This window comes from Salvelinus namaycush, chromosome 19 (genome assembly GCF_016432855.1).
Source record: "Salvelinus namaycush isolate Seneca chromosome 19, SaNama_1.0, whole genome shotgun sequence".
Taxonomy (NCBI): Eukaryota; Metazoa; Chordata; class Actinopteri; order Salmoniformes; family Salmonidae; genus Salvelinus; species Salvelinus namaycush.
This window is the reverse complement of record NC_052325.1, coordinates 49,234,774-49,514,694: the sequence shown is the minus strand read 5'-3', so window position 1 is coordinate 49,514,694 and position 279,921 is coordinate 49,234,774. Positions and strand designations below refer to the sequence as shown.

At 42.0% G+C, this 279,921-nt stretch overlaps 5 protein-coding genes across 9 annotated transcripts; 4 read left to right on the top strand and 1 right to left on the bottom strand.

Annotated features, from left to right (window-relative positions):
• The first annotated feature begins 4,608 nt into the window (after positions 1–4,608).
• LOC120064486 (leucine-rich repeat flightless-interacting protein 2-like) lies at positions 4,609–89,430 on the top strand. 2 transcript variants are annotated; one of them, XM_039015096.1, is made up of 12 exons: positions 4,609–5,261; positions 43,479–43,565; positions 54,993–55,043; positions 69,420–69,572; positions 70,582–70,752; positions 72,761–72,853; positions 73,684–73,831; positions 81,559–81,608; positions 87,452–87,569; positions 87,727–87,806; positions 87,923–88,027; positions 88,376–89,430. In XM_039015096.1, exons 1-12 carry the CDS (start codon positions 5,172–5,174, stop codon positions 88,481–88,483), a joined length of 1,254 nt encoding a protein of 417 aa, XP_038871024.1. In that variant the 5' UTR covers positions 4,609–5,171; the 3' UTR covers positions 88,484–89,430. The 2 variants fall into 2 exon arrangements, with proteins under 2 accessions (XP_038871024.1, XP_038871023.1); XM_039015095.1 differs by lacking the exons at positions 81,559–81,608; positions 87,452–87,569; positions 87,727–87,806; positions 87,923–88,027; positions 88,376–89,430 and adding an exon at positions 74,764–77,998.
• Positions 89,431–102,228: 12,798 nt separating this feature from the next.
• LOC120064485 (m-AAA protease-interacting protein 1, mitochondrial-like) lies at positions 102,229–108,940 on the top strand. Its single transcript, XM_039015093.1, has 5 exons — positions 102,229–102,715; positions 102,912–102,983; positions 103,122–103,248; positions 106,852–107,002; positions 107,418–108,940. Exons 1-5 carry the CDS (start codon positions 102,398–102,400, stop codon positions 107,494–107,496), a joined length of 747 nt encoding a protein of 248 aa, XP_038871021.1. The 5' UTR covers positions 102,229–102,397; the 3' UTR covers positions 107,497–108,940.
• Positions 108,941–151,655: 42,715 nt separating this feature from the next.
• Positions 151,656–152,970, top strand: LOC120063874 (P2Y purinoceptor 8-like). Its single transcript, XM_039014193.1, has 2 exons — positions 151,656–151,978; positions 152,127–152,970. The coding sequence occupies exons 1-2, from the start codon at positions 151,686–151,688 to the stop codon at positions 152,884–152,886; spliced, it is 1,053 nt and encodes a 350-aa protein (XP_038870121.1). The 5' UTR covers positions 151,656–151,685; the 3' UTR covers positions 152,887–152,970.
• Positions 152,971–155,805: 2,835 nt separating this feature from the next.
• Positions 155,806–200,078, top strand: si:ch211-269e2.1 (cohesin subunit SA-2). Of its 3 annotated transcripts, none has more exons than XM_039015090.1 (32): positions 155,806–155,869; positions 161,537–161,673; positions 164,003–164,090; positions 164,661–164,825; positions 165,078–165,174; positions 165,348–165,421; positions 169,146–169,217; positions 169,393–169,597; positions 170,308–170,459; positions 170,567–170,640; positions 171,084–171,207; positions 171,384–171,482; positions 177,589–177,668; positions 178,179–178,286; positions 178,400–178,520; positions 178,606–178,723; positions 180,153–180,256; positions 187,485–187,577; positions 187,974–188,060; positions 188,644–188,844; positions 188,973–189,049; positions 189,147–189,234; positions 189,434–189,514; positions 189,631–189,723; positions 190,611–190,785; positions 192,138–192,277; positions 193,561–193,662; positions 195,220–195,374; positions 195,605–195,733; positions 197,768–197,979; positions 198,193–198,271; positions 198,584–200,078. In XM_039015090.1, exons 2-32 carry the CDS (start codon positions 161,630–161,632, stop codon positions 198,714–198,716), a joined length of 3,570 nt encoding a protein of 1,189 aa, XP_038871018.1. In that variant the 5' UTR covers positions 155,806–155,869; positions 161,537–161,629; the 3' UTR covers positions 198,717–200,078. The 3 variants fall into 3 exon arrangements, with proteins under 3 accessions (XP_038871018.1, XP_038871020.1, XP_038871019.1); XM_039015091.1 differs by lacking the exon at positions 155,806–155,869 and adding an exon at positions 161,045–161,203; XM_039015092.1 differs by lacking the exon at positions 187,974–188,060.
• A 40-nt stretch (positions 200,079–200,118) lies between these two features.
• On the bottom strand, positions 200,119–259,944 carry ppp2r3b (protein phosphatase 2, regulatory subunit B'', beta). Of its 2 annotated transcripts, none has more exons than XM_039015088.1 (14): positions 259,858–259,944; positions 253,143–253,534; positions 219,525–219,710; positions 218,762–218,865; positions 213,112–213,214; positions 208,803–208,877; positions 208,483–208,569; positions 208,106–208,262; positions 207,370–207,418; positions 207,080–207,169; positions 206,785–206,960; positions 204,541–204,659; positions 204,328–204,434; positions 200,119–201,426 (listed from the first exon to the last, which is right to left on the bottom strand). In XM_039015088.1, exons 2-14 carry the CDS (start codon positions 253,509–253,511, stop codon positions 201,306–201,308), a joined length of 1,743 nt encoding a protein of 580 aa, XP_038871016.1. In that variant the 5' UTR covers positions 253,512–253,534; positions 259,858–259,944; the 3' UTR covers positions 200,119–201,305. The 2 variants fall into 2 exon arrangements, with proteins under 2 accessions (XP_038871016.1, XP_038871017.1); XM_039015089.1 differs by having other exon boundaries at positions 204,547–204,659.
• Positions 259,945–279,921: the final 19,977 nt, after the last annotated feature.

Genomic DNA, 279,921 nt, shown 5'->3' with positions numbered 1-279,921 from the left:
ACAGCTCAGCGTTCAACACCATAGTGCCCTCAAAGCTCATCAATAAGCAAAGGACCTGGGACTAAACACCTCCCTCTGCAACTGGATCCTGGACTTCCTGACGGGCCGCCCCAGGTGGTAAGGGTAGGTAACACATCCGCTACACTGATCCTCAACACGGGGGCCCTCAGGGATGCGTACTCAGTCCCCTCCTGTACTCCCTGTTCACTCATGACTGCATGGCCAGGCACGACTCCAACACTATCTTCACGTTTGCCAATGACACAACAGTGGTAGGCCTGATCACCGACAACGATGAGACAGCCTTTAGGGAGGAGGTCAGAGACCTGGCCATGTGATGCCAGGACAACAACCTCTCCCTCAACGTGATCAAGACAAAGGAGATGATTGTGGACTACAGGAAAAGGAGGACCGAGCACGCCCCCATTCTCATCAACGAGGCTGCAGTGGAGCAGGTTGAAAGCTTCAAGTTCCTTGATGTCCACATCACCAACAAACTAACATGGTTCAAGCACACCAAGACAATTGTGAAGAGGGTATGACAACCTATTCCCCCTCAGGAGACTGAAAATATTTGGCATGGGTCCTCAGATCCTCAAAAGGTTCTACAGCTGCATCATCGAGAGCATCCTGACGGGTTGCACCACTGCCTGGTATGGCAACTGCTCGGCCTCCGACCGCAAGGCACTACAGAGGGTAGTGAGTACGGCCCAGTACATCACTGGGGCCAAGCTTCCTGCCATCCAGGACCTCTATACCAGGCGGTGTCAGAGTAAGGCCCTAAAAATTGTCAGACTCCAGACACTCTAGTCATATACTGTTCTCTCTGCTACTGCTCGGCAAGCGGTTAACTTAACCGCGTCTACCCCCAAGCCATAAGACTCCTGAACAGCTAATCAAAGGGCTACCCAGACCCCTCTTTTACGCTGCTGCTACTCTCTGTTTATTATCTATGCATAGTCACTTTAACTCAACCTACATGTACATATTTCCTCAATGACCTCGACTAACCGGTGCCCCCGCACATTGACTCTGTACCGGTACCCCCTGTATATAGACTCGCTATTGCTATTGTACTCCTGCTGTTTAAATATGTTACTTTTATTTTTTTAAATTACTTATCTGTTTTTTACTTAACACTTTTTTTCTTAACTTCTTAAAGCATTGTTGGTTAAGGGCTTGTAAGTAAGCATTTCACTGGCTTATGTGACAAATAGTATTTGATATGATTTGATTGTCCTGGCATGGTTTTGAGGCCTGTTCAGAAATCTTGTGCTCATAAATGTGCAGTGTCAAAGGACACATTGATAATGAATAACGTTGATTTCATAGCTTTTATTGGTAAGGTTATCAATACGACTCGGGTTGTGGAAAGCAGAAATGCCAGGCTGAAGGTTATTGTGGAGACGGTAAAAGAGATATTGGGGGTATCAGATGTTACTGTTGAAATGGTTGTTGACATGCTGAACAATCCTAAGGATGGAGTGTTTCAGCCTGATATAAAGTTTAATGGGGTTGGGGAGGGTGTGGTAGAAGTTAGGGATTTATTTGGTTTGGAACTTTATTTTCATGGTGGTACTGAATTGGGCAGATCATGATTGATCATACATTCCAGCACAGTAGGTGACAGCATGCACTTTAAACGTTTGTTTGCGGACCGTCATGATATCATAGAAGAAGTGTCCAGTAGTGGCAGTCTGATATTTTGAGTATTTAGGCAGTGTGCCCATACCTCCAGGATCCATTCTCCTCCTCCCTGGGCACGCCCTCAAATGGTTGCACTTGTTGTAATTATTGCGAAACTATTATTGGATGGTGTGTTGTACGAGCTACAGTGCTGAAGATAATTTTGAATGTGTGTGTGGCGCACTCCATTATTTATTGATTGAATGGTGATAACATTGCTGGTTCTCGTTGCTGCAGTAAATAAAACAAGCTTTCTATTGCAATATCTTTCTTGTTATTTCCATGCTCCACCCTAGCCAACCGGCGCAATTATTCCTTTTACAGCATTTGTCATCTTACTTCCGACTTCAACGTGCTCAGCCGCCAATACACTCGTGACCAACATGGATCGGCTCTCCCATAAACCAGTCTATATTCAGGCTGCAAAGGCATCGGTTTCCTCCTTAACTCGATTTAAAGGAAAATTCCACCCTAAAACTATATTTTGGTATTTGTTTCATTAGTCCATTGTTAATAGTCCCAAAATATTTTGCATGTCAGCATCATATGATACAAAATGCATCATACCGCATGCATTTTGTGAGTTATCTTAACTTGATTGCTGACATGCAAAAGTTTTTATTGGTTTTATTAAGATAGTACAGCATATTTCCCACCTTTCTTTTTCCAACGATGAGACATTGAATTGTGTTAAGGAGGAAACCGACGCCTTTGCAAGCCAGAATGGAGGGTGTTTTAAGTACTAGCCGGTCCATGAGAGACATGAGGGTATTGCTGGCTGAGCAGTTAAAGTCGGCTCTAAGATGACAAACGACATAAAAAGAAAAATCTTGGGGCCTGTTAGGCAAGCTCCACCCCTGATGTTTCGAACCTGTGTTTTCTTAAAGGGAAATGTCACTGCTGCTCTTTCACTGTACATGAACGTGTGTCATAAAATTGAGAATTTCCTCACTACACGCAAATACAAGCGTGTCTGCATCTCACCAGGCCATCTACATTTCCTGGATGTAAGCAAAGTGTACAAGCAAGCACATGCTGCTCGGGTAACATTTAATCAGTTACCTTACTAAGGAGTAATATATATATATATAGACTTTAACCTTTGCCAAATGTTCTAAACAGTGCTTTGTTCAGTGCAAGGGTGAATTGACTTAATGCATACCAGCATTTCAGAGTCGCCGTTCCCTAACGGAAATATGCAAATAATGCTAGAACACAGCAATAGGATCTCGCTAGCTCGTGATTGGCTCTGCCCACCTCCTTGCTTATTCTGCCCACTGATTCATTTGCTCCTGTTGGAAACGACAGGCTGTGGTCTATCTTGGGTTAGTTATCTTTGGTTTAGTTGTATTCAGTTATTTATTCGAGGACTTCGTTAAACAAGGTAATGTAGGGGCTACACCTTCTCCCTATCACAATTGGAACATCAAAACCAGTACATAAAAATGACTATTTTTGGTTTTATTGCTAAACGTTTTTGAATGGTCAACCCTGTGGTCTCCCTAGTCCAGATATCTCTCAGGTTCCTTGCAAGACATGTGACTAACACCAGAGGGAGTCATTGCTTATAGACCAAGTAGATTGATAATTTTTTAGAGGTTTCCAAGTTTGAGGACACCCAGGGCAGTAACGTTAGCTAGGTTTCCATTCAATTGGCGACAGATTTTTAATGAGAATATTGAAAAATTCGCATTAAGAAAATGTGAATTTTCTCACCAGTGGTGTTTCAGCCTAACTCATTTATTGCGGATACAAATCAGTGCGTGATGACTGTGCACACAAAATGTAGTTTTTCGGATAAGTGTACCGAATAAAATGTAAAAAAAAAAAAAACGCATTTTCAACTCTACGGATAGCTCTATCAAACAGCTCGCAAATAGAGTAAGTACAGTGCAGGTAGGCTGTGCAGGTAGTTTAGTCTACATTATGAGATTATTTTGGATAAGAGCAAGAATATTTTTGTTCGTCAAACGGTAGTCTAGTATCGATCATTGTCACCTGAATAAGACCCTCGATATTTATTGGAAAGGAGCACCAAGCTCATCATTGTGCACTTTCACCGTCTGTGACGTTCATCATAATTGATTTAATCTCTAGCCTAATAAACGGCATGGTTTACCGAGTCGTGGTAGGATGACCGTACACCATATCATCACCGTGACTCCCAAGTTTACTTCGATATGTTATCAATATTTGCGTAAAAAGCGTTTCCACCGGAATTTCTTGAACAATTAATCTTACCAACACAAAAAGATCCCTCCATGTCGAACGAACAAATTATACATTTGTACCGAAACTTCCTCTTTCCGTCGCAGCTGTCATTTTTTTTATATATAGGTATGACAAAAAGGCATGATGGGTATTATTATTATGGTCATAAAACTGGGTGAAACGTGGTTAATGTTCCGGGTTCCAATAACTTTAACTACACTTCTCAATATGTTATTGTCTGGGTATTATCACGTCTATGATCAAGTCAATGAGTTTATCGGACTTCCTATAGTGAACACGGATCAACAATTAGGCAACAGTTTGGCTTATGGAGCAACAACCATGACTCAATAGAATTTAAATTACCACAATATTACCAACCATATTTGGTAGTTTATTGCTAGTCTACAATCTGAATATGCTACTACTTGGAAAGTACATGATATAATTCCAAGAAAATACAAATACCCCAATCACGTTGAGATACTTCATAGGAACTTAATTGAATGAACATGGAGGGAAAGGGTCATATTCTACAGAACATATATTATGGCCACTTTTTTAACATATGTGGATCAAATATGATATTGTTGTGAAATATGCATATCCATTTGTCATAGTCTACGCCTTTAAGAAGTAGCCTACAAGATAAGGTTTCTGTTTTTAGCTCTCACCACTCATCATTAAAAATAGCGAAGAGGGTGTGAGAGAGTGCGGTAGCAACATAGCCCTCAATGGCAATTTGGTCGCTGGAGAAGGCTGCATGAGCCCCGGAATATGTATTTCGCTCATGTCCTCATCCGGGACCGACTCAACTTTAGGATACTTTGACAGCATCGTGGCTCCTTCCAAGCGTGTTCACCAAGTTTTTATTTTTTTTAGATTGTATTTTTATGTAATCGTTTTTCTTACATAGGCTATACAATAATTTTGATTCCATATCTGAATAGATGTATTGCCAGTCAAAGTACCTTTATGAAGCACTCAACTATTTGTGAATTGCTCTGGGAAGAACAGGTGTTAAAAATCTGCGGATTCAATACAAACATTTGTTACAAAGTTGCAATTTAGCGTTTGGATAGAAACAACACAGGAAGAGATCTTGAAGACGGATGTAACTCCATGACCAATGTCGCGCGCGGTAACGAATTTATGATTTGACAAATGTTGCTCCCAACACTGTGACAGTAGTATTTTCCTCGACGTGCTTTGGATTTGTCTTCTACGTTCAACGAATTGGACCAGTAGCCTAATTATCGGGCAGAAACCAAGACATGGGGACTCAGGGCACCGGACGAAAAAGAAATCCCAATAAGGACAGGTCGACGGCCGAGGATGATGCCCTTAATCTCATATCAAGAGAGGTACGTATTTTAGATGAGAACAATACGAAAGGTACTTTGCACATCCATTCAACTTCCACTACTCAGTATTTCTATAATTTCACCCTCATTTTGTTCCCTTCCTTTCTCCCAGCGGCAGGAATATACATTTTTGACACAATGAGCGCACGAGGAAATAAAGTATAGACCACACTGGACCCCAAAAGTGAAAATGTCCTCCTCATATTAGTTTGCTTTTCTCTAGCAGTCTAGCCAAATTATTGTTTTGTAAATCTACATTTCATTGTTGCTTTGGTTGCAAATGTAAATGGTGCCTGTCCAGTGCCAGACACGTGCCCAACATAAAGAACAAATTGCGTGTCAATGACATTAATTGGCTAACTCACTGTATAGTTTTAATCCTACTTTATGTGCACAAAAGCACTGATGTATAAATTCCCCTTGATGAATGTAGACTAGGCTACATGTTCTTGGAGCAGGTGGCAATGATCACCCTTATCCTATTTGTGGCCATGTAGCACTAACTTCTTATTTCACTTTCATTTTGCATTACATGTGCTAACCTGCAAGAATCCATTCCCAGTATGGTTTAGTCTTGGCAGCAGTGATATGCTGTTGGTTCTCTGACAGGTGCTGAAGTCGTGCCTTACTCATGTTGTGACTGGCTTACTCACTCTTCCTGGTGGACCCGCACTTCCTGTCTCTTTGTGTTAAATTCAAAAGAAACTGGTGATCTTGATGCTTCACAGATTAAACCCTGATGAAGGCATATTGAGACCAAATCGTTTGTAATACATCCATTATATCTGTGGAGCATCAAGATCTCCAATGTGCTGGAATTTCTTTTCAATTTTCCCGTGTGGCTCAGTTGGTAGAGCATGGCGCTTGCAACGCCAGGGTTGTGGGTTCATTTCCCACTGGGGGACCAGGATGAATATGTATGAACTTTCCAATTTGTAAGTCGCTCTGGATAAGAGCGTCTGCTAAATGACTTAAATGTAAATGTAAATTTAGCAGTACAGTTTCTCCATGCACTGTAATACAATAGGTGTGTGATCTATAGGCCTAGGTTTTTTTTAATCAGTCCCTTTTGTCATACCTCAACTCTTTGTTTATTTTAAATGTACATTTTAATTCTTAAAGACATGCTCCGGGACTTTGGCGAATTGTGTTTAACTATGTCAGTATTTTTAAAACCTCCGGCTTTGGGCTGGATGTGTCAATATGTAGTTCATGCATGCATAATCTATGAGCAGAATGACTGTTTTACCTCAATTAGCCACGAAGTCCGGCAGGTAGCCTAGTGGTTAGAGCGTTGGGCCAGTAACCGAAAGGTTGCTAGATCGAATCCCCGAGCTGACAAGGTAAAAATCTGTCTTTCTGCCCCTGAACAAGGCAGTTAACCCACTGTTCCCCGGTATGCCGTCATTGTAAATAAGAATTTGCTCTTAATATTAAAAAAATCTCTAGTTTGAAACCGACAGTTTTTTTTGTTGAAAATTTGTGCCACCATTTTGCCTACTGCGATAATTTGGTGATGTACTGCAAGATTGGCCCACAATCTAGCATTACAGTTTCCAACCAATGAGCTACAGCCCCGCCCCATTTGAGTGACAGCAAGCAAGATGCATTTGAGTCTTCATTGATGAGAGACAGACTGTAGCTAATGTAGTCTACACATGGATTGTGTAAACAATTGCCATTATTTTCAACATGTCAGCTGAAGAGGTAAGGTATACAGGGTATGCATATTGCTTTTAGGAACATTGATTTATGAACAGATGTATACTATATATACAAAAGTATGTGGATACCCCCTCAAATTATTGGATTTGGCTGTTTCAGCCACACCCGTTATTGACGCGTACAGCCATGCACTCTCCATAGACAAATATTGGCAGTAGAATGGCCTTACTGAAGAGCTCAGTGACTTTCAATGTGGCACCGTCATAGTTTGTCAAATTTCTGCCCTGCTAGAGCTGCCCCGGTCAACTGTAAGTGCTGTTATTGTGAAGTGGAAACATCTAGGAGCAACAACGGCTCAGCCACGAAGTGGTAGGCCACACAAGCTCACAGAACCCCAGACTGCCAGATGCTGAAGTGGGTACAAATAGTCTGTCCTCGGTTGCAACACTCAATACCAAGCCTCTGGAAGCAACGTTGGCACAAGAACTGTTCGTCGGTATTTTCATGAAATGGATTTCCATGGCTGAGCAGCCGCACACAAGCCTAAGATCACCATGCGCAATACCAAGTGTCAGCTGGAGTGGTGTAAAGCTTGCTGCCGTTGGACTCTGGAGCGGTGGTAAATGGCCACCACATTATGAAACTAGGCCTATAAATCTTTTGTCAAAGTCCATATATGGCACAATGTGGGAAACATCCCATCAACAAAAGATTGCTAGTCCAAATCAAACCTTACCTGATGCCAAGGGCCTTTTGTATGCATGATCATCTGGCATGTCTGCACCCAGCTCCGCAATAGAATATTAGAGTGATTAAAAAAAATATATATATATATATATTAAAATGTTTTTAACGTGTTTTAGTTGGCGAGACCAACAACTATGATGTTCCCTGATATGTATTTACCATAAATAGATAGCTAGCGACTTTAGATTTCATTAACCGCCCAACCATTTGATAGATCAGTCTAGTTTTCTCTGACATGAGTATCAATAGCATCCTAGCTACATGTTTGGTACAATTATGGCTGGAAGACCTTCCTCTATGGCTGGCTTGTGTGAGTGAGAGGGCTAGCTACACTACATGACCAAAAGTATGTGGACACCTGCTCGTCAAACATCTCATTCTAAAATCATGGGTGTTAATATGGAGTTGGTCCACCCTATTGCTGCTATAACAGCCTCCACTCTTCTGGGAAGGCTTTCCACTAGATGTTGGAACATTGTTGCGAAGACTTGCTTCCATTCAGCCACAAGCATTAGTTAGGTAAGAGAAACCATACGCTTTATGAGTGCGTTTGCACCGTTTTTAGAAAAATGTTGAATTGTTTATCAATTATCCATTACTAAATAGCCATAAGGATATAGTTCCGCCTTATTTGATTTTATGTGTAATGGACACTGTCCATTTAGCAATATATTGCCAATGGGCCTTTATTCATAGTGTATCTTATCCCTTATACTTACATGTTAATTTCAGCATGTCCATTTTGTAATGTGAAGTCCTTATACATTGGCAATGGACACTGTCCTATTGCAGAATAGCATGATCACACTGGCAATATATCATATCTGTAATGGACACTTTCCAATAGCAATATATTGGCAATACAGTTGAAGTCGGAAGTTTACATACACTTAGGTTGGAGTCATTAAAACTCGTTTTTCAACCACAATTTTTTTGTAAATAAACTATAGTTTTGGCAAGTCGGTTAGGACATCTTCTTTGTGCATGACACAAGAAATTCTTACAACAATTGTTTACGGACAGATTATTTCACTTATAATTCACTGTATCACAGTTCCAGTGGGTCAGAAGTTTACATACACTAAGTTGACTGTGCCTTTTAAACAGCTTGGAAAATTCCAGAAAATGATGTCTTGGCTTTAGAAGCTTCTGAAAGGCTGATTTACATAATCTGAGTCAATTGCAGGTGTACCTGTGGATGTATTTTAAGGCCTACCTTCAAACTCAGTGCCTCTTTGCTTGACACCATGGGAAAATCAAAATAAATCAGCCAAGACCTCAGAAAAAAATTGGAGACCTCCACAATTTTGGTTCATCCTTGGGAGCAATTTTCAAACGCCTGAAGGTACCACGTTCATCTGCACAAACAATAGTACGCAAGTATAAACACCATGGGACCATGCAGCCGTCATACCGTTCAGGAAGGAGACGTGTTGTGTCTCCTAGAGATGAACATACTTTGGTGCGAAAAGTGCAAATCAATCCCAGAAAAACAGCAAAGGACCCTGTGAAGATGCTGGAGAAAACGGGTACAAAAGTATCTATATCCACAGTGAAACGAGTCCTATATTGACATAACCTGAAAGGCCGCTCAGCAAGGAAGAAGCCACTGCTCCAAAACCGCCATAAAAAAGCCAGACTACGGTTTGCAACTGCACATGGGGACAAAGATTGTACTTTTTGGAGAAATGTCCTCTGGTCTGATGAAACAAAAATAGAACTGTTTGGCCATAATGACCATCATTATGTTTGGAGGAAAAAGGGGGAGGCTTGCAAGCCAAAGAACACCATCTCAACGGTGAAGCACGGGGGTGGCAGCATCATGTTGTGAGGGTGCTTTGCTGCAGGAGGGACTGGTGCACTTCACAAAATAGATGGCATCATGAGAGGGAAAAGTATGTGGATATATTGAAGCAACATCTCAAGACATCAGTCAGGAAGGTAAAGCTTGGTCACAAATGGGTCTTCCAAATGGACAATGACCCCAAGCATACTTCCAAAGTTGTGGCAAAATGGCTTAAGGACAACAAAGTCAAGGTATTGGAGTGGCCATCACAAAGCCCTGACCTCATTCCTATAGAACATTTGTGGGCAGAACTGAAAAAGCAAGTGCGAGCAAGGAGGCTTACAAACCTGACTCAGTTACACCAGCTTTGTCAGGAGGAATGGGCCAAAATTCACCCAACTTATTGTGGAAGGCTACCCAAAACGTTTGACCCAAGTTAAACAATTTAAAGGCAATGCTACCAAATACTAATTGAGTGTATGTAAACTTCTGACCCACTGGGAATGTGATGAAAGAAATATAAGCTGAAATCAATCATTCTCTCTCCTATTCTGACATTTCACATTCTTAAAATAAACAAAGTGGTGATCCTAACTGACCTAAAACAGGGAATTAATACTTGGATTAAATGTCAGAATTGTGAAAACTGAGTTAAAATGTATTTGGCTAAGGTGTATGTAAACTTCCGACTTCAACTGTATAACACTGTCCAATTGCAGTAGGAAATGTTGGCAATGGAAAAATAATTATGGCGAATGGACACTGTCCATGTAAATGCCCATTGTAATAAATTGCTATCAGGAATTTTACATGTTGGGCATTTCAGCAATTTAACAATTGTCATGCTTGTTGAAATTGAGACTGCCTAGCAGTGATAGTGGTTCCTCTTCCTTGCTCGTTGGTGTTGATTTCAGCCTGTCCATTTGGTGATGGTAAATCGCTGCTTAAAGATATTGGAAATGGACGGTGTCCATTGACATATGATAAATTGCCAGTGCCAACATTTGCAGTATGAAATATCAAATATTTACCATCACGAATTGGACATGCAGTTAAAGGCCTTAAACTAATACAGTCCACAACTGGGACACTGTACAGTACATGTGCACTCTATCTATGCTGTCCTTAGACTGTTTATGATGATTCTGAGAAATGACACATGCTCTGTCCAATCAATTTATTGCCAGTGGACAAAATGTCCATTAACTGACCTCAACCCAGTTGAGATGGTTTGGGATGAGTTGGACTGCAGAGTGAAGGAAAAGCAGCCAACAAGTGCACAGCATATGTGGGAACTCCTTCAAGACTGTTGGAAAAGCATTCCAGGTGAAGCTGGTTGAGAGACTGCCAAGAGTGTGCAAAGGTGCCATCAAGGCAAGGGGTGGCTACTTTGAAGAATCTCAAATATATTTTGATTTAACTTTTTTTTGGTTACTACATGATTCCATGTGTTATTTCATAGTTTTGATGTCTTCACTATTCTACAATGTAGAAAATAGTAAAAAATAAAGAAAAACCCTGGAATCAGTAGGTGTCCAAACTTTTGACTTGTACTGGATAGTGTGTTAACTTTTTTTGGGATTTTCTCTATCTGCACCTGGTCCTGTGTGACAACAAATGTAGTCGTCAGAATGGATCACTATTTAATTAAATATCTCAATTTGTAGCAAACGTCAAAATAATTCACTGTGGGGGATTGATCTTGATCATAAACACCTTTTGGGCCCAATACACCCGTAAATTTTTTTGGGGTGTTTGGCCGTTCTGGCAATCGTAATTTACATAGGCATTCTAGGGCAGACCTGTGCTTTTGGCACCGTTAGGTTGCTACACAGTACTGCCATACCAAGCAAAAAGGCACTAACTAACTCATTTTTAGACAAAATGAGCAATGTAATTTTTGCTACATTAAATACATGCTTAATCAGGTGGACAAGTATCCTGCCGCTATTGTGTTTTGGAGAAAATGGGGGTCATGTTAGCAGTTAGTGCATGAAGTTACTGTGAAACCAAGGTAAAACTAAAGCAATTTTTCTCACTTCCACACTATGAGCAGTTTCTGCCTTTTTGCTAGTGACCAACAGAGCTTGACTTCACACTCCAGACTGGGCACTGGGGGCCTGGGTTGCATAGTGAAAGAAGGTTGGCCCAGGACTGCCCAGCGTTATCCAATGAGGTTGCAGGGCAGGCCCAACAACTTAGTGGAAAGCACATGTACACACAGCAGAGCGAGAGCAATGACGTGGTGCCCTTGTGACATAGTAGGCAATTTTTGGGGACCACTTTTGGCTCGTGAGCACTACTTTAACACTACTAGCTAAAAAGCATACAAAAGTTTACAGTACCAAAATTCAATGTCTTACACTGAAATAACATGTTGCATTGGCTACATGATTGCATGAAGTGTGACGCCTCAGGCCACTAATTTGTGGGGTGAAAGGGCACTGCTTTCACGTTTCAACTATAAACTCTGGGTCTTCGAGACCTTTGTTTGAAGTGTGACGCACGCAGGCTGAATGTAGGCCTTGAAATGCAGTTCCACATGGTGACTTCCTGGGTGTGCCAACACACACTTTTATTTTATAGTTCTAGTTGTTAAACAGTCCTATCATGCTGTAAAAGACAAGCATCTTGAGTCACTGTCTTACATGTGATACAGCTCAGGCAGTTTCAGTAGTACATGTCTAGAGGGTGTACTTTACTTTACCACTATGCTCCCAGGGTAGTAACAGCACTGTTGAATGGGCATCTCACCTCAGACAACTGACTCACTAGTGACTGTTGCTTCATGATTACCTTTGCCAAGTCGGTAGCAGTTGGCTATCTGAATGTTATCATTTTCTGGTATGAAGTTAGTAGATTGCTATTTACTTTACAGTCTGGGGGTATTTGTCTGGGGTTACACTTTCTTGAAGTTTAGTCATTGTTGCTTGCTGTAGACCATGTGCAATGGGGAGAACATGCTGTAGTTGGTGATGTCTGCTGGTAGTTTTTAGGGTTTGATACGTACAATTTAAGGGGCAGTTCCCCACTGCTGCCCTTGCACATTTCCTGAGTGTTTAAAAACACTTTGTCAGTGGACAGTTTCCTGTTGTCATAGAACGGTAGCTTCAGGACTGTAACTGCTATACACAGAGAAATACTGTGCCTTTAAGTGCAGGCTGGGTCGAGTCCCACAATGGCAGCCCTCTGACAGGATGGTATGTCAGTCCTGATGAGCAGACCGATTCTGCAACACAGGCTTTAAAAATAGAAAGGCCCTAAAGATCAGCTGTTACTGCACCCTGCCTTCAGATTGGGTCTGTCGCGGGGGGAGGGGGTCTAATGGCGCATGCCAATAGCTTACTGGTCCACTGGAAATGGCCACTTCATGGAGAAGGCATGGCAAATGACTCTATGGCAATGGAGCCTTTTTAAGTGTAGTCTTCGAGGCATCAGGAGCTTGAGCTGTTGGTGGTTCAACTGTATCTTGTTTCTATACGGGTTGTTGTGCAGAGCAGTATTTGCTTAGAAAAAGTTTAAATGTATGGTTATAATATGTGTATCCTTGACTTAGTATGGACAAGGGAGAGGAGACCACACAGTAGGAAGGAATGTTCTGGCTCAGGAGCTTTGCACACTTGTAATTCTGTACTTTTTGCCAATGTCAAACACTTCAATATAATAATTCAAACAAGGATTTCTGGCACGTCACCATAATGAATCTTGCCAAGGTAAAAGTTCATAGAAAATGTTGAAATGTGTTTAATTCAATGGTGCATTTGAAAGATTAAACCTGGCACTAACGCTGCCAGGCTGCATCACTCCAACTTTTCACGTTATTCTTATAAACTAACACCAAGAGGCAGTTGATCTGAATTAAACTTCTATTTGTATGCCATTAATGATAAAGATCTTATGGCTACATCAGAGTTACTAATATTAACCATTGAAAACGTATCCACACGAACAGTAGGGGATGGGGGAAACTGCTATACAGTTACATTTCAGGATACATATTTTGACGACATATCGTTTTGACAATATCGCAATATTATTTTTGCAGTAGTTGGCTGTACCTGCACCAAAGCTCTATTTTAATTTTTTTTTCCTTCATAACTTGTTCTCCTTCCTTATTTTTAATAAGCGAGACAATGTTTTCAGCACTTTTATTTCCATGACTGATCAAACCTCACTATTGCCCCTCAGCAGCAGACATATGGTGAGCAACATGTTTGGAACATCAAATCGCAAGAAAATCACAGTATCAAGTCACTAAATATAGAATCATGAGAATCACAATGCAGATCGTATCGGCACCTAAGTATCATGATACCAAATCGTGACGTCCCTGGCAATTTCCAACCCTAATGAAATTGGTAAAATTTAATGGATGACAAACAGCGAGCCCGCTATGTGTTCAATACAAGAAACTCAGGAGCATTCTTCAGACCAAAGGGTGGGATATGGAAATGAAAGCAGTATTAAAAATACAGGCAAAGTGTCCTCACAGTTGAGTCTTTGAATAGTACACAGTGTTGATGATTAAGGAGGCGTTGACTCCTTGGAATTAGAAGATGAATATGGATGTAAAGGAACTTACCTCATACATTCAATAAACAAAACGGTGACTTGGTACGTGCAGAGAGGGTACAGAGGTATTACATTAGTTAAGCACAGTGTTTTGTTTGTCAGATGATCCTAAAACATTTATCGATCACCTTGTCAAGGGAAGCTAGAGGGAAGTTGATAGAAGATGAGTGAATTGCACAGTAGCTCCACTGTCTTCTTTCACCTCAGTTCCATTTGCCCTCCCAGCTATGTTGATTCCCCTAGTGTGGTGTTGGGATGTCAAGTGCTGTGATAATGATGGCAGGCCTGGAACTCAGCCTGTGGGAAGTTTGCATGAATGTACTGGTAAGAGTCCACCACAGTGTGCTGGGATCACCTCATGTTTAATGTAGGCTATTCCGTGTTAATGTCTGCAGTAAACAAATTTATTGATGCATTGTCAGCCTGTTAAACCTACATAGCAACCTTGGTTAGACATCAAATGCTAGCCTAATTTGATTCGTTTCCAGTGTTACGACGCTGAATTGAATGTCCTAATTGAGGGATTATAGCAAAAGTTAAAATTAGTCACATTGTGACCTTGTTTTTAAGCTGTCTGTATATGTGTCCTACATTCTGAAGTTGGAGTTAAATAGTGAAAAGTGTGAACACGAAAGCATGTATTTTGAATACTTGTCCTCTTACTGTTTGAGGATATGACTGGATTATGTCTGTGGAAGGTGAACGCTTCACAGTAGTGGAGGTTGATTGACTGCAGCAGTCCCCACACTCTACTGGGATGTCTTTCTCAGTGATGGTGAGGGAAGATGACACCATTCAAACCCAGAGAAGGGTTCAAGTAAGTTCCCGTTCGTCCTGCTGCACCTGCCTGACACTTTCGAAAGCAGCATGTCTCGGATTGCTTTTTGCTGGATTAGGCTAGCATTCACGACAGTGGTGGACGGGCATCCTCAGGGTAGAGCAACCTCCTGTCCTGCCAAGTACCTCAACTACACAATGATTTAATCCACAGAGTTGAGCGCAGACTAAAATTTGTATTTTTTTTATTTTTATACATGAACCTCCAACTCTGAGTCCCTATGCAGTCGATACTTTAACAATTTAAATTCTTAAAACCATACCATGTATCAGTGGAGGCTCCTCAGAGGAGGAAGGGGAGGACCATCCTCAGTGAATTTCAGAAAAATAAATTGTGAAACATTAATAAAGGTGTCCTTTTCAGATAAAACTATACTAAATATATATTATATTATATATTAAAACACACTGTCTACAGTAGCCTCAACAGCACTCTCTGGGGTAGCACCATGGTGTAGCCAGAGGACAGCTAGTTTCCGTCATCCTCTGGGCACATTGACTTCAGGACAACCTAGGAGGCTGGATTTACGCAGTAATTATGACAACTTCTGGAGCAATTTTGCCAACCTATCAGAACTCGAGCAGTATGAACTGCCAACCCAGTCAAAGGATCTGAAAATGAATCTAGTACTGAAAGCATAAGCTTCAGCTAGCTAGCGCAGCAGTGCATAAAATGTGGTGAGTAGTTGACTCAGAGAGAGACAATGGTTAAACAAATGTCTTCCAAAATGAAGAAGTATGAGCAAGAGAGCTAGCTGTATTTCTTTTCACTTACCTAGCTAGTGAATGCAGCTAGCTAGTTTAGCTTGCTCAAACAGAGAGGGATGCTATGATAGCTAGCTGGCTATGGCTATCAACACTGGGACTTTTCCAAGTCAAGGTAAGCTTTTGGTTTTATTAATTTATTGCCACCGGGGCCCGCCGGTGTACCTGCTTACTGTACTGCACGGTTGTAGCGGGTTTATCAATGCATAAGTTCTAGTAGCTAGCTGTTGAAAATAACATTAGCTAATATGGTGACAATGAAGTAGGCTGTGTGTAGAGGTTAGCGGTTATGGTGTGAAGGTTTGGCTTGAAGTTTTTTTTCACCTGGTCACAGACAGCTGTTGTATTGTGGACTGAAGTCCACAAGCGAAGGGAAAAGGTGAGAGGAGGGCACGTAGATGCATGCGAGAAGGAATTATACAACCAGCAAATCATGCTGTGTGTATGTGGTTGCTATGAAAGTGAACTGTGCGGTCATCAGGGGTGTATTCATTCCGATTCTGTTGAAAAATGTTTCGCAAAAGGAAGGGTAAACATATCTGAATTTGTCCAATAGAAACTCTCGTTTGCAACTGTTGCACTAATGATTACACCCTAGATAAGCTAGATGCAGGCAAGAGTGTGCAAGGCGGTCATCGTCCAACCTCATTTTAAACGGCACCGACCGTCACTGCCGTGTACCTATGCTTGTCCTCTGTTGCATGCCTTTTCTTTGTTTGCTGAAATCCATACTGTTTCCTCATTGCTGTTGCTCTAAGATGGCAACTCGGTGCAAATGTGCATGTGCCAATTTGAATCTCAACATGGAAACAGTCGGTGGTTGCATTTGATTAACGTTTTATTAAAACGTATGGATATCAGCAAACAAAGGCACTCAACAACAGAGTACAAACATAGGTACATGGTAAGGGTTGAAGAGTTAAAGTTTTGAAGTATCAACTGCATATCAACTCTGAGTCAGAGGTTCATTTACAAAACTCTAGTCTGCTCAACATCTGTGGATGAAATCCTCTATCAGCGCTGATGGCTGTCGAGGATTCTGTTGACTTCGGTGTGTTTTGTCTCACTGCGGTCGGGAGACAAAGTAAGTGGCAGATTAAGTTGCCTTGTCAACGTTCGGTGACAGACCAAGGGGAGTGGAGAATCAAGTGTTTAGATTAGTCTGGTACCCTGAAGTTAGGAGGGGCACAACCCACGTCTTTAAAAAATGGCACTGTCATCAATGGGACAGGCCAGATAATTGGCACATTTGAAAGTCCTACGCACACGTGTGTACGCAATCACGCACAAACCTAAATGCACAGATAAATGCAGAGATTAATTTTAAAACTGCATATACACAGACATCTAGGCTACATTGTGTCGTAGACACAAATGCATGCATGCACCAGTTACCAGTAGGCCATGTTTCTAAACTACTTTTTTTTTTTTTTTAAGTATACCCTTTTTTTATGGAACAATGAGCTGTCATTTCACTCCTGTTTCAACTTCAGCATTTCCAAATCCATTAGCTCAGCTAAAAAGTATGCCAAAATAAAGAAGCAAACTGAGGTTTACACAAACATGGAGATGTAAACATTAATTCTCTAAATATTTCTTCATGTTTAGACATGGACGAGTGGGTTCAGTTAGCCTAGCCTGCTCTGACCCTCAAAGGGAAGTTTCCATAAAAGGATGTTGAGGCACTGTGCTTTTGCTTCCTCTTGATGACATCACACACAGGGCCCGTAGAGATAGTTATCACAAATGCCTTCCTGTTTATTCGCTTCGAAACCCAGGGAGCACTGTTGATTGGTTGGTAAGAAGGAAGAAATGGCATGTCAAGAATTAAGTGGGGGAGGGTGGGTAAGTTGAGCCAAAGGAGTAAATTGAGCCACCCTTGTTTCAAAGAAATCTTACACAAAATTAGCTTAGCAAATATTTAGGAGGATGAGGTAATTTCATGGAGTCTGTGGTTTCTTCTTCACATGGAAAAGTGGCAAGCAATTTGGGTACACATGACAGATCATTACGCAGGTTGGCAGATTGCCATGTCTCATTTTCGATTCATTGAAAATGATACTTTTTTCAAAGTATCTGTCTTTTTCAAACAAGCATTGCAGAGCTGGCTACAATTTAAATTCCATCCCCCTGAAAAGATAGAACAAATATTACAACAAATATTATGGCTGAACTCAAATGTGCTGGTTGATAAAATACTTGTATTTATGGGAAATATGTTTGAAAAGGTTTTTTTGTTCTTAAATGATATTGTAAATTGGAATGGTAGAGTTATGTCCTTCATGGAGTTATCATAATTGTACGGAAAGGTCTGCTCAATCCAAGAGTACAACCAATTGATTACAGAAATACTCAGGCAGGTGGCAGCGGGAGGAGGTAGGGAACTGGTCTGTCTGCCCAATATAAAAGATCAAAACTGGCGGAGGAATAAAAATGGCATAAATAAGACCGTATACCAGTTTAATTTGAGGACCAGGATGTTGACAACTGTGCCATAGTTGGGAAGAGATTTTTGATGTACCGATTCCATGGTACGAGTTGATATATAAAAACAATGCAAGATTCAAGACATTATGCTTTTCAGCTAAAATTATTATATAGCATTCTTGCCACCAACAAAATGTTAAATATTTGCTGCATAAAATCATCGAAGCTCTGCAGATTTTGTTGTGAGGATACAGAATCAATAGACCATTTATTTTGGTATTGCCCTCAGGTAGCCTGTTTCTGGTCTCAGGTTCAGGAATGGCTGAAAATGCAGTAAAAGTATTTATCTTCAACTCGCAATCTGTGGATTCTATTCGATTAGATTGAAATTGTACGTTAAACATCACAGCATAGTTGAAAGATATGTGTTGCGTAGAAACCTGAAGTGGGTGGCCAGCAGTGCTGGATGGGATGGGCTGAGTGTTGGTAGGTGGAATTGGAGACAAGTGGGTTGCTGTGTGGGTGATAGAATGATGGTCAAAGATAAAAGTCAAAATAAAACATAATTAAAAAGTACATTTGAATGACACTGAGGGGCAGTGTTTTTACAACTAATGCCGGTTTGCCTGAGGCTGATGCCGTGCAGGTGTTTGTACACATACATATACACACACACTCATTCAAATAAACACATACAAGAAAACACACATACATGGAATAGTGCCAGACATGCACACAAACATGTACAGTTGGCATTGCTGTTATGATTTTAGTTGTCCTTGATGTCCTTTGTTTTAAATGTATTTATTATAATTTTTTTGCATTGTTTTATTCTGTCTTTTCCTTTTTTCTCTTCGTTGTTTGTGCACTGGGGGGTTCTTGGGTGTGGGGAATGGAATTCATTGTATTTTTTATTTTTTTCTTGTGGGAGGGGTCTCGAATGGTTGAGGGACAGCTATTGGGGAACTGTGGGGGGGGATCTTGGAGGGTTCGTGTTCACGTTTTTTGGCCTGGTGGTAGATCGGTCAGCGTGCCCTTGAGCAGGGCATTGACCCTGGATGCTTATGTGTGTCGCTCAGAATGGGAATCTGTTGGATGACTGGTATGATGTAGTTGTTGAGTTGCTTCACTGCAAGTATATTGTATGTTTCGGGGAAGAAAAAAAAACTAGCAAAGATCCCGCTATGGAAATGGGATCATCAATATATAGAAAGGCTTGCCAAATGAAGAAAAACATTTATATTTTCAATATTCATGTTTATTTTAAGTTCATATAATAGCATGTTTATTGAAATCAAAATACTACTTGTATTATAGAGAATGCAGTAAAGCTTCATAGACGCCCCCCCAAAATTGTGTTGTAGCACATACAGATGAAACATTATGGAGTCTTAAAGGAGGCCTGGGTAAGATCAAAATGTCAATGTTCCAACTTCAATTATGCTTTCAGATACAAATGTCAAATATACACTACTGTTCAAAAGTTTGGGGTCACTTAGAAATGTCCTTGTTTTTGAAAGAAAATCACTTTTTTTTGGTCCACTAAAATAACATCAAATTGATCAGAAATACAGTGTAGACAATGCTAATGTTGTAAATGACTATTGTAGCTGGAAACGGGTGATTTTCTATGGAATATCTATGTAGGTGTACAGAGGCCCATTATCAGCTACCATCACTCCTGTGTTTCAAATGCACATCGTGTTAGCTTATCCAAGTTTATCATTTTAAAAGGCTAATTGATCATTAGAAAACCCTTTTACAATTGTTAGAACAGCTGAAAACACTTGTTCTGATTTAAAGAAGCAATAAAACTGGCCTTATTTAGACTAGTTGAGTATCTGGAGCATCAGCATTTGTGGGTTCGATTACAGGCTCAAAATGGACAGAAACAAAGACCTTTCTTCTGAAACTTTGTCAGTCTATTCTTCTGAGAAATGAAGGCTATTCCATGTGAGAAATTGCCAAGAAACTGAAGATCTCGCACAACGCTGTGCACTACTCCCTTCACAGAACAGCGCAAACTGGCTCTAACTAGACTAGAAGGAGGAATGGGAAGCCCCGGTGCACAACTGAGCAAGAGGACAAGTACATTAGTGTCTAGTTTGAGAAACCGATGCCTCAAGTCCTCAACTTGCAGCTTCATTACATAGTACGCACAAAACACCAGTCTCAACGTCAACAGTGAAAAGGCAACTCTGGGATGCTGGCCTTCTAGGCAGAGTTCCTCTGTCCAGTGTCTGTTCTTTTGCCCATCTTAATCGGTTCTTTTTTTTGGGGCCAGTCTGAGATATGGCTTTTTCTTTGCAAATCTTCCTAGAAGGCCAGCATCCCGGAGTCGCCTCTTCGTTGTTGATGTTGAGACTGGTATTTTGAACACAACACTGAATACCTCTGTGCACACTACACCAATGTGCAGTGATTACAGTGGGGAGAACAAAAATGCCCCCAAAATCCACTCTCAAATTGCTTCCTCTTACCAATCTCTTGTTTTTACACCATATCTTTTAGTACCACGTTTGAGTAACTTCCTGTGTGGATTGATACTAATACTTTGGCGACTTACCCCAACATGCAGATCAAATTTGATTTGTCAAATGCTTTGTAAACAACAGGTGTAGATGGATAGACAAACAGTTTAAATGTTTACTTACAATTCCTGTTCCAACAATTCAGAGTAAATATAAAGTACCAGTACCAAATCGATGTGCAAGGGTACGAGGTAATTGAGGTAGCCATGTACTGTACATATACAGTTGAAGTCAGAAGTTTACATACACTTAGGTTGGAGTCATTAAAACTCGTTTTTCAACCACTCCACCTATTTCTTGTTAACAAACTAGTTTTGGCAAGTCCGTTAGGACATCTACTTTGTGCATGACAAGTAATTTTTCCAACAATTGTTTACAGACAGATTATTTCACTTGTAATTCACTGTATCACAATTCCAGTTGCTCAGAAGTGTACATACACTAAGTTGACTGCCTTTTAAACAGCTTGGAAAATTCCAGAAGCTTTAGAAGCTTCTGATAGGCTAATTGACATTTGAGTCAATTGCAAACTCAGTGCCTCTTTGCTTGACATCATGGGAAAATCAAAAGAAATCAGCCAAGACCTCCAGAAAAAGAATTGTAGACCTCCACAAGTCTGGTTCATCCTTAGGAGCAATTTCCAAACACGTGCACTTACCACATTCATCTGTACAAACAATAGTGCGCAAGTATAAACACCATGGAACCACGCAGCCGTCGTACCGCTCAGGAAGGAGACGTGTTCTGTCTCCTAGAGATGAACGTACTTTGGTGCGAAAAGTGCAAATCAATCCCAGAACAGCGGTAAAGGACCTTGTGAAGATGCTGAATGAAACGGGTACAAAAGTATCTATAGCCACAGTAAAACGAGTCCTATATCGCTCAGCATAAAAAAACAAGTCCTATACCGCTCAGCAAGGAAGAAGACGCTGCTCAAAAACCGCCATAATCAAGCCAGACTACGGTTTGCAACTGCACATGGGGACAAAGATCGTACTTTTTGGAGAAATGTCCTCTGGAACTGTTTGGCCATAATGACCATTGTTATGTTAGGAGGATAAAGGGGGATGCTTGCATGCTGAAGAACACCATCCCAACCGTGAAGCACGGGGTTGGCAGCATCGTGTTGTGGGGGTGCTTTGCTGCAGGAGGGACTGGTGCACTTCACAAAATAGATGGCTTCATGAGGAAGGAAAAGTATGTGGAAATATTCAAGCAACATCTCAAGACATCAGTCAGGAAGTTAAAGCTTGGTCGCAAATGGGTCTTACAAATGGACAATGACCCCAAGCATACATCCAAAGTTGTGGCAAAATGGCTTAAGGACAACAAAGTCAAGGTATTGGAGTGGCCATCACAAAGCCCTGACCTCAATCCTATAGAAAATTTGTAGGCAGAACTGAAAAAGCGTGTGCGAGCAAGGAGGCCTACAAACCTGACTCCGTTACACCAGCTCTGTAAGGAGGAATGGGCCAAAATTCACCCAACTTATTGTGGGAAGCTTGTGGAAGGCTACCCAAAATGTTTGACCCAAGTTAAACAATTTAAAGGCAATGGTACCAAATACTAATTGAGTGTATGTAAACTTCTGACACACTGGGAATGTGATGAAATAAATCAGTGTCTCTACTATTATTCTGACATTTCACATTCTTAAAATAAAGTGGTGATCCTAACTGACCTAAGAAAGGGAATTTTTACTGGGATTAAATGTCAGGAATTGTGAAAAACTGAGTTTAAATGTATTTGGCTAAGGTGTATGTAAACTTCCAACTTCAACTGTAAGTAGGGGTAAAGATGCTAGGCAACAGGATAGATGATAGACAGTAGCAGCAGCGCGTGTGTGTGTTGGATCTAAGTGTGTGTGGGAAGAGTCCAGCGTGTGTGCATAGTCAGTGCAAGAGTTGGTGCAAAAAAGGGTGAATGCAGGTAATACGTGTATCCATTTCGTTGGCTATTTAGCAGTACCGTCACTTAGGTTCTGAAATCACAATCACCCACTAATTATTTATTTTTTTACAGATTAAGTGTTTTGTGTTAGTAACGTATCAATATCTACAGTTTAGAAATTTGCTATGAGAAAGTCAATGAACATATAGCACAATTTTGGATTTTACCCCATCTCAAAATTGAATGGTTTTGACCGTTTGGAAGTTTTTTGTGAAAACATTTTCTCCTCCCGCTTTGGCCATGAGTGAGACTGTCTAAAGTTATTCCTCGTTATACAGGCTAAAGTTGCTCATTTCATATCTAAAAATGTCCATATACACATTGTTTAAAGCAAAACTACCAAACCTATTGCTGACGGTGAACCTGAACAATCAAAATAAAATCTATTGTAAGCCCCTTTCAACAGGTATAGCCAGATGAGTTGTATCTCTTACTTTTATTCTGGTAAAACACAATTTAACAGTGTATAGATAACATTAACCTAGAAAATTATACTGAACAAAAATATAAATGCAACAATTTCAACGAGTTACAGCTCAGAAAAAAATCTGTCAATTGAAATGGTTGCACATGGTCTGCGGTTGTGAGGCCGGTTGGATGTACTGCGCAGTTCTCTAAAACGACGTTGGTGGTGGCTTATGGTAGATAAATGAACATTCAATTCTCTGGCAACAGCTCTGGTGGACATTGCTGCAGTCAGCATGCCAATTGAACGCTCCCTCAACTTGAGACATCTGTGGCATTGTTTTGTGACAAAACTGCACATTTTAGTGGCCCTTTATTGTCCCAGCACAAGGTGCACCTGTGTAATGATCATGCTGTTTAATCAGCTTCTTGATATGCCACACCTGTCAGGTATATGGATTATCTTGGCAAAGTAGAAATGCTCACCAACAGTAAACAAATTCAAACAAAAAATGTGAACTTTTTGTGCATATGGAACATTCCTGGGATCTTTTTTTTACATGTTGTGTTTATGTTTTTGTTCAGTCACTCGACTAATAAAGCCTAATATCGCGCAAGCCATTTTAGCATTTGAATGCTAAAGGTGCCTTGCAAATGTGCAAGATCAGAAACAGGCCGCCTTCTCCACGTTCAGGAACAGGCCGCCTACTCCACGTTGGTCAGTGCACAAAGCTGGGAAGAGGTGCGCAGTTTGACTAGGCTACTGATATTCCCTAGGGTTGTTCTACAAGTCGTTTTGCATGCTGATCAATGACTGTCAACGTAGTTACATGCTTAGTTTGACACTGAAGGAGAGGATGCATCAGTTTTTTTTTTTTTTACTTTGATTTTTGGAATGTAGTTAAAGTAATTTGAGCAAAAAAATGTGAATCGGCAATTCTTAACGTTTTGAATAGATTTTCGGACCGATGTAAGCTACATTTGGATCGGTTTGGGGTCCGTGGACCAATGCAGTCGTATTTTTATGCATTGGTCCCAATTGAAATGTTTATCTGTGAATCGTTACATCCCTAGTGTTGCAATGTAAACCGATACTGCCTTAAATCTAATGCCACTCTGTCTTTCCTCCCTACCCTGAAATGAAAAGCCAGACTGAGTTATTTTGTTTCTCCTCAGGGACAACAGGGTGGCCCATACTGTGTGAACCAATGAGAAACATCTGGACGACCTTCCCAGAACAATTTTTAGCTTGGTGATGCTCGCCTTGGTTGCAGCCCCTTCCACAGTATCCACAACTGCTTTTCTGCCAAATACTAACATGCCAGCTTCATGTTACCGACTGTATCATACCACGCATTGGAGAATTTTCTAAAGTAAGCTCCATTGTCTGCAGGTGACTGTGCTATCAAATTGGGAAAACAGGTGAGATATTTTTGTAAGCAGTCTTGTGACCATGCTTGGATGCCAGAGTACATTTCAGTGTTCCACTGAACCTCATCAAAAACTGCTTTTATTATTTTCACTGCTGTCTAGTTTTGTAAATGGCACTGGACTATTTCACAGATTTGAATTACACTGCCCCCTTGAAGGAGGCTTGAAGCATACTGTTTATTTTACCCTGGTGCACTCGTGCGTGCACACAGCTGCTCACCAGTTTTTCTGAAGAGCTGGGAAAGCGGCAGCTGGTCGTGTGTGTGTGTGTGTGTGTTTGTGGTAAGGCCTCGGGTGACATGTTCTGTCATTAAAGAACAGGGGGGCAGCTGTCAGTTTATTTTCCATTTCCTCTGATTCAAGGACCTGTAGAGAACTTTTGCACATTCTATCCTACCCTAGACCAGGCCAAACCATCATACCAGCCATGCCTAACTAATAGGCCGATCGGCATGCTGTTCATGTTCAACAACGCATGTTTCAGGTGGGTTGTAAGTTCCACAGAACTAGAATGGTATATCATGAGTTTTATTTCGTAAACTTCAAACTTCCTACAAAGCTATTTGTTTCATCCACAGAATGAATTATTTTCCCGTGATGAAGCCATGTGAGAGAATGTTTTTTTTTTTTTTAAACCTCTGTGCTCTGTGACTGACACTTTGTTTTGGATGTCCCTTGTTGTGCACCCTGGTTCTGTTTTTTTTCAGGCAGTCTGACTCTCTTATCTGGCCACGTCTCTACTCAGCCATATTTTGGTCATTTAAAAAGGTTGTTTAGCCAATATTGCTCCTTGTCTGTGTGTGACGCTGTCTCTTGGTTAGTGTCTGGCGTAGAACCTTGAGTCACTATGTCTGTGGGCATAGAATAGGCTGGGACTTGGCTCTGCTGGGATGCTATTGCTAGGTCATTGTTAGTGCCTGGCTCAGCGCCCACACCCTGTTGGAAAGCAACAGAGCTTGTGCAAGTTTGTAGCATTACCAGTACGTCTATACTTGGTAATCAATGTGGGTCTTAGAAATAGTGCCTAAAGCAGGTTATAATTATACTCTTGACTGTGCCAATCAAGATACTCTGCTGCTTGAATCCATTTTCTGGTTGGACCTCATTTTCCCAAGTTATTTTAACCTCCGCTTAATCAAATATCGATGTCGTTCTGTGTCCTCTCTTTGTCCAGTCTGTCGGCGCCCTCTGCCTTTTTATAATGCCCGGACATGTTGGTTGGCTGGCAGTCAGGGTGGAGGGACTTGGGAGTGAGCCTCCCTGGTGGCACAGGCCAGAATGGCATTCAACTGGGGTGGCACTGAGACCTGCGATAAGGGCTCTGCGCTCTCTCTGAGAACGGTCAGCGACGGGATCAGAATGACAGGATCCAGGCCAACACCCCTGCCCCTAGAACCAGAGGCAAGGCACTGAAGCTAACAGGGCCTCATTTGAAAGCCATGGTGCCTTCTGGTTTTGCTGATCTTCCTTGGCACTCTAGTATCGATTTTGGTGTGGGATCACCAACCACCAGGTTATGAATTGTTGATCGAAGTTGAGGATGAAATGCTACTCGTTTTGCTTCACGCACAAAACAAATATTAGACGGCAAAGCTCTTCATCCAGGAGGGGATTCTCTGCTGTTACCAAGAAAAGCTTGACGCTATCTAGCTAAATAACTAGTTACTAAGTTAGCGAACAAAATGCACAACTGCAGAGCATCTAGACAGTTAAGTTAATAGTTCTAAGATATCTAGCTGGCAAATATTTACTTTTGAATTCCATACTGTAAATAGATTTGCTGTCTCGCGTCGTTGTGTGCATGTAAAGAAACGGTGTGACTGGGACTACTGTTAAGCTTCATAATGAAAACCAATTTAATGGGGAAATGAAGAACGTAATCTGCTTTTTCTCCTAACGTATTGCACAAGTTGTACTGCAGGTATTTACTTAAGTAGCTACAAATATTCACATATTAAAAAACTTCAATGGTAAACTTTTTGGGGTCGTTACGTTATTGAAAATGATTCTGTCTGTATTTTAAAGTACCCTGGTATGCAGTACATACTGGGCTTGGGTGGTATACTGTATATACCATATACGGGGTATTTGGAAATACCGACGTTAAGATTTTCAATACCGTACCAAAAATTAAAGTGGCTAGCATGCAAGATCAAGTTTCTTGTTTACAGTAGAGAGCAATCCCCTCCTGGATCAGGATCCCTGCTCTCTAAATGTTTTAGTGTTTTTTACGTTTGGAAAGAAAGCGCCCCTTGTGTGCACTGCCGGTTATAGGAATGGTGTGAAAATCTGGATCCCGCCCTACTGGATACCGTACATCACTTTGCCCACCTACTTGACCATGTTTTTTTTCTTCCAGGTCCCATCTCAAGTTTATGCGCAGCCCATCTTAGATGTTCTCCATGCTTCCTTGAACCCGTCGACAATCCCTTTTTGCGTGCGCTTTGGATCTCACGCCAAAAGTAGACAGTTGAGCGACAGGCAAGGTTATGGTTCCTGCAGCACTTTGTAGAATGGCACAGAGGTGTGTCAACATCACCCATTTTTGATGCAGTGAACTAACTCTGCGTCTCCAGAGGACAGTCACTTTAATGAAAGCCAACTGAATTGGAGCGTTTTTGATGGAACTCGGGTCCATGTAGGTCATTAAAAATAGCTGCGCAGAAGGGGAGCAGCGGGAGGAGGAGAAAGACATTATTTCTCTCTCTGTCGCTCTTCCCTGGCCCAGTTAGATGTGGTGTTTTGTATTTAGTAGCAGCAGGTAAGAGACTTTATGTTATCACACCTGCTATTTGAAGCAGGTTTTGTTGGATAGGTGTGTGTCTGGTAGTGTTGTCACAATACCAGAATTTTTACTTCGATACAAAGTTTAGTACTAAAGTACTTGAAATCATCACGATACTCGATACAAAAACGATACCACGTTTAAAAAAAAAAAGTGTATTAGCCAAAGTCACAGAATGGCACTTGATCCAGACAGATCTTTTGACTTCAATATCATTACCTTTTTGAGATTTTTAAATGTATGCGTTAAAGAATCAAATATACAATCAATTTGACTTTGTTTTTATGTAGATTGATAAAAAGCAACGGTAATCCTTTATTTGAATGGTAAATCTCTAGTCTATTGATAAACTGGGTAAATCAAGATGTTGCCTAGGCCTATTCACAATACAGGTGAATGCATATTCAATGGGAGTTTGTGCATGCGTTATTGAGCTTGTTTTGGCTGATTTCATGGGGCTACAGATGAAAACCCTTCCTTTTGGGACTTATTTTATTGTGCTGGTCAATAACATTTGCATAGAAGAAGCACTCTTCTTTTATAAAAAGTGTGCGCCGTCTCTTTAAAACCCATGATGTCATTCACCCACGGTCCGTTGGCGGCTCAAGCACTAAGGTATAATAAGAACTGGAGACTGCGTCCAAGATGACAAACCGTCGTTTCAGGTAATCTACTCGCGTTCGCATACGCTGATTCATGGACCATATATATCCAGGTTGCATTCGGTTTATACGGACCAACATCGCATGTGCACTAGCAATCAGTGCCCGCAGAGAGCAGCGTTATCACATCGCGGCAGACATTGGATGAATATAAAATGTTAATATCTGAGAAGGGGGGTAGCTGCATCCTAATATGGTGACCGGAGGTGGGTCGAAAGAAAAGTAGTGGGCGTGTGTAAAGGAGTGGGTGTGTCAAGTGCTCTGCTATAGGTTACAGTTTTGATTGAGCACTTTTTTTAAACTCTGTTTCTTACCACTTAACTACCGTACATGTAGCTACCGTACTGTGAGAGTTTGGACTTAGTCATATTTCACTGTTTTACACAAATGTACCTTTTTCAGTTATAAAATTGACGATTGTTTATTAAAAGTTTGATGGTATACTGTTACTTTATACATTGTATGCGTGTGCTTACTGTGATTGTCACCCTGATATTGGCTACTAGGTAAGTACTTCCCACGCCGTTGCCTGACACAGTAGTGCTTGTCAAGCGGGAGCGGAGGGCACTATGTCCCGGTGTTGCCGTTCATGCCCTCCCCATTGAGTAGTAGACTGTGTGTAGGCTTTGTATCAAAGTGACATCTAGATGGTTATCAATATTAGTTATTTCTTGTGTATGCTGTGACTTGACTAACATTAATCTGAAGACAGTTAATCAGATGAATAACAATGTTTAATTGTTACCAATTTTTTTATTTTTTATTAATCATGTAACAATTAACTCATCAGGACCTGGGGCACCACGAGAGCGGTTCTTTAAAGAGTTACCATCTCTCGAATTCAACCCTAAAAGGTCTTTACCTATCACATCTATAAACAGTCAACTTAATCATATTAATCATAACCTTGTATCATATCACCATTCTGAACAGTCGTAACCTCCATGCATCTGCAAAACCAGAGCCGTATGATTCAGTACTACACAAATTGGTTTAACGTATTTACCCGCTATTTAATGGTAACACAGAATAAACATATACACTTAATACGTTAAAAACAGGTCCCTAACGGAATGACACAACATGGCTGCTTGTTACAAAAGAGATGGAGAGAGGGACAGAGACACTTAACATTGGTACTTTAAGAAACTACTCTGACTTGCAGTAATCTTATACCTTGCACACGAACCTCCGCCCTCTGAGTAAAATCATGACTGTATTTACGTTAAATGCCTGGGTTCGCCGTGTATCTCTCTCTCTGAGGACAGGGCCTCCATGGAAAGGGAATCGGGCCTTTTGGCGGCACGCTTGTATGGCTCTGATTGTCCAAAAGGGTTCCAACAAGTCTTCTCTGTAGTTGTCCGGTGACTTGTCATGTAATCCTGAACAGAACTACAGTTTATTTTCCTTCCATTAGCTCTTGTAGATGCTGCTTTGAAGATAGGCTAGCCATTTGTGTCGATGGTTCCCATTCGGGTGATGAGAGTAGCCTAATACGATGGGTTGAGCAGAGTAGTAGACTGGACCCACTTAAATTAGCTTTTGAAGACCCTTAGGTCAGCGAATCAGCCGTACCAGTGATTGTCCGGGAAGTGAGTTTATCGTCTCTACCTCGTGTTGAGATTTAAAAGTTCAAACCACTTTAGCTTTTCTAGTCTGGTATGTTAATTTATTACCTCATTTATGCAGTTTGTTCGAAAGGGGCAGTTCCTTCAGGCTGACACACACTCTGACCTCACTTGGGGGCGTGACTTGTCAATTTTACAAAGTTATGTAAAACAATTTCTCTTATAGTTCATCAAATCACATCACTTTGTTAACAAAAACAATAATTTGTCAAATTACATGGACAACGCATAGTATTGGAACTTCGTGCATGTAGTGGGTATATTGTCCAAGTTACAGTATTTCCTTTATAACATTGTTAATGACATCACAAAATTACATTAGTGTTCTGTAGATCGCCTCTGACCATTCCCCACGTTCTATGTTAGAAATATTGTTCCAGTATTTCTCATCGTGAAGCCCAATCAGCGACGCAAAACTTCTTGAGTGACATCTGCCCAATTAGCTGTTTCGCTTTCCATACACCCACTCCTTTTAACACACCCACTCGCCCATACTCCGGTCACCATATTAGGCTGCAGCTACCCATACTTGTAATATCTTCGGGTGTGAGCGATGGCAAAAAATCTGCCTCTGCAACAATTATTTGAATAATTAAATGCATGTTTTGTGTACGAAGGTGATGACTAAAGTGCCTTATTAGGAGTTTTCTAATCTGACTGCTCTGTGGCCGTCTATGGAAATTGTCTGGGCGAGAAGGGTCTACCAATATGCATCACTTACTAAAGGCTGTTTCCCACTGTCATTAAGGCTGCTAGCTAGCTAGGACACCGGCACACTGTACTCGGCAGGCAGGGGTGAAGGACATTGTTTACTGGTGTCCCCTACCTAGCTAGAAGCTGGGTAGAGGACACCAGTTGGGGTTCCCCTAGCGGAACCCCTCGCCAACAGCCAATGAAATAGCAGGGCGCCAAATACAAATCAACAGAAATCTCATAAATCAAATGTCTCAAACATACAAGTATTAGGCACCATTTTAAAGATAAAGTTCTCGTTAATCCAGCCAGTGTCTGATTTCAAAAATGCTTTACAGCGAAATCTCCACAAACGATTATTAGGTCACCACCAAGTCACAGAAAAACCCAGCCATTTTTCCCGCCCAAGAGAGGAGTCACAAAAAGCACAAATAGAGATAAAATGAATCACTAACCTTTGATGATCTTCATCAGATGACACTCATAAGACTTCATGTTACACAATACATGTATGTTTTGTTCGATAAAGTGCATATTTATATCCAAAAATCGCATTTTACATTGGTGTGTTATGTTCAGTAGTTCAAAAACATGGTATGATTTTGCAGAGAGCCACATGAATTCAGAGATACTCATTATAAATGTTGATGAAAATTAAAGTGTTATGCATGGAACTTTAGATACACTTCTCCTTAATGCAACCGCTGTGTCAGATTTTAAAAAAACTTTACGGAAAAAGCATAATCTGAGAACGGCGCTCAGAGTCCAAACCAGCCAGAGAAATATCCGCCATGTTGGGTAGTCAACATTATTCATAAATAGCATAATAAATATTCACTTACCTTTGATCGTCATCAGAATGCACTCCCAGGAATCGCAGTTCCACAATAAATGCTTGTTTTATTCGATAATGTCCATAATTTATGTCCAATAGCTTCTTTTGTTAGGGCGTTTGGTAAACAAATCCAAAATCGCGATCTGGTCCATTCGGACGAAACGTTCAAAAAGTTATATTACAGGTCGTAGAAACTTGTCAAACTAAGTATAGAATCAATCTTTAGGATGTTTTTATCATAAAAGTTCAATAATGTTCCAACCGGAGAATTCCATTGTCTGTAGAGAAGCAATGGAACGAGAGCTAACTCTCAAGTGAAAGCGCGTGACTGAGAACGAGGCTGTAGGCAGACCCCTTACTCAAACAGCTCCCATCCGGCCCCCCTTCACATGAGAAGCCTGAAACAACGTTCTAAAGACTGTTGACATCTAGTGGAAGCCTTAGGAAGTGCAACATAACCCATATCCCACTGTGTATTCGATAGGGGTGAGTTCAAAAACTACAAACCTCAGATTTCCCACTTCCTGTTTGGATTTTTTCTCAGGTTGTTGCCTGCCATATGAGTTCTGTTTATACTCAGACATCATTCAAACAGTTTTAGAAACTTCAGAGTGTTTTCTATCCAATACTAATAATAATATGCATATATTGGCATCTGGGACTGAGTAGGAGGCAGTTTACTCTGGGCACGCTATTCATCCAAAAGTGAAAATGCTGCCCCCTATCCCAAACAAGTTAAACTGCAGTACGAAGCCAAACTGTAGGAGCATTTGAAGTTGTGCTTCTAGACCAGAACCCTGGTCACTTGGGCTCGAGCAAAGGATTATCTTGACTGGGAGAGACATGAGGCGGGTGAGACTAAGTGAATGAATAAAGCGTTTGGTGACAATCAGCTTTAAAATCAGCAATAGTTTCCGTTGGATCAGAAACAATATGATAGGGTAGTAAATTGATTTTAGCTTCAGCTGTAAGCTAGCAAGGAACATTAGCCCACAAAGCTGGAACTGGTATCATCTTGCATTCTAAAGTGTTCTAGCCTGTAATGGCCATTTTGTTTTGCAAACATTAATTCAAGCTGTAATATGTAACTTTTTGGGCGACCCAACCAATTCACATAGAAATATGAGTTATAGATCTTGTTCCCATTGAAAGCAAGTCTAAGAAGCGTTAGATGTGTTCTGTGAGCGCTATGTCTATGCTTCCCGTTCCTAAGTTTTTCGTCTTTGCGTCTTTCGATTTTGTACACCAGCTTAAAATACAATATTTTTTTGTTTGTGGAAAATATATTTCACAGCGGTTAAGATGATACAATGATTCTCTACACTATACTTGCATGTTTTGTCTCAAACTGAAATTAGGCAAACTATTCTAAATTTAGCAACCAGGCAATGGCGGAGCTATTTCTGCATAGTGCATCTTTTAACAGTTTCAAACATTTCTACATGCCATGTTGCATGAAGTGTTTTTGTTTGTTTTTTATTATTAAAATGTTTTTCCTAATGTTTCCCATATGGGAAAAGGATAGGAGAAAGACCATGCATATGACCGGAGCGGGTATTTGATCCATACAAATCAATTGAAAATGGTTAACAAGGTTCACAAATAAGAAGTACAAAATGGCAAATTAGTACTATCTACCAGGAGTGCAGCTATGACCATATAAAAATATCCATAATTATATACAGTGCCTTCAGAAAGTATTCACACCCCTCTAACATTTGTGAAAAATAACATGATTTAAATTAGTATTCAACCACCTGAGTCGATACATGTTAGAATGACCTTTGGTGATCACACTAAGAGCTTTGCACACCTGGATTATACAGTATTTGCACATTATTATTTTATAAATTCTTTAAGCTCTGTCAAGATGGTTGTTGATCATTGCTAGACAGCCATTTTCAAGGCAATTTTAAGTCAAAACGGTAACTCGGCCACTCAAGAACATTCAATGTCATCTTGGTAAGCAACTACAGTGTATATGTGACTCACCACCTGGATTCGGTCTTACGTAGGGGGATTATTTAAAATGTGAAATGGTTTTTACATTGGATGAAAGTAGAGACTCTGAGCTGCAAAATGGTATATCATACACTGCATTTGAGGAACAATGGGGAAAGTAATTCTGCTTTGAAAGTTGATCAACTTGTAAACTCACTTTTGAGAAAATCGTCTTTGAATGTTTGGGTGTCTAGTGAAGAGTCCTTCTTTGTCTACACCCATTCATCATCGTACACCCTCTTAAGCTTTAGCCCCACCCATCTCGTTTCGCTCTCGGAGCGCGTACTTGACGCTCTGGCCAATGATTTGTTTACCTCTGGATAACATGAAAACAGCCTAACCAGCTCTGCTGGCAACAATTTCATTATGCTTTTTTGCTGACGTTTACTGACACCGGCCATATTCAACGAACGTTGTACACACGTAACGTTAGCTAGCTGGCTGGCTCATTAGCTAACAGTACACTTTAGTTTAAGACGTATAGCTAGCTAGGTAAACAATGAACCTAGCTAGGTAAACAATGTTTAAAATCACACACGTCACGTAACGTTAGCTAACGAGCCAGCCACCTAAATTTAGCTAGTTAAACAACAATGAACAAAGTGGCAACAGTGCCTAACATTTGACTCTAACTAGAAAAGCAAACAGCTCTGGGGAAACCATAATAACCTCTGCTAGGGAGACAGCCAGCTAACATTAGCTAGCCAGCTAACATTAGCTAGCCAGCTAACATTAGCTAGCCAGCTAACATTAGCTAGCCAGCTAACATTAGCTAGCCAGCTAACAGTACACTTTAGCTTGACATGAAACCACTTTCTGTCAAAAGTAGAAACGCGTAATATCTGAAAAAGTAGCTAGCTAACACTCGACAATCTTACCTGTATACATCATCATGCGTGATGGACGTGTCTCCCTGTCAGGAATGCCATACCACGGTTGCCCTTAGTTTGAAGATGTAATCTGGAGACAGGTGTTTCCTCCATCTCTTTAGCGATCGTAGTCTAATTCCACTGATTTCAAAACTTGATCCTCCAGAAAGTGGAGAGCAACACTTATGCAGCTCCACTACACAATATATATTTTTTTAAACAGAGTTCGACATGATTACCAACACAGACTGACCAGCTCAAATAGACAGAAGCCTTGAATATGGCAGACCAATCCTCTCTCCTCTCTCGGTATGTCCAGCCCTCTCATTATCTCAGCCAATCATGGCTAGTGGGAAGGTTGCTAACTTTATCTGTGGCTTAACCAACAAGGCTCGTCATTTAACAATTGTATTCATATTTACAGATGGCATACAAGTTTGTTACTAAGGCACACAAAAGTTAACATGTTCGAGAAGGCATTTCTGCCCAAGAATATGTTTACGTTCAAACGACTCCTGTGAAGTCGTGACTTGCGACATACACCTAGTTTCCTGAATCGGTTAACGTATTTGGCCTTGTTTTAGGCTATTGCCCTGCTGAAAGGTGTCTTTGGAAAGCAGACTGAACCAGGTTATCCTTGAATTTTTCCTGTGCTTAGCTTTATTCTGTTTCGTTTATCCTAATAGTCTCCCTAGTCCTTGTAGATCATCATACCCAAAACATAATACAGCCACCACCATGCTTGAAAATATGAAGTGGTACTCAGTGTTGTGTTGAATTTGCCCCAAAAACACTTTGTATTCAGGACATAAAGTTCATTTATAGTATTTTTTGGGCCAAATCTTTTGCAGTTTTACATTATCTTATTGCAAACAGGGTGCATCTTTTGGAATATTTTTTATTCTGTACAGGCTTGCTGCTTTTCACTCTGTAATTTAGGTTAGTATTGTGGAGTAAGTACAATGTTGATCCATCCTAAGTTTTCTCCTGTCACAGCCATTAAACTTTGTAACTGTTTTAAAATCCCTGTTGGCCTCGTGTTGAAACCCCTGAGTGGTTTCCTTCCTATCCGGCAACTGAGTTAGGAAGGATGCCTGTATCTTTGTAGTGACTGGGTGTATTGACACACCATCCAAAGTGTAATTAATAACTTCACCATGCTCACTGTGATAGTCATTGTCTGAACTCTGGCCCCTTGGGCTCAAGCAAAGATTTTCTTACCAATAGGTCCCCTTCTTTGCGAGGCATTGGAAAACCTCCCTGGTCTTTTGTGGTTGAATCTGTGTTTGCAATTCACTGCTCGACTGAGCGACCTTACAGATAATTGTGTGTTGGTACAGAGATTAAGTAGTCATCCAAAAATCATGTTAAACATTTACTCCATACAGAGTGAGTCCATGCAACTTATTATGTGACTTAATCAAATGTTTACTCCTGAACTAATTTAGTTTTGCCATAACAAAGGGGTTGAATACTTACTAAATACATTTCAGCTTTTCATTTTTAATTAGTACAAATTTAGAAAAATATAATTCCACTGACTTTGGAGTATTGTGTGTAGGCCATGACCAAATGTAATAAATGTTCAATTCAGGCTGTAACCAACTAAATTTGGAGGGGCGTGAATACTTTCTGAAAGCACTGTATGGGATATAATGAATCTATAATATGCACAATCCTCCACCCTAGTCTTAATCAAGTGGTGATGCAGCCCAGACTAAGTGAGTGCAGTGGTTCCTCAGCACAGGCTAGAGCTAGCAATGCGTTGAGCAGGGACGGTGCTCTCGCGCTACAAAGGGACATCAGCTGCGCTGATAAAGACTTGATCTCCATCAGTAGAAAACAGACAGAATTACCGAAAGTAACAAATTCTAGTACCGAGCAGTTTGTTCTAGTATCGAAAAAGTACAAGAGTTTCAGTATACTGTGCGACACTAGTGTCTGTGGGACTACATTGTCTTCGCGTAATTGTGAAACACTAATAGAAAGATGGGGTGGGAGAATACTTTTAGCATGTCGTTCTCTCTAAATGCTGTAGGAAAGGGTGTGTGACTGGTTGCGAGACCTGACCACTGCATGAGTCAGCGTTCTAACTTCCTTCTAATGGTTGAAGTACTTGAATAAACAATGGTTTTCTGCCAGTAGGACCAAGAAACACGTGTGTTTGGCCAAATTATAGTCAAGTGCATGTTTCAAGATTCTTTATTTTTATATTTTTTGGGGGGGTGGTCGAGATAAGGGGGATTATTTAAGATACTCTTTGAAGAGGTAGGGTTTCAGGTGCTTTCGGAAGATGGGACTCTACTCTTCTAGCTTCAGAGGGAAGCTGGTTCCACAATTGGGGTGCCAGTACAGAGAAGAGCTTGGACTGGTCTTACTTTTAATAGTTGAATGTGGACACAAATATAATACTTTTTTTGTATTAAAATATGCAAATGAGGGGATGTGTCTTTAAATATGGTCATATTTGCATAGCACATGAATTCATTTTTCCAGATACTGGATCAAGTCAGCCTAAATATTTCCGTTTCGCCTTAAGACACTCCAGGACCGGACTTATAGTACATATAGCCATTTGTGGATAAATGCACATCTTTTTTCATCGTATCTGTAAAAAACAAAAATGACTAGAAAGGAAATTTGACAAAATATCAACATTTCCCAAAATCAAACTTGTATTGGTCACATACACATGGTTAGCAGATGTTAATGTGTGTAGTGAAATGCTTGTGCTTCTAGTTCCGACATTCCAGTAATATCTAACAATTCCCCAACAACTACCTACTACACATCTAAAGGGATGGGATAAGAATATGTACATAAAAATATATAGATGAGCGATGGCCGAGCGGCAAGGTGCAATAGATTGTATAAGGTACTGTGTATATACATATGAGATGAGTAATGTAAGATATGTTAACATTATTAGTGGTGTTGTTTAAAGTGACTAGTGATCCATTTATTAAAGTGTCCAGTGATTTGAGTGTCAATGTAGGCAGCAGCCTCTCTGAGTTAGTGATTGCTGTTTAGCAGTCTGATGGCCTTGAGATAGAAGCTGTTTTTCAGTCTCTCGGTCCCTGCTTTGATGCACCTGTACTGACCTCGCCTTCTGGATGGTAGCGGGGTGAACAGGCAGTGGCTTCGGTGGTTGTTGTCCTTGATGATCTTTTTGGCCTTCCTGTGACATCGGTGCTGTAGGTGTCATGGAGGGCAGGTAGTTTGCCCCCGGTGATAAGTTGTGCGGACCGCACCACCCTCTGGAGAGCCTTGCGGTTGAGGGCGGTGCAGTTGCCGTACCAGGCGGTGATACAGCCCGACAGGATGCGCTCGATTGTGCATTTGTAAATGTTAGGGTTTTGGGTGACAAGCCAAATTTCTTCAGCCTCCTGAGATCTTCTTCTTCACCACACTGTCTGTGTGGGTGGCCCATTTCAGTTTGCCTGTGATGTGTATGCCGAGGAACTTGAAGCTTTCCACCTTCTCCACTACTGTCCCGTCGATGTGGATAGGGGGGTGCTCCCTCTGCTGTTTCCTGAAGTCCATGATCACTTCCTTTGTTTTGTTGACGTTGAGTGAGAGGTTGTTTTCCTGACACCACACTCCGAGTGCCCTCACCTCTTCCCTGTAGGCTGTTTCGTGGTGATCAAGACCACTACTGTTGTGTCGTCTGTAATCTTAATGATTTGAGTTGGAGGTGTGCATGGCCACGCAGTCATGGGTGAACAGGGAGTACAGGAGGGGGCTGAGCACACACCCTTGTGGGGCCCCAGAGTTGAGTCAGTGAAGTGGAGATGTTGTTTCCTACCTTCACCACTTGGGGGCAGCCCGTCAGAAATTCCAGGACCCAATTGCACAGGGTGGGGTTCAGATCGAGGGCCTCCAGCTTAATGATGAGCTTGGAGGGTACGATGGTGTTGAATGCTGAGTTGTAGTCAATGAACAGTACAGTATGGGTATTCCTCTTGTCCAGATGGGATAGGGCAGTGTGATGGCGATTGCATCATCTGTGGACCTGTTGGGGCGCTGTGCAAACTGAAGTGGGTCTAGGGTGGCAGATAAGGTGGAGGTGATATGATCCTTGACTAGTATCTCAAAGCACTTCATGATGACAGAAGTGAGTGCTACGGGGCGGTAGTCATTTAGCTTAGTTACCTTTAGCTTTCTTGGGAACAGGAAAAATGGTGGCCATCTTGAAGCATGTGGGGACAGCAGACTGGGATAGGGAAAGATTGAGTGTCTGTAAACACACCAGCCAGTTGGTCTGCGCATGCTCTGAGGACGCGGCTAGGGATTCCTGGGCTGGCAACCTTGCGAGGGTTAACACGTTTAAATGTCTTGTTAGTCCTTGTTAGCGGGCCATGACGGTGGCACTGTATTATCCTCAAAGCGGGCAAAGGTGTTTAGTTTATCTGGAAGCGAGACGTCAGTGTCCGTGACGTGGCTGGTTTTCTTTTTGTAGTCCGTGATTGCCAGTAGACCCTGTCACATATGTCTCATGTCTGAGCCATTGAATTGCGACTCCACTTTGTCCCTATACTGACATTTTGCTTGTTTGATTGCCTTGCAGAGGGAAAACTGCACTGTTTGTATTCGGCCATATTCCCAGTCCTCTTTCCATGTTTAAATGCGGTGGTTTACGTGAATGCCGCCCTCCATCCATGGTTTCTGGTTAGGGTAGGTTTTAACTTCTTGCGGATCATTGGGACGCTAGCATCCCATCTGGCCAACATCCGGTGAAATTGCAGAGCGTGAAATTCAAATTAAATTACTGTAAATATTTAACTTTCATGAAATCACAAGTGCAATACATCAAAATAAAGATTAACTTGTTGTTAATCCATCCGCCGTGTCAGATTTCAAAAAGGCTTTACGGCGAAAGCAAACCATGCGATTATCTGAGGACAGCACCCAGCACACACATGCATAACAAATCATTTTCAACCAGGGAGTTGCGACACGAAAGTCAGAAATAGCAATATATTATATGCCTTACCTTTGAAGATCTTCTTTTGTTGGCACTCCAAAAGGTCCCAGTTACATTACAAAAGGACCTTTTGTTCGATAATGTCCTTCTTTATATCCATAAAATCTCAGTTTTGCTGGCGCGCTTCAGTTAATAATCCACTCGGTTTCCCTCCTTCAAAATGCATACAAATTGAATCCCAAATGTTACCAATAAACTTATCCAAACAAGTCAATCAACGTTTATAATCAAACCTTAGGTACCCTAATATGCAAATAAACGATTTATTTTAAGATGGAGAATCGTTATTGTCTTTACCAGAGATAAACAAAAAGAACGCGCTCTCTCTGCCATGCGCTTGGAAACACTACAGCCAAAACGGGAGCCACTTAGAAAAACTACAACTTCTCCCTCATTTCTCCAAAAACCAGCCTGAAACTCTTTCTAAAGACTTGACATCTAGTGGAAGCCCTAGGAACTGCAATCTGGGACAATTTCGCCCTATTATAAAAGTGCCAGCCATTGAAATCAGAAAAAGAAATTGGGATGGTTTGTCCTCTGGGTTTTTTCAGTTCCGTTATAGTCACAGACATTATTTTAACAGTTGTAGAAATTTTAGAGTGTTTTCTATCCAAATCTACCAATTATATGCATATCCTAGCTTCTGGGCCTGAGTAGCAGGCAGTTTACTTTGGGCACGCTTTTCATCCGGACGTCAAAATACCGCCCCCTATCCCAAAAGTTAATAGTCACAGTGGGTACAACATCTCCAATGCATTTCCTTAAAATCTCAATCACAGAGTCAGCATATAGGTCGATGTTGTTCTGAGGCTGCCCAGTCCGCATGAGCAAAACAATCTTGAAGCGTGGATTCCGATTGGTCAGACCAGTGTTGAATAGTTGTCACAGGTACATCCTGTTTGAGCTTCTGCCTATAAGACGGTAGGAGCAAGATGGAGTCGTGGTCGGATTTGCCGTAGGCAGGGTGAGGGAGGGCCTTGTATTCATTGCGGAAGTTTGAGTAGCAGTGATTGAGTGTATTGCCTGCGCGAGTGTATGCTGATATAAATTAGGTAGCCTTGTTCTCAAATTTGCTTTGTTAAAATCCCCAGCTACAATAAATGCATCCTCAGGATATATGGTTTGCATAGAGTCCAGTGAAGTTCCTCGAGGGCAGTCGTGGTGTCTGCTTAAGGGGTTATATACATGGCTGTGACAATAACTGACACAAATTCTCTTGGGAGATAATATGGCCGGCTTTTGATTGTAAGGAATTCTTGTTCGGGTGAGCAGCAGGACTTGAGTTCCTGTATGTTGTTATGATTACACCATGAGTCGTTAATCATGACGCATTCACACCTGCCCTTCTTCCCAGAGAGGTGTTTATCTCTGTCTTCGCGACGCATGAAGAAGCCCTGTGGCTGAACCGACTCCAAGATGTCGATTGCAAGATGTATAATATTGGAGAATATGTCGGATAACCACACACCATTTGTTGAATGCAGATTCTTCTGAGGCTGAGAGAAATGAGTTTGTGTGGGAAGAGTCTGACTTTCGGGAAATGGCAGTTAAAGACAAGGACACTGAATTTAGACTACCAAACACTGGTAGTTTTACTTCTTGAGTAAAATGTCATTTAAAGTAACAGTACTTCTACTTGAGTAGGATATTTCACTACTCTTTCCGCTCTGAAATGTATATGTAAAGCTGTTTACTTGTTCTCACACTGCGTGGTATAGCATCTAATCAAGAATTGTTACACTAGTTTAGTCATCAACCGTTGAAAATAAACAAACTAGGGGTTCATAAGTATGGCTTTTGAAGTCAGGAAAAAAGATTACTAGTCAAATGAAGGGGGAAAAGCTGCTGTGGCAATTTGCATACTAACTGCCAGCTTTATAGTGGAGTTACTTGTTTGTTTTTTTCTTCACTTGTACAAAATATTACTTTCCGTTAGGTCGCCAGGCATTAAGCTGGCATGAGGGGGGGGGGGGGGGGGGGGGGGGTGTGCTACGCCACTGCTTAAAAGTTAAGTATAACTATAATACATCTAAGATGTGTCAAATTATATCCAGCTCAGGGCTGCAGCTTTGCATTTGGTTTGCTAACTTGCTAGCTAAGTGGGTAGATGTCAACATCAAGCATCTTCGTTACAGCAGAGACATTCAATCCCCTCCTGGGACTCCTGACTACACAACTTTTAAAATCCTTACATCGTAGGGCCTCCCGAGAGGCGCAGCGGTCTAAGGCACTGCAGTGCTTGAGGCGTCACTACAGATCCGGGTTCGATCCCGAGCAGGTGCAGCCGGCCGTGACCGGGAGACCCATTAGTCGTCCGGGTTGGGGGAGGGTTTGGCTGGCCGGGATGTCCATGTCCCATCGTGCTCTAGCGACTCCTGTGGCGGGCCAGGCTCATGCACGGTCGCCAGTTGTACGGTGTTTCCTCTGACACATTGGTGCTGCTGGCTTTTGGGTTAAGCGAGCAACGAGTCCGTACGGGAGTTGCAGTGATGGGACAAGACTGTAACTAACAATTGGATACCACGAAATTGGGGAGAAAAAGGGTAAAAAAAATATGAAAATACTAACATCGTGGAGCCTCTCACATTCAACAACAGTCTTTCCTGTAGTTTTTCTTTTGTGTTGCCAAAATAGTGACACAAACGGGGTCAAGATTCTTCACTTGGTGTTGAGTATTCTCCCTACCACACTGTCTCGTGAAAACAATGATGTGATTAGTTTGTAACGTAGCTACGAGCTCTGGCTCACAGCAGCCTCATAACCATTCAGACATTCACAATTGCCAGACACACTTGAAATATCGAGCCAACATTTTGAATTGAATAACATTGCTTGTGAACTTCAAAGCTGTAACGATTTGACACTTTACCTTTGATTAAAGGCAAGTACGAACGCATACTAGTAGTAGTCATCTCTCCTGCTCGAGGCTCCACACATTCTGGGTGACGCCAAACAACGTCATCATCTCACTGGCTTCTTATCTATTACTAATCACCGATCTCAAAACTTGTCGTTGCACATCTCACACTACAAAGCATTGCAGATTTTGTGCCGATAAAATCAAACCTGTTTGAGCAGTCCCAGACGTCCCGATATTTTCAAAGACTACACCAGTAGCCCTCCAGATTGTCAGATGCTTCCAAGCACAGAATAAGGCTTATGGGCTTGCCAGAATCCTATTTAAACCCCCCCCCCAGCTGACATTTACACTCCTCTAACCACTACTGCGTCATCCACCTTTCCTCAATTGGACTCTGTGTCCTCTGCCAGTGGTGTATGCTGGTACAGAAACAAAAGGCCCTATTGGAATCGAAAATGTATCCTCCTTCCTTACTCCGTTCCTTAAAGGGATCCCTGATCTCACACGGTTGAATAGTTGAAGGCAGGGCTTGCTTTCCTCTATCTAATCATGTGAGATCAGTGATTACTTCGAGGAAGGCAGGACTAATTTCAACAGGGCCTAGATCTGTAGTGTGGAGTTCACAGTCCAAGGCAGTGGAGTGTAAACTGGTCTAGAATGTGTCAACGACAGAGTTCTCTTTTACTCTGGCCTGTATGTCACACCCATAATGTGAATGAGGAGGACCTTTTTAAACACATTGAAATGTGTATATATAAAATGCAGGGCATAAGTAATATATTTCTGTTTCAGTGCATGTGGGAGTGTGTTTTTGTGTGTACCAGACCGTTGCTTTATGGGAGTTTTCCTGTTACTTGGGCAAATGGGCCGCAGTTGGGGAAACGCAGAAGGGCGAGGGAGGAGGGGTTACAGCATTCTGTGCATGTCTAGCTTGCACAGTGACCCCGCCTAGAGGCAACATGTTCCCGGCCACATTCTGACAGCCTCAGGGGCAGGAAGGAAGTGCTTACTCACTCTCTCTTACGCACACACACTCACTCTCTCGCTCTGTCTCTCTCTCACCCACCCTCTGAGACAGAGCCTTTTAAGGAAAAAGCCTTGCTCTCACTCAAGTGAAGCCGAGTCTACACACTGCTTGCGTAAACACACAGACACGCAAACATAAAGCATTGCCACACCCAAAGTAATGTGTTCACGTAAATATACAAACAAGAATACACAATATAAATCTGGAGTACTGCATATAGATTTTTTTTAATCAAGGGTTGCATGTAGGGCTGTGATGGTCATGGGATGACTGTAACTGGCCAGCCAAATGACCGAGGTCTCGGTAATAATCGTTCAAATCGATTTTCTCCTCATCTGCTCCTGACTGAATGTGCTACCATAGACATAGAATGAATAGAACGGGTGTCCCCATTCAAGTCAATGGTGGACAGGCAGCCATTGCGAGTCAACCATAGGAGCAGAGCAGGAAGTAAAAGCAGGATGTGTACCCATCAATCCGTGCTGTGATTTTGTTGATTCAACTCAACTGACATTACAAAACATACATTCCATTGCATGAGCCCCATCAGTTAACATCATTTGAATGAACATTCTATATTTCAGCAAGGAGGAACAAAGTTTCATCACGTTGTTAAGTCTGTTACCGCAGAAACTAAATCAACTGCACAAATGCCCTGCCATCGTCTCTATTTATATATGCTGGTGTTAATGCTAAACTAACAATCTCTCTCATTCTCCCTTGCTCTCTCTTCATCCTATCTTTCTCTCTAATTTAGGCAGAGGCCAGGTTGGCAGCGAAGAGGGCGGCCAGGGCAGAGGCCCGGGAAATACGTATGAAGGAGCTGGAGAGACAACAGAAAGAGGTACAACTAGAGGGCACTATATTCCCAATACACACATAATGCACACACTTACGTTATACAGCACATAGACCACATGCACACAGACATGCATGCAAAATTAGTATCCATACCTACAGAACTTCAATACAACTACACTTCCAAATGTCAGACATAACAGACCAGGTGCAATACTGTACCTTACACAGACTTGGTCCCAAAACTACACCAAGCTTTAGGCACCATGAGTCACGTCACATGACCAGGGAGACGGTTCGGGAAGCTGGAGGGTCACATGGGGCCAGGGTTGGTCATTAAAGACGAAGGCATTTCCTCTGGACACAGTGTTTCATTAAGCTGAGGGTCCTTTCATCCTGTGCCAGGGTGGGAACAGAGGTCACCAGTGTTAATGGTGTACTGTTATCACTATAGCCCAGCACGAGAGTGCACAGCTGGGGATTTCTACCAAACAAATTAGCATACACTCTGAACATCGTGAGTATAAACAACAAGCAAGAACATTGCCATTAGAGATCCGGGGAATTAAGGATTCCAGTTTTGCCTTTTTGGAACTGTCTTTTCTTAATAAGATGATTCTAATCTTAAAAAGTGATCTTGAAGTTATACAATCTTTACATCTAGTATATTCTGGAACACATGGTGCTTACTAGTTGCCAACCCTGATTTTGGTTTACCCTTTGTACGTGCAGTAGCAGAAGCGGTCAAATTGGTGGGAAATTGATCTGCTTATGCTCTTTGACCCAGTGAGAGAGAGCATGATAAAAATCCAGTTGACCTGGAGGTCTTAAGCACTTAACCCTCACCTGAGCTTGACCAGTACCTGCAATGGCTGAACTCACCAAATAGCATCGGTAATTGACGCTCTTGTTCAGTTGTCATATGACCAAGGACGCATCGGTGAATGTGTACTATTTCTTAATGTAACGGGAACTATAAAGCAAGTTGCTTTGGTCCAATAGATGTTTACATTGTGTTCAGCTGTTGTATTTGGATAGTTTTTTTTGTTATTGGCTGAGATTTGTATTAGTAGTGTCTCTAGGTTAGTTTCCAGCTGTGAGATTAAGTAATGGCTCTGATTGGACCATAGGAGATTGTAAATAAATAAGTCTCAGTAAGTACTCCATCATGCAGGGCTGGGGTAAATTCCATTTCAGTCAAAATTCAATACATGAATTGGACATTTCCTATTAGGAAATATTGGGTCATCTTCAGTTCATTAAAGTTATGTATATCAGAGTGATGTATTACCTGCGATGGACTAAAGCATAGCATTATGCTACATGCTCCCTGCTAGCTTTGCCTCCCTCTTGGTTCTGCAGACTCAAACACCTTTTTAGGTTCATTAAATCACCATTTGGCTTGACTCTGCCGATAGAGGCTCTAATCTCTAGATTTTTACGTGTGTGTGTGTGTGTGTGTGTGTGTGTGTGTGTGTGTGTGTGTGTGTGTGTGTGTGTGTGTGTGTGTGTGTGTGTGTGTGTGTGTGTGTGTGTGTGTGTGTGTGTGTGTGTGTTACATGATGAATGTGTCTTGCTGTGGTTTATCACCTCTGATCCCTACCTAAGGGAGCCTCACCTTTCCTTGGGTCACTATTCTTAGACCACAATAATCCTACCGAAAGCTTCACAGTCACTGCTCACTCTTACTCCGACATTGCTACCCTGCTCTAAGAAACCATATGTCATTGCCTTAATGTACAGAATGATTACTGTGATAGTGCTTGAGTTGTTTAGTGTACTATGATGTGAGTTTCTCAATATATTTAGCATTTGTCCCATTTTTAGATGTGAAATTTGCCAGCAATGAGAGACACATGCCATATGCTCACACATTTAAAACATGTGATTGAGCAAACAGTGCACCCACCCCTGTGTTATGGTAGACATGCATGAGCAGGCACACCCCCTCCTGTCATACTCACCGGATTAACAGTCAGTGTTCAGATTAGTCTGGTCAGGAGGTGTGTTTGGTATGTGTGCGAATGTGTATGTGTGTGTGTGGCTTAAACCCTCAACCCAAGTCCCAAAGTAGCTTAACGGGCTGTCCTCCTTAGTGAAGCCTCTTGTTGACTGTGGTTTGTTTTGTTGCTCCAACGATGTTATGTCTGGACAACACTACTATGCTTTCCACTACTGTCTGGATGATAACTTTAGGAGATATCCTCTTCAATTGTGGAAACACTCAAGCCAGAAGAGTGGATTGCTAGCTGTATGTCTACAGTAGTGCTAACCTAAATCATCAGAGTGTCTTCGTAGCGTCGCCTGAGCCTCTGAACTGGGAACTTTTAACCTCATTGATCCCGTCTGCATGGCAGGCCATCGTCATTGGCGACATCTGTATGGAACACCCTAAGTTTGCATCGTGACCGCAGCAGGACGGCCGGGCGGTGGTTGGCGGGGAGGGGGTTTCGGGCTGCCCTTAAAGGGCGTCCGGGGACCCCTCCAAATAGAAAGGTGAGCCGATATGTTTGAAGCTAGTTGGGACGGGAAGCGGGGAGGTACAGTACCTAAGCTGATTGTGTAACTGTAACTCATCTGATGAGTGGTCTTGCACTGAACGAGGCAAGGTAATTGTTTACGTGTTTATTTACACTTGAAAAATGAATAGTGACGCTTTTAGTTCTTGACCGTTTATCAAATACTTTGGTCGGACCTGGATATGAAGTTTTACCTTAATTTGCAATCTCTGCTTTGAAATCTTCTTAAATCCCAAACAATTTCTGTAATGAAATCGCCAGAAAAATCTGTTCTTGATTGTCATGTTGCTGTGAGACACTTTAAGCACGCTGGTTCTCAGCACAACTTTTCCAGAATGCTGACTCCAACGTGCCTCACAGAGGCTGAGCCGAAAAGCTTGTCACGTTTCCTTTGCTAGGTATCTTTTGCTCGGAGGTCAAAGAGAGCTCAGCTGTCAAAGCTTGGAAGAAGAGGTTCCAGTATCACCTTTGTTTCGTAATGCTTTTATCATAAAATGTGTCATACCTGTGGTAATGGGACATATGTGTATGGTACTGTAAGTACACACGTTCCTGCATGATATTTTGGAGATTTAAATGGCAAACGCATTTGTTCAGCTCTCAGGTCCTTGAAGGTGACCAACTTCGAAAGAGAAACGCTGACACAAAGGTTAACTCTAACAATAAGTGCTTTTCCGACAGGCCTCGGGCATTAACCATAACAACGGGTCAGTAAATCTGCCGTGAGGGGAGTTTGCCAAGATTGGGTCGAGATCTTTTGGCCAGACCAATGGAGCAAGCACGGACATAGACGTAGGCAGAAAAAAAGCGTTAATTGAGACCGATGGGGTCAAGAAGTGGCAGAGCGTCGTCTGAACAGCACTTCTAGTTAGTGAATGAAGAGTAACAGTGGATGAAAGGGTCGGCCCAACTGATGATGGATCTGTAGAACTGAGAATCGCACACCAGCCAAAGCTTGTACTGCAGGGCTGAAAGCGAGAGAGTGCTGTTAAATCTGGATTAGTGGCCCACTGACAGGCCAGTGAAACTGGAGGGGTAGGGTGTCTTTAAAACCAGGAAAAACATTGTCGGCTAGGGATTGGGGGACAGTATAGAAGAGGTGGCACATTTTTCACATATTTCGTAGAGCGATTTTGGTTCAGCGACCACAGCTTCTAGACTGAGCTCAAAGGTACAGCATGTAAAACATTGAAACATGTTGTTCAACAAAATCGGAAAGAGTTAGCTTGTTTGCTCAAGTGGACCTCCACCGAGACCAGATCATATACTTTAAGGAACCACTCATAGGGAGTTAATCAAACTTCTCTTGGTGAGTGCAATAACTAATGCTTTTCATGATTTAAATACATTTCTAAGCTTGTATGAAGTGAATGCATCTCATAGTGTCGTGGGAAGGTTTGGTCTCCATCTCTTGTCTTTGGGGTCTGTTTTGGACCATTTAACGCTGTAGTTTCCCCAATTCAGGTCTTAGAATAGTTTTTTTTAACTGTCTATACCTGCTAATGAAGACGGCTAGTGCCGTTCTGAGTGAAAACTGTTTTTGTCTATGTATAAACGATAAATATCCCAATGCTTAAGATGTTCAGAGGGGTATACTACATAGCGGGTTTGAGGACCTGACTTTGGTCAGCTCCGAGTTCAACTTGGGATAACCGTTGACATAAAGATGGCTCACCTTCTAGCCAGGCCAATTTCTATGGCAACGAATACTTCCGCTCTAACCTGTTAACTCCACTTTATCCTGAAAGAAGTCTCTGGGCGGTGGGTTGAGGAGCAATTAAATCAGATTCCCTCACTCTCGCAAAGACCGCGTTATCATCCCTTCATCTGGAGAATAGTTGATGTTCTTTTGTGTTAAATATAGTAATAATGAAAGACCTGTCACACTACAAATTTTGTAATGTCAAGATGCATTTAAAACTTCACGTGCAGTAAAACCTTCGTATGACTTTATACAATTATTTTATCAATAGTGGGGGAAAAAGGGGTAATTGATAAGCAGAAAGACGGTATTAATGATACACGTAATGAAATGAAGACGGCCCGTCTAATATATTTTTTCTCATAGCCTGAATTTGCAGGATAACTGTTCTTACACGCAGTTACTAGCTTAGATTGAGTTAGCGACAAGTGCGGGATCAATATCCACCTTTGTAACATGGATGAAGCCTGAGTTGGAGCTAGTGTTCAGTAATGTGCTAGGTCTTATTTATTTAAAGAGCATATTGAAGTTAGAAGCAATACGATTTGAAGCAATAGCCTACAACTATTTTAGCACCGTTTCGCACTGTTCTGAGACGAGCATGGGGACTGGTCTTGAGAAATCAATGAGATTTTTATTTTCACTGAATCTCCGTTTGGGTATTGGTTAGACTAGAATTAGAAAATTAGGGTGAAGAAATGTAATGCTCTTAGTGTAACCTTTAATTAACTAGGCAAGTCAGTTAAGAACAACATGTATTTACAAGGACAACCTACTCCTTCCTCTCCGTCGGGGAATTGAACCCCGGTCTCCCGCATGCCCTGGCCTGCCCGCACAATATGGGGATTCTTTAGCTAAATAGCCCAGTACTGTACTACCCACCGTAACGTTGTACAGTACCATATTTTCCGTTCCGTCCTAACAAACCCAGAGGGTTTTTCGTTTTTCTTGTAATAGAAACACCATAATATTAATCCAATTAATTAAGCAAGTACCAATCAGAAGTTTGGACACACCTACTCATTCCAGGATTTTTCTTTATTTTTACTATTTTCTACATTGTAGAATAATAGTGAAGACATCGCAACTATGAAATAACACATATGGAATCAGTTAAGAACAAATTCTTATTTACAAGGACAGCCTACTCCTTACTCCCCGTCGGGGAATTGAACCCCGGTCTCCCGCGTGCCCGCATTCTCTAGTACAGCCATTATTGAAGGTACTTGAGATCACCAAGAAAGTCTGGACATGGTCTGCTCATCCTTATGTAAGGAATTAGGCACTTCCCCATGTTTATTACAGTATGTATTGAAGGCTATGTTTACTTGTAAACAAATGCAGGTGGCTTATCTTCAAAATGCTTTATTATCCAAATGTAACAGCATATACTGATCAAATCAAGTTTATTTTATATAGCCCTTCGTACATCAGCTAATATCTCGAAGTGCTGGACAGAAACCCAGCCTAAAACCCCAAACAGCAAGCAATGCAGGTGTAGAAGCACGGTGGCTAGGAAAAACTCCCTAGAAAGGCCAAAACCTAGGAAGAAACCTAGAGAGGAACCAGGCTATGAGGGGTGGCCAGTCCTCTTCTGGCTGTGCCGGGTGGAGATTATAACAGAACATGGCCAAGATGTTAAAATGTTCATAAATGACCAGCATGATCAAATAATAATCAGGAGTAAATGTCAGTTGGCTTTTCATAGCCGATCATTAAGAGTATCTTAATGTACAGTACTATATTTCTTCATCAGCATCTTTATGCTTATGTTAATAAAATAATAATAAAAATAATCTTTCAAAATGCAGTTGTTGAATTAGTTATGGATCCACAAATTGCTATGGGAATAAATATCACTGAATTACAGAAATATTGGAACAAAGTTGTCTATTAAAGGCAAACAAAGTTTTGCTTACTGAAATATGCTTTCAAACACACATGGTCACATTGTACAGCGTCATTATGGCTATTAGCAGGGCTATAGTTTGGCCTTTATAACTATTATTTGGGCCTTTTTATTCAGATTACAATCGCTCACTGTCATCAAGTGATGTCCGCTAAATAATCAAGTTAGGTTTCTCCAGAAATAAATACATCTAAATAACAAACTGACTTTATTTACAAATTAGTGAGACTGTCTCAGTCCATATTCAAGAATTGCCTTTTTATCGCTCACTCTAGGTTAAATGAAAACAAAATCTCATTCATTTTTATCTAATTCATTTAGAATTAGATAAAAAGACCCTTAGATATTCTCACAGATCCTAATGGAAAATGCCCCTTAGATATTAATGTAGAATTCTCCAATCCACTAAATGTAATTATTGGCAGAGAGTCACTTAATTGAAAAAAAAAAAAAAAAAAGTTTTTAGATATACTGTTGGCCTACCATAGACGAAGTGAGTGTTGGTTACGCTACAATTAAGGTGTGGAAATGTTATGACCGTTAGATATTTATTTTAGAATCCTCTTATGCTGTAGCCTACTCCCGACCGTCACGTTGTACAGCGCAATATTTTACATTCCATCCTAACGGAGACCCTGAGGGTTTCATTTTTCTCGGAATAGAAACACCATAATATTAATTAAATGAATTCAGCCAAATTTCTTGAAATCAATCCCATGTACCAAGGTTTTGAATTCTCTAGTAAAGCCAATATGGGTGACTATCAAATGCTTCTCAAAGTTGCCCTCTGGTGGTCAAACTAGCACATTAACGTAAAAAAATGGCTGACAATCGAATAACGTGCCATAGAATGCTGCTGCAGCAGCCCTCAAGGTGTGCTGCAGTATGACGCAACTTTTAAAGGAGGAACCACTGTAGATCTAGCTAGTGTCGTAGTATACCCTTTCGTTCTTTAGGAAATCTGGCTATGAAAGTCTAGTTACTGGGGTTTTGTCTGCTACCTATTTGTACAGCAGCACGAAATGCATGTCTTTTTTTAGGATCTCTTCAGAGGTAGTTGAGATTTAAAGTAAGGCAATATTGGTGAATCATAGAATAATGTGTTGACACTGTCGCTGAGGAACATCCCCTCCTAGAAAGAAACAGGCCATGTTTTGGATCTTGTCAAAACATGACTTGGCTTGAGAAAAGTGTACAGTATTTTGGCTGATTGCCTCGTGTGCCAGGTGACACGGGTCATGCTACTGTTGAGATGCCAACACGCTGTCACTAACCTTAAGGAGCCACGGTCGGAAAGAATCCTGCTTACCCTGGTGACTCTAATCACATGGTCCCTCCCGAGACCATCATGTGAACTCTTGAGACGTTCCTGGGGTCGGTTACTGTTGGCCTGCCACGCTATGTCCATGCCACATTCCACAGCCAAGTCCCTGTCATAAGCAATAACCTGCCTCTGTGTGGACACCACCCTAATTATTGTACTGTTCTCTCGCTTTCGATGTAGGTTTACATACATATACGTATACAGCTTTACATTCTCTCTCTCGCCCTCTTTGCTGTGGTCTATCATGTTTTATCTCTCTCTGTTCCCCAATGTCACTCTTTTTTTCTTTTATTCTTTCCCTTTCTGTCCCTGATTCCTGGTTCCTCTCCTCCATTGCCCTGGCTGCTCCTCCTGTGGTGTTAATTTATAGATCTATCAGGTTCAGAAGGTAGGATTCTTGTCCCCCCCCCCACATTTTCTGTACTGTTTTTCTACTTTCATTATCATCTTGTCAGTAGTAAAAATAATAATTTTCATTTTTCTTTCTTCAATTTAGACATGCATCCCGGTATAAATGTGTTAGTTATTTGTTAGACATGTCTAATGTCTATATAAAATCACCATGGTTTAGACTACATAGTACATATAGCTAGATAATAATGATTGTTCGATGAGCTGTGCGTTTCCACCCTTCCTTCCTCTCCTCTCACGCTCTTTCCTCAGAAATATTACGGCTTGGACAACAAACCAGACAAAGTAGACAGCGAATGGGGACACATCGAGCAATGGATGGTACAGTCAATAACAAGAATGAATCTTTGACAAGCTAAGCGTTGTTAATGAATTAGCTGCACTAATGGTTGTGGAATAACAGCTTGTTTTTGAATCATGCATGAAAGTAATTCACTATCATTCTCTTTCAATATTCAAAGCTGTTAATAATGCCAGGTTATGTGAATGTTCTTAGCCATGGAGAATAGCTGAGATTAAAAAAAGGGCTTTCCTCTTAAACCTATATGGCATTTGCTTTTCATATTTTTTTGAGAGGCTTTTGTGTGCGATATACCTTTTTAGCTAACAAGTTCTAGAGCGGATTGTTGATTTATAAGGCCGCACATCTAATGATAATCCACAGAATTGATGTGCATGTTGAATGGGTTTGGATCTGCATGTCCTATCCCTTTCGTGTAGACTGCCTGGGTTTTGATGATCCCCTTGACTGCCAAGCGACGGTCTTATTCTTGCAGTGTTCCTGGGTGGTTCAGATCCACCAGACTGGACACTGTGTGACATAGGTCTCTCCTGTCATATTGTGTTTTTAAAAGACAAATGCTGAATTATGTGAAGGTATCGGAGAACAATGACAAGTAACCAACCACAGCATGTGATGAAAGTTGAAGGAGAGGAACTAATCCCTGTCCTGTCCTGTCTGTGTAACCATGTCTGCTCGAGTGGTTGGGTGACAAGATCAGTATCCATGGCCACAGTGATGTGATGAACTGGAGGCATGGCTGCTTAGGGAATGAATGCAGTGTACTTGACCATTGAGAATTTGTTCACTTTCAAAGGTTAGCAGGCAATTACCCTTCACTTTCAATTCTCCTCAGTTTAATAGCCACAGTTGAATTGGAAAAAGTGTGCATACATGCTAGAAGTCCTCCTTTGGAATAATGGGGTGTGAGTTTTTGCACGTAAGTGTGCCCTTGTGCGAGTTTGAATTTGTCTGTTTGGGTGCTTGCTGAAACCCCTCTCTGACGTGCCTATATGAACAACAATGTTGATATTGTCCTAAGTGTTTCATCCTTCCCCTGTCATTTGAACCTTTGACCTCTACCTGTGTCCTATTTTCCTTTTTCATTCCTCCAGGAGGACAGTGAGAGGTACTCACGCCCCACACAGAGACATACTTCGGTGTGTATTCCTCTCCCCCTATCATCCACCATCTCTCTTTGCACCTTCCTGTCTCCATCTGACAAAAGCAGCTTTCATTTCTTTGAACCGTGACTTAATACCTTGGGAACTCAGGTGCCGGAGTGTCACAATGTCAGCAGGCTTTTGTTCAAGTGACGATATTTGTCTCCTATCAGTCAATACACTCCAAGTTCCAATATCCAATCCATACTAGGATACTATTTAGTATGGGTTGATCGGCAATATTTTGCCTTGTATCATGTAGTATGCTTGTTGGGATAAACAGTGAGGTCTGAAATGATTGACACCCTTGATAAAGATGAGCAAAAATACATTTATACTGGGGAAATAATTTTATACTAATACAATTGCTCAGATAAATACATGTTTAACAAGTAGTACTGTTTTTCTCTAACAGATAAGGGTTAAAATGATTGACAACCCTGTTTTCAATACCTTACCTTGGGAGGATAATGGCACTGAGCCTTTTTCTAAAATGTTTTATGAGTTGGAGAACACATTGGGACCATTCCTACATACAGAATCCGTCCAGATCCTTGATATCCTTTGTCTGTGATTATGGACTGCCCTCTTCAATTCAAACAGGTTTTCAATGGGTTTCTGGTTTGGAGACTGAGATGGCCACTACAAATTGTTGATTTTATGGCCAATTACCAATTTATTTGTAGATGTGTTTGGGGTTATTGTCTTGCGGGAAGATCCACTTGCACCAAGTTTCAGCTTTCTGGCAGAGGCAATCGAGTTTGTGCCTAAAATGTCCTGGTACTGGGTGAAGTTCATGATGCCATTGACCTTAACAAGGGCCCCGGGACCAGTGGAAGCAAAATAGCCGCATAACATCAAATATCCACCACCATATTTTACGAGGTTATTCTCTGCTCGTGCATTCTCATTTCGACGCCAAAGCCACCGCTGGTGTGAGTGGCCAAAGAGCTCTATTTTCATGTCATCCAACAAATGTAAATCCTGGAGTGTGCTAAATAGCATTGGCACTTGGATTGGAACTGGTGCTTTGGTCAGATGACATGAAAATAGAAACCCATTGAAAACCTGTGCAGACAAAGGGTATCAAGGATCTAGAAGGATTCTGTATGGAGGAATGGTCTGACATCCCTCCCAATGTGTTCTCAAACTTTTTAGAAAGAGGCTCAGTGCCATTATCCTCAAGGTGACGTATTGAAAACAGAGGTGTCAATCATTTTAACCCCTACCTTTTTTAGAGAAAAAAAATATTGCTGGTTAGACATGAATTGGAACTTTGGGCTGAATGTGTCATTGTGAAGTTCATACATACAGTAATTCTGCTTATAGATTATGCATCTCAATTAGCCACAAAATCCCTAGTTTGAAAGCGACCGTTTTTCATGAAGCTGTGCAGTGTCATTTTTTCCCCGCGTGGGCCAGCCCCCTAGCAATTCAAGTTCTAGCCAATGAGGTTCAGCCCTTCGCCATTTGAGTGACATCTAGCACGAGGCACATCATATATACCCACAGCAGAGCGAAATAAAGAGCAATGACGTGGTGCACATATCTGCACATGTGATGTGGGTACGCAGTTTTCGGGGACCACTTTTGGCTCGTGAGTGCTACTTTCAGAGCTACTGGCTAAAAAGTATACGAAAGTACCGGGACATCTCTTTCCATGAGCAATTGTATTATTATAAAATAGTATAATTTCCCAATCTTTTTGAGCATACAATATAGCTCAGTATAGTAATTATTTATCATTTTTGCTAAGGGTGCCAATAATTTCACATACTAATGTCATTCAGTGTGGCCCACTCTGACTCCACTGCCCTGGGCCATTGAGCTGTGTTCTCAGGCACATAATCTGGTTTGTACAGCCAGTCTGGGGAGCACAGAGAAAGAGGTCACAGTCAAGTCATTTACAGACGGAGGGGAGAGATTCATTTCTGAGGTGTTTCAGTGAACCATGTTAAACACCAGGGTTGGGGTGAAATTACATTTCAATTCATGGAGTAAATTGAAATTCAATTTTCCTCGTTGTGTATCAAAAAATTCATTGGAATTTCTGTTTCTTTCTTAATTTGACTGTTAAACCACATTAAATATTTTTTTCCCCAAGTACAGATGTTGTACTGGACAATCGAAGAACATCTACTTAATTTGTTTTGTTTCCCACACAGATCTCAGACGATGATGAGCGGATGTCTGTGGGCAGCCGAGGCAGTGTGAGGGTCAGTATCACTCTAACGCCGCCATCTTTGTTTTCAATCCAATTGCAGAATTTATGACTATCGGTAAAGAGGCTTGAGGTAGAAGTTGCCCCTAAACACAGATCTTGGATCAGATTTTCCAGTTACAAATCCTAACTGTAACCATTATGGACAGTAAAACCAGTGGTTAGGGCATTTTCTACCAACTTGCATAAAGAGGTAAGCATGAGTGGTTCCATAGCTGCTCAGAAGGGGGTAACAAGTACAACCATCACTTGGTGTTTAAACCCTTGGTGACGATGCTCTTATGTCTTTGGGCAGTCGGATCTTGATGCAATAGGGGCCTACGGAAGAGGGGTAAGACTTAACCTGCTGTGAGATTAACCTGGCCTGATCATCTAACCCTACTGCATCCCATAATGGTCTTTATGTCAGTTTTTAGTAACAACATGTAGTTGTTAGTTTACCATTTAAACTCTATTCAGAGCAAGGCAACGATGGCGTGCCAAAACATGACAGTCCTCTTAGGAGAAAATCAAGCATAGCAGGATCAGGCACCAACCATGTCATTTTCTCCCTTAGCGACAGCAAAATAGTTTCACAGGAAAGCCTACAAATTGTTGGGTAGATTTTGGCTCATTATTTACATTGTTAACTCATCAGTTTGATTAACTGCAGATGTGATAGTTACTAATCATGGTTTAATGTGTGTTGGGAAGATTGCAATGCATTGTTAACCTACAGTGGTTCGTCCTTTTAAAGTTGCAGCGTACTGCGGTGCAGCTTGCATGATCTTTCAGAATTCTATGGCATGTTATTTAAGTGTAAACCACTGGTACTATTAATGCGAGTTAGGGTTAGTTTGACCACCAGAGGGCATCTTTGAGAAGTATTTGAAAGCCTTCAATAGCGGCTGTACTAGAGAATGCAGGCACACGGTAGACCGGGGTTCAATTCCCCGATGGGGAGGAAGGAGTAGGCTGTCCTTGAAAATAAGATTTTGTTCTTAATTGACTTGCCTAGTTAAATAAAGGTTACACTAAGAGCATAACATTTCTTCACCCTTGTAGTCTAACCAATACCCAAAGGAAGAATCAGTGAAAATATAAATCGAATTGAATTATCAAGACCAGTCCCCATGTTTGTCTCAGAACAGCGCGAAACAGTGCTGAAATAGTTGTAGGCTAATGCTTCTAACTTCAGTATGCTCTTTAAATAAATAAGACCTGCACCACTTTTAGCAGCACATTTCTCAACACTAGTGAGACTCATGTCGCCTACGGTAGGCAAACAGTATATCGAAAAATGTGACATGACACTCCCCCAATAATTACAAATAAAGGATATTTCTGTAATTCAGTGATATTTATTCCCATGGTAAAGTCATTATGGATCCATAACTAAATAAACATCGGCATTTTGAAAGAGTATTTGTATCATTATTTTATTAATGAAAGCTTGAAGATGCCATCATTAGTTACATTGTTTTAGTTTGAACGTGCAGACTGACACTAAGAACAGAACAGCGGGAACGTTTCCCTTGTCAGCGCCATTATTAGTGCAATGCCCCTTAAATATTTTGGAGACTATTTTCTTTTCAAATCATGTAAAATGAGCGAGGAAAAGGGACATTGGGTGACATTGTTACTAATTTGTAAATAAAGCCAGTTGGTTATTTATAATTTATTTCTGTTTGTAGAGGGGGAGAAACCAAAAACCTACAGTCATCTCATGGGTCTCCCAGTCGAGGCCGGCACGGGTATTGAACCAGCATCTGTAGCAACACAGCTTGCACTGCTATGCAGTGTCTTAGACCGTTGCGACACTCAGGCGCTGTACAACGTGACCGGCCGGGAGTGACCTACAGTACTACAGTAAGAGCAAAATAAATAATCATAATAAAATAATAATAATAAAAAACCTTAGTGTAACAGTTTTCGTAAGTAATACTTAAGTCGTGCACAATTATCAGTTTCTATTTAGGTTTATGTCGCCCATTCATTGTCAGTTAGAGACACCGTAGAACCCAAAAGCATAATCAGTGCTCTAACTCCCCCTTGCGCTGTTCTGGAGCAATGAAGTGGTGACACAGGGTACCGTACTAAATCACAAATTACCTCTAAATCCCGCAGCATAATCGCAAACCTTTTAGTGGAGCAACCACTTTATCCAGTCTTGGGTTTGTGTGTCTGTGTGTGTGTCACAGACATTAGCATGGACGACTTATTGTAGGGTGTTGTTCAGACATGGTGTGTACTCTGGAGAAAGTTGACATGACTGTGTGATGACACAAAGCCTGACTAATTGACGTTTGTGTTCTAAAGTCGAGTCGAATGTTATATTTAACAATAAGGCCTGAGGGATGTGGTATATTGGCCATATACCGCAAACCCCCAACGTACCTTAATTATAAACTGGTTACCAATGTAATTAGAGCAGTAAAAATAACTTTTGTCATACCCGTGATATACGGTCTGATATACCACGGCTGTCAGTCAATCAGCATTCAGGGCTCGAACTACCCAGTTTAATACTATTTACCATCGGAACCACTAATGATTGCCCCTCGGAGGCATGCTTCAATGCTTAATAAACTGAAACAAGCACTTGTCTTACATGTTTATTTAATCAAACCATAATTGGCTTGTTTGGTTACATTATAGCTTCATCTTGGGTGTTAGTACGGTTAATTTCTTCAGTGGACTACTAGGGTTGTCCCTGGCTAGTGCGATGGAGTAAATCGACTGTTATAGAGCTGGCTAGCCTGCCAGCTGTCTGTTCCAAAACAAACACAAGGTGCATCATAAATGGCACCCTATTCCTTTTATAGTGACTACTTTTGACCAGGGCCCATAGGGATCTGGTCAAAAGTAGTGCACTATATAGCGAATCGGGTGCCATTTGGGACTAAGACACAGACTCAGAACTATTTTAGGCACTGTTGTCTGAGTTCTCATAGAGAAATGTTTTCTGGTGAGTAATCATGGAAAATACTGTAGTGTTAAAGAATTGTAGTTAAATGAGAAATATGTCCTTAAAGGGAGACGCACGTTTTTAAAACAGAAAAAGGGATGGGTCTAGACTAGAGGTCGACCGATTAGGATTTTTCAACACCGATACCGATTATTGGAGGACCAAAAAAGCCGCTACCGATTTCATCGGCCAATTTTTTTTGTAATAATGACAATTACAACAATACCGAATGAACACTTATTTTAACTTAATATAATACATCAATAAAATCAATTTAGCCTCAAATAAATAATTAAACATGTTCAATTTGGTTTAAATAATGCAAAAACAAAGTGTTGGAGAAGAAAGTAAAAGTGCAATATGTGCCATGTAAGAAAGCTAACGTTTAAGTTCCTTGCTCAGAACATGAGAACATTTGAAAGCTGGTGGTTCCTTTTAACATGAGTCTTCAATATTCCCAGGTAAGAAGTTGTAGGTTGTAGTTATTATAGGAATTATAGGACTATTTCTCCCTATACCATTTGTATTTCATTAACCTTTGACTATTGGATGTTCTTATAGGCACTTTAGTATTGCCAGTGTAACAGTATAGCTTCCATCCCTCTCCTCGCTCCTACCTGGGCTTGAACCAGGAACACAACGACAACAGCCAACCTCGAAGCAGCGTTACCCATGCAGAGCAAGGGGAATAACTACTCCAAGTCTCAGAGCGAGTGACGTTTGAAACGCTATTAGCGCGCACCCCGCTAACTAGCTAGCCATTTCCCATCGGTTACACCGGCCTAATCTCGGGAGTTGATAGGCTTGAAGCACAGCGAAGAGCTTCTGTCAAAACGCAGGAAAGTGCTGTTTGAATGAATGCTTACGAGCCTGCTGCTGCCTACCACCGCTCAGTCAGACTGCTCTATCAAATCATTGACTTAGTTATTACATAATAACACACAGAAATACGAGCCTTGGGTCATTAATATGGTAGAATCCGGAAACTATCATCTCGAAAACAAGACGTTTATTCTTTGTGAAATACGGAACCGTTCCGTATTTTATCTAACGGGTGGCATCCATAAGTCTAAATATTCCTGTTACATTGCACAACCTTCAATGTTATGTCATAATTACGTAAAATTCTGGCAAATTAGGCGGCCCAAACTGTTGCATATACACTGACTCTGCGTGCAATGAACGCAAGAGAAGTGACACAATTTCACCTGGTTAATATTGCCTGCTAACCTGGATTTCTTTTAGCTAAATATGCAGGTTTAAAAATACATACTTCTGTGTATTGATTTTAAGAAAGGCATTGATGTTCATGGTTAGGTACACATTGGAGCAACGATACACACCGCATCGATTATATGCAACGCAGGACAAGCTAGATAAACTAGTAATATCATCAACCATGTGTAGTTAACTAGTGATTATGATTGATTGATTGTTTTTTATAAGATAAGTTTAATGCTAGCTAGCAACTTACCTTGGCTTCTACTGCATTCGCAATCAAGTGGTTAGAGCATTGGACTAGTTAACTGTAAGGTTGCAAGATTGAATCCCCCCGAGCTGACAAGGTAAAAATCTGTCGTTCTGCCCCTGAACGATGCAGTTAACCCACCGTTCCTAGGCCGTCATTGAAAATAATAATGTGTTCTTAACTGACTTGCCTAGTTAAATAAGGGTGTAAAAAATAAAATAAAAAATACAGATTTCCGATTGTTATGATTAATCGGCCATTCCGATTAATCGGTCGACCTCTAGTCTAGACCTAGTTGTGAGTTTGGGGTTTTCTTGGCTGCTGCAATGGTTTGCATGTTTTACCCAAACCAGAAAGTAACGTGTGGCTAATGTCTTTATCAGTTTGGTGGTGATGGGAATCCATCCACAGTTTTTTATGCGAGTAAAGTGAAACTGTATAAAAAAATAATTATGGCAACTGTGATGGAAACAGGAAGTTTTATAAATGCTGACAGATCATTTGTTTGCTCAACATGGTGCGATCTTTTTCTATCCTGAAAATGTATTATGCGAGAAATGGCAATGGAGTCACATAGTGTATAGTCCTCCCACTACAACTCGGGAAACTAATGCAGTTTATTAGGCTACAGATTCAATTAATGATGATGAACTTCACAGGATGGTGAAAGTGCACGGTGATGTTGATGCTCCTTTCCAGTAAATATCGAGGGTCTTATTCTGGTAACATGATGGATCGATGCTCGACTGCCGTTTGACAAATACAAATATTCTCGCTCTTATCCATACTAATCTCATGTAGACTTGCCTACCCGCACTGGATCTGCGAGCTGTTGGCTAGAGAGCACGTGCCAAGATCAGAGTAGGCACATTTTGCTATTTAACGCAACAGTTTTTGTGACAAGTTTGATTTGTGTTCACTACATGAAAACTGAAGCGAAAAAGTAAATCACGCACTGATTTTTATCTGCAACAAGTCAGTTTGGTGGGAACTAACCACTTGTGGGAAAATGTGCATATTTTCTTTTTGTGGATTTTAGAATATCCACATTCAAATCAGTTGCCATTTGGATGGAAACCTAGACACTGAGGAAAATGCAAGGTGTCTTCCTCCCATCCTGCCTTGCCTGTCGTTTTTTTTTGTGACATTAATTTGACACGTCAGTAATTTAGTGGGTGTGGCTCCACGTATACTGTTTCCATGATGGCTTTTCCCATGGGTGGGAGAGGCGTCCTGACACACACCTTTACCCGCCTCCTCAATCCCCCTCTCCCAGGGCTCCTCCTCCCTTTCACAGGAGAAGGACAAGAAATCCAAGAAAAAGAAGAAACACAAACACAAAGATCGTGACGTACGTAAAGACTGTGACCTTTAAGAATAGCCCAAACTGAAAAATGATTGCAGTTTTGGTGCTCATTTGCATGTCTTCTGTCCCTTACAGAGCAACGGCTATGACAATGAGTACAGTGCTATATCCAGTCGGGTTAGTAGTGCCTTTTAACCTGTAGTACCTGGCTAGTGTCCAGCAGGGTGAATGGATGAATGCCAATAGGTTCAAGTGGACATGTTTAAAATTGACTTCAGTTAAGTGATTGCAGACGAAATGTGTGTGTTTTAGTACGTATGCATTGAGGGAATTTCAGGATACTGGGGTTTTCATACCACACAATTCAGTACTGTTTGTTTCCGTATTCCTTATTCCATCAGTCCACTGTTTATATTGACACGGGTCATTCTTGACCACATTGAACTATTCCAAGATACTTGCAGTTTCTTGACTGTTTCGTTTTGTTCAAATTCGGCTTCAGCGAGGGTAGTTATGGTTATTATTTTGCAGGCAGAGGGGTGCTGTCTAGCATGGTGTGCTGTAGTTAAGTGCCTTGCAGTTAATTAGGCTTTATCTCCCTCTCCTCTTCGCCCACTCTCAGAGCTCCAGACTTGGTGATGAGAGCACTAGCAGGGTCTCTCGCTCGTCCAGACTAGATCTGCAGCCGGTGGGTTCCCTCTCTTCCTCTTTCCCTCTCCCTCTATCTTTCTTTTAGAGTTCTGCCAATAGCCCTACTGCCTTTATTCTACCAATAAGGAACCATTTTTTAATTCAATCAATTGATCTGTATAAGATAGAAAGCGGAACTTGCGGAGGTAACTCTAAGGGCTTGAATTGAGGCAAAAATGTGGTCTGTTTGGTAGCAGTCTGTTCTTTAATGTTGATGTCGACACCAGGGGTTATCTCTCTCTCTCTCCTCCTCACCCACTCTCAGAGCTCCAGACTCAGTGATGAGAGCATTAGCAAGGTCTCTCGCTCCTCCAGACTGGACCTGCAGCCGGTGGGTGTTGCGTGACTGACTGTGCATTAACACTTTGGTGTTAACTACTGAATGCTGGATCCCACTTGTGACCCCAAATGTGTTGAGCGATATGTACTGTACCAATCAAAAGTGTGGCCACACCTACTTATTCAAGGGTTTTTCTTTATTTTTGACTATTTTCTACATTATAGAATAACAGTGAAGACATCAAAAATATGAAATAACACATATGGAATCATATAGTAACCAAAAAAAGTGTTAAACAAATCAAAATACAAAAGTTGCCACCTTTTGCCTTGATGACAGCTTTGCACACTCTTGGGATTATTCTACAATGTAGAAAATAATCAAAATAAAGAAAAACCCTTGAATGAGTAGGTCCAAACTTTTGACTGGTACTGCACGTCTTACTTTATACTCACTCTTGTCTCTCTCTCCGCATGGCTTGTCCACTAACCATTGATATCTGCAAGTCTGACACCTCTCACCGAGTTTTTTTTTTTCTTCTTTCAGTTCATCTGTGTTTTTTTGTTGTTCTTTACTCGTTCTGCTGTAACACTCTTTAGAGTACCTTTAAACGGAGATATGTTCTCTTGTTCAGCATCTATGCCAAATGTATCTATGTCAGAAGTGTGTTTGAGTCGGCATGTTTTTTTACATTTTTTTTATCACCATTGATACTTTCGAAAGACACTGTAAATTTGTGTGAATGTGAAATGATGGCTGCAAAAATGAATGGTCACGGACAGAGACACCACTTGAATTCATGATATACACTGAGTGTACATAACATGGTGAACACCTGCTCTTTCCACAACAGACTGACCAGGTGAGTCCAGGTGACAGCTATGATCCCTTATTGATGTCACTAGTGAAATCCTCTTCAATCAGTGTTGGAGGGGAGGAGACGGGTTAAATAAGGATTTTTAAGCCTTGACAGTTGAGACAAGGATTTTGTAAGTGTGCCGTTCAGAGGGTGAATGAGCAAGACAAAAGATTTGTGTCTTTGAACGGGGTGCTAGGTTCTAAATACCAGGGTAAAAAAACGGACGGACATCTATAAAAGCTCAAACTAAGTTTAGTCACCCAAAGGGTCAGACAGCTGAAAAATATATGTTCCCACCAGCACAAATACACATACTCCAATTTAGGCGAACTCCTCCTTCCCTCTAAACATGACATATTTATTGCTAGGCAGGAAGTTAAGTGATGTGGGTAATAAATTGTTCCTTCTCCCTTAATCTGACCTGACCTCAGCCCCCATTCCTCACTAATCCACAGCTCTCCACCCTTATCAGTGACCACAACCATGTGATTGCCTTTCCTTTACTCAGTACATTCCAAGCCCCTGGCTCATATCCAACATTACTTGACCCCACCATATACATTCCTTCTACAGATAACCATTAACTTTTGGTATTGAAATCAGACTGTGGCCCTTCTCATTTTCATAGCATACCTGATAATAAAGTGGTACGGTAGTAGGTGCCAGGCGCACCGGTTTGTGTGTTAAGAACTGCAATGCTGCTGGGTTTTTTACACTCAACAGTTTCCCATGTGTATTAATTAAGAATGGTCCACCACCCAAAGGACATCCAGCCAACTTGACACACCTTTGGGAAGCATTGGAGTCAACATGGGCCAGCATCCCTGTTCGAAAGCTTTCAACACCTTATATAGTCCATGCCCTGGCGAATTGGGGCTGTTCTGAGGGCAAAAGAGGGTGTGACTGGGTGCAAGAGAGTTTTCCTGATGTTTTGTATACATTCTGTAGTGTTGTGTGGAATTCCGCTGAATGGTATTGTCATTGGCCATTTGCCTTTACATCTAAACACATTTCAACTAAGGTTTCTTAGTCATTTCTGTTTCCTCTCTCTTGCTGTGTTTCTCTTCAATCCCTCTCCCTCTTTCCCTCGTCTTAGGCATCCTATGCTTCCTCTGACCTTAACAGCAACAATGGTCTGTCCTCTTCTAGGCAACGGCTTTCTTCCTACGAGGTCTGTTCACGCATGCACGTGCACACACCCAAACACATATACCGCAAATCCTATATCAAGGCAATATTACCTCTCCTGAGCTGTGCACTCCCAGAACTGCTCCCAGATCAGTTTTTGCAGTCTTGCCATCATGTTGGCCGTGACAATTACCGTAGTAGTTGGCAAGGCGGCACATACAGATCTTGGACCAGGCTAGATCACATGGTCTTACCATTGTTGTTACCCAGGCACTGACTACAGTGTGAATACATGTTGTGACAAGTATTCTTACCCCCTCCCTACTATACCCACACTCCATTTAGTCATCCGGGCTACTCAGCCAGATCTCCTACCGGCGCCATCACAGGGTTTGTGATGCCATTCATTAGTGTGACCTTTGACCCAACCCATTATGATACTTCATATGCTACCTGTAACACACACGTTGCTCTGCCTGTTTGTCACCTGAAAGACACTGTTTTTTTTTATCACAAGATCATCTTTAAAGTAAGCACTCTAGTATTTTTTTGTTTCATAGTGTAACCAGTGGCTTTAGGAGCCATTCTGTAATTATCAAGAAGTTCTGATTGCTTATAGTAGCAACAATTTACTTTTGGGTGTTTGGATTTTACTGGATTTTACTGTGCACTGAAGAAGCTATGATTTATGTCACTGTGTCGTGTAGATTAGCAAGCATGCCTCCGAGAGCACTGCTGCGAATATTATGTTGTTGTGTTTGTGTGTGTGACGTCCGATCCCACCCCTGCAGGGCTCTTTATATGAGGACAGCCTGTACAGTGGGTCTCGACGGGTGACCGGCTCCAGCTCTCGTGTAAGACTCCCAATGCATTGTGGGATTGTGTTTGTGTGTGTGTGTGTGGCAGTAAACCCACGTGTCCTAAACACGTGACATTCCCTTACTTGTAACATCTTATGTCCCCTCTGCACCTAATAAATGACATGCGGTCACTAACCTTTCCGTTTGAGTACTCAACCGAAAGATTGATCGGAATATTATCGTCCGGGCCTATGGTTGAGGAAATTGCTTCACTAATTGCAATGCGAGTGTATTTAAATTAGGTTTATGCGTGTATGTAGGGCATGTCTGTGAGTAACTGGAATGTATATGACAGCTATGTTCTGTTCGTGGTTATTTTTTTTAGCTTTTTCATGATGTGTTCTGTTTTTCCCGTGGCGAGTTTTAGTTTCCAGAGTGTTTAGCTGTGTTTGTGCTGTTGATATGACATTCATTAACTTTGGTGCAACTGCTCAGTTGGTTGGAAGCATGGTGCTTGCAGGCTGTGGGTTCAGTTCCCTGTGAACGTTAATGTAGCGCACTGAATAGCTCTGTTGGCTTAGGATTTCTCTACCTGTCGCCCGGTGTGCGTATGTGAGTTGGTACTGCAGACGTGCACGTGTGTGTTCTTGTGTGCGTGGACGCTGACGATGGTGTGTGTGCCCTCCCCAGCATTCAGAGTACAATAGTTATCGCGGCAGCGGTTCCAGGGCGTCCTCCAGGGCCAGCTCAGCTCGTGCCAGCCCAGTGGTGAGCTCCCCTTCTCAGTCACACTGTCCAGCCATGGAGCATTTAAAGTGGCACGACCCTCTCGCAAGCATTTAATCACAAACCCGAGTATTCTTTTACACTGGATTGGTTATATCGTCTTAAGATTTAAAGGTAGACTCAGCGAAATGACTTTGCCGGCAGCAACGATGGAGGTCTTGAGATGAACGAGAGATGCAACATTTTGCTCTCACACAGTTACACACACAGTATCTGCTCATGTGCACGGTTTCGCTTCACGCTGTGCAGAGCGTGGTAGCCAGGGCACCAAAACAGCAGAGAAGTTGAGTTTTGCGCTTCAACGTTCTTAGTTGTTTCAAAAATTGACCCACTATGCTGTTCACTTTCTGTGTCTGTCATATATCGTTGAGTCTACCTTTTTAAAGGTAGTTTTTTTCAGGTGATTTTATGTATGGTGATATACAGTGCATAAGGAAAGTATTCAGACCCCTTGACATTTTCCACATTTTGTTACGTTAGACTTATTCTAAAATTGTATTTAAAAAAATGTTTTAATCTTCATCAATCAACACACAATCCCCCATAATGACAAAGCAAAAACAGTTGACATTTTAGCAAATGTATTAAAAATCTAAACTGACATTTTTACATTTACATAAGTATTCAGACCCTTTACTCAGTACTTTGTTGAAGCACCTTTGGTAGCAATTACGGCCTCGAGTCTTCTTTGGTATGACACTACAAACTTGGCACACCTGTATTTGGGGAGTTTCTCCCAATCTCCTCTGCAGATCCTCTCAAGCTCTGTCAGGTTGGATGGGGAGCGTCACTGCACAGCTATTTTCAGGTCTCTCCAGAGATGTTCGATCGGGTTCATGTCTGGGCTCTGGCTGGGCTACCCAAGGAAATTGAGACTTGTCCCGAAGCCAATCCTGCGTTGTCTTGGCTGTGTGCTTAGGGTCGTTATCCTGTTGGAAGGTAAACCTTTGCCCCAGTCAGAGAATCTCATGGTCTGAGAGTCCTTACACTGCCTTTTGGCAAACTCCAAGTGGGTTGTCATGTGCCTTTTACTGAGGAGTGGCTTCTGTCTGGCCACTTTACCATAAAGGCCTGATCTGTGGAGTGCTACAGAGATGATTGTCCTTCAGGAAGGTTCTCTCATCGCCACAGAGGAACTCTAACGCTCTGTCAGAGTGACCATAGGGTTCTTGGTCACCTCCCTGACCGAGTCCCTTCTTCCTCGATTGCTCAGTTTTGCTGGGCGGCCAGCTTTAGGAAGAGTGTTGGTGGTTCCAAACTTCTTCCATTTAAGAATAATGGAGGCCACTGTGTTCTTGGACTTTCAATACCGCAGAAATGTTTTGGTACCCTTCCCCAGATCTGTCACGGAGCTCTTAGGACAATTCCTTTTGACCTCATGACTTGGTTTTTGCTCTGACATGCACCGTCAACTGTGGGACCTTATATAGACCGGTGTTTGCCTTTCCAAATCTTGTCCATCAATTGAATTTACCACAGGTGGACGCCAATCAAGTTGTAGAAACATCTCAAGGATGATCAATGGAAACAGGATGCACCTGAGCTCAGTTTCGAGTCTCATTGCTTATTACTTATTTAAATGTATTTCTGTTTTATTTTTAATACATTTAAAAAAAATGTCTAAACCTGTTTTCACTTTGTCATTATGGGCTATTGTTTGCAGATTGAGGCCATTTTTTAATTTCATCCATTTAAAATAAGGCTGTAACGTAACAAAATGTGGATAAAGTAAAGGGGTCTGAATACTTTCCGAATGCACTGTAAGACTTATGAACATGTTAATGGTGTAGGCATTGTTTTCCATGTCATTTCAATTATACTATGACGTTGACAATTGGCTCCTGATTTGCTGATTCAGTCCACTTTTCATAAGCGGTTGATAAAGAATTGTAATGGAAACAGTAGCCGATTTTGAGGCAATCGGTCACAATATCCACCATCTCAAAGGTCTTTGGTTTACGGTTGTTAGTGATGATTGACACCGCATGATGCTGCGTCATGCCAAAATATATCTTGGATTTGCCCTGTGCCTTTTGGATTTAGTGTTTTGTTAGACAACCCGGGATAGAAATACAAATACATATACATAACTTTAGATAAGTACTAGGGCTGTGAAGGTCATGGAATTTAGGATGACGGTTACTGGCAAGCCAAATGACTGCAGTCACCTTAATAACCGTTCGAATAGTAAAACACGAAAATACGTTTGTTCCTCCGTTCCTGACGGCATGTGCTGCCATAGAAATAGAATTAATAGAGCAGGCGTCCTCGTTCAAGTCAATAATGGCATAACGTGTGGACTGGCGGCAATTGCAGGTGTACCCATAGGAGCAAAGCAGGGAGCAAAAGCAGGAGGAGTACCTATCAATGTGTTATTCAGCTCAACTGACATTACAGAGCCACATTCGTTAACATCATTTGAATTGACGTTCTACGTTACTGTGGAATGTTTGCTCCAAACACCTTGCTCATTTCAGAAAGGCGCAACCGAGTTTCATCACGTTGATGAGTCCATATTACCGCAGAAACGGACTCAACCATTCGAATAACCGGCCATCCCGTCTTCAGTCAGCTGTTCGTTCCACCCCAAAAAATTGTATATATTCAATTTAAACTGTTATGACGGTTATTTTATATTCCAAAACTATCGTTTACGTGGTTATACAGTAATTGTGTCAGCCCAAATAAATACATAACTGGCATCTTTCAGACTGAGATTGTGGTAACAGACACAAGATATCTGAGACCCAGTACAACTTCTTGCTGTACCTCATATATTTGTGTTGAGAGGTTGCCCAGAAAAGCCTCTGGTTTTAATTGTCAACTCTGGGCAGATATTTTATTAACCAGTGGCAAGAATATGAAGACTAGTTGACATCTGGTATGCTGGGTCATCCTACCTTAACAAATCATCAAACTTTAAGGTCTTTCTTTACAGGAATGAATTAACATGTGGGCTACTGTGTGTCCTGTTTAGTATGCTCATTACTCTATACAGCTGTAGGCCGTTCCTTTTTCCGGTTAACACAGATTCTCCATTTGGCCATGATTGTGTGCTTTTATTCATAGATGTGTTTTGGTTGGGAAAAGGCAGTGTCTGAGGGATTCAGACAGTGCCCAAACCTGACTATACTTTGTCCTATTGCGCCCCCTGGTGGGCAACTAGGATGATGACTGCAACTCTGTGGCCAGCTTCCTGCGCAGCGCGGCCACCAACAGTGGCCTGCCCAGAGACCTGGATCACATGACCATCCCCAATTTATCGGACGTGAATGGCTGCCCGCCCAGAGTCATGCCAGGGCATGGCAGCGTGGTATCAACTTACATATAAAGACTGGCTTCTTCTGTGTGGAGTGGGGGGGTAGACCTAAAGAGACTAATTACTGTCTGACTGACTTGCTGTGTGAAGTGGTAGCGTGGATTGTGCTGTCAACTCCTACTGTATGGTCATGGTAACACCTGGAAGATGGGTGAGAGGAGACCTTAGAAAGTGTTTTTAGAACTGAAGAGATGTCATCAACAGGGGTACTAGTGAATAAAAAAATATGAATTGCTAATCTATAGCATGCAGGTGGATGGTTTCTTGTAGATAGACCAAGAGTCTTTGTAGAATGGGACTAACAACAGCATGGTCTGTGTCGTGGACTAGAAGTACCATGAACTATTTTAGAATGTAGGAGCTCCTGTAACCAGTATTGATGCTGATTGATACTCATATTGTTCACTTCCCAAACATAGCATGCTGAATACTCTGTACAGTCTGATGGCTATATGTAACATGTTGCAGTTGTTGTATGTGATGGATCATAACAATGAACATTGCACGGCATTGGAAGTTGAGACAGCTGTACATTCTTTTTATTATTAACTTACCCAGTAACTGGTGTGTTTATAACAGCATTTAAACAGCTCATGGTTTATGATTGGATGGAAAGATTACTGACTCCCCCCCACAGCTTGTTAGGGATAATGTGATTGGACAAAGTGGAGTAAGGTAAAGATGTGATGAGGACATTGAGTGTGAATCTGTGGCCTTCCGGACCCTTCTCTAGGCCCTAAAGTCATGATGTTGCCCCTGTTCTAACAGCCTCTCCCCATTGTTCCCAGTTGGAGGACAGAGATTACCTGGAAAAGGGATCTCGAGCCGCTTCCACCCTATCGGCAGCCACCCTCGCCTCGCTGGGCGGGTCTTCCTCCCAGAGAGAAAGTGGTGAGACGTCCATCACTGGCGACACAGAAACCTCCATACGAGAGATCAAGGTAAAGGTTACAAAAACATGGGTGTCCTAGAACCATCTTCCATCAATTCCACTCTTTAAGAGCACATCGCTGTACAGCGCACACTGCTCTGCAAGTCATTCTCTACCTATCATTGTGCTTGTCACTTCACCTATTGAACCCTGTCGCAGCATGCTTCTGTCTCTCCTCAACCCTGCCACACTCTTCACCCCAGGAGATTCATGAGCTGAAGGATCAGATCCAAGATGTGGAGTCAAAGTACATGCAGAGTCTCAAAGAAGTCAAGGTACATTACTGGACTGATCCAACGCAACCCAGCCTGAGGCCCTGTTAATATTCATATGATTTTAGTCTTCCCTAGCTTTTGAGTTGACCAATGATAGGTTTAGAGTCTAAACTTTAGACTGCCCTACTATTAACAAATAGTCATTTTGAACTTCCTTAGAATTAACCAATGGTAGTTTTAGTCGTCAGTGTTAAAGTACCTGCGACTCCAATTAAGCAATGATTAGTCCTCCTGACTAATATTTAATGAATGTTTTAGAATTATTTCCTTACCTATCCTTTTGCTATCAACTACAGTTTTATGTTTAGACTCCTACCTTGATATTAAATGGTTGCCAGAATCTTGGACTCCTCTAATAACTTTATAGTTTTATTTGAAGACTAGATGGCTTGCTTGCCTTTTCCTATGCATTTTTCAGCCCACTTTCAAAGCAGTTAAGTTAAGCTGTCCTGATGTCAAATGCAATAACCCCACAGGCATGCAGTAGGCAACTGTTGCTTGTGTCCTAACATCATTAAATCATTTCCCTCTGAATACGAATTATGTCCATCGAATTCTATCCATGCCCTCCATTTTCGATCATGCTTCTGATCGTTCCTCCTAGTTGAGACCGTCAGAATGGAGTATAGAAAATGGAAGCGGCAGCGGTGTAACAATACCCCCTTTGGATATTGGTGTGTCTGTGTTAGGGTCTGTCTGTCTGTGTTCCCATGTGCGTACACCAACGGGCATCTCTTCCTATAGGATACCTTAGTGGAGGTGGAGGAGAAGTACCGCAAGGCCATGGTGTCCAACGCCCAGCTGGACAACGAGAAGAACAACCTGATGTACCAGGTGGATACGCTGAAGGACTCGCTCATGGAGCTGGAGGAGCTGCTGTCCGAGTCACGCCGCGAGTACGAAGGGAAGAGCAAGGTATGGGATACATCCGAGGGAGGGGGGGAGAGATGGAGAGGGAGAGAAGGGATAGGGCCAGATCAAGAGAAATATACAATTACAGTAAGATGAAGGGAAAAGTTAGGATCGAAAGAGAAAGGTGTATTGAGGAGGGCGATATTAGGTGGAAACTGGGATTGACATTAGCCAGATGGTACCTTTTGGAAACTATAGTTGCCTATAGTAATGCAATACTGGATGATTAGAAACATGAGCTGTATGTATATACAGTGCATTCGGAAAGTATTCAGACCTCTTCACTTTTTCCACATTTTGTTACGTTTCAGCCATATTCTAAAATTGATTAAATAGTTTTTTTCCCTCGACAATCTACACACAATACCCCATAATGACAAAGCAAAAATAGGGTTTATGATTTTTTTGCAAATATTTTAAAAACAATAAACTGATATCACATTTACATACGTTTTCAGACCCTTGTTTACTCAGTACTTTTGTTGAAGCTCCTATGGCAGTGATTACAGCCTCGAGTCTTCTTGGGTTTGACGCTACAAGCTTGGCACACCTGTATTTGGGAAGCTAATCCTATTCTCTGCAGATCCTCTCAGGTTGGATGTGGAGTGTCGCTTACCAGCTATTTTCAGGTCTCTCCAGAGATGTTTGATCGGGTTCAAGTCCGGGCTCTGGCTGGGCCACTCAAGGACATTCAGAGACTTGTCCTGAAGCCACTCCTGCGTTGTCTTGGCTGTGTGCTTAGGGTCGTTATCCTGTTGAACCTGAGTGCTCAAGGATCTCTCTGTACTTTGCTCTGTTGATCTTTCCCTCTATCCTGACTAGTCTCCCAGTCTCTGCCACTGAAAACATCCCCACAGCATGATGCTGCCACCATCATTCTTCACCGTAGGGATGGTGCCAGGTTTTCTCCAGACGTGGCGCTTGGCATTCAGGCCAAAGAATTCAATCTTGGACCAGATAATTTTGTTTCTCGTGGTCTGAGAGTCCTTTAAGTGCCTTTTGGCCATCTCCAAGTGGGCTGTCATGTGCTTTTTTTACTGAGGAGTGGTTTCCATCTGGCCGCTCTACCATAAAGGCCTGATCTGTGGAGTGCTGCAGAGATGGTTGTCCTTCTGGAAGGTTCTCCCATCTCCACAGAGAACTCTGGAGCTCTGTCAGAGTGACATCAGGTTCTTGGTCACCTCCCTGACCAAGGTCCTTCTCCCCCTTCCTAGAGCTGCCAGCTCTAGGAAGAGTCTTGCTGGTTCCAAACGTCTTCCGTTTAAAAATTATGGAGGCTGCTGTGTTCTTGGGGACCTTCAATGCTGCAGGAATTTTTTGGTAACCTTCCCCAGATCTGTGCCTCTACAAAATCCTGTCTCGGCGCTCTACGGACAATTCCTTCGACCTGGCTTGGTTTTTGCTCTGACATGCACCATCAACTGTGGGACCTTTTATATGGACAGGGCTGTGCCTTTACAACTAATGTCCAATTAATTAAATTTACCACAGGTGGAATCCAATCAAGTTGTAGAAACATCTCACGGATGATCAATGGAAACAGGATGCACCTGAGCTCAATTTCAGTCTCATAGCAAAGGGTCTGAATACTTATGTAAATAAAGTATCTGTTTTTTTATTTGTAATAGATTGCAAAAATGTCTAAAGTTTTCGCTTTGTCATTATGGAGTATTGTTTTTAGATTGATGAGAAAAAATATATTTAATACATTTTAGAATAAGGCTGTAACGTAACAAAGTGTAGAAAAAGTGAAGGGGTCTGAATACTTTCCAAATGCATTGTACGTAAATGATATGTACTATTTTATACATGTAAAACTGTATTTATATTAAAAATATATATATGTACAACACACTTTGATCAAGAATCAGTTTACAGACCGAAACTGACTTCATCCACAACTAATGTAGCTATGGCAACTTTCTGGATTATAAGGCAGCTGTTTTGGGCCACAATGATCACTGCATATATTGCGAATCCATTAAAACATCTCCTTTGCCATTTCTCCCAGGACTTTGAGCGTGAGAAACATGCCCACGGCGTGCTGCAGTTCCAGTTCAACGAGATGAAGGAAACGCTAAAACAGAGCGAGGAGTTACTAACAGTGAGTCCTCCAAGGCATCCTCAAAATTAAACCCCAAAGCTTGTCAGGACAGCCAAAAGGACTTTACCTGTCACCTTTCAGTTTTCTTATTTCTGAACTTCCCCGTCTCCTCACCTCCATGCTGATCGTCTATTGTTCTCACTGCTTTCACACACACTTCATGTTCTCCTATTTATTCCATCACATCTTCCTGCATTTCCGCTGTCCAGGAGATCCGTCAGATGCGTCTCAAGCAGGACTGCTTTGTTAGGGAAATCTCTGACCTGCAGGAAACCGTGGAGTGGAAGGATAAAAAGATTGGGGTATGCCCTGTGAACTCTAATCCATTAGTTGTGTTAGTACATGTTCAATTTGCTAGCATTTGGTGGATGCAAATGGAAAACCCCCACACATAATTGTGTTGTGTTCACCTGCGTTGTGGTGTTAAAATACACTTATTTACTTGGCTAGCATCAACTTCTCTGCCTAAGTGCATGCATGCTTGATACTGTATACTGTTCCTTCACTTTCGCTATGCTCACTTTCACTTCACCCATATCTTTCTTTGTTCTTTACCTGCGCTTCCACCTCCCCCACTGGGGGAACTGCTCAGGCCTTAGAGCGGCAAAAGGAGTATTCGGATGCCATCCGAAATGAGCGGGATGAGCTCAGGGATGAGGTGGTCCAGCTGAAAGACATTCTGAAGGTACTTAGTCATCTCAAGGGAGCCGGAGCTCGGAATATGCAACAGTGGCCCTTAACTACAATAGAGAAACCCTGTTTATGCAGCTATAATGTACTGTTGTGAGAGTCGTAAGCCTCTCATCAGTTTGTGTTCATGTCCTGCCCAGAAACATGGAATTGTCCTCAGACCTGACCTGACTGCCAATGGGGAAACGCTGGAGTTGGGCACTGAAGGGTCAGCCAGTGGAGATCCAGCTTCTCAATTGGCTCTGGACTCCCAGACGTCGCCCATGGAAGGGGGGAACAGCATGCTTGGTAAGCACCATTACTAGACAAAGATCGCTACATGTTGTAATCATCTCCTGCTTACCTCGTAGCTTTGCCAAATTATAGCTAACTTGTAAGCTTAAATCATGCCCACACCTGATCTAATGCAACCCTGTATACTTAACCTGAGTTTGGTTGACTGACATAGGTTTTGGACTTCTGCGACTAACTTCTAAGCTTTCACCACTGATTCTCCTCCCAACCCAAATGCAACCCTTGCACTTGATGCATGTTAACTAATCCATGTATCTGAACCATGATTTAAAGCAGATGGTGTAAACACCCTTGTTTTGGTGCCAAAATGTGTATCCTTACATAGTAGTTTAATATTGAGGTAAGTCCAGGGGTCATTAGGCTGATTGCTTTGGCGAAATTATGTTGACCTTGTGTTTGTGTATTTTAAACTCTTTGCTTCAACCTGATAAATGTCAATGGTATTTGAAGTGTTTGCTGTGGTGGTATAGTTGGTTGGTGTTTACACGGATCACAATCAATAAATCCATGAATTGGTCTATTCAATGTAGGTTATCGATTCTTTTTTTGTAAATGATTAGGAAAAAATGTTTTGTTTGTGTTAAGTCACAAACCTGTCAATTTCTGTCCCGTCCCAAAGCAATATAACACCACAGTAGACATTTCAGAGTTTAAGATTTGCAGCTTGCCAAGGTGCCTCTGACCTGCTCGTCTGCCTTGAAGATTAATCTGGGATCAATGGTTTGTTTGGTGCTCTCCTCCTCTTCTTCCTTTTCCACCTCTTCCATGCTGGTTCGATTTTTACCCAATTCTTTCAAATTCCGCTTTGCGCTAATTGGCCCAGGTTCAACTGGCAGATCTCGATCATCAGAAAAATGTCTATTTGAAACTCCAAGCCACAGTGTTTGGCCTATTTCACCCTCATGGTATCCCTCATGGTCTCCTAGGCAGAGCTCAGGAGACGGCGTTGGGAAGTAGAGGAGATAAGGTGGTGGATCCAGGAAGGTCCAGGCAGCAAGAGGATACACACGAGGAGGAGGCTCGAGAGAACCATCTGACCTCGCCGACCCCCTGTAGCCTTGTTAGTGTTTCTGAAACAGAAACGCCAAGGGAGGCTCAGCCGTTCTCGCCCACATTGCGGGAAGAGGTTGAAATTGAAGGCAGTGATGTCAACAAAGACTCTGACAATGGCACACCAGTAGTAGAGGTCAAAAGTGGACCGGTCTGTGATGCTGAGGTACTTGTGGTTGTAACGGGTCCTGAGGAAGAGGTTATAGTAGCGGGGGAGGGGTACGAAGCAGCAGGTGTAGAGGGGACAGGGCAAGGCAGAGTAGAGGTTGCAAGCGAAGGGGAACTAGGAATAGAAAATGACGAGGCAGATGAGGCAGAGACCAAAGTTGTCAAGAGCAGTGACGACACCAAAGAGACGTCCTCAAAAGAGCCTACCTCAGAATATGGTGCAGCAGCTGAACAAGAGAAAAACGAATCGAGTAAAGAGGACGTGAAATGTTTAGACTCATATCCTCTGCCTAGGGAAACCATTGAGGACACCATGAAAAATGGCACACAGATTAGCCAAGGGACAGACCTTGATACTAGTAAGAGCCCAATCAAATCAAACCCTGAGCCTCAGAAAACAAAAAAGTCTGAAGTGTTACCAGAGATAACTGACCTGCAGCCACAGGCCCAAGCAGGCAACAAGAAGAAGAAAGGCAAGAAGAAGAAGGGAGAGACACAAAGCGATGTAAAGCAGGAAGACCATAAGAAGAGCACAACAGAAACGTGTGTAGTCTCCATGACAAATGACACACAGATTAGCCTAGGGACAGACCTTGATACTCCTAAGAGCCCAGTCGAATCAAACCCTGAGCCTCAACAACCTGAGCCTCGGAAAACAAAAAAGGCATGTGTGTTACCAGAGACCACTGACATGCAGCCACAGTCCCAAGGAGGCAAGAAGAAAAAGAAAGGCAAGAAGAAGGGAGAGAAACAAGGTGATGAAACGCAGGGAGATAAGATGAGCAAAGCAGAAAAGGATGTGGTCTCCACCCCAACCGATAAGGAGCCAGTAGAGGCGGTAGGAGAGGGGGTTATCACAATAGAGACACAGCAGCATCTAGAGGAGGGGACCAGTAGTTCACCAGATCGAGAGCTCCAAACCATAGCTGAGGAGGGACTGAACCTGAAGGAAGAACAACTAGAAGAAGACCGAGTAGAGGTTAAAAGTGAGGGGCCTACCATTGAAGTATCTCTGACTGACCAAGCTAAGAGTGAGGAGGTTATCTCAAAGAAGAAAAAGAAGAAAATGAAAAAGGACAAACACAAACCTACAATGGAATCGGCGAAATCAGAAGGCGAGATATCAGTATTATCCCTTGAGTCCAACATTGGTATTGCTGATCCTGTTGCTCACTCCAAGTGTATAACCAGCGCTCATAACCCTATGGAGGAATTAGAATCGACAACAAATACTGGTACCCAAAAGGACGAGTCAGGGTACACAACCAACCCTGATAACTTTGGAGACTGTTTGAACTCTTCAGCTGACCCAAAATGTCCATTGGACTCGAAACAGTCCACAGCTGGGAATTCAAACAATGTCAAAGAGGAAGGTGCAATCACGGTCTCAGTTGAAGAGGCTCAAACAATCCAAGACACAAAGGAACAGGGGAATAACTTTCACAGTCCCATCGTTCTAAGACCAGAGCTCAAGAAGAGCGTGGAACCTGAAGACCTTTTCTCCCATGATGGTGTCACTACTCACCCAGACCAGGCTAATGAAAATGTGACACAAGACCTAAAAGAGGCAGGTCAGGATAAACAAAATGGGAGCCCAGAAGAGCGTACAAATGCACTTGAACATGAAGACACTTCAATGGCACTGCCAGCAAATGTAGAGAAATGCAACAATTCAGCAGATGAGAAATGTTGTAGCATATCGCTTGACCGCAACTGCCCTGCTGCTGAGACCATAAGACTGCCTGAACAATTGGTGGATATACTTGATTGTCCAGTCACTGACATGCACTTGTATGAAAACAACAAGCCAGAAACACTTGATCCAGAAGAGGCATCAAATGGAGGGATCTCTACAGAGACCGAGCTGAATGATACAGAAACACGACTACAGGACCCATTAAAAGAAACTCCGGTGACAATTGACTCTTTTAGGGAACAGAGCCAAAATGAAAGTGGACCATGCACTATGGTGGCGAAAGCAGAAGAGCAAGATGATCCCATTGAGGCCAAGCTGGAGGGTAACAAGGTACCTGGACCCAGTGAGCAGTGGAATGACGAGGAGAATGAAAATGAGGGTCAATCGTTTGACCTTTCTGACCTAGTTTCAGTGGATCCTGCAAATGTATTCCCAATAACATCCCAAGAGGAGGTCAGCCAGGAAATGAGAACGATGTCGGTAGGATACAAAATGGAGGTAGAGCCTGGTAAAGAGGAGGCTAACGAGGAAGAGGAGGATGACAAACTGCAGGACACAGAGGGAGTTAGCGCGATAGTGGCACAGCAATCAATTGAAGGGGGGTCAGATAATGCACCAGAGGAGCTCCGAAGCCCTGAAGAAAAAGCACAAACCATAGTTGAGGGCCAGAACGTGACTGAAGAACAACAACTAATCACATTAGAGGAAGGGGTTAGTGTAACATACAATCAGAAAGACATTGCAGAGGAGGGAGTGAGTGTGACTGTTGAACAGCAAGGTGTAGAAGAGAGCGAGAGGCAGCAGAATGCAACTGCGGTAGAGGCTTTGCCAGTAGAGGAGGGGGAAGAGGCAATCCAGTATGGGTCACAGCAGGGTAGAAGAGAAAGTAGTCGAAGTACAGAGGATTCAGCAGAGGGCGACAATGAGCAATCTAGGACAGGCTTGAAAAAAGGCAGTAAGAAAGTAAAAGGCAAGGGAAAAGAGGACTGCCGAATGTCCTAGTTTTTAGGTCTGCACTCAATATAAACAACAGCAAATATTTATGAACTACTACAGCCAAAGCAAGTACCATTCAAATTCCTTCCAAAGTTATAATTCGATGTACTGTATTTTGAGGTCCAAAAGTATTTGTGACACATTTTTTTTTGTTTTGGCTTTGTATTCCAGCACTTTGTATTTTGAAATGTATACAATGACTATGAGGTAAAGTGAAGACTGTCAGCTTTAATTTGAGCGTACTTTTTGTTCAGCACTTTTTGTACATGCTCTATTTTAGGGAACCAAAAGTATTTGGACAAATTCTTTTGTGTGTTAAAGTAATCAAAAGTGTAGTATTTGGACCTATATTTCTAGTACTCAATGACTACACGCAGCTTGTTGGATGCATTTGCAGTTTGTTTTGGTTGTTTCAGATTATGTTGTGCCCAATACATTATTTACCATTACATTTCTATTGTCACTTTTATTGTATATACGAATAGGATGTTTCTAAACACTTCTACATTAATGTGGATGCTACTATGATTACGAATAATGATGAGTGAGAAAGTTAGAGGCACATAGACCATAACCCCAAGACATGCTAAACAGGAGAGGTTGAGGGGGATTATGTGTAGGGCTCTGTCATTTTCTCACTCATCAGTATTCACGATTTCATTCATGATTATCCAAAATCATTGTAGCATCCACATTAATGTAGAAGTGTTTAGAAATATTCTATTCTTATTTACAACAAAAGTGACTCCAAAATGACACAATACATAATTTACCATACATTTCTATTGGGCATAAGCTTGATGTAGTCATTGCTTGGAATATGGGACCAAATACTAAACATTTGACTACTTTAATGCACATAAGTGAATTTGTCCAAATACTTTTGGGCCCCTAAAATGGGGGGACATTGTACAAAACGTGCAGTCATTTCTAAACGGGTACCCCAATTTGGATGAAAATACCCTCAAATTAAAGCTGACTATGATATACATTAGACATATGATGGCCATGTAACAACAAATATGCCACTGTCCAAATACTTTGACTTCACAGCATGTGGGTATTTTAGCTAATTTTTAGGGAAGTTTGCCATAAGGGGTGGGTAATCTTACCACGCAGGCTGTTTTTCCCCAAACAAGCAGTAACACACCTGATTCAACTAAGAAAACCATTCATTTAAAACTAGTAGTAGTTGATAAGTAGAATCAATCAAATGTGTTACTACTTGCCTGGCCCTGGTAGGGTACATTGCCAATACTCTCGTATAAATCTGCAGCACCTATATACCTATACTGTAATAATGTAATATTGATTGATTGAATGACGGTATGTTTTTCTTCATCTATTCAAGGTACAATGTTTATATTGCAATGCATGATATTCGTATCGTCATACAGTCCTTCTCTCATCCTGGGATTTATGGAATTACCGGCCTAGTACACAAGGGGGCGCCCCAAAAAAACATTGGCCGTCTTACCAGAATGCTAACAAAATTGGCACAAGTAATAGGGAATTTCCATGGAGGCTGCTAGCTAAATATGTTAACGAGCCCAAACGAAAATAAACAAATTGCAAAGACAGGCAATCCAGCTCATAAAGGTATACATATATAGGTAGGAGCTACCAAATGTCATGTTTGGACATTTACAAGCGAAATGTGAATGACGGACATTGTGCAAATTAAGTTTTGACGCATGCTTGTCTGAAGTAAAAACAGTACTGGCACTGGAGCAGCATGTGTACACACTTTGTCTGTGTGGAGTCGCTAGGGAAGGGGCCTGCCTGCTCAGACAGAACGTGAACGAAGAGGAGAAAAAAACGCAAGGAAATCAAGCAGTGGCAGCCTTACAGATAATTCATCCAAAGGGCTTTGAGCTCTCAAACACAGCAGAAAGCTAACACCATACGATGCCCCGTCACCTTATCAATTCAGCCACTTTAATTTACATTAATGCAGAATTCTGTGTTTTTAACGCAGGAGAAAAAATATAAAACATAACAAATATCTTGCTGAATTTTGTAAACGCAGATCTAAAATGCTTCTCAAAATTTCTGCTCGGCATCAGATTACTTTTGTGCTTCAGTTTCACTTCTCCACTCAAACGAGCATTCTATCAGCAGACAGTTCTCTGAATGATGTGTAGCTACTTTTCTGATACTTTTCTCAGTGTAGCCAGACTACTTTTCTCTTGTAAAATGCAAGATGAACTTTAACCAAAACATTAGGAAAAGTAGCTGGCTACATTCTTTCTATGATAAACATTCGAAATACAGTATCATGACCATGCATCGTTTTTGCAAGAAAGACCTTGCTTTTTCATTGTAAGCTCATTTACCTGTGTGGCTGCCAGCCAAATAGCGTTGCACTTCTGTTGATAAAAAGGAAGCTATTTTCTGTCGAATGTGCTGCACTAATGTATTTTCTGTGAAGGAAAACTATAGTTGCACTTCCCTGATCACTCTTGAAGCAAAAAACACTTGACTTTAAATATGAAACGCGACCCTTGTCAATACACAGCTGGACTGCTCCCGCTTTCTCCCATTGTGCTATTTACAATCAAACATGTTAAGAGTAGGGGTGTTAACCCCGGTGTTCTGGCTAAATTCCCAATCTGGCCCTTATACCATCATCGCCACCTAATCATCCCCGGCTTCCAATTGGCTCAATCATCCCCAGGACATTGCTGTAAATGAGAATGTGTTCTCAGTCAACTTACCTGGTACAATAAGGGTTAAATAAAGAAATAAAAATAAACTATCAACTGTTCTGGGGGAAATACGGTTCATAATATGAAAAGAGGAACGCGATCTGCTGCATCTGCTAACGTATTGCACAAGTTGACTGCAGGTGCTTTCCTTAAAAAGTAGCTACAAATATTACTCTTTTTTTGTAAACTTAAAAGACCTAGTTTTCCCTGGCTATTTCCAAAAACGGTATACCGCCCAAGCCTCGTCCAAAGTTTGCCCTGAACAACAAAAATATTTTCTTGCTTGGTGTATTTTGACGAAGAGAGAAACTAACCGATTGAGATTGTCTCATGCCATTGAAATAAAAATCCTCCATGTTACAAGTCCATTCCATGTAGGCAATGATATCAGGTGAAATCCAAGCCCTAGGATATCATGTGCATACTATAAAATTGCTTTGTGTTCAGTATATGCCATGTTTCCTGAATTCATATGATGATATGACTGCTAGACAAATTGTATACCGTGTAAGAATATGTCTCCCTTGTTAATCACTGGTCTAAATGTTTCTTCATGTGCACTTTTTGTAAGGAAATACCTTCTGACCCTTTTCATGATTGAATAAAATAAGTGATTACAAACTTTGAGAAATACACTTTAGTAATGTATAATAGTACTTATGTGTTGTCTGCCTGTCTATAGCAGTCTCATTGACGCACAAACATCATCTCTTCGGCTCAACTTCCCTCATCCATTAGCTGTTTAGCATAAAAATGCCCTAGAGGGCTGTGTGCCCTCCTCTCCAGTTTCTGCATGCTAACCATAACTCCACCCCTCACCTACGCTCTCCCAGTGGACACCTGCTCCATTGCATGCATCAAGTGACTCTAAACTCCTCCCACCCCGACTCAGCCCCTCCCCATCCATGTACTTGGCTCCTCCCACCCCCGGTATGTTGACATTGGTTTTTACTGTATGCTCAAGTTGTTCTTGCATGAACATAATGAAAGTGTGTATTGATTGGGTTATAGATGCTTACTCAAAGTTATACAGATGATGGTGAGAAGTTCTGTGACACTTTTAACACTAAGCAGATCCGCTCTAAAGACTTTTTTTCTTTCAGAGATCCGCCTGAGGAAGCTGGTTGACGAGCGGGAGAACTTGATAGGACAGGTGAGTAAGGACATCCATCCATCCGTAGTCTGTCACCCATTACGCTAGCTGAACTCTTCAACTGAATTGGCAATAGACCTACAGGCAAATAAAATGAAATTGTATTTGTCACATATGCTGAATACAACAAGCCCATGACCAACAATGCAGTTAAGAAAATAGAGTAAATATAATATTTACTAAATAAACAAGTTACTTTTTTTGTTTTTGTTTTGTTTAAAGTAACACAATAAAATAACTAATGAGGCTATATACAGGGGGTACCAGTACTGAGTCGGTGTGTGGGAGTACAGATTAGTCAAGGTAATTTGTACGTGTAGGTAGGGGTAAAGTGACTTTGCATAGATAATAAACGGTGAGTAGCTGCAGTGTAAAAACAGGGGGGGGGGGGTCAATGCAAATAGTCCAGGTGGCCATTTTGATTAATTTGTTCAGCAGTCTAATGGCTTGGGTGTAGAAGCTGTTAAAGAGCCTTTTGGACCAAGACTTGGCGCTCCGGTACCGCTTGTCGTGCGGTAGCAGAGAGAACAGTCTGACTTGGGTGACTGGAGTCTTTAACCATTTTTGTGGCCATCCTCTGACACCGCCTAGTATATAGGTTCTGGATGGCAGGAAGCTTGGCTCCAGGGATGTACTGGGCCGTACGCACTACCCTCTGTAGCGCCTTACGGTCGGATGCTGAGAAGTTGCCACACGAGGCGGTGTTGCAACCGGTCAGGATGCTCTCGATGGTGCAGCTATAGAACTTTGAGGATCTGGGAACCCATCTGGGAACCCATCACCTAGCCCCCGTGATATGCAACTTTTCAGGGAAGTTAGGAACAAATATACACAGGCAGTTAGGAAAGCTAAGGCTAGCTTTTTCAAGCAGAAATTTGCATCCTGTAGCTCAAAAAAGTTGTGGGACACTGTAAAGTCCATGGAGAATAAGAGCACCTCCTCCCAGCTGCCCACTGCACTGAGGTTAAGAAACACTGTCACCACTGATAAATCCACTATAATTGAGAATTTCAATAAGCATTTTTCTACGGCTGGCCATGCTTTCCACCTGGCTACCCCTACCCCGGTCAACAGCCCTGCACTCCCCACAGCAACTCGCCCAAGACTCCCCCATTTCTCCTTCACCCAAATCCAGATAGCTGATGTTCTTAAAGAGCTGCAAAATCTGGACCCCTACAAATCAGCCGGGCTAGACAATCTGGACCCACTCTTTCTAAAATGATCTGCGGAAATTGTTGCAACCCCTATTACTAGCCTGTTCAACCTTTCTTTCGTATCGTCTGAGGTTGCCAAAGATTGGAAAGCTGCCACAGTCATCCCCCTCTTCAAAGGGGGAGACACTCTAGACCCAAACTGCTACAGACCTATATCTATCCTACCCTGCCTTTCTAAGGTCTTCGAAAGCCAAGTTAACAAACAGATTACCGACCATTTCGAATCCCACCGTACCTTCTCCGCTATGCAGTCTGGTTTCAGTGCTGGTCATGGGTGCACCTCAGCCACACTCAAGGTCCTAAACGATATCATAACCGCCATCGATAAGAGACATTATTGTGCAGCCGTATTCATCGACCTGGCCAAGGCTTTCGACTCTGTCAATCACCACATTCTTATTGGCAGACTCAACAGCCTTGGTTTCTCAAATGATTGCCTCGCCTGGTTCACCAACTACTTCTTTGATAGAGTTCAGTGTGTCAAATCGGAGGGCCTGTTGTCCAGACCTCTGGCAGTCTCTATGGGGGTGCCACAGGGTTCAATTCTTGGGCAGACTCTCTTCTCTGTATACATCAATGATGTCGCTCTTGCTGCTGGTGATTCTCTGATCCACCTCTACGCAGACGACACCATTCTGTATACATCTGGCCCTTCTTTGGACACTGTTAACTAACCTCCAGACGAGCTTCAATGCCATACAAGTAAAACTAAATGCATGCTCTTCAACCGATCACTGCCCGCCCGTCCAGCATCACACTTCTGGACGGTTCTGACTTAGAATATGTGGACAATTACAAGTGCCTAGGTGTCTGGCTAGACTGTAAACTCTCCTTCCAGACTCATATTAAACATTACCAATCCAAAATTAAATCTAGAATCAGCTCCCTATTTTGCAACAAAGCATCCTTCACTCATGCTGCCAAACATACCCTCGTAAAACTGACCATCCTACCGATCCTCGACTTCGGCGATGTCATTTATAAAATAGCCTCCAACACTCTACTCAACAAATTGGATGCAGTCTATCACAGTGCCATCTGTTTTGTCACCAAAGCCCCATATATTACCCACCACTGCGACCTGTACACTCTCGTTGGTTGGCCATCGCTTCATACTCGTCGCCAAACCCACTGGCTCCAGGTCATCTACAAGTCTCTGCTAGGTAAAGCCCCGCCTTATTTCAGCTCACTGGTCACCATATCAGCACCCACCCGTAGCACGCGCTCCAGCAGGTATATCTCACTGGTCACCCCCAAAGCCAATTCCTCCTTTGGCTGCCTTTCCTTCCAGTTCTCTGCTGCAAATGACTGGAACGAACTGCAAAAATCACTGAAGCTGGAGACTCATATCTCCCTCACTAGCTTTCAGCACCAGCTGTCAGAGCAGCTCCCAGATCACTGCACCTGTACATAGCCCATCTGTAAACAGCTCATCCAACTACCTCATCCCCATACTGTATTTATCTTGCTCCTTTGCACCCCAGTATCTCTACTTGCACATTCATCTTCTGCACATCTACCATTCCAGTGTTTAATTGCTATATTGTTATTACTTCGCCACCATGGCCTATTTATTGCCTTACCTCCCTTACCTCATTTGCACTCACTGTATATAGAATTTTATTTTTTCTACTGTATTATTGACTGTGTGTTTGTTTATTCCATGTGTAACTCTGTTGTTGTATGTGTCGAACTGCTGTGCTTTATCTTGGCCAGGTCGCAGTTGTAAATGAGAACTTGTTCTCAACTAGCCTACCTGGTTAAATAAAGGTGAAATATAATAAAAATGATAAATCTTTTCAGTCTCCTGAGGGGAAAAGGTGTTGTGCCCTCTTCGCGACTTTCTTGGTGTGTTTAGACCATGATAGTTTGTTGGTGATGTAGACACCAAGGAACTTGAAACTCTCAACCCGCTCGATGTGACTGGGGGCGTGTTCAGCCCTCCTTTTCCTGTTGTCCACGATCATCTCCTTTGTCTTGCTCACATTGAAGGAGAGGTTTTTGTCCTGGCACCACACTGCCAGGTCTCTGACCACCTCCCTATAGGCTGTGTCATCGTTGTCGATGATCAGGCCTACAACTGCCGTGTTGTCAGCAAACTTGATGGTGTTGGAGTCGTGCTTGGCCACGCAGTCGTGGGGGAACAGGGAGTACAGGAGGGGACTAGGCACGCACACCTGAGGGGCCCCTGTTTTGAGGATCAGCGTGGCAGATGTGTTGTTGCCTACCCTTACCACCTGGGGGCGGCCCGTCAGGAAGCCCAGGATCCAGTTGCGGAGGGAGGTGTTTAGTCCCAGGGTCCTTAGCTTAGTGATGAGATTTAAGGGCACTATGTTGTTGAAAGCTGAGCTGTATTCAATGAACAGCATTCTGACATAGCTGTTCCTTCTGTCCATGTGGGAAACACTAAATTAAGGTTCTAGTGGCTCTTTTATGATATGGGGTGCATTTTCCTGGCATGGTTTACAGTTGAAGTTGGAAGTTTACATACACCTTAGCCAAATACATTTAAACTCAGTTTTTCACAATTCCTGACATTTAATCCTAGTAAAAATTCCCTGTCTTAGGTCAGTTAGGATCTCCACTTTATTTTAAGAATGTGAAATATCCGAATAATAGTAGAGGTAATGATTTATTTCAGCTTTTATTTCTTTCATCACATTCCCAGTGGGTCAGAAGTTTACATACACTCAATTAGTATTTGGTAGCATTGCCTTTAAATTGTTTAACTTGGGTCAAACATTTTGGGTAGCCTTCCACAAGCTTCCCACAATAAGTTGGGTGAATTTTTGCCCATTCCTCCTGACAGAGCTGGTGTAACCGAGTCAGGTTTGTAGGCCTCCTTGCTAGCAGACACTTTTTCAGTTCTGCCCACAAATGTTCTATGGGATTGAGGTCAGGGCTTTGTGACGGCCACTCCAATACCATGACTTTGTTGTCCTTAAGCCATTTTGCCACAACTTTGGAAGTATGCTTGGGGTCATTGTCCATTTGGAAGACCCATTTGTGACCAAGCTTTAACTTCCTGACTGATGTTTTGAGATGTTGCTTCAATATATCCACATAATTTTCCTGCCTCATGATGCCATCTATTTTGTGAAGTGCACCAGTCCCTCCTGCAGCAATGCACCCCCACATGATGCTGCCACTCCTGTGCTTCACAGTAGGTCCTTCGGCATGCAAGGCTCCCCCTTTTTGCTCATAACAATGGTCATTATGGCCAAACAGTTCTATTTTTGTTTCAACAGACCATAGGACATTTCTACAAAAAGTACGATCTTTGTCCCCATGTGCAGTTGCAAACCGTAGTTTGGCTTTTTTTATGGCAGTTTGAGCAGTGGCTTCTTCCTTGCTGATGTCGATATAGGACTCGTTTCACTGTGGACATAGATACTTTTGTACCCGTTTCCTCCAGCATCTTCACAAGGTTCTTTGCTGTTGTTCTGGGATTGATTTGCACTTTTCGCACCAAAGTATGTTCATCTCTCGGAGACAGAACGCGTCTCCTTCCTGAGCGGTATGACGGCTGCACGGTCCCATGGTGTTTATACTTGCGTACTATTGTTTGTACAGATGAACGTGGTACCTTCAGGCGTTTGGAAATTGCTCCCACGGATGAACCAGACTTGTGGAGTTCTACAATTATTTTTCTGAGGTCTTGGCTGATTTCTTTGGATTTTCCCATGATGTCAAGCAAAGAGGCACTGAGTTTGAAGGTAGGCCTTGAAATACATGCACAGGTACACCTCCAATTGACTCAAATGATGTCAATTAGCCTATCAGAAGCTTTTAAAGCCATGACATAATTTTCTGGAATTTTCCAAGCTGTTTTAAAGGCACAGTCAACTTATTGTATGTGAACTTCTGACCCACTGGAATTGTGATGCAGTGAAATAATCTGTCTGTAAACAATTGTTGGAAAAATGTTTTGTGTCATGCACAAAGCAGATGTCCTAACCGACTTGCCAAAACTATAGTTTGTTAACAAGACATTTGTGGAGTGGTTGAAAAACCATTTTTATTGACTTCAACCTAAGTGTATGTAAACTTCTGACTTCAACTGTAGGTCCACTCAACCCCTTAGATGGCAAGATAAGCGCCAACAAATTCACAGACATTCTGAGTGATCACCTTCAACCTATGGTGAATCATTTCTATGCTGATTGGTGTGGTCTCTTCCAGGATGACAATGCCCCCATCCACAGGGCACGAGCGGTCACTGAATGGTTTAATGAGCATGAAAACTGATGTAAACCATATGCCATGGCCGTCTGTCACCAGATCTCAACACAATTGAACACTTATGGGTGATTCTGGAGCGGAGCATGAGACCGTTTTCTACCACCACCAACAAAACACCAAATGTGTAGTTTCTCGTGGAAGATTAGTGTCGCAACCCTCCAATAGAGTTCCAGACACTTGTAGAATCTATGCCAAGGTGCAATAAAGCTGTTCTGGTGGCTCGTGGTGGCCCAATGCCCTAATAAGACAATTAATGTTGGTGTTTCCTTTATTTTGGCAGTTACCTGTATGTTTGTGTTGCTGTTTCCTGTAGTTTTTATACAGCTACAATTTGAATAGGTTTTAACTGTCTGTCTGTCTATGTCCTGAATGTGGTCCTCCCTATAGGTGAAGAAACTGAAGGCCCAAGTAGAGCAGAAGAAACAGAGGAACGAGATTGAGGACTCCAGCCCAGAGGGCGAGGTTCTGGAGAACGGCACAGACCCACACATACAAGACCTGCAGAGTAAGATTCACAGACACTGTAACGTGTTATGACTGAGATGAATAACTCAAGACAAAAATGTATGTTAGTCCTAACTATGTTATTTTAATAGGATTCATATTCAGTATCTACTGCATTGGCACATCAGACCTTGTTTTCTTTTTTCCCACATTTGCAGGAGATGCCAGCAGGCAACTTAGTGACCTAAAGTTCAAACTTGTCAAATCGGAGCAGGAAGTGACAGCTTTGGAACAGAATGTAAGTGTACTGTCATTAACCTGGTTGATTGGAAAGAGATAATTATCACAGATCCAAGTTTTGCTCATTTGACTCGTTATAGGCTGAGATTCTCATGTACTCTATCCAATCTGCAGGTTACTAGGCTAGAGGGTCAGGTGACCCGCTACAAGGGTGCGTCGGAGAACGCAGAGAAAGTGGAGGATGAGTTGAAGTCTGAGAAACGCAAGCTGCAGAGAGAAGTATGGTCCCCCAGCTGTCAGTTATGTGGCTTAAATCAAGCTCCTATGCAGAGACCAGATGTCAGGGGTCTGCAATGTTCAGAACATTGCTTCTGAAATGGATAGAATTACATGGTCATGTGGAATAGAAGGGACTAGTTTCTCCCTCCTTTACCCGAAGTGTGCACTAATGGACTTCCCTGCATGGATTTAAAAGGATTGGACTAATCCCTTCAAATCTTAGGGGGAGTGAACAGGTGCACACTTGGGTTATAATGTACACAATTTGTGTTTTTGATTTATTGTTGATTTTGAATGAGTCTCTGAATAAAATCCTAATGATTGTTTTTTTCTATTCCTGGATGGCAGTTGCGGTCAGCGCTGGACAAGGTAGATGAACTTGAGTCGAACAACAGCCACCTCTCTAAACGGTTGGACAAGATGAAGGCCAACCGCTCCACGGCAACGACTCCCTAATGATGACCTGGCAGCATAACTCCGTCCCGATCCTGTCCGTCCACCAATGGCTGCCCACGTTGGAGGGAGTGTCCCGCCTTGCATTGGGCTTGCCTCTCCATCTGCTTCGCAACCTTATGAAAAAAAAAATACTTTAATTAACTTGAGTTATCCTAATCGCTAGCACACAGAACACAAACACGCGCAATGTGCCATTTTCTTAATGTCTTTGTTTTTGTTTGTTTTTCCAATGATGCGAATTCTTCATAGGTGTATATATGACACAGTAAATAACACACAGAAAGCCCTTACCAAGCACTAATTGGCGGGGAAGAGTAAGTCTGTATGTCTTATTTTCTGGGGGAAGGCGCTGCTCAGCACCAGAGAATTGTGGGAAATACGGTGCGACTAGGGGCGACTTGGGACTGGATTGGGTTCTTTGGACCGCGACTGGCTACTTGGGCTACGTAACTTTGCTATCCCATCTACAGTGTACAGACTAACACTGAATGTCCCTCTGTCCGGGAACTATCCGCCGCCTCACTCAACCCCCTATGTTCACCTTTACTAAACAGAGACGACATGGCCCCAAGTCTCAGTGGACTGAACTGAACTGGGTTAACATGGTGTGCCGTGGATGTGAAAGCATTTTTTTTGTGTGTATTTACATTTTTTTCCCCTCTTATGCCCTGCATTTCTCTTATCTGTGTCCTAAAAGCCAAATTATGAGCACGTTTTACCATGGTTGGGTGTATATGTTTGTCTCTTTTTGTGTTTACCTTTTGTCTCTTAAAGGGCAACTCCACCACTTTTCAACCTTGTTTTCATCATCATCACATTACCAGTGTCAACGGCGCATTTGTACATTTTGAAGAAAAAACATATACAGTTGAAGTCGGGAAGTTTACATACACCTTAGCCAAATACGTTTAAACTCAGTTTTTCACAATTCCTGTCTTAGGTCTGTTAGGATCACCATTTTATTTTAAGAATGTGAAAAGTCCGAATAATAGTAGAGAGAATCAATTCTTTATTTCAGCTTTTATTTCTTTCATCACATTCCCAGTTGGTCAGAAGTTTACATACACTCAATTAGTATTTGGTAGCATTGCCTTTAAATTGTTTAACTTGGGTCAAACATTTTGGGTAGCCTTCCACAAGCTTCCCACAATAAGTTAGGTGAATTTTGGGCCATTCCTCCTGACAGAGCTGGTGTAACTGAGTCAGGTTCATAGGCCTCCTTGCTCGCACATGCTTTTTCAGTTCTGCCCACAAATTTTCTAAAGGATTGAGGTCAGGGCTTTGTGATGGCCACTCTAATACCTTGACTTTGTTGTCCTTACGCCATTTTGCTACAACATGGGAAGTATGCTTGGGGTCATTGTCCATTTGGCAGGCGTATTTGCAACCAAGCTTTAACTTCCTGACTGATGTCTTGAGATGTTGCTTCAATATATCCACATAATTTTCCTGCCTCATGATGCCATCTATTTTGTGAAGTGCACCAGGCCCTCCTGCAGCAAAGCACCCCCACATGATGCTGCCACTCCTGTGCTTCACAGTAGGTCCTTCGGCATGCAAGGCTCCCCCTTTTTGCTCATAACATAATGGTCATTATGGCCAAACAGTTATATTTTTGTTTCATCAGACCAGAGGACATTTCTCCAAAAAGTACGATCTTTGTCCCCATGTGCAGTTGCAAACTGTAGTTTGGCTTTTTTATGGCAGTTTTGGAGCAGTGGCTTCTTCCTTGCTGATGTCGATATAGGACTCGTTTAACTGTGGATATAGATACTTTTGTACCTGTTTCCTCCAGCATCTTCACAAGGTTCTTTGCTGTTGTTCTGGGATTGATTTGCACTTTTCGCACCAAAGTATGTTCATCTCTCGAAGACAGAACGCGTCTCCTTCCTGAGCGGTATGACGGCTGCGTGGTCCCATGGTGTTTATACTTGCGTACTATTGTTTGTACAGATATACGTGGTACCTTCAGGCGTTTGGAAATTGCTCCCAAGGATGAAGCAGACTTGTGGAGGTCTACAATTATTTTTCTGAGATCTTGGCTGATTTCTTTTGATTTTCCCATGATGTCAAGCAAAGAGGCACTGAGTTTGAAGGTAGGCCTTGAAATACATCCACAGGTACACCTCCAATTGACTCAAATTATGTCAATTAACCTATCAGAAGCTTATAAAGCCATGACATCCTTTTCTGGAATTTTCCAAGCTGTTTAAAGGCACAGTCAACTTGGTGTATGTAAACTTCTGACCCACTGGAAATAAGCTGTCTGTAAACAATTGTTGGAAAAATTACTTGTCATGCACAAAATATGTGTCCTAACCTACTTGCCAAAACTATAGTTTGTTAACAAGAAATTTGTGGAGTGGTTGAAAAATGATTTTTAATGACTCCAACCTAAGTGTATGTAACTTCTGACTTCAACTGTATATAGAGTTAAAATTTCTACCCGATGACAAGTTATTACATTTTAAAAACAGTGATTTTCAAACAGAGTCGTGGTGACGTGGGGAGCAAGAAAACACCCTACCTTCGGTTAGAAACTCGTTGGAGGTTTTGAAAATCAATGTTTTTTACTTTTAATACTACCCTGTAATATCACATGGAAACATTATTTTAGGACCACAGGTCATAGAAAAGTGCTGTTTTCCCATATGGAGATAATGAGGTTGAAAAGTGGTAGAGTTGCCCTTTTAAGTCCAAGGGCTTGTGTAGTCGATAGGACACAGGAGGTTGTGTATGCATCCCACCTTCCCAAGCTACACCTTCTCTCTTACCACAATTGCTATAATCATTGTCTCACAAACAGAATGTACAGTATTTAACTTCACCTATGATTTCACCCGCTTTCTACTTCAGATGTATGAATTTTTCAATTCGTTTTTTTTGGGGGGGGGACAAAATAATAGAGTTGAAAGACCGATTTGTCTTTTGAATGTACCCAGATCATGTTTATTAGGCGCCAAATGGAAGAAATGGTTCAAACAAGGAGGGACTACCTAGAATTGTCCAATAAGTTACGCTTATTATAGTTCTGTTGCCATTGGTTTGAAATGTTTTGCTACAGTGTGCAGGTGCCCTAATGAACACGACCCATGCGTTAGGTCCCAAACAGCCTGCCCAAATGAATGAACCAATCTACTACAGCCACAGCTATGAGTGAGCCTCGAAGCAGCCAATGACATGAAGACTCAGAGCAGCCTGCGTACCCCCCCCCCCCCCCCAAATCAGGTAGAGCCTCACTGACGTTTGTCTCAAGCAATCATGTAAAAAGGCCACCTCACATAATCTTGCTTGTTGAGACATGCTGATGATGATGATGATGATGATGGTGATGAAGAAGACGACACAAATAAGGGGGAATGTTGATAGGATGAGCCTAAAACACACACTCTGGGGAGATGCTGCTTCACTGTTTACAAAGCTTTAAAATGTTTATGAAGACCTTAAGGAATTGTAATCGCTGTGCAATAAAATGTCCAAACATGCTGTACCGGCAGTTGAGTGTTTAAATCAAATCATTGCAGGAAATTAGCTGTAAAACTGCAACATTTTCTCTACACCCTTGTTCTTGCCATAGGGGTCCTTCTTGTTGCAACCTTCTGCAGGCAGGTGGCACCAGAAGATGTTGACACCCATGCAAAACTGTAACGCCATGGTGTTGGGAAACCACAGGTCTAAGGGAGAAGCGGGGGCAATATTGAACTGATGTAACTCATGTACAGTAACTGCACACTTCTGTTTACAGTGTAAATTCTGGTAATTACAGTAAATTCCATACTATTTAGTATTGGGGACAAATTGAATTCAATTTGTTTGACTTGTGTGTAATCAGAATTAAGGGCTCTATTCAATCCGCATAGCAGAAGTTCAGCTTTACAGAGTGATTGCAATTTAAAGCAATGTTCCCGCTTTAGTGTAGCCCGCATTCACGGTAAACACTGCCTATGTCTGCTCAATCAGAAATGACCTTTACATTTCTAGTGCTGAGTCTGTAACTCTTCAGCTTTACAGATTTGAATAGAGCCCTTCATTTCATCACCCAGTCTGCCCATACCAGCGATGGTGAAAAAAGGTCTCTAGGTTCTAGTACACTAGTACCACCAAGCCTTCACAAACTCTGGGAACCACCCCAGGTCTGAACAGTCTATGGCCAGACCCTCAGATTTGTCACCTGACACTAAGTTAGATGTGAAAGTCAATAGACGGGTATGTACATGTAGAGAATTTGCTTTCGTTACTGTGGAAGTATTATGCCATTTTCCTGACACAAGGAGATACAATCTCCCGCCAGGGGTCTCACCCGTCAGGTAGAGGTGCAATGTATCCTGGGGGCTGTAGAGCACCACACGCTTCCTCCCCGTCACCTGGGCCAGCAGGTTGTCCATCCCCTGACCACGGGGATAGACGGGAGGACACCACAGACTAGAAAGATTGAGTAACTTTGAAGTATCCTATAAGGGATCATCCTATAAAAGTGGAACTGACAGCGTTTTAACTACTTTGCATATATGAAACAAACAGACGATCATAATATCAGTCAAAAATATTGAATTCCCAGTTTATGCTTCAAAACTAACTATTTGACTCAAAATTCCATGACGTAGAGTTAGGCATTGTCGGCAGAATAGATAGATGCAGTTCATATAATTCACCAATACATTTCTTATATTTTCTTATATATTACTATCAGATTGTAAATCACAGCTGGCCTGGTACATTGTTTGCTGCCACAACCATTCGGGATGCACTTTCAGTTTCAATGACTCAATATTTTGAACAAAAATGGACGACTCTAAGGCTGGGAATGTCAATACAATCAAACTAGCAAGGGAAAATGCTATATACAGCATCCTATGTACATAAGTGGACATTAAAGGGACATATTTTTTCAAATAAAACAATTGCCAGTTTGGGTCGCAGTTACATGTTTTTTGTATATATAAATAGGCTATGTCTGGCCTGCGAATTCACTGTGTTTTTTCAATATGGTCCATGCGCTGAATGAGTTTGACACCCCTGGTCTTGCGTATTTATGTAGCTAGCTATTTATTTAGCAAGCTAAAAACATGGAGCCTAACGTTAGCCAGCTAGCTGGTGGTAGGATGACATGTCATTGGAGGAGTGTGTGAATGAACAGCTTTTCCCTATCTTTTTTCATTTCATTTGGTTCGCTAGCAAGAAATGGGGATCGCTTGCTAGCTGGCTAGCTATGCTGAACTTGAATGACTTAAGTAAGCATATCTCTTATCTTGACAAAGGATAAAATGCTCACTAACAGGGATGTAAGCAAATTTCTGCACAAAATTTAAGAGAAATAAGCTTTTGTGCGTATGGAACATTTCTAGGATATTTTATTTCAGCTCATGATACATGCGAAAAACACTTTACATGTTGCGTTTATATTTTTGTTCAGTATAGGTTGTCCAATCGTCAATACAGCTGCTATCAAAAGCGGCAATAGTTCCAATATATCCCGAAATGTTTATTCAGGTAAAGGTTTTCACAATCACTTTCATGCAAAGTCATTCTGTGCTTTTTCACTTGACACACGCATCCCTCTCCCTAGAATAGACAGTGCATTCTGACGTTGCATGCATCGGGTGCACATCAGTAAGATGCAGGTTCAATCTTGTCGCCAATTTGTCGTGTTTGTAGCCTTATAAACACATCTACATGAAACAAATAAGACTCTGAATAGTTTATGTGGCCATGTAATCCTTGCTTCAATGACACACACAACAGATAAATAATTCTGAAAATCACTCCTCTGTAGCTATGGCTACTACGGCAAACTATGGAAAACCATGCTTGATCAGCTGAGCAAATTTGCTCCAGCCAGCAGTCTAGCACAAGCTTGTTTGAATGGCCATATGGTAGCTAGTTTTCCAGCTTGTTGATGAAGGTGTACGGCACTAAAGATATGAGACTGTTCCCAGAAATCTAAATGTATCAGAGTCTGTGCCTCGCTACTTTGTAACATTTGGCCAATGCAATAATGTCGAAGATGGCAGTCAGCTGTGCTGTAGAACTCAGCAGACTAATCAAGGCAGAACAGATCATGAAAACGAATTTGTTTATTAGCCATCCCTTCTGGTTAGTTCTAGTCAGGCAGCTTAGTCTCCCATTCAGAGAACCATCACTTTTGTTAGTGTCTTATTGGTCAAGGTCATGGCAAAAATGTATCACCACATCTCCTTCAGCTTATCAAATTTTATTTGTTACATACACATGGTTAGCAGATGTTAATGCGAGTCTAGTGAAATGCTTGTGCTTCTAGTTCCGACAGTTCAATAACATCTAACAAGTAATCTAACAATTCCCCAACAACTACCTAATACACACAAATCTAAAGGGGTGAATGAGAATATGTACATGTAAGTATATGGATGAGCGATGGCCGAGTGGCATAGGCAAGGTGCAATAGATTGTCTGAAATACAGTATATACATGTGATATGAGTAATGTAACATAAGTGAACATTATTAAAGTGGCATCATTTGGAGTGGCATTGTATAAAGTGACTTGTGATCCATTTATTAAAGTGGCCAGTGATTGGGTCTCAATGTAGGCAGCAGCCTCTCTGCGATAGTGTTTGCTGTTTAGCAGTCTGATGGCCTTGAGATAGAAGCTGTTTTTCAGTCTCTCAGTCCCAGCTTTGATGTACCTGTACTGACCTCGCCTTCTGGATGGTAGCGATGTGAACAGGCAGTGGCTCGGGTGGTTGATGTCCTTGATGATCTTTTTGGCCTTCCTGTGACATTGGGTGCTGTAGGTGTCATGAAGGGCAGGTAGTTTGCCCCCGGTGATGCATTGTGCAGACCGCACCACCCTCTGGAGAGCCTTGCGGTTGAAGGCGGTGCAGTTGCTGTACCAGGCTGTGATACAGCCTGACATGATGCTCTCGATTGTGCATCTGTAAAAGTTTGGCAGAGTTTTGGGTGACAAGACAAATTTCTTCAGCCTCCTGAGGTTGAAGAGGCGCCATTGCGCCTTCTTCACCACACTGTGTGGGTGGCCCATTTCAGTTTGTCTGTGTACGCCGAGGAACTTAACTTTCCACCTTCTCCACTGCTGTACTATCGATGTGGATAGGGGGGTGCTCCCTCTGCTGTTTCCTGAAGTCCACAATCATCTCCTTTGTTTTGTTGACGTTGAGTGAGAGGTTGTTTTCCTAACACCACATTCCCGAGTGCCCTCACCTCCTTCCTGTAGGCTGCCTCGTTGTTGTTGGTAATCAAGCCCACTACTGTTGTGCGGTCTGCAAACTTGATGATTGAGTTGGAGGTGTGCATGGCCACGCAATCGTGGGTGAACAGGGAGTAAAGGAGGGGGATGAGCACACACCCTTGTGGGGCCCCAGGGTCAGCGAAGTGGAGGTGTTGTTTCCTACCTTCACCGCCTGGGGGCAGCCCGTCAGAAATTCCAGGACCCAATTGCACAGGGCGGGGTTGAGACCCAGGGCCTCCACCTTAATTAAAGATGAGCTTGGAGGGTACTATGGTGTTGAATGCTGAGCTGCAGCCAATGAACAGCATGCTTACATAGGTATTCCTCTTGTCCAGATGGGATAGGGTAGTGTGCAGTGTGATGGTGATTGCGTTGTCTGTAGACCTATTGGGGCGGTATGCAAACTGAAGTGGGTCTAGGGTGGCCGGTAAGGTGGAGGTGATATGATCCTTGACTCGTCTCTCATAGCACTTCATGATGACAGAAGTGAGTGCTACAGGGCGGTAGTCATTTAGTTCAGTTAACTTTGCCTTCTTGGGTACAGTAAAAATGGTAGCCATCTTGAAGCATGTGGGGACAGCAGACTGGGATAGGGAATGATTGAATATGTCCTTAAACCCACCAGCCAGCTGGTCTGCGCATACTCTGAGGATGCGGCTAGGGGTGCCGTCTGGGCCAGCAGCCTTGCGAGGGGGGCGTAGTCCTTGTTAGTGGGCCGCAACTGTGGCACTGTATTATCCTCAAAGCGGGCAAAGAAGGTGTTTAGTTTGTCTGGAAGCGTGACGTCGGTGTCCATGACGTGGCTGGTTTTCTTTTTGTAGTCCGTGATTTCCTGTAGACCCTGCCACATACATCTCGTGTCTGAGCCGTTGAATTGCGACTCCACATTGTTCTTATTTTGGCATTTCGCTTGTTTGATTGCCTTGCGGAGGGAATAACTACACTGTTTATATTCGTTCATTATCCCAGACCTCTTTCTATGGTTAAATGTGGTGGATTGAGCTTTCAGTTTTGTGCGAATGCCACGTGCCATCCATCCACGGTTTCTGGTTAGGGTAAGTTTCAATAGTCACAGTGGGTACAACATCTCCAATGCACTTCTTTATAAACGCACTCACTGTGTTAGCGTATAGGTCGATGTTGTTCTCTGAGGCTGACAGGAACATATTCCAGTCCGCGTGATCAAAACAATCTTGAAGCGTGACTTCCGATTGGTCAGACCAGCATTGAATGGTCTCATCACTGGTACATCCTGTTTGAGTTTCTGTCTATAAGACGATAGGAGCAAGATGGAGTTGTGGTCGGATTTGCCGAAGGGAGGTCGAGGGAGGTCTTTGTATGCATCGCGGAAGTTAGAGTAGCAGTGGTCGAGGGTATTGCCCATGCACGTAGTGCAATCAATATGCTGGTAGAATTTAGGTAGCCTTGTTCTCAAATTTGCTTTGTTAAAATCCCCAGTTTGCATATAGTCCAGTGAAGTTCCTTGACGGCCGTCTTGGTGTCTGCTTGAGGGGGAATGTACAGAGCTGTGACTATAACTGACAAGAATTCTCTTGGTAGGTAAAACTGCGGCATTTGATTGTAAGGAATTCTAGATCGGGTGAGCAGAAGGACTTGAGTTCCCGTATGTTGTTATGATTACACCATGAGTCGTTAATCATGAAGCATTCATCCCCCGCCCTGAGTGAGAGAAAGTTATGTGAGTTAAGAGTTTACTAGATGAATGAAAAGTGACGATCCATTCAGACCAGACTTACTGATTGAACTTTCGTAACTACGTTCCTGCGAAAAACAGCTTGTTGATGAGAGGTCGAAGGAGAAGGGCAAGAATCGTGCAAGCTGACAGGCGGGCCACAAACAGGCAAATAACAGCACAGTACAACAGTGGTGTGCAGAACGGCATCTTGGAACGCACAACTCGTCGGTTCTTGTCACGGATGAACTATTGCAGCAGACGACAACACTGGTTTCCACTCCCATTAGCTAAAAACAAGAAGAAGCGGCTCCAGCGGGCACGCTGTCACCAACACTGGACAATTGAGGAGTGGAAAAACATTGCCTGGTCAGACACATCCCGGTACCTGTTGCGTCATGCTGATGACAGAATCAGGATTTGGAGTAAGCAGCACGAGTCCATGGCCCCATCCTGCCTGGAGTCAACGGTACAGGCTGGTGGCGATGGTGTAACGGTGTGGGGAATGTTTAGGTCCCTTGATACAACGTGTGCAAAGCTGTCATCAAGGCAAAGGGTGGCTATTTGAAGAATCTCAAATCTAAAATATATTTTGATTTGTTTAACACTTTTTTTGGTTACTACATGATTCCATATGTGTTATTTAATAGTTTTGATGTCTTCACTATTATGCTACAATGTAGAAAATAGTAAATAGTAAAAAATCCTGGAATGAATAGGTGTGTCCAAACTTTTGACTAGTACTATATACAGTATATATATACCCCCTTTTTCTCCCCAATTTCGATCTTGTCTCATCGCTGCAACTCCACCACCGTGCTCGGGAGGCGAAGGTTGCGTCATGCGTCCTCCGAAACACGACCCGCCAAACCATGCTTCTTAACACCCGCCTGCTTAACCCGGAAGCCGCACCAATGTGTTGGAGGAAACACCGTTCACCTGACAACCGAGGTCCCGCCACAAGGAGTCGCTAGAGCGCAATGAGACAAATAAAGCCTCCCTGCCAAACCCTCCTCTAACCCGGACACGCTGGGCTAATTGTGCGCCGCCCTATGGGCGGTTGTGATGCAGTGCCTTAGACCGCTGTGTCACTCAAGAGGATCCGTATGTTCCCTCTTATGAAATTATATTTGACAGTTTGTCATGAGTTTATTCAGGAACAAGAATGGTTTCCATGAATGTTTATCGATATCCTTTAATGTAAAAACGGGATATGTATACTGAACAAAAATATAGAAGTAACATGAAACAATTATGACGATTTTACTGAGTTCATATAAGGAAATCAGTACATTTTAAATAAATAAATTAGGCCCTAATCTATGGATTTCACATGACCGGGCAGGGGCGCAACCATGGGTCGGCCTGGGAGGGCATAGGCCCACCCACTTGGGAGCCTGGCCCATCCAGTGAGGAGCCAGGCCCAGCCAATCAGAATGAGGTTTTACCCACAAAATAGTTTTATTACAGACAGAAATACTCAGTTTTATCAGCTGTCCAGGTGGCTGGTCTCAGATGATCCCACATGTAAAGATGTCGGATGTGGAGGTCTCGGGCTGGCATGGTTACACGTGGTCTGCGGTTGTGAGGACGGTTGGACATACTGCCAAATTCACATTCAAATTAACATTCAATTCCCTGGCAACAGCTCTGGTGGACATTCCTGAAGTCAGCATTCCAATTGCACGCTCCCTCAACTTGAGACATCTGTGGCATTGTGTTGTGTGACAAAACTGCACACTTTAGAGTGGCCTTTTATTGTCCCCAGCACAAGTTGCAGCTGTGTAATGATAGTGCTGTTTAATCACGTTCTTGATATGCCACACCTGTCAGGTGGATGGATTATCTTGGCAAAGGAGAAATGTTCACTAACAGCAATGTAAACAAATTTGTGCACAACAATTTTGAGAAATAAGCTTTTCTGTACATATGGAACATTTCTGGGATCTTTTACTTCAGCTCATGAAACATGGAACCAACAGTTTACATGTTGGGTTTATATTTGTATTCAGTATAGTATATAGTATTGTGCACGTATACTACCAGTGACAAGCACATAGTAATACAAGGTTGTCATGCAGTCTGAAAGTAGTTCCGGTCTTGAAGCTACTGATGAGTTCAACCAGCGATATAATGACAAGATGGCCTTGTCTCCCATCCTAACAATGGGAGTCGTTGTGCCAAAGGCGGGAACGCAGGTAGTATGGTTATCGCTCCATCGCAGGGGTCTTCAACCTTTTCTTGCCCAGGGACCGGTGATCCAGGGACCCCAATCATGTTAGCAAAAAAAATTTGCATGTCTTATCAGGTGAATGATAATGGCAAGGAGAAGTAATCAACATTTTCTAATGAATAGTTTTTCATTATTTTGTCCTCTCGACATTATAATTGGAAGAGGGAGTGTAAACTATAATGTAGCCAATTACATAGAAAGGTAATCCCAAACACATGTTTGCTAATTGTGGCTGTTTAGCTCATTAAAGAAAGGTTAGCCATGTTTTGGGAAAAAATGTATGTCCAAGTCAAGAAAGCTTACCAGCAGCCAACGGCACTTGCCGCGCCTGGAAATCGTTCGGTGCTTTTCCAAAGCTTATGTCAAATACTGCAGTGATTGTAAATCAATCAATCAATCACATGTATTTATTTATAAAACTCATTTTTGATGTAATCAAATGTGTTTATAAAGCCCTTTTTACATCAATAGATGTCACAAAGTGCCTATACAGAAACCAAGCCTAAAACCCCAGAGAGCAAGCAATGCAGATGTAGAAGCAAGGTGGCTAGGAAAACTCCCTAGAAAGGCAGGAACCTAGGAAGAAACCTAGAGAGGAACCAGGCTAAGAGGTGGCCAGTCCTCTTCTGGCTATGCCGGGTGGAGAATATAAGAGTACATGGCTATTAAGGCCAGATCGTTCTTAAAGATGTTCAAACGTTCATAGGTGACCAGCAGGGTCAAATAATAATCAGTGGTTATTTTTTTATATTTAACCTTTATTTAATAACTATGCAAGTCAGTAGAACAAATTCTTATTTACAATGACGGCCTCCCCGGCCAAACCCTAACCCGGACGACGCTGGGCCAATTGTGCGCTGCCCTATGGGACTCCCAATCACGGCCAGTGGTAATATAGCCTGGAATCAAACCAGGGTCTGTAGTGACACCTCTAGCACTGAGATGCAGTGCCTTAGACCGCTGTGCCACTCGGGAGCACAAAGGCGGGAAGGCAAGCTAGGGTTATAGAGGGTGAAAAAGTTCAGCACCTCAGGAGTAAATGTCAGTTGTCTTTTCATAGCCGAGCGTTCCGACGTCGAGACAGCAGGTGCGGGGGAGAGAGAGAGGGTCGAAACAGCAGGTCCGGGACAAGGTAGCACGACCGCTGAACTGGTCAGGGCAGAAAAGTAGAAACTGGATCAGCAGCACAACCGTGTGGACTGGGGACGTGGACAGACAGGAGTCGTCAGGGCAGGTAGTCCCGAAGCATGGTCCTAAGGCTCAGGTCCTCCTGGAGGGGAGAGAGAGAGCGAGATGGGAGAATAAGAGGGAGCATACCTAAGATCACACAGGACACCAGATAAGACGGGAGAATTACACCAGCTATGACAGACAGCTCCAATGAGTCTAATTTGCTCAACAGGAGTTGAACCAGGGTCTGTAGTGACACCACTAGCACTGAGATGCAGTGCCTTAGACCGCTGTGCCACTCGGGAGCCCAAAGGTGGGAAGGCAGGCTAGGGTTATAGAGGGTTATAGAGGGTGAAAAAGGTCGTCACCTCAGGAGTAAATGTCAGTTGTCTTTTCATAGCCGAGCGTTCTGACGTCGAGACAGCAGGTGCGGGGGAGAAATGAAGTTGACATCATTAGAAAGAAGGTATTCTCTTTTGTACTGTAGGTATGTCAAAGTTTGTTTATTCTGTTTTTGCTAGCGATATTCATAAAAACATAAATAAATAAAAACATTGTGTAGACCCCCTGCAGTACCTCTGCGGACCCCACGCTGAATACCCCTGGTATATCAGTCTTCTTATCATGGACAGATTTTGATGGTAGTAAACCTTCTCACTTCGCCTCTTCCTCTCTGGTTCAACATGCGGTCCAATAATAAACGTATTGTTTTGTATTTAAAGTCAAGCTTCACTAGTCATCTATACTTACCTTAAGTCATAAGAATCTACAAGTACATTGTTAAGTAAAGTACGAATTAAATGGCATTAGCTCATACTTATGAATGTCATGTGTCAGAGCTTTTATAAAGTAGGAACCAAGTAATGCGTGAACCCATGTTCTCTGTCGGATGATACAGAGTGAATAGCAGAGATTCGGGTTACGGTCCAAAAACTTAAAAGACACACCCTCGTCCACTTACCCTCGCCTATGCCCTTGGGGAATCCAAATGATTATCCAAGCAAGGGAAGTTTGCAACCTAAGCCCCTCAGCTCTCGTTTTTAGTTGGCTTTAAGAGTGTACAATTACGTTCACTCCGGGCCTGAAACTCCCCATAAAACAACATCAATGAAGAAGTCAACATACAAGTGTAAGTAAAAACGAATGCAAATAAGTTAGACATTTTCCTACTACATAAAAAGTATTTTTTTTGTTTGTTTATTTTTTGTTATATTTTGGTAATTGTAGAACTAAAACAACACATAAAACAAGTTCCAGCTAGGCAAGCTAACGTTAGTTAGCTAATTAATTTGCTAGCTATCATACAGTAGGCGTATATTATTATTATATATTTCATATAGGTAGACATCCACTCATAATTGAATGTAGCGCAAGTCACCGGTGGCTGAAAACACAATCATCGCGGGATGAACGAGTGATGAATTTCCGGCCACTGGTGGTCCATTTAAAAATCATTGCTTCCTCCCTCGCCCTGCAAGTGTATATTGGTCAGACGTCATGGAACGTCATCAGAAGTGTCCACTTAATTTGAGGGCTGAGGGAATAGGGTGTGTCTTTTAAGTGTTTGGACCGTAACGTTGAACAAAAAAAGATGGCGCTGCCCATGTTAAGAGGTTGCAACTGTAGCAGACTGCCTTCAGTACTGAGTCGTTTCTTGAAACCCGAGCACGTTGTGCTTCCCCGGCCCATCAAGACCACCCGCCTGGCTCCTACTTTGTCCTTTGGTGTTGTGTCCACCGTCCGAACTTATTGCTCTGATCGAGGTGGAGGTAAACAAAACCAGAAGGTGGTTGTGCTTGGCATCCCCAACCCTTTAATATGGTTCCGAACCCGATTATACTACTTTTTGATTCGGGTTTATTTAGACAAGGAATTCAAGATCGAAGAATTCACAGAGGGGTCGAAACAGGTAGGTAGGTTACAATCCGTGGAATGAGTGGTCTCTAGCAAGTGGAAGCTAGCTACTTTAAGAAATAAAGTATTTCTGACATAGACACATCCAGCTAGACAAGGTGGGCGTTACTGCAATCCAAGTTTTGTGCACAGTTCAGTTCTGGTTAAATAAGTGACAGTGTCGTCGTCGTCCCCGCCATGTGTTGTTGCAGGCATTCTCCCATGTTTCAAGACTGTTGTCAGGGAGTCAATTTGAGGCACTTGAAGGTCTGGTTGCTAAAGACGTGAGTATGATATACTCAGACATTTTTGCTAAAATAATGTCTGTGTAGCATTGATAGGATACCTGGTAGTTTCAACAGCATTCTCTGCAGACATTTGGCCCTTAATCATATTTCCTCTCTCCATTTTCTCCCACACAGCTAATTGCAAAACTGGAAGAGAAATGTGCTCTGCTCCCACCAAGTCACCTGCAAGCGCTTTCTGCAGATCCGGAAGACTTGGTGTACACAACACCAGGGGATGTTGGCATTTATGATGATGATGATGGTAAGAGCCAGATTATGTTGTTAGTGGAGTTTTTTTTGTTCTTAAATGTGACTGGCCTGCTCAATTTTTTTTAAATATATTTTTCTTATGTAGAAAAAATCGATTAAAAAAAATGTGTTTTTTTTTTTAACATTGAATTAAAGTAGAGAATCAGAGCTAGAACATTGTATATCATACACTACAGTTTAGGCAAAAGGGAAAGTTGATCAACTTGTAACCCCACTTTTGAGAAAATGTTCCTTGAATCGCTTTGGTACACCTACTGGAGAGCTCTGCTTTGTCTACATCCATTTAGCATCGTTCACACCCTCTTAAGCCTTAGCCCCACCCATCTATTTGATGATTCACATGTGAGGCCATGTCCTAAACTGGTGGTTCCCAAACGTTTTATTGTCCTGTACTAGAGGTCGACCGATTAATCGGCATGGCCGATTTAATTAGGGACGATTTCAAGTTCTCATAACAATTGGTAATCTGCATTTTTGGATGCCGATTACATTACAATCCACAAGGAAACTGCGTGGCAGGTTGACCACCACAATCAATCAATCTTAACATAATCACTTGTTAACTACACATGCTTGATGATATTACTAGTTTAACTAGCTTGTCCTGCATTGCATATAATCAATGCGGTGCCTGTTAATTTATCATCAAATCACAGCCTACTTCTCCAAACAGGTGATGATTTTAACAAAAGCGCATTCGCGAAAAAAGCACTATCGTTGCACCAATGTACCTAACCATAAACATCAATGTCTTTCTTAAAATCAAAGCAGAAGTATATATTTTTAAACCTGCATATTTAGTTAAAATAAATTCATGTTAGCAGGCAATATTAACTAGGGAAATTGTGTCACTTCCCTTGCGTTCCAGTGCAAACAGAGTCAGGGTATATGCAGCAGTTTGGGCCACCTGGCTCGTTGCAAACTGTGTGAAGACCATTTCTTCCTAACAAACACCGTAATTAATTTGCCCGAATTTTACATAATTATGACATAACATTGAAGTTTGTGCAATATTTAGACATAGGGTTGTCACCCGTTCGATAAAATACGGAACGGTTCCGCATTTCACTGAAAGAATAAACGTCTTGTTTTCGAAATTATAGTTTCTGGATTTGACCATATTAATGACCTAAGGCTTGTATTTCTGTGTGTTTTATTATAAATAAGTCTATGATTTGATAGAGCAGTCTGACTGAGCGGTGGTAGGCAGCAGCAGGCTCATAAGCATTCATTCAAACAGCACTTTCCTGCGTTTGCCAGCAGCTCTTCACAATGCTGGAAGCACAGCGCTATTTAGGACTTCAAGCCTATCAACTCCCGAGATTAGGCTGGCAATACTAAAGTGCCTATAAGAACATCCAATAGTCAAAGGTATATGAAATACAAATGGTATAGAGAGAAATAGTCCTATAATTCCTATAATAACTACAACCTAAAACTTCTTAACTGTGAATATTGAAGACTTATGTTAAAAGGAACCACCAGCTTTCATATGTTCTGAACAAGGAACTTAAATGTTAGCTTTTTTCCATGGCGCAAATTGCATTCACTTTCTTCTCCAACACTGTGTTTTTGCATTATTTAAACCAAATTGAACATGTTTCATTATTTATTTGAGACTAAATAGATTTTATTTATGTATTATATTAAGTTAAAATAAAAGTGTTAATTCAGTATTGTTGTAATTGTCATTATTAAAAATATATATAAAAATCAGTCGATTTAATCGGTATCTGCTTTTTTTTTTCACATGCACATTTGTGGCCTGCTGGAGGTCATTTTGCAGGGCTCTGGCAGTGTTCCTCCTGCTCAAAGGCGGAGGTAGCGGTCCTGCTGCTGGGCTGTTGCCCTCCTACGGCCTCCTCCACGTCTCCTGATGTACTGGCCTGTCTCCTGGTAGCGCCTCCATGCTCTGGACACTACGCTGACAGACACAGCAAACCTTCTTGCCACAGCTCGCATTGATGTGCCATCCTGGATGAGCTGCACTACCTGAGCCACTTGTGTGGGTTGTAGACTCCGTCTCATGCTACCACTAGAGTGAGAGCACCGCCAGCATTCAAAAGTGACCAAAACATCAGCCAGGAAGCATAGGAACTGAGAAGTGGTCTGTGGTCACCGCCTGCAGAATCACTCCTTTATTGGGGGTGTCTTGCTAATTGCCTATAATTTCCACCTTTTGTCTATTCCATTTGCACAACAGCATGTGAAATTTATTGTCAATCAGTGTTGCTTCCTAAGTGGACAGTTTGATTTCACAGAAGTGTGATTGACTTGGAGTTACATTGTGTTGTTTAAGTGTTCCCTTTATTTTTTTGAGCAGTGTATAATATTTGAAAATGTAGATAGCTTGACTCTCCTACCCGTATAGATGGTTGAACGCTTCTCCATGTGTGTGAGGGATGCAATGGTTGACATTGGTTTGAAGTCTTTTTCAGTTGCAAAACAAACTAGGCTCGTAATTGAACAATTGTATTTGTATTTTAAAGATGGCAAACAAGTTTGTTATTAAGGCACATGGAAGTTCCCATTTCTGCCAAAAAATGTGTTTAGATTTTTTTTTTTTTTTTACATTTTTACTTTCAAATGCCTAACCCGTGGAGTAGTGGCGCGCGATATACGACTAGTTTCCTGAAACGTGTCACATATTGTGTTTTTATATCTTTTACATTTGTCTTAAATAATATCATAGTCACTACAGCATAGAGTGATACTGTTGGAATGTAACTAATAAGCTAATGAAGAGGAATTGCTCTTTCTCACACACGCACATGCGGATCAAGGTCAGATGGCGAAGACGCGCACACACACACAGGCTGGCGCACACACACTACAGGCTCTCCCTAGGCTGAACATGCAATGATGATACTAATAATGACTTAATTTAATAACAGTTGACTGTGACCCAACTAATAACCAGGCTGATGAGGCCTTAAGAACACATCCTTGTTTAAACTTTAATAACCAGCATAATACAGAAAATACTAACACTTACTAACACAAGCAACATGTATGCTGAGACAGAAGAGCAAATTGGCTGAAATGGGCAGAAAGCAATATAAACATGACAGATGACTTATGCAATTTGCTAACACTGGTGGTTCTCAGAGAATGCATATCTTCATAAACAGTACCAGTCAAAAGTGTGGCCACACCTACTCATTCAAGGGTTTTTCTTTATTTTTTTTACTATTTTCTACTTTGTAGGATAATTGTAAAGGCATCAAAACTAACTGGCATGGAATCATGTAGTAACCAAAAAAGTGTTATAAACAAATATAAATATATTTTATATTCTTCAAAAGTAGCCACCCTTTGCCTTGATGACAGCTTTGCAAACTCTTGGCATTCTCTCAACCAGCTTCACCTGGAATGCTTTTCCAACAGTCTTGAAGGAGTTCCCATATATGCTGAGCACTTGTTGGCTTGTTGCTTTTCCTTCACTCTGCGGTCCAACTCATCCCTAACCATCTCAATTGGGTTGAGCTCAGGTGATTGTGGAGGCCAGATCATCTGATGCAGCTCTCCATCACTCTCCTTCTTAGTCAAATAGTTGTTTTGTCATTGTTCTAAAAACATTTCTCTCCTCTTTCAGGGCGGAAGTTTGTCAGTATTCTGATGAGATACTGGTATCTGACAAGTGCCCGGTTGCCTGAGGAATCATTGGAGGGAACACGTATCTTTCAGGTGGCCATAGGTGGTGAGGGTGAGCCGGAGACAAAGAGACTGCTCACAGCCAACTATGAGTGAGTTTTCTTTGTAGTTTGTTTTTTGCTAAAGTACAATGTCACAGTTGATTTAATGGTCTACAGTTGGAGGTAGCTGTGATAAAGCATTCATACTTAATCTGACAAAGAGAGAACACTGAGGCTGTGTTTACACAGGCAACCCATTCTGATATTTTTGACACTAATTGGTGTTTCGACCAAACAGATCAGATCTTTTGCCAATAATTGTGCAAAAGATCAGAATTGGGCTGTCTTAGGCTGCATTTACAAAGTCTGCAAACATTTTCTCAGGGATGAGCCCACTGAGATCCTAGATCTGTTCCCAAGGAACAACTACCTGCATTAACCACCTTTGCATGACTCTCAAATGTCTCAAGTGTTTAATGTATAGACTTCCTATTTAACAACTCTTATCTATCATGGCTGTTGGCAGATTCCAAAGGGAGTTTACTAAGGGGGTGTTGCCAGACTGGACCATCACCAGGATAGAGCACTCAAAGCTGCTGGATTGAATGGAGATTGTAGGGGAGATGGAGAGTGGTAGAGAAGCAGGAAACGGAAGACCATCCTTCCTGCTCAACCTACGAGAATATCCACCCCACCTGCTAAAATCTTGATGCCCCTCAGGAGCAAAACGACTCTCAAAGCCAAGACCAGGAGAGACATGGGGAATATTTGAGGCCAACTTTCTATCTGCCAGAAGTCACATACTATCCGCTGTAGAAAAAGTACAAAAGTCAAACATGTCTGTTCGTAGATTACTACTGTTCAGACATCCATGCAAGACCAGTTTTTCCCACTTGTCTCAGGCAGCACCGCAATCTGTGGTCCAAACTAGGCTTTTTTTTTGTCAGCTCTGCTTTTAGAGCCTGAGATTCTTCCTTCTGTTCAATGGGGAGGGTAGACAGAAATTGTGAGCAAAAAAAGCAGTATAAGGTCTGTATTGAGATTCTGTAGTTAGTCTTAGATGTGCTTCTGTCCAAGCTTTTGGTAGAGCGTGCACACAGACTAAAGAAAATGTCACACTTTGATACAGATATGAACAAATGTTTAAAACATTCCCTGAGCAAACTTACTCTAACCTATTTGTACTCTAACAATCAAGTTATTTAGTGGAAAAAATAACTGTGCTGTATCTGTTTCTTGATGTGCTTTATCTCCAGAATAGTCCATCAGCTGAAAAAGTAGTGATTGCTAATTACTGTTGGCGACAAGTATTGGTGTTCTTTCTTAGTGGGTACTCTCCAAATCAAATTTTATCCTGTGCACACATGATTAGTAGTGCTGCGATAGTGAGACAACAAACACAAATTAAAAGAAAATGGATCACTCTGCCCATTGTGCAATTGTCTTTGGCAGCTTTCAGCAGCAGAACTCTCTGACTGTCACACGTTGTTCTCCTAAACATTTGAGTGAAGTTGAAATGTATAGATTAAATTGTGCCCCCCCCCCCCCAAAAAAAGAGAAAATACAGGTTTTATATATTCCCTATCTCTCAAAAGTTTTAGATCCCACACCACATTTCCCCAACAGCTACCCCTCAACCATCTGAGGAAAAATAAAATGAAGCCAAAGGAAAACAAGAATGCAAAAAACTAAAGACATCAAGGACAATAACAATCATAACAGCAAGGCCAACTGAATATGTTTGAGTGCATGTATGGCGCTATCTACGTGTGTGTATGTGTGTGCATTTGAATGAGAGTGTGTGTATATGCATGTGCACACACCTGTGCGGCATCACTCTCAGGCAAACGGGCATTAGCTGTAACAACACTCAGTTTCATTCATACGTACTTTTTGTTTTATTTTAACTTAATTTTTTTACTTTTCTTTGACCATCGTTCTATGCTCCGCCTAGCAACTCCACTCCCACTTGTCTCCAATTCCACATCCTAACCCTCAGCCCTTATTTGAGCTGTTCTTGCTATAATATAGACGTGGTCTTTTACCAAATTGGGCTATCTTCTGTATACCACCCCTACCTTGTCACAACACAACTGATTGGCTCAAATGCATTAAGAATTCCACAAATTAACTTTTAAGAAGTGACTACCTCAGGAAGCTGGTTGAGAGAATCTCAAGAGTGCAAACCTGTCAGCCACCCTTTGCCTTGATATTTGAAGAATCTCAAATAGGTTTTTACTTGTTTAAAACTTTTTGGGTTACTACATGATTCCATGTGTTATTTCATAGATTTGATGTCTTCACTATTATTCTACAATGTAGAAAATTACTAATAAAGAAAAACCCTTGAATGAGTTGGTTCTAAAACGTTTGACCGGTAGTATGTGTATATGTGTGTGTATATATATCAAGAACATATGGTTTACATATGCTTCAAACTTTGGATAAATGGATGCAAATAGTGCCTTAACATGCAAACATACTAGTAATGTTGGAGTTAGTGATGTCATGTATAGAGAGGGTACTCACTTTTGAGACTGAGTCAAGTGCCTGCATGGACTGAACAGTACACTCTACTTCTGTCACAAAAGCATCCACTAATCTAAAACCAGAGTGTTCCAGTAAGCTGCTTGTAGAGCAGTTGACCGATAGCAGAGCTTCACTCACTGCCTTCCTTTGTCTGGAAAGATGTGTTTCTTAAGAACTTGAAGACTGACTTATGTTGGTGGTGCTGTCAAGCTGACAAAATTGACGTGAGTTCACTGAGACTTTGGCTGTGTCTATTATTGCCTACTACTTACAAAAAAAGCAATACTATGTACTAACCATAATACATACCATTTCTAGATTAAACTACAGTTGAGTTGTTTGGAAGGAACACACAACACTATGTATGGAGAAAAAAATGTAAACCTCATCCCAACTGTAAAGTATGGTGGAGGGAGAATCAGGGTTTGGGACTACTTTGCTGCCTCAGGGCCTGGGCAGCTTGCATCATTGATGGAAAAATGAATTCCCAAGTTTATCAAGACATTTTGCAGGAGAATGTTATGCTATCTGTCCGCTAATTGAAGCTCTACAGAAGTTGGGTGACGCAACAGGACAACGACCCAAAACACAGAAGTAAATCAACAACAGACTGGCTTCAACAGAAGAAAATACGCCTTCTGGAGTGGCCCAGTCAGAGTCCTGACCTCAACCCGATTGAGTTGCTGTGGCATGACCTTGAGAGCAGTTCACACCAGACATCCCAAGAATATTGCTGAACTGAAACAGTTTTGTAAAGAGGAATGGTCCAAAATTCCTCCTGACCGTTGTGCAGGTCTGATCCGCAACTACAGAAAACATTTGGTTGAGGTTATTGCTGCCAAAGGAGGGTCAACCAGTTATTAAATCCATGGGTTCACATACTTTTCCCACATACTTTTTTTACACAGTGTGTTCAATAAAGACATGAAAACATATATTTGTTTGTGTGTTATTAGTTTAAGCAGAATGTGTTTGTCTATTGTTGTGACCTACATGAAGACCAATTTATGCAGAAATCCAGGTATTTCCATAGGGTTCACATACTTTTTCTTGCCACTGTATGTGGTGACCCAAAAAGTCAGGCTTTACTTCATATTATAGACCCCCATGGAGTGCCCATTTGGGGCGGAAGTTTAGCTAATGCTACCTTACCTTCACAACCAAGGGGACATAGAGCAACAGCTTAGGTAAGTGTGCTTTTTGTCTTGTAATTTCACATTTGGAAGGTGCATTGAAACAATTAGCTAGCATGATTATATATTTTCTAGGACAGCCAACTAGCTAGCTAGCAAGCTATAATGAATGATCCACTGAAATTTGCTACTCTCGAGGGGATCACTATGGTAGTTATCTATGGCTATTCTCAAGAACAAGCAAGCCACTATCTGAGAAGCATGTCCGACTGATCGAGCATTCTGCTCAATACATTATCAATGAGCGATTTAATCAAAAGTGCATTACAGTGGCTTGGAAATACAATGACATTGGAAAAGGAGGCAAATAATTAGTAGGAAAACCTTTTGATGCAGTATAACGTTTGCTAGCTAACTAAGATTGAGAGGAGACCACTGGATTTTAGCTAGCTAAGAGTTAACATTATCATTGCTAGCTAGCTATTTTTGACTAACTTTTCTATCTTATGACAACATTGCCAGCCATGTGACGACATGACAATGATGGCAAAGTTGTTTCCTACTAAACATTTGCCTACTTTAGCAATGTCATATTTCCAGGCTACTATGTTTATTTAGACTAAACTGTCGTTAGCCTCTATCACGACTGTTGGGCACCACTATGATTCCGTCGGCAGATGGCGGCTTGAGAGCGCATGACACGAGCCAGTTGCAAAGTATGACAGAGTTGCAAGCTATGAAAAGTAACATTTGTTTAGCATTTGTCTGTCTTGCCCAACCCTCAGACATTGTGTGTCTGTCTTGGAGTTCCAGATGTGGCAGGAGGAATGGTGGTGGCCACTGGAGGGCATGACCCCCTGGAGCACATGTAGGAGCTCATTTTCATGAAGTTCATCTGTAACAGCTGAAACAAGTATCCTATATTTGATACTAATACAGTGCAAGCTAGCTAGTACACGTACAGTGCATTCAGAAAGTATTCAGACCCCTTGACTTTTTCTATATTGTTCTGTTACAGCCTTATTCTAAAATTGAATAAATAGTTTTTTCCCCTCATCAATCTACACACAATACCCTATAATAACAAAGGAAAAAACTTTTTTTTAAAGTGGTGCAAAGGTATCAATAAAAAAATACAAATATCACAAGTGTTCAGGCCATACTTTGTTGAAGCACCTTGAGTCTTCTTGGGTATGTCGCTACAAGCATGGCACACCTGTATTTGAGGAGTTTCTCCCATTCTTCTCTGCAGATCCTCTCAAGCAATGTCAGGTTGGATGGGGAGCGTTGCTGCACAGCTATTTTCAGGTCTCTCCAGAGATGTTCGATCAGGTTCGGGCTCCGTTCATCTTTCCCTCAATCCTGACTAGTCTCCCAGTCCCTGCCACTGAAAAACATCCCCACAGCATAATGCTGCCACCGCCAAGCTTCACCGTAGGATGGTGCCAGGTTTCCTCCAGACATGACGCTTGGCATTCAGGCCAAAGAGTTCAATCTTGGTTTCCTCAGGCCATCTTGTTTCTCATGGTCTGAGTCGTTTAGGTGCCTTTTGGCAAACTCCAAGCGGGCTGTCATGTGCCTTTTACTGAGGAGTGGCTTCCGTCTGGACTCTCTATCATACAGGCCTGATTGGTGGAGTGCTGCAGAGATGGTTGTCCTTCTGGAAGGTTCTCCCATCTCTCTGGCGCTCTGTCAGAGTGACCATCGGGTTCTTGGTCACCTCCCTGACCAAGGCCCTTCTCCCCCAATTGCTCAGTTTGGCCGGGCAGCAAGCTCTAGGGAGAATTGTGATGGTTCCAAACTTCTTACATTTAAATATGATGGAGGCCACTGTGTTCTTGGGACTTCCAATGCTGCAGAAATGTTTTGGTACCTTTCCCCAGATCTGTGCCTCGACACAATCCTGTCTTGAAGCTCTACGGACAATTCCTTTGATGTGGCTTGGTTTTTTCTCTGACATGCACTGTCAACTGTGGAACCTTATATACACTGTTCTGTGCCTTTCCAAATAATGTCTAATTAATTGAATTCACCACAGGTGCACTCCAAGTTGTAGGAACATGAAGGAAGATCAATGGAAACAGGATGCACCTGAGCTCAATTTTGAGTCTCATCGCAAACGGTCTGAATACTTACAGTTGAAGTCAGAAGTTTACATACACTTAGGTTAGAGTCTCGTTTTTCAACCACTCCACAAATTTCTTGTTAACAAACTATAGTTTTGGCAAGTCGGTTAGGACATCTACTTTGTGCATGACACAAGCAATTTTTCAAACAATTGTTTACAGACAGATTATTTCACTGTATCACAATTCCAGTGGGTCAGAAGTTTACATACACTAAGTTGACTGTGCCTTTAAACAGCTCGGAAAATTCCAGAAAATGTCATGGCTTTAGAAGCTTCTGATGGGCTAATTGACATCATTTGAGTCAATTGGAGGTGTACCTGTGGATGTATTTCAAGGCCTACCTTCAAACTCAGTGCCTCCTTGCTTGGCATCATGGGAAAATCAAAAGAAATCAGCCAAGACTTCAGAAGAAAAAGTGTAGACCTCCACAAGTCTGGTTCATCATTGGGAGCAATTTCCAAACGCTTCAAGGTACCACGTCCATCTGTACAAACAATAGTACGCATGAATAAACACCATGGGACCACGCAGCCATCATACCACTCAGGAAGGAGACGATGAATATACTTTGCTGCGAAAAGTGCAAATCAATCACAGAACAACAGCAAAGGACCTTGTGAAGATGCTGGAGGAAACAGGAACTAAAGTATCTATATCCACAGTGAAACGAGTCCTATATCGACATAACCTGAAAGGCCGCTCAGCAAGGAAGAAGCCACTGCTCCAAAACCACCATAAAAAAGCCAGACTACGGTTTGCAACTGCACATGGGGTCAAAGATCGTACTTTTTGGAGAAATGTCTTCTTGTCTGATGAAACAAAAATAGAACTGTTTGGCTATAAGGACCATCGTCATGTTTGGAGGAAAAAGGGGGAGGCTTGCATGCCGAAGAACATCATCCCAACCGCGAAGCATGGGGGTGGCAGCATCATGTTGTGGGGGTGCTTTGCTGCAGGAGGGACTGGTGCACTTCACAAAATAGATGGCATCATGAGGCAGGAAAATTATGCGGATATATTGAAGCAACATCTCAAGACATCAGTCAGGAAGTTAAAGCTTGGTCGCAAATGGATCTTACAAATGGACAATGACCCCAAGCATACTTGCAAAATGGCTTAAGGACAACAAAGTCAAGGTATTGGAGTGGCCATCACAAAGCCCTGACCTCAATCCTATAGAACATTTGTGGGCAGAACTGAAAAAGCGTGTGCGAGCAAGGAGGCCTACAAACCTGACTCAGTTACACCAGCTCTGTCAGGAGGAATGGGCCAAAATTCACCCAATTTATTGTGGGAAGCTTGTGGAAGGCTACCCGAAACGTTTGACCCAAGTTAAACAATTTAAAGGCAATGCTACCAAATACTAATTAAGTGTATGTAAACTTCTGACCCACTGGGAATGTGATGAAAGAAATAAAAGCTGAAATAAATCCTTCTCACTACTATTATTCTAACATTTCACATTCTTAAAATAAAGTTGTGATCCTAACTGACGTAAGACAGGGAATTTTTACTAGGATTAAATGTCAGGAATTGTGAAAAACTGAGTTGAAATGTATTTGGCTGAGGTGTATGTAAACTTCCGACTTCAACTGCATGTAAGTAAGGAATCTGTTTTTTATTTCTAATAAATGTGCAAAAATGTCTAAACAACTGTTTTCTCTTTGTCATTGTGGGGTATTGTGTGTCTGTGTGTGTAGATTGAGGGAAAAAATATATTCCATCCATTTAGAATAATGCTTTAACATAGCAAAATGTGGATACTTTCCGAATGCACTGGATTTATAGTACTAATCTTTTTTCATTAATATACGGGGTCCACTTTGACCTGGGAGAAGACTAAGAGTTTCTGGAATGAATACTAGTATTATATGGTCAGAGTGCACCTGATCCTATATCAGAACTCCTACTCTGATGGAGACTTTTTTTGTTCCCGCATCCTTTTATAACTTCAGATTTACCCCCTGGTCTAAGATTAGTATATGTGGATGAGTGGGCACACAGTACAGATCTGGGACTACCTTAGCAAATGCAGCTCTTCTCAACTTTTGGCTAGCAGGTATTTTCTGGATCAAATAGGGGCTTAGGTGATTGAAGTGGCAATGGGGGAGGTCGACCAGGCTGGATTTTTTAATATTTTAGAGGCCCCCATCTTGGCAGTGTAGACATTAGGGAGGGATATCCTTGTCTCATCGGCGGCTGGCTAGAAAAAGGGGGTTAAAATAAAATAAAAATATAGTAAAAGTACACGTATAAACCAATTACATTCCTTATATTAAGCAAACCAGAAGACACAATTGTATTTATTTATTTACGGATAGCCAGGGGTACGCTCCAACACAAACATTTGTGTTTAGTGAGTCTGCCAGATATGAGGCAGTAGGGATGGCCAGGGATGTTCTCGTGATAAGTGTGTGAATTGAACCAATTTCCTGTCAAAATGTAACGAGTACTTTTGGGTGCCAGGGAAAATGTATGAAGTACATTATTATTTTCTTTAGGAATGTAGTGAAGTAAAAGTTGGCAAAAATATAAATAGTAAAGTACAGATACCTACTTAAATAGTACTTTACACCACTGTTTATATATGGTTTTAGTCGTTTTAAGTTTACACTGAAAGCATTTTTCCACCTTGTAAATAACCTTGTAAATAACACAACGTTGATATCATTAGTTCATTGATTTGTCAAGCCCAATCTGAACATTTAAATCATCACAAGTTAAGTTAATGATATACCCTTACTGCATCCTCGGGGACCTGTGATGAAGACATTGTCCTAAAGGTTACAGTCATTCTTGTCCTAAAAAAGCACTGGTGTTCAAGAAACAGAGGAATATGGTTTCCAATATAAGACTGACAGAAACTTCACTGAAGAGCAAGTACATTACTGTATTGTAATTATATTTACAGAATACATTACTGGCCATTTGAATATGTAACACCTGCTGCCTATAGGGTTACCTAAAACTACCAGATTACGGAGGTTCCTGTTTACTGAGGCGGAACACCTCAACCATAGGAAGACCGTCCTTGACCCATTGAGTTGGATCATGAGTTCTGAGCATTACAACAGACCATACTTATATCATTTTATTACAAGTTTATCTTTACGTTACAAGACTAAAATCACTGGTACTTTGTTTGTTAGCCAGTACCAACAGTTATCAATCAATAATACATACCTGGATGGTGGTCTCTCTAGAGACAGTGGGTTACCTCCTACAATGTACCAATGTTCCAGCTTATGCGTCTGTACATAAAGAACGTCCGTTTGGCATAGAGGAAAGGGGGGAGTTGGGACATCCAGCGTTCCTACGTCACTGCCTTATCCGCTTGTTGCCCTACCACAGTGTTTCCCAATTCCCGGGCTTGAGTACCCCCAACAGAACACATTTTTACTGTAGCCCCAGAAAAGCACACCTGATTCAACTGGTTAACTAATCATGAAGCCCTTGATGAGTTGAATGAGGTGTGTTTGTCCGGGGCTACAACGAAAATGTGTACAGTTGGTGGTACTTGAGGACCGGAGTTAGGAAACACTGCCCCAGCACATTGAGGGAGTTCTATTAACCTGAGCTGCGGTGCACCGATCTATGGCCTGTGACGTGAACATCAAAAGTGGTAATAACGGTAATATGCGCCGCTCCGTCATGTTGTCAACAAGGCAGCATGGTGCAACTTACAGAAGCATACAATTATACACGACATGACCAAAAGTATGTGGACAACCCTTCAAATTAGTGGATTCGGCTATTTCAGCCAGACCCGATGCTGATAGGTGTATAAAATCAAAACACACCGCCATGCAATCTCCATAGACAAACATTGGCAGTAAAATGACCCGTACTGAAGAGCTCAGTGACTGTCAAAATGGCCCCGTCATAGGATGCCACCTTTCCAACAAGTCAGTTCGTCAAATGTCTCCCCTGCTAGAGCTGCCCAGGTCAACTGTAAGTGCTGTTATTGTTTAGGAGCAACAACGGCTCAGCCGTGAAGTGGTAGGCCACACAAGGTCAGAGATTGGGACAGCCGAGTACTGAAGCGTGTAAAAATTGTCTGTCCTTGGTTGCAACACTCACTACCGAGTTCCAAATTGCCTCTGGAAGCAACGGCAGCACAAGAACTGTGAGTCGGGAGCTTCATGAAATGGGTTTCCATGGCCGAGCAGCCGCACACAAGCCTAAGATCACCACCATGAGCAAAGCCAAGCATTGGCTGGAGTGGTGTAAAGCTCGCCACAATTGGAATCTGGAGCAGTGGAAACGCGTTCTCTGGAGGGATGAATCACACTTCATCATCTGGCAGTCCGACGGACTAATCTGGGTTTGGCGGATGCCAGGAAAACGCTACATGCCCCAATATGTAGTGCCAACTGTAAAGTTTGGTGGTGAGGAATAATATCTGGGCTGTTTTTCATGGTTCGGGCTAGGCCCCTTAGTTCCAGTGAAGGGAAATCTTAACGCGACAACATACAATGACATTCTAGAAGATTTTGTGCTTCCAATTTTGTGGCAACAGTTTGAGGGAGGCCCTTTTCTGTTTCAGCATGACAATGACCCTGTGCACAAAACGTGGTCCATACAAAAATGGTTTGTTGAGATCGGTGGGGAAGATCTTGACTGGCCTGCACAGAGCCCTGACCTCAACCCCATCGAACACCTTTGGGATGAATTGGAACCCCGACTGCAAGCCAGGCCTAATCGCCCAACATCATTGCCCGACCTCACTAATGCACTTGTGGCTGAATGGAAGCAAGTCCCCAACAGCAATGTTCCAACATCTAGTGGAAAGCCTTCCCAGAAGAGTGGAGGTTGTTACAGCAGCAAATGGGGACCAACTCCATATTAATGCCCATGATTTTGGAATGAGATGTTCGACAAGCAGGTGTCCACATAGTTTTGTCCATGTTGTGTACTTTTACATAAAATATATGTTCACATTTTCAAACTAGTTTTCATTGGGAAGGCAGATAAAGCATTTTTATCAAAAGCATTTTTATCAAACGCAATCACTTTTGCATGTGAACATGGAATCCTACTCATTACTCCATGTGTTTTAATCTAGCCTAGGCTACATCACTTTTGTTTTGAGCTAACTTTGCCATGTGCTTTGAATGGGGCACCTGGCTCATGCCCAGGAGGTGGTTCCAAAACGAATGCAATCACTTTTCAACCAGTACAAACTCCTCCCACCGGGGTAACCAAGGCCAGATAATAGACACCTTTCAATTCCTGCCTATATTTTAAGTCCCACCTACCCAAACTTGAGATTTGTTGGAAGAGGACCCTCGTCACAAATGTTTTGTCTCCCCTTTTCAAATTTACCAATAGAGTACATCATTAATCCCACTGCTGTTGCCTAGATCTGGGTTTCCGAGACTTCCCGGATAGTGGCATGCGCTCTACTCAATCAATTCTGTAAATAGCTCGGACTACAAAGCAATAAGTTACTTTTCATCTCATAATTACAACAAATTCCTCAACGAAGCCACCATCACACTGAGCATGGGGGAGCACATGGAGTGGCGCTTGGGGCAAGAACTACAAAAACAACGATAGCTGATAATCCTGAATGCAGGGCAAACTATGTTAGGACGGACGCAAGACTACAAGCTAGCTCCAACCAGAACTCCACAGCTCAGACATTTGCAGTTTGGACCGACAGCTTGTTTCTTGGACCCAAGTGCCACAGACACACTCCTGCTTCCTTCGCTGCCCTAACAGAGGTGCTCATGTAACAGTATAACTTTAGACCGTCCCCTCGCCCCGACACGGGCGCGAACCACGGACCCTCTGCACACATCAACAACAGTCACCCACGAAGCATCGTTACCCATCGCTCCACAAAAGCCGCGGCCCTTGCAGAGCAAGGGGAACCACTACTTCAAGGTCTCAAAGCGAGTGACGTCACCGATTGAAACGCTATTAGCGCGCACCACCGCTAACTAGCTAGCCATTTCACATCGGTTACACTCGACACCAAACACAGTTGGTCTACAGGTTATAAAGAGGGAGAGGGCAGGATGTGGTTAAAATGTTCACACAATTAAACACAGTTTGTTGGAGTGGATGCTCTGCAGTTGGAGTTGAGTCCTGTAGGATGGTTGTGGTAGGAAGGAAGGCTGTTGTTTCTGGAAGGGAGATACAAGCACGTCAATTAGGATACACATAATATTAAAAGTGCACACTGTAAAACTGAATAAGTTAGCAGAACTCATTTGTGGCAACTGATTGCTTCAGGTTTTTTTGTTGTGATGAAACTTTAAAGTATTGATTGATACGGTACTTAACAATTTATGTTAATTAATATACCATTTTGATTACAGGTAACTTAAAGTAATTTGAATTATTAACTTTATTACTATGATCTACAGTAACTTAAAATATATATCGATATAACTGATTGTTTACGTAAATGTAACACACCACTTTCAAGTAGTTTTACTACACACTTCATGTTGCATGAACTTAATATTTTTGTCTTATGCTTACTTCCTAGCCATTAACCTGTAATCAATTATTGTAAGTTGAGACAACTAATACACAAATGAAAAACTATAACTTACTAAAATCAAAAGGTAGTTGTACATCTAAACAAAAACTTTGTGGCAACTGATTGCGTAGGTTTTCTTTAGTAGCGCCAATTCAAACAAAATAATTGCAATGTTAATATATAAAAAAAACATGTACAAATTAATGCTTTTAAACCAGGAATAATATGGATTTATATAACAATAACACATTTCCTGAAGAAAAGACTCCTGATCAGAGTACATTTAATTATTATTATTATTACAGTAAAAGGTTCACAAGTTAGAAAACATAGTGCAAGGTTCACAATTATTAAAGAGAACAGATTGGGGTCAATGTGGCAATTTTTTAAAATGTTTAAATTGATTATTTAACTTTTATTTAACTAGGCAAGTCAGTTAAGAACAAATTGTTATTTACAATGATGGCCTACTGTCTCAGTGGAGGTCAGGTTTGGGTCAGTCATTTTCAATTCAGTCAATTTGTTAAGTAAACTGAAATTCAAATATTTTCCTCATTGCCTCTGGGGAAAATATTTGAATTTGTTTTCTTCCAGAATTGACCCGACCCTGACCTCCACTGAGACATTGTCCCATATGTAAGCCCCAAAATCAACTTGTCAGTGCTAGGCCTATTCAAGTGCTGTGTGTTACAAACAGTGAACAACATGCTTGAAAAAAAGTAATCTCAATGCATTTGAGAAAGAAAATAATAAGTTAAGGACAATGGCAGATCTAGGAAACACCATGACCTACAATTATTAGCCTACATACTGCAAAGGTTCACTTTTAAAGAGAACACTTTACAGTAGCACTTTCACCATGGTTGGGGTAAATTTATTTTCAATTCAGGAAGTAAACGAAAATGTCAATATCAATTCCAGTTCCTCATTGCTGGAATTTCGGTTTACTTCCTGAATTGAAATGGAATTGACCCCAACCCTGGTGAAGGTTCTACTATAATGATGGTTAGGGAGTAAGACATGTTTTTTGGGGCTCCTTTCCGAAACAAAAAAAAAACAAAAAAATCAATGTCAACCCCAAAAAATGTTGTGACCAGTTTGGGATTATAAAACAGTTTATTATTTAAAGTAAACTGAAATTCCAATATCAATTGAGACCGCTCAACAGGCACAATACCTTCCAAAAGATCATCAAAAATCCGTGAAGGGGTGGATATACTGCATTGACGCAACAGTATCACAACATTTTGTACATTAAAGTCATAGCTGGCTTTTGTTCTCAGGCCAAACTCTTTGCGGACGTGTAGTGACTTGGCTCAGTATTTGGTTCTGAGATTTTGCTTAGAATATCAGTGTTATTAAACAGTTCTTGAATCTAAAGTATTGGAACATACTGTAACGGCAGCCTTCCCTCTCTTCACGAGAAGAGAGGGTGTAACAGGGATCGGACCAACACGCAGCGTAGCCAGTGCTCAACATGTTTAATAAAACGATAAACAGTGAACACTTACAACGAATACAAAATAACAAATGTGGCAAACCGATACAGCCCTATCTGGTGCAGAGAAAACACAAAGACAGGAAACAACCACCCACAAACCCCAACACAAAACAAGCCACCTATATATGATTCCCAATCAGAGACAACACAAAACACCTGCCTCTGATTGAGAACCATATTAGGCCAAACATAGAAACAGACAAACTAGACACACAACATAGAATGCTCCACCACATAAACGAGAACACGAAATACCATGAGACAACGTACACGAACCGTGACACACAAGCATGTACAACCTGTACACAAAACAATCCCGCACACCCAGCAGGCCGGGCTGCTGGGTAATAAAGCCCCATTAATCACCGTAACCACTAAACAAAAAAGGAGGGGGAGGAAAAGTCAGTAGCAGCTAGTAGGCCGGTGACGACGACCGCCGAGCGCCACCCGAACAGGAAGGGGAGCCACCTTCGGTAGGAGTCGTTACACATACGCCGTTGTGTGTCCAGGTTGCTCTAAGTCTAATACATACTGTACTGGCATTACCATGGGATAGTTTCTCAAAAGATGTCAGCTTTAGCTGATAAAACAGCTTATAAAAAATGAAATGCATATTAACCATAAAAGCAAATGCTATGAAAACAAAAACATAAAATAAATACGTGTACAGTTGAAGACTCAGGAGTGTAGGTTTTCATACAAAAAGTAAAGTCACAAAAATATAATTCTATGCAAATTCTACCTGCATGGTTCAGGGAAAAGCCCATGTAAAGCAGTTGTGTGTAACGTCCTGACCAGAGGTCTTATGTGTTTTGCTTGTTTAGTGTTGGTCAGGATGTGAGCTGGGTGGGAATTCTATGTTGTGTGTCTAGTTCGTCTGTTTCTGTGTTCAGCCTAATATGGTTCTCAATCAGAGACAGCTGTCAATCGTTGTCCCTGATTGAGAATCATATATAGGTGGCTTGTTTTGTGTTGGGGATTGTGGGTGGTTGTTTCCTGTCTTTGTGTTTTGTCTGCACCAGCTAGGACTGTTTCGGTTTGCCACTTTTTGTTATTTTGTATCATTGTAAGTGTTCACTGTTTCGTTTAATTAAACATGTTGAGCACTGGCTACGCTGCGTGTTGGTCCGATCCCTGCTACACTCTCTCTTCTAGTGAAGAGAGGGAAGGCTGCCGTTACAGAACCACCCACCAATCTCGGACCAAGCAGCGTAGCAACGGGCAGCAGTGGCAGCAGCAGCAGCAGCGGGACCAGGAGAAATGGACATGGGAGGACGAGCTGGACGGAAAAGGACCCTGGGCAGAGCCAGAGGAGTATCGCCGCCCCAAAGCAGAGCTGGAGGCAGCAAAAGCAGAGAGGCGGCGTTTCGAGGAGCTAGCTCGGCAGCAGGAGCCGGATCTGGGTTACACCACTTGGGAAGAAATAGACAGGTGGTCGGTTGACCCAGGGAGAGTGCCGGAGCCCGCCTGGGATTCGATGGAGCAATGTGCAGAGGGATACCGGCGAATGAGGTTAGCACGACGACGCGGTAAGAAGCCCGTGAAGAAACCCCAAAAATTTCTTGGGGGGGGTGGCTAAAGGATAGTGTGGCGAAGTCAGGTAGGAGACCTGCGCCCACTTCCCATGCTTACCGTGGAGAGCGGGAGTACGGGCAGACACCGTGTTATGCGGAAGAGCGCACGGTGTCTCCTGTACGTGTGCATAGCCCGGTGCGGGTTATTCCACCTCCCCGCACTGGCCGGGCTAGATTGAGCATTGAGCCAAGTGCCATGAAGCCGGCTCTACATATCTGGCCTCCAGTACGTCTCCTCGGGCCGGTGTACATGGCACCAACCTTACGCATGGTGTCCCCGGTTCGCCAACACAGCCCAGTGCGGGTTATTCCACCTCCCCGCACTGGACGGGCTACGGGGAGCATTCAACCAGGTAAGGTTGGGCAGGCTCGGTGCTCAAGGGAGCCAGTACGCCTGCACGGTCCGGTATATCCGGCGCCACCTTCCCGCCCCAGCCCATTTCCTCCAGTTCCAGCACCCCGCACTCGCCTTATGGTGCGTGGCCCCAGCCCAGTACCACCAGTGCCTACACCACGCACCAGGCTTCCAGTGCGTCTCCAGAGCCCTGTTCCTCCTCCACGCACTCTCCCTGTGGTGCGTGTCTCCAGCCCACTACCTCCAGTTCCGGCATCACGCACCAAGCCTCCTGTGCGTCTCCAGAGCCCTGTACGCACTGTTCCTTCTCCCCGCACTCGCCCTGAGGTGCGTGCCCTCAGCCCGGTACCTCCAGTTCCGGTACCACGCACCAGGCCTATAGTGCGCCTCGAGAGTCCAGTGTGCCCTGTTCCTGTTCCCCGCACTAGCCTAGAGGTGCGTGTCTCCAGTCCGGTACCACCAGCTCCGGCACCACGCACCAGGCCTACTGTGCGCCTCAGCAGGTCAGAGTCGGCCGTCTGCCCAACGCCGCCTGCACTGCTCGTCTGTCCAGCGCCGTCGGAGCCATCCGTCTGCCCAGCGCCGTCTGAGCCATCCGTCTGCCCAGCGCCGTCTGAGCCATCCGTCTGCCCAGCGCCGTCTGAGCCATCCGTCTGCCCAGCGCCATCTGAGCCATCCGTCTGCCACGAGCCTTCAGAGCCGCCCGTCTGTCCCGAGCCATTAGAGCCGTCCGCCAGTCAGGAGCCGCTAGAGCCGTCCGTCAGTCAGGAGCTGCCAGAACCGCCAGCCAGTCAGCAGCTGCCAGAGCCGCCAGCCAGTCAGGAGCTGCCAGAGCCGCCAGCCAGTCAGGAGCTGCCAGAGCCGCCAGCCAGTCAGGAGCTGCCAGAGCCGCCAGCCAGTCAGGAGCTGCCAGAGCCGCCAGCCAGTCAGGAGCTGCCAGAGCCGCCAGCCAGTCAGGAGCTGCCAGAGCCGCCAGCCAGTCAGGAGCTGCCACCCAGTCCGGAGCTGCCACCCAGTCCGGAGCTGCCACCCAGTCCGGAGCTGCCACCCAGTCCGGAGCTGCCACTCAGTCCGGAGCTGCCATTCGTCCTGAGCTACCTCTCTGTCCTGAGCTACCTCTCTGTCCTGAGCTACCTCCTAAATCATGTGGGGGCCTTGGGGAGGATTCTTAGGCCAAGGTCGTGGGCGAGGGTCGCCACTCAAAGGACGCTAAGGAGGGGGACAAAGACAGTGGTGGAGTGGTGTCCTCGTCCACCGCCGGAGCCGCCACCGCGGACAGATGCCCACCCAGACCCTCCCCTTGAGTTTTAGGGGTGCGTACGGAGTCCGCACCTCAGGGGGGGGGGGTACTGTAACGTCCTGACCAGAGTTCTTATGTGTTTTGCTTGTTTAGTGTTGGTCAGGACGTGAGCTGGGTGGGAATTCTATGTTGTGTGTCTAGTTCGTCTGTTTCTGTGTTCAGCCTAATATGGTTCTCAATCAGAGACAGCTGTCAATCGTTGTCCCTGATTGAGAATCATATATAGGTGGCTTGTTTTGTGTTGGGGATTGTGGGTGGTTGTTTCCTGTCTTTGTGTTTTGTCTGCACCAGCTAGGACTGTTTCGTTTAATTAAACATGTTGAGCACTGGCTACGCTGCGTGTTGGTCCGATCCCTGCTACACTCTCTCTTCTAGTGAAGAGAGGGAAGGCTGCCGTTACATTGTGGTAGGTGGCGTGTAAGGTTTTCTGCTCCGACTTCAAACCAAATACTCGGACAATCTTTTGTACTGTATTCTAGCAGCTCAGCATAACGCTTCTTACAGAATCCAACACAATGTCATCTAAAAAAATAAGACTCCAACCGTAAGCCACATCTCATTATGTTGAAACAAAAAGTGTAATCAGCTTGTGGTAGGTATTTGGTCAATGTCTACGCATGTATCATCAAATCATTCTTCAGAGCCTGTAGCCTTTGCTTCAGTTTCCCATCTAAACCTAGCATGGTTTTTTGAATGAACCCGAACGTGTTGGACAGTTCTTCCGGATAACAGAGATGTAGAGCATAGATCAGAGCAAACATTACCAGGGAAGAATCCAGCAGACTGGGGAGGTCAATCACCACAACTTCACTCTTCAGGATGACAGAGATCTTGACCGGGTTGTAGTGGACTGGATTTTCTGTGTTGTCACCAACAATTGTCAGCAGGGCTACCGGTGAGTCATCAAGCTCTGGCTCTTCTGAATCCTCCACCTGAAATACACAATGCACTTCAGATGAGAATACTAGACAGACATGTTATATAGTAATATATCTTCGCTGACCTATGGTTGGCTAGATAGACCATACTCACCCATCTAATCGTTTCAGATCACCTCAGGATCCAGGATGGGTTGATTGGGAATGGGCACAATAATAAAAAATAACCAGAATGGCAGGAAACCTACCTTCCATATTTTGAAAAATCCGGAGACTTCCTTGCACAGCAACACAGGAAGAGCACGGAGAACAGTTGTACGCCTTGTGTGGGCATCATGTGTTCCTAAAGGATACATAAACGTACATTTTATGACATAGGCTTACTAATTTAACCTGGTACCAGAGAAAGATTTGAGTATTTAGCATTACATCACTTGTGACGTGCTGTGCTTGGTTTAATTAGGAGCCTGGTACAATGGAACCAATGGAATAGTTCCAAAAGGGCAAACTCTCAGGTGCCTTTTAAATACTTATTAAGTCTAGTCCTGGACTAAAAAGGAAAGCCCAATGGAAAATCTCCATAGAAAATAGTCCAGGATTAGGCTTAATCTGTGTCTGGGAAATCTCCTCTCAAAGTTTAATAAGTAGCTGATATTTGCATTAGACCAAAATCTGATTCCAGTGCCCTAATAATCGGAGTCCTCTGTCTTACCTGTAGATCATGACACCTCAGAATGTCAACCAAAGCGTCAGAAGTCCTTCCAGTCTTCGATACCCTCTGTCTACAAGGTCATCAACCGAGGGGTGTGACGGTCTATCTCAGCATAGAAGATGTTTGGCAGGTTCTGGTTTGTAATTTGCTGGAACTCTGCATACACCTACATTTGGAAAAGGACAGTATTTGGAAGTTATCACAAGTTTGAAACACAGTATCACCATTTAATTCAGTATACCTAGTATTTTAAAGCAGGTCCAATTTGTGTAAAAACAGAATTGCAGTTTTACCTGCAACTCCATGTGCAGAGCAGGCCATAGATCAAGGAACTCCTTTACAGGTGGAGTGTTGGTGACTATACCCTGGTGCCGCAGGGCGAATGTGGTCTGCATCTTCCTATCGATCAGGGGTAAGTTCCTTTTCGTCTTCTGAACTTCTTGGGCCATTTCCTGCCTCAGCGTTTCAAGACTCCCAGAGTCCTCTCCAAGTTATGTGCAGAAAGTTAACTGCAGCCCGCGTAGGTCTCTTTATGTTTGAGTGCGGTGGTTTATTCTCAGGATTGCTTCTTCTCCTGCTCTCCTCAACTTGGTTCTGTAGTTACCCATCTTGAATTTGATGCTATTCTTCAATTAATTCCACCCAGTGTCAGATCCTGCCTCTTTCAGACAGGGGTGTTTCGTAACAAGGACAGCTGCCTTTCCTATCTCTCTGTCATTTGGGTAAGCCTTGAAACTGTACACTGTATAAGCAATTCTCTCTAAGATGTCATGTTTTTGATCTTTAGACTACTGAAGATATTTTCTGTTCCTTTCAAAGGCAGCATTTCCTTCTCTAAGCTCTACCTCTAATGCAAAAGTATGCTCGGGGAAAACGTCTGGCGGACACCTACTGAGGCGCTCTGGGGAAGACACATCGGAAAGCATTTCTGTGTCAGGTGTAGAACTTGTATCTCCTCCTTCCATTAAAAGGTGTAGTGTTGCCTTTTGTGGCAACTCCTCAATTTCCTTCAAGCAGGTAAGTTGTCCATCAACGTCAGGGTTTTCATACTACAAGCAGAAGTTGTCATCAAACTCAAACTTGGCCTTGAAAATGTTTATCAAGTCATCAACAGATGCTGGATGAGTGCTGAAGTTTATCTTCCTTGTATGGTCAGCATCAACAACACAAAGTATCATGTCTTGAGGAGCTGCAGCTCCCATTGCGGAGGAAGAATACACATTAAGAGGTTGCACTTGGAATATCAAAACAATACAAATGGTAACACTAGGTACATAATGGCTTCATTAAACAAATAATGACTCACTATAACATTTTAAACTCTCACTCGAACGAACCTCTTGGGGGTCAACAGAAGCTGGCCATCAATGTTGTATGCAGAAAAGGTGACAGTGTCGTTGAGCTCAGATTGTTCAATTGAACAGACAGGCTAACTTGTGTAGATGATAGCTTGTAGGAACGAAGATGTTCTACATACCATGACTCATGTGACTGCAGAGAAAATAAACATTGTTATTCACAAGATATATCTGAGCAGCTGAGGCAGCCCCCCACTGACTCCAACTGACAAACATGTTGTTGTCCATCTCAGGTAATTTCAACCTAAGCTTACTTTTAACTATTGGCCTTGTGTCTAGAGCACCAACATCCTTTAGTCAAGCCTGTAGAGAGAAAGTATTTTGGCCTACTACTGTTCATTCAGAGAGTTACAGAAAATTATATTCATAACTTTAGATTTATGTTTCACACCCAAGCCAAATATCAATGTCAGAAATAAGCATATGTTATTTGAATAGTACATAACTATTTCAGAATTTGTTTTAACTTTCAAAAATCTAAGTACTGCATTGTAATTAGTGACTTATCACCTGGATTCGGTCTTATAAAAAAAAAAACATTATATAAAAGTAGAGACTCAGAGCTACAAAATTGTACATCATACACTGCATTTGAGGAACAATGGGGAAAGTAATTCTGCTTTGAAATTTGATCAACTTGTAAACTCACTTCTGAGAAAATGGCCTTTGAATGTTTTGGTATCTAATGAAGAGCTCTTCTTTGTTGACATTTACATTACATTTAAGTAATTTAGCAGATGCTCTTATCCAGAGCGACTTACAAATTGACACATATTCAGCATCGTTCACACCCTCACCCTAAGCTTTAGCCCCACCCATCTCGTTTTGCTCTCGAAGCGCACACTTGACGCTCTGGCCCATGATTTGTTTACCTCTGGATAACATGAAAACAACCTAACCAGCTCTGCTGGCAACAATTTCATTACGCTTTTTTGCAGATGTTTAATGACACCGGCCATATTCAACGAGTGTTGTACACACGTCACGTAACGTTAGCTAACGACCCAGCCAGCCAACGTTAGCTAGTTAAACAATAAACAGTGCCAACAATGCCACAGTGCTTGGAGCTAACAAACCATGTTCAATGTTAGCTAGCTAACATTAGGCTCTAACTAGAACAGCACACCACTCTGGGAAATGGATAATAACGTCAGCTAGGGAGCCAGCCAGCTAACATTAGCTAGCTAGCTAACAGTACACTAGCTTAAGACATATAGCTTGCTATCTAGGTAAACAAAGTGTAAGTTCACACACGTCACATAACGTTAGCTGACGAGCCAGCCAGCTAACGTTAGCTAGTTAAACAACAATTAAAAGGGGCCAACAATGCCACAGTGCTGGGAGCTAACCAACCATGTTCAATGTTAGCCAGCTAACATTAGGCTCTAACTAGAATAGCAAACTGCTCTGGGAAACGAATAATAACATCCGTTAGGGAGCCAGCCAAGTAACGTTAGCTAGCTAACAGTAGAATTTAGCTTGAAATTTAACAATTTTATGTCAAAATTAGAAACCATGTAATATCTGAAAATGTAGCTAGCTATCTTACCTGTATACATCATAGTGCATGGACGCGTCTCTCTGTCAGGAATGCCATGCCACGGTTGCCCTTAGTATGAAGATGTAATCCGGAGACACGTGTTTCCTCCATCTCTTTAGTTATCATACTCTAATTCCACTGATTTCAAAACTTGATCCTCCAGAAAGTGGAGAGCAACACTTATGCAGCTCCACTACGCAATACATTTAAAAAAAGGTGTGGTTCGACAAGATTACCAACAAAGAATGATGAGCTGCTATGGCAGACCAATCCGAACTCCTCACTCTGCATGTCCAGCCCACTCATTATCTCAGCCAATCATAGCTAGTGGGAAGGTTGCCAACTTTTTCTGTGGCTTAACCAACAAGGCTCGTAATTTAACAATTTTATTCATATTTACAGATGGTATACAAGTTTGTTATTAAGGCACATGAAAGTTCACATGTTCAAGAAGACATTTCTGCCAACAAAAAAAAATGTTTTACTTTCAAAAGGCTCTCCTGTGAAGTCGTGACTTGCGACATACGCCTAGTTTCTGAATCAAGCTTAGGCAGCGCCATTTTGTGCACCTGTCACGTTGCACTCATCAATTGCAGACATGCGCCAAATGAGGTAGCTAGCTAACTACTTCAGGTAGCAAGCTAGACAAGTAGCCTAGTTAAGAGCCAAGATAGTTGGGAATAACCAGGAAACATGGCGTAGCTAATAAGCACATTTGACAAAATATGCCTCAGAAAAAAATTATCACATATGACACCAAAATCCTTGTTTAAGCAACTAACGTTAGCTAGTTTTTTTTATAGCGCGTTGGTGAGTTAACTAGCAAACGTTAGCTAACATGTTTGCCCATTTCACAATTTGGATAGGGATTGAGATCTTGACAATGGATATATTCTCCAAAGAAACGCTACCACACAAATAATGTTCAAACATTAAAATATAGCTACCGTTATCTATCGAAGCTAACTTACCGCGTGAACCCTCAGATGACAGTGTGCACTTGTAACGTTATTCTTTTGTAGCTGATGAAGTCCACTCCAGCAGAGACAAATCTGACTCCAGTCACCTTCATACGTCATGCGTGCTCCCAGAGCTTGGCTTGCCTGCATTTAATTTCCAGCTTTCATTAGTTAATTTAAACTGATTATGTATCATCAACGATTCCTAACGTTACTTCCCCACCACCGACATTTTCAAATCATACTATCTAATGTTAGCTAGATAGCTCTAGCCAGCTAACCTAGCTGGCGCCTAACTAACTAGCTAACGATAGCCCTGCCTGGTACTTGCTAGTGAACTAGATTGCGAGCTTGACAGATATCCATTTGAAGTCCGACAAATCATACACGCACAATACAGTTAATAATAATTTATACATTTATACCATTAAGAAAGTATCCACTGTCTCTGGGACTGTCCGCCATTTTGGAAAGATTTTGAAATGCCACAGCCGTGCCTTTGAATGTCGACGTATATGAAATCGGACGTAATCAAGGTCAAACTTGACAGATATGTGTGTGTAACGGATGTGAAATGGCTAGCTAGTTAGCGGGTACGCGCTACTAGCGTTTCAATCAGTTACGTCACTTGCTCTGAAACCTAGAAGTAGTGTTGCCCCTTGCTCTGCAAGGGCTGCGGCTTTTGTGGAGCGATGGGTAACGACGCTTTGTGGGCGACCGTTGTTGATGTGTGCAGAGGGTCCCTGGTTCGCGCCCGTGTCGGGGCGAGGGGACGGTTTAAAGTTATACTGTTACATTGGTGCCATGACCCGGATCACTGGTTGCTGCGGAAAAGGAGGAGGTTGAAAGGGGGGTGAGTGTAACGGATGTGAAATGGCTAGCTAGTTAGCGGGTACGCGCTACTAGCGTTTCAATCAGTTACGTCACTTGCTCTGAAACCTAGAAGTAGTGTTGCCCCTTGCTCTGCAAGGGCCGCGGCTTTTGTGGAGCGATGGGTAACGACACTTCGTGGGCGACCGTTGTTGATGTGTGCAGAGGGTCCCTGGTTCGCGCCCGTGTCGGGGCGAGGGGACGGTTTAAAGTTATACTGTTACATGTGTCTGACAATCTATCATCAGAAGTCCTGTTTACATAAACTCTCCAATACATTTAATCTGAGTTAAAAAATATAAGTCTCACGAAACCTAAAACAGTTATGTTGCTACAACGTTTTCACATATATTATGTTTACAGAACTTAATCCGATTTTTGAATACTACTGTTCAGGTTTACAATGCATGCATGATAAAGTTGTGGCAAATGAAATATGTAGGGAGAGTGCCAGAACTGAGCAGAACTGTATAATAACGTACCCAAAGTGGGGATGAGGAGGATCTTAGTACTTGAATATACTGCTGATTCTGGATGACAGGAAAACATGGCTTGCCTTAAACAGTATTGTCCATAGATGTCAGTTTAATGTACTACGATTTTTGTCCACCCAGGCCCACCCATCCCCTGCATCCCAGTGGGAAATGAATTTAAAGTATTGAACAAACAGGACACACTTACATACAGTGCATTCCGAATGTATTCAGACCACTTGACATTTTCCAATTGATCAGCCTTATTCTAAAATGGATTAAATAACAAAATGTCCTCATTAATCTATACACAATACCCCATAATGACAAAGCGAAAACAGGTTTTCTTATCTACATAAGTATTCAGACCCTTTGTTATGAAACTTGAAATTGAGCTCAGGTGTTTTTAAACTGCTGCTACTCGCTGTTTATTATCTATGCATAGTCACTTTACATAGTCACTTTACAAATACACCATGACAGCGCAACACACAAGGGGTGGAACAGTGGCAAAGGTACCCACAGGACAAACAGAATAATATTAGTCTGAGGAGAGATTAAATAGCATTAATACAACAAAAATAATTCAAAACACACTCCTTTAGTTTACCTACATGTACAAATGACCTTGATTAACCTGTACCCCAGCACATTGACTCAGTACCTACATATATATGGCCTATTGTTATTTTCTTGTGTTACTTTAAAAAAAAATAGTATTTGCTTTATTCATTTTTTTTTTTACTTTAGTTTATTTAGTAAATATTTTCTTAGCTTTATTTTCTTAAAACTGCATTGCTGGTTAAGGACTTGTAAGTAAGCATTTCACTGTAAGTTGTATTCGGTGCATGTGACAAATAACATTTGATTTGATCCTGTTTCCATTGATGGAAAATGGAAGAAGTTTGGAACCACCAAGACTCTTCCTAGAGCTGGCCGCCCGACCAAACTGAGCAATCGGGGGAGAAGAGCATTGATCAGAGAGGTGATCAATAAACCGATGGTCTCTCTGACAGAGCTCTAGAGTTCCTCTGTGGAGATGGGAGAACCTTCCAGAAGGACAACTATCTCTGCCGCACTCCAGCAATGAGGCCTTTATTGTAGAGTGGCCAGACTGAAGCCACTCCTCTGTAAAAGGCACATGACAGCCGGCTTAGAGTTGGCCAAAAGGCACCTAAAGGACTTTCAGACCATGAGAAACAAGATTCTCTGGTCTGATTAAACCAATAACTCTTTGGCCTGAATGCCAAGCGCCACATCTGGAGGAAACCTGGCACCATCCCTACGGTGAAGCATGCTGGTGGCAGCATCATACTGTGGGGATGTTTTTCAGTGGCAGGTACTGGGAGACTTGTCAGGATTAAGGGAATGATGAACGGAGCAAAGTACAGAGAGATCCTTAATGAAAACCTGCTCCAGAGCGCTCAGGACCTCAGCCTGGGGCAAAGGTTCACCTTCCAACAGGACAACGACCCTAAGCACACAGCCAAGACAACGCAGGAGTGGCATCGGGACAAGTCTCTGAATGTCCTTGAATGGTACAGCCGTAGACAGGACTTGAACCCGATCGAACATCTCTAGAGAGACCTGAAAAAAAGCTGTGCAGTAATCCTCTCTATCCAACCTGACAGAGCTTGAGAGGATCTGCAGAGAAGAAAATACAGGTTTTCCAAGCTAGCTGTTAGTGTCATAACCAAGGAGACCCGAGGCTGTAATCACTGCCAAAAGTGCTTAGACAAAGTACTGAGTAAAGGGTCTGAATACTTATGTAAATGTGATATTTTTATAATTTGCTAAAATTTCTAAAAACATATTTTTGCTTTGTCATTATGGGGTACTGTGTGTAGATTGATGAGGGAAAAAAGATTTAATCTATTTTAGAATAAGACTGTAACATAACAAAATGTGGAATGAGTAAAGGGGTCTGAATACTTTCCGAATGCACTGTATTTCATTATATCATTTCACTTACCCTTTTCTTCTCTGTAAATCCCGTCACGAGTCTATTATTACTGTAGGCCTACTTAGGGTTGCTGGCAATCGCAGATGATAATCAACGTAAAAAGCAGGGTGTCAAATCAAAAATGTATTTTTTAACCAAGGGGTATGGGAATAAGTTCACTGTGTAGATAATCTCAGAAAACCAAAGTTCCAAACCGTATCTGATCAAAAGTTATAGAGTTGTTTCCTCCTGTAGAATTGGCAACATTATGGGAACAAAATCAATGGAGGCACGAGATAAAAAGTGGTCGCTAAGGGCAGAAAATGTTTCTTGAAAATTGTGGCCTAAAGTTTAGGCCACACAAATTGTGGCCTAAACTTTGTGACATGCATGGGGTTAATTGCACGTCATCAAACTAGCTTTTACATGTAGACTATCTTGTTGTTACATTGTGTGTAAATTCAATAGTTGTAAAGCAATATTTATAATCGATTAGGACCTATAGGCTATCTTATCTTAACTTATCTTAACTATAACACTAGCAGCTATAATTCACCTCAAGCATCTTCCTCATATGCCACACGATTTCATTTTATTTGTAGTTTACCTGAAATGCACTGTCAACAGTGCTTGGTGCTTTGTTGTAGGATGTATTACATTATAAAATCTGATTTTGGATATAGGCCTAATGTTGATGATTTGTTAGAGAAATACCCTTGAGCGATTCAGAAACTGTAGAGTTGTATTTTTCTGGGACATTTATTTTATACCATAAGGAAGTGAAATTTCTTCCTTAAATTATGTTTTCTTGCACTATTAGCCGGTGCCTGGGTGGACACCGTATAAATATAAATAAATTGCGGGATCATTGTGGAATGGATACACAAATGTGGTTGATTTAACTGTTAAGACAGTGACGTGCACATTCCAATGATCCAATGTGACAGTCTAGATGGGATGAATGGGACAGTAGGAAAAATGTCTCGTAGCAGGTTTAGGAAACACACTTTTTCTGTAGGTTATTCTTAGAATGACATCTTTGGAGCATTGTTCATTACAACTGCCACTGTCTGCTTTCCCACTTTGTGACAGTGTCATTGTATAAATGTCCCTACTGTATAAAATATATGGTAGTATTGAGTTAAAACCCTTTAAGGTCTTGGGGGCCCGGCTGGGTTTCTACTAAGCTAACATATGGGATCAAAATAATGTGGACCTCTGTAAGTATAAAACAATTATGAGAATGAATAATTTGACGAAACAATGCATTTGGTTTATGGCTATTTGCCCATATAAACGCCTTGAATGACATATTCATACATGGCAAAACAGATATTCAAACATAAATCAAAAGGAAGTATGTTTTAAAATGTCTCTCCTATATCTTAGAGATAAGAATGTTCAGGAAACGATATACAGTACTGGTCAGAGTTTGGACACACCTACTCATTCCAGGGTTTTTCTTAATTTTTGACTATTTTCTACATTGTAAAATAATAGTGAAGACATTATGTGTTATTATGTGTTCCAATTATGGAATAACACATATGGAATCATGTAGTAACCAAAAAAGTGTAAAACAAATCAAAATATATTTTATATTTGAGATTCTTCAAAGTAGCCACCCTTTGCCTCGATGACAGCTTCATGAGGTAGTCACCTGGAATTGCATTTCAATTTACAGGTGTGCCTTGTTAAAAGTGAATTCGGGGAATTTCTTTCTTTCTTAATGCATTTGAGCCAATCAGTTGTGTTTTGACAAGGTAGGGCTGGTATACAGAAGACAGCCATGTTTGGTAAAATACTAAGTCCTTATTATGGCAAGAATATCTCAAATAAGCAAAGAGAAACGACAGTCTATCATTACCTTAAGACATGAAGGTCAGTCAGTCCTGAAAATGTTACTGCAGTCGCAAAAACCATCAAGTGCTACGGCGAAACTGTCTCTCATGAGGACCGCCACAGGAAAGGAAGACCCAGAGTTACCTCTGCTGCAGAGGACAAGTTCATTAGATTTACCAGCCTCAGAAATTGCAGCCCAAATAAATGTTTCACAGAGTTCAAGTAACAGACACATCTCAACATCAACTGTTCAGAGGAGACTGTGTGAATCAGGCCTTCGTGGTTGAATTGCTGCAAAGAAACCACTCCTAAAGGATACCAATAAGTGTCTAAAGGACACTTATAACTGTAAAATACATATTTGTATGAATAGTGTTGAAGAAAATGTGCACATTTTCTAAAGGTCTCTCGATCAAAACATCTGCCTTCACCGCTGTGAACGTCACACAGAGCTCCAGTTTGGCTTAATGAACTTGTTCGGGAAACTCGCCTTTCATCTCATATTAATCTTGTCCATCTATGACAATCAGAAAGTGTTTTTTTTTGTCTAAAATCTATAAATAATTTTAAATTAATGTCTATAAATCAATCTCTGAATGTGCTATAGTGAGTGTGGTTATATGCACACAATAATACGATTTATTGTGCATAGTCAGGTTAATATAATAGTTTGATTAAAACATTTACATGCTTTGCAAGAAGAACGATTTCCCTAATTATCCTGTTTACATGGACACATCTGAAATCAGGCTACCTGATGGCAGAAAATCGGCAATCAAAATAAACATTCTACCACGGAAAATATATTATTTTTGGGAAGCAGATTTGAGTCTGAGTTCGGATATATAAAGTTTGTATGTGAAAACGACTTCTAAGAGGCATACATTTAGTTGTTCTGAACACACTTCACTCGAGCTAAAGACGGAGGCTTGCTCAGCTGGTACTAGCACATGGGCAGATCAAATACAACGCTGGAATGCCGATTTAAGGTGTTTACATGAAAAATTGCTCAGAAAACCAGGTATTTTAATTTGCTTATGCTTAACTTCAATTTTGACCTTATATCGATTTAAGATAAACAGAGTAAGGTTTTTATATGACTATTGCATCAATTGCCTACTGACAATCAGTTTATAAAATTATTAGTATGCAGGTAAGCGTACTCAGTGATGGAACCACTCTATCCTGCTGAGCTGATGTAAGGATTGCAGGCATGTGCTTTGTCAGCGGCTGTGATGTAGGGTTCAGCCATAAGTTGATGGACAGTCGGAAGAGCGAATGATATGATAGGAAGGACATCCCTGCTTCAAGTGGTTTCAGATTTCACATCCTAAGAAAGCCGCAAATGAAAATGAAAGTTTGGTACGGATCGGAAGGGCGGAAACTGCCCTTTCGATGTGGGTGACTAAGTCCTGGTTTTGTTGCCCGTTCTGGGGTCACCGTTGCAGGCTCACTTTTAAGGCTCTTACCCCAAAGTGAATAAAAAAAAAAGATGGATTACATCATCGCCACATCGGAGAGCAGGAAAAAAAACTATCTGTGTCATGTCAACATGTTTAAACCATACTTTACCCTCTACGATCAGGTGGCGAAGTTGGTGGAAACTGGTAGTGATGTTCTGCCTGTGACCACTGCTGTCACCGTTGACCAGTGCAGTTATAGCTTGTATGGCTTCCTGGGCGAACCCCCCCTCCAATAAGACTCAAAAATATCAAAAAGAACTAACAAAGACAAATAGAAACAAATTGTAGTATATAAATACAAATAAAAAAGTGAATCGAATTATTACACTATTACCCTATTGCTAACAAAAAACACAAATAAAACTAACTTGCACATCCTATATCACACAAATACACAAATAGAATAACACACTTTTAAAGAAGAGAACCTGATTATTACACTATTGCACTTCAAACAAGAAACACACAAACTAAATTGCACAACTAATAGTATTACTAATTGCATTAGTACTGTACAAAGTTAGAGGTGAGCTATTTGATAGATTCCCCTGCCCCCCTTACCTCGGGCTTCCAGTGGGGAGAGCTGAGGTCAACCTACCCCTGCCCCCTCCCCATCTCGCCTGATACACCCTGTGCCGTTTGGACGGTTGAGTAACTCGGAGATTCAAGAAAACGTCTTTTTTCTTTTTGGAACACTTGTCTCCGAAGGAAAAAGGCGACATTGTTGCACTGCATTTCGAATGTCAGGGTTTATTCTCCAATGTGCTAACCCAGACAAATGTACTAGAGCATGACATTGACGTTGGGAACTCTGCCCCAATCAAACAAATTCCACTGAGAAAAATCCCGAGCGGAACTCCTACGGATTTTGCAGGAGTTTCCCCTTGAAATCAGATATGTCCGTGTTAAGGATAACTTGGTTGCTGATTGTCTTTCAAGGGTGGGGAGGCAATACGTTTCGACTGTAAGTTTTGTTTTAGTTGCGATCAGTCCAAAGTTTCTGAAAAACTTGTGAGTTTTAGGTAACTATAGAAAAAGAGAAAAAAATTAAAATATTTACAAAAAAAGTATATGTAATAGATATTTACGAATAAAAGGTGTGTTGTCATAAACTTAATTGTTGACAGCCAGTAACCATGTTTACATTGGAGAAGGCCATGCATTTAAGTTGGTTATGTTGTGCAATGGAAGTTGTTTTCTGTTTGTGGTTAGCAAACTTGTCCAACAAAAAAAAAAAGATATATTTGTTGTCCTTAGGGGGAAGGTGTTACAGGTTATGTTTTTTCCCAAAAACTTTTTCATCCATTTTGAGGTTGGACTTTAGCATTTATAGCTCGTTAGCACATAGAGCACATTGATTGGTGTCACCTTGTTAGTCAGTATGTGTTACACCTGTGCTGGCTTGTCCATCTCGTTAGTGAGAAGGTGGTTCACCTGTGCTGGCCCTGGTGATATTTAAGAGTGCTCAGTGCTCCAATTGTCTTGAAAGATGTGGGGGGTCAACACCTATCGTTGGTGCAACCTAGTTTAATTTCTAGATCCTCTTAAGGATCCAACTCTTTTTTCAATTTTCGCCTAAAATGACATGCCCAAATTTAAACTCTTACAGCTACCTCCCCCCATCTTTCAATTTCCACCTGAAGACATACCCAAATCTAACTGCCTCTAGCTCAGGCCCAAAAGCAAGAATATGCATATTCTTGGTACCATTTGAAAGAAAACACTCTGAAGTTTGTGTAAATGTGAATTGAATGTAGGAGAATATAACACAATAGATCTGGTTTAGATAATACAATGAAAAACCATACGTTTTTTCTTTTTAATTGTTGTATCATCATCTTTAAAATGAACAAGATAAAACAAACATTCAGATATGAATATGGGGACAATTTCAGTGAAAAACATAAGAGGGCAACAGTACTTGTGCAAAGTTTCAGAATGATAACTTCCAAAATGAGTGATCATGAAGTCACCCAGGTGTCCCACACAAGTAGCCCAAATGTACGTACCCAAGTGGCCAAATTGGTGAAGGTATACATTTTGAAACAAATAACTATATACAAAATACCAAAATGGTATTCTAACACACCCCCCCAAAAAATGGAGGGAAAAAAATGGGGGGAAAAAATGGGAAAAAAATATTGAAAAAAAAATATGAAGAAAAAAAATATATACATTTACAAAATAACATGGGTAACTATTTACACACTTTCAATATTTGGAAGACCCTCAGTCCTCATTTAAATCAAATCTATTTATATAGCCCTTCGTACATCAGCTAATATCTCAAAGTGCTGTACAGAAACCCAGCCTAAAACCCCAAACAGCAAGCAATGCAGTTGCAGGTGTAGAAGCACGGTGGCTAGGAAAAACTCCCTAGAAAGGCCAAAACCTAGGAAGAAACCTAGAGAGGAACCAGGCTATGAGGGGTGGCCAGTCCTCTTCTGGCTGTGCCGGGTGGAGATTATAACAGAACAGATTTTCAAACGTTCATAGATGACCAGCAGGGTCAGACACTAATAATCACAGTGGTTGTAAAGGGTGCAACAGGACAGCACCTCAAGAGTAAATATGAACAGTTTACCTCTAGATGGCCCGGGAGGTGTGGAGCCAGAGACAGCAGGGGTCCAGCTGGATGAACCAGCTTCAGAGGGGGACGGACACGTTGGCACTGGGGGCTCCCATTCGGAGTCAGTGTCACTGTGAAAGAAAATGTTCAGTTAGAATAGTTTCACATATGAGCCCTGTATCAACAGGTATAATAAACAGATATATAGAGTACAAGGAACATAAAGTGCTGTTCCATTTCACTTTGGCCATTGTTGTGGGCCTGCCTCAAATAGGCTATTGCATGTGGGGGTGGGGTGGAGCCCCACCCCCACATGTGTACTTTACACATTTCATTACATTTTTATATATTGCAAATAAAATGTAAAAACAATCACAAATAATATTTTATACTATTAATTTCAAACAACGGCATTAGCATGAGAATAATTTATCAGTCCAAAACAATGTTCTCTCCGTTCAAAAAATATGCTTCCATTTGAGTCATGGTCGCTAACTGAGTCGTCTTCCAAAAGCATATGTTTCACTTTCACGATCAATTTCCTCTATAATTTTGTCTACATTCGTATATCTAGTCTTAGATTTAGCTTTCCCTGACTCATTCGCCATGATGTTCGATATATAAACAGCTGAAGATGCGTGTTACCGAAATAGTGCAGTGCGTAAAAAACTTAGCTCCTTCCAGTATGAATCTTCAGTGGCGAAAGACCGTCTTTACGCCAGAGTTTACTACATGGGTTGGTCTTCCAACACAGAACCATTGCATATTCCGTTTACCTCTTTACCATTGGCTATCTACCCAGCTAGATTTCAAGACGATCAGTGGTCATTGGGTTAAAATACAGTCAATCAACGAAACAGCGGTCATATAATTGGTGCACAATGAGGTCGTTACTTCCAATCGGTTTCTTTGGGTCAATACGTCCCGCGAAATGACCCATCAAGTTTGGTTGTGTTACAAACAAACAGTTGATTGCAATGAAACCAAACATGACTGGATAAAGTCAGGTTTAGTCTGTGTATTTACGTCAAATGTTTAGTCGAAAATTTAATGACACGAAATTCAACGAAATAAGCGTTCACAAAATGTTTCATGTTAGGCTATAAAAATGGATTTAACCGAACAAATACCATTCATTGTGTAACAATGAGCCTTGGGATTGCAAACAGAGCAAGATCTTCAAAGGTAAACGATTTATTTCATTGCAATCTGTGATTTTGTTATGCCTGTGCTGGTTGAAATAGTATTTTGGTATGGGGCTCTGTGCTCAGATAATCGCATCGTATTCTTTCGCAGTAAATCCTTTTTTAAATCTGACAACGCAGTTGGATTAGCAAGATTCTAGGCTTTTGAAGCATGTGAGACATTTTCAGGAATGTTTAATATGACTTTGTGTGGCGATCACCGTATGTTGCCGAATTTAAACCCGGTACCGGTATCCGTAGCGCAGAGAAGTGTTAAGGTCCTTCAGTTGAGCAGTGAATTTCAAACACAGATTCAACCAGAAAGACCATGGAGGTTTTCAAATTCCTCACAAAGGAGGACCCCTTTTAGTAGATCTGTAAAAAAAGCAGACATTGAATACCCCTTTGAGCATGGTGAAGTTATTAAATACAGGTGTCCTTCCTAACTCAGTTGCCGGAGAGGAAGGAAACCGATCAGAGATTTCACAATGAGCCCAATGGTGACTTTAAAACAGATACAGAGTTTAATGGCTGTGATAGGAGAAGACTGAAGATGGATCAAAAAACATTGTAGTTACTCCACAACAATGTTCCCTCTAAGCTGTGCACAGAAGAAATGTTAGCCAGCGCAGAGAAGCAAGAGATTGAACTTCACTCAACTTTCTAGAGTTTTCCCATTTAGTTAACACTATCAACGTTTCGCTCCACTGTGGGAACTGTGATCGAATCAACGCAATATTAGCCACTTTCAATGTAACATACTGAAAGAAAATGATCTATGCAAGACTATCTATACAAAACAAACTGTGCAAGAGATTTTGCTGTAGCATTGGAGTCAGTGTTTGTGTTTGTATTTATTATGGATCCCCATTAGCTGCTGCCAAGGCAGTTCTGGACTTGGTGACTGTGAAGAGACCTCTGGTGGCATGTCTTGTGGGGTTTGCATGGGTGTCAATACCTCTCACAAATACAAGTAGTGATGAAGTCAATCTCTCCTCCACTTTGAGCCAGGAGAGATTGACATGCATATTATTAATGTTAGCGCTCTGTGTACATCCAAGGGCCAACCATGCTGCCCTGTTTTGAGCCAAATGCAATTTTCCAAGGACCTGCCTTGTTGACAGTGCTGATAAGAATGCAAAGGTGCGCTTTATTATAGACAGACTTCTCCCCATCCTAGCTACTATTGTATCAATATGTTTTGATCATGATAGTTTACAATCCTGTGTTACTCCAAGCAGTTTAGTCTCCTCAACTTGCTCAATTTCCACATTATTCATTGCGAGGTTTAGAGTTTAGTAAATGATTTGTGCCAAGTACAATGCTTTTAGTTTTTGTAATATTTAGGACTAACTTTTTCCTTACCACCCATTCTGAAACTAACTGCAGCTCTTTGTTAAGTGTTTCTGTCATTTCAGTCGCTGTGGTAGCTGACGTGTATAGTGTTGAGGCATCTGCATACAAAGACACACGGGCTTTACTCAAATCCAGTGGCATGTCCTTCGTAAATATTGAAAAAGGTAAGGGGCCTAGACAGTTGTCCTGGGGAATTCCTGATTCTACCTGGATTATGTTGGAGAGGCTTCCATTAATGAACACACTCTGTGTTCTGTTAGACAGGTAACTCTTTATCCACAATATAGCAGTGGGTGTAAAGCAACAGATTATGATCGATAATGTCAAAAGCCACACTGAAGTCTAACAAAACAGCCCCCATAATCTTTTTATTATCAATTTCTCTCAGCCAATCATCAGTCATTTGTGTAAGTGCTGTGTTTGTTTAAAAACTTATTGAGGATAGGGTCTATTTTTCTCAATTTCCACCTGATGTGCCCAAAGTAAAGTGCCTGTTGCTCAGGCCCTGAAGCCAGGATATGCATATAATTGGTACCATTGGAAAGAAGACACTTTGAAGTTTGTAGAAATGTTAAAATAATGTAGGAGATTATAACACAATAGATATGGTAGGAGAAAATCCAAAGAAAAACCAACCGGAATTATTTTATTTTTGAGAGCCCATGCTCTTACAAGGGAAATAATTGGGGCATTCTGAAATCTAGCTCTCAGGATGCAATTCCGATGGAATTGTAGGGGATACCTAGTCAATTGTCCAACTGAATGTATTCAACTGAAATGTATCTTCCGCATTTAACCCAACCCCTCTGAATCAGAGAGGTGCGGGGGGGGGGGTGCCTTAATCGATATCCACGTCTTCGGCGCCCGGGGAACAGTGGGTTAACTGCCTTGCTCAGGGGCAGAACGACAGATTTTTACCTTGTCAGCTTGGGGATCCAGCAACCTTCTGGTTACTGGCCCAACACTCTAAGCACTAGGCTACCAGAGCCACAGAACTCACCTGAGAAGAGGGCTGCTGAGACACCGGCTGCGTGCAGGCCACAACATCCAACGGGACAGAACTCTGATTCAGAGAGCATGGCCCTGTGGAGGGGGGCCATGGTGGTCCAGGCTGTGCCCAGGCAGTTGATTGACTAGGGCAGAGAGAGGTAGCTGGAGGGGCATCCACAGCCATGGATGGAACTCCCAAGCCCCCGGCAGAAGACAACTGGTACAGGGGATCAAAGTGATTTGAAAGTCTAAAGTCCGGACACGGGGGAAGAAGGCAGGCACACCGAGAATGATTCTTCTCCTTCTTTCTGGCTATGACACACATCCATTTACGTTCACCTGGAGTCGAACAATGAGCAGCTATACTCTGGTTCAAGCTAGTAGAGGGGCGCAGTGGCGGAAATTGATCATAGTCCAGGAAGGTCCCATTATGATCCTCTTGGATGTTTTGATAGGAAGCATTTAAGATGCCAATAGTCTCCTAGAATCTTCATTCAGTTAAAGGGTTAGGTTTAGGGTTAGGCTTGGTCAAATATTTTATTTCTTCATGAAGACTAATAATCTTTTCTTTAGCTGCATCAAGTTCAATAAATGTTTCACAAATGAAGGCATCCATCGGACCTGACCCCGTGACAACATCGGACATACATTTAATGGCACGCGAGTCCCCAGCAGATTAAAATTAGTTTTCACTGCTGCACGCCAACAGTCCAAGGGAACAAACATTTCCATCCATGGCCGTGGACCCCCCCCCCCCCCCCCCCCCCCCACAACTGTGTTGTTGTCTGTCTCTTATTGAATGTGAAGAGCAAGGGAGAAGTGCAGGGGGGCGGGTGATGTCTTGAAAGTTTGTCAGTGGCAGGTTGCAGTTTGCAGGGTGTACCTTGCTACGCACTGGCCCGGCTGCGTATTAGTGTTCGGTGTAGCCTCTCAGAGCTGTGTCAGCATGTCCCCAGTGTCTTGTACCTATGTTTGTCCTCTGTAGTTGCGTGCCTTTCTTTGTTTGCTTTCAGTTGTCGCAGCAGAAGGATAAGGACAGAGAATGATGATGTGTGGCTGTCACAATGAATCCTGTCACCTATTCTGTTCTCTGTGACCACGAACTTCAAAACCACCCCTTGGTTGGAATATGGGTTTTTTCATTCACAAAAACAGCGACACAGTGGGAGGTTGGCTTCAGCTGCCTCCCTTTGGCCAGCAGTGGCACGTGTGTCATGAACAACATTATTGTGATCAATAATAATGGAATCGGTGATATCACACACATCCAACATATGGAAACCCCATTGAATCAGTTCCATTGCAGCCATTGCAATGAGCCAGTCCTCCTATAACCCCTCCCATCAGCCTCCTCTGATTGGAGTAGGATTCCATTGCATTGGCAGGCACGACTCAGGCCCGTACTCTACACAGACCAGTGTGCCATAACCAATCAAAGCTGCAGTAGGCCTAAATGCAAATAGCCATTGCCATACACGGATCTGTGCCATTCACTTTGAACTGGACTGTGTTTACAGCATGAGTGGTCACGAGTAGATGCGCTTGTTTTGAGATCAAAGCGAGAGCTGCATGTAGCCACCTGTGCATATTTGTTAAAGATAATTATATGTGTGAGGGACAGAGATGAGGTATAATAATCCCCAGTTTACAATTGGCTCATTCATCCCCCTCCTCTCCCCTGTAACTATTCCCCAGGTCGTTGCTGCAAATGAGAACGTGTTCTCAGTCAACTTACCTGGTAAAATAACGGTAAAATAAAAATAAATAAATAGGTAGTCATTCATAAATCATGTTAAACACTATTATTGCACAGACTTATTATGTACCTTCTTAAACACATTTTAACTCCTGAATTTATTTAGGCTTGCCATAACAAAGGGGTTGAATACTTATTGACTGAAGACATTACAGCTTTTCCTTTTATAATAATTTGTAAAATTTTCAAAAGTCATAATTTGAAAATATTGGGTATTGTGTGTAGGCCAGTGACAAAAAATCTAAATTTAATACATTTTAAATTCAGGCTGTAACACAAGAAAATGTGGAAAAAGTCAACGGTGTGAACACTTTCTGAAGGCACTGTAAAAGCTACTCTATTTGTGGAATGATACTCCTCACAGTTAGTGTGAGTCAGATCTGTATCGAACAGTGTATGTGTGTGTGTGCGTGTGTGTGTGTGGAGAGTGGGTGAGCAAGAACTAGCTAACTGCCTCCCCAGCTAGCAAATTGTATTCCTTGCATGTTGTGGGAACATACGTTTTTCGCTTCGCATTGGTTCTGGGAACGTTTTACTATTGTTCCCTGAAAGTTTTCCTGGGAGGTTTTATTAACATTCTGAGAAAGGAAATTATAGCTTATTTGAAGGTAATTCAATAACATTCTGAGAACATGTTTCAATAAGACTGCTTGTTAACTTTTTTAAACTCCAAGCTAGAGGTCTTCACGGATCCACCAGTCCCCGAATACCCGAGACCCGATCCGGGACCAGAGCGGGTCCGGATACAGAATTCCAAATAATGTCTGGGTCGGTTCTGATATGATTGTCACGGGACAGACAGACAGACAGACAGACAGACAGAGAGAGACGCTGTTGTTGGCCAATCCTAAGTCATCAAAGTGGCAATAGGCTGCAGTAGTAGAACCTCCATGTGGGGCAAAAGTTACGGGATATCTAATCAATGGAAGAGGGAATTAAAATGATGGAATAAAACAATTAAGGAGAAGGATAGGCTACAACTACCAAGAGCCAACAGGTAGTCTGCTACTTTATATTCTAAATTGAGTTGTTTGTAACTGTGTAGGATGAGAAAGCGCATGCAGTCTCAACTAGCCTAACTAGCTGCTAACTAGTAAGCTTCTTCTAAAGAACGACAGATTTATTGCTTCTTTAATCAGAACAATAGTTTTCAGCTGTGCTAACATAATTGCAAAAGGGTTTTCTAATGATCAATTAGCCTTTTAAAATGATAAACTTGGATTAGCGAACACAGCGTTCCATTGGAACACAGGAGTGATGGTTGCTGATAATGGGCCTCTGTACACCTATGTAGATATTCCATTAAAAAACAGGCGTTTTCATGTACAATAGTCATTTATAAGATTAACAATGTCTATACTGTATTTCTGATAAATTTTATGTTATTTTAATGGACCAAAAATGTCCTTTTCTTTCAAAAACAAGAACATTTCTAAGTGACCCCAAACTTTTGAACGGTAGTGTATGTATGTAATGTATGTATGGAGCATAATATATTTACAGTTCTATTCACATGTTTTCAAGTACTCGTCACAAACAATGCATTCCGATTATTGCATAGATTGTAATGGACACCTTTGATGAGCGTAAAATACCTTTTGAAGGTTGTACTGATTATAATTACCTAATGCTAAGCTATTTGCTAGCTATGTGTGGCACCATGTTTGCTGAAATCATGCAATGCATTGTGAGTGTCACGTAAATGCCTGTCAGACCAAAGATTTTATAATGAGGTGAAGGAATGATTCACTCATCTTTCGGGTAAAAAGTGAATGACCTTAGACGACACACCCCCTTCAACATGCATACTGTAAACAGACCAAACTCATCTTGTCTCCTTTTATTATTTCTGGTTGACACGAAAAACAACCATGGCGGCGCGCACAAACTATCCATCATTGGATTACTTTCGATTTCTATAAAGTGTTTTACTCAATTATTTCGATCAATGTTGAGCTCACCCGTGATGTGATGAATGACTAGTGTAGCTTACATTTTACGGTTTGGATGATTGTGTTATGCTGTTTCTACTTCTGTGAATGTCTGAACATTGCATCCAAAAATAAACTTGTCACATTCAGGACATAACTTTGTAAGGACTGTGTTTCTGCTAAATGTTTCTGTGAAAAAACAGTGTGGCTACCTCAAATGCTGACTGTTGCATCAATCGAAACTGGACGTTCTAAATAAGCGTTCTAATCAAACCGGTTTAAGCGTACGCTGCAGAGACCACTGTAGAATGATCACACCCGTTTGTTCGTACATGTGAAAGGTTAAATAACATTCTTAGAATGTTCTCTTAACGTTACTAAAGATTTCTTGTGGTTTTTATGGAAAGTTTTCTTAACGTTCTCGGAACAATTTGAGAACATGACAAGAAATAGAACCATGAGGAAACCTGTAGAAAATGTTATGCTGGAGTACCTACATTCTCATAGAAGAACGTTGTTTCTTATCGTTCTCTGAAAAATTTGAGAACATAACTTTAAATAGCACCATGAGGAAACCTGTAGGAAAGGTTATGCTGGAGTATGGAAATTCCCATAGAAGAACACTGTTTCTTAACGTTCTCTGAACTATTTGTGAACATTCCCAATGTCAAACCATTTGGAGGACATTCCTAGAACATTACCAAAATGTAAATGAAAAGTGACCAACTTTTAGGAAACATTCTGTTAAAGTATTGAAATACCAAGAAAATAACCTTTTTTTTTTTGTGAAGTTCCTTAAATGTGCTCAGAATGTTCCAAAGCCAAGCGACCATCATGCACCATTCCCAGAAAGTTGTGGGAAGGTTGAATGCAAGATAACAATAGGACAACAACGCTCTCACCAAGTTTGAAGAAACATATGGTTCTCAGAACATTATGTGCTAGCTGGGTTACAACTGTGAAATGTGATGTCATGAGACTGAAGTGAGAACAGGCAACAGTGTGCTTTCCTTATTGTTGTTCACCAGATTCACGAGACATCTGTTTATGGGCAGGCATGGGATGTCTTCCTGTTGATAGCGACAGTTCTGCTTTTACCGTACCCTATAATCATGGGATTATTGTAACAACACAGAAGAGTGACCTTTCATGACAACTTTATATATTTCTTATAATATGTTAAGCATATCTCTGCATTTCTACATTATTCTCTTTTCATTGATACAATTTTTATCCACCCCTCTAGTTGAATGTTTAAGCCTGTGTGTTGGCCCATGTGTGTGAAGTTCTACTATAGTCATCAATGACCTGCCTCACTGTAATTGTGAAACTACATGTAGGTCTACTTATATAGAGTATCATTAACTTAACTCTGCAAAATACCGGCCACCCTTATAGTGAGAGCGACCTTTCTTTGTAGATGTATTGCTTGTTATATAATGTATCGTGACATCCTGTTTCAAAATAATTCGTCTAGCATTATGTCTGGATGTTGAAAATGTGAGGATGAGTGGTATTGCTCACTGGGGTGTTGGCTGGTTATATCACTCACAGGCGGGAGGTGTGAAAGGATGTGGTGAGAAAGATGAAAGCTACATGGTTGGAAGCATGTGGATGTGTGCACATGCCTGTATCGACGTGCACACGTGTATGTGCGTATCCCCCCATTTCAGTGTTATCCAACACGATGAGGTGTGTAGATTCCTATTTCTTTGTATTTTTTACTACCCAAGGGCTCAGCTGTAGTTCTTTATCTATCTACCTCTGTGGTAAGAATATAGACCTTTAGCTAGTCATGCCATCTCTGGGTGATCGCCACACACTTCAATATACCTCCATTTTCTATTAATTTATGATATTTACAGTGCATTCGGAAAGTATTCAGACCCCTTTACTTTTTCCACCTTTTGTTACGTTACAGGCTTATTTTAAAACGGATTAAGTATAATTTTTCATCAGTCTACACACAATACCCCATAATGACAAAGTGAAAACAGGTTTTAAGAAATGTCTTATTTACGTAAGTATTCAGGCCCTTTGCTATGACACTCAAATTTGAGCTCAGATGCATCCTGTTTCCATTGATCATCCTTGAGATGTTTCTACAACTTGATTGGAGTCCACCTGTGGTAAATTCAATTGATTGGACATGATTTGCAAAAGGCACACACCTGTCTATATACGGTCCCACAGTTGATAGTGCATGTCAGAGAAAAAACCAAGCCATGTGTTGGGGCACAGATCTGGGGAAGGGTAGCAAAACAATTCTGCAGCATTGAAGATCCCCAAAAATACAGTGGCCTCCATCATTCTTAAATGGAAGAAGTTTGGAAGCACCAATACTCTTCCTAGAGCTGGCCGCCCGGCCAAACCGAGCAACTGGGGGAGAAGGGCCTTGGTCAGGGAGGTGACCAAGAACCTGATGGTCACTCTGACAGAGCTCCAGAGTTCCTCTGTGGAGATGGGAGAACCTTCCAGAAGGACAACCATCTATTTAGCACTCCACCAATCAGGCCTATATTGTAGAGTGGCCAGATGGAAGCCACTCCTCAGTAAAAGGCAGATGACAGCCGGCTTAGAGTTTGCCAAAAGGCACCTAAAGACTCAGACCATGAGAAACAAGATTCTCTGGTGTGATGAAACCAAAATTGAACTCTTTGGCCTGAATGCCAAGCGTAACGTCTGGAGGAAACCTGGCACCATCCTTATTGTGAACCATGGTGATGGCAGAATCATGCTATGGGAATTTTTTTCAGTGACAGGGACTGGGAGACTAGTCAGGATCGAGGGAAAAGATAAACGGAGCAAAGTACAGAGAGATCCTTGATGAAAACCGGCTACAGAGCTCTCAGGACCTCAGACTGGGGCGAAGGTTCACCTTCCAACAGGACAATGACCCTAAGCACACAGCCAAGACAACGCAGGAGTGGCTTAGGACAAGTCTCTGAATGTCCTTGAGTGGTCCAGCCAGAGCCCGGATTTGAACCCAATCTAACATCTCTGGAGAGACCTGAAAATAGCTGTGCAGCGACGCTGCCCATCCAACCTGACAGAGCTTGAGAGGATCTGCAGAGAAGAATGGGAGAAACTCCCCAAATACAGGTGTGCGAGGCTTGTAACGTCATACCCAAGAAGACTTGAGGCTGTAATCGCTGCCAAAGGTGCTTCAACAAAGTACTGAGTAAAGGGTCTGAATACTTATGTAAATATAATATTTCTGTTTTTTTTTGTAATAAATGTGGGATTTTTTTTTTTAATGTGTTTTTGTTTTGTCATTATGTGGTATTGTGTGTAGATTGATGTGGAAAAAATGAACAATTCAATACATTTTAGAATAAGGTTGTAAGATAAACAAAATGTGGAAAAAGTAAAGGGGTCTGAATACTTTCTGAATGCACTGTAACTACAATTTGGGACAGTCTTTTACTGTATTTACATATATAATAAGAAATATTTGTGCTGCCAAATGACAAACAATGTTTGTCACCAGCATTTTCTTCCCTGGTCGTTGTTGTAAATGAGAACGTGTCCACAATCAACTTACCTAATAAATGAAAAGTAAATACCAAACACAAACAGTGTTACATATTACTAATAATATGTGCAATCTGTTTATTAGTGTTGCCTGCATATGATGGCAAAAGAGTTGGATATGAAGCATGACGCACTTCCTTTTTTTACAGGAACGTGCACTCACAACCAGTTTCCTGACCCGTTAAAGTACCAATGCATCCAGCCCCAACCGCCCCTCTCTGACTCGTGTCTGTGTATTGTCAGAGGTAAGTACAGCTCGGTCTCTTTGCTTTACATTTCATACAGAGATACTTCAATTTGGACTGTTAATGTTAAAATGTCATTCTAAAATGTATAATTGTTCTTTGTTGCAATATGGGATAACATTGTCTCAGACAATAGGGATAATATTCTATTATATTCTATTATACATTTTAAGTATAGAATCAAGGCACTCATTCAGATGGGCACCTGTGCTATTTACTTTTGGCAAAGCTTGTGCTTTGGTTATGTAGTTTGTATTGGGTTAGAGTACCACTTCACTTGCACGTGGAGGGGAATTCATTGTGCAAGAGCCAATGCACTGTTGGGAATATCGTACACTTTTGGAATTTCACATTTCGTACTGCACTGGAAATTTGTTCAAGAGTATATAGAAAGCGCCAGCAGAGGAAACACATGAGAAGTTTTGGCTCGTCTAATGTGACACAAGAAGCCTGCGAAACAGTCACATTTGGTGTGTGGTTATTTATCCCATCACAATGTGTGGGTGAAAGGTATGGTAGTGTTGTAGAGGTTCACTCCAGAGTCAAAAAGCATATCAATTGTCACCACAACAATTGCCAAATATCACACTATATAGATTTAATAGACAATATTTTTTATTACAACATCTATAACACATGATCTAGTTCATATTTGCACAGGACTAGTATTACTAGATACTTATAATGATTACCCCAGCATGTCTGTTTATAACTGCCCCCATGTAATACTTTTTTCATTCAGAATTTACCGTTATGATACAGAAGCCTGGAGGCTGTTCTAGGCGTGATGATATTTCAACTTGACGAGGGGATAGCCTATTATTGGCTTTCAGTTCAGAAAAAAGTCTATATAACAATGCACTTCAATGAAGAAGCATAAACTGTACGCAGTCATTTAACCTCAAACTGGCGCCCACTGGTGGCATTTTCTAAAGGTACATTTCAGTTTCAAAACTATAACATGCTTAGTACTGTTAGAAAGGTAAGAACTGGGGGATTCTGACAAGGGAAACAATGTGACTACTACAGAGCCTGAGCTACAACCCTTGAAATGTACAGTTGTAGTTTTTTTGTCGGGGGAATTTTTTTGTTGGGGAATAAGAGATTTCAAATTCTAGGTTTGAAATAAAATATGTCACCAATTACTGTTCCAAAAGGATAAGACAAAGATTCTGATCTTTGACCTAATGATGGCGCTCTAAACATGCACACATTCTCATAGGAACACAGCCATTTTAAAAGCACAGGGCTTGTGCAATGTGTTTTCTTCTTACAGGAATGATATACATAGGAAGGAAGCTGCAATCTCTATCTATCTATTGATGTACAGTAAATATGACCCCTGTCTGATTCCCAGTTAGTTCACTAGATAGCAGTAGGTGATCACATGACGTCTCTTGGCCACTTGAAACCATTTGGATCTGGTCTGGTTAGTGAGTCACTGTGCCAAAATGGCTAAATGGATTTTCAAACCTGACATCTTAAAACGACCTTAGCAACCAGGGCTTTCAATGGAGTAGAACTAATTAAAATATGACACAGGCAGGTGAGGAAACTTCAAACGTATTTTCCCATTCACTTTTCCTATTGTAAACGTTGAGCTAGATCAACTGCACATGTGGAGGAGTCACACAGGGTAATGTGGACGGAGAAGGAAATGCATTGCTTTACAATGACCACCAGGGTGTGCCATTTCCATGCATACTAAATGTTTTCACTTCTGGTGACTACATTTCCTACTCTATGAATGTGACCATAGCGCATTACTTATAGTCTTTATGGGGGGGGGGGGGGGGGGGGTGTATTCTTATTGCAATGCTAGCAGTATGATTTGAGTTGTGACAAGCTACATCACTTTACACTTTAGCTTGATGTATTTAGCCAGTTACTGTATCATTCCCCTTTCATCTGTGGTATCATACCTAGCCTGGCTCGCTAGCATTATAAAATAATGTTGTATAACAAAAAGTATCTACCAAACTCGCCGGACCTGGTATCTTGTCCAAAACAAACACTCAGAATTTAACTGGTTTTAATTCATTGGCACGATAGTCTGCCAAATCTTGTTTTAAACGGTTTCAGATCCCAGGTGACACTACAGACAGGACCATGCTACCTTTTTACATGAATCTAAATGTCTGCCTGATCATAGGTTGTCTGTGTGAAGTCATTGTTACCATGGCATGGAGTTCCAACAGCACCAAGCTGGACAACACCACCTTGTCCCTGTTCCAGAACGTGACAGCCAGTACAGCAATCTCCATCATCTATATTGTGGTCACCATCATCAACCTGGTAGGAAACAGCCTCTCCATGTGGCTCCTCCTCTTCCATACCTCTCCCAAAACTCCCTCCATCATCTTCATGATAAACCTGACCCTGACTGACCTGACCTTGGGCCTCGTCCTGCCCTTCCAGATCATGTATCAGTTGCAGGGGTATAATTGGAGCCTGGGCCCGGGCATGTGCAGGTATTCTTGTTTATTCTTTTGACTATAATTTATTTATCCTGATCAGTCCCATTGAGGTAGATGCGCCTTTTACAAGCCCTGGACAAGAGCCAACAACTTTCTTTCATCACAGATTAATAATGATTCATTATATTCTGATTTTCCACAGGCTCTTGACCCTGGTGTTCTTTGCCAACATGTACTGCTCAATTCTAACTATGACCGCCATCAGCGGAGACCGCTACCTGGGCATCTGCCGGCCCATGCTCTTCTGTGAGACCAGGGAAAGGAAGTCATTCGCTGTGCTTGTCTGCTTAGCCATGTGGATAGTCGTCCTATTAGTCCTGTACCCACTCACTATAACCGACCTGACGTTCCACGTTCCAGAACTCAGGATTACCACCTGCTTCGACGTTCTAAAAAGGGACATGCTTCCATCCATGGTGGCCTGGGCTGCCTTCCTCCTTGCACTGTTTGTCATCCTCTTCCTCATCCCGTTCTGCATCACTGTTTTCTGCTACATCAGCATCATCCGCAAGCTGGCCCGAGACTCCAAGACCAAACAGAAGGATAAGGCTATAGGTCTCGCCGTCACTGTCCTAACGGTCTTTACGCTCTGCTTCACTCCCAACAACATCCTCCTACTGGCTCACACCATCCGGAGGCTCTTCTATGGGGAGTCCTTGTACATGGCCTACAAGCTGACTCTCTCCCTCAGTTGCTTCAACAGCTGCCTGGACCCCTTCATCTACTACTTTGCCTGTAGGGAGTTCCGGAAGAAGTTGAGGCAGATGCTAAGGCTGAGAACACTGAGCAGTCTGGACACGGGGAAGACAGACCTGCACAGAGAGAGCCTGTACTCCGCCCAGTATGTATCTGATGGACAGGGTGGAGAGAACAGCAGAGTGTCTGTTAAACAACACTGTTAAAAAACAGAGAGAGGGCCTTCCGAGTGGCGCAGCAGTCCAAGGCACTGCATCGCAGTGTTAGAGGCGTCATTACAGACCGGGGTTCGATCGCAGGCTGTGTCACAGCCTACAGTGACCGGGGGACCCATGAGGCGGCGCACAATTGGCCAAGCGTCGTCCAGGTTAGGGGAGGGTTTGGCCGGCCGGGATGTCTTTGTCCCATTACACTCTAGCAACTCCTTGTGGCGGGCCAGGGGCATGCACGTTCCTCCGACAAATTGGTCCAGATGGCTTCTGGGTTAAGCGAGCAGTGTGGCTTTGCAGGGTTGTGTTTCGGAGTACGAATGGGTCTCGACCTTCGCTTTTCCCTTCGCCTTTCCCGAGTCCGCATGGGAGTTGCAGCGATGGGACAAGACTGTAACTACAAATTGGGGAGAAAAGGGGGTAAAAATTACAACAACAGAAACTGAGAGAGATGTCATTTTGTAATATCCCCTGTTTAGATAATTTCACAGGAATGTTTTTGTGTATATAGACCCAGTAACAAACCAGGCTAGATGGGGCTTCAAAAAGTTAGTAAAATAGGGTTATTTATTTTTGTGAAGGACTGTTGCAACTTGCATAAAGATATGAATGGGATGTGTGTGGCTAAGTGAAAGCTAGGCCCCTTTTACCACAAATGTGATCTCTGCCTGCCGCCAATTTGGGCGGATTCATTGTTTCATTGTGTGAATTGTTAAACCTACCCACTGGGGTAATTTGAACGAAATTACATTTAACCAGTGTGGAATAGAATTTGAATTGATTCTCTGCCCAGTGGGTACCTTTGTTCAATGTTTATCCATTCCCCACTAATTATATCACCAGTAATTAATTTAATGTTAATCTCCGTCATCTAGAATGTTAGGGTTTGTTTAAATCACGAAATTCTATTAATTCATGAAATCAATATTCATTTACCATTTTCATTCTCAGAGAGTTTGATGTAATTGTCCCCAATGTGGAACATTGGAACACTTCATAAGTAAATATATTTTATAAATTTTAATAATTGCACTTGTCTTTTCCTACTAGCACTGACTTAGCTGATAAACATCTCATTGAGGAATTTCCTTTTTACTATGACTGTGATATATGGTCGTCCCATCTAGCTATCTTAAGATAAATGCAGTGTAAGTCGCTCTGGATATGAGCGTCTGCTAAATTACTAAAATGTAAACGTAAACATTTCTAACCTAGCTACCTTAAGATGAATGCACTAACTGTAAGTCGCTCTGGATAAAAGTGTGTGCTAAATGAGTAAAATGTAAAAATGTAAACATCTGAGCGTGCGTAGAAAGAGGTCTTTATGGCCTGTGCGCTACGATTGGGTTCAGTAGTATGAAAAGTGTTCAATTTAGGAACTGTGATAAAATGTTAAGATTAAGTCTTATTTAGATGCATTTACCAATGTAATGATGGATATGGGAATTGCCTTTGCAAGTGCATATGCATCGGTTTGAGGTCCTATGATTCAGATTCATTTTGGTTTCTTGGCATGGACACTGGTAGACTTTGCCGGCCGAGAGTACTTAGCACCTCTAAACAGAGTTCCAGCAGTAAGTTTGCAAACCTAGCGCAAACCGATTCTACATGTAGAAATGGCCGAACATGTCGGCAGTCAGACACCCACAGGTGGGTGGTCCCGAAAACACACCATGCAGTCAGCGAGCGAAGAAACAGCAGATGAGCGAAGAAACAGCAGATGAGCGGTCTTGAAAACCTGTGTCTGTTCAGATGCTACAGGTTGAGCCTGATTTAGAGGTTATCTATTTTGGCTGTTGCCAGTGTATATATTGAAAATCTAAACAACAATATCTAGAAAACAATTGATCCAGATGATTAGACAAATTATAGGCCCATCTCAAACCTCCCTTTTCTTTCAAAGATTCCAGAGAAAACTGTTGCTCAGCAGCTTTCCTTCTTCCAACAGCACCACCATGAGGCCAAACACAAGAATACTCCACAGCCCTCAAACTCAACTCCGGAGCTTGAAGCCCGTTCCACTGCATTTTTTCATTGTTCCCCTCTAATCAGGGACTGATATATATCTGGGACACCAGGTGGGTGAAATTAATTATCAGGAAGAACAGAAAACCAGCAGGCTCCGGACCTCATAGTGTAAGAGTTGAATACCCCTGCTCTACAGGTTAGCTAGACTCACATCCCTGAGAATGTGTGCCAAATTCCATAACTCAGAGTCAAACAGATCAATAGATATTAATAGGTGCCTGTTATAGCGCCACCATGTGGTTTATCAGAATATTTTGGCATATATTGAGTCTTGACAGAGTTCTGAATATTTATGTCAAGATTTGTTACAATATGAATAACCATGTCTGATTTATATGCATTTATGTGCCAGGTTGATTCGCTTGATATTTTCTATTACATGCCGCCTTCACTGTTGGATCACCATGAAAGACCTGTAAATAAAGTCTACACCTTGAGCACTTGACTTATGCTGATTTCCTTCCATTACGACTGCTACAGTTCCATATTTTAGAAACAGAAAAAAAACTAATTAAAAGTTACTACCAAAGAAACATGGAAAAAATTATGAAGAGGGTTTCCATCGGACGTGTTAGACATCAAATGAAGCATGATACTATGTTCAACTTAAAATTGATCTGTAGCCATTTTGAAAATGGTATTATTCTATGGTTGCCTTTGACACCCATATGAAAATGTCAAATATGTTTTGTAATTGATAATTAAGCTTTAGACATCCAAATGTTTACCACCTGTCATTATACAATAAACATTTCCACCTGACACTATACATCAATTAAATTACAAAGGAATAGTGCAAAAGTTGGACTTTTTCTCTTTTTTTTTAGGATAGGTCAGGTTTGTCCCTCCTCCTGCTTTTGCTCTGTTGATATAATTCCACTGGGTGGCGCTGTCACATCAGGGACCTAGCACTGCTTATTGACAGCTGCTTTTTGAAATTCTCACGCTTCTGGTAAGAAAATTACATTTTATCTGGACAGGTTTTCAGACTTTTATTACGGAACGTGTTATACTCATGTTTTCTTGCAATAGTCAGTATTTCAGTCAGCTGTTCAGCCCTATGTGAGATCGATGTTGTTGTTTGAGCTTCTTCTTATCAAAACATCGAGATAGAAACGAGATGAGAAACGTTAGGTAGGCCTACTACACTATTCAAATATTATGCCACACCGTCAAAATACATTTACTGTAGAAGTAGCCAGCCCATGACATTCGTATCGGAATGAACTAGTGAAACATGGGGGATGGGAACGGAGAGGCTGGAGGAAGCAGTCACAGCAGAGAGGAAGAGGAGAAGAGAGAGGGATAAATGGTCACAATCTGTCTTCTCCAGCAGGTGGCGTTTTGTATTTTTTTCACTCAACAAGCGAGGATTTCTTTTTATCGAGGTCAATGAGTGTGTCGAATTTGGTTAACAAAATATGTAATGGCTTATTTGCTACGTGTGGCTTATTTAATCGAATAGAAGCGTTTTAATAACGAGGTTGTTACGAATGTACTGATATAAGTAGGACACGTTACATCCCGGCAACTTTGAGAAAAAACACTTTATAGTCTGGTCATCACTCTTACCACAGCCACAAAGTCATTACTCTAGCCTATTTCTATCTTCTTAAATTGTGATTTTTAAACTTAAACTTAACCACACTGCTAACCGTATGCCTAACTTTAACGGTAAATTAAGACCAAAAAGGCATTTTTTTAAATGATTTTTTACGAGAATAGTCAACTATTGACTTTGTGGCTTTGGTAACTAATGGAAACCGTTGTGCCTTCTCATTGGCTAGAAGGATCCCACCTGATCTTGCCTCTTCCCGGCTGCCTCCATTTTTGAAGATGTTTATTTTCATTGTTAGAATGGCCAATGGAGTATCTGGTCAATATAATGGAAAATCTGTGGTCACTGCCCCTTTACCACGGTTTTCACTAGTTACCACAGCCACAACGTCATAAACCCCGCCTATTACTGCAATTTATCTTCTTACTTTCTGCTTTAACCTAACCACACTGCTAACTTCATGCCTAATCCTAACCTTAAATTAAGACCAAGAAGCACATTTTTGTCTCATGAATTTTTACGATATAGCCCACGTTGACTTTGTGGCTGTGGTAAGAAGTGATAACACCTATTGTACACGAAATCCTGAGTGCTTCTCGAAGCGTTCATTCAAACTGCGTGCTTTATGATCACTGGCAGATAGATAGCCAATGACTAGTTGGGGTGGGCATGTTGCTCATATTTTGATCAGGAAGTCTATATCCTGTGGCGGTAATGCAATAGTAATTCTCAGATCAATTTGTATTCATGCTTCGCTATCACGTCGGGCCGAACAACGCCCTATGACTGTATTCATGATACAGCACTGCGTCTTATTGCTTAAATACTTGCCTGGAAGTAGATGTATTTATATTAATGTTGCATGACTTAATGCACAATGGGCCTAGTATAATCAACATTATGTAATGATGACCATTTCAGATGATATGATGGTTATTCTGTTCCATGGCCCGGTTTCCGGATAGCTATGGAATGTATATTACATGCTGACTAGACCGGAAACGTCGCGTGCGCGAGCGTCGCAAAATACATTTTGAAATCCATGTTATTCAATTATTGCGCACGCCAACGAGCGTCTGCGATGCCAAGGGCTAACATAGAAGTCCTTTCTATTTCTGAAGCAGATTGCACTGAAAGTCCTGCATCGCCCCTCTCCTCATTGGTTTATAGAAGCAGGTACCCACGTGCCATGTCCTCATTGGTTTATAGAAGCAGGTACCCACGTCCCATCTCCTCATTGGTTATACCCACATGGGTGATTGAAAGACTAACTGTTTTGCCGGTCGTTGTGGTAATACTATGAAAGTTTAGATGCGATCACCATATAAATTCAAAGATGAAAAAGCCTGGAAGGAGGAGAGATGACTAGAAACGATTCGGTTGGCTGTTTTATGTGTGGATTAATTGTCGGAGTAGAGGACCTTGTGCATTTCAGATAAAATAACAACTCAATGTTTATATCCCAGGACCAATTAGCTAGCAACAGCAAGCTAGCTAAATAGGACAAATTAGCTAGCTAGTGCAAGCTAACTAGCTAAATTGCCATACATGTTTAGTGCTTTTCGACCTGTCCCCAAATTAATGTCATTGGTTCAGAGTTAGTTTTGATATTTTAATTTTAAATGTGATCGCGTTTGGTGTAGGGGGACAAAATAAATGTATGCACGATGGTGCACGCGCGCATCCTGTTTGGTAGGCTTACGAGTGTTTTAACGATGCATCTTTCCTACAACGACCGAAGATGTAACTTGAGTTTTCCAAAACGCCACTCAAGAGAACGTACACTTAAAAGTGCATTGTTTAGCCATATGTCGATACTCTGTGTAGCACCCACTTGAGTGATGCTACACTGCCGCTGAACACTCACGATACAGGCGATTGTATTCGAATTTACATTCATTCTCCCTTCCTTACATTTACACCTTTGGTTTAAATTCATATAATTCGCAACTCCAACAGCTTATTTGTTTCTTCTTCTGACAACAGGCGTTGTATTTCACCCAGGTACACACACGCCTGTGACCCCTGGGAGATGACAGCGTGGGTACTAATTATCCTATTTAAATATGTGACAGCCAGCAAGGTGCAGAATACACACCAAGGGATTGTTCAGTAGAGCACTATGATAAGGATGTTGCAGATACAGTTGAAGCTGATTTTAAATCAGTTAAGTGCAAACTCATTTTAAGGGCATGTCTAGTTCACAATCAGTCAAATAACAAACACCATCATTGTTCATTGTTGTCTTGTTTAATGCACACATTCAAGACAGCCCCAAGCCATTTTTCAGGAGTCAGCTGTATCTGGTAGAAAAACACAGATTTGTGACTTCACTCTCTATTTTACATTATCTCAAGTTTTTCTGTACTTTACCATGTCTATCTCATATCAAATCAAATTTTATTTGTCACATACACATGGTTAGCAGATGTTAATGCGAGTGTAGTGAAATAATTGTGCTTCTGGTTCCGACAGTGCAGTAATATCTAACAATTAATCTATCAGTTCCCCAACAACTACCTAATACACACATATCTAAAACGGATGAATGAGAATATGTACATATAAATATATGGATGAGCGATGGCCGAGCAGCATAGGCAAGGTGCAATAGATGGTATAAAATACAGTTGAAGTTGGAAGTTTACATACACCGGGTCAAATACATTTAAACTCAGTTTTTCACAATTCCTGACATTTAATCCTAGTAAAGATTCCCTGTTTTAGGTCAGTTAGGATCACCACTTTATTTTAAGAATGTGACATGTCAGAATAATAGTAGAGATAATGATTTATTTCAGGATTTATTTCTTTCATCACATTCCCAGGGGGTCAGAAGTTTACATACACTCAATTTGTATTTGGTAGCATTGCCTTCTCTAAATTCTCTATAGGATTGAGGTCAGGGCTTTATGATGGCCACTCCAATACCTTGACTTTGTTGTCCTTAAGCCATTTTACCACAACATTGGAAGTAGGCTTGGGGTCATTGTCCATTTGGAAGATCCGTTTGCGACCAAGCTTTAACTTCCTGACTGATGTCTTGAGATGTTGCTTCAATATATCCACATACTTTTCCTTCCACATGAAGCCATCTATTTTGTGAAGTGCACCAGTCCCTCCTGCAGCAAAGCACCCCCACAACATGATGCTGCCACCTGCGTGCTTCACGGTTGGGATGGTGTTCTTCGGCTTGCAAGCCTCCTCCTTTTTCCTCCAAACATAACGATGGTCCTTATGGCCAAACAGTTCTATTTTTGTTTCATTGGACCAAAGGACATTTCTCCAAAAAGTATGATATTTGTCCCCATGTGCAGTTACAAACCGCAGTCTGGCTTTTTTTATGGTAGATTTGGAGCAGTGGATTCTTCCTTGCTAAGCGACCTTTCAGGTTATGTTGATATAGGACTCATTTTACCTTGGATATAGATACTTTTGTACATGTTTCCTCCAGCATCTTCACAAGGTCCTTTGCTGTTGTTCTGAGATTGATTTGCACTTTTCGCAACAAAGTAAGCTCATCTCTAGGAGACAGAACTCCTTCCTGAGCGGTATGACGGCTGCGTGGTCCCATGGTGTTTATACTTGCGTACTATTGTTTGTACAGATGAACGTGGTACCTTCAGGCGTTTTGGAAATTTCTCCCAAGGATGAACAATACATTGTGGAGGTTTACACTTTTTTCTTCTGAGGTCTTGGCTGATTTCTTTTGATTTTCCCATGATGTCAATCAGAGGCACTGAGTTTGAAGGTAGGCCTTGAAATACATCCACAGGTCCACCTCCAATTGACTCAAATGATGTCAATTAGCCCATCAGAAGCTTCTAAAGCCATGACATAATTTTCTGGAATTTTCCAAGCTGTTTAAAGGCACAGTCAACTTAGTGTATGTAAACGTCTGATCCACTGGAATTGTGATAGTGAAATAATCTGTCTAAACAATTGTTGGAAAAATTACTTGTGCCATGCACAAAGTAGAGGTCCTAACCGACTTGCCAAAACTATAGTTTGTTAACAAGAAATTTGTGGAGTGGTTGAAAAATGAGTTTTAATGACTCCAACCTAAGTGTATGTAAACTTCTGACTTCAACTGTACATATGAGATGAGTAATGTAAGTGGCATTGTTTAAAGTAACTAGTGATCCATTTGTTAAATTGGCCAGTGATTGGTTCTCCATGTAGGCAGCAGCCTCTCTGAGTTAGTGATTGCTGTTTAGCAGTCTGATGGCCTTGAGATAGAAGCTGTACTGACCTCACCTTCTGGATGGTAGCGGTGTGAACAGGCAGTGGCTCGGGTGGTTGTTGTGTTTGGTTATTTTTTTTGCCTTCCTGTGACATTGGGTGCTATAGGTGTCATGGAGGGCAGGTAGTTTGCCCCTGGTGATACGTTGTGCAGACTGCACCACCCTCTGGAGAGCCTTGCGGTTGAGGGTGGAGCAGTTGCCGTACCAGGCTGTGATACATCCCGACAGGATGCTCTCGATTGTGGATATGTAAAAGTTAGTCAGGGTTTTGGGTGACAAGCCAAATTTCTTCAGCCTCCTGAGGTTGAAGAGGCGCTACTGCGCCTTGTCCACCCATACAGACAGTGTGGTGAAACATTTCAGTTTGTCGTTGATGTGTATGCCGAGGAACTTTAAACATTCCACTTTCTCTGCTGCTGTCCCTTCGATGTGGATAGGGGGGCTAATCTAATCCTGCTACAACAGGGCTAATCTCATTTCCACCGTGAGTACACTTCCAATTGAATAAAGTCCACAGAAAACAAATTAATACTACACATTTCGACCGTCTTTTTCAGGCAGTGCTTGTACATCTCAATGGCCCTATAGGCCTCCCTCTATTTAACTACAGCTATTATATCTGGTTAATAATATGCTATTATTTGCATCCCTAAATAAGGCATTGGCCTTATTGCCTGACAACATGGACATGCTCTTGCCGGTAATTTATTTTATTTTATATACCGTATGCACTGCAAGTCTATGGTGTAATTGTACAGATCCTGTGCATCTGAGGATTTATTGTGATGCAGTATCTGCATGTCTCCCTTTTCAACAGCAACTCGGAAACGTCACTGGACACATCTATACTCATAGCTCTACACTGAAACACACACCACCTCCCCCAGCTCCTGTGGGATGATGTGAAGAGATGATAGCAGAACCTACAGTCACCTCCAGGTCCTCAGTACAGAAGTAAGAAACATTCTTCTTATAACACCATTTATGAAATAGTGGTAACTTTCCACTCTCTGAAACCTCTTAATCAAGCTGATTATGGAAAGATAGTAGCCAGTGTACCTGGCTGTTTCTGTTATCAACAATGCAACTGTTTTGTCTTAGCAAATAAGACAACAACAAATTGTCTAAAGCAGAAACAGACTTGCACTCAGGCTAATGCTGTTTTCGTAGCAGTAATATAATCTCTTATGCCGGGATTCAGTCAGTTATAGATATGCCTAGTAGCTTTCCAGATGTGCACTCAGTTGCGCAGCAGTAGATGGAATAGTTGGGTAGTTGACGATGGACGGCTCCAGAGAGGGGCTTGATGGTGCTGAAGCCCCTGTATATAAACCATAGATTACAACCAAGCAACCCCTAAACTACCCATGTAAAAAATGACCGGTGCCCCACTGGAGTTGGCACCTGATATAGAAATTGTTAGATTGCGTGCACTGGAAGACTTCTCTGAACGATCATGCGATGATGGGACGTGCCATACTCTTTTTGGCCAGACAGCATCAGATAAATGGGACAGAGGGGTGCTGTTTCACTCGCTTGGCTGCTTTATCTGAGATTGATGGGTCTTTCTGTCGCCCCCGCGTCTCAGTCAAATAAATTCTCAATATTTACATATTTTATTTGGATGGGCAAGGATGTAAGCTAGGGGTGGGCCAGTCCCCCTAAGGCGCCATAATGCAATTTTCCAGCAGTTTGAGTTGCTTGCAACTGAGTTTGCTTCTTGATTGCTTCATGAAGCACCCCCCCCCCCCCCCTCCCCTCGCAACTAATAAGCAACTCATCTGCAACTTTGGTTGTATCCAGTTGAAACTTTTCAACTTTGTGCAACTAGTTGCAAGCAACAGTCAATCAAAACAAACACTTTTGTCACATGATCCATTCAAAGGTTTGGAATTCTGACCCAGTTGTTTTATTTTGTTTTTATTTAACCTTTATTTAAGTAGGCAAGTCAGTTAAGAACAAATTCTTATTTACAATGACGGCCTACCCCGGCCAAACCCTAACCCGGATGACGCTGGGCCAATTGTGCGCCGCCCTATGGAACTCCCAATCACGGCTGGTTGTGATACAGCCTGGAACCGAACCAGGGTTTGTAGTGATGCCCTTAGCACTGAGATGCAGTGCCTTAGACTGCTGCGCCACTCGGGAGCTCGAGTTGTCATGTCAACACAGCTGTCAGTGCTACGAAGCACAACCCGCGATCAGGGTTGAGAGAACAGAGACTAGCACAACAGGAGATGTATACAAATTATTGTACATGGTGAACCCAAACCTCCCCCTGACCAGTTTCAACATGAACTGTGCTAGCTAGCTTAGCTAGCTTGGTTTGCTCATTGCTACAGTAGCTAGCTGCATTGGTGTTTGCAATGTCCTATTTGCTAGCTAGCTAAATTGTACAGGCTGCATTTCTTGTATATACATGCTGTTACAATAACCAAACAGTTGGATAAACAAATCATTTGTGTAACCACAATGTAATGCAGCAGATGGCATGGGGTGAGTTTAGAATCTTCAAACAAGCAGCTTTAATTTGATTGGCTATTGCATGCTATTTTAATCGTGTTTGAGTTGCTTCATGTAACAGCAAAGTTGCTTGAGATGATGTCACCTGCAACAGAAATTGTGTGAAAGTTGCTTCATGTAACCCTAGCCTAAAGGCAACAGCCTGCTTCGGTTCGGCTGACTAGGCGAACCGAACGTGTGCTCGTATACTCCCTTAAAATACCTTCGGTGAAAAAAAGCGGTAATAGTACCATTTGTCCATCTTGAGATGCCGTAGTCAGAATTAATGTAAAATAACTCAAGAAATGTGTAATTCCTTTTGATGTTTTTTGCAGAGGAGATTGTGCAATTTTACAGCTAACTAATATGTTTGGTGCAGTATTTAACAAGTGGAAAAATGTAAGATGAAAACGAGTCGTCTCTTGTTGAATGACAACAAACACTTAATTGAAGAATCCCTATTTGTACCAATCACCAACGGAGGGACGTAGACTTCGGTTACCGACTTCGGCTTGCCTCGAGAAAAAAATGTTGTGCGGACGAACAACCAGAAAAACCCTTACCAAACATTTTTTTTAAATAACGTCACGAAATATCATAATAATGCACAAACTGTTTTCGGATGGGAAGCATGCGGACGCCTTAAGGCCTGCCCATAATGCCGGTCCTCTATGCAGAAAATCCACTATCTACAATTGATAAAATACAGGCCTAGGTTAATCATTTTCTGAATAATGCCCTGTGTGGTAGTTGTCCATCAGTATCATCTGTGATTTCCCAGTGAGAACTTGGCTGTGGACGCAAACTTCTCTGGAGCTGTCAATCACACAGTGGGCGGAGCCCGGAATGAGAACAGACAGAAGAGTTTGGTGGGTGCTGATCATTTACATATTCCAATCTCACTTCTGGTCATGTAGAATTTCACTGCTGGTCTTTAACACGTAGAATTTCAATGCTGGTCATTTACATATAATAGGATCCACAGGAGACTGGTGAGCGGAGGACAGGCTCATAATAATAGCTGGAACGGTATCAAACACTTAAACCATGTGTTTTGATGTGTTTGATTCCATTTATTCATTTCTAGGGATTATTACGAGCCCGTCCTCCCCAATTAAGCTGCCACCGGCCGCCTGTGATAAGATCTACAATGGCACAGAGAAATATCACACAGGCTACTTTACAGCCTACAACCAGGATGGGCTGTGCTTTGATTGGGGAACACAGTGGATACTTTCTTATTCAGTTAACATGATAATCAGATACGGATATCAAAAATAGTTTAGTAAAGAATTTACTATGTAGACTTTGTATATACGACTTTGGGTACTCAGCCAAGAATGTTCCAGAAATGTAAATGGACTGTACAGTAATAGTCTATGTTCCTGTTAGGGTGACTGTGTGTGTGGTTGTCGGTCTCACTGTATTTAACCCTTCAGAGAGGGAAGAGGAGGGCACGGGGGGGCTCTGAGAATGCCAAGCGCCGACACACCAAGGTAACCAATGGCAGTCTGGGTCAGGCACAGAACAGACACCTCAAACATGGGGACATTGAGGCCGTCACATTGTTCGAGGTGGTCACCATGGGCAGGAGTGCCATGCAGGTACGAATAAACCCACTGGGCACACACTGGTTGAATCACCATTGTTTCCATGTCATTTTAATGAAATTACAGTGAACCAATGTGGAATAGATGTTGAATTTACGTCTGTGCCTAGTGGGAAGATCTATTTTTTTAATCATAATAATCCCTCCAACAATGCTGTATGATCTTTTGGACTTGGTCTTATATCTGACACCTTTGTTTCTCCGTGTAAAGTGGGAGAGTCTGTCTTTCTGTCTGTCTTCCCTGCAGGCTGTAGTTGATGATTGGATTGAGGCGTACATCACAGACAGAGACTCTGGCCTCCTGGACCTCATTAGCTTCTTCATCCAGTGTTCTGGTTGCAAAGGCAAGCCCACACACACACACACACACACACACAAAACACCCAACTCTCCCCAACACCCACCAAATGCATACATGATTAGAAGAAGTTAACTATAAGTGAATAAGTCATGTAATGTAGTATGAGGTATTTGAATACAGGTTGTTATATACTGTAGTGCTTGTCACCCTTTCCAGGTTTGGTGACAGCTGAGATGTTCCAAAGCAGGCAGGATGATGTCATGAGGAAGATGGTGGAGGAATTGGATGAGGTGTGGGTTTGTCAGTCATTGTGTCCTCCTCTGTCTACCATCTACATTTGAAGAGTTTTGTTGCAAAAATGCAATACCAACCCATTTTTCAACAACAACAAAAATCTGAAATGCTTATGGGTACCTTTTGTGTATAAAATATTACTGTTCTCAGAATTTATATAATACTTTATAATAATTGTTTAGCTGTTTATATATCCACTGTTTAGCAGGAATGGAATGTCCATATCATAAATATCTCATTACTGTATTGATTTCTTTTTTTAAATATAAAAAGATTGTATAAGGGACTGATTGAAATTTACAGTATGGTTACCTGGAGGAAAATGGTCATACTTTTTCAATTTCAGTCAAGGGAAGGGTTTAGATTTTTTTTGTTAAATCTACTCCAGGGGTGGGCCATGTTTCTCAGTGTTTTAGAATGAATTGCTTATTAGGCTACCTATCGGTGTGTGCCTGATGCCGCTCCTCATCTCTGATTTTCCACGGGGCGCGTAATATTACGTAATATTACTCCTATCGGCTATTTACTATGGTCTCAATCAAATTATCCATAGTCTATAGGCTACAAAGTGCATCCTCAGAGAAGCACAGAGCAAAGTTGTATTTCTAAGAGAGTTGCTGGGATAGTGTAAATAAAACTAGCCTGCCTTACACACTGCAATGGATATTCCAACCCTGAGCCCCGGCCTGCTCTGCTCTTGCTGGTCAAAAGCTTTTTTTGTGTGCTGCTTAACCAATGGCTGTGCTGTGTAGGGCTACGGTGGCAGTTCAGGAGGGGATCCAAGTTTTTTGGAACTTGAAGCAGCAGCCGCTGCACGATCAATCAGAAATGGACAGCTCACGGTGCTAAAGGAGGCACATTTGAGTAGGCATAATTCATTTTAAGCGTCTTCATTTTAATTAGACTTTAATATCAACAAGAGGACTTTGTTGGAGCCTACTTATTCCTATTTAAGAAATAAGAGGTAGGCCTACCTGTTTGACAGATAAAATTAGGCTATAGGCTGCTATATCCATAGATGTCAGTCAATTCCTCCACCCACCATGTGCTCTTTAAATAGCCTATATGTCAAGGGCTGTTAAGTTAAAACCAAGACTCTATTTGAGGGGGTACGAGTGGGTATGCCATAGGCCTACTTTTTATTAAAGGAAATGGCAAAAAGCACAGGCCTAACCCTTGTTAGCTTAAGATTTTGAAGAAAATAAAACTGATCCGATTATATAAAGTGATCTATAACAGCGCTTTGGTCCGTGATGCTTTAATTATTGTTTTGTTTCTTTGACACTCCGAGGCTGACTTTGATTGGGAAGTAATCTAATTCTGTCATTATCAATTGATAAAGCTATTCACTTTATGTAAAATAAAATATGTTTTAACCCAGACAGCTTTTAGGAAAACACTTGTGACCTTCTCTCGTTGGGTTAAACCATAGAAGAAGAGTAGCCAGCAGTTAAAACATACATTTGGGGGTGGAAAGGTAGGCCTAACTTTTGAAAGTACCGTGCTCAGATTTCATTATTTGCAAACAGGGACAGTTCTCGTTGCCTACAAGACACACTGATTTGGCATTGGAGAAATAGGATAGATGATAGATTCATGCAATGCTTTTACTTTAAAGGAGATCTTTCCGCCCCTACTCTTGCCCATGGTGGTCTGTGAACCCACAACCTTCTGACCTGCAGCCCTGTGCACTATCAAAATTCCTAAGTTGCCATGTAATGCTTACAGGACGAAGAACGTTTTTTAAAACGGTATATCTACAGTGCCTTGTAAAAGTATTCATCCCCCTTGGCATTTTTCCTATTTTGTTGCATTACAACCTGTAATATAAATTGATTTTTATTTGGATTTCATGTAATGGACATACACAAAATAGTCCAAATTGGTGACGTGAAATAAAAAAAATGACTTGGGGTGCATATGTATTCGCCCCTAAATAAGATCTGGTGCAACCAATTACCTTCAGAAGTCACATAATTAGTTAAATGAAGTCCATCTGTTTCACATGATCTGTCACATGATCTGATTATTTATATATATATATATATATACCTGTTCTGAAAGGTCCCAGAGTCTGCAACACCACCAAGCAAGTGGCACCATGAAGACCAATGACCTAAACAGGTCAGGGACAAAGTTGTGGAGAAGTACAGATCAGGATTGGGTTATAAAAAAATATCAGAAACTTTGAACATCACACGGAGAACCATTAAAGCCATTATAAAAAAAATTGAAAGAATATGGCACCACAACAAAGCTGCCAAGAGAGGGCTGCCCACCAAAACTCATGGACCAAGCAAGGAGGGCATTAATCAGAGGCAACAAAGAGACCAAAGATAACCTTGAAGGAGCTGCAAAGCTCCACAGCGGAGATTGGAGTATCTGTCCATAGGACCACTTTAAGCTGTACACTCCACAAAGATGGATTTACAGAAGAGTGGCCAGAAAAAAAGAAAATAATAAGAAAACACGTTTGGTGTTTGCCAAAAGGCATGTGGGAGACTCCCCAAACATATGGAAGAAGGTACTCTGGTCAGATGAGACTACAATTGAGCTTTTTGGCCATCAAGGAAAACCCAACCCCTCCCATCACCCCGAGAACACCATCCCCACAGTGAAGCATGGTGGTGGCAGCATCATGCTGTGGGGATGTTTGTCATCAGCAGGGACTGGGAAACTGGTAAGAATTGAAGGAATAATGGATGCCGCTAAATACAGGGAAATTCTTGAGGGGAAACCTGTTTCAGTCTTCCAGAGATTTGAGACTGGGACAGAGGTTCACCTTCCAGCAGGACAATGACCCTAAGCATACTGCTAAAGCAACACTCGAGTGATTTAAGGGGAAACATTTAAACATCTTGGAATGGCCTAGTCAAAGCCCAGACCTCAATCCAATTGAGAATATGTGGTATGACTTAACGATTGCTGTACACCAGCAGAACCCATCCAACTTGAAGGAGCTGGAGCGGTTTTGCCTTGAAGAATGGGCAAAAATCCAGTGGCTAGATGTGCCAAGCTTATAGATACATACCCCTAGAGACTTGCAGCTGTAATTGCTGCAAAAGGTGGCTCTACAAAGTATTGACCTGGGGGGGGGGGGGGGGGGGGGGGGTGAATAGTTATGCACGCTCAAGTTTTCAGTAATTTGTTTTGTCTTATTTCTTGTTTGTTTCACAATAAAACATATTTTGCATCTTCAAAGTGGTAGTATGTTGTAAATCAAATGATACTAACCGGCCAAAAATCTATTTTAATTCCAGGTTGTAAGGCATCAAAATAGGAAAAATGCCAAGGGGGATGAATACCTTCGCAAGCCACTGTAATGCTCTGGTCTGTCCAAGATGTGAGGGTTATTTTCTTAGTAGACATGTTCTCTGCTATCCACTTTCTTTAAATTATAATTTTGGGTATAGGTTTTGGGTATTTTGTCTTTTCTTTTTTTGAAGTGTTCAGGGAGGGTTAAGGTCAAATATATTTTGCTGATGGGAGGGCTATCCATTTTCATTTCAGAGAGGTCTGATTTTTCTCCATGTAATCCGTATAAATAACGTTCAATCCCTAATTTGTACAGTTATTTTTATAAAAAAATGTATTTGTCTTATTTGACTGTGTAAACCCTAGCGGTGCTTCAAGATTATGGCAGATATGTATACTGTTTTGCAACAACAAGATTATTTCTCTGAAATGAACTCTTGTTAAATAATTTTGTGTGTGTGTCAGGGTTCGGGGCTGCAGTATAAGAAATTCCTGGCCTTCCCCTGGATCCTCACAGTCACGTGGCCCATGGACATGGTCAGTTTCAGATACGTATTTACATTTAAAGAAATTAAAGCACTTTACGAATCTAGTTCCCCATTTTCATGTTTAGTCAAGTTCAAGTTTTCATAGCTACCAATATTCCCTTACTTAGTTTCTCTCTGTGTCTCTTTCCGTCTCTCTCTGTGTGTTTGTGCGTCTGTCTGTGTAGGACAGTGGGGAATATCCTCTCACCATGTCTGGTCCGTACTGGCGCCGGTTCCGTGGTGAGTTCTGTGAGTTTGTGTCGGTGTTGGTAACCCAGTGTCAATACAATGTGATCTTTGACAGCTACCTCATGGACACACTCATCTCTCTGCTCACCGAGCTGTCCGACTCCCGTGTACGAGCCTTCAGACACACCTGCACATTGGCAGGTAACAAAAACACACACACACTGGCAGGTCGCGCGCGCACACACACACACCCCTGCACTCTGGCAGATGTCACACACGCATGGCAAAGCACCCCTAAGATGCCCAAGGTGTGTGTGTGTAAAATATCAAATGGCTTTGTTGTTGACGTCTGAAGTGTGAAACTACTAATGACTCAATAATTCATGCCTTCTGGGAATGTTATAAAGTCCGAAAGTTATGGGCGGAGTTGGAAAGATGGGTGTCAGAAGTATTACAATGTAAATGTACTTTTTAATCCGTCTGTCTGCATATTTCAAGATGGTCATATGAGGGTGCAGTGAGATACCCGATGGGTTGGACAATACTTTTCTGATCAATCAGAAAAAATTGTATCTTCAAACTGGAAATGTTCCAATCCTCTGTTGTTCACACAATGGAAAGATCAAATGCTTTACAATCTAAAAATTGAAAGTGTGGGCGACAGAGACTCGTGCATTTTGAGGCCATGTGGCGAAAAGTGGTACGGGAGCTGGAGATGTGGGTCTTGGCAGGTGTGATGTAGTTGACGTTTGTATGATGTCGTCGTTTGTATGTGTACGTTTTGTATTGTTTAGAAAAGATTGTATTTAATCATATAAAAAAAGAGTGCAATAGAGCAAGGAGTTGCAGCTGTAGCAACTTCCACCACGATGTTGAATCTGTATGACCTCCTCCTGTTGTGACCCCCATAGCAATGAAGTTGCTAAGCTCTCTGATTGGAGTAGCCCTTAGTCTGAGTGTGAGTATAGAGAACAGCCAGAGACTGGGCGAGGTGGAGAGAACCAAGACATCAGGAAGACGCAACTCACCAAGACTGGAGAGAATAAACAGGAAGACCACAGAGGTGAGTGTGTGTCAGTGTGTGTGTGTGTGTGTGTGTGTGTGTGTGTGTGTGTGTGTGTGTGTGTGTGTGTGTTATGTCACACCGCATTTTACATGTAACTTCTTCAGCTGCAGGATAGAAGGGTGGAGATAGAAAACATGATGGATGCCATATTCAAAGGAGTCTTCCTGAAGAGATACCGGTAGGCATGCTATTTACTCTACTCACCCCATTTGTGTTTTCAATCCGACCTGGATTGAAATATTTATTATATTACTTTCAAATGCATTTTCGAAAAAAATATTTAGACAGTTGAAGTAGACTATTGAAATGTTTTTGGAAATACATTTGGAAAGTATTGGCATGTACTGTATTACATCTACAGTAAGTTTGGACACGCCTACTCATTATAAGGTTTTTTCTTTATTTTTACTATTTTCTACATTGTAGAACAATGGTGAAGACATCAACACTATAAAAGAACACATATGGAATCTTGTAGTAATCAAACAAGTGAGATTCTTTAAAGTAGCCACCCTTTGCCTTGATGACAGCATTGCACACTCTTGGCATTCTAGGTGTGTCAACTTTTGACCGGTACTGTACTTGTAATAAAATGAATTGTTTACATTTTGTCCTCTGTAGGGATGTGCTCCCAGAGATCCGGTCCATGTGTATGGAAGAGCTGGCTGTGTGGATGAAACTTTACAGTCCAGTGTTTCTGACTGACAGCTACCTCAAATACATGGGCTGGATGATGCACGACAAGGTAAGCAACAACAACCACCACAACAACAACATGTAGCCTGCACAAAGTCAAGTGACGATTTATCGTGCCGAGGATTCTGGGATCATGTCCTGGCTGAGGAGGACAGGGACAGAATTCACTCTGTTACACATAAACACAATTTTAAACTGTACACACACTCTTCCCCCTCCCCCTAGCTACCTGACGTGCGTCTGAAGTGTGTGTTGGGGCTACAGGGTCTGTACGGAGACCCGCTCCTCCTGCCCAAACTAGACCTCTTCAACAGCCGCTTCAAGGTACAGTGTGTGTGTATATGTGTGTACAGTACATGTGCCTGCCCTCGACCCAGTGTGAGTGTACTGTATGTGCGTGCTTGCCTGTGTGTGTTTGTGTGGGTAGATGCATACGTGTTAAATGGGCAATCCGCTGTTGCCACATACATTTTATGATTTAAATACATTTAATTAACACTACCGTTCAAAAGTTTGGGGTCACTTAGACATTTCCTTGTTTTTTAAAGAAAAGCAATATTTTTGTCCATTTAAAATAACATAAAAGTGATCAGAAATACAATGTTAACCTCTCTGGGGCAGGTGGGACGCAAACGTCCCACCGGCCAATAGCCAGGGAAAATACAGCGCGCCATATTCAAATAACATGATATAAAAATCTAACTTTCATTAAATCACACATGTAAGATACCAAATTAAAGCTACACTCGTTGTGAATCCAGCCAACATGTCAGATTTCAAAAAGGCTTTTCGGCGAAAGCATAAGATGCTATTATCTGATGACAGCACAACAGTAAACAAACAGAGTAGCATATTTCAACACTGCAAGCACGACACAAAACGCAGAAATAAAATATAAATCATGCCTTACCTTTGACGAAATTCTTTTGTTGGCACTCCAATATGTCCCATAAACATCACAAATGGTCCTTTTGTTCGATTAATTCTGTCGATATATATCCAAAATGTCAATTTATTTGGACCGTTTCATCCAGAAAAACACCGCTTCCAACTATCGCCACTTCTCTACAAAATATATCAAAAGTTACATGTAAACTTTACCAAAACATTTCAAACTAATTTTGTAATACAACGTTAGGTATTTTTAAACGTTAATAGTCGATCAATTTGGGCCTCCCGGGTGGCGCAGTGGTCTAGGGCACTGCATCGCAGCGCTAGCTGCGCCACCAGAGTCTCTGGGTTCGCGCCCAGGCTCTGTCGCAGCCAGCCGCGACCGGGAGGTCCGTGGGGCGACACAATTGGCCTAGCGTTGTCCGGGTTAGGGAGGGTTTGACCGGTAGGGATATCCTTGTCTCATCGCGCTCCAGCGACTCCTGTGGCGGGCCGGGCGCAGTGCGCGCTAACCAAGGGGGCCAGGTGCACGATGTTTCCTCCGACACATTGGTGCGGCTGGCTTCCGGGTTGGAGGCACGCTGTGTTAAGAAGCAGTGCGGCTTGGTTGGGTTGTGCTTCGGAGGACGCATGGCTTTCGACCTTCGTCTCTCCCGAGCCCGTACGGGAGTTGTAGCGATGAGACAAGATAGTAATTACTAGCGATTGGATACCACGAAAATTGGGGAGAAAAGGGGGTAAAAAAATAACAATTTTAAATAAATAAAAATAATCGATCAATTTGAAGACGGGATGATCTGTGTCCAATACAAAAGAAAACAAACTGACGCAACTTTTTTCGTAACGTGGCTCTCTCAAAAAATTTACTTCATGTGACCCTCATTTACGATAGCCCTACTTCTTCAGGACACAAAGGAATAACCTCAACCAATTTCCAAGGACTGGTGACATCCAGTGGAAGCGTTAGGAACTGCAAGCAAGCCCATTAGAAATCTGGTGTCTCTAAAAAAACAAATTGAAAAGACAGTGACATCAAAAAAATACAAATTCTGAATGGTTTGTCCTCAGGGTTTTGCCTGCTACATAAGTTCTGTTATTCTCACAGACATGATTCAAACAGTTTTAGAAACTTCAGAGTGTTTTCTATCCAAATCTACTAATAATATGCATATCTTATATTCTGGGGATGAGTAGCAGGCAGTTGAATTTTTGCATGCTATTTTTCCGAAAGTGAAAATGCTGGCCCCTGCCCACAAGAAGTTAATGTTGTAAATGACTATTGTAGCTGGAAACGGCAGCTTTTCTTTATGGAATATTGACATAGGCATACAGAGGCCCGTTATCAGCAACCATCACTCCTGTGTTCCAATGGCACGTTGTGTTAGCTAATCCAAGTTTATAATTTTAAAAGGCTAATTGATCATTACAAAACTCTTTTGCAATTATGTTAGCACAGCTGAAAACTGTTGTTCTGATTAAAGAAGCAATAAAACTGGCCTTCTTTAGACCAGTTGAGTTTCTGGACATCAGCATTTGTGGGTTGATTATATGCTCAAAATGGCTAGAAACAAATAACTTTTTTATTTTACCTTTACTTTACCAGGCAAGTCAGTTAAGAACAAATTATTATTTTCAATGACGGCCTAGGAACAGTGTTTTAGATTCTTCAAAGTAGCCACCCTTTGCCTTGATGACAGCTTTGCACACTCTTGGCATTCACTCAACCAGCCCTGGGAATGCTTTTCCAACAGTCTTGAAGGAGTTCCCACATATGCTGAGCACTTGTTGGCTGCTTTTCTTTCACTCTGCAGTCCAATTCATCCCAAACCATCTCAATTGGGTTGAGGTTGGGTGATTGTGGAGGTCTGATGCAGCACTCCATCACTCTCCTTCTTGGTCTAGTAGCCCTTACACAGCCTGGAGGTGTGTTGAGTCATTGGCCTGTTGAAAAACAAATGATACTAGGTGCAAACCAGATGGGATGGCATATCGCTGCAGAATGCTGTGGTAGCCTTGCTGGTTAAGTGTGCCTTGAATTCTAAATAAATCACCGACAGTGTCACCAACAAAACACCCCCACACCATCACACCTCCTCCTCCATACTTCACTGTGGTAAGTACACATGTGAAGATCATCCGTTGACCTACTCTGCGTATCACAAAGACACGCCGGTTGGAACCCAAAATCTCAAATTTGGACTCATCAGAACAAGGACAGATTTCCACCGGTCTAATGTCCTTTGCTCATGTTACTTGGCCCAAGCAAGTCTCTTCTTCTTATTGGTGTCCTTTAGCATTGGTTTCTTTTCAGCAATTCAACCATGAAGGCCTGATTCACGCAGTCTGTTCTGAACAGTTGATGTTGAGATGTGTCTGTTACTAGAACTGTGAAGTGTGTCTTAAAGTAATGATGGACGGTCATTTTGTCTTTGCTTATTTGAGCTGTTCTTGCCATAATATGGACTTGGTCTTTTACCAAATAGGGCTATTTTCTGTATACCACCCCTACCTTGTCACAACACAACTGATTGTCTCAAACGCATTAAGAAGAAAATACATTTCACAAATTAACTTCAAACAAGCCATACCTGTTATTTGAAATGCATTCCAGGTGACTAACTCATGAAATCTTGATCCTTACAAATCAGCTGGGATAAACAATCTGGGCTCTCTCTTTCGAAAATGATCCACTGAAATTGTTGCAACACCTATTACTAGCCTGTTCAACTTCTCTTATCTTCTGAGATCCCCAAAGATTGGAAAGCTGCCGCGGCCATCCCCCTCTTCAAAGGGGGAGACACTCTAGACCCAAACTGTTATAGACCTATATCCATTCTGCCCTGCCTTTCTAAAATGTTCGAAAGGCAAGTTAACAAACAGATCACCGACCATTTTGAATCCCACCGTACCTTCTCCACTATGCAATCTGGTTTCCGAGCTGGTCATGGGTGCACCTCAGCCACGCTCAAGGTCCAAAACGATATCATAACCGCCATAGATAAAAGACAGCACTGGGCAGCCGTCTTCATTGACCTGGCCAAGGCTTTCGACTCTGTCAATCACTGTATTCTTATCGGCAGACTCAATAGCCTTGGTTTCTCTAATGACTGCCTCGCCGTGTTCACCAACTACTTCTCAGATAGAGTTCAGTTTGTCAAATCGGAGGGCCTGTTGTCTGGACCTCTGGCAGTCTCTATGGGGGTGCCACAGGGTTCAATTCTCGGGCCGACTCTTTTCTCTGTATATATCAATGATGTCGCTCTTGCTGCTGGTGATTCTCTGATCCACCTCTACGCAGACGACACCATTCTGTATATATTTGACCCTTCTTTGGACTATGTGTTAACAAACCTCCAAACGAGCTTCAATGCCATACAACACTCCTTCCGTGGCCTCCAACTGCTTTTAAATCATAGTAAAACTAAATGCATGCTCTTCAACCGATTGCTGCCCGCCTGACTAGCATCACTACTCTGGACGGTTCTGACCTAGAATATGTGGACAACTACAAATACCTAGGTGTCTGGCTAGACTGTAAACTCTCCTTCCAGACTCATATTAAACATTTCCAATCCAAAATCAAATCTAGAATTGGCCTTCTATTTCGCAACAAAGCGTCCTTCACTCATGCCGCCAAACTTACCCTAGTAAAACTGACTATCCTACCGATCCTCGACTTTGGCGATGTCATCTACAAAATAGCTTCCAATACTCTACTCAGCAAACTGGATGCAGTCTATCACAGTGCCACCCGTTTTGTTACCAAAGCCCCTTATAACACCCACCACTGCAACCTGTGTGCTCTAGTCGGCTGGCCCTCGCTACATATTCGTCGCCAAACCCACTGGCTCCAAGTCATCTATAAGTCTATGCTAGGTAAAGCTCCGCCTTATCTCAGCTCACTGGTCACGATAACAACACCCACCCGTAGCACGAGCTCCAGCAGGTATATCTCACTGGTCATCCCGAAAGCCAACACCTCCTTTGGCCGCCTTTCCTTACAGTTCTCTGCTGCCAGTGACTGGAACGAATTGCAAAAATCGCTGAAGCTGGAGACTTATATTTCCCCCCTAACTTTAAACATCAGCTATCTGAGCAGCTAACCGATCACTGCAGCTGTAGATAGCCCATCTGTAAATAGCCCACCCAATTTACCTACCTCATCCCAATATTGTTTTTATTTACTTTTCTGCTATTTTGCGCATCAGCATTTCTACTTGCACATCATCTGCTCATCTATCACTCCAGTGTTAATTTGCTAAATTGTAATTACTTCGCTATTATGGCCTATTTATTCCCTTACCTCCTCACGCCTTTTGCACAAACTGTAATATAGACTTTTTTTACCTTTTTTTTCTTCTATTGTGTTATTGACTGTACGCTTATTTATTCCATGTGTAACTCTGTGTTGTTGTTTGTGTCGCACTGCTTTGCTTTATCTTGGCCACGTTGCAAATGTAAACGAGAACTTGTTCTCAACTAGCTTACCTGGTTAAATAAAGGTGAAATAAATATTTTTTTAAAGACCTATTTGGGGCCTCCCGGGTGGCGCAGTGGTCTAAGGCACTCCTTTGCAGTGCTAGCTGTGCCACCAGAGACTCTGGGTTTGAACCCAGGCTCTGTCACAGCCGGCCGCGACCGGGAGGCCCATGGGGCGGCGCACAATTGGCCTAGCGTCGTCCAGGTTAGTGAGGGTTTGGCCGGCAGGGATATCCTTGTCTCATCACGCACTAGCGACTCCTGTGGCGGGTCGGGCGCAGTGTACGCTGACCAGGTCACCAGGTGTACAGTGTTTCCTCCGACACATTGGTGCGGCTGGGTTGGATGCGCGCTGTGTTAAGCTGGTTGGGTTGTGTTTCGGAGGACGCATGGCTCTCGACCTTCGCCTCTCCCGAGTCCGTGTAGGAGTTGTAGCGATGAGACAAGACAGTAACTACTAACAATTGGATACCACGAAATTGGGGAGAAAAAGGGGGTAAAAAAAAAGGCCTATTTATTGCCTTACCTCCCTACTCTTCTACATTTGCACATACTGTACATAGATTTTTGTCTATTGTGTTATTGACTGTACGTTTGTTTGTGTAACTGTTGTTTTTGTCGCACTGCTTTGCTTTATCTTGGCCAGGTCGCAGTTGTAAATGAGAACTTGTTCTCAACTGGCCTACCTGGTTAAATAAAGGTTGAATAAAATGTAAAAAATAAAATGAAGCTGGTTGACAAGACCAAGAGTGTGCAAAGCTGTCATCAAGGATAAGGGTGGCGTCTTTGAAGAATCTAAAATCTAAAATATATTTTGATTTGTTTAACACTATTTTCTTTACTACATTATTTCATATGTGTTATATCATAGTGTTGATGTTTTCACTATTCTACAATGTAGAAAATAGTCAAAATAAAGAAAAACCCTGGAATTTTTAGGTGTGTCCAAACTTTTGACTGGTACTGTGTGTGTGTGTCAGATTTATTCTAAAACAGAGGCTCCGTTATCATTTCAAATGCAGATTGCCCCTTTTAACTCTTTACTATCTGCTCTCTACAGGACAGGATGATCTCTATGACTCTGGACAAGGACCACGAGGTGGCAGTACAGACCCTGAGACTACTCACACTCATCTCCCAGTGAGTCCTTGTTGAAGTCACGCACGCACGCACGCACGCACACACACGCACACACACTATCCAGAGACATATACAGTATTTATTGGGTTTTGCTGTTGTAGGTCAACAGATGATGTTTCTGTCTGAACATTCAGAGAGCGCCCAGAATCTCCTCTGTTGTTAGGTTATAACGGATGCTTTTGAGTTGCGCCGTTCATTTCTGAACGCTTTCAAATCCTCAAATTGTCTAGTGAAAGTGAATATGACATTTGTTGACACCACAACACAGACTTGGATACACATGATCACGAATGCCACTCGGTCAAAATGACGGTTCAATTCGCTGCTTGTTTGCAGCGGGTCATTTCACGGGGAATTGTCGGAGGCGCTCTCGTATTGTTACATCACCAAAAGTTTGAGGATGAAGGTGCTAATATGACATCCATTCTAAAATACTTAATCAACTTCCCCCTCTCTCTTTGGCCATCGGCCCCTCTTTTCTTTCTCTTTCCACCCCCTCCTACCTCTCAGGTCAGCTGAGGAGGTTATTAATCCTGAGGACTATAAACAGCTGTTCCAGTTGGTGTTCTCCTCACATCGCCCTCTGGCTACCGCCGCAGGAGAGCTGCTCTACACACGGTCAGTACAGTGGGTTGGCCATAGACCATATACATTAGCTGGGGTATCTATAATAGTGAGAGTAAGTGAATGGGGGCCAGAGTCACTGGTGACATTCTCATCTCTGCTGTCAGACTGCTCAGCTCCCCTACTCAGGCACCTGACCTCAGAGAGGGGGCGAGTGAGCAGGACACACACACACAGCTGACGACAGCTAGAGTGAGGGCTCTGCTGCACTTCTACCAGGACAGTGAGGTAAGAGAAAGTGCCTGTGTGTTGGTATGTATTCTGTTTGTACATCAGCACAGGTGGACAGTGAATGTGTGTATTCTCTTTCTAGCTCCATCAGCATGTAGTATACCTGGTGGACAGTCTGTGGGACTGTGCTGGTGCCATGCTGAAGGACTGGTCATCTCTTACCTCATTACTGCTACAGGACCCCTCCACTCAGGATGCAGGTCAGTGCGTGTCAGGGTTTCCGTTAGCCGGTAATAGCCGGCTTTTGGCCGCAAACATTATAATGAAAAGTCGATAAATAAAATTGTAGTTGGTCAAAATAAATCCCAGATTTGGCTACCTATCATACACCACCATTCTCTCACTCCTTTTGCGTTGCCTGACATGCTGCTGCTGAGGAAAGTGAGTGAGGAGCCTTGGCCTTGGCAACTGTTGATTGCGAAGATGGAGGCATCTTTCCTTGACGTAAACAAAAATGAGAGGAAAAAGAGTATGGCCAAAACAGTACAGTATGGTTTAGAAACTCAGTGGTATGCCTATAGTGAAACGTCTACAAGGGGAATGTCTGAGAAGAATGTTGGCGTTGCCAAATGCAGACTACTGTGTGCAACTCGCTATTCAGGTAGGCACTAGCCTTTTGTTGGTAATTGCTGCGATATAGCCTGTTCAAAACTTTCAACTAGTTCATAAGTGTTTTGTTTCATTCTGTTGAGCCATTTTCTTTGGCTAAATTAAGTTCCAACTGAAATGCTCATATTTTCCCTATAAACAATAGCTTGGCTTGACTTTTGATATTGAACGTTTTGGTGCGGCTATTCAGCTGTTGCTTCACTAACTTTTTCTCCATTTCGTCCGCACTATTCACCGCCATTTCCGACCTCTCGTCCCTTCGTCCAAAATCTTTGCCAGGCTTCGCTTGCCCCGCCATCCTCTTGTTTTGAATCTGAAGCACTTCCGGGGCACGATTTTTTGGGAATCCTTCATAATAAGATTCCTGTCCTGTAAACTGTAAATTAATAATTTCCTTTTTTTTTTCTTAAAAAAAAAAAATATACACACTTATTGGCATCTTATACTAGTTATTAAACAATCATTTCTAAAAGTGTTTCTAAAAGTAATTACGTTATACATTTATTTTAATTAGATTTTCAAGCCTACATGTTTAACAATGTGTGTGTACTCCAATGACTGTATGTTGTGCTTCTATCATCTATGTCAACACCCCTGTAGTTCTTTGCTAACACCCACACTCTGAGCCACATGACATCAGCATCTGATTTAGAACTGGGAAAAACAGGGATGGTGTCCAGAATGGCACCCTAATATGGAATATAGCTAATATGGAACATCAGCCAGGGAATAGTGCTGTTTTGGATAAATGGGGTCTATTGCTCTCTCCTTGGTTAATTCAGGTTTAGCCTTCAAAGGGAGTTTTACCGTGCAATCACGTTTAACCTAACGCACAACTGAGCGCTAAACTAGCAACGGTTTCATGTTTGTTCTAAACCCCAGCTAAACTAGCCTATGCTAAGTGACAGAGCAATAGCACCAGAGGGTGTATGCATTGTGCAAAAGCTGTCTGTCCTGTAACATGCATTTGTGTGTTTGTTTCTATGTGTGCATCATATCATATGATGTGTGTGTCCTCAGATCTGAGTGCTGGAGAGCAGTCTCTGGTTGTAGAGTTATTGGTGGCATCAGTGCGTCAGGCTGTAGAGGGACCCCTGCTGGCGGGAAGGAGCACATGCAAGAAGGTCAGTGTGTTGGAGAGGTTGAAGCGCAATTACCATTATCACCCATTCTCCCTGGCGTATGGACTCGTTTACTCCGCCACAAGGATTTAAGAACATTGGATTGGTAATAGAGTGTATACCATATTTATTACACCTCCAACCCAACGCTTTGAGTAAGTGCACTCTTCGGGGAGAAGATTAGGGAGTCAGACCGCAGCGTAGAACTGCCCTGTTTGAAAATGCTTCTTTCACATGATTGGATAGGTAAATGCTGGATGAAACCCCTGCTTTTAGTTGTATCTGTGATTGAACTCCAGTTGTTGATTGTGATTTATGTTTTTGGCCTTAAAATATAAACTCAGCAAAAAAAAAGAAATGTCTGATCACTGTTAACTGCATTTATTTTCAGCAAACTTAACATGTGTAAATATTTGTATGAACATAACAAGATTCAACAACTGAGACATAAACTGAACAAGTTCCACAGACATGTGACTAACAGAAATGGAATAATGTGTCCCTGAACAAAGGGGGGGGTCAAAATCAAAGTAACAGTCAGTATCTGGTGTGGCCACCAGCTGCATTAAGTACTGCAGTGCATCTCCTCCTCATGGACTGCACCAGATTTGCCAGTTCTTGCTGTGAGATGTTACCCCACTCTTCCACCAAGGCACCTGCAAGTTCCTGGACATTTCTGGGGGGGAATGGCCCTAGCCCTCACCCTCTGATCCAACAGGTCCTAGACGTGCTCAATGGGATTGAGATCCGGGCTCTTCGCTGGCCATGGCAGAACATTGACATTCCTGTCTTGCAGGAAAATATGCACAGAACGAGCTGTATGACTGGTGGCATTGTCATGCTGGAGGGCCATGTCAGGATGAGCCTGCAGGAAAGGGACCACATGAGGGGGGAGGATGTCTTCCCTGTAACGCACAGCGTTGAGATTGCCTGCAATGACAACGAGCTCAGTCCGATGATGCTGTGACACACCGCCCCAGACCATGACGGACCCTCCACCTCCAAATCGATCCCGCTCCAGAGTACAGGCCTTGGTGTAACGCTCATTCCTTCGACGATAAACGCAAATCCAACCATCACCTCTGGTGAGACAAATCCGCGACTCGTCAGTGAAAACATTTTTTGCCAGTCCTGTCTGGTCCAGCGACGGTGGGTTTGTGCCGATAGGCAACGTTGTTGCCGGTGATGCCTGGTGAGGACCTGCCTTACAACAGGCCTACAAGCCCTCAGTCCAGCCTCTCTCAGCTTATTGCGTACAGTCTGAGCACTGATGGAGGGATTGTGCGTTCCTGGTGTAACTCGGGCAGTTGTTGTTGCCATCCTGTACCTGCCCAGCAGGTGTGATGTCCGGATGTAACGATCCTGTGCAGGTGTTACACGTGGTCTGCCACTGCGAGGACGATCAGCTGTCCGTCCTGTCTCCCTGTCTTAGACGTCTCACAGTACAGACATTGCAATGTATTGCCCTGGCCACATCTGCAGTCCTCATGCCTCCTTGGAGCATGCCTAAGGCACGTTTAAGCAGATGAGCAGGGACCCTTAGCATCTTTATTTTGGTGTTTTTCAGAGTCGGTAGAAGGGCATCTTTAGTGTCCTAAGTTTTCATAACTGTGACCTTAATTGCCTACTGTCTGTAAACTGTTAGTGTCTTAACGACCGGTCCACAGGTGCATGTACATTAATTGTTTATGGTTCATTGAACAAGCATGGGAAACAGTGTTTAAACCCTTTACAATGAAGATTTGTGGAGTTATTTGGATTTTTACAAATTATATTTGAAAGACAGGGTCCTGGAAAAAGGGACGTTTCTTTTTTTGCTGAGTTGATATATATTTTGGCATTTTTCGTTGAACAGAAATACATTTATGTAACACAACTCCTGTTTTATTGCTTTCTTACAAATCCTTTCTGGAATGATATTCAAGAATGAGTATCACTTAAAATTCAAGGCTTACATGATTTTATATTGTACTGATTGCAATGGCAAATATATTTAAAATCTAGGAAAAAGGATTATATAATTAAAATCTGCCTAGGTTGTCTATTGGAGTAGGCCTATACAATCCTAAAATAATTGGTGTCATTATCCTTTTACATTTAACAAATGTATCTCAATATTAAAATGTAAAGGACATGTTATTGTTCGGATACACACCGGCAAATGGATTAGGTATTGTCAACAGGGTTGTTGGCTCTATTAGTGTGTGGCGGGCTGGTTAACACTGGGATAAACGGATTAAAGTTAACGGTAGAACCAACACAGTAACTGTCTTATGGAAGCACTTCTCTAAGCGAGAGGTATATTATATATTTCTATATAAGCTATTTACATTACCTTTTTATATTCTAATGATCCTAATGATTTAGGTCTAGGTGTAAAACAGCCAAAGTGATAGAGCAATGACCCTGGGGTAAAAACAAAAGGTGTGTGTGGTTGGAGAGAGGGTTGGTTTTACAGGTTTACTCGCTCTGGATTTTTAGTGGTACATGTATTCTTGGCTATCGTGCCATGGCTATGTCCGAGTCGAACTTAGTCATCACACTACCCATAAAGGAATACCTAAAACACATTTTTACTGGCAGTCATTAGCATCTGTGTTACTTTTTCCTTCCTTTTCTGTCAGAATAAAACAGGATATAATGAGGACTATATGAAATATGTCTTGCATGTAAAAGACATAAAGAACTGGTCTGGATAGATATATATACGGTTGAAGTTTACATACACCTAAGCCAAATACATTTAAACTCAGTTTTTCACAATTCCTGACATTTAATCCTAGTAAAAATTCCCTGTCTTAGGTCAGTTAGGATCCCCACTTTATTTTAAGAATGTGAAATGTCAGAATAATAGTAGAGAGAAGGATTTATAAATGTTTTTAAAAATCATCACAGTCCCAGTGGGTCAGAAGTTTACATACTAATTGAGTGTATTTGGTAGCATTGCCTTTAAATTGTTTAACTTGGGTCAAACATTTCGGGTAGCCTTCCACAAGCTTCCCACAATAGGTTGGGTGAATTCTTGCCCATTCCTCCTGACAGAGCTGGTGTAACTGAGTCAGGTTTGTAGGCCTCCTTGCTCACAAACGCTTTTTCAGTTCTGCCCAGGTTGAGGTTTGAGGTCAAGGTTTTGGGGTGGCCACTCAAATACCTTGACTTTGTTGTTCTTAAGCCATTTTACGACAACTTTGGAAGTATGCTTGGGGTCATTGTCCATTTGGAAGACCCATTTGCGACCAAGCTTTAACCTCCTGACTGGTGTCTTGAGATGTTGCTTCAATATATCCACATAATTTTCCTTTCTCACGATGCCATCTATTTTGTGAAGTGCACCAGTCCCTCCTACAGCAAAGTACCCCCACAACATGATGCTGCCACCCCCGTGCTTCACGGTTGGGATGGTGTTCTTTGGCTTCCAAACATAACAATGGTATTATGGACAAACAGTTCTATTTTTGTTTCATCAGACCAGAGGACATTTCTCCAAAAAGTATGGTCTTTGTCCCGATGTGCAGTTGCAAACCGTAGTCTGGTTTTTTAATGGCGGTTTTGGAGCAGTGGCTTCTTCCTTGCTGAGTGGCCTTTCAGGTTATGTCGATATAGGACTCGTTTGACTGTGGATATAAGTGAATGTAAACTTCTGACTTCAGGTTGATTTCTATTCATTTTTTCCCCAAAAAAGTCAAGCAATTGGACCCAATGAACTGACCAGGCTGGGCCGACATGCTTATAACCTTGCTAGGACTTTCTAAATATGAGCGTGTTTTTATATATTGGGCTGTTATTATTTGTATTAATATGATCTATTATTGTTTTGTTTTTTTCTGAATGTTTTCCATTTTTGGTTAGTTATCTTAAAAAGCACACTCATAGATATGCAATAGACCTACAGGGATTTGAATGTGTTAGTGAAGGGTGGCAATATTGAATTATGTTATCATGGGACTGCCCATCATTCCCTCTGGCCGCCGCCAAGGGTTTGCGTCCTGAGTTGTGGCTTGACATTAGCCATCTTGATTACTTCCTGGTCTCATTCTTGCTGGCATCAAAAAAAAAAAGTATTAATAGAAGACCGAATGTGATCGGACCACCATCTAATTGGCCTCCATATAACTCTTACAGAATTACCACGTGGACTGGAATATTGGAACTTGAATCAAAGCCTTTTGGATGATAATTTGTTCTTAACTAAGACAAAATAATTCAGAATTAACTTTTTTTCTGTACAACAGATCCTGTTATTGTATGGGACATTTTTAAATGTACTTTTAGAGGTCATTCAATACAATACTCATTCAAATAAAAGCAGTTTAGGTCAACAGAGATTAGACTAATAAAGGAAATAACAGTGCAGTTAGATGGTAATGGAAACTGTACTATAGAGGCACAAAATAGGTTAGCGGAATACCAAAAAGAATTGGAGGTACTTACTCAAGAACGATAAAGTGTAATGTATTACAAAAATGAAGTGAATTGGATGGAAAATGGTGAAAAATATTTTTTCTTGAATCTTCAATATATAAATGCTACCAAAACGAATTTACAGAAATGCGTTACAAATTATGGAGTCATCCATGATTCACCAAATTAGATTTTGAAAGAGGAAGCAACATATTTCAAGCTAAAGTTTTATTCAATTTCCACTGAATGATATTAACTGTAAGGATTTATTTCCTAATACTATAAAATGTTTTATTATTATTAACACATTTACAGAAAGTAGATTTGGATAGAAAACACTCTGACGTTTCTAAAACTGTTTGAATGATGTCTGTGAGTATAACAGAACTCATATGGCAGGCAAAAACCTGAGAAAGTCCAACCAGGAAGTGGGAAATCTGAGGTTTGTAGGTTTGCCTATCTAATATACAGTGTCTATGGGGTCATATTGCACTTCCTAAGGCTTCCACTAGATGTCAACAGTCTTTAGAACCTTGTTTCATGCTTCTACTGTGAGGATGAGGGAAGAAGAGCTGATTAAGTGGTCTGCCAGAAGGCCATGAGCTCACTCAGGCGCGCCCGTGTGAGAGTTAGCTGTGTTCCATTGCATTTCTACAGACAAAGGAATTCTCCGGTTGAAACATTATTGAAGATTTATGTTAAAAACATCCTAAAGATTGATTCTATACATCGTTTAACATGTTTCTACGAACTGTAATGTAATTTTTTGACTTTTCGTCTGGCCTGCGCGTCATGAATTTGGATTTTTGAACTAAACGCGCAAACAAAAAAGAGGTATTTGGACATAAATTATGGACTTTATCGAACAAAACAAACATTTATTGTGGAACTGGGATTCCTGGGAGTACATTCTGATGAAGACCATCAAAGGTAAGTGAATATTTATAATGCTATTTCTGACTTCTGTTGACTCCACAACATGGCGGGTACCTGTATGGCTTGTTTTTGTGTCTGAGCGCCGTACTCAGATTATTGCATGGTGTGCTTTTTCCGTAAAGTTTTTTTAAAAATCTGACATAGCGGTTGCATTAAGGAGAAGTTTATCTAAAGTTCCATGTAAAACACTTGTATCTTTTATCAATGTTTATTATGAGTATTTCTGTAAATTGATGTTGCTCTCTGCAAAATCACCGGATGTTTTGGAGGCAAAACATTACTGAACATAACGCGCCAGTGTAAACTAAGATTTTTGGATATAAATATGAACTTTATCGAACAAAACATACATGTATTGTGTAACATGAAGTCCTATGAGTGTCATCTGATGAAGATCATCAAAGGTTAGTGATTAAATTTATCTCTATTTCTGCTTTTTGTGACTCCTCTCTTTGGCTGGAAAAATGGCTGTGTTTTTCTGTGACTAGGTACTGACCTAACATAATCAGATGGTGTGCTTTCGTCGTAAAGCCTTTTTGAAATCGGACACTGTGGAGGGATTAACAACAAGTGTATCTTTAAAATGGTGTAAAATACTTGTATGTTTTAGGAATTTTAATTATGAGATTTCTGTTTGAATTTGGCGCCCTGCACTTTCACTGGCTGTTGTCAAGTCGATCCCGTTAACGGGATCTCAGCCGTAATACGTTTTTAACAAGGTACACCTATTAATTGAAATGCATTCCAGATGACTACCTCATGGTTGAGAGAATGCCAAGAGTGTGTAAAGCTGTCATCAAGGAAAAGGGTGGCTACTTTGAAGAATCTGAAGTCTAAAATATATTTGGATTTGTTTATCACTTTTTTTGGGGTTACTACATGATTCCATATGTGTTATTTATTAATTTTGATATCTTTACTATTATTCTACAATGTAAAAAATAAAGAAAAACCCTGGAATGAGTAGGTGTGTCCAAACTTTTGACTGGTATGTGGGACTGCAAAACAACAGTCAACATCGACAGTGAAGAGGCGACTCCGGGATGCTGGCCTTCTAAGCAGAGTTGCAAAGAAAAAGCCATATCTCAGACTGGCCAATAAAAATAAAAGATTAAGATGGGGGAAAAAGAACACAGACACTGGACAGAGGAACTATTTAATGAAGCTGCCAGTTGAGGACTTGTGAGGCGTCTGTTTCTCAAACTAGACACTTGAATGTACTTGTCCTCTTGCTCAGGTGTGCATCAGGGCCTCTCACTCCTCTTTCTATTCTGGTTAGAGCCAGTTTGCGCTGTTCTGTGAAGGGAGTAGTACACAGCATTGTACCAGATCTACAGTTTCTTGGCAATTCCCGCATGGAATAGCCTTCATTTCTCAGAACAAGAATAGACTGAAGAGATACTCAACTCGTCTAAAGAAGGCCAGTTTTATTGTTTTCAGCTGTGCTAACATAATTGCAAAAGGGTTTTCTAATGATCAATTAGCCTTTTTAAAATGATCAACTTGGATTAGCTAACACAGCATGCCATTGGAACACAGGAGTGATGGTTGCTGATAATGGGCCTCTGTACGCCTATGTAGATATTCCATTAAAAATCTGCTGTTTCCAGCTACACTAGTCATTTACAACATTAACAATGTCTACACTGTATTTCTTATCAATTTGATGTTATTTTAATGGACGAAAATGTTGCTTTTCTTTCAAAAACAAGGACATTTCTAAGTGACCCCAAACGTTTGAACAGTAGTGTATGCAGTATTAGTAATAATAATAGTGTGTGTATGGGTGGTGGATGGGTTAATAATAGTAATACATATATATATATATATATATATATTTTTATTTTTATTTATTTTTTTTCAAATCTTATAAATGTAACACTGTTTTTGACAGGTGGTAAGTGCCAGGGAAAAAAAGTCTCCGGTAGATGACTGTGGCAGACTCACTGAACACTTCCTCAAGGTACTGCCACAGTTGCTGATTAAGGTAAGAACGTATACATGCGCACACACACACACACATTAATTAGTTAAGTAAAACACACTCTTTCATGGGAACATATTACACCAGTGCAGGAGGGCTGGTGATGTCAGAAAGGATGACGATGATATTGATGATAATGCTGCTACTGATGATGGTTAAGAGAATGACAATAATGATTGTATTGATATTACACGTTTTATCCTCCTGCTAGTTAATATCTGTTAAGGCTACTGCCACTAGAGGGCATTACAATCCAGCAGGTGACCGGTTATATTCCGTCTTAACAATCTCACAACTAACATGGCTTTTGCTACAATGAACAAACTGGTGTGCAGACTAATCAAAACAATGATAATGATGACGGTTGTTATATGATGATTGTGCTAATTGTATTCCTAGTATTCAGGGAGCCCAGAAACTGTGGCATCTCTTTTGAAGATACCTCAGTACTTACACCCAGACTCGCCTCATGCAGAATTCCCACAGGTCAGCTTACTAGAAAATGTGCTTTATAGCCAATCAGCACTTTTACATTGTTCTTGTAGAAGTTGTCAACAAATGCAAAATTCCAGTGATGGTGATATGCGATCGTCTTACCTACTTTAGTTGAATGCACTTATTGTAAGTAGGTCTGGGGGAAAAAGTGTTTGGTAAATGACTAACAAGATAATGTTAAACAAATACCATAGAGATGAATGAGTGAGAAATACATGACAAGACTAGTAATAATGTATTATTGTATTAGTGTTCGGGACATGTGAGCTATGTACTTCTCAGCAATTACTTAGCAATCCTGTTGTTTCTCAGACTGCTCTTAGCACCTTCTGCTGGCGAGACTATTAAATCAGATTTGAAAAAATCTCCAGCATTCTTGTATGATTCACAGTACTTTCAATGGTCCAAAACATATTTAGTCCATAGACCTTGATCAGGGGTTAAAGTTCAACCTCCATGAAGGTCTATTGACCCAACCATTTGTTTGAGATCACCAATGTTGTTTTACATATACACCCAAAATGTCAGAACAACCCTGTTTTAAAGAGTATTTCTCCGTCCCCCTTCCTTCCAGGCGTTGTCGGGCCTGCTGGCTGAGATGGGAGCTGTTTTGGAGCTCCACACTCACCCTGCGGTGCTGGAGGCGGCTGCTCGCTCATACCTCATTCTGTGTGGAGAGGAAACAGCCTGGCACCCCCTGGCACGACCTGGCAGAGACGCAGTGGTCCAATGCTGGGCAGACAGACTGGCAGCACTGCTGGGTGACGCACTTCAGGTAGGCACAGAGATGCCATGTGTAACACATACATAAAAATATGCCGTTTCTTTAATACAGAGTGGCGATTTGAGTTATGTATCTGTTTGCCATGTTCCTCTCCCCCCTCTCTCTCTCTTTCTTCTCAGGATGGCAACTTCACTGCTGATGCGGAAAAGACAGGAGAGATTCTATCCACACTGAAGAAACTCACTGCTTTCCACAAGTAAGATAATGTGTGCGTTTGTGCCTGTGTATGCACGCAGGTGATCATGGCTGCGTTCCGTGTCTGCGCGTGTGACACCTGCTCTGCTCTCTTGTAGTGCCCAGGACCTGTCTCGTTGGGGACTGTATGAGCAGGTCTTTCCTCTTCTCTCAGTGGAGATCATTCATGGTGGATTACCTACACAGGTAGATAGTATACCCTGCCCTGAGCTATGATCACCCTCTGTCAAATAACGTCACACCAGTCGCGTCCTACTAACCCCTGAGCTCTTCCTATATGGGACATCACATAACCTTTTGACATTTACAGGTACAGTTGAAGTGTAAAACACCAGCCTAGTTGAGAACAACATGCCTCACCACCTCCCTCTCTCTCCGCCCTCAGCTGACAGTGGAAGCTCTGCAGTGTGTATCTTACTCTGTCCTCTGGAACCTCAACACCAGCGGAGAGACCCTGACCTCGCGGGTGACCACCTGATATTACCTCCTACAGTTAGCTAGTCCGGCTTTATTTACAGTTAGCTAGTTTCCTGTACGGTTGTACTGGATGCTATGACTGACCGTGTGTGTATGTGTGTGCAGGAAAAGGCTGTCGCCCAGAGGAGTCAGATGAGAGCATTGTGTGAGAAGTGTCTACGTTGTCTGTCCCACAACGATCAGAGTGTGAAGGAGCAGGTAGGACACACCGCAGCACTATGAGTCTGAACCTTTAAATACTTTAGCTGCACTGGCGCATTGGATTCAATGGAATAGTCCCAAGAGTGTAAATCCTGTCCATCTGGCACAGAAGGCAGGCTCAATGAAACGGGTCTGAACACAGGACTGCTAGCCTCCATGTTATTTTGTCTAAATGGACCCGCGCTGTATGTTGCGCATCAGTGTTGACTAGTGAACTATGAACTTTGTTATTCCACTGTCCTAGCGATTCTGTTATCGTTTACATCTTAGTGATTTTGTTACACCGCCACCCCCCATACCTCATTCTGATAATTAGTGAAACTAATAAACTATCAGCAAACTCTTCCCATGAGTAAAAATGTACTATAGTCAAAATGTGCTTTATTAGCCCTTTTTAAAGAACAAACATTATTTATATGATCATTTCCTCTGTTGTTTCTGCCTTTCGGTGGCTCCAGCATGTGTGACAATGTGCTGCTTACACCATTGGACATACCATTGATTCTACATCACTGGTCGTGTGATTGATTGTGTCCTCAACCGCTCAGGCCTTTGTATCTACAGTATCTCTCTGTGTATGATAACCTCACTGACACTGGGTGGTTCATCTGCTCTCTCTGTGAAGGGAACAACTAGCGTGAGCTAGTATTCATCATGACAACTACTAAAGTGTTAGCTAAAGCAGAAACACTTCTGACAACCATGCCACAAGTCAGCTAAAATATATATATATATTTAGTTCTCTGAATGTTGGCAACTTGTCTCTTTACTGTGAAACTAACTAATACGCTGTCTTGCTCCTGTCTCTCTGATGGTCTCGCGCTCCTTTTTTAATGATTTTTCTCCGTCCCTCTCCCACTTTCTCCCCCCCCCCCCCCCCCCAGGCATTCCTGTCTCTGTGTGATGTCCTGACGGCCCACAACTACCAGTTGCAAGTGTGGGATCCCTCGTCTTACGGCCCCCTGCTCTACACTCCCGACCCGAAACTTCAGAGGGCGCTGCTCGCCTTCATTCTGGAGCACGTCTTCACTGGAGCAGAGTACGACAGCCACAGCAGGGGTGAGACCATTGACAACTCTACTTCTGATTACTGTAGTTTCTTTATTAGAGATGGAGAGCGAGCTTAATGCACCCCCCTCTTACCATACCTCTACCTGACTTGCTCACCCCTTCTCCCCAAACTTGACCGGAGATCAATAGGAGTTTGTCAAAAGTTTGCAGGAATGTATTAAGTCAGGGTAGAGTGCAATGATCAAAGTTATATCCATAAGACTAGATGAGGCTCGAGAAAATAGCACCTCTGTCTCTTTGTTTCTTAGACACTTGTACCGTTCCCCAGCAGATGGCACTGTTTTTCTTTGTCAGACTGTAGGATTGGTACAGATGTACAGTATGTCACAGGTTTACAGTTCACTCCCTGTTTCTGTTACAAGTTAATCATGATAATACATTCAGATATTAAATTCACAGCCGCAGTCGTAGCTAATGGATCTACACGGAGGTGCTCCTAGGCTATAAATCACTTCATATTCTACTCCTCAAACCTGACCTAACAGTTGACTTCAAATCCCGTAGGAAAGCCACTAATACTAGTGCTACACAGACTCATTATACAGTGTGTTGTTAGTCCAAGAGATCATAAGTATTTGTTTGGTGATGTGTGTATGGATGCTTTGTATAGCGTTTGGATATATTTTTACAGGTTCCACAGTGGGATAAGTTCTATTTAAAAAAAAAATGGCTATATTTAAACAAAAAGGAAACTGGATCGATAGAAACCGCATGCACTGCTTTATTCTCCGAGAATGTATTTTGTGTGGGCCATTTACTGTGTGTTGAGTATTGATGGTCAAGAGGAGGCATTCATAATCAATGGTACTTGACAACAGCCTTTCTCATGTGAAACATATTGCGTCCTCACACGGATAGTCCAGATAAGTCAATATGCGCACAGGAAGGAATTTCTCATATGTTCAAACAAATGCAATATGGGACTATTGGTTTGGAACATGTAATAAAAATCTATTGTGTTATTTGATTTACTTCGTGGCCATTATAGTATAGACACTGTTTTCTATTAGATGTTGGATTGGAGATCAGTCTCGGGGCAAAGGCATTAAGTTATGAAATAAGGGCAATGTTTTTTCCGTGAGAAAATAGCATTAACTTTGGTTTACCTCTGAGAGTGTTTTATTGGCTCTGTGAAAGATTGAACCCACATGGTGTCATAACTATAGTTGCGTGTTGTCACTTATTTCCACCTGTTAAACCCATTGTCCTGAAAGTAACTGAACCACTCTTTCCCTCATCTGTCTCTCATTCCCTCCCTTTCTTTCTTTTCTCTTTTTTTGCTTTTCCTCTCGTTCATCCTTTTCTTCCCCTTACTCATTCTGCATGTCTCTCTCTCTCAGGTAGTGATGTAGAGTCTGGCGAGGGGAGGTTGGAGGAGCTCCACAGACGTAGGAGCTTATTGGCAGGCTACTGTAAACTCATAGTACACGGGGTGCTGGAGATGAGTATGGCTGCTGATCTCTTCAAGTATTACATGAAGGTAATGCTACTATCACAAAGGGATATATACAGTGTATTCGGAAAGTATTCAGATCCCTTGACCTATTCCACATTTTGTTGTTACAACCGGAATTCAAAACGGATTAAATATCATATTTCTTTCTCACCCATCTACACACAATACCCCATAATGATGACGTAGAAAATGTTTAGACATTTTTGCAAATGTATTGAAAATTAAATACTGAAATAGCTAATTTACATAAGTATTCACACCCCTGAGTCAATACATGATAAAATCACCTGGGAGCTTTGTATACCTGGGTTGTACAATATTTCCATCATTTTCCAAATTCTTGGTTGTTGATCATTGCTAGACAACAATTTAAGCGAATCAGAAACAATCACTCTTCTTAGTAATCAACTCCAGTCTAGCCTTGTGCTTTAGGTTATTGTCCTGTTGAAAGGTGGCTGGGTGTATTGATTGCTCAAAGGGATATTCCGTTTTTTGTTTTGTTTTGTTTTGACTCATCTACCAATAGGTGCCCTTTGCAAAACATTTGAAAACCTCCCTGGTCGAAATTGAGGGACGTTACAATTATCTGTATGTGTGGGGTACAGAGATGAGGTAGTCATTCAAAAAGTCACGTTAAACACTATTATTGCACACAGCGTGAGTCCATGCAACTTATTATGAGACTTGTTAAGCACGTTTTTACTCCTGTTTTGTTTTGTTTTTACTCCTGAACTTATTTAGGCTTGAATACTTATTGACTCAAGACATTTCAGGTTTTCATTATTTAATTAATTTCTAAAAATAAAACATGATTCCACTTTGACATTATGGGGTATTGTGTGTAGACCAGTGACACAAAATCTCAATGTGGAAAAAGTCAAGGGGCGTGAATACTTTCTGAAGACACTGCATGTTTTCTACTTGGGTAGAACAAAATGTCAAGGTAGAACATTTATACCGCACCGGAAACCTAGATTTAGGGTTATATTGGATAGGACCCCTCCTCATCCTCACGACTGTAGGAGCAGTACATCAGAACAGTGTATCAGAATTTTCACACAGGTATGAATATTCAGTTGTATGTTTTGTGTGGCACTCCAGCATTTTAGGGAATGTAAGGTCATCAACATTCTCCCCGAGCGGGACAAGCAGCATAAAGCACACACTTATGCACACACGCAGTGATACAGCTATCTGTAGTGATGAGGGCGAGGGGGCTGAGGCCAGACGCCACATGAAAGGCTCTGATATGACTGTCTCCTCACCACTGATATTCTGTCTCTCTCTCTCTCTCTCTCTCTCTGCAGTATTATAATAACTTTGGTGACATCATTAAGGAGACTCTGAGCAGAACGCGGCAGATGGATAAGATAGAGAGTGCTCGCACGCTGGTGCTCTGTCTGCAACAGGTTGGCCAGGGTTGTCCTCCCTCTACCTCTACCCCTTCACCTTTTTTTTTTACATCATGTTTCACCCTTCCCTTTACCCTCCATGGCACATTCCAACAATCCCCCCCCCCCAGGCAAAAGTTTGGACACACATTTTCTACATTGTAGAATAATAGTGATGATATCAAAACTATGAAATAACACATATGGAATCATGTAGTAACCAAAAAAAAGTGTTAAACAAATCAAAAGTTTTATATTTGAGATTCTTAAAAGTGGCCACCCTCCACCAGTCCTATTTATCATTTACAAAGATTATACCGCATATTCTTTCTTCCAAAAATATATATGCTAATTGATAAAAATATATATGAGTTTAACCATAATATTTGTTATTTTTCTGTATTTTCTGGTGGATTAAACTGAAATTGCAACCAACTTTCTATGGCTTGTTTTAAAAAATAGCTACATTTTTGACATTTACATTTTCAAATAACCCGAAAGTGAGATTGTAATCTGAAGAAAGGGGAAAAGACCATTCGTGAACACTAGGTCAGCCATTCTTACTAATCTGCCAGAGAACCAGTTTGGATTTAAGTATATCTTTTGTATGACTGAAGCCTTTAGTGAGAGGTCTAATGCTTTAATATTGAATCATTTCTGCCATCTGAATTCACATTCATTATATAAATAGGCTCGTTTAATGTTGTCTGGATTACCGTTCCAAATAAAATGTATATTTTTTTGTACAAATAAGCAAATAGGTCAACTGGGATATGACTAAAGAGTTAACCAGGGTGATCTTTACCTGGTAGCAAGGGATTATTTATTTTTGCTAACTTTGTATTAAAATGTATTGTAGTTTGGTCATTTTACAATATGAATACAGAGTATGTCCACTTCACCGTCAGACCATTTTAATGGTAAACTACTCAGTAATGTAAAAGTTTGATTTTTTAGTGATCCAATACGTATTATCACTTATCATAATTTGGTTGTAATCCAGAAAGGTTAGAATAGATTTTTGGCATCTTCCTCAAATTAAATCCATTGGGAGAAGGATGCATTTTAAATCTGTATCCAAAAGAATTTAAATTGGGAAATGTGTGACATTTTGGCAATATCCAGGCCTCCAGGTTTTAGATGTTCACGTTTATATTTTTGATTATCCATAAAATGTATTCTTCACATGGTGAAGTTTTTAAAATGACACCAATACAGACTAATTGTAAAGGCCTGGGTAAGGCTTAATGGTAGATCCCACAGAGGGAGGGGTGACTTGTAGGGGATGCACTCATTGCTCTTTTTTGGCCCCACTCAGCTCTGCAGTCTATGGGTATGTGTTGTCCTTTAGTTGGCTGGCTAATGGATGGCAAATATCATTCAGGTCTAAATGAGGAAGAGAACTGAGTTAGATTGAATTGAGCTGATCAGATTTTAGTTGGATTTGATTTAAACTGAGCTTATCTGAACTGAACAAAATTGAGTAAAGTACACTTTGAGTTAGATTCAGCTGACATGAATTGAACGAAACTGTGACCAAGTTGATCAGTGATGTCTCCGTCACTTTGTCCTCAGTTGTTCCTGCGTCTGAAGCAGGAGCAGGACAGTGGAGTCACCTGTAGCTCAGGTGTCCAAACATTCAGCAGCATCAAGGAGCTGGCCAGACGCTTCTCTCTCACCTTCGGCTGGGACCAGACAAAGTCCAGAGAGTCCCTCGCTCTGATCCATAGGTAGGTAAACACTACCCTCATAACCTTGTATACGTGCACACTCACGTCCCATTAATGTTATTCATCATGGTTTCCGAGGCCTCATCACACCACACCAGTACTATGAGCATTTGTTTGAAATAATACTCATGTTACTTGTACTCATAAGAATTATACTAATAATACAATTTGTAGCACATTTCCTGCGCTCATATGTCATTCATTCACTTTTCCTCTCTGTGTGTGTGAAGGGACGGTATAGAGTTTGTTTTTCAGGGCTTTGTCCAGAGAGCAGAGAAGCCCTCTCCTCCGTACCTCTCCTACCTCACCATCCTCAGCGAGTTCTCCAGCAAGCTCCTCAGACCAGACAAAAAGATTGTGTACGTGTGTGTTCTCTTCTCTGTATAACATGCAGTCAAAAAGTGATTTTATACAGTACCAGTCAAAAGTTTGGACACACCTACTCATTCCAGGGTTTTTCTATATTTTCACTATTTTCTACATTGTAGATTAATAGTAAAGACATCAAAACTATGAAATAACAAAAAGATTATGAGATTGTTTTGCAGTCCCACATACCAGTCAAAAGTTTGGACACACCTACTCATTCCAGGGTTTTTCTTTATTTTTTACATTGTAGAATAATAGTAAAGATATCAAAACTAATAAATAACACATATGGAATCATGTAGTAACCCCCAAAAAAGTGTTAAACAAATCAAAATATATTTGAGATTCTTCAAAGTAGCCACCCTTTGCCTTGATGACAGCTTTGTACACTTTTGACATTCTCTCAACCTTCATGAGGTAGTTACCTGGAATGCATTTCAATTAACAGGTGTGCCTTGTTAAAAGTTAATTAGTGGAATTTCTTAATGCATTTGAGCCAATCAGTTTTGTTGTGACAAGGTAGGGGTGGTATACAGAAGATATCCCTATTTGGTAAAAGACCAAGTCCATATTATGGCAAGAACAGCTCAAATAAGCCAAGAGAAACGACAGTCCACCCTTATTTCAAGACATGAAGGTCAGTCAATCTGAAAAATGTCAACAACTTTGAAAAGTTTCTTCAAGTGCAGTTGCAAAAAACCATCAAGCGCTATGATGAAACTGGTTCTCATGAGGACCGCCACATGAAAGGAAGACCCAGAGTTACCTCTGCTGCAGAGGATAAGTTCATTGGAGTTCCCAACCTCAGAAATTGTAACCCAAATAAATGCTTCAGTGTTCAAGTAACAGACACATCAACATCAACTGTTCAGAGGAGACTGCGTGAATCAGGTTTATGGTTGAATTGCTACAAAGTAAACCGCTGTTAAAGGAAACCAATAAGAGGACTTGCTTTGGCCAAGAAACACGAGCAATGGACATTAGACGGGTGGAAATCTGTCTGATGTGAACAGATGAGCTCCGCATGTGTGGTTCCCACCGTGAAGCATGGAGGAGTGATGGTGCTTTATTTTAGAATTTAAGGCACACTTAACCAGCATGGCTAACACAGCATTCTGCAGCGATAAGCCATCCCATCTGGTTTTCAACAGGACAATGACCCAACACACCTCCAGACTGTGTAAGGGCTATTTGACCAAGAAGGAGAGTGATGGCGTGCTGCATCAGATGACCTGGCCTCCACAATCTCCCGACCTCAAGCCAATTGAGATGGTTTGGGATGAGTTGGACCGCAGAGTGAATTGAAAGCAGCCAACAAGTGCTCAGCATATGTGGTAACTCCTTCAAGACCGTTGGAGAAGCATTCCTCATGAAGCTGGTTGAGAGAATGCAAAGTGTGCAAAGCTGTCAAAGGCAAATGGTGGCTACTTTGAAGAATCTAAAATATATTTTGATGAAACTTTTTTTTGGATTACTACATGATTCCATATGTGTTATTTCATAGTTTTGATGTCTTCGATTATTCTACAATGTAGAAAATAGTACAAATAAAGAAAACCCCTTGAATGAGCAGGTGTCCACATTTGACTGGCACTGTAAACATTTCCACACGGAGGCTGGAATAATACTGTGAAACTGAAAATAATAATGCCTTTTTTAGATCTGGTGATGTCACCAGGCAGTCCAAAACTCCATCCCACCAAAATAGGCGGAGATTTCAGGCAGTTAATAGACCAATATGAAAGAGTTCCAAACCGCTCTGCCAATGACAGCTAGTTTTCAGTTTTCCCCTCCCCACTCAGACCACTCCCAGACAGTCCTAGCAAAACTTTTGCTTGAGAAATTGTTCTTTGCTAAGAAGCTATGTGTTTCTTCTTGACCATTAATAATTCAAAACAATCACAGTAAGTACTTAATATAAAATCATTTCTGGTATCTATTGAGATAAAAATGGCTGCATTGGACATCTAAAGACTGTTTGTATGTCAGTGGACTAGCTTAAACCTGTCCCTCTCTCCCTCCAGTTACACCTACCTACAGAGGTACATAAGTGAACAGACCATCAGTAACAGAGAGGAGTGTTGGCTGCCACTCATCTACTACCGAGCCTCCTTATTGGCTACTGGGGCTGAGGGGGAAGATGCTGTGTCCTTCATCAGCTCTGATACGCTAAAACAACCGTCTCTAGCCAATCGCTCACGCTCTCCCTCTGTCAGACACAGCCCTACTGCTGACGGTAGGTACTTTGACATCATCTGACAGGGACCTTCTGATCATGATGCCCACCATGACATGACTTCCATGAGTGATTGCACTTTGTATTGCTTTGTATAGGATTTATTCTTGCATATTCCGTTTGAGTGCCAGAAAAGGCCGGCAAGATCGCTATGCACACAGAACATATTCGATTGAGCGGACTGATAAGATAAATGTATATTGTCTTTGATAGGAGACATGAGGTCGCCGTCTGCTCTTACCTCTACTGAGACCAAAGTAAGGAGGCCCCATAAGGCCAGCAGCAGTACAAGGTAGAAACCCTAACACTAATACCAACCCTGACTAACACTTATCCCAACTCTAACCCTGAATTAAGTGGATTGGAGATGGAACTGATCCCAACTCTGGCCAAGTTTGTACTCCTTTCAAATACTTATTTCTTTCTGTTTTACCTTGAAGATGGAAACACTGCCTATACTCATTCAATCACCTACAGATCAGTGACTGCTTCCCCAGGAAGGGATGCATAAATGTTTTTTTTTTTAATATTCAAGCAGGGCTCCCTGTTTCTTACCATAGAGTATAATCGTTCTATTAATTATATTTGTCTTTGACCCGGTCAGCCCAGAGGACAGGAAGCCAGAGGTTGAGCTTGGTCCCATCGTCAGGGAACCCCCGCCGACCATAGTGATATCAGAGGAGCCGTTCCACGCTAACGAGGAACTGGATGTGGACACCGTGGAGGTTGACCTGTGAACTGGAAGGTGGATCAAATAGAAAAAAAATATTTGTCACATGCTTTGTAAACTAACAGTGAAATGCTTACTTACGGGGCCCTTCCCAACAATGCGGAGAGAAAGAAAATAGTGACGTAATAATAAGTACACCAATGAGTAATGATAACTTGGGGTACCGAGTCGATGTGTAGGTGTACGAGGTAACTATGTACATATAACTAGGAATAAAGTGACTAGGCAACATAACAGCAGCAGCAGCGTATGTGATGAGTCGATATAAAAATGGATGGGAGGCAAAGGAGGACTGCATATGTCTAAGCAATATGACAAACATCACCTTGCCTATCAGAAAGGATGTGGTGGTAGTACCATATTGCTTATAACTCCAATGCCTATTGATATCTACACAGGTGGCTAGGGGTCGTGTCTGGACAGGGATGGAATAGAGGGCTGAACATCTGAAGGGAGTGAACACCCGTATACACATCTTAGTTATCAAAAGGGACAACAGTCTTGCTTCCTCTCCTTCATGGCACTGATTTGAAAGAGGAAGAAAATAGGATGGGTGAAAGTAATATGGCGTATGCTTTCCCCCATCCAGATGTAGGAAAAGGAGATGAGACATGCAAGCCGCTTTAGTCTATTGAGACATGGTTGGAGTATTTTTCTGTAACCTCATTTAAACCAACTGTCAAAGTAGAACTGGCTCTTTGACAAAGTATTTTTCTTTACAGCTTCCAGCCCTTGTAGACATAATTTGACAGTCTTCCTTAGAGAAGATGCTGTACCAATGGTAGGTTAAGACTAATTACACTGGGTATACCTCCATTGTCGTGGTGCATTATGGATATAAGCTCTTTATTTGTATTGAAACCAATGTATCCGCTGGTGCTGTTATAATTGGGCTTCGCTCTTGGGAAAGTCCCTCTAAGATACTAAATGATAAAAATTGTACTCAAGCTTGAAAGAATGACTCAATTGTTTATATCAACAGCTTTTAGGGAAAGCTAATGGGCTCGTTTTTACACTAAAAGCATATTCATGAAAATGTCAACGTTTTAATTTTGATGATAAAATAAGCATATTGTGTGTGTGTATGGGGTTGGGGTCATATAGACAATGATTATCAATGAGTCAGGTTGTTGTACCAGTATTGTAGAAGATTAAACTGCAGATGTGCCCTAGCTAGTAGGTGATTGTGTTATGGCTTAGATGATGTAGGTGAGATCTATCTTTATCGGATTGCTATTGAAACACACCACTGTTCATTTGTTGTTCTAATGGTAGATTTTTACACAACAGTGTGGTCATAGTAACTGATCAGACCTGTTTTAATTTACTTATGTCATTGGAAATAGTACCATGAATAAATATTACTCGCACAAAATGCTCTTGCTTCTTTCCATGAAGAAATGCCACAATCTTTTTCATTCTTTATTTGAACAAAACATACATCTTACTTCCTGTATTAAAGTACTTTGTCAGAGATATATATAAAAAAAAAAATATTTGTTCAAAACATCTGACCACCCACTTTGCAACACAGCAAGCACAAAATAAATATGTACAGTTTATTTCAAATGTATAACCCCATCTCACACCAAGAAAAAGCATATGAGAAAGAATATATTATACTGATGAACTCAATATTGTACAGTTAGACACTGTCTGTGCCTTGCCAGGCATTTGGACTGCGCTCCAGCACTACTACCCCGCCCCTCCCAGCAGGTAGACCTTACCTTTTTACTTTGCAATCGGACCAGAAACGACTCAATATGGTTCATATCTCTGGAATGTTGAATTGGCCAATTGCTAAGAATGAGTAACAAAACAATGTTTGTCATTGATGTGGGATATTAACTTAATAATTCAAGTGTGCCTCAGTGGCTCTTGTCTAATGGTTACCAAACTGTTTCATGATGTGATCGACCCACCTAAAAGCCTCTCGGATCTCCTAATGACCTACATTTTTTCCGCTGCAACCCACCCAAGGCCTCCTGAATTGCCTCGCGAGCCACCACATAACAAAACTGATGTTTGTAGTCACAACCAAGAAGTGTTGAGCCAGGACCCAGTAGGAACCAGCGTTTAAACCAATTCATGTATGTTTAACACCACTGCTAAGATGACGGCAGCACCTTTCTCTTATCACTCTGTTGCAACAATGCGTTTGTACCTTAACTGAGTAGAGAAAGGCAAAACATGAGTTTTTTTTTTTGAGGCCATGGACTGAAGTGTCCTCTAGTTAAAGGTAAGAGCTGGTAACGACACATGCATCGTTTGGCAGATCAAGATGCAACTTCCCACCACAGAGTGTCTTCTTCCTGTATTGCCTAGAGTCTGGTGGGCATTTCCTGTTCCTGTGGTTGCCAGCTTCCACTAAGTAACCGTGTGATGTTTGTTAGTCCTGTAGTTTGGTGGTAGCGCTTGTTTTCATCCCTAGTTTGACGAGTGTCTGTGGATCAGAGTTAGCCGTGTGATCGTATCTGTACCATTGTTTCGCGTGAACGTTTGTGGTTCTGGTTTGGCGTTCAACTGCTCACACTGCTATATGTCCTGTATCCCGTAGCCGCTTCTTCTCCCTGTTTTGTTACTCTCCCAGTGCTGGTTATTCAAAGTCGTCCTCATCCAAGTCCAGATTGCAGTGAGGGTTGGGGATCTCAAAGAAATGTCTCTCCTCTGTCCTCAGACCCAATTCACTGGAGATGTGACTCAGAGCATTGTCATACCTACAGAGAATATATGAGCGAGAGAGAAGTTCTTCCAACATTGTGAAATAAAAGCATTGCATTGGATTTTTTATTTCACCTTTATTTAACCAGGTAGGCCAGTTGAGAACAAGTTCTTATTTACAACTACGACCTGGCCAAGATAAAGCAAAGCAGTGCGACACAAACACTGAGTTACACATGGGATAAACAAACATACAGTGTGTGCAAATGTAAGATTAGGGAGGTAAGGCAATAAATAGGCCATAGTGGCAAAATAATTACAATTTAGCATTAACACTGGAGTGATAGATGTGCAGAAGATGATGTGCAAGTAGAGATACTGAGGTGCAAAGGAGCAAAAAAATGAATAACAATATGGGGATGAGGTAGTTAGATGGGCTGTGTACAGGTGCAATGGTCGGTAAGCTGCTCTGACAGCTGATGCTTAAAGTTAGTGAGGGAGATATAAGTATCCAGCTTCAGTGATTTTTGCAATTCGTTCATCATTGGCAGCAGAGAACTGGAGGAAAAGGCGGCTGGAGGAGTTGGCTTTGGAGATGACCAGTGAAATATACCTGCGGGTGCTACGGGTGGGTGTTGCTATGGTGACCAGTGAGCTGAGATAAGGCGGGGCGTTACCTAGCAAAGACTTCGATGACCTGGAGCCAGTGGGTTTGGCGACGAATATGAAGCGAGGGCCAGCCAACGAGAGCATACAGGTCGCAGTGGTGGGAAGTATATGGGGCTTTGGTGACAAAACGGATGGCACTGTGATAGACTGCATCCAATTTGCTGAGTAGAGTATTGGAAGCTATTTTGTAAATTACATCGCCGAAGTCGAGGATCGATAGGATAGTCAGTTTTACGAGGGTATGTTTAGCAGCATAAGTGAAGGAGGCTTTGTTGCGAAATAGGAAGTCGATTCTAGATTTAATTTTGGATTGGAGATGCTTAATGTGAGTCTGGAAGGAGAGTTTACAGTCTAACCAGACACCTAGGTATTTGTAGTTGTCCACATATTCTAAGTCAGAACCGTCCATAGTAGTGATGCTAGACGGGCGGGCGGGTGCGGGCAGCGATCGGTTGAAGAGCATGCATTTAGTTTTACTTGCAGTTGGAGGCCACAGAAGGAGTGATGTATGGCATTGAAGCTCGTCTGGAGATTTGTTAACACAGTGTCCAAAGAAGGGCCAGAAGTATACAGAATCGCGTCTGCGTATAGGTGGATCAGAGAATCACCAGCAGCAAGAGCGACATCATTGATATATACAGAGAAAAGAGTCGGCCCGAGAATTGAACCCTGTGGCACCCCCATAGAGACTGCCAGAGGTCCGGACAACAGGCCCTCCGATTTGACACACTGAATTCTATCTGAGAAGTAGTTGGTGAACCAGGCGAGGCAGTCATTTGAGAAACCAAGGCTGTTGAGTCTGCCGATAAGAATGCGGTGATTGACAGAGTCAAAAGCCTTGACCAGGTCGATGAAGACGGCTGCACAGTAGTGTCTTTTATCGATGGCGGTTATGATATTGTTTAGGACCTTGAGCGTGGCTGAGGTGCACCCATGACCAGCTCGGAATCCAGATTGCATAGCGGAGAAGGTACGGTGGGATTTCAAATGGTCGGTGATCTGTTAACGTGGCTTTCAAAGACTTTAGAAAGGCAGGATAGATATTGGTCTATAACAATTTGGGTCTAGAGTGTCTCCCCCTTTCAAGAGGGGGATGACCGCGGCAGCTTTCCAATCTTTAGGTATCTCGGACGATACGAAAGAGGTTGAACAGGCTAGTAATAGGGGTTGCAACAATTGAAGCGGATAATATTAGAAAGAGAGGGTCCAGAGTGTCTAGCCCAGCTGATTTGTAGGGGTCCAGATTTTGCCGCTCTTTCAGAACATCAGCTATCTGGATTTGGGTGAAGGAGAAGTGGGGGAGGCTTGGGCAAGTTGCTGTGAGGGGGTGCAGAGCTGTTGGCCGGGGTAGGGTGGGTCAGGTGGAAAGTATCTACATGAGACAGGACAAAAAGTGGTACAGTAGATATGCAGGGATCAACTCCATGGAGGAACTACCATCGTTCAAGAGAGAAACAGGTGAGGACACCAACAACAGGAGGAGCAACAGGTGGGAAAATACTGATGGTGAAGAGTTCCACAGAGTGCTGAGGAAGGGATTGGTTTTGAAACACAGCTGCCATATCAATTCCATATCAGCCTGTAGCCCCTACTTAACTCCCTACATCCAAGGTGTTGAAAGAACAGATAGTGTAGAAAGAGTGTAGTTATGGCAAAAAATACACCCAAGCTTATCAGAGGACAAGGTGGAGTGCTTACCATGTACCGACCCACTACTACCTATCCAATCCTTTTAGACATGTACCTAGAGGCTATTGGTGGAATTGGAACTGAGCGAGCATGGAGAGAGTGAAGGAGTGAGAGAGCCTACACCCTGGGGATAGACAGACACCCTGATCTCTTACCTGGCCAGGCAAAGCAGCCTCTCCCTCATCCTACCCAGCTTGTCTTTAGAAGTCTGTGGTGTTCCTAAAACCACCACACAATAGCCTGTTAACAGCCTTGTCCCTCACACTGGCCGCCTATAATCATTCTACACAAACACAGCAATCCTCCTGAAGTCAAGCCATAACAAAGAAAAACTTGGCATACATAACATCTGCAGTGATAATCTAACCCTGGCTCAGTCACTAACCCTGGCATTCCTACTGCAGAATAGGTCAAAGCACAAATTATCCTTCAGGACAGCAGTCAGTCCCCTAACCAACTGTGAACTCAACTATCGACTTTCTCCTCTACAGAAACAGATACCATTGAGAGATTTGTCATTAAATCAACAAGAGGCTCCTGCGATTCTGTCCAGTAAATTATAGAACACTGGTTGAGTGTAGTCAGTCTGTCCGTCTTACCCGTCGTTGTACTGATCTGTAGTAGTCTCCTCGGCAACCAGGATATCGTACTCCTCCGCTGCATATTTTTCCCAGTCCGAGATCTCTTGGCCCTCTGTCTCAGCCTCCTTACAAAAGACAACCAACAAAACGCCATTATCCACCGTCCCTCAGGCCCTGAGGTCATATGTCATCCCTGCGTAATAATAACATCCTGTCGTAGTCAATAGTTACCCTTACAACAGAGAAGGGGTCTTTCTGCTCGTGGTCCAGGTATTTCTCGATGTTGAAGAAGGTGTCATAGAAGATGTGAGACAACTTACACTGCTTCAGGTCCCGTAGGGTGATCTTTCCTGGGGAGAATAGAAATCTCATTTTTTATGCCCAATTCAGCTGCATTTCAAGATTTAGTGGTGCTCCCAAACTAGGTCAAATAAATGTCATATACCTGAGGTGCGCTTGATTTCGTTTACCTGGTACATTGGAACCAAATCTGTAGTCATTTTTGTCTCAAACTAAATCAAACACACCTCAAACATGTTCAGTTGTGGCATACAGTATGTGTTCTTCACCCAGATCAGGGAAGGTGGGAAGGTGTTAGCAAATGACCATAGCTTCGGTCTAAAAATGCTACACGCTGGAACTAACAGCTACTTGTGGCATCAAACTAGGCTAGCATTCATAGGCGTGTGCTGGAGTACCAACTCCGGACAACACACAGTGCATTCGGAAAGTATTCAGACCCCTTTCCTTTTCCCACATTGTTACATTACAGCCGTATTGTAAAATGGATTTAAAAAATCCTCAGTCTACACACAATATCCCATTATGACGAAGCGAAAACAGGCTTAGACACTTTTGCCAATTTATTACAAGTAAAAAACAGATACCTTATTTACTTAAATATTCAGACCCTTTGCTATGAGACTCAAAATTGAGCTCCGGTGCATCCTATTTCCATTGATCATCCATGAGATTTTTCTACAACTTGGAGTCCACCTGTGGTAAATTCAATTGATTGGACACGATTTGGAAAGGCACACACCTGTCTATATAAAGGTCCCAGTTGAAAGTGCATGTCAGAGCAAAAACCAAGCTATGGAGGTCGAAGGAATTGTCGTAAGAGCTCCGTGACAGATCTGGGGAAGGGAACCAAAAAAAGTCCTTCATAATTCTTAAATGGAAGACGTTTGGAAACACCAAGACTCTTCCTAGAGCTGGACGCCCGGCCAAACCGAGCAATTGGGGGAGAAGGGCCTTGGTCAGGGAGATGACCAAGAACCAGATGGTCTTTCTGACAGTGCTCCAGAGTTCCTCTGTGGAGATGGGAGAAACGTGCAGAAGGACAACCATCTCTGCAGCACTCCAACAATAACTTTATGGAAGCCACTCCTCAGTAAAAAGGCACATGGCAGCCCAGCACCTAAATACTCTAAGACCATGAGAAACAAGATTGAACTCTTTGGCCTGAATGCCAAGTGTCGCATCTGGAAGAAACCTGGCACCATGCCTATGGTGAAGCATGGTGGTTGGCAGCATCATGCTGCGGGGATGTTTTTCAGCGGCAGGGACTGGGAGACTAGTGAGGATCGAGGGAAAGATTAACGGAGCAAAGTACAGAGAGATCCTTGATGAAAACCTGCTACAGAGCGCTCAGGACCTCAGACAGGGGTGAAGGTTCACCTTCCAACAGGACAACCACCCTAAGCACACAGCCAAGACAACACAAGAGTGGCTTCGGGACAAGTCTCTGAAAGTCCTTGAGTGAACCAGCCAGAGCGCGGACTTGAACCCGATAGAACCCGATCTCTGGAGAGACCTGAAACTAGCTGTGCAGCAACTCTCCCCATCCAACCTGACCGAGCTTGAGAGGATCTGCAGAGAAGAATGGGAGAAACTCCCCAAATACAGGTGTGCCAAGCTCATAGCATCACACTTGAGGCTATAATCGCTGCCAAAGGTGATTCAGCAAAGTACTGAGTAAAGGATCTGAATACTTATGTAAATGTGATATTTAATTTAACTTTTTTATTTTCTAACATTTGTAAAAACCTGTTATTCTTTCGTCATTATGGGGTATTGTGTGTAGATTGAGGGAGGGGGGGGGGGGGGGGGGAACAATTCAATACATTTTAGAATGAGGCTGTAATGTTACAAAACGTGGAAAAAGTCAAGGTGTCTGAATACTTTCTTAATGCACTGTATACCCCTGGCAACGTGGCTGTGAATCCTGTCTCAGCCCATTTCATCTGTCTGTCCCTCTGCATGCATCTCTTTCTATAATTTCTGACTGTGCATGTCAAATAAATTGTAAATACGTAAAGAGGTCGGAACCCTTTGATTAGTCAGTCTTTCATTCCGCGCAGGAATGTATTACTGGTGTGTGTGCATGCTGGCTCTTTACTTCATTGCTAACACGTATCTATTGTCTGCATGTCACTATGAAACAATTTTAGAATTTGCGTTTAGGTGTCTGACCCTCGACCTCCGGCTTGACCAGGTCGAGCATCTGACAGAGACAGTCCTCGAAGGGCAGGGGCTCGATTGCCATGGTCTCCAACTTCACACACTGCTCCTCATAGAAATACTCCAGCTCGTACATAGACAACACACCGTCCCCATCCAGGTCCATACACCGGAACCAGTACTCTATACTGTGGAGGGAGAAAGAGACAGGCTAGATACACAGGATAGAGTGGTATCACTCCATATGGAGGGGAGGTGGGGGACTATTTTGTTTCCAATGTGAGACTGGTGTTACTGTATGTAGTACCTGGTGTCAGTCTTCTTGTCTTCTTCGGAGATGAGGAACCAGACAAAGTCAGCGTAGCTCAGCCTGCCGTCTTTACGCAGACGTCTATCCCTGGGAGGAGAGAGATGGGTAGGGCAACACTCAAACACACCACTCCAACTTCACCTTCAATTCAATGGTAGATTAAATGTTGCGTTTATCTAAGGAAAAACACACAGGGGACCCAAGCCAACCTCAACTCGGTGAAAGGAGTCGATACAGAACACAGTGTGGAACGTCATAACAGCCATTAATTCGTTCATGTCTCTTACCTGGTAACTGTCCCAGAAAATATTCTTTCAATCATCTTGTGGGAGATAGCTGGAAAACACAGGAGAAAAAAAAAACTTTACAAACTAAGCAAGATAACAGCGTGAAGCGAGTTACTGTGTATACAAGGTCTTTCATTATAGATGTGATCCAGTCACAGATCATAAATACAGCTCATTGGGAAGTAAAGTGAATGATGTAACTGTTAACCTCTCCTTTCTCTTTCCCGTACAATAAATACAGCGATTTCTGCTTGTAGGGGAGATCTATAGGACTAATAAATGGAGCCAGACATGGCGTCATCCAATTCAACCAAGACATTCATTTGGGGGGGGTGGGTGGGTGGACGAGTTAGGCCTATTGCCCCATTGATCTTCTTTCCCGTTTCCTTCATGACCAGGAACATATGGAGTGGTGTGTGGGAGCAAAAGCACTTGGACTCCACTTGAACATTAAGGTTGCCTTGGTAATCCTCTCTGTGTGTGTGTGTGTGTGTGTGTGTGTGTGTGTGTGTGTGTGTGTGTGTGTGTGTGTGTGTGTGTGTGTGTGTGTGTGTGTACACACACCTTGGTCGTTGTGTCGGATCAGAGGGGTATGTCACAAAGCTAGCGATTTTCCAACTCAACGGTTATCCTTATGTCAGAATTGAGTTTGTGAAATCTCTATATCCCGCTACGTGACATACCCCTTAGCTCTCTTTTGTCTATGTAGAGGTCTTGTGTGTGTGTTTCTGTGTACCTTGGTCGTTGTGTCGGGCCAGGTCTCTCTGGTCTATGTATAGGTCATGGTCTGTGTCCAGCTCCCAGAACTTGCAGTAGATGACGTAGAAATGTTCGTAGGAGAAGAACTCTGTCAGCTGGTTCACGTCCTCCTCCTGCTCTAGCAGGGCCACGTTCTGTTGGACCAATCAATTCATCAACCAACCAGCCAAATCAAATCACTGATGACTTAACACTTTTAACAGATATAGTGATGATGAAAAAAGCTCCCTTGATGGGAAAAAAAACATTGGAGGAACTAGACTCGACAAGAGGGTGGGCCCCATCTTCATCCGACTCACAGCATTACTGTAGATGTGACAACTGATCAGTTCCACCTCAAAGCTCCCTTCCTACCTGGAGAAAGCTGCTTTTCCTGAGCTCTGAACAGCTGATCCTGCCTGACCATGACCTGTTCACATTGTAGAATATCCTCTGGGCAACCTGCAGATAACACACAGCTTTAATAGCCTCCAGAACACTCAAAACGATCACTTCAACCTCATCCACATATACAGATTTTTTTCTGTGTATGACAAAAAAGCTTCAGAGTCAGTCACGATAGGACACATTTGACATTACATTCAACATCACGCGCTAACCTCTGTAGACATACCAAGTGGTATGGATTGAAAAATGCCAAAATGTATTTTGGTGTGGTATGTATAATGACTTACTGTGGTGATGTAGCGTGAGTGGAAGTCGGACGCCTCCTTCAGGAAGGCCAGGCCTGTGTGAGAGTTCACCACATCCTGAACAACACAGACAGGAGGTTTTAATAACATTACAACAAGGCTGGGGACAGGTCAGAGGACTAACTGGGCCTTGCCACAAGACAAGCACTAGAGAGACAATCAAACATACAACAGTATGTCAAATCACTCTCTGGGGACTCTGGGGAGTTAGTAGCAGAAAGACAGACCCCATTTTCTGCTCTGCCTGTTGGAGAGATGTTGAAAGGGCTTGACTAGCTCAAAACACCATATTCAAGATGTATTGGAACTTCAAAAAGGTGGCCTAATGTCAAGCGGCGTCCATCCATATAGCCACTCCATCTGTTGTGTAGATCCAGCTATGCATTAGGAGAAATCCGCAGACCGCAATGGCAGATGAATGGGAAGAATCTAAATTGGGAGGACAATTGAATTGCACTTTTGAAGTATGAAAGCATCTAACAGACTCTTATCCCTTTAAATGGCCCGGCGTGAGTAGGGGACATCGTGGAGACATTGAGACCATGGGAGAGGAGGCCTGCTCTGTTATATAGCTGGTCATATTCTCCATGCTGGACCACCACACACAGATCCTTTCATGTGGTGACTGGTGAGCTGAATCTCTAAATGAACTGTACTTTTATCCAAGCCATGAAAATCACTCATGCCCCCCCTGTCGTTTTTTTAACCCCTCTCTGTCAGATGGGTGAAAGGAACTAAACGTTGATGTAAATGCGAAGGCGGCAGTGAAATGAAAATAGCTTTATTTTGGAGGCGGACTGCGGTGCGCCCACTCCTCCCCCCTTAACCCTTCCTGTGAGAAATTAAATAATAGAAAAACCCATAAATCACAAGGGTGAGGAAACTGCCGGGGACAGTCACATCTACTCGGCGCCAATCCTTCCTTCATTCATCACAACAGTCAGAGCCCATTCACCCCGGAGTCGCAATACAAATTAAACAGTGAGTGCCAGAAGGCATCTCCTCCCGGTATGCTAACGGGTGTTTTGTCACAGCCCAGACGGTTCTGCCAGCATGAATATGAATCAGCCAAATTTGGGGCAGATACGGTACACCACCAGGTAGGTAGGCAGACAGCAGGGTTTACGTTAGCCGGTAATTGACGACTTTTGGCCGATCCTGTCATACACTCCGATTTTGCACTTTTGCACCATTCTCTCACTCTTTGCGTGCATGCATCTGCTGCTGAGGAGAGAGCGAGAGAGGAGGCTATTGTTGATTGCTACGATGGAGGACTTTTTCATTGAATTAAAACAAAAGTTTGAGTATGCTTATAGTGTAAAGTTTACAAGGGGAATGTCCTCTGCATGGACACGTTTTAATATTGTAGTGGACAAAGATGAGAAGAACGTTGGCGAGAACAAATGCAGGCTACTGCACAACTCGCTAATCAGGTAGGATGCTTTTGGAACTTTACATGTTTTATTATATTGTTATTATTGTATATCATTGTTATTACTTTTGTAAAGTTTTAAACCAGTTCGCAAATGTTTTGTTTCATTCTGTTGAGCCATTTTCATTTTCTGTTGAGCCACATGCCACCGGCAAATCGCTCTCTCTCTCTCTCTGGGGCTAGGCCTAAGCTTCTCTTACTTTTTGTGTGTATGTATGTACGTACATATATATACACGTACATATACATATATATACACATACATATACACACACACACCCAGTCAAAAGTTGACCAACTCATTCCAGGGTTTTTCTTTATCTTTACCATATTCTACATTGTAGAATAATAATGAAGACATCAAAACTATGAGATAACACATATGGAATCATGTAGTAACCAAAAAAAGTGTTTTAAATCAAAATATATTTGAGATGAGATTCTTCAAAGTAGCCACTCTTTGCCTTGCTGACAACTTTGCACCATCTTGGCATTCTCTCAACCAGCTTCATGAGGTGGTCACCTGGATTGCATTTCAATTAACAGGTGTGCCTTGTTAAAAGTAAAAATTTGAGAAATGTCTTACCTTCCTAATGCGTTTGAGACAATCAGCTGTGTTGTGACAAGATAGGGTTGGTATACAGAAAATATCCCTATTTGGTAAAAGACCAAGTCCATATTATGGCAAGAACAGCTCAAATGAGCAAAGAGAAACGACAGTTCATCATTGCGTGAATCAGGCCTTCATGGTCGATTTGTTGCAAAGAAACCACAACTAAAGGACACCAATAAGAAGAAGAGACTTGCTTGGGCCAAGAAACACGAGCATTGGACATTAGACCGCTAGAAATCTGTCCTTTGTTCTGATGAGCTCAAATTTGAGATTTTTGGTTTTTGGTCACTTGTCAGGTGCCAGAAAACCATTGCAGACAGGCTAACCCCGGAAACCCTGGCAGACAGACTACACAAATGGCCAGCACAGCAATGCTCAACTCAGGGATATGATTGCCACAATTTGTTTGTTATAAAGGGGATAAAATAAATACAAGGTACAGTTACTTCTCTGATAAATCTACACTGAACAAACATAAAATGCAACAATTTAAAAGATTTTACTAAGTTACAGTTCATATAAGGAAATCGGTCAATTAAAATAAATTCATTAGGCCCTAATCTATGGATTTCACATGACTGGGAATACAGATATGCATCTTTTGGTCATAGATAGTTAAAAAAAGTAGGGGCATGGATCAGAAAACCAGTCAGTATCTAGTGTGAACACCATTTGCCTCATGCAGCGTGACATCTCCTTTGAATAGAATTGATCAAGCTGTTGATTGTGGCCTGTGTAATATTGTCCCACTCCTCTTCAATGGCTGTCCGAAGTTAATACACGTCAATCCAGTGCATCCCAAACATGCTCAATGGGTGATTATGTCTGAGTATGCAGGCTATGGAAGAACTGGGACATTTTCATCTTCCAGGAATTGTGTACAGATTCTTGCAACATCGGGCTGTGCATTATCATGCTGAAACATGAGGTGATGGCGGTGGATGAATGGCACGGCAATGGGCCTCAGGATCTCGTCAAGGTATTTCTGTGCATTCAAATTGCCATCAATAAAATGCAATTGTGTTGGTTGTCCGTAGCTTATGCCTGCCCATACCCCCACCATGGGGCACTCTGTTCACAACATTGACACCAGCATGCCGTTCGCCCACACACTGCCATCTGCCCGGTACAGTTGAAACTGGGATTCATCCGTGAATAGCACACTTCTCCAGTGTGCCAGTGGCCATCGAAGCTGAGCATTTGCCCACTGAAGTCAGTTACGACATGGAACTGCAGTCAGGTCAAGACAACGATGAAGACGACGAGCACGAAGATTAGTTTCCCTTCAGCAGTTTGACAGTTTGTGCAGAAATTCTTTAGTTGTGCAAACCCACAGTTTCATTAGCTGCCCGGGTGGCTGGTCTCAGACGATACTGCAGGTGAAGAAGCTGGATGTGGAGGTCCTGGACTGGCCTGGTTATATATATCATCTGTGGTGTTCAGGCCGGTTGGACGTACTACCAAATTCTCTAAAACGATATTGAAGTCAGCTTATGGTAGAGAAATTAACATTCAATTCTCTAGCAACAGCTGTGGTGGACATTTCTGCAGTCAGTATGCCAATTGCGGCAGGTAACCTAGTGGTTAGAGCGTTGGGCCAGTAACCGAAAGGTTGCTAGATCGAATCCCCGAGCTGACAAGATAAAAATCTGTCGTTCTGCCCCTGAACAAGGCAGTTTGTTCTGAACAAGAATTTGTTCTTAACTGACTTGCCTAGTTAAAAAAAATGCATGCTTCCTCAAAACTTGAGACATCTGACATTGTGTTGTGCAACAAAACTGCACATTTTAGAGTGGTCTTTTATTGTCCCCAACACAAGGTACACCTGTGTAATGACCATGCCGTTTAAATCAGCTTCTTAATATGCCACACATGCCATGTGGATGGATTATCTTGGTAAAAGAGAAATGCTCACTAACTGGGATGTAAACACATTTGTGCACAAAATGTGAGCGAATTATGCTTTTTGTGTGTAGGGAACATTTCTGGGATCTCTTATTTCAGCTCATGGGACGTACACCTTACATGTTGGTTTATATTTTTGTTCAGTATAAAACACCACTGAATGGAATGAAGTCCTCATGTTAACTCTACCACTGGCCCAAAATACCCCTCTCCCCCTGCCCTGCCCCAAAGAACCCCCTCCTTGCTTCTCTTCCTAGTAATACGCCGCTGCCCAGCACGTCTCCCCAAACTAGAATCCCACTCTCTCTCCCCGGGTGGCTGTGTGTGTGGTGTTCCTGTACCTGAAGGAATGGAATAAAGTCCTCTTGTTCCAGGTAATTACAGCCAGGTTTGGCCAAGAGGTGTACAAACTTAGACACGTCGTCATGACAGGTCTGCAGCATTCTGGGAAGGAAAGAGGGAACATATGGTTTCAGGGTTTTTCAGGGTCTCGCTCTCTCCCTATTTTCTCTCTCCATCAGAGAACACTTCAGAGCGAGTCTGAAATCATTCACCTCTGAAGTGGCAGTGCAGGTTAATACATTCTGAAATTAGGATTCTGAATTGACGCTGGGTCATGCTCAGAGTGTTACAGCAGTGATGATGACATAATGGAACATTCTTTTTTGAACCCCCTCAGAGCCATGAGGTAATGTCAGAGGCCATTCCACTCCAATTCTCTAGAGACTCACACATTATTAAAACAGTACGCTTACAACACACAACCAAGAGAACAGTCCAGTAGAGTACAGTACATCTTACTTTATCAAAGAGAAACAGTGCCTTCGGAAAGTATTCAGACCCATTTACTTTTTCCACATTTGTGACACCACCTGGATTCGGTCTTATGCAGCAACATTTGAAATTCTGTTTTTTTACATTGGATAAAAGTAGAGACTCAGAGCTACAAAATGGTATATCATACACTCCATTTGAGGAAAAAATTAGAAAGTAATTCTGCTTTGAAAGTTGGCCAACTTGTAAACTCACTTTTGAGAAAACCGTCTTTCAATGTTTTGGTACTACTATTGGAGAGCCCTTCTTTGTCTACACCCATTCAGCATTGTTCACACCCTCTTAAGCCGTAGCTCCACCCATCTCTTTAAGGGTTGAGCCGAGCGTTCTGTACTAACTTGCCAGCTACATCCAGACATCTAAGAGAGAAAGAACAGCTCACTGAACATTACTTGCCCTAGCAGAGCTGCTTAGGCTGTTATGGTATCCAGAGCATTGGTGACTGCAACTGTGCTATCAGATTGTCCATTCGTAAATACAGAGCGTTTCGCTTACAGAGCGCACACACTGGACGCTCTGGCCAATAAGTAGGGTTGATCCGAAAGCTGTGACCTCACAACGACAGTCAAGCACTCAAGCTAACTGGCTAACATTGGCTAGCTACTTCCATACACAATGACAACACCCCACTCTGACCATTTTACTCACCCTACTAGAGCTGGTTAGGCTGTGTTCATGTTATCCAGAGCATTGGTGACTGTAACTGTGCTGCTGGCAACAATTGAATTATGCTTTGTTGATGTTTACTGACACCGGACATATGCAACGGGTGGTGAGCGTTCAACAATTCATCAGTTATTCTGCACTCTAAGACGAGAGTATTTTGTTAAGAAATGTAGCTAGATAGCTAGGTAAACAATGAATCCCAACGCATGACGTAACGTTAGTTAGCGAGCCAGCCAACAGTACACTAACTTGAAATGAAAATACTTTGTCAAAATTAGAAATGCGTAATATCTGAAAATGTAGCTAGCTGGACTATCTTACCCTTGGTCTAAAATCGGAGTAGACAGCCAGAGCAAATTTACCAGCTAGTACGTCTATCTACAGTTGCAGTGACATTCTATTGAAATTGATACGTGCATGGAGTCTTTTTTTAAGACATGTATCTAGCTAGCTAGCTAAACAATTGACCATCAAATCAAATTTTATTGGTCACATACAAATGGTTAGTAGATGTTAATGCGAGTGTAGTGAAATGCGTGTGACCGGGCAGTAATATCTAACAAGTAATCTAACAATTTCACAACAACTACCTTATACACACACAAGTGTAAAGGATGAATACGAATATGACCATATAAATTTATGGATGAGCGATGGCCGTGCGGCATAGGCAAGATGCAGTAGATGACATAGAGTACAGAATATACATATGAGATGAGTAATGTAGGGTATGTAAACATTATATAAAGTGGCATTGTTTAAAGTGATTAGTGATACATTTATTACATCCAATTATTAATTATTAAAGTGGCTAGAGAATTGAGTCAGCATGTTGGCAGCAGCCACTCAATGTTAGTGATGGCTGTTTAACAGTCTGATGGCCTTGAGATAGAAGCTGTTTTTCAGTCTCTCGGTCCCAGCTTTGATGCATCTGTACTGACCTCGCCTTCTGGATGATAGCGGGGTGAACAGGCAGTGGCTCGGGTGGTTGTTGTTCTTGATGATCTTTTTGGCCTTCCTGTGACATCGGGAGATGTCGGTGTCCTGGAGGGCAGGTAGTTTGCCCCCGGTGATGGGTTGTGCAGACCTCACTACCCTCTGGAGAACCTTACGGTTGGGGGCGGAGCAGATGCCATACCAGGCGGTGATACAGCCCAACATGATGCTCTCGATTGTGCATCTGTAAAAGTTTGTGAGTGTTTTCGGTGACAAGCCAAATTTCTTCAGCCTCCTGAGGTTGAAGAGGCGCTGTTGCGCTCTTGTCTATGTGGGTGGACCGTTTCAGTTTGTCCATGATGTGTACGCCGAGGAACTTAAAACGTTCCACAGAGGGGGTGCTCCCTCTGCTGTTTCCTGAAGTCCACAATTCTCCTTTGTTTTGTTTACGTTGAGTGTGAGGTTATTTTCCTGACACCACACTCCGAGGGCCCTCACCTCCTCCCTGTAGGCCGTCTCGTCGTTGTTGGTAATCAAGCCTACCACTGTAGTGTCGTCTGCAAACTTGATGGTTGAGTTGGAGGGCGTGCATGGCCACACAGTGATGGGTGAACAGGGAGTACAGGAGCGGGCTGAGAACGCACCCTTGTGGAGATGTTGGGGTGGAGATGTTTCCTACCCTCACCACCTGGGGCCAGCCCGTCAGAAAGTCCAGGGCCCAGTTGCACAGGGCAGGGTCAAGACCCAGGGATTCAAGCTTAATGACAAGTTTGGAGGGTACTATGATGTTAAATGCTGAACTGTAATCGATGAACAACATTCTTACATAGGTATTCCTCTTGTCCAGATGGGTTAGGGCAGTGTGCAGTGTGATTGCGTTGTCTGTGGACCTATTGGGGCGGTAAGCAAATTGAAGTGGGTCTAGGTTGTCAGGTAGGGTGGAGGTGATATGATCCTTGACTAGCCTCTCAAAGCACTTCATGATGACGGAAGTGAGTGCTACGGGGCGATAGTCGTTTAGCTCAGTTACCTTAGCTTTCTTGGGAACAGGAACAATGGTGGCCCTCTTGAAGCATGTGGGAACAGCAGTCGGATAGGGATTAATTGAATATGTCCGTAAACACACGTGTGTTTGAATATGTCCGTAAACACACACACACACACACACACACACACACACACACAATATGTCCGTAACACATGATGTTACTACCCTGCATGAATCTGCAGGTAGCTAACCAACCAGTTCTATGGCTATAACTAGTCAAGCAAATGTGTCTGATATACAAATAATAAGATCATACACAAAGTTAGCTAGCGACCCAGACAGCTAACGTTAGCTAACAGCACACTTGAAATGAAACATTTTCTGTCAAAATTAGAAACATGTAACATCTGAACATGTAACTAGCTAGACTATCTTACCCGTATACATCATGGTTGGATACGAATCCTGTCTGATGCAATGTATGGTTGCCCTTAGTTTGAAGATGTAATCCAGACTGGTGTTTTCTCCATCTCCTTAGCTATCATACTTGAATTCCACTGATTTCAAAACTCGGTCCCCCAGAAAGTGGAGAGCATACACAATGTTAGCTAGCGAGACAGCCAGCTAACGTAAGCTAGTTAACAGTACACTTTAACGTGACATTAGATTTATGCAGTTTTACTACTCGATATATAAAAAATAAAAGCGCCGTTCAACACAATTACCTAGACATACTGACCAGCTCCAATAGACAGACGAGTGCTATATGGCAGACCAATCCAAACTCATCTCTTGGCATGTCCAGCTTACTCCTTATCTCAGCCAATCATGGCTAGCGGGAAGGTTGCTCACTTTTTCTGTGACTAAACCAACTAGGCTCGTAATTTAACAATTTTATTCATATTTAGATGGCATACAAGTTTGATATTAAGGCACATGAAAGTTCACATGTTTGAGAAGGCAATTCTGCCAAAAAATGCATTTTGATAAATTTTACTACGTTCAAACGATTCACTTGCGACATAAGCCTAGTTTCCTGAATCGGGTCACATTTTGTTACGTTACAGCCTTATTCCAAAATGGAAAATAAATAAAAATCCTCAGCAATCTACACACAATACCCCATAATGACAAGGCGAAAATAGTTTTTACAACATGATTGGAGTCCACCTGTGGTAAATTCAATTGATGGACATGATTTGGAAAGGCAAACACCTGTCTATATAAAGGTCCCACAGTTGACAGTGCATGTCAGAGCAAAAACCAAGCCATGAGGTCGAAGGAATTGTCCATAGGCACAGATCTAGGGAAGGGTACCAAAACACTTCTGCAGCATTGAAGGCCCCAAAGAACACAGTGGTCTCCATTATTCTTAAATCGGGGGGAAAGGGCTTTGGTCAGGGAGGTGTCCAAGAACCTGATGGGCACTATGACAGAACTCTAGAATTCCTCTGTGGAGATGGGAGGATAACCATCTCTGCAGCACTCAACTAATCAGGCCTTTACAGTAGAGTTGCCAGACGGAAGCCACTCCTCAGTAAAAGGCACATGACAATCCGCTTGGAGTTTGCCAAAAGGCACTTAAATACTATCCGACCTGGAGAAACAAGATTCTCTGGTCTGAATAAAGCAAGATTGAACTCTTTGGCCTGAAAGCCAAGCGCTACGTCTGGAGGGATCCTGGCACCATCCCTACGGTGAAGCATGGTGGTGGCAGCATCATGCTGTGGGGATGTTTTTCAGCGGCAGGGACTGGGAGACTAGTCAGGATCAAGGCAAAGATAAATGGAGCAAAGTACAGAGAGATCCTTGATAAAATCCTGCTCCAGAGTGCTCAGGACCTCAGACTGGGGCGAAGGTTCACCTTCTAACAAGACAACGACCCTAAGCACACAGCCAAGCCAACGCAGGAGTGGCTTCAGACAAGTCTCTGAATGTCCTTGAGTGGCCCAGCCAGAGCCCATACTTGAACCCGATAGAACATCTCTGGAGAGAACTGAAAATACGTGTGCAGCGACGCTCCCCATCCAACCCGACAGAGCTTGAGAGGATCTGCAGAGAAGAACGAGAGAAACTCCCCAAATACAGGTGTGCGAAGCTTGTAACGTCATATCCAGGAAGACTCGAGGCTGTAATCGCTGCCAAAGGTGCTTCAACAAAGTACTGAGTAAAGGGTTTGAATATTTATGTAAATGTGATATCATTTTTTATTCTTTTGATAAATTAAACATTTCTAAAACCATTTTTTCTTTGTCATTATGGGGTATTGAATACATTTTAGAATAAGGCTGTAACCTAACAAAATGTTGAAAAAGTCAAGGGGTCTGAATACTTTCCGAATGCACTGTACATGTAAACATTTCAAGGGTTTGTTTTTCAACCATTTTAATTGCTATGAAAAAAATAGTACAAAACATTATTGGAAGACCAGTTACTGTGTACTCTTTGCTGAAGCTTTGGCCAACACATGTGGCTATTGGTAGTTGTTTACGAGAGACTATCGGACTACGGGTTGTGAGAGTAGCTCTGTGGGGTTGGCTGGCTGGGTACAAGAGCCATTGTCTTACTTTCTCCACATGGCCACAAACTTGTGAACGGACACGAAGCCCGTCCTATCGCCTCCAGCCGAATTGAACAATGGAGCTTTCCAGTAGAGCGGACACTCGCATGCCTGGAGGGGAATAAGGGGGAGGGAGGGAGAAATAAGTGATTTAGACAAGTGTCCTCTTCTGTGCAGTTGAATGTCAGTTCACTTAACTATCCGTGACAGCTCACACGTAATAGAACTGTGTCAAACAAAATATTGTCCAGCTACACGCTTAAGTGTTTAACATTATCCTCCATCAGGGTGAACTAAATGTTATTTTGTTTTACAGTGCTTTTTTGATTTTCTCTCTCCACCTTACAGCTGTCAGTCACTCTGCTCTAATTCCAACTAAAAACGTTTAATCCAGCCGTCAAAATGTGACACAGCGATTTCCTGGGCTGCCTGGGATGACTGGCTTTGACCTGAAGAGGATTCGATTTGGAATGAAAATGTCAATAAAGTGCCCATCTCCCACAGATAACAGTGGTGTTTCCCCTCAAAGACCTCCCTGAGGTAACCTGGCTGATGTTTCTTTCTCAACTCAGGTTCCTCCACAGGTCAGCGGTCACATACCTGGGGGGGGGGGGGGGGGGCTCAGAAATAATATTTTCATGGGTTAAGAGAGAGAGAGAAAAACCACGTCTGAGCTGCAAACCTTCACTAAAGCCAGGGGCTAATTGCACTAATGAAAACAAATTTGCTGGGTGGCTATGGAGCCTCGGCACTACAAATCACCTTCTCACCTTGGCAACCTTCCCCATGTCCTCAATGGTGGCCCTTTCATTGGGGAATTGGGAAAATATTTTCTCGATCTTAGCAATGAGGCCGTCGATGTTGAGGTTGGCTTTGGGCCGCCCCCGCGGAAAGTAGAACTTTGGAATGCTTTCACTCAGCGCCGTGGGAACAGGCGCCTCGCTCTTCACCTGGGCCTGAGGAGAAACAGACAGGACAGAAATAGCCTGTGTTAGCATCAGCGGCAAACAGTATCTAACATTTAGGACCCAACGACACTAGCGCTGGCTAAAGTAAGCAAAGGCTACCTAGTCCCAATAAAGTAATCCACCACCGGCCCTGCCTCCATCTGCCCCATTAGGGAAACGACTCCCCCCTCCCTTCCACCAATTAACTAATGGCTTTCAATAAAGATGTGTCAAGTGATGTTGGAATGTTCAAAACACACCATTTACACTAAAGAGACATTCTGGCAGGCGCCAACCACCAGGATAGACTTCTGCACACAAGTCTACATCGAAAATAAGCAACAGATGAATGGAATTATGTATCAAATTATCTGAATGAAAGCAGTGAATAATGTATGCTACGATCCAAGAATAATTGACAGCAATGATCCATGTTTGTTTCAAATGCAAAGCTGTAAAATACAGCCTAGTGCATGACCTGAGATCAACATACAGAATGGTAAGTGAAAATGCTCTAGAGATGGTTGATCCAATGAATTATCGCCTAACAAGAGAGGCACAGTGCCCTCAGAAAGTATTCACACCCATTGACTTTCTCCAAACGTTGTGTTACAGCCTGAATTTAGAATTTGTGTCACCGGCCTACACACAACACCCCATAACGTCAAAGGAATTATGTTTGAATTAATGAATTAAAAATGAAAAGCTGAAATGTCTTGAGTAAATAAGTATTGAACTCCTTTCTTATGGCAAGCCTAAATAAGTTCAGGAGTAAAAATGTGCTTAACAAGTCACATAATAAGTTGCATGGACTCACTGTGTGTTTAACATGATTAGTGTTTAAACATGATTTTTTAAATGACTACCCCCGTCTCTGTAACCCCACACATACAATTATCTCCAAGGTCCCGCAGTCAAGCAGTGAATTTCAAACACAGATTCAACCACAAAGACCAGGGAGGTTTTCTAGTGCCTCGCAAAGAAGGGCACCTATTTGTAGAAAGAAAATAAACATGCAAATATTGAATATCCCTTTAACCATGGTGAAGATATTAATTACACTTTGGATGAGAGATAGATCTATCTATCTATCACACACACAATACAAAGATACAGGCGTCCTTCCTAACCCAGCTGCCAGGGAGAAGGATACCGCTCACGGGATTGATGCCAATGGTGACATTAAAACAGAGTTGAATGGCTGTGATAGGAGAAAACTGAGGGTGGCTCAACATTGTAGTTACTCCACAATACTAACCTAAATAACAGAGTGAATAGAAGGAAGCCTGTACAGAAAAAAATAAATGACATATATACATGTTTATATAAATACACACACACACTCTCTATAGATAGATAGATCTACACACATACATATATGTTTTTGTATTTGTGTGTATATATATATACACACATACGTGTGTATATACGTGTGTGTGTGTGTATATATATATAACGTTAATTTGTCACATTTTTTGCAGTTTTACTTTAGTGCCCTATTGCAAACAGGATGCATGTTTTGGAATATATATACACATACCACCCTTCATATTTTCAAGCATGGTGATGGCTGCATCTGTCCAGTGATCCTGCCGACCAAGGCCGGGTCAGAGGAGCTATTTGGCGTAGCAGTTAGCATAGACGACCTGACTACAGAACAGGACCTCTCTGACAGTTTGCAGTTCTCCCAAGGTCAGCTCGATGAGGTGATACAAGAGAACGGCAAGATGACAGCAATCTGGAAGTCTTTGAGAGAGAGTATCAGTTCTGTGTGTGAATCCATGATAACAATGACGGATAAATCTGAATATCGAGGGACAATCGAGGCGAAACATGGTCATGGGCAGAATTGCAGAATCCCCACGAGACCTGGACGGAGTGAGGGAAATTATCTAAACTCAGCAACAAAAAAAAAAAAAAAAACTGTCAACTGCGTTTATTTTCAGCAAACTTAACATGTGTAAATATTTGTATGAACATAACAAGACTCAACAACTGAGAAACAAACTGAACAAGTTCCACAGACCTGTGACTAACAGAAATGGAAAAATGTGTCCCTGAACAAAGGGGGGGTCAAAATCAAAGTAACAGTCAGTATCTGGTGTGGCCACCAGCTGCATTAAATACTGCAGTGCATCTGCTCCTCATGGACTGCACCATATTTGCCAGTTCTTGCTGTGAGATGTTACCCCATTCTTCAACCAAGGCACCTGCAAGTTCCCGGACATTTCTGTGGGGGGGGGGGGGGGGGGTCCCAGACGTGATCCGGGCTCTTTGCTGGCCATGACAGAACATTGACATTCCTGTCTTGCAGGAAATCACGCACAGAACGAGCAGTATGGCTGGTGACATTGTCATGCTGGAGGGTCATGTCAGGATGAGCCTGCAGGAAGGGTACCACATGAGGAAGGAGGTCTTCCCTGTAACACACAGCGTCGAAATTGCCTGCAATGAAAGGCTCAGTCCGATGATGCTGTGACACACCGCCCCAGACCATGACGGACCCTCCATCTCCAAATCGATCCCGCTCCAGAGTACAGGCCTTGGCGTAACGCTCATTCCTTCGACGATAAACGCGAATCCGACCATCACCCCTGGTGAGACAAGACCGCGACTCGTCAGAGAAGAGCACTTTTGTCAGTCCTGTCTGGTCCAGCGACGGTAGGTTGCCGGTGATAGGAAACTTTGTTGCCGGTGATGTCTGGTGAGGCCTGCTTACAACAGGCCTAAAATCCCTCAGTCTAGCCTCTCTCAGCCTATTGCGGACAGTCTGAGCACTGATGGAGGGATTGTGCGTTCCTGGTGTAACTCGGGCAGTTGTTGTTGCCATCCTGTACCTGTCCAGCAGGTGTGATGTTCGGATGTAACGATCCTGTGCAGGTGTTACGTGGTCTGCCACTGCGAGGACGATCTGCTGTCCGTCCTGTCTCCCTGTAGCGCTGTCTTAGGCGTCTCACAGTATGGACATTGCAATTTATTGCCCTGGCCACATCTGCAGTCCTCATGCCTCCTTGCAGCATGCCCAAGGCACATTCACGCAGATGAGCAGGGACCCTGGGCATCTTTCTTTAGGTGTTTTTCAGAGTCAGTAGAAAGGCCTCATAGGTGTCCTAAGTTTTCATAACTTGGACCTTAATTGCCTCCCGTCTGTAAGCGTCTTAACGACCGTTCCACAGGTGCATGTTCATTAATTGTTTATGGTTCATTGAACAAGCATAGGAAACAGTGTTTAAACCCTTTACAATGAAGATCTGTGAAGTTACTTGGACTTTTACAAATTATCTTTGAAAGACAGGGTCCTGAAAAAGGGCTGTTTCTTTTTTTGCTGAGTTTATGAGAAATTGAAGATGGACCACAGGAAGATTGAGGTGGAGCGCGCCCACAGGACTGGAAAACCTACCACCGGCCCAGGTGACAGGCCCAGGGCCATAGTGGTCAAGTTCCTGAGGTTCAAGGACAAGGTAGCTGTTCTCGAAAGTGCCAAGAACTTGAGAGGAATGTATATTTTCCTCAATGAGGACACCCTGAAGCTGTGCGCCAGAAGAGGAAAGAACTTATCCCAGCGATGAAAGCTGACAGAGCACGTGGGGACATTGCTTACCTCCGCTATGACAGGCTCATTGTCCACCCTTCCCGCCTGGAAGGGATGAGAGAGCCAAGCATATGGGTTCGTAGCACACACACCAATTGATTAATGGAATGCTGAATGTACATTTTTTTTCTCTCGCTTTGTTTGCTCTTTTCCATCTCTGATACGCTACCCAGGAAAGGGATGAAAATAGCCCATTTTAATACATGTAGCCGTAGAAATAAGGTTAATGAAATCAATAACACGTTAACATCAGACAACATTCATATATTAGCCATTTCTGAGACTCACTTAGATAATTATTTTGATGATACATCAGTAGCAATACAAGGATATAACATCTATAGAAGAGGCAAACAATTATGGTTGGAGGTGTTGCCATATTATTTCAGAGCCATATTCCTGAAATGCTTAGAGAAGATCTTATGTCAAGCTGGTATATCTGAAGCCTTTTCCTTTGGGGTGTTGCTATAGGCCACCAAGTGCTAACAGTCAGTATATAAATAATGTGTGTGAAATGCTTGATAGTATAAGTGACGTAAAAATAGAGGTCTACTTTCTTGGGGACCTGAATATTGCCTGGTTTTTCATCAAGCTGTCCGCTCGAGGAAGCTTCTCACCGTAACCAGTGCCTGTAATCTGGTTCAGGTTATTAAATCAACCTACCAAGGTGTTTACAAGCACTATAGGAACAAGATCATTCACATGTATCGATCACATTTTTACTAATACTGTAGAATATGTTCTAAAGCTGTATCCGTACCCATTGGATGCAGTGATCACAATATAGTGGCTATAGCCAGGAAAGCCAAAGTTCCAAAAGCTGGGCCTAAAATACTGTATAAGAGCTCATACAAAAGATTTTGCTGTGACTCTTATGTTGATGATAAAATATTTGTTGGTCTGATGTGATTAATAAGGTGCATCCAGACGCTACACTTGATGAATTTATGAAATTGCTTCTTCCAATTATTGATGAACATGCACCTGTTAAGAAACTGACTGTTAGAACTTAAGGCTCCATGGATTGATGAGAAATGTTAAAACTGTATGGTTGAAAGGGGTAAAAGGAGTGGCTATTAAGTCTGGCTGCACATCTGACTGGCTGACTTACTGTAAATTGAGAAATGATGTGACTAAACTCAAAAAAAAGAAGAAACTATATTTCGAAGCCAATATCAATTATATAAAGAATGACGTGAAAAAACTTGAGTAATTTAAATGAAATTATGGACAGAAAGACAAATTCAACTCCATCTTTTATCGAATCAGATGGCTTATTCATCACAAAACCATTATTTTTTATGATTACTTCATTGGCAAAGTGGGCAAACGTAGGCAGGAAATGCCAGCAATGAACAGTGAGCCATCGTATCCATGCTTAAAAAAAGAAATAATGAAAGAAAAGCATTGCAAGTTTGAATTTTTTTAAAGTTAGTGTGGGGGAAGCGGAAAATGTTTTGTTATCGATCAATATTGACAAACCTCCTGACATTGACAACTTAGGATGGTAGCAGAATATTGCCACTCCTGTCATATCTTTAATCTGAGCTTGGAGGGACGCCAAAGTAATTCCACTACCCAAGAGTGGTAAAGTGGCCTTCACTGGTTCTAAAAGCAGACCTATAAGCCTGCTGCCAGCTCTTGGCAAACGTTTTGAAAATAATTGTGTTTGACCAAATACAATGCAATTTCTCTGTAAACAAATGAACAGACTTTCAGCATGCTTATAGAGCAGGGCACACAATATGTACTGCACTGACACAAATGACTGATGATTGGTTGAAAGAAATCGATAATAAGATTGTGGGAGCAGTACTGTTAGATTTCAGTGCAACCTTTGATATTATTGACCATAACCGGTTGTTGTGTTATGGCTTTTCAACCTCTTCCATATTGTGGATTCAGAGATATCTAATAGAACTCAACGTTTTTTTTTTAATGGTAGCTTCTCTAGACCCTCTACTCTTTTTAGTTTTACCAATGACCTGCCACTGGCATTAAACAAATAAAATTAAATGTTATTTGTCACATGCCCCGAATACAACAGGTGTAGAACGTTTAACCAACAATGCATTTAAGAAAAAAATACCTAAAAAAAAGAAATAAAAGTAAGAAATAATTAAAGAGCAGCAGTAAAATAACAATAGTGAGGCTATATACAGGGGGTACCGGTACAGAGTCAATGTGCGGGGGCACTGTCAACTGTGGGACCTTATATAGACGTGTGTGCCTTTCCAAATCATGTCCAATCAATTGAATTTACCACAGGTGGACTCCAATCAAGTTGTAGAAGAATTTCAAGGATGATGAATGGAAACAGGATGCACCTGAGCTCAATTTTGAGTCTCATAGCAAATGGTCTGTTTAAGGTATCTGTTTTTTTATGTTTAATACATTTGCTAAACTTTCTAAAAACGTGTGTTCGCTTTGTCATTATGGGGTACTGTCAAGGGGTCCAAATACTTTCCAAATGCACTGTATACTTAGTTTTACCTGCGTTCAATACTAATTTCAGGTCAATAAAGATGTTCTCCAATACAATAAAGGCAGACTGTAGTTCAGATAGAGTCTGGACAACCGTGGGGGCAATAGCACACACACAACAGTATCACTGGCATGCAAGTGCATGTTACATTTTGTTTTTACAGACAAGTCGATATTGCTAATAAACAGTCAAAAGTACAGGACCCAGAATCGACCCCTGTGGGACACCTTTCCAGGAAACCTGATTTAACACCATCAGTAGATATACATTGAGTTCTATCTGTCATGTACATTTTTTAACCAGTTACATGCAGCCTAGACCAATTGAGGAAAGCCTCTGAATTAACAGTGAGTGAGTGAGCAACAGTATCGAACAAGCCTTTGACAGGTCAATGAAGAGGGCAGCACCAAGTTGCCTTTATCCATACAGTTAACCACATAATGTATAACTAGGGATGCAGCAGTGAGCGCTATGACCTGGTCTAAAACCCAACTGATATACATTTAAAATTAATCAAGGATTAAAATATTTTAGCTAGAGAAGAAAGTTTAGAAATAGGGCGATAATGAGTTAGGTCACAAGGGTCACCACCTTTGTGAGGGGGGGGGGGGGGGGACATGGGCCACCTTCCAAAACTTAGGGATAGTCCCAGATATAATCGTCAGGTTAAAAATATGGGTTAATGATTCGGCAAATCAGGGGGTCAGAGAGCTGCAGCAAAAATGGATCAAGCATATCAGCCCCCCAGCGGATGTTTTTACAACAATATTAAGCAAGGCATCTAGCACATCATAGATAGTAAATTGTTTAAATGAAAACAAAGATTCAAGAAGCTGACGGGTTTAACCGTTGAGTCAGCTAGAGGCTGGCAGACGGAAGAGCAGTCGATTGACTGACCAGGGTCAATTAAACCACCGTTTCGCTCAAATAAAAAGCTTGTCAAGATAAAATTATTAAAAGCATCACTTATCCCATGCTTCTTAGTTATGATGCCAGAGTATGACAGAACTTGCTTAGGCAGGAAAGAAGAGGAATATACACTGGAGTTGCTTACCAAAATGACATTAAATGTTCCTGAGTGGCCTAGTTACAGTTTCAACTTAAATCTGCTTGAAAATCTATGGCAAGACTTGAAAATGGCTGTCTAGCAATGATCAACAACCAACTTGACAGAGGTTTTTTAAATAATAATGTGCAAATATTGTACAATCCAGGTGTGCAAAGCTCTTAGAGAGACTTACCCAGAAAGACTCACAGCTGTAATCGCTGCCAAAGGTGATTCTAACATGTATTGACTCAGGGGTGTGAATACTTAAGTAATCAACATAGTGTTCTTTAAAAAGAAATCTATTTTATAAAAATGGGGGGGGGGGGGGGGGGGGTCAACAGTTCAATCATCAAAATATTATTTGACGATATCATATCGTAATATTATATTTGCGCTAGTTGGCTGAATCTCCATCTTCTAAAACAGGGAGTCAATTTGTGTTCAACACATTTAATTCTATGACTAATTAAAACTTGCTGTTTTCCCATGGCTCTCTTGTCCCTCTGTAGCAGACATACAGTGAACAATATGTTTGGAACATTGAACCACAAAATCTCAGTATCGAATCGCATATACATATAGTTTCGGGCACCTAAGTATCGTGATAATATCGTAACGTGAGGCCCCTGGCAATTCCCTGCCCTACTAGAGAGGTAGATAGGTCATGGTAGACCGGAGTTGATGACCAGACAGGTAAGTAAGTACTGGTAGATATTAGTAGACCTAAGTTTGTAGCCCAACTAAAGCAGTAGGTAGGTATTGCTTGCCTTACATTTATATAGACTAGCCCAATTAATGAACAATACAAGAAGCAAAGCCCAAGACAGAAGTGAAGATGGCAAATTCCATATCAATGGGATTTGTAACATTTCAGTCATTCAAACAGAAAACTAGATTTTAAGGTTAAGAAGGTAATCAACAAGGAGTAAGTAGCCTGTTGCTTTGGCAAAAATAGAGATGATCTACATTATCTATTATCTAGCTAAAGGAAAAACGGACAAGACAGCCTGGCCTATTCTAAACATCCCTGACATAACAAATTGGCAAACGTTATCAGTTTGTAAACAACAAGTAGTTAACTAGGCCTAATAGCAGAGTAAAACAAGAGATCAGAGAGCTCGAATGTAGGTGTGTGTGTGTGTGTGTGTGTGTTTTGTTCTGCTCGTGTACGAGTGTAATCTGGCAACCAGAGATAACCAGCATGTCTCGGAAAGCAAAGTCAGGAGACAGCCACCCAGAGAGATAGGACAAGAGCCATCTTGGCTGGGCCTGAATGCCAGACCCCTGATTAGAGAAGAACAGCAGTTCATAGCAGGCATGTGTGTGAGTGTAATGTTTACTGTTGATTTCAAATTGCTTATTTCACATTAGTTTATCTATTTCACTTGCTTTTGAAATGTAAACACATTTCCCCTGCAAAATAAAGCCCTGTGAATTGAGTGAGTGAGAGTGTCATCAGCAAACTTTTAACGTTCAGCATTGTTCAAGGGATTGGTGCTTTGCTTATGTCATAGAGTATAACCTAGACCCACCATTGTTCTACTCTCTGAATCTGTGGAGATCAATCCTCCTAAAACCTGAATGTTATTCCAAAGTGCCTGCTGCAACCCCAGTAACATAAAACCCAAAGTATGTCAGAGCTTGGGCACAGCTGTGCGTGTGTGTGTGTGTGTTTGTCCCTACAGTGTTTCCACCGAAGACAGAATGACAGAGTTGTCTGCTCCTAGGCTCATAATGGCTGAGCTGCGTGTGTCATTTAAGCAATAATGCACGAGGAGGTGTGGTATATGGCCAATATACCACGGCTAAGAACTGTTATTCAGCACGACGCAACGCTGAGTGCCTGGATACATCCTTTAGCCGTGGTATATTGGCCATATACCACAAACCCCCGAGGTGCCTTATTGCTATTATAAACTGGTTACCAACGCAATTAGATAAGTAAAAATACATGTTGTCTCATACCCGTGGTATACGGTCTGATATACCACGGCTGTCGCCAATCAGCATTCAGGGCTCAAACCACACAGTTTATAATAATAACCTTGATGATAACTAGCCTGTATGATATTAACCCTAGTATACCTGTCATGCCCTTTATCGAGTGGCCACTTGCTGTTGTGTTCTGCTGTGTGCATACTCTGATAGGCAGTGAGAAAGTCGTAAAAACAAAACATCTTTACTCCTGCACAAAATATGTGCAACTATATTGGTCCCCAGTGATTCCATCAGCTGATTTAGCTTGTGGTAGCCTGCCTGCTGCTAGCTATCTTCACTGACAAACACAGGGGTAGAATTCTAGCTAGCTAAGGATGTTGGGCACTGCACTGATAAACACCGTGTAGCTTATTGACGATAGTTTGACAGCTTGCTGATGAAGTTGTAGGCATGTTCCCAGCAGTCAGTCCATACTTCAGCATATTTTCCAACGCACCAATCGTTACTTTGTAAAGTTAGGTCATCTATTAAAAAAAACACAGCGCAGAAGCAGACTCGATGCTGTGCTGACTCGGGGCAGAGCAGGCTATTCGCTGCAGGTTGCTTGCCATTCTCTGCCATTTTTCCAACTTAACGATGGTGTGCGGAGCGCTTTATATCCATGGCAAATAATTAGAAAGACGCATATCTTCTACTAACATTGCAGCATCATTTTTAGATAAGCAATTAGATAAGTAAAAATACATGTTGTCTCACACCCGGCTCATATGCTGTCAACCAATCAGCATTCAGGGCTCGAACCGACCCAGTTTATAAGAAGCTATATAACCTTGATGATAACTAGCCTGTTATGACATTAACCCTAGTATGCCGGTCATGTTCAATTTGATCCCATACACCCCATTACGATTTTCATAGACCCATCATGCATAGCACACATACTAATAGGATATCCTAATCAACAGGTAGAAATCCTCCCTACTTCTACAGTCGATGAGTCAGACAAGGGTCTGATAGATACTTTACAGGTACACTCAATATGGCTAAGATGCTCATTCGTCTTCTATGGGCTGAAGTGAGTCTGAAGGGGAGAACAAAACATGGCATGCTCTTCCCTACACAGTGCACTACTTTTGGTCATAGGGCTCTGGTCAAAAATAGTGCACTTAGTTTGCGAGCTTGTTGATGAAGTTGACTGACAGCTGGCAGTGTGCCTTGCTACCGTGTAACATTTGGCTAACGCAATAAAAGTTGCAGAGAAAAGTCGGCTATAGTGTAAAATCCGGTGCACTATTCACAGCAGAGCAGATACCATGAAAACTAATTTGTGCATTAGTTAGAACTTCACCACACTGACTAGTTAGCTAGAGGGAGTATTTAGCGTGGAGTGTGTGAACTGGCGCAAGCATCCCTGCCTTTCCTTTGATACGGATTGACTGGAGACTGGTTCAGCCAGCAACGCGTTAGCTCGCAAATTTTCATGCATGTAAACTTATTCTGCCACCACAAAACACCCTAGCTAGATATAGAATTAGATAGTGAAGACTTGCTCATGAAAAATAAAAAGACAATATTAGCTACAGGTTTACACAGTAGTTTTTGGTAAGATTAACGGACTCTCGAGGGTGAAAATGTGATTCAGTGGACGATGTTACCTTGGTAATATTTTCTAACTTAGGACAGCATATTGTAGCTGGACTTCGTTTTTAGCTATCCTGTGAGTGTTATCAGACCGATAAGTGCAGACGGCCATCGCTCTGTCTGCTAAAATGACATGAATGTCAAAATGTACATCATTCCCAGAGACCATTTACATGACATTTAACCTCTGGATCTGTCTGCTCGTCCTTTAAATTAGCTGTGTCCATGCCTGAACACAAAGTTTGGGGCTCCTAAAACAAAAAGTTGCCTGTTATGTTGTATTCTGTTTTCCCCAATCAGTGGCCTTTAACTCATCCTACACGTGGCTCTGTAACAACATGCCTTATTGTCAAAGTCTCAGTGAGGACTGCTGTTTAACTAAATCTAAACAGCAGTTATCCTAACTAATACAGATGACCAAGAGAGCAGTGATCTAGACGTTTAAATGTCTATCTACACGAGTCCTTGTATGGCGTGTGCAGTGTTGTCTGTTTGGAAATATTCTGTGGTATTCTGCTCAGAGCAGGCATGGATAAATGCTGTTGATCTTCTCTTGCTCCCCTCTGCGCGCGGGTGTCAGCTATGGCTATAAAAGGACAGATTACTCCTGCTGCCCCACTCAACTGTCCGACTGTCCCCCCCCCCTCACTCACCAACTCCACCTGATCTTGCTCCCACTCTCTCTCCACCAGCAGAGCTCCCCTAAGCACAACCGCTAATCCTTGCGATATTCCACACATTCACAACAACCAAATGGTCGGTCAAACTAAACACAGTGCACAAGGGCACCTCAACTTGGGGCTCACCCCTAACCTGAATTTAAGTTTATCGTGTCCTGGGACAACATTTACAACAACAGTATCCTTAAAAACAGCCTAAAACCAAACTGTGGCAAAGCTTTGGATCGGTCTTCTTGGGCCAGGTCTCCCGTTGAAAACATTTTGTTTCTCTGTGTGGGGTTTCTTGGTTTAAATGGATAGTTCGAGAGCGATTGCTAACTAGCGCAATGACGAAGAGATCAGCTAGCGTTAATTGCCAAAATCTCGAACTATCAGTTTAAGCAAGATAACACAGCCTGGCCTAGTTTAGCAAATTATGGCTCACCTGTGCCATAGTATAGACAGGTTGCCTAGGATCTAACAGGAAGCCGTTTACACACAGACCTACTGGAATGAATACAATTAGGGATGTGACAAATTGACAATTTTACTTAACGTTAAAACTGTCATTTATCTTTTTAGTGTGAGAAAAATGTATACAATTCCACAAAGCAGAATATGGTCCTATTGCATATGAACGTTAAGGGGCAATGAAATTCTACCTACCACAGTCATAGGCTGAATCTCAAACCAAACAGTTGGCCCCTAAGCCCTTTATCGAGTGGCCACTTGCTGTTGTGTTCTGCTGTGTGCATAGGCAGTGAGAAAGTCGTAAAAACAAAACATCTTTACTCCTGCACAAAATATATGTACAACTATATCGGTCCCCAGTGATTCCATCAGCTGATTTAGCTTGTAGTAGCCTGCCTGCTGCTAGCTAGCTTCACTGACAAACACAGGGGTAGAATTCTAGCTAGCTAAGGATGTTGGGCACTGCACTGATAAACACCGTGTAGCTTATTGACGATAGTTTGACAGCTTGCTGATGAATTTGTAGGCATGTTCACAGCAGTCAGTCCATACTTCAGCATGTTTCCAACGCACCAATCGTTACTTTGTAAAGTTAGGTCATCTATTAACAAAAAAAAAAAAAACAGCGCACCAGCAGACTCGATGCTGTGCTGACTCGGGGCAGAGCAGGCTATTCGCTGCAGGTTGCTTGCCATTCTCTGCCATTTTTCCAACTTAACGATGGTGTGCGGAGCGCTTTATATCCATGGCAAATAATTAGAAAGATGCATATCTTCTACTAACATTGCAGCATCATTTTTCCCTTTATTATCGGGACCTGTTAGTGGTAGTTTTGATAACTGATTTTAATTTTGTAGAATATATATTTCTTCTTAACGTTAATGTCCCAATTTCATTTAAATGTTTAAATGTTCACACCTCTAACTACAAGCACAGCTACTGCTGGCTACATCAACTACATTACCCACAATGCATCTACAAATCGGAGTTTGTGAGATATGATGGGACTACAGCCAGAAAAATGTGACATGGCCTCTGTTCCAATATCCATACTAGCGTACCACCCTATAATAAAGCTATGTATTGGTGCATGCTAAGTGGTATGCTTGACATCGGAATCCAACCATGACCTACAGAACAAAAGAAACATCAATTTCCAGCCCCTTAACCCAGTCTTCCCTTGCCACAATCCAAAATGTAAAATCTAACCCCAAGAGTAACAGACCGCAACGGACAACATGGATGGACAACATGCATGTCCTTGTTAGAAGCCACAAAACATGTAATGTTTGTCCTAGACTGCTATAGTATAGGACCTGTCCTTTTGGAAAGCTTTTACATTCTCAGTTTGCCTACTGCTGATGGACATAGTAGATCAATGGACAGACAGATGGACCTTATAGGCTACAGTAGGACCGCAGGTTTGTCCTTGCCGGAAGGCTTAGCCGACACAATCATTTATACAGACAAACACTAGAGCGGATGAAAACACAGTCTTCTATTGGGAGTGGACCACCTGCCTGTCCTTGCTCAGCGTGGAAGGCTCGGAGCCTCTTCTTGAAGCGTGATGGCAGAACGAAGTCACATCCACGGGCCAGCAGAGCCAGCTCCTTCCTCAGGTCAGGGTCCTGACGCAACGACAGCTCCTTCATCCTCATCCTCGCGCCAGACAGGACAGGATGCCTCCGCACAAACGCACACACAGATCCACACCCTCTGATCCAATGGGATTATCTTCCTATGGATTGTCCCAATAGTAGAAATCGCAAGAGTAGTAGTGGGAGTAGTAGTAGTAGTACTAGCAGTAGTTAGGCTAATTACTAGAACATAAATACTCAGTGTGTCCACTGTCCTTGTCCTGGGAGAGGCTCTTGAAGTAAGAGTAGCAGTAGGCAGTGGAAGTAGTGGTAGCACTCCTCTGTCCCTGTGATTGTCCTTTAACAGAGCGAGAACTTCTTAATGCTGGGCAGCAGCTGCTGCAGTGTCACGAGCCTCAAAACTTTGCCCGTCTGTCTGCTGTCCTACACACACACCAAACACCACAGTGACTGACTGCTAGGGTCAGGGAGCCCCAGCCTACCAGCAGCCACTAGGGAGATAAGGACTCTGTGTGTGTGTGTGTGTGTGTGTGTGTGAGAGAGTGTGTGTGAGAGAGTGTGTGTGAGAGAGAGTGAGGGGTGTGGATATGCCCTTTCCAGTTTGCATTCCTCAGCTCTCATAGAAGGTTATGTAAAGAGACAGACCTGCTGTTGTTGAGGGCCCGCTAACTTGAGAATGCAGCCGAATGCCAAGATGACCCCCTGCTCACCAGCTTCCTAACAGCACAGCAACCATATTACCTAACGGTTCCCGAGAGACACTAGTAGGTCTGTGCCACAGGAAAATACCTAGAGCTGTCTCTTTATGACCACAATCCAGCTGGTAGTTGGAAGTACCAAAACATTTCTTCAGGGCAAGAGCTTCGAAATGCAAGATTCACCATCAGTTCTTCCTCCTATTTCGGCGGGAATTCAGAGAGTCCGCTCAGCATGAGATACTAGGTTCTGTGGCAGCAGCCAGATTCATTCGTGGGCCTCCGTCATATTAAAAACGGTATATTTAACCAACTTCAAAATACATGTAGGCAGGGCACACCTTGTTTCTGAGGGATGAATATGTGTAGCCTTGAGCCGATGAGGACGATAGGAGAAGCCATCAAAACTTGTGACAACTCACAAAAAGTGGGGAAAGAAAAGCCTCAGTTTTCCTCTGTGCATCACGTCTTATGGTCTTCCTTTGTTTTGCCTTCCCTTCCCTTCACAGGCTTGGGCTGCCATCCATTCCACGTCTTATTATAGTTGACGGGCCCTAGCCGGCGGTATGGAAGGGGAAGTGTTGAATTTCAAAGAATGATGGCCGAACCAGTCTCTGCCTATTAAAAGCACCAGCGAGCACTGTTTGGGCAACCCGAGACACCAGATCTGGAGAAACAAGTATGTATCTTCAGTGCTTGCGCAAACATCCGCCTCCTGTCCTGGACTGACAGCAATTACATCAATTCCCCATAAACGTGCTGATCCAACGGCACTAGGCAGCCTAGGCGTGGAGGAGGGGTGCGTTCAAGAGGAGAGATGTTTTTATAAACGCCAGTTGTTGTTCTCTCAAACAAATCTAATTAGGCTGAAAATGACTTGAGCTCTGTGTGTGTGTGTGTGTGTGTGTGTGTGTGTGTGTGTTAGTGAATACAGTGTGTGGTTGTGGTGTGTAAAAATGCAGGGTGTGAATAGAAAAGCACAGCCGGGCTAAAATGATAAGTATTTTTAGATGACGGGGATCACAGAGTCCACATTCTTCCACTGGTTTCAGCACAATCCTAGTTCCTGTTGTCCCCCAATAGCAGGATACGGCACCAGTTTGATAAGCCATTTGTGAAGCCTTTTCACGCCATCTGCCTTTTGTCGTCCCTCTACGCTCGTCAGCTCGACACAAACACGAAAGGAAAACACGAGGACTCAAACAAACTGAGCACATGAAACTGTCAGTACATAAAATATATATATATATATATATATATTCTGTCAGTGTTTGCATTAGCGAGAGCCATAATCTGAAGTTGTTTCCTAAACAGAGGTATTTATTCTGTGATGACGATCTGTTCGTTCACACTTTAGGACACAGCCTCTCTTTGGAAAAATGGAACACAGAGGGGGAGAGAGAAGTCTCTCTGTAGTACCAGTGAGCTCTGGTACTGAGTACTACTGGACTGACTGGGATAATCAGATGGGCCTTCACTGGAGAGGACAGCTGTCAGTGCCAACAGTGCCACTCTCTCACACACACACACACACACACACACAGAGGCCAAAATTACTTAACAATGGCACCACTCACCAATTCAGCCTTGGGCTTTTGTCTGCGCTGCTGTTGAAAGGCTATAGCCTACCCTGGTTGCCAAAAGATGAAGACGCAAAAAAACACATTTCAATTAAATAAAAACTATTGCAGAGAGAGACAAAAGTAGGCATGGTACACTATAGAGAGACCGTGTCAAACACAAGTAAACACATTCTTACACAGTGAGTCCACCCACCAACGTGTCTAATCTGAAGGCTCTAAATATGAACAGGAAACAGTATACCATGCTGTCAGTGAGAGCTTGTTGCGTAATGTTAGAGATTATGGTGAGAGTGAGCGAGAACGTGCGAGACAGAGCGACAGCACGAGAGCGAGCATGAGAGAGAGAGAGAGCGAGCGAGAGTGAGCAATTGACCCCTCTGACCCAACAGCGGGAGAAAGTCAATACAAAACAATAGCAGAGTAGCCTATAAATGGAATCAAGCAAGATCCAGCTCTAACCTCGCCAATCTTATGGCTGTGACAGGGATTTGAGAATCAGTATGAACCAAATACAAAAATAGGGCCCATTTCACCGACATACATGGTGGGCTTAGGGAAGGGTCTGCTAGCGGAACATGATGTGAGCAGGATCAGCTGGTTTGCATAAAAGAGTGATAAGGCAGTAGCTAGAATGACACTGTCATCATGGAGGTTGAGGGAAAAATCCATATGGCCAACGTGGCGACTAACTGGAGCCAAGGGCAAGGTGGCCGACATCAACGACTGGAACTAGCCTAACTGCTAATGCGTTAATGATACACAGATCAGGTTTTTTCCTCACCAAATGACCTGATCAAGAAAAACTCTGGGTTTGACGTAGCCCATAAGCCTTTGAAAATATGGCGACGAAGAACATGGCTGACGTTTTACATTCTCCCAACCAACTGTGCAATTTTTACAACAATTTTTTTGCATAACTTATTTTGTAACTTATTGTGTACATAATGTTGCTGCTACCGTCTCTTATGACCGAAAAAAACTTCTGGACATCAGAAAAGCGATTACTCACCACAGACTGGAAGAAACTTTTTCCTTTAACAAGTCCAGCGAGAAGGATACCCTGCTTTCACTGGAACAGGCCCAGATCCACGCCTTTTGCGTGAAGTAAAGACGCCGGAAAAGTGGACGCAGATCGGGGATCCTTCTGAGAATCCATAGGCGAGCGAGTAAACGCCTAATTAGAGGTCGGCCGATTAATTAGGGCCGATTTCATGTTTTCATAACAAATCGGTAATTACGGCCGATGACATTGCACTCCACGAGGAGACTGCGTGGCAGGCTGACCACCTGTTACGCGAGTGCAGCAAGGAGCCAAGGTAAGTTGCTAGCTAGCAACTTACCTTATAAAAAAAACAATCAATCTTAACATAATCACTAGTTCACTACACATGGTTGATGATATTACTAGTTTAACTAGCTTATTCTGCGTTGCAAATAATCAATGCGGTGCCTGTTAATTTATCACCGAATCACAGCCTACTTCTCCAAACGGGTGATGATTTAACAACCGCATTCGTGAAAAAAGCACTGTCGGTGCACCAATGTACCTAACCATAAACATCAATGCCTTTCTTAAAATCAATACACAAGTATATATTTTTAAACCTGCATATTTAGTTAAAAGAAATTCATGTTAGCAGGCAATATTAACTAGGGAAATTGTGTCACTTCTCTTGCGTTCTGTGCAAACAGAGTCAGGGTATATGCAGCAGTTTGGGCCACCTGGCTCGTTGCGAACTGTGTGAAGACCATTTCTTCCTAACACAGACTGTAATTACTTTGCCAGAATTTTACATAATTATGACATAACATTGAAGGTTGTGCAATGTAACAGCAACATTTAGACTTAGGGTTGCCACCCATTCAATAAAATACAGAACGGTTCCGTATTTCACTGAAAGAATAAACTTTTTGCTTTCGAAATGATAGTTTCCGGATTTGACCATATTAATGACCTAAGGCTCGTATTTATGTGTGTTTATTATACACTGCTCAAAAAAATAAAGGGAACACTAAAATAACACGTCCTAGATCTGAATGAATGAAATATTCTTATTAAATACTTTTTTCTTTACATAGTTGAATGTGCTGACAACAAAATCACACAAAAAGGATCAATGGAAATCAAATTTATCAACCCATGGAGGTCTGGATTTGGAGTCACACTCAAAATTAATGTGGAAAACCACACTACAGGCTGTTCCAACTTTGATGTAATGTCCTTAAAACAAGTCAAAATGAGGCTCAGTAGTGTGTGTGGCCTCCACGTGCCTGTATGACCTCCCTACAACGCCTGGGCATGCTCCTGATGAGGTGGCGGATGGTCTCCTGAGGGATCTCCTCCCAGACCTGGACTAAAGCATCCGCCAACTCCTGGCCAGTCTGTGGTGCAACGTGGCGTTGGTGGATGGAGCGAGACATGATGTCCCAGATGTGCTCAATTGGATTCAGGTCTGGGGAACGGGCGGGCCAGTCCATAGCATCAATGCCTTCCTCTTGCAGGAACTGCTGACACACTCCAGCCACATGAGGTCTAGCATTGTCTTGCATTAGGAGGAACCCAGGGCCAACCGCACCAGCATATGGTCTCACAAGGGGTCTGAGGATCTCATCTCGGTACCTAATGGCAGTCAGGCTACCTCTGGCGAGCACATGGAGGGCTGTGCGGCCCCCCAAAGAAATGGCACCCCACACCATGACTGACCCACCGCCAAACCGGTCATGCTGGAGGATGTTGCAGGCAGCAGAACGTTCTCCACGGAGTCTCCAGACTCTGTCACATGTGCTCAGTGTGAACCTGCTTTCATCTGTGAAGAGCACAGGGCGCCAGTGGCGAATTTGCCAATCTTGGTGTTCTCTGGCAAATGCCAAACGTTCTGCACGGTGTTGGGCTGTAAGCACAACCCCCACCTGTGGACGTTGGGCCCTCATACCACCCTCATGGAGTCTGTTTCTGACCGATTGAGCAGACACATGCACATTTGTGGCCTCCTGGAGGTCATTTTGCAGGGCTCTGGCAGTGCTCCTCCTGCTCCTCCTTGCACAAAGGCGGAGGTAGCGGTCCTGCTGCTGGGTTGTTGCCCTCCTACGGCCTCTTCCACATCTCCTGATGTACTGGCCTGTATCCTGGTAGCGCCTCCATGCTCTGGACACTACGCTGACAGACACAGCAAACCTTCTTGCCACAGCTCGCATTGATGTGCCATCCTGGATGAGCTGCACTACCTGAGCCACTTGTGTGGGTTGTAGACTCCGTCTCATGCTACCACTAGAGTGAAAGCACCGCCAGCATTGAAAAGTGACCAAAACATCAGCCAGGAAGCATAGGAACTGAGAAGTGGTCTGTGGTCACCACCTGCAGAACCACTCCTTTATTGGGAGTCTTGCTAATTGCCTATAATTTCCACCTGTTGTCTAATCCATTTGCACAACAGCATGTGAAATTTATTGTCAATCAGTGTTGCTTCCTAAGTGGACAGTTTGATTTTTGATCCCCTCTCTCCACTGGGATTCTCTGCCTCTAACCCTATTACAGGGGCTGAGTCACTGGCTTACTGGTGCTCTTTCATGCCGTCCCTAGGTGGGGTGCGTCACTTGAGTGGGTTGAGTTACTGACGTGATCTTCCTGTCTGGGTTGGCGCCCCCCCCCCCCCTGGTTTGTGCTGTGGTGGAGATCTTTGTGGGCTATACTCGGCCTTGTCTCAGGATTGTAAGTTGGTGGTTGAAGATATCCCTCTAGTGGTGCGGGGGCTGTGCTTTGGCAAAGTGGGTGGGGTTATATCCTTCCTGTTTGGCCCTGTCCGGGGGTATCTTCGGATGGGGCCACAGTGTCTCCTGACCGCTCCTGTCTCAGCCTCCAGTATTTATGCTGCAGTAGTTTATGTGTCGGGGGGCTAGGGTCAGTTGGTTATACCTGGAGTACTTCTCCTGTCTTATCCAGTGTCCTGTGTGAATTTAAGTATGCTCTCTCTAATTCTCTCGTTCTCTCTTTCTTTCTCTCTCTCTGAGAACCTGAGCCCTAGGACCATACGTCAGGACTACCGGGCATGATGACTCCTTGCTGTCCCCAGTCCGCCTGGCCTTGCTGCTATTCCAGTTTCAACTGTTCTGCCTGCGGTTACGGAACCCCTACCTGTCCCAGACCTGCTGTTTTCAACTCTTAATGATCGGCTATGAAAAGCCAACTGACATTTATTCCTGATTATTATTTGACAATGCTTGTCATTTATGAACATTTTGAACATCTTGGCTCTCTCTAATTTTCTCCTTCTCTCTTTCTTTCTCTCGGAGGACCTGAGCCCTAGGACCATACGTCAGGACTACCGGGCATGATGACTCCTTGCTGTCCCCAGTCCGCCTGGCCTTGCTGCTATTCCAGTTTCAACTGTTCTGCCTGCAGTTATGGAACTGCCACCTGTCCCAGACCTGTTGTTTTTCAACTCTTAATGATCGGCTATGAAAAGCCAACTGAAAATTATTCATGATTATTATTTGACCATGCTTGTCACTTATGAACATTTTTGAACATCTTGGCATAGTTCTGTTATAATCTCCACCCGGCACAGCCAGAAGAGGACTGGCCACCCCTCATAGCCTGGTTCCTCTAGGTTTCTTCCTAGGTTTTGGCCTTTCTAGGGAGTTTTTCCTAGCCACCGTGCTTCTACACCTGCATTGCTTGCTGTTTGGGGTTTTAGGCTGGGTTTCTGTACAGCACTTCGAGATATTAGCTGATGTACGAAGGGCTATATAAAATAAACTTGATTGATTTCACAGAAGTGTGATTGACTTGGAGTTACATTGTGTTGTTTAAGTGTTCCCTTTATTTTTTTGAGCAGTGTATTATAATTAAGTCTATAATTTGATAGAGCAGTATAGAGATAAATATAGATAAATAGTTCTATAATTCCTATAATAACTACAACCTAAAACTTCTTAACTGGGAATATTATAGACTCATGTTAAAAGGAACCACCAGCTTTCATATGTTCTCATGTTCTGAGCAAGAACTTAAACTTTAGCTTTTTAACATGGCACATATTGAAATTCTACATTCTTCTCCAACACTGTGTTTTTGCATTATTTAAACCAAATTGAAAATGTTCTATTATTTATTTGAGACTAAATTGATATTTAAATATTATATTAAGTTTAAATAAAAGTGTTCATTCAGTATTGTTGTAATTGTCATTATTACAAATAAATATATAAAAACATTTATTAAATGTCCGATTAATCGGTATCGGCGTTGAAAAATCATAATCGGTGGACAACTACTCCCATTGCCTTCCATTCTTCTTGCCAACGTGCAATCGTTAGAAAATAAAATCGATAACCTAATATTAAGATTATCCTACCAATGGGACATTAAAAACTGTAATATCTTACGTTTCACCGAGATGTGGCTGAACGAAGAGATGAATAATATAGAGCTGGTGGGATTTTCCATGCACCGGCAGAACAGAGACGCTACCTCTGGTAAGACGAGGGGTGGGGATGTGTGTCTTTTTGTCAATAACAGCTGGTGCGCGATGTCTAATATTAAAGAAGTCTTGAGGTATTGCTCGCCTGAGGTAGAGCACCTTATGATAAGCTGTCGATCACACTATCTACCAAGAGAGGTCTCATCTGTATTATTCGTAGCCGTCTATTTACAACCACAAAGCGAAGCTGGCACTAAGACCACTCTCAACCAATTCTATAAGGCCATAAGCAAGGAAAAAAATGCTCACCCAGAAGCGGCGCTCCTTGTGGCCAGGAAATTTAATGCAAGTAAACTTAAATCAGTTTTACCACATTTTTAGCAGCATTTCACATGTGCAACCAGGGGGGAAAAATCCTAGACCACCTTTACTCCACACACAGAGATGCATACAAAGCTCTCCCCCGCCTTTCATTTGGCAAATCTGACCATAATTCTATTTTCCTGATTCCTGCTTACAAGCAAAAACTAAAGTAGGAAGTACCAGTGACTCACTCAATACGGAAGTGGTCAGATGACGCGGATGCTACACTACAGGACTGTTTTGCTAGCACAGACTGGAATATGTTCTGGGATTCATCCAATGGCATTGAGGAATACACCACCTCAGTCATCGGCTTCATCAATAAGTGCATCGATGACGTCGTCCCCACAGTGACTGTACGTACATATCCCAACCAGAAGCCATGGATTACAACCAACATCCGCATCGAGCTAAAGGCTAGAGCTACCGCTTTCAAGGAGTGGGAGACTAATCCGAACACTTATAAGAAATCCCGCTATTCCCTCAGACGAACCATCAAACAAGCAAAGCGTCAGTACAGGATTAAGATTGAATCCTACTACACCGGCTCTGACAGGGGTTGAAAACAATTACGGACTACAAAGGGAAACCCAGACGCGAGCTGCCCAGTGACGCGAGCCTACCAGACGAGCTAAATGGCTTTTATGCTCGCTTCGAGGAAAGCAACACTGAAGCATGCACGAGAGCACCAGCTGTTCTGGATGACTGAGTGATAACGCTCTCGGTAGCCGATGTGAACAAAACCTTTAAACAGGTCAACATTCACAAAGCCGCTGGGCCAGACGGATTACCAGGACGTGTACTCAAAGCATGCGCGGACCAACTGTCATGTGTCTTCATTAACATTTCAACCTCTCCCTGACCGAGTCTGTAATACCTACATGTTAAAAGTAGACCACCATAGTCCCTGTGCCCAAGGAAGCGAAGGTAACTTACCTAACTGATTACTGAAAAGGCGGGCCGAACAGGCCACCATTAACATCGACGGGGCTGTAGTGGAGCGGGTCGAGAGTTTCATGTTCCTTGGTGTGCACATCACCAAGGAACTATCATGGTCCAAACATACCAAGACATTAGTGAAGAGGGCACGACAAAACGTTTTCCCCTTCAGGAGACTGAAAAGATTTGTCATTAGCCCCCAGATCCTCAAAAGGTTCTACAGCTGCACCATCGAAAGCATCCTGACCGGTTGCATCACCGCCTGGGATGGCAACTGTTCGGCATCTGACAATAAGGCGCTACAGAGGGTAGTGCAAAAGGCCCAGTACATTACTGGGGCCAAGCTTCCTGCCATCCAGGACCCACAGTTGAAGTCGGAAGTTTACATAAACAAGTTTTAAATGACTCCAACCTCAGTGTTTCAACCACTCCACAAATTTCTTGTTAACAATCTATAGTTTTGGCAAGTCGGTTAGGACATCGACTTTGCGCATGACAAGCAATTGTTTAGACAGATTATTTCACTGTATCACAATTCCAGTGGGTCAGAAGTTTACATACACTAAGTTGACTGTGCCTTTAAACAGCTTGGAAAATTATGTCATGGCTTTAGAAGCTTCTGTTAGGCTAATTGATATAATTTGAGTCAATTGGAGGTGTACCTGTGGATGTATTTCAAGGCCTACCTTCAAACTTAGTGCCTCTTTGCTTGACATCATGGGAAAATCAAAAGAAATCAGCCAAGACTTCAGAAAAATAATTGTAGACCTCCCCAAGTCTGGTTCATCCTTGGGCGCAATTTCCAAACGCCTGAAGGTACCACGTTCATCTGTACAAACAATAGTACGCAAGTATAAACACCATGGGACCACGCAGCCGTCATACCGCTCAGGAAGGATACGTGGTCTGTCTCCTAGAGATGAAAGTACTTTAGTGCGAAAAGTGCAAATCCATCCCAGAACAGCACCAAAGGACCCTGTGAAGATGCTGGAGGAAACAGTTACAAAAGTATCTATATCCACAGTAAAACGAGTCCAATATCAGCATAACCTGAAAGGCCGCTCAGCAAGGAAGAAGCCACTGCTCCAAAACCACCATAAAAAAAAGCCAGACTACAGTGTGCAACTGCACATGGGGACAAAGATCGTACTTTTCGGAGAAATGTCCTCTGGTCTGATGAAACAAAAAAAGAACTGTTTGGCCATAATGACCATCGTTATGTTTGGAGGGAAAAGGAGGAGGCTTGCAAGCCAAAGAACACCATCCCAACCGTGAAGCACGCAGGTGGCAGCATCGTGTTGTGGGGGTGCTTTGCTGCAGAAAGGACTGGTGCGCTTCACAAAATAGATGTCATCATGAGAAAGGAAAATTATGTGTATATATATTGAAGCAACATCTCAAGACATCAGTCAGGAAGTTGAAGCTTGGTCGCAAATGGGTCTTCCAAATGGACAATGACCCCCAAGCATACTTCCAAAGTTGTGGCAAAATGGCTTAAGGACTAGAAAGTCAAGGTATTGTTAAGGACTAGAAAGTCAAGGTATTGGAGTGGCCATCACAAAGCCCTGACCTCAATCCTATAGAAAATTTGTGGGCAGAACTGAAAAAGTATGTGCGAGCAAGGAGGCCTACAACCTGACTCCGTTACACCAGCCCTGTCAGGAGCCAAGTCTAGCACCAAAAGGCTCCTCAACAGCTTCTACTCCCAAGCCATTAGACTGCTGAACAATTCATAAAAATCGCCACCAGACAATTTACATTGACCCCCCCCTCTTGTACACTGCTGCTACTCGCTGTTTGTTTGTTACCTATGCATAGTCACTTCACCCCCACCTACATGTACAGATTACCTCAACTAGCCTGTACCCCTGCACACTGACTCGGTAGCGGTTCCCCCTGTATATAGCCTTGTAATTGTTATTCTTATTGTGTTACTTTTTATTTTAGCCTACTCGTAAAAATGTTCTTCTTGAACTGCACTGTTGGTTAAGGGCTTGTAAGTAAGCACTTCACGGTAAAGTCTACACTTGTTGTATTTGGCGCATGTGGCAAATAACATTTATTTGATTTGATTTCATGTTCATGCTCAGATAAAACGAGGGCTTTGTCACCACTGTGTTAAGTAGGCTAAACAAGACCTTTTTTGGTTAGGTCCAGGTTAAAGTCTGTGAAATAAGAAAACAAAAGAACATTTACAATGACAAACTGTTTGATGAAGAATGCAAAAATCTAAGAAAGAAATTGAGAAAACTATCCAACCAAAAACATAGAGACCCAGAAAACCTAAGCCTACGAATGACTAAAACAATACAGAAATAGACTACGGAAAAAGAAGGAACAGCACATCAGAAATCAGCTCAATATAATTGAAGAATCCATAGACTAACCACTTCTGGGAAAATTGGAAAACACTAAACAAACACAGAGTTATCTATCCAAAACACAGATGTATGGGTAAACCACTTCCCCAATCTGTTTGGCCCTATAACAAAGAGCAAAAACATATACATGATCAAATACAAATCTTAGAATCAACTATTAAAAGACCACCAGAACCCACTGGATTCTCCAATTACATTGAATGAACTACAAGACAAAATGCAAACCCTCCAACCCAAAAAGGCCTGTGGTGTTGACGGTATCCTCAATGAAATTATTAAATAGAGACAACAAATTCCAATTGGCTATAGTTAAAATCTTTAACATCATCCTTAGCTCTGGCATCTTCCCCAATATATTTGGAACAAAGGACTGATCACCCAATTCCAAAAGGAAGTAAATTTGACCCCAATAACTACCGCGGGATATGCTTCACCAGCAACCTAGGAAAATCCTCTGCCTTATAATTAACAGCAGACTCGTACATTTCCTCAGTAAAAACAATGTACTGAGCAAATGTCAAATTGGCTTTTTACCAAATTACCGTACGACAGACCACGTATTCACCCTGCACCCCCTAATTGACAAACAAACCAAAACAAAGGCAAAGGCTTTGTTGATAAAAAAAAAAGATTAAAAAAAAGCCTTTAACTCAATTAGGCATAAGGGTCTGCTATACAAAATGATGGAAAGTTGTGTTGGGGAAAAAACATACGACATTATAAAATCCATGTACACAAACAACAAGTTAAAATGGGCAAAAAACGTTTCTTTCCACAGGGCCGTGGGGTGAGACAGGGATGTAGCTTAAGCCCCACCCTCTTCAACACAGACACACACATATATATATATATATATATATATATATAAACGAATTGGCAAGGGCACTAGAACAGTCTGTAGCACCCGGCCTCACCCTACTAGAATCTGAAGTCAAATGTCTTGTTTGCGGACGATCTGGTGCTTCTGTCACCAACCACGGAGGACCTACAGCAGCACCTAGATCTTCTGCACAGAGTCTGTCAGACCTGAGCCCTGACAGTAAATCTCAGTAAGACAAAAAGTGTTCCAAAAAAGGTCAGGTCGCCAGGACCACAAATACAAATTCCATCTAGACACCGTTGCCCTAGAGCACACCAAAAAACTATACATACCTCGGCATAAACATCAGCGCCACAGCTAACTTCCACAAAGCTGTGTGAAATATCTGAGAGACAAGGAGGGCCTTCTATACCGTCAAAAGGAACATACCAATTAGGATCTGGCTTAAAAATACTTGAATCAGTTACAGAACCCATTGTCCTTTATGGTTGTGGTGGTATGGGGTCCGCTCACCAACCAAGAATTCACAAAATGGGACAAACACCAAATTGAGACTCTGCATGTAGAATTCTGCAAAAATATCCTCCGTGTACAACGTAAAACACCAAATACGCATACAGAGCAGAATTAGGCCGATACCCGCTAATTATCAAAATCCAGAAAAGAGCCCTTAAATTCAACAACCGCATATAAAGAAACGATTCCCAAACCTTACAAAATAAAGCCATCACCTACATGGAGATGAACCTGCAGAAGAGTCCCCTAAGCAAGCTGGTCCTGGGGCTCTGTTCACAAACACAAACAGACCCCACAGAGCCCCAGGACAGCAACACAATTAGACCCAACCAAATAATGAGAAAAAAAAAGATAATTACTTCACACATTGGAAAGAATTAACAAAAAAAAAAGAGAGAGCAAACTCAAATGCTATTTGGCCCTAAACAGAGAGTACACAGTGGCAGAATACCTGACCACTGTGACTGACCCAAACTGAAGGAAAGCTTTGACTATGTACAGACTCAGTGAGCACAGCCCTGCTATTGAGAAAGGCTGCCGCAGGCAGACCTGGCTCTCAAGAGAAGACAGGCTATGTGCACACTGCCCACACAATGAGGTGGAAACTGAGCTGCACTTCCTAACCTCCTGCCAAATGTTTGACCATATTAAAGACACATATTTCCCTCAGATTACACAGATCCACAAAAACAAATCCAATTTTGATAAACTCCCATATCTACTGGGTGAAATACCTCAGCGTGCCATCACAGCAGCAAGATGTGACCTGTTGCTACAAGAAAAGGGCACCATTGTAAAAAACACGACAAATACCCATATTTGTTTATTTATTTTCCCTTTTGCACATCCTTACAACACATATATGTATCATTGTATACAACACATATCATTATATATAGACAATGACATTTGAAATGCCTTTATTCTTTTGGAACTTCTGTGACTAATGTTTACTGTAAATTTGTATTGTTTATTTCACTTTTTATTTTTTCACCTTTATTTAACAGGGTAGGCCAGTTGAGAACAAGTTCGGATTGGCTGTGTACAGGTACAGTGATCGGTAAGCTGCTCTGACAGCTGATTGTTAGAGATGGACATTTGTCTCCAGCTTCAGTGATTTTTGCAATTCGCTCCAGTCATTGGCAGCAGAGAACTGGAAGGAAAGAAAGCCAAAGCAGGTGTTGGCTTTGGGGATGACCAGTGAGATATACCTGCTGGAGCACGTGCTACGAGTGGGTGTTGCTATGGTGACCAGTGAGCTGAGATAAGGCGGGGCTTTACCTAGCAGAGACTTGTATATGACCTGGAGCCAGTGGGTTTGGCGACGAGTATGAAGCGAGGGCCAACCAACGAGAGCGTATAGGTCGCAATGGTGGGTAGTATATGGGGCTTTGGTGACAAAACGGGTGGCACTGTGATAGACTGCATCCAGTTTGTTGAGTAGAGTGTTGGAGGCTATTTTATAGATGACATCACCAAAGTCGAGGAACAGTAGGATGGTCTTGTTTTACGAGGGTATGTTTGGCAGCATGAGTGAAGGATGCTTTGTTGCGATATAGGAAGCCGATTCTAGATTTAATTTTGGATTGGAGATGCTTAATGCGAGTCTGGAAGGAGAGTTTACAGTCTAACCAGACACCTAGGTATTTGTAGTTGTCCACGTATTCTAAGTCAGAGCCGTCCAGAGTTTTGATGCTGGACGGGCGAGCAGGTGCGGGCAGTGATCGATTGAATAGCATGCATTTAGTTTTACTTGCGTTTAAGAGCAGTTAGAGGCCACGGAAGGAGAGTTGTATGGCATTGAAGCTCGTCTGGAGGTTAGTTAACACAGTGTCCAAAGAGGGGCCAGAAGTATACAGAATGGTGTCGTCTGCGTAGAGGTGTATCAGAGAATCACCAGCATCAAGAGCAACATCATTGATGTATACAGAGAAGAGAGTCGGCCCGAGGATTGAACCCTGTGGCACCCCATAGAGACTGCCAGAGGTCCGGACAACAGGCCCTCTGATTTGACACACTGAACTCTATCAGAGAAATAGTTGGTAAACCAGGCGAGGCAATCATTTGAGAAACCAAGGCTGTCGAGTCTGCCAATAAGAATGTGGTGATTGACAGAGTCGAAAGCCTTGGCCAGGTTAATGAATACGGCTGCGCAGTAATGCCTCTTATCGATGGCGGTTATGTCGTCGTTTAGGACCTTGAGCGTGGCTGAGGTGCACCCATGACCAGCTCTGAAACCAGATTGCATAGCGGAGAAGGTACGTTGGGATTCGAAATGTTCGGTAATCTGTTTGTTAACTTGGCTTTCGAAGACCTTAGAAAGACAGGATAGGATATATATAGGTCTGTAGCAGTTTGGGTCTAGAGTGTCACCCCCTTTGAAGAGGGGGATGACCGCGGCAGCTTTCCAATCTTTGGGAATCTCAGACGATACGAAAGAGAGCTTGAACAGGCTAGTAATAGGGGTTGCAACAATTTCGGCAGATCATTTTAGGAGGGTCCAGATTGTCTATTCCGGCTGATTTGTAGGGGTCCAGATTTTGCAGCTCTCTCAGAACATCAGCTATCTGGATTTGGGTGAAGGAGAAATGGTGGGGGCTTTGGCGGGTTGCTGTGGAGGGTGCCGGGCAGTTGACCCGGGGTAGGGGTAGCCAGGTGGAAAGCATGGCCAGCCGTAGAGAAATGCTTCTTGAAATTCTCAATTATAGTGGAATGTCATACACGTAACTGATACATTATCCTAGCCATGTCAGAATTGTTTCCAAAATGCTTGGTTGGGACCCATTGATGGGTAGTGGCTGATTCCTTTTGGGTTGCCACTTGAGGCTGGGTGCTGGCTAGAATTGTTCTAGCCTATGTCTGGCCGACTTCACAAGAAAGCGAGCAGGAGCAAGCGCCAAAAGCTTTAGAAGGGTCACAGAAAAACAGGTTCAATGACCACTCAAGTGATTGTAGAAACTGAATAGGGATTGTTCGAATGTAGCCTCGGCAGCCCATTAAAAAGGCGAACACTGATCACGTCAAATCATTGAGACCTCAGGTCATGCCTAGTAGACATATTGCCTTCTCTGAACCTCACCCTCCTCAGCAGAAAATCAAAAGAATGATCGACCGCCATTTACTCAGACAATTAACAGCATCTGTGTGGAGTTACTCTTCACTGAAATTACACAGAGGACAAATCTGCTGCCACCCTTGCCTGCACACCCAGGCTCAGTTCTGAGAAGTTAATGCAAGCACAAGGGAAACTAAGGCTATCTATATCAGTGTCTTGTGTGAAAGTTGGACCAGCTGTTCTGAGCAGCATCAGTATGACGTTAATTGCATTTGTAACTAATCCTTTGAAGAATGCATTTGTATTCTGGAATTCCTGTGGCTTGCTTAAAATAGAGCATTACTTGATACCCGATAGCCTCTCACGTCAGGCCACAAAATACAGACTGTACAAAACAGTTGCTACATGGAGGGAATGGGGCCGGGGACCAGTGAAGAGCTCGTGGAAAAAAAGAGAACGGACGTGGAAATCACCTTTTCACATCTGTCACACCTCTTGACGTTTCACAGCAATACTTTTTCCATGGCAAAAATGAAAACACAAAGCAGACCAAACTCTTTGGTCCTTTAAAAACCTGCTGTAAAAAAGTGTGCTATAGGTTGGAAAATAAATAAAATGTGACTCAATGACAACATAATGTGTGTTTCCAACATTAGGGCTGTTTTCCGAAAGAAGTTAATCCGCTTCGTGTTTTGTTTCCTCGCAACAATTACTAATGAGCATCGCGATATTGGTATCATCCGAGCCCTAGCAGACACAGAGAGAGAGAGAGCCTATGACAAGCAATTCATTACCAACAGATGTCTCCCTTGAGAAAAGACCATTATCTGACTAAAATCCACAGATACGGAGGCTGAATGGTTCTGTTGAGGTTTCTCTAAATGCTGCCAATCACTGTTGTGGCTAGAGACTAGGCCATTTAAACTGTCCCTTGTTGAATACTAAGAAAATATTGGTTTTGCTTTGACTGCACCCACTCTTTAGCTTTGAGAACCATGCCATGCGAGTGATTATCTGAATGAACGAGACATACAGAGACTTGTGCATGTTTTTGTGTCACTGTCCAGAACCAAAGAAAGGACTTGGGACTGCTTCGCAATCCATTTTAAGATCATGGAATATGGGACGTTGCTGATAGGATAGCTCTTAGTATCATGAAACAGACAAACTAACTCGGCCTAACACTTTTTAAAACAGCAATCTGGGATTCCAAAAACAAAGCGGCCACCCCGCCACTTGTTTTGGTAAACAGCTGAAGGATGGGGCTTGAGAAAATGTAACCGCAGCTTAGCTACGGATGCAAGAACTGACCATCGATGAGTATGTTTCCGTGCACAGTAACAATTCGATATTAAAACGGATTATGGCAGTTGGCAGATTATAGGACTATTGCATAAACACCTTACACTGCTCATCTTAAAAATCGATGCAAGGTCAAAATCGAAGTAAGCAAACGCCGATTAAAAGACCTGGTTCTGAATCATCTTTAGGAATATTAGGACATGTAAACACCTTACGTCGGCGTAACAGCTGTGCATTTGATCAGCGCATGTGCCAGCGCCAGCCGCTCTCTTTAGTGCGAGTGAAGTGAGTTCGGAACCATGTATGCGCCTAGAAGTAGTTCACGCACACATTTTACGTCTCAACTCAGAATCAAATAGGCTTCCGAAAAATAACATGGTCGCTGTGGTAGAACGTTTTTTTCGATTGGCAATTTTCTGCATTGATCAGAGTGCCATCAGGTAGGCTGATTTCAGATGTGTCCATGTAAACAGGATTATTAGGGAAATCGTTCCTCTTGCAAAGCATGTAAACGTTTTTATCAAACTATTATATTAAATCTGACTATCCACAATAAACTGCATTATTGTGTGCATGTAACCATACTCTCAAACCCTGTACCTGGAGAGCTAACCTCTGGTTTGCAATCCAACCCCAGTTGTAACTAACCTGATTCAACCAGCTAATTATTTGAGTCGGGTGCGATAGATTACGGTTGGAGGAAAAGCCTACAGGACGGTAGTGCTCCAGGAACAGAGTTGGAGAGCCATGATCTATGATATGAAAATGGTTGGCTAGTTTTAAATATTTAGAAACTACAGGGTAAGTTTGGTGTCACACTTTTGTCCCAGACCCAGCTAACACACCAGACTGGAAGGTTCTCTAGAGCTCTGTTAGTGACCATCTGGTTCTTGGTCACCTCCCTGACCAAGGCCCTTCTCCCCAGATTGCGCAGTTTGGCTGGGCGGCCAGCTCTAGGAAGAGTCTAGGTGGTTCCAAACTTCTTCCATTTAAAAATGATTGAGGCCACTGTGTTCTTGGGGACCTTCAAATGCTGCAGAACTTTTTTAGTACCCTTCCCCAGATCTGTTCCTGGACACAATCCTGTCTCGGAGCTCTACGGACAAATCCTTCAACCTCATGGCTTGATTTTTGCTCCAACATGGACTGTCAACTGTGGGACCTTATATAGACAGGTGTGTGTGCCTTTCCTAATCACATCCAATCATTTAAATTTACCATAGGTGGACTCCAATCAAGTTGCAGAAACATCAAGGATGATCAATGGAAACAGGATGCACCTGAGCTCAATTTCAAGTCTCATACATGTAGCAAAGGGTCTGAATACTTATGTAAATGTTTTTTGGTATGTTTTTTTATATTTTTAATACATTTGCAAAAAATTCTATAAACCTGTATTCGCTTTGTCATTATGGGATAGTGTGTAGATTGCTGAGGAAATTGTTTTATTGAATCCATTTTAGATTAAGTCTAACAATAACAAAATGTGTAAAAGTGGTCTGAATACTTTCCGAAGGCACTGTGGACACACCCTATGTTTGAATAAAATCTATATGTAGGCTATTAAGCTTGTCTGATGTTTTAAGCACTGCAATTAAAAATGAAGACACTAATTACTACAGAGAGAGCCAGTAGAGATCAATATAGCCTAACCAGAAGAACAAAAACCTGTTCCAGACCATCCTCCCGCTGCTGCTGGCCTACCGCGATTATGCTGTTAAGCTCCTGAAGTTGCCAGCAATAGGCTACACCAGCGGTCAGCAAACTTTTCCATTTGGAGTGTCAAGTTATTGTCCCATTTCTACTGATCTGCGTGCCAGTTATGAATTTCATATGCACCTTTTCCTGGAGGAGTTTAATTTATAATAAAGTCTTCATATCTCAAAATCAATGTTACGTGGTTAATCAAAATTCTATCTATATGAAACTGATACAAATAAAAAAGTAACTTCTATTGCCAATATGTAAAAATAGCCTACATAAAAGGCAGCAACTAAAAATATTGCAGCCCGCGGGTAGAAAATATCCCGATAAAAGTAAATATCCTATAAATCACATTGGCTATGCACGGTCTGTCTGCAAGGAACTTGAAACATTGTATCAACTATTAACTTGGTCTGGCCCAAAGCTCCTGCTAGCAAACTTGCAATATTGTATAAAATATTCTAGGCCCTCAGAGTTTCCAGTGCCAGTGCTGGACAGACATACACAGCTGTAGGCTATTTGCACAAGGGATAAGAAGTAATCAGGTAGGCCTATTTTAGGACTTTTCCACCAGATCAGAGCATGACATTTTTTTCCCCCTTTCATGCTGAGTGGTTATCAAAAGGGAGAGCTGGAAAGATGTTTCAAATAGGCTACATTGAGTAGTTAATAGTTGATACAATGGATGTTTATTTGCTGCTTGAGGCAAATAAAAAATTACTTTGAGAAGCTACACAGTGATGGTGAGTTAAGGCAATCAGAAATAGTATCAGATCCCCAGATGGGCACATTTATAGGCCTACATTTGCACACAGGCCAGGTAGCCTAAACCTACTTCTATGTATAATCAGGTGCGTGTCCTTACTCAAGATTGACAGAAATGCTCCAAAAATATAAATAAAAAAAAGAGACTCATAGCAAAAGGTCTGAATACTAATGTAAATAAGGTATTTCTGTTTTTTTATTTTTAATAAATTTGCTAACATTTCTAAAAACCTGTTTTCGCTTTGTCGTTATGGGGTAGTGTATAAATTGATGAGAATTTATTTGAAGCAATTTTAGAATAAGTCTGTAACAATAACAAAATGTGGAGTCGGAATACTTCCCGAATGCACTGTATATTGGCTACGCCCATCCAATGATGTCAGATCAAAGATACATTTCTAGGGCTTAGAGGTTAGGTTGACGAATTGGGACTGAGATACATGAGTCTAGTGAGCAGCAGCCTTACCTTTTTCGTGCTGACAGACCTCCGTAGCGCCCTCCCATTGGGCCCCACTACTCTGGCGTTACCACTGCTCCCAGAGGGTAGTGTGTGTGTAGAGGGGGGGCTGGAAGGCGCACCGAGGGGTGCAGAAGACCTCTCCGTCAGACTTCTCTTGGACGCCACATTGTTGTTCTCATTGAAGGTCATCGACCTTTTGTCCTTAGTGTCCCCAAGCCCCAAGTCAATGCTCTGTCCACTCTTGATCAGGCCCAGGTAGTCTTTGAGTATCATCTGGGTCGTTGGCTCACTCAACCAGTTGAGGAAGAGCTCATCCACTTTCATTTTAAGCACCGGTTGCAGGACTTGTGGCGATGGCATGTTGTTAACCTCCATCTACTACTTTGACACCACAGCACCTGTCAATGGGGAAATCAAATAGAGAACATGGGCTGGGCAGCTACGTAGCTGGCTAGCTAGGTCCCTTCAGATATACCAGTGGGCAGTTTTCATCACGTTAGATACGTTTAGGAATGGGTGGCCAGTAATAAACTGGTCCTGAACATCTCTAAAACTAATAACATTTTATTTGTTACAGAATCTAGCTTTGGAAACAGAAAACTGAATGAGATCAAACGATGAGAAAATGAGCAGAATGTTGGCCAAAAATCCATCTCGCTCTATCTCCTCCCACTACCGGCCAAAAGGCTTCCTCTCATCCCGAGTGGCGCAGCGATCTAAGACACTGCATCTCAGTGCAAGAGGCGTCACTGCAATACCTAGTAGAGGTCGACCGATTAATCGGAATGGCCGATTAATTACAGCCGATTTCAAGTTTTCATAACAATCGGAAATCGGTATTTTTGGACACTGATTTGGCCGATATTTATTATTATTTTTAAAAAATTACACCTTTATTTAATATTTATTTAACTAGGCAAGTCAGTTAAGAACACATTATTATTTTCAATGACGGACTAGGAACGGTAGGTTAACTGCCTCGTTCAGGGGCAGAACGACAGATTTTTACCTTGTCAGCTCGGGGGATTCAATCTTGCAACCTTACAGTTAACTAGTCCAACGCTCTAACCACCTGATTACATTGCACTCCACGAGGAGCCTGCCTGTTACGCGAATGCAGTAGAAGTCAAGGTAAGTTGCTAGCTAGCATTAAACGTATCTTATAAAAAACAATCAATCAATCATAATCACTAGTTAACTACACATGGTTGATGATATTACTAGTTTATCTAGCGTGTCCTGCGTTGCATATAATCGATGCGGTGCGTATCGTTGCTCCAATGTGTACCTAACCATAAACATCAATGCCTTTCTTAAAATCAATACACAGAAGTATATATTTTTAAACCTGCATATTTAGCTAAAAGAAATCCAGGTTAGCAAGCAATATTAACTAGGTGAAATTGTGTCACTTCTCTTGCGTTCATTGCACGCAGAGTCAGTGTATATGCAACAGTTTGGGCCGCCTGATTTGCCAGAATTTTACGTAATTATGACATAACATTGAAGGTTGTGCAATGCAACAGGAATATTTAGACTTATGGATGCCACCCGTTAGATAAAATACGGAACGGTTCCGTATTTCACTGAAAGAATAAACGTCTTGTTTTCGAGATGATAGTTTCCGGATTCGACCATATTAATGACCTAAGGCTCGTATTTCTGTGTGTTATTATGTTATAACTAAGTCTATGATTTGATAGAGCAGTCTGAGCGGTGGTAGGCAGCAGCAGGCTCGTAAGCATTCATTCAAACAGCACTTTCCTGCGTTTTGCCAGAAGCTCTTCGCTGTGCTTCAAGCCTATCAACTCCCGAGATTAGGCCGGTGTAACCGATGTGAAATGGATAGCTAGTTAGCGGGGTGCGCGCTAATAGCGTTTCAAACGTCACTCGCTCTGAGACTTGGAGTAGTTATTCCCCTTGCTCTGCATGGGTAACGCTGCTTCGAGGGTGGCTGTTGTCGTTGTGTTCCTGGTTCGAGCCCAGGTAGGAGCGAGGAGAGGAATGGAAGCTATACTGTTACACTGGCAATACTAAAGTGCCTAGAAGAACATCCAATAGTCAAAGGTTAATGAAATACAAATGGTAGAGAGAAATAGTCCTATTATTCCTATAATAACTACAACCTAAAACTTCTTACCTGGGAATATTGAAAACTCATGTTAAAAGGAACCACCAGCTTTCATATGTTCTCATGTTCTGAGCAAGAAACTTAAACGTTAGCTTTCTTACATGGCACATATTGCACTTTTACTTTCTTCTCCAACACTTTATTTTTGCATTATTTAAACCAAATTGAACATGTTTAAATTGATTTTATTGATGTATTATATTAAGTTAAAATAAGTGTTCATTCAGTATTGTTGTAATTGTCATTATTACAAATACATTTTTTTTTAAATTAATTCGCCGATTAATTGGTATCGGCTTTTTTGGTCCTCCAATAATCGGTATCGGCGTTAAAATCAGAATCGGTCGACCTCTAGTACCTAGTTTGAATCCAGGCTGCATCACATCTGGCCGTGATTGGGAGTCCCATAGGGCGGCACACAATTGGCACAGCGTCGTCCGGGTTTGGCCAGGGTAGGCCGTCATTGTAAATAAGAATTTGTTCTTTAACTGACTTGCCTGGTTAAATAAAGGTTAAATCTATTTTTTAAAAGACCATATTTGATAGTTAGTGGAAACACCAACCGAATGCTTCACATTTATACATCCAATGAAATATCTAGCTAATTTTTCTATCTGTGGCATAACGGTACTTGAAGAGAGTTTTAACTTCCATATCATTCATCTTTATAGAAAAATGTGCCTAACGGTGGAGACAAACAGACTAACATAACGAAACATTAAAAAATAGATACAACCGAGTGTTTACATATTTATTTAGCTCTCCACTGCAATTACGCAGAACTATGTTGTGTGTAATTGCTGGCTATTCTTTAGATGCTGAATTAAGTCTCTCTTTTTTTCCAACTTTCTTTTATGTGGTGTCAGAGCTCCAGTGCGCTCACAATAGTAGCTGCTTAAATCGTGGAGTTGAGTTTAAATAGTCTATGGATACTAACGTTAATGCGTTAGCTAGCCCATTCATAGACGCTACCTTAACTGACCAGACCGGAAACGTCACGTGCACGAGCGTCGCAAAATAAATGTTGAAATCCATGTTATTCAATTATTGCACCCACACTGCTCGCGGGCGTCTGCGATGCCAAGGGCTAAAATAGAACTCCTTTCTACTTCTGATGCAGATCGCGCTGAAAGTCCTGCCTCTCCAATCTCCTCATTGGTTTATAGAAGCAGGTACCCACGTACCATCTCCTCATTGGTTATACCCACGTGGGTGATTGAAAGACGAACTGTTTTGCCGGTAGTCGTAGTAATACTATGAAAGTTAAATCCCGATCACCATATAAGTTCAAAGATGAAAAAGCCTGGAAGGAGGAGAGATGACTAGAAACGAGTCGGTTGGCCGTTTTATGTGTGGATTAATTGTCGGAGTAGAGGACCTTGTGCATTTCAGGTAAAATAACAACTCAATGTTTATATCCCAGGACAAATTAGTTAGCAACAGCAAGCTACAGTGGGGCAAAAAAAGTATTTAGTCAGCCACCAATTGTGCAAGTTCTCCCACTTAAAAAGATGAGAGGCCTGTAATTTTCATCATATGTACACTTCAACTATGACAGACAAAATGAGAAGGAAAAAAATCCAGAAAATCACATAGGATTTTTAATGAATTTATTTGCAAATTATGGTGGAAAATAAGGACCGACGACTGATCAAGTATTTGGTCACCTACAAACAAGCAAGATTTCTGTCTCTCACAGACCTGTAACTTCTTCTTTAAGAGGCTCCTCTGTCCTCCACTCGTTACCTGTATTAATGGCACCTGTTTGAACTTGTTATCAGTATAAAAGACACCTGTCCACAACCTCAAACAGTCACACTCCAAACTCCACTATGGCCAAGACCAAAGAGCTGTCAAAGGACACCAGAAACAAAATTGTAGACCTGCACCAGGCTGGGAAGACTGAATCTGCAATAGGTAAGCAGCTTGGTTTGAAGAAATCAACTGTGGGAGCAATTATTAGGAAATGGAAGACATACAAGACCACTGATAATCTCCCTCGATCTGGGGCTCCACGCAAGATCTCACACCGTGGGGTCAAAATGATCACAAGAACGGTGAGCAAAAATCCCAGAACCACACGGGGAGACCTAGTGAATGACCTGCAGAGAGCTGGGACCAAAGTAACAAAGCCTACCATCAGTAACACACTACGCCACCAGGGACTCAAATCCTGCAGTGCCAGACGTGTCCCCCTGCTTAAGCCAGTACATGTCCAGGCCCGTCTGAAGTTTGCTAGAGAGCATTTGGATGATCCAAAAGAAGATTGGGAGAATGTCATATGGTCAGATGAAACCAAAATAGAACTTTTTGGTAAAAACTCAACTCGTCATGTTTGGAGGACAAAGAATGCTGAGTTGCATCCAAAGAACACCATACCTACTGTGAAGCATGGGGGTGGAAACATCATGCTTTGGGGCTGTTTTTCTGCAAAGGGACCAGGACGACTGATCCGTGTAAAGGACAGAATGAATGGGGCCATGTATCGTGAGATTTTGAGTGAAAACCTCCTTCCATCAGCAAGGGCATTGAAGATGAAATGTGGCTGGGTCTTTCAGCATGACAATGATCCCAAACTCACCGCCCGGGCAACGAAGGAGTGGCTTCGTAAGAAGCATTTCAAGGTCCTGGAGTGGCCTAGCCAGTCTCCAGATCTCAACCCCATAGAAAATCTTTGGAGGGAGTTGAAAGTCCATGTTGCCCAGCAACAGCCCCAAAACATCACTGCTCTAGAGATCTGCATGGAGGAATGGGCCAAAATACCAGCAACAGTGTGTGAAAACCTTGTGAAGACTTACAGAAAACGTTTGACCTCTGTCATTGCCAACAAAGGGTATATAACAAAGTATTGAGATAAATAAGTATTTGGTCAATAACAAAAGTTTTCCACCATAATTTGCAAATAAATTCATTAAAAATCCTACAATGTGATTTTCTGGATTTTTTTCATTTTGTCTGTCATAGTTGAAGTGTACCTATGATGAAAATTACAGGCCTCTCTCATCTTTTTAAGTGGGAGAACTTGCACAATTGGTGGCTGACTAAATACTTTTTTGCCCCACTGTAGCTAAATAGCACAAATTAGCTAGCAAGTGCAAGCTAACTAGCTAAATTGCTATACATGTTTAATGCTTTTCGACCTGTCCCCAAATTAATGTCATTGGTTCAGAGTTAGTTTTGATATTTTAACCTGCGTGTCGTGATCGCGTTTGGTGTAGGGGGACAAAATAAATGTATGCACGATAGCGCACGATGGCACACGCGCGCAGCCGGTTTGGGTTCCGTGTTAGCGCCTTGACGATAGTATCTTCCGGCAAACGCATTAACGTTAGCCAGATGTTTTGTTAAAGCCCCGACGCTTGCACTAACATTAAGACGCATCGCTTGCAGTACGGTTTTGGAAACATAAGGAGTGTATCTATCATATCAGCAAGATTATTATTTAAGGTTAAATTACTACACACCTTTATATGGTTAGGGTTTCCACACGGCATATTTACATGTTACAGCACTTCTTTATGGAAAACAGACAGAAATCAGAATCGACTGCCTGTGCTAATTAGCTATATGCATCTCCGAACACCTGTGTGTAAACGGAAGACAGATGCCACAAAGGTGCCACTGAAAACTACTGTCGGCTGCAAATGTTAAAACAGGGTACAGCAGTGGAGGCTGCTGAGGGGAGGACAGCTCATAATAATGTCTGTAACAGAGTAAATGGAATCGAGTCAAACACATAAAAACATGAGTTTGATGTATTTAATACCATTACACCAATTCCACTCCAGCCATTGCCACAAGCCGGTCCTCCCAAATTTTGGTGCCACCAACCTCCTGTGGTGTACAATAAGTACATTTTGCATTTGTACAATTATTTTAATGTGATTTGAAAGTAGATGACTATGTTCCTAGAACCGTATTGTAAATGAGAATTGATTCACATTTAGATTGAGTATTTAGCTGTTTTGGCTGCCAGAGCCAATTTGCCTGAACAGAATATGTAGCTAAGGTTCTTGGGTAACGTTAGGCTCCTATAGTCCATTATTGGGCTAGTGCGGTAGCTAGAAAGCTTGTTAGCGCTCATCAGACAGAGAGATACATTGGAAAGGAAAACCAAATATGTATCTAATGTTTGGAAACTGCAAGAAACGCCAGCCTTCAACAGTAGTAGTTAGCTAATTTATCTAAACCGATTAACTAACGTTACCTTTTGCACGAACCCTGTCAAGATTAATGTTACTACGGTAACGTTAGCTAGTTGTTGCAGTTAGCAAATTAACTATGGCTCGCAAATCATTATCACAGCAATTAGCTAATTTACCCAGCAGTTAAATAGCTAGACAGTTGCATCAGCCATTTCCTGATACTGAAAAGCAACATAATAAATAACAAGCTACTTAATCAACGTTAAAATTAAAACAAATAACGTTATAGCTACAGCAGCAGCTAGTTACTGCTTCTGTCGTGACACAAACTGCTACGCTAATTGGAGCAAAGCAAGCAAAATACCACTAGCTACGATGAAGGCATTGAAAGGAAATGTATGTAGCTAGCTACCATATACAAGTAGATTCACATTTTAAAGATTACCTGAATGTAAATTAAAGTCAGGATACAAATTGTAGAGAAGAGTTCATTTCACCGGGGTTTACTTTGAATTCCAGATCTCGTTCCCTACCTAGGTAACCAGGAAGAGCAAACAACGCGGGAGCTCTCTGACAACAAGAACGTACATACGTAACTTAATTAACCCTATCAGTCCTGAGACCCCATCAGAAGTCGGCTTTTCATTTATCTAACTTTCATTTATCTGTCCAGCCCGTATATTTAGCCTTTTTTTTTATTTATTTTTTAGCTTTTTTAGTTTTTTTAGCCTTTCTTTTCAGGACAACCAGGGGTACAAGTAGAACACAAAACAATGAATGAGTTTCCTAAGTGTTATTGACAAATGTCCAGTGCTTTACTTGGACTGAAGTAGATTCCGGTGCTCATTTTGGATTTATATTTAGGTGCAGGAGCAAATGTAAATAAATAAAAGTAAGGTTGGCCAAAGCAAAAACCCGATAAAGATACATTTATATGAATGCTCAGTGGGAAATGATTATCTAACTAGTCAGTGACAACTGTTTGGAGTTTGTGATAGAAAAACTCTGTACCTTCTAACAACTCTTGTGTAGAACAAAACATGTTCAGTCCCTGAGTCTCAGCTTTTCATAGATAGCATTTAATAGTTTCTAGCTCAAACCATTCGGACTCTAAAAACATTTTTGTAAAAAGACCGGCACCGGGCCCTTTCGGGATCTGCCATTGTCTCACAAAATCCACTCTAGCTCAGTCCCCGTTAATTATCAAATCAAGTTGTATTAGTCACATGCACCGAATACAACCGGTGTAGGTAGACCTTACAGTGAAATGCATACTTACGAGCCCTTAACCAACAATGCAGTTAAAAAATATATGGATAAGAATAAGAAATAAAAGTAATTAATGAGCAGCAGTAAAAGTAATTAAAGAGCAGTTGTAAAATAGCGAGACTATGTACAGGGGGATACCGGATGTTGGTTAGGGTATGTACAGTCACTGTGGGGACGATGTCATCGATGCACTTATTGATGAAGCCAATGGCTGATGTAGTGTTCTCTTCATTGCTATCGGAGAAATCCCGGAACATATTCCAGTCTGTGCTAGAAAAACAGTCCTGTAGCTTAGCAACTGCTTCATCTGACCACTTTTTTTATTGATCTAGTCACTGGTGCTTCCTGCTTTAATTTTTGCTTGTGAGCAGGAATCAGGAGGATAGAATTATGGTCAGATTTGCCAAATGGAGGGTGAGGGAGAGCATTGTATGCATCTCTGTGTGTGGAGTAAAGGTGGTCCAGAGTTTTTTTTCCCTCTGGTTGCACATTTAACATGCTGGTAGAAATTTGGTAAAACGGATTTAAGTTTCCCTGTATTAAAGTCCCTGGCTACTAGGAGCGCCGCCTCTGGGTGACTGTTTTCTTGTTTGCTTATGGTGGAATACAGCTCAATGCTGTCTTAGTGCCAGCCTCAGTCTGTGGTGGTATGTAAACAGCTACGAGAAATACAGATGAAATCTCTCTAGGTAGATAGTGTGGTCTACAGCTTATCATGAGATACTCTACCTCAGGCAAGCAATAGCTCGAGACTTCCTTAGATATCGTGCACCAGCTGTTATTTACAAAAATACATAGTCCGCCGCCCCTTGTCCTACCAGACGCCACTGTTCTATCCTGCCGGTACAGCGTATAACCAGCCAGCTGTGTGTTGATAGTGTCGTCGTTTAGCCACAACTCTGTGAAGCATAAGATATTACAGTTTTGAATGTCCCGTTGGTAGTTTAATCTTCCGCATAGGTCATACATTTTATTCTCCAAAGATTGCATGTTTGCTCGCAGAATGGAAGGAAGTGGGAGTTTATTCGATCCCCTACGAATTCTCAGAAGGCAGCCTACCCTCTGGCCCCTTTTTCTCCTCCTAATTACACAGACTAATGGTTGGTACCAACAGATGAAGAAGAAATAGATTAATCCAATGGCAGCTCAAACATACAATGTTTAAAAGGGGTTAGAAGTCCTAAATCATGCCAGCATTATGTGGGACTCATTTGGGTTAAAGGGGCAATTTGCATTTAAACAACAAAGCTTCCCCGCCACTGTTTTGACAAACAGCTGAGTGATGGGGCTGTATCCACTCTCGAATTTAGAGACAGAGCTATAGATGCAAGGACTCAAAATGTTATCAAAATGATAGTTTTAACCATAGAATTACATATTAGAACAAGACTTTATTCATTTAGTAGAGTAATTTAATAGAATATCTGTGGTTTTAACCATGTTTTTAGGCCACAGTGTTACTATTTCAGTGTTAACAAACAATGGAGTAATAGAAACGTATATTTTGAGTTCCGGTGGGGTACGACAGTGGAACTAAGTTCATAAGGTAAATATTATTCATTTAAAAGTCCAAAAATGTATGTTTCAATCACAGATTGCCATGTAATCAATCGCAAATCACTGAAATCATTTGATAACCACATGACCACAAATGAAGTGAGCGCCTTGTTTCCTCACATCCACTCACTCAAGAAGAAAGGGAAGATGGTTTGGAAGTATGCTGTATTCACACCATTCTGACACATTTATCAGAGACCATTTTGTCATGAGTGAGTGAGAATGTGGTCAGTGTTTTAAACAATAGCCTAACCCTAAGACATAACACTGTAGACACAAAGACAAAGACAGGTAGGCACCCACAAATGGTGTGATATCAGTGCTGTTATTCTACTTTTTGCTAGTGTAGCGCAGATGCATAAGTGTTAGTTCTAAGTATCTTTTTGATTATACCGCAGCCAAATGAGGGACAAATTGGTAGTGTGTTGAAGATGTTCTTGCAACATGCATTTAAAATAAGCAGCATTTGACATCAACAATTTTCCTTGGAGACACAATTTTCATTATCACTAACACTGAAGACGAGCATCATCCATCATCCATAAAAATCTAAATGTGTAACATTTTCATGAAATTGAGATTCCCTCCATGATGAATAACTAATACTATTCACTGGGATGTGCAGTGTGTCAACGGCAGGGAAATTTAACCTATAAGGTCACACAAGCCAAGTAAGAAGATGTTGTAATCAAATTCTTAAATTGTATTTATTCCTCCACCCTCCATTAAGAGCCATTGAGATAGAACTAAAAGGCCAGCAGGAAACTGGTGGTTATAATGGAGGATATAGGAAGAAAAAAATTCCATCAACAAAAAAAATACTGCTTGTTAGCGTTTAGGTGTGTCCTATTATATAGCTGGAGTTGACTGTGGAAATGGTATACCTAATAAGGACCCACACACACACACTTCTCCCTGAAGATGAGATGGACAAGATGCCACCCTGTTTTACTTATCGTTCTATGATGCTATGCACATTACTAACAAAATCACAGAAAGCCCATATATTCAATACCCTAAAACTGCTTCTATTTCTTTCCATTTGTAAATGTCAACCACATTCCACTGCAGTTAAGCTGGTTTGTTTTATACCATTCATAATCCAGATTTGAGTTATACTCTAATTTCCCCACACTGAAGTACTGTACTTATTTCCAGGAAACAAGTATTGTGTGATCAATTTTTCCTGTAATAACTCGACCCTGCTTCTCTTTCCATGAATGACAATTCTTCATCTGTGTCTGATTCCAGTCTCTCTCTTCTCCTTCTCCCCCCTTTCATTCTCATCCTACTGAAGACTCTGTAGGGTGAGATGGGGCAGCGTTAAGCGAACTGGGCGGTCTTATTGATTACCGGAGAGGAGTCTTCTGAGGCAACATGGCTCCCCCACTGCTTCCCCTGCATAGGCAGTAACTCTGGGAGAGGTCAGCTCCAATAAAGGTACCATCACACACCCATACAGAAAACAAGTTGACATCTTACGTCGGTACCCTCCGAATGAATCTTGCAAGGCTGCAACTTTTCCATAAAGAAAGTCCTACAGTCCAAGGCGGTCTTTGCACTACTCACCTGGAAATATAACCACATTTAGAAAGGTCTGTAATTTTACTATATATGAGTAGCATAGTAATGAAGGAGGTAGAAAGCTATACTTGCATTGCAAATGTGTTTTGTGCACACACAGACACACACGTTAAGCTTGTTTGCCAAAGGCAAATGTATCTCTCTGTTGTGAACATTATTGACTGGGTTCTCCTGATTGCTTCCCTTGATAACAGCAGTAACTAAAATCTGCTGCATTCAGATTTTTCAGAAGCGAGGAACGTAATCAGAAAACTCTTTGTTCTTCTCAACAGAGAGCCTCATTTATCAGAAATGAGAGGAGAAAAGTGAAGACCTCAAAACCCTAAACTTTTCAACTTCTCAAAGCGTAATTACAGTGTACAAATAGGATTTTACCCAAAGCTGCAAACATGTTGTTTTTTCACGCCTGGAATGACATTTCAAAGGTTTGGCCCAGTCAGAAACCACAGGGGATAGCTGGTTAACGTGGAAGAGTGCTAGTGAGGGGTTCATGTGTACAGCTTGCCCCTACTGCTGTCAATTTATGGACTCTCTGAAGTAGGCTAAAAGCAATCTGCACTAATAAGGCAAGTGTGTAAAGTTGAAATAGTTTGGTTGTTGTTACATAGGAAATTATGTTGTGCAGGCAGCTAACGTGAACTAACTGCTGGTGAAACCGTATAGGCATAGTGCGTACAGTAGATTGTGTTTGGCCAGTCTTGGTACTTTGATTGCTAGGAGAGTTCTTGCAAAGTTTACTGTCTATTTCCCAATCAGACGTACAGTATAAACACATGCGTAATGGGTGTTAGTGTGGCCCTCCATGTGGTCCTCCATTTAAATGGTGTTATAGATTTTTATCATCAAGTTGTGTTGCAATTTCACTTCCTGACATGTGACAAAGCCAACAGTGCAACTACAGTTGACAACTGGGTGCAGAATATTCTCACTTTCTTTCATCTGTGATTTCATTTTAATAATAATAGAAAAGTCTTACAGTTCAGTCAAAAATGCAAATAGGAAAATGTCTCAAATATCAAATTAAAAATAGAATGAAAAAGCCAACAGTTTGACAATGTATATAGCGCATGCACATAAACAACATTAATTTAACATTCTCTGTAGCAGATAAAGATTAATCTCAGTAGGTTTACCCCTTTTCTGCAATCTACAGTATTTTGCAACAATATTTTCCATTGGCATGAAAGAGACATTTGGCTTTATCAATTTTTTTATACTTTCATTCAAAAGCCATATCATATCTGAAATACTATTTAAACACCGGTAATTTTTCCAACATTTACACCACATAAAGTAATTGTCACGACTTCCGCCGAAGACGGTCCCTCTCCTTGTTCGGGCGGCGTTCGGCGGTCGACGTCACCGGCCTTCTAGCCATCGCCGATTCACTTTTCATTTTCCATTTGTTTTGTCTTTGTCTTACACACCTGGTTTCAATCCCCCAATTACTTGTTCATTATTTAACCTTCTGTGCCCCCATGTTTGTTTGTGAGTGATTGTTTATTGTATTGCGGTCCGTTATTGTGGCCTTGTATTTATTTGACGTGTATTGTTATTGTTGAGTAAATTGCGTTCATTATTCATATCTGCTGTCCTGCGCCTGACTCATCTACACCAGCTACACACCTACGCATTACAGTAATGGTGGATATGTGTACAGTAGTTTGGCATTCTTATGAGGTAATTTGTCGTCATTTAATTTTTGTTTAGCAATGAGGCCACTCTGTCCTTTGTCTGAAATCCTGCAACATATACAGTATAATTTATGTGAGCAATGTTGTATTGTTTTAAATCTACAATGTTGGGATATAGCAATCTCTCATTGTGAATTTACAGTACATTGCTTTGATCTTCTTCAAAAAAAATCGGTGATATCCTCAGAACTGAGTTGGGGTGCGAACTGTAAAACACTCCAAACCTCCTGTTCTACCTCCCAAAATGTAATCTGATGCTGATAAATCTTCTCATACTCCTTTTATAGTCATACTGTAAACACGAGAGCAGTGTTTTTACTCCTTAAGAAAATCAGAGGCAGAGAATCAAACTGGCTTCAGTCAACATTTAGATTCCTAATACGCGGCTCGAGATGGAGCCCGCAGAGGAGGAGACTTCTTTCATTAGAACACATCAGTAGCTCTCTGAAGTTAGCTCCTTCCATCTGAGATGACTTTAAAAGAGAGACAATGCCTCTGCCTATTGAGGTCTGCGGAGAGCATTCTCTCTCATCACATATTAATGAAAGGTACTGTTACTGTACACGGTGAGCTGAAGAGACAAAACTAAATATGATGGAGGATTGAAGCAGTTTCCTTATTATCTCCTCTCCCCTTTATGATCCATATGGACTGTATACAAAACATTTTGGTACAAGACCTCCTCATCATCGCAATATAATGTAACAGTGGACAGTTTCTTTGTTGGAGACATACAAGGGAATGGAGTGGGTGACTGAATCCCACTGCTGGCTTGCCTCTGAAACTAAGCGAGGTTGGTCCTGGATGGGAGACTGGAAGTGTTGTTGGCAGACCAGTAGGAGGCACTCTTTCCTCTGATCTAAAAATAAATAAATATCCCAATCCCCCAACGTCTTTCGTCTTTCGGATGGGATGTTAAATGGGTGTCCTGTGTCTCTGTGGTCACTAAAGATCCCATGGCACTTATTGTAAGAGTAGGAGTGTTAACCCCGGTGGCCTGGCTTAATTCCCAATCTGGCCCTCACACCATCATGGCCACCTAATCTTTCAATTGGCTCATTCATCCCCTCTCTTGCCCCCTGTAACTATTCCCCAGATTGTTGCTGTAAATGAGAATGTGTTCTCAGTCAACTTACCTGGTAAAATAAGGGTAAAAAAAGCAAGACAATGGCCAGTAGAGGGCACACTTCACCTTGTTTACGGCTCAACTCACATACATTCTGTCATTCTCGCTCACACAGTCCCTTGGGAAGGAGGTATTTTGACCTCAATGGGACTTCCTGATTAAATAAAGGTAAAATAAAAAAATTATTAAAAAACACACACTAAATGTACACTCTTTTTCTTGTCAACAAATATCCTTGCCCTGTAACCAAGTGCCACAACAATGTTGACTTAACACCTAAGACCTAACATGCTGTATATCCAAAAATATGACATTGAAATGGCCCTTGTCCGGTCAGTGGTCTTTTACTGAAAGGGAGTGAGTTAATAGAGGTGTGGGTTTGAGTGTCTGTGGAATGAACCACAGCAGTGATAATCTCTAGACAATGCTCACCTCTAAACAAGTACTGATAGGGAATAGGAGCAGGTCAACCCATTTGAGCACATTATGAATTCCTCAATATATCCCGATATTAGTGAAGGTGCGCTATATTAGGTGTATAGCTATGTGTATGTCGCACTATGCTTTTATATTGCCATGTAATATCACAATATGAGCAGGACCTGTGTGAATATTATTTTTTATGCTTTATATCAAGCCAGGACAGATTGGAACAGGCATATATTTTGGAAGATTCACAACAATTACGGGTTGTTTAGTGTTGTTTTGTATCGTTTTATTGCATACTATTTGATGTAGTCTAATCATATTTCTATCATATTTTAGGTCAGTTGCAGCATTTCATCAACTCTAAGTGGAATGAAAAGGTATTTTGAAGCCTTTGATTTTGTTGTGCCATATTAGCAGCTCCGAAAGGCCCAATCCTAGACATTGCTTTTGCTTTCAAGATAAAAAGGAATGGACATTACATCACTTTCGAAATAATTCCATGAATTAGGGAAATTGCTCTTAAATCGGTCGCCATGAAAAAAGAGAAAGCCATTTACAAAAATGTGCTTCATCTCTTAATTTGCCTGGAGATTACAATCTTGCCCATAATGACTTAAACATGGGAACGAGGGTTTGTGTTCGATTTTGGGCTAATTTTGCTGGTCAATCGCTAATGTTTGGCCAGACAAAGCTTCCTTTAGCCCCTCATATGGAATAGTGGAAAACAAGCATGAAAGCAGGGAAATCATGGAAATCAGCAGGCCTTCATTATGCCAAGGTCATTATAGTTCTCTTTAATCCTCTGTGCTTATAGAAGTTAAAGGAAGCCTATGCTACGCTATCACCCAAGGCCTCACCTTTGAAGACACACACACACACACACACACACACACACACACACACACACACACACACACACACACACACACACACACACACACACACACACACACACACACACACACACACACACACACACATACACACACACAAACGCCAACACGAGCACGCACACATGCACACATGCACATACGCACACACACCAGCGTCTTTTTCATTCGGGCTCCTTGAATTTCATCATTCATTTTACATCACATTATATCTGTGGCCTGTTCCGCAGCCGCTCTGCTTGCTATTCAGGAAGGCTGATGTTTCCTCAGGAACGGACTGAATCATGCAGAGTAAAACAAAGGGATGATTAGAGGCTATTGGTAACACACAAGATAAAGATCTGATTATTAACTAATAATACATTAGATAATACATTAGTAAACGTTTTGTGAATTTGTAATATTATTTTTCAATGTGTACTATGAAAACATCAGTCCATGTGTATTCATTTAATTACTTTAATACTTCTAAGTGGACCTTCAAATAAAGTGTTACAGAGGCATTAGGAGAGATAGGGACGGGTTTTGGCCTGCAGCTGTGTGTGTGTGTGTGTGTGTGTGTGTGTGTGTGTGTGTGTGTGTGTGTGTGTGTGTGTGTGTGTGTGTGTGTGTGTGTGTGTGTGTGTGTGTGTGTGTGTGTGTGTGTACTGTATACTGTGATCCAGGTAGTCTCGTTGTAGCATTTACATAGATTCTGGCACACACACACACACACACACACACACACACACACACACACACACACACACACACACACACACACACACACACACACACACACACACACACACACACACACACACACACACACACACACACACACACTACAAAGTGTCTGATATTCTTTTACGTTTCACAGAAGTGGTGTGTGTATGAGTCTGTTTAACCTAATTTGCAGCATTGATCGGAGTAGGGGTCACATGGACGTTTCTGCTATAGTGAGCTTATAACTATACCTTTCATAGTGCCTGCTGGAATACTCCTCTTAGACACACAGGAAACTATACCTCAACACACAAGAGGCCTGGCTGAGTGATCGGTGAGCCCAATTGTTTTGTGAATCCAATCTGTTTTGGACTGTGTTTATGAAATCTTTATATAGACTGGAGAATCTGAACATCAGAATCATACTTTGTTTGTGTATGAAGCCACCTCACAGCTTGACAGGAAATAAAAACTAGTAAAAACTAAGTTTACCATTCATTCAGAGCTATTTCAAGACAGACCACTAAAATCATGCATTAAAATACAATGATTACACGATTACTTTCAAAGGAATTCTATCCCCCAACTTGTAGCTAACCCCACCCCCCGCCCCCCACACACACACACACACACACACACACACCAGCGTCTCTTTCATTTGGGCTCCTTGAATTTCATCATTCATTTTACATCACATTATATCTGTGGCCTGTTCCGCAGCCGCTCTGCTCTGCTTGCTGTTCAGGAAGGCTGATGTGTCTTCAGGAACGGACTGAATAATGCAGAGTAAAAGAAAGGGATGATTAGAGGGTATTGGTCACACACAAGATAAAGATCTGCTTATTAACTAATAATACATTAGATAATACATTAGTAAACGTTTTGTGAATTTGTATTATAATTTATCGACGTGCATCACTGTATAATACATACATGTACTATGAAAACATCAGTTCATGTGTATTATTTACTTAATTTAATAGTGGAAATACAAATAAATTGTTACAGAGGCATTAGGAGAGATAGAGACGGGTTTTGAACTGCAGATGTGAGTGTGTGTGTGTGTGTGTGTGTGTGGACTGTATACTGTGATCCAGGTAGTCTCGTTGTAGCGTTTACATAGATTCTGACACACACACACACACACACACACACACACACACACACACACACACACACACACACACACACACACACACACACACACACACGCACACACACAACAAAGTGTCTGATATTCTTTTACGTTTCACAGAAGTGGTGTGTGTATGAGTCTGTTTAACCTAACTTGCAGCATTGATCGGAGTAGGGGTCACATGGACGTTTCTGCTATAGTGAGTTTATAACTATACCTTTCATAGTGCCTGCTAGAATACTCCTCTTAGACACACAGGAAACTATACCTCAACACACAAGAGGCCTGGCTGAGTGATCGGTGAGCCCAATTGTTTTGTGAATCCAATCTGTTTTGGACTGTGTTTATGAAAGCTTTATAAAGACTGGAGAATCTGAACAACAGAATCATACTTTTTTTGTGTGTGAAACAACCTCACAGCTTGACATAGGAAATAAAATCTGGTAGTCGAGTTTACCATTCATTCAGAGCTATTTCAAGACAGACCACTACAATAATGCATTAAGTTACAATAATTACGCCGTTACTTTCAAAGGAACTTTATCCCCCAACTTACAGCTAAAAAACTATTCCTACATTTCAAGTTAATGTTTCGAATGAGCATCACAAGACAAGGCCTTATGTTATTGCTCTATCGTAAGTGGCTAACTGTGATCTTCTAGGGGGGAAATGGTCTCTTAGGCTCTGTCAGAGAATGTCTCTTCAGAGTCTCTCAGCAGCCTGGTCTGATTTAAAACCCCTTGCCTCTGATCTGATAGATACTACCACCAAAAACTGGACTGCATATTTTTTCAATCGCTTTGGTAAAATTTTCACAACTCTTGGTACACAACTCCAAACAAATGATCAAAAAGGCAGTTGTTTCAAAACTGCAAGCACATTTTCAATCGACTAAAGTACAACACGTAAATTCATACAGTCACTTTTTTCCACCATCTAGAAACACAAGTAGAAACATACAAATTATGATATATTCTGTAATGTTCTATTACGGTGATGACTATCATGATTTTACTTTGTAGTAAATCAAATTTAAGACGGATATTTACAAGATCACAGATGTACTGTATGTCACAGCGGACACGTGTCCAAAATTAAGTTGCATTTTTTTTTTTTTAAGGTAATAAATGCCGTTTACGTAGCAGACACTTTTATCCAATGAGACACACATTTTCGTATGTGATCCCAGTGGGAATCGAATCCGCAAGTCGGGTGTTAGTAGTGCCGTGCTCTTACAAACTAAACCACGTACAGGACCACTACAATACAATACTGTAAAATATGATTACAATACAGGTGGAAGATGTATGATTGCCATCCCAATGAGAGTACCACCCTTCTTCAGGCCATGGATGAGGAATGCAATAACATCAATCCAGACCTCTGTCAGCCGTGGATTCGCCATACCAAAAGGTTTCTCCCCAGGTGCGTGAACAATGATGACATTTACTGCGATGTTGAGGATAACCTATGGCCAAATGCTCAAGACAGGCTTGATAGTGCCTGCTAAACATCATGTTTCTTTAATTTCTTTAATGTGTTTCATTTGATTACAGTACACTTATGTTGTAAATGTATCTGAACAATAGCTTAATTTTTTGCATCAGTGATTGTGAAAGATGTCTTCAATGATCACACCTCTGATCACACATGGGATAGAAATTACGGGAAAATTTGATGTTCAGTCAATTTTAATGGGTATGTGAAAACAGTGTAATGTACTGTAATTTACAGTACTATAGCATGTTACATTCAAAGGGCAATTTTGAAACATGAATCTAGAATTTTTTGCTATTGGATTAACTGGTTGTTAAAATAACTAAATTGAGAAGATATCCTTATGTAGTGTTTTGGTGATTAAATCAATGTTTTCATGGTATTTCACAGTAAATGTATTCTTTGGATCAATGGTTGTGTGGTGAAAGATGCCTTCAAACAAAATGAATGCACATTCAAAAGTTTTGAATTTGAGAGTTGCTGGGTTACAAGCGTTACTCATTTGGAGTTTTGTGCTAATAGTTATTAAAATTCACCACATATAGTACTTGTGAGATTAGCACAAAATGTATTGAAAAAAACTGTAACAAACTCTCTCTATGGTACATGCTCTAGTAGTCTACACTGTGCGGAGTGTGTGTGTCTTTATGTGTGCATGTGTGTGCGTACGTGCCTATGTGAGTACCAGACAAATGGCTCCAGTCCAGTTGGGTTCAGCGGTATGTAAAAAAAAAAAAAAAAGTGTTCAAATATATTGTTGGAGGTATGCGCTCCCCAGCGCTATTCAAACAAACTAAAAGATCCTTAAAAACTCTTCCAGCTCGGCTTGCTGCGCTGCGGCGGCCAACACACACTGGCCTGGCACACACTTCAGATGCTAAAAATCACATGATCTCTGGGAGGGCCTTTGAATGTCTGGCCCAAATCCTTGGTCTGGTTGACCTTGCATGATGCGGCTTTACTGTCCCTCTTACAAAGTCTGCTCTCATTGTTTCTCATCCAAAACACAGAGACTCCCCTCTTTCTTTCCTCTTGGTTAATGAAGTCCTTCCCCCAGTCAGTCTGTCTGTCCACAGTATGAAGTGTTTCCATGTTTGAGCCCAGCACTCACAAACATGGCCCTGTGGGTCGATGAGAACTGACACACACGCCAAACGCACACACGCACATACTCGCTCAACTCTCTCTCTCTCTCTCTCACACACACACACACACACACACACACACCTACACTCTGAGAAACATAGCTGCTATCTAGAACCGAAAAGCGTTCTTCGGCTGTCCCCATAGGAGAACCCTTTGAAGAACTATTTTTGGTTCCAAGTAGAACCCGTTTGAGTTCCATGTAGAACCTTTTTCACAGAGGGTTCTACATGGAACCCAAAAGAGTTCTAACTGGAAGCAAAAAGGGGTCTACCTGGAACAAAAAATGGTTCTCCTATGGGGACAGCCGAAGAACCCTTTTGGAGCCCTTTTTCTAAGAGTGTGTCCTCCACAGAGAAAGTCCTCCACCACTGCCGCTCATTGAAAGTTTCCGATGCAAGCTTTTCAGAGAGGAGTAATTGGAGTGAAACATCCTCTTTGCTCAATGCCATGTCGTTCTATGAAGAGGCAGCTGTTTTATATGCGCTGAAAAGGACAGACACTTCTCACATCCCGACAGGCAGAGGAGCTTGGCATTGGCCTCCTGGAAAAGCATGAACAGTAGTCACCTGATCAGACAAGATCAATGAAAAGCAATTACATTAACCGGGCCTAGGACTGGGACTTAGATGGGAAGATGTAGAGCTGTGTGTGTATTATATGCATACTGTCTATTTGAGTGTATTCAAATGTGCAGTCATGTACATAATGTGGTGTTTATTTTCTAATATCTATTGTCATAATTATGGTTTAGCATTAACCGAGTGAAGTTTGCGCAGCGGGGAAAAGAGGTTTGGACACCAACAGGTTGGGCCTCCCTTTATGTCTCCGTTTGAAGACTCCGCAAATACATATTCATGTTGGCAATATGCAACAACACACATTGTTTATTGTTGGTTTTATTTGGATTGCATATATTATTGTGGACCCATTTTTCAATAACTGTACTGTGGAGGAAGTCTCTGTGAATAAGTATAATTTTAAGAGCAAGACACCAATATGAAGATGTTAAATGGACCAGACGTGGACACTATCTCTACCACTTTATATCTTATTATCAAGAGCCATACTGAGAGAGATCACGCTTTCACAGCATGCTAGTCATTCGACTTAAACATGTTACCACTGCCCTCTGCACTGTGTTACCACTACCCTATACACAGTGTTACCACTACCCTATACACTGTGTTACCACTACCCTATACACTGTGGAAGCTAAAATAACATGTACAATCAAGCAGACATAGCCTTTTACTGTTTGCTACTGTATATTCAAGTTTATGCAGTTGTGCAGTGGGTCATGGTACATAGGTACAATCTCAACACTAGATGGCAGTGCATCCTTCGTGTACTTACTGTGCTGGCGAGAGCTGCCTATTGGCACAGGCAATGCTAGACAGAGCAAAATATTTGAGTTGATAATGCTTTGAGACACCAGGGTTATGAAAACACAGCAACAAAGAAATAACACCTGACAAAATGTTTTGATGTTTGAATTAGCCAACGGCTTTGAACATTGGATTAAAACGGATATTGTGATAAGAGTCACAGACACACGTTCACACACACAAATTAAGGTGAAAGTTCATCAAAATATGCTTAAAAATAAACTTGTATGAAAGGCCAATTACAATGCAATACAAATTAATGCTTTCCCCCCCTCTTTCGGGGTCAAATAAGACTGACAAGATTTGAGGGAAAAATAGTTATAGTCAAAATAAATCTCAAACAATAACATGTCTATTTACCAGACAGGTTTTTTGACTGTCTGGAGCCCCTTTAGCAGAAATATATTGTTTTGATTTCAGAGCTAATGTTATGGGTTTGTGAGTTTCTGGCATGTGTATCATTAGAGTCTTCAGTAGCAGTACTGTTTTGATATAGTTACTATCGTCCGGATGTTGAAATCCATTCCTTGAGACACTCAGTGTGAACCTTTCATTCCAGCCCTTCTGTATCACACCAGATTAACTGAAGGCCTGGAATAAACGCCTGCACACCTAGTAGTAGGATTGGAGTCAGAGAACCGTACTCTATTGCGTTGATATTGAGTAAGCCTCAAGTTAGTCTTTGGTATAGCAGTGCATTTGTGTCTCAGTCTTTGATAGTGTAGTCGGAGTCCGTTGCATTTAAATTGAGTACATGTTCATCTTTGATATAGCGGTGTATTTGAGTCTTTGATAGTATAGTTTGAGTCTATTGCGTTTATTTCGAGTACATGTTAGAGAGACCTCGGTAGTAGTGTTAACTGAGAGTAGAGTCTAGTCCCTGCTCCCACAATGGCTGTCGGTCACTTTTTAGCCTTCAGCTCACAAACCACACGGCCGGCCTGAGCATCACGGCCCTTTATTATGATGTCAGCACTTCGCTTAAAAAGCATTCAATATCTGCAGGACAGCCGCTAGTGGAACATCAATAGAATAATACAGGAAAACAACTAAATGGCTATTACTCATAGATGGCCAGTTCATATGCACATTGATTTATTGATAGCTGGTAGTATAATGCAATTACATGGCAATTATTACCGCATTGGGTAACCGGTTGTTTGTGTTTTTATTGTGGAGGCCTCAGAGCATCTATCTGGTGTGGTAGCAAGCCCTTCATCACCCACGGTATATACAGTTACACACACTGACTGTGCAGATGCTCATGTGCACCTCTAACAGGCTTGACATGCACGCACTCACACATGCAGCACGCACGCATGCGTACACACACACACACACACACACACACACACACACACACACACACACACACACACACACACACACACACACACACACACACACACACACACACACACACACACACACACACACACACACACACACACACACACACACACACACACACACACACACACACACACAATGAGGTACTTGGGAATTATTAAATAACATTTGAATTCTTTAGTAGTTATTACTCTTATTAGTCAGTCCATTGATACCTAATGATGATAATCATTGGGGCTGCCTTGGCTAGGAACATGGCTGGCTATCTAATTATTTGGTTAGCTAGGAGAGGAGATTCAGTCATGATACACCTACCTGGGTACAGTACCACTTCAACCCCGACCTCCTCACACCATAGACCACAAATCCTGAGGCGAAAAGCAAGGGAATGGTAAGGAGTAGCGTAAAAACAGAAATAAATGAGAAACCCAGAGGTGGAGAAGAGAGAAGAAGGCCATTAGGCCAGGTCTGGTTAACAGGCCCATTAAAGTATAGTGATCTAGAAAACAAACAGAGCTTCAGTAGGCCCTCGCACGGAAATTACAGGCATAAATCAGAGCGTGATTACTTCAAGAGCCTGGTGTTATTGGGTGCTAACACTGCTGTGTACGATCTTTAACATTATTAACACTCTTAATAGCCAGTGACAGGCTGCAACAGAAGCCTTTAAAAAAAAAAAACAGCGACCCAATTTAGCATAGCTGTCTCCCCTCCCTAGTCCCAGCCTGGACCTGCGCCGCAAGGAATTGGAACAAAAACAGAAATGACAAAAAAACAAATTGTTCTCTACACCCGGTGTTAGTCTGTGGGGGTTACAATGTTACTACACCAGTGTCAGAGTGAAATAATATCCCATGATTTGATAGGGAGTTTGAGTGTGTGTGTGCGTCTGTGTATGTGCGTGCATGTGTGTGTCTGAGTGTATGCTCGTATCTGTGTATGTACAGTACCAGTCAAAAGTTTGGACACACCTACTCATTCAAGGGTTTTTCTTTATTTTTACTATTTTCTACATTGTAGAATAATAGTGAAGACATCAAAACTATGAAATAACACATATGGAATCATGTAGTAAGCGAAAAAGTTTTAAACAAAGTAGCCATCCTTTGCCTTGATGACAGCTTTGCACACTCTTGGCATTCTCTCAACCAGCATCATGAGGTGAGTCACCTGGAATGCATTTCAATTAACAGGTGTGCCTTGTTAACAGTTAATTTGTGGAATTTCTTTCCTTCTTAATGCGTTTGATCCAATCAGTTGTGTTGTGACAAGGTATGGATGGTATACAGAATATGGCCCTATTTGGTAAAAGACCAAGTCTATATTATGGCAAGAACAGCTCAAATAGGCAAAGAGAAACGACAGTCCATCATTACTTTAAGAAATGGAAGGTCAGTCAACACGGAAAATTTCAAGAACTTTGAAAGTTTCTTCAAGTGCAGTCGCAAAAACCATCTAGCGCTATGATGAAACATGCTCTCGTGAGGACCGCCACAGGAAAGGAAGACCCAGAGTTACATCTGCTGCAGAGAAAATTTCATTAGAGTTAACTGCACCTCAGATTGCAGCCCAATGCTTCACAGAGTTTAAGTAACAGACACATCTCAACATCAACTGTTCAGAGGAGACGGTGTTAATCAGGCCTTCATGGTCGAATTGCTGCAAAGAAACAACTACTAAAGGACACCAATAATAAGAAGAGACTTGCTTGGGCCAAGAAACACAAGCAATGGACATTGGACAAGTGGAAATCTGTCGTTGGGTCTGATGAGTCGAAATGTGCGATTTTTGGTTCCAACCGCCGTGTCTTTGTGAGACGCAGAGTAGGTGAACGGATGATTTCCGCATGTGTGGTTCCTACCATGAAGCATGGAGGAGGAGGTGTGATGTGTGGGGGTGCTTTGCTGGTGACATTGTCAGTGATTTATTTAGAATTCAAGGCACACTTAACCAGCATGGGTTCCACAGCATTTTGCAGCGATACCTCATCCCATCTGGTTTGCGCTTACTGGTACTATCATTTGTTTTTCCACAGGACAATGACCCAAAACACACCTCCAGGCTGTGTAAGGGCTATTTGACCAAGAAGGAGAGTGATGGTGCTGCATCAGATGACCTGGCCTCCACAATCACCTGATCTCAACCCAATTGAGATGGTTTGGGATGAGTTGGACAGCAGAGTGAAGGAAAAGCAGCCAACAAGTGCTCAGCATATGTGGGAACTCCTTCAACGACTGTTGGAAATGCATTCCAGGTGAAGCTGGTTGAGATAATGCCAAGAGTGTGCAAAGTTGGCGGGTGGCTACTTTGAAGAATCTAAAATCTAAAATAGATTTTGATTTGTTTAACACTTTTTTTGGTTACTACATGATTCCATATGTTTACCAAGTGGCGCAGCCATCTAAGGCACTGCATCTTAGTGCAAGAGGCATCACTACAGTCCCTGGTTCGAAACCAGTCTGTATCACCTCCAGCCGTGATTAGGAGTCCCATAGGGTGGTGCACAATTGGCCTTGTAAATAAGAATTTGTTATTTTAACTAACTAAGCCTAGTTAAATAAAGGTTAAATAAATAAAATAGAAACACGTGTTATTTCATAGTTTTGATGTTTTCACTATTATTTTACAATGTAGAAAATAGTAAAAATAAAGAAAAACCTCTGAATGAGTAGGTAAATCCAAACTTTCGACTGGTACTGTATTTGTCTGCGAACCTACGTGTGGCCGTGTGTGTACGGATGTATATGTTCGTGCATGTATGTTTACATGTGTGTACACACAGCTCCCCATCTCAGGATACCACGAACCTCTCCTGCATTCTAATTTATGCAAAACAAAATTAAAACCTTCTTAGCAATATGCAGATGTCTTTATGCAAAGCAGCATTACCTGCTTTGATCTGCATCTCTGACATTCTCTAACTACGGAGAAGAAAAGAACTTTAAAATTGTAAAGAGCCTTAATTGAATTTAAGATAAAAGAAGATACATGGTGTTAATTGGTATACTCTAAGAATAATCCAGACCTTGGAGACCACTGTCCTTTACCGGCCCCCTGCCAAAGTGTCAGGATTTACATGTTTAATTCAAGATTTCCACCGTATTAATTATATCGCAGCGAGATGCGCATCACTTCATTTTAAAGTAGAATAAACACCCAAATACTTTTTCATCTTCCATTGAATATCAGTTTTCCTCAGTGAGCTGAAAAATATTTAGAATGTACACGAGAAAGTATTCTGTTTAAACATGTTCTGGTTTGTAAATCTGGGCTGTTAAATAAGGTACATCAGTGTGCCGCTGTTTGAATACTATCAAATAGAAAACAACTACATTGATTTTTGTTTAGGTTAATATGAATATAACATCTTATTTTAATTCTTCTGCACTTTTGTATATTTTTTTGCCTCTTGAGATAAAACAAATTCTGATAAATCATTGTTAACTATAAACCGTAGTTCTGTGGAACATACTTAAAAGGCTTACTGAGAAAATAGCGTGATATCGAGGAAATTTAGTTATGCAAGGTGGCAAATGAGCTTATCATAGCAGTTTAGATGATATTGATGATAGCTGATGATTTAACAATTTAACTGAAGTACCTTCGAATTTAAACTGGAAAATGACTAAAACCGTACAATATTTTAATTACTAACTGGAACCATGCCAGTGGAAAGACAAAGAGTAACAATTTACTGAGAAGAATAGCCAGGTTACATTCCAGCTTTTAGTCGGTTCCTTTTGGCATAGCACCAGTTGGGCTTGGCAGGTGTGTGTGTGTGTGTGTTGCTGTGAAGTAAAGCAATCTCAACACCAGGCCCCCAGTGTGACCTTTGATTATGAGAGAGGAATACAGTAGTGCTCATATCCCAGGGCGCACTGCTTCCCACTCAACATGATGAATGGCACACAGAGAGCTGCCGGACAAAACAAGCGTTTAAGGAGGCAGGCCAGCGCGTGCGCACACACACACACACACACACACACACACACACACACACACACACACACACACACACACACACACACACACACACACACACACACACACACACACACACACACACACACACACACACAGCTCTACATCAGGCCCATTCCACACACACCATCACCTGTTATATTACTGTTATGATACTACCACATACCGCATAAGCACTTGTACACATACACTGTAAGCTCAGTGACGCCATCACACTCACACACACTCGCAGCTGCTAACACACACAAGCACTTATCTCACAGTGTTTTCAGAACATTTAACACACACTGCCCCTGCAAATATCCAGCAAATCAGTGTCTTTTATCTAGCTAGCGTGTTCATCTATGGATTTATTAATTACAATACAAACATCTATTACCACGCTTCCTCGAATCAGTTTCAAAACCATCCCAAAGTGGTTCATGTTCTTGATTAAACAACAGTAAGAAGTTTATGTAAACACAGTTCAAATGCACCCTGCTCCTGTACACCTTAAAATCTCTCCCTTTTTCTAAAGTGATTTTATTTTGGGGCTTTATTGTAATTTTATTGGCTCAAAGTGCACGATCCAGTGTTAAAACTGATTTGATATGGAAACCCGTAGGGACATATTAATTAAAATAGCAATCTAATTAGCATTGCGCAGTGACTTAAAAGTTGAATATTATTATATCATTAGAGCTGCAACCGTCGGGTGTGATGAAAAGAGCTTACATGACAGTGAAATTGAAATTCAAAGCGCTGGAGATAATGTACACACA

What these genes read in the sequence shown, in the direction of transcription:
- LOC120064486 (XM_039015095.1), top strand. Translation starts at nt 5,172, where the DNA reads ATGGGGACTCAGGGCACCGGACGAAAAAGAAATCCCAATAAGGACAGG. An exon ending in TGGAGAGACAACAGAAAGAG is followed by an intron (nt 43,566 to 54,992) that starts GTACAACTAGAG and finishes TTTCCCACACAG; the next exon opens with ATCTCAGACGATGATGAGCG. An exon ending in AGAGCGAGGAGTTACTAACA is followed by an intron (nt 72,854 to 73,683) that starts GTGAGTCCTCCA and finishes TGTCCTGCCCAG; the next exon opens with AAACATGGAATTGTCCTCAG.
- LOC120064485 (XM_039015093.1), top strand. Translation starts at nt 102,398, where the DNA reads ATGGCGCTGCCCATGTTAAGAGGTTGCAACTGTAGCAGACTGCCTTCA. An exon ending in AAGGTCTGGTTGCTAAAGAC is followed by an intron (nt 102,984 to 103,121) that starts GTGAGTATGATA and finishes TCTCCCACACAG; the next exon opens with CTAATTGCAAAACTGGAAGA. An exon ending in CTGCTCACAGCCAACTATGA is followed by an intron (nt 107,003 to 107,417) that starts GTGAGTTTTCTT and finishes GGCTGTTGGCAG; the next exon opens with ATTCCAAAGGGAGTTTACTA.
- LOC120063874 (XM_039014193.1), top strand. Translation starts at nt 151,686, where the DNA reads ATGGCATGGAGTTCCAACAGCACCAAGCTGGACAACACCACCTTGTCC. An exon ending in CTGGGCCCGGGCATGTGCAG is followed by an intron (nt 151,979 to 152,126) that starts GTATTCTTGTTT and finishes GATTTTCCACAG; the next exon opens with GCTCTTGACCCTGGTGTTCT.
- si:ch211-269e2.1 (XM_039015090.1), top strand. Translation starts at nt 161,630, where the DNA reads ATGATAGCAGAACCTACAGTCACCTCCAGGTCCTCAGTACAGAA. An exon ending in TCACGTGGCCCATGGACATG is followed by an intron (nt 169,218 to 169,392) that starts GTCAGTTTCAGA and finishes CTGTCTGTGTAG; the next exon opens with GACAGTGGGGAATATCCTCT. An exon ending in GTCTTCCTGAAGAGATACCG is followed by an intron (nt 170,641 to 171,083) that starts GTAGGCATGCTA and finishes TGTCCTCTGTAG; the next exon opens with GGATGTGCTCCCAGAGATCC.
- ppp2r3b (XM_039015088.1), bottom strand. Translation starts at nt 253,511, where the DNA reads ATGGAGGTTAACAACATGCCATCGCCACAAGTCCTGCAACCGGTGCTT. An exon ending in GACAAGAAGACTGACACCAG is followed by an intron (nt 206,961 to 207,079) that starts GTACTACATACA and finishes CTCCCTCCACAG; the next exon opens with TATAGAGTACTGGTTCCGGT. An exon ending in ACCCCTTCTCTGTTGTAAGG is followed by an intron (nt 204,435 to 204,540) that starts GTAACTATTGAC and finishes GTCTTTTGTAAG; the next exon opens with GAGGCTGAGACAGAGGGCCA.